Source organism: Podarcis cretensis, assembly GCF_951804945.1.
Source record: "Podarcis cretensis genome assembly, chromosome: 3".
Lineage (NCBI taxonomy): Eukaryota > Metazoa > Chordata > Lepidosauria > Squamata > Lacertidae > Podarcis > Podarcis cretensis.
The window spans coordinates 117,068,640-117,314,848 of record NC_137172.1 but is presented as its reverse complement, the minus strand read 5'-3'; the positions used below and the strand labels follow the sequence as shown (position 1 = coordinate 117,314,848).

Genomic DNA, 246,209 nt, shown 5'->3' with positions numbered 1-246,209 from the left:
CCTTCCTTTCTATTCCCAGTTTATAGAACAGCTTATTATTCATACTACTCACTTTCAGATTTCCTGCTTGCCTGCCTCCCCTGCTTACTCCTTTTCCAGCCACCTTTACTCAGCATGCAAGGAGTTGCTGGTTGTTATGTACTGAGTTGAATAGGATCCAAACTGCAGCAGTCTGATTGGTCCTAGAACAATAGGATCCAAATTGCAGCAGTCTGATTGGTCCTAGAACAATAGGATTCAGAATGCAGCAGTCTGATTGGTCCTAGAACAATAGGATTCAGAATGCAGCAGTCTGATTGGTCCTAGAACAATAGGATTCAGAATGCAACAGTCTGATTGGTCCTAGAACAATAGGATCCAAACTGCAGCAGTCTGATTGGTCCTAGAAAAATAGGATCCAAATTGCAGCAGTCTGATTGGTCCTAGAACAATAGGATTCAGAATGCAGCAGTCTGATTGGTCCTAGAACAATAGGATTCAGAATGCAGCAGTCTGATTGGTCCTAGAATAGGATTCAGAATGCAACAGTCTGATTGGTCCTAGAACAATAGGATCCAAACTGCAGCAGTCTGATTGGTCCTAGAACAATGCAGCAGTCTGATTGGTTGGCAGGAACCACCCAATCATGCTCCAGATATAAGTGAATCCACAACCTGATTGGCTTACATTAGAATTCCAGAATTAGCCAATCATGTGCAGCCCACTGTGTAAATAATGTATATAAAGCAGATACTTTGAGGGGACATTCATTCATTCCTCTTCACCACTATGAGCTGAATAAAAAGCATGAAATCACTTTGCAACTCTGAATATATTTCACTGGTCCTGGCATCTGTCCAGCCCAAAAGTCTATGGCATGTCTGTGGGGAGTGGCAGGCAAGGGAGGAGGCACGGGGCAGGCTGGGGCACTGAGGATAACCTGAAAGTGGTCCAAGGACCACTGATGGAGTCTGACTCACTGTCTGAGAAACAGTCATCCAGGATGAACCAATAGGGAATGATCCTTCTGGGGTAGTTGTGCTTCAGGCTTGTAGTCTTCATTTAAGTTGGTTGCTGAAAGGTTCCTGCCTCTTAAGGTTGCCATATTTCAAAAATTGTTGAGCTTCTTTTATGGAAACCACCAAAATTTGTGAAGGTTTTTAAAAAAGTTGTTGTTGTTTGTGTTTCTGTTTTTTACAAAAACATGATTTTTTGATTGACTTGTCTAAGATCCAGGACAAAGTGGGGGCCACTAGGTGGCGCATTGGAAGATGGCTGTCAATAACATCTCTCCGACCCACACGAGGTAATTTGGAGGCTATGATGGGGGTAATTAGCCTCCTTAACCCCCCCAGGATTATGGGGGGGACGGCCCTTGCCTGCTGTGCCCTATACCACCCCCGAATTTGTGGGGGTGGGGGCACTAGGCACAAAGCCCTCCTGTGGGATTTTCGGCACTCCTCGACGCCGTCCCCGATTCGCGCCGCTGGTTGCAATGATCTTTAAAAGAAATAATTTGGACATGATTAATTGCACATACATCAAGGAAAAAGGGGAGTAAATACTGCTGACAGAAGAGATCTCTGATAACAAGACAACAATAAAATACGAGAAGAACGTCAAGATACGGTAATGACTGAGGGGGGAGGGGGGGAAAAACCTGCCTCTACCTTTTTATGTGATTTAACAAGAATCCCCCTCCTCTAATGAGTCAGAAATTAAGGACTTAAGCTGTGGATTTAAGGCTGTGTGGAGATAAACTTTCGATCCAAAGCAATGTTTCAAGATGAAGCTGGAAAGCTAAGAGTTTTGGAGTGACGCAGTCAGGAAAAAATGCCGTTCGCCATTTTGTGAGGCATTGTGGGAGCTCTTGGGTCTGGGAGGAGAAAGAGAGAAATAGAGTTGTTTACATATCGTGAATCAACTCCTCGGTGGGACTTAAGAGCGACAAATGCCAAAATTTACGATGGATAAAGTGATGTTATCTACGAAGGAGATATATGGAAACCATCTGGACTTAGTGGAGGAACGGGAAATCCACACAGGATTATTACACTTGCTATCGGCTTAAGGAGACTAACAGAAGAGATCGTAAAGGAAAAAGAGAAATTATACGAACAAGATATGATGTGGCAACACCAAGATAAGACTGGATAGAATTATGAACTTTGTTTGGACTGATTGGGACTGATTTGGACATTAACGCAGTAATAAGAAGATGATCTGAATTCCCCTTTGGATCTTGAAGTATGGGTTCCCCCAACAAAATTTAAAAATTTGGCTTTGTAATTCGGAATTTATATGATGTGATTTAATTTGATGTGATTGGCCAGTTAATAAAAAATATTTTTTTAAAAAAATAAGATCCAGGACAAAGCACCACCACCTGACTGCAATGCGCTCTACGTGGGGCTACCTTTGAAGGTGACCCAGAAACTGCAATTAATCCAGAGTGCGGCAGCTAGACTGGTGACTGGGAGTGGCTGCCGGGACCACATAACACTGAGAGATCTGCATTGGCTCCCAGTACATTTCCGAGCACAATTCAAAGTGTTGGTGCTGACCTTTAAAGCCCTAAACGGCCTCGGTCCAGTATACCTGAAGGAGCATCTCCACCCCCATTGTTCAGCCCCCCACTGAGGTCCAGTGCCGAGGGCCTTCTGGCGGTTCCCTCACTGCAAGAAGTGAGGTTACAGGGAACCAGACAGAGGGCCTTCTAGGTAGTGGCGCCCACCCTGTAGAACGCCAGGGGGAAACTCAGCCAGATGGGCGGGGTATTATTTATTTATTTATTTATTTATTATTATTATTATTATTATTTTGGAAATTCCCCCCCAGACGCCAAATCCGCCTTTGAAATCCTGGTAATGTTGGGGAAAATCCGGATGTATGGCAGCCTTACTGCCTCTGCTATGAACACCAAGGGGAATCCTGGCCTAAGCAAACTGCAACCAGTGCTTCTGTAATCGGTTAAACTATTATCTGCTGTTATCTATGTGGATCAGGTGCAGGATGTCTTGAAACACCTTGTTTACCTTGGAACATTTGCTTCTTGCCATTAAGGGTCACGTCACTTGTGTGGCAATGCTTATATCTACCAATGAAACTACTTTCGTATTTTTTATTTGTACATTAGAGGGCCTCCTCTTTCAGAGGAAGTTTTAGGGTAGTGCGACCGGTTCAGGTGCTCTGAGCACTGGCCCTACAGGGGGCACCACAACAATGATGCAGATCAGAGTGCAAGAGGCGGCAGTGTGTGTATGTGTGCGTCACGGAGTGCGCCACTGAAATTTGAGAATGAAAAGTCCACCCACTACAGAGATGCCTTCTGAGTTCATTCACTGAAAGAGACATAGGGCTAGACTATTTTCAGAGCTGTCCACTTTATCAGGAAATCCACAAGTGCATATATTATTCTGCTACAATGTGGTACTCCCAGATCCTTGGGTCATGAATCTGCTGCTTGTTGCGAGCTACAGTGTAAAAAAACCATTTAGCTCCTAGATTGGTTTTAATAAACAGTGGGTTATAAATCATGCTAAAGAAACAGACATTGCTTCTTTCAAAGAGGGGCTCAGCTCCGTGGTACAGTGGTACCTTGGGTTCAGAACTTAATTTGTTCCGGAGGTCCGTTCTTAACCTGAAACTGTTCTGAACCTGAAGCACCACTTTAGCCAGTGCCGCTGTGCCGCTGCTGCGCGATTTCTGTTCTCATCCTGAAGCAAAGTTCTTAGCCCGAGGTACTATTTCTGGGTTAGCGGAGTCTGTAACCTGAAGCGTCTGTAACCCGAGGTACCACTGTAGTTTCAACCATCTAACCTTTGCTGCCAATGCCAGAAAGTGCTGAAAACCACAGAAAGAAGTTTGCTGTATTATGTAAATAAATAAGTGCTTCTAACTTGGTCACATTGCTCCTGATGCTCATAGAATCATAGCGCTGAAGGGGACCAAGAGAATCATCTAGTCCAGGCATAGGCAAACTAGGCCCTCCAGATGTTTTGGGACTACAATTCCCATCATCCCTGACCGCTGGTCCTGTTAGCTAGGGATCATGGGGGTTGTAGTCCCAAAACATCTGGAGGGCCGAGTTTGCCTATGCCTGATCTAGTCCAACCCCCCTGAAACGCAAGAATCTTATGCCCAATGTGGGGCTCAAAGCTACAACCCTGAGATTAAGAGTCACATCGTTCTACTGACTGAGCTATCTGGTAGTTTAGTAGGAAATTAACATACGAAGTACATTATACTGGGGTGAAATGCTTGCAAAAATGTGAGTATTAGGCAATTCATAACAAAATGTGGGTAAAGGTAAAGGTAAAGGGACACCTGACCGTTAGGTCCAGTCGCAGATGACTCTGGGGTTGGGGCGCTCATCTCGCTTTATTGGCCGAGGGAGCCGGTGTACAGCTTCCGGGTCATGTGGCCAGCATGACAAAGCCGCTTCTGGCGAACCAGAGCAGCGCACAGAAATGACGTTTACCTTCCCGCCAGAGGGGTATCTATTTATCTGCTTCCACTTTGACGTTCTTTTGAACTGCTAGGTTGGCAGGAGCTGGGACCGAGCAAGCGGAGCTCACCCCGTTGCGGGGATTCGAACCGCCGACCTTCTGATCGGCAAGCCCTAGGCTCAGAGGTTTAGACCACAGTGCCACCCGCGTCCCATTAAATGTGGGTAACACACACTAAAATTCTCATAAACTTCCATGTGGATTTTTTAAAAATGCAAACTGATGCAGAAGTGGGGCAGACTGAATTGGGAGATACCAAAACTGACAAAATCAGTTTCGTTTTGTGCTTCTATGTGGTGCAGAGGCAAAGCAGGAAAACCTCTGCATTTCAGATGGGCAACAAGCACACTACGATTGAAATGTGAAGGAACAAGTCTGTTAACCTAAAGTAGCCAGTCCAGACAAACTAGGAAATGTGGCTAAACTCTGAGAACAACTTAATCCGGTACAGTCAGCAATATTTACAAACAACCCAGGAATTTAGAATGTGCCAGAAACATTTCCATCAACTATGACTTCAACACAAGGGTCACAGGATCAAAAAAAAGTTCAGGCTGGCAAGGTCACAGTCACCCACTCTGTTACCTTGAGGGCAAGGCCCTTAATAAAGTCAGTTTCTAAAAAGAAATGCTTCTGGCCTCAAGGGGAGGTTTTATAAAAATTGATAGGACCGACTTTCAATGGATGTCCTTTCGCAAAGTGGTTCTGCAATGGTGAAGCAAGGCCCATGTTTCAGGTTTGAGCCATGGAACTGAAAAAAGGTTCCAAAGTTTGCAGCCTGGTCTGATTTCCCCCTCAATTTTTTATTGGAAGAAAAGAGAAGGAAGGAAGGAAGGAAGGAAGGAAGGAAGGAAGGAGCAACAACAAAAATTGCCAGCTGACATTAGCCATAGTATTCCATCTACTCTGATTTAAACATATATAGGTCCGATCCCTTCCTGTATCCAGACCATAGTGTGCCACTGGCAAAGATATAACTAATGCATTTTATTTTAAAAATTGAAGTACAAGGGGGGTTATGTCCTGTGCGCCCACATGCATAACTGAAACTGTGAAAAGTGGGGAACACCCTCTAAAAAGCCTTCAAACACCCGTGTTTTTTTTCCTGCTCTCTAGCTCTCTCTCCCACACTCTTCCCAATCCAGACCAAAATATCTGGAGTTGGAACTCTGGGGCCTAATGGAGGCCGAAGGACATGGAGGGAAGCGGCTGCAGCTCTCTCTCGCCATTTCTGGGGCTGAATTAAATTATTTATTTTTCCAGCACCATGCAGATAAGCAGTTGCGCACGAGTCTATCGCGTGTAAGTGGGGGGAGACATCTGTATTTCTGTATTGCAATTCCACTAGGCTCTACAATACAATTAAAAATCAAACAGAACACTTAAATATGTCAAAGCCAGACACAGCATCAGGAAAACCGATGGCGTGTTGCTTCCGAATGTGCTTTGAAATAGCAGGACCTTAATCTGCAGCCTTTATGGTCCAGCTCTCATTCCATAAAGAAGGACCATAAAGAAGGCTGATCGCCGAAGAATTGATGCTTTTGAATTATGGTGCTGGAGGAGACTTTTGAGAGTCCCCTGGGCTGCAAGAAGATCAAACCTACCCATTCTTAAGGAAATCAGCCCTGAGTGCTCACTGGAAGGACAGATCCTGAAGCTGAGGCTCCAATACTTTGGCCACCTCATGAGAAGAGGAGACTCCCTGGAAAAGACCCTGATGTTGGGAAAGATGGAGGGCACAAGGAGAAGGGGACGACAGAGGATGAGATGGTGGGACAGTGTTCTTGAAGCTACAAACATGAGTCTGACCAAACTGCGGGAGGCAGTGTAAGACAGGAGTGCCTGGCACGCTCTGGTCCAGGGGGTCACAAAGAGTCGGACACGACTAAACGACTAAACAACAACAATCTGCAGCCTGAACTCCTTTGCTGAGAGGAGCTAAGAACATTTCCCTACGAAGGGAATACTGCAACTTAGGTGCCAACCTAGAAAAGGCCCTGACCTGTGGTGCCCTCAGATGGCAGAGGGCCCCAGAAGATGACCTAGTTCTTATATAGGAAAAGGCAGGCCTTGTCCTGGCCCCTGACCAGCACATAGATTCCAGATTACTCAGACTACAGATTTGTTGACATTCTGCAGAGGAAGATGATGAAACCACGAACTGTCAACTAGCTTTACGAAATGTAAATACTCTTTGCATATGATCAGTGAGATCCCGCACTGCTCAGTCTATGGCTATTTGCGTAGGAAGGAACAGCCTGTCTTCCACAAATAATGTAAAACTCTGATCTGCACAGCTGAATACAATATTATGTCCTTACATTATACTGTAAACACGGCTGCTGTATAGGACGTGGCTGAACAGGAATCAAAGGCAAAAACGCGCTTTTCGTTGCAATTCAATTAACACCTCCACGCCTGTTCTGATTTCTGCAAATCTTGTTAATTTAGTGTTTCATTTTAAGAATTTGGAGGCGCTGCCCTGCCCTGCTGTACCATTCCTGAGAAGGAGCAGGGCGCTCCAAGGAAAGCCAGATATTTATCTTGTTGCAAAACTTTAAATGGCCCAATAGCAGCAGTGCTGCCCTCTCCAACGTCACATGGTAACAGGCAATTTTCACTGGATCGTCGCTTTTGCACAATGGCTAAAAAAAATAAATGCACTTGTGACCTTTTTTCCAGAGTCTTAAGCAGGGAGGCTGCAACACATTGCCAAAACATATTGTTTGCTTTTCTCGCTAGCCGTTGGTAGCCTCGCTTTGCATTGCATTTCTGCAACATATTCCCACTGCTTGCGCCTAAGCTGCTACCTCCTTCTTTTGGGTGCCTTTACAGCGTGCCTTCGGGACACGGCGGCCTTCAAGAAACGGAGATCAGCTTCAAAAACAAATTGAAACAGAATGGGGGCGCGGGGAGGGAGCATTCCAAACCCGCGTTGCTCAACATTGCAGGATCAAAGTTTAGGTCTCCTGCCCCTTGAATTCTTGTTTAAATACAACATACGTTTGTCCCCTGAGGATTTGTTTATACTAGAGTTGTGGGTGTGACTTGCTTCTTGCTCCACTGCGAAGTTATTTGTTGAGTTGCAATCATATCAGAAATACATTAACAGGCTGTGTGGTTACTGCATGGTAACCCCACGCCTGTATCTCTCCCCTGCTTGCAGGATGGAACAGGCTAGACTCTGCTTTTTCTACACATTGCATTTAAAGCATGACATCTGCTGCTGAATGCAATGTGTTTGCCAGGACTGCTTAAAGCTGTTTGATTGCCTAACCGAGGATCACATGTAAATCTTATACATGTATTTATTTTATGGCTTACGTTTGTATCCTGCCCTCCTTAATTCTCTGTGACGAACGGATTTTAACATTGCTAATTTCATTGCGTTTTCGGCGGTGGCTCTGTGATCCGCTTTATGGGCCTGGCATAGTTTGAAAGGCAGAACATACCGTATTTTTCGCTCTATAAGACACACTTTTCCCCTCCTAAAAAGTAAGGGGAAATGTGTGTGCGTCTTATGGGGCAAATGCAGGCTGTGCAGCTATCGCTGAAGCCAGAACAGCAAGAGGAATCGCTGTGCAGCGATCCCTCTTACTGTTCTGGCTTCTGGGATTCAGAATATTTTTTTTCTTGTTTTCCTCCTCCAAAAACTAGGTGCGTCTTGTGGTCTGATGCGTCTTATAGAGCGAAAAATACAGTAACTGACATGAACTTTCAGAAGTCCAAACACTTTGTAGAGAAGGCTGCCCAATTATTTGAAAGCCTTGTGTAAAGCTGGTTGTGGGAGCCCCAAATTGATCCACACTGCAACTTATTTTCAATCCTACTCGGAAGTATGTCACATGCATGTGCTGAGCCCCTCAAAAGTTGGGTGGAACCCAGCGCATGTCATCAGGTGCCATATTGCTTGGCTTCTTATTGCAATTCTGAAGAGGGTCTCTGGCCTTCGTGCTCATGTGGTTCACACAGATGCCTCCCTCCTCCCTCCACGCCACATCACTGTCAGGGTGCGATGGCTACTTCATGCAAATAGACACCAAGATGTTTTCATTAATTCAAGGAGCATTAGCCCAAGAAAGGTGAAAAACATGTCCGCCCCTCAGCCATCCATGACAGCACTCTGTAGACAGCAGTGCATGGAAATGAGATTTGTTCCTTTGTCAGGACAGCATTGGCCCAATTCAGTGTTTCCCAAACTTGGGTCTCTGCCTGTTTTTGGACTACAACTCCCATCACCCCTAGCTAGCAAGATCGGTGGTCAGGGATGATGGGAATTGTAGTCTGAAAAAAAGTTGGAAACACAGGTTTCAGAAACACTGCTCTAATTCCTTCAGCCACATACAAACAGCAGGGCAAAGCAGGGAATCACTGGAAGGATGGCTGCTTTGGAGAAATAAGGAAGGAAACTTGTGGCAACAGGCACAGACATTCCAGACATCCTGATTCTATCTGACCCTGGAGATATAATGCCAAAAAAAGAGAGAAAAGCTGAATCCACAAAGGGCATGTTGCCAGATTAAGGCTGTTACTTAGAAAATATCACTGCAGCAAGGAAAGAAGTCCAACTTTCAACAGGTAGAAGTTGGTGGGCAGAAAATGAAAGAATATCATCCAAATTATTGAGGTAGAAAGGAGGGTGGATTCTCTTATGTGTAAACTTCACCCCCCGGTAACAAATTGAGAAAACACCCCACTCATTAGTGGTCCCACCCCACTTTACTATACTACAGTCAGTAGAGTATTCTCAAGTTCCCATGTTACAGTTAGAACTCGTGATGAAAGCCAGAGAAGGTGCAGACAGAACGCGTTGGCTGAGACAGAACTCAGGCGATTCTTTTCCAGATCTGGAGAACCAACCACATTGCAAAGAATAGGGAGATTAATGCCTTCTGCAGCTATCTCCTGGGGGACAGGCCTTTTCCACACAGTTAGAGTTGATGCACAGCTGAAATCTGACATACTTGGTTCCAATACGGATTTTTGGCACCATCTAGTGACAGGCTGAAAGTAAGACTAACTGTTCCTCAAACCACTTCAACTCTGTGACACATATAGACGAGTACAGCTACTTACTCTGAATGATTTTTGTTCTGAAAACGATCACCCTACTCACCTGGTTGACAAACACGGCCAAACATCCGGTACAGTGCTGATCTGAGACACCACCGTGCAACTTTCCGAAGGCAACACAATCTTCATGGAGTAAGATACACAAGAACTTTTCACAGGGGTGGTGACAAATGTCCAGCTCCATGTAGAGATGAGGAAAGAGTGTTTGAAGATTGTGATTGGAGAGCTACTTCTGGTTGTAGCTGGGTAAACAGATAGCTCTCTTGTACGGCCGATCTCTCTCCAGCCAAAGTAGCCTTTGCTACACTCAGCAGGGTGGAGTCAAGTTTTGGTAGATGCAAATGCTGCGGGAAACTGAATTTACTGATGATCCATTTGTAAACAGCACTGGAAATATCTCAGCACAGGTTATCTTTAACATATTGCTATGCTTTTGTTAAGTTTGACGTTTTTTCTTTTCCCTCTCGGTTGTTCTTTGGGTGAGATGATGATGTAATTTAGCTACATTTCTCTGATGTGTCATGGCCGGAGTGGGGAACATGTGGATCTTTGGATGTTGTTGAACTACAACTCTCATTAACCCTGAAAGTTGGCCATGCTTGCTAGGAATGATGACTCCTGGTTGTTGGCATCCATCTGTCTCAAGAGATAATGGAGCAAAGTCAGGAGCAAAGTCCATCTGTCTCAAGAGACAATGGAACAAAGTCCAACCGCTGGAGAATCACAATGCCTGCTGTGGCCGTAGAGACCGGTAACTCGTAACTGCTGCTTCCTGCATTGTTTGTGCTGTGTTAGCAGTGCCGAAGTGATCTTTCTGGGGCATAAGCCTGGGCGGTGTGCATGGAGGTCCTGTGTAGCGATAGTTTAGCAAAATCTGGAGGGCATAAGGTTCCCCACTGAAGTGATTTCTTGACAAAGCTCAAATTACAGTGGTGCCCCGCAAGACAAATGCCTCGCAAGACGGAAAACCCGCTAGACGAAAGGGTTTTCCGTTTTGGAGGCGCTTCGCAAAACGAATTTCCCTATGGGCTTGCTTCGCAAGACGAAAATGTCTTGCGAGTTCCTGCGGGTTTTCCCCCCTTTATCTAAGCCACTAAGCCGCTTATCTGCTTATCCAATAAGCCGATAAGCCGCTAAAAGCCGCTAATAGCGCTAATCCGCTAAGCGGTCAATGGGCTTGCTTCGCAAGACGAAAAAACCGCTAGACGAAGAGACTCGCGGAACGGATTCTTTTCGTCTTGCGAGGCACCACTGTACATGATTGTAGAAATCATGGCAATTATATACAGTATATGCAGCCAGATCATGAACTGTATTTTCTCTGCAATGAAATGGTGATGTTGGTGCCTTTACGTATGGCATAGCAACAAAACATTAGTACGCATCAATAATGGTAAGAGACAAAGACAGAAATTCAGGAGTGGAGCAGAATGTCTCCCACGCAACCCCTACACAAAACTCTGGAAACAAATGACTTGGAAGGCAGCGAGTGCGTGTCAAATCGACTTCTACCACACTTCAGGGTGAAGACAGGCAGACATTCTTAATCCAATATGATTGAAATTAAATAGATGGTTGTTCTCTGGGCTGCTGTAAACAGCAGCTGTGCAAAGCTGGGGAATTCCATGATTCTCACCCAAGGAAATCATTCAGACTCTAACAAAGTGATGATGAATGCTACTTGGAGAGATGTCTCATTCTGCTTTGCTGATTGCACACAATTTCCATGCCCCAAATCAAGGGCACACCCCACCCTCGCTGCAAATCCACATATCACCACCTGCAAAGTCAGTAGCAGGGGAAAGCAGCCAAGACATTGAGGAGGAGACGGAAGCAAACACCCAGCAATTTAAAGTTCCTTCTCTTCTTGGCTGCTCGAGAACGAGAGGGAAAGTTATCAGGAGGGTGAGCCAACAGCGGTGTGCTTTCCTTGCCAGGATCACGAGGGCAAGAGAGGTCTGAAAGCAAACTTTTCCAACCATGGGCATCCAAACCAGCGGTCAGAACTGAGAGTTGCTATAGGAATATGGGGAAAATAATTCGCCATAGCACTAGGTAATCATTCCATTAGCCAAACATTTCAGCATGACAGATGACACATGGAATACCCCCTTTTCCTCCCAGCTGTTCTGAAGATTCTCCTGACTCTCCCAAATCCAATGGGGGGGGAGAGCTTGAGAAGGGGGGGGGGAGCCCTGTTGTGCTAGCAGGAGTCCTTGCACAGGCTTCCACTAGCAGGCCTTGTTAGCTGATTCCTACCTGTTATTTAATGCATCTCATTTAGGCATTAACCAGACCTAACACTGACCTAGTTAGGTTAAAAACTGGTAATAAGATGGACTATTGTGTCAGTCAACTGGTGGTTGTTGTTTTTTTTTTTTTAAAGCAAAGCAGTTACCACCAAGGGAGGGGGCAGAAATGCACCTTGCATTTCTGGTTTGCATTTTAATGTGAATAGTTTGCATTTTAATGTTAACCTGCCTGATTTGCAACTCCTAATGCAATGCGTAATCTGAAACGCAGCTCTCCTTTGAAATTCGGACTTCTCTGAATTTTGTGATGCAGTTCCACAACAAAAGGGGGGGGCAAAAATGTGGATATTAGGGGGGAAAGTGTGTAGAATGTCTACTATAATGAAAGTCACATAGAAATAGATTAGGGGAAATTGCAGGCAAATAAAAGCGTCAATTTGGAGAAATTCAGACTAAGATGCGGATGAATTTCTGCGGAGACTTTCTAAAACTAAAACTGTAAACCAATGTGGGCAGGTGGTGAAATTGTGAATGGAACAAGAAAGGTGAGAGAAACCAAAACAGATTCATCCATCCCCATCAGCATGTATTTTAATTAGGCATTCCCTCCCCTCCTCTCAGCAGCCAGAAGCCTCACAGCCAGACCTTTCAGGGATGAACATGGACCAGTGGTACCAAATTGTTTGGGAAACCACCTTAGTAGAAAAGCTAACCGTTATGTGCGCCGGCGTGGTTGCTTGAGAGCGAACAGGCTAGACCCCCACTGGTCTTTTCAAAGGTTTTATTATCGGTGCAAAAACATTCACAATGCAGGGCGTCTCAATTCCATGTCTTGCTCAGTCACTAGCAGAATCTGGGAGTGGGCGGTCCTTAAACTTTCCCCAGCAGAGTAGTCTCTTGACCCCCATCCTACGCCTCCCCTCTCTGTGCGTAAACCTACTGTGCAGAGAGGGCGTGGGCAAAGGGGGACCTGCCTCCCCCCTGCTTTGTTCATGTTCGGTGCTGTGGCTCCCCCTTGCATCCTCCGAGCACTGCACCCCTTCCCCACTGGAGGCGTGGCTTCGCTCCTCCGCGGAGGAAGTGCTGCTTCTTTGGAGGCTCCCTGTAACCCAGCTGCCTTTCCACCTCTCGCCTCTGAGCTGATGGCAGTTCCCTGACCCTAACCAATAAACTGAAATTGACATGGGGACAAATAGAAGAGGATGCCTTCACCCCAATATGGCTCCCATTTATCACATACATAGCCCAACAAGACAACAAGAACCCACCGACAGCATACGAATCCATCTGGTTTACCTGACCCAACAAGCCTCAACAAGACCCAATAAACCTCATTGTAGCCAAACACAATCAACCAACCACACCCTGGGCCCCCAGCCTCTCTCACTACCAAGGAAACGGAACAAGCAAACAGAAAAAGAACCTATCTAGTTGACGCTGACACAACCCCCCCCCCACGCTGCAAAAAATATAAATTTCACTACCACCCTTCCTTTGCCCCCCTCTTCGTCCTGACCTTACACTATATAAAAGGTAAAGGGACCGAGCAACGGGAGCTCACCCCGTCGCGGGGATTCCAACCGCCGACCTTCTGATCAGCAAGTCCTAGGCTCTGTGGTTTAACCCACAGCGCCACCCGCGTCTGTATACTCAACACTAATGTCTCATAACAAATGTAACTGATCTGTAGAAAACACTGTACAACTTGAAAAGAGCGACAAGGCATGTAGTTTTGTAAACCAAGAAAATCTTTATTTTATTTTTTTTAATTGGGCATTCCCTCACAAATAAATGTCATGTGAGCAACATGCTCTTTCTCTTACTTGCTGGTCATAGTTGAAAGCTGGGTAAGTGTGACCCGACAGCAGGTGCTTGCAGACACAGAGTCATGATGACTGACAGACGACGTGTGTGTGTGGCATGGTTGGGATGGCGGTGATTGATAGCATCCAGTCACCTCTGGTCACTCAAGCCAATAGTCTCGGCCGGCTCCAAGATTCTCCTGCCAACCTAGCAGTTCAAAAGCACATCAAAGTGCAAGTAGATAAATAGGTACGGCTCCAGCGGGAAGGTAAACGGCGTTTCAGTGCGCTGCTCTGGTTTGCCAGAAGCGACTTAGTCATGCTGGCCACATGACCCGGATGCTGTACGCTGGCTCACTTGGCCAATAAAGCGAGATGAGCGCCGCAACCCCAGAGTCGGCCACGACTGGACCGAATGGTCAGGGGTCCCTTTACCTTTTAGCTCCAAGATTAATTACCGAATTCGCAATGCCTGGGTTGGGTGATGCCCTGAAACATCTTTCTCTGACTTCAATCTCCTGAGTAGGCTACCATTTTTTGGTCAGACGTGGCACCTGGCAACTTAAAGCCATGCATCTGGTCATTTTAAGATTTGTTATCTGGTCATCATAGGCTGCTTAGAAGCTTCAACCATTGCACAGTGAGGTTCTTTGTCTCCTAAAATGGGAGGGATGCTGAGAGCATATTACACATGTGCTCCTGTTGAATTTCTTATCCAATTCAAGGCTCTGTTGTTGATCTTCTAAAGCCCTAAAACAGTCTAGACACTTTCGGGACCATTACCTAGGCTACTTCACAATCCCAGGGTGATCGAAGCTGCCCCTGTAACGATTCCATGTTCAAACAGCTAGAATGCACCGAGAAGTATCTTCGGTTTATGGAACACCCACTTCCAGGAAAACTGGCTGCTTTCCAAGCGAGAGCATATTTCAGAAGCTTATCTCTTTGTGCTGGCTTGTGTGGGTCAGGGATAAGCTGATGACCGGTTAGTGAATTGTCATGTAATTTTAGTGCCCGAAAACTGATTTTGTTTATATTGTTCGCAGGTTTAAATGCTTTTTCCATTCGCCAGCCCCAGCTTTCTGGGATGGCATTAAAATAAACAAATTAAATGGATGAAAAAGGCCGGGGTCTTTATTTGAACTCCTGTTATGCATGCAAGTTGACGTAACCATTGACTTCCTGAACTATATGGGAACGGTATCTAGCAGTGTACTTCTACCGGAAAAGAACCCTAGCCTGCTCTCAGGAAAGCTAATAGGCTTTGGCTCTTCATTTTGTTGCTGGATGTTTATAGCCGTATGCTGACTGCATTTTCCTTCCCCTAATGGACAGAATGAGCCCCTGTTGAAACTCAAAGAGCAGGATTGGAACAGAAGAGTCAAAAGCAACCATACAGCTCTTAATTTCCGACTTACCTTTAAAAGCATTTGTTCTTTAGCTATTAATTAAGGCATCCAAAGATTTATTTTGTCCAGGGCTTATATTCTCAGGTCTTCCATTTATACCATTTATTTAGTCTAATTGAAGTTTAATTGACATTTCCTCTTAGTACAAGATGGGAGAGGGGAGAGCGGCATACGATTCTTCATGCTGAGGTCAAAAATAATGAGTGTGTCGTTTGTTTTCAAGGGTAGTCGTGTTGTGAAGTCAAAGTCTAAAGCAAAGTACATTGATTTACAGGAAATTGCTCACTTCCATATATGCTAGTCATTTACAAATGTATTTAGAGGGCCCCTCGAACGCTGATAAGCTTTGCACTAGTAGTGCCAAATCTGCTTCCAATAACGTCAGTGCATCTTTAGAAATTTTTTATGCCCACTGCTGGTATTCAAAGTTCAGAAAAACATTTTATTTACAACATCCTACAGCGGACAAAGGCAAAACTTCCACTGTTCCAACAGCTGGGAGGCTCTGTACGGAAACACATCTAAGCCAAAGAAAGTGGGGGAAACATTCTTTATTTCCCCTGAAGCCTATTATTAATTTTATCGTCATCGTTATTATCATCCTCCTGACCTCCCCAGATTAAAAGCTTTTCATTGGCTTACGAAAGTGAAGCTGATCAGGTCTACGGCACTGATGCTAAATTAAACTAGTACTCTGTGCACTGCAAAATGAGCGGAAAGATCCAACGAATTAGCAGTTGTGGCGACAGTACCCAAACGGTGCATTGATGCCAGTTGGGTGGCACTATTAACATAAAACAGTGTCCACATAACCCCATAGTTGTGTTTTGATGGTGGAAATGCACCCTATTCCTTGTGAGCTAATCCTGGGAGCAGTAAGAACTAAGGGAGTTCACCCCGATCGAAAATAATTTTTTAAAAATTGGAATGGATTCCATGAAGCAGCACATGTTCATATCCCTTTTGGAACAAATCATTGGAACCAACCAGCTCTAGGTGTACCAGCAACAAGTGGGAGAAATTACCGTATTTTTTGCACCATAACACTCACTTTTTTCCTCCTAGAAAGTAAGGGGAAATGTCTGTGCGTGTTATGGAGCGAATGCCTGCGGGTGGCGGGGGGGATCTGCTGCAGTCGTGAGCAGAGGATCCATGGTTCCCCTCCCTTCCCTCCTCCATGGTTACAAAGCATGGATCCACATGGATCCTCAGGATTTTTGCATTGGGCTACTCCAAACTCACTGTCAGATCACATGTCTGTGGCCACAGCATGAACCACAAAAATCATATATCCACTATTTCGTTTAGAATATTTTTTTTCTTGTTTTCCTCCTCTAAAAACTACGTGCGTGTTATGGTCTGGTGCGTGTTATATAGCGAAAAATACGGTATATTTTTTACTTTTAAGTAGCATTACTTATTAAAGTGAATTTCCTGACATTCTAAATTTTGTAGCTACCCATGTGTGTTTTCCCACAGGTACCTAAACTAGCACTTACCAGGTTACCTTCCTAAGATTTTTTATAGTTTTTCCAGACATATTAGACACACATGTGTTTTATTTACTTTAATCATTGATCTGGTGCATGAAACATTTGTTAGTTCATTTGATCAGGTTTAAAGACAATTGGAAGTACCCAACCCATAAATTAAATTAAAATACCGAATGCAGATTTCTCTGTGTTCAACAACCCTAGAAACGTAATTGATATTAACAGTACAAATCTATGCATGAAGCAAGACCCAATGAGTTCAACAGGAATATACCCCAGGTAATTGTGTACAGGACTACAACTAAGGCTATCTTTCATCTTTAGCAGATGAGGCACCTGGGTACAAATATCCACCCAGCGCCCCAAATTACCACAGATGGGGGGGGGCGAAGCTGCGCACTGCCAGCCATGGGGGGGGGGGCACAACTCTTCCCCATGCCGCTTGGGAGAGCGATCCCCACAGAGGCATGGGAGGGAAATTGCGTGCCTGCCAGTCATATAGTTGGCAGGGCGCAGCTTCCACCCTAAGCCTCTGCGGGGATCGCTCTGCTCCTGCTGAGGCTTGGGAGGCAAGTTGCATGCTTGCCAGCCATATGGTTGACGGGGCGCAGCTGGCATGCATGCAGGGAGAGGGGAAGCCGCTGGCAAAGCTGCGCAGCTCCCCCACTGGCTTGAGTGCCCCTGAGAGGCCAGCGCCCTGGCGCAATACACCACTAAGCCCTATGAAAAAGACGGCTCTGACTACAACCAAGAGGATCAAGGGTCATTATTGCAGGGGGTTGGAGTAGATCAGTGTTTCCCAACCTTTGGTCTCTAGCTGTTTTTGGACTACACTTCCCATCATCCCTAACCACTGGTCTTGCTCGCTAAGTATGATGGGAGTTGTAGTCCAAAAACAGCTGGAGACCCAAGGTTGGGAAACACTGGACTAGATTACTCTCGGGGTCCCTTCCGACTCTACAAATCTATGATTCTATAAAATGATCAATGGAAGACCCTCAGGGGAATGGTGTTGTTTTTATTCACTTTTCCCAATCAGTACAAACACCAAACTAAAAAGACACGTACCCTCAGAGGAATGGTATTTGCCAGGCAGGTTAAGTTTCAGGTTTCTTCAAGTCAGGTTTGTATACACACTTTCCTGATTCTCCACGGTGCAATAGTCACCGATGTGGATATCATGAGGTGTCACAGACCAATGTGGATCTGATGGAGCACGGCTTGCTTACATTATTAACAGTGCATTGAGTTCCACTGCGTTCAACAGGACTTACTCCCAGGCAACCATCAACTGGGTAACGGATACATGGCAAAAACCTAATAGTATTTAGCCAGTGATATAAATTAGATATTCAAAGATTAGACTTGGGTTTTTATTTTTGCTAAGATTATCCATGACAGAAAGCAACGCATCAAAGCATGCACACATTCGTCCCTTATCCAATCCAAACCGTCTCCTTTTGTTCGCAACGCTGATATCTCTTCCTCCAAACTGTTAGCGGAAGAATGGTGGAACAAAACCCAATATTGACTAAATCACTAGACCTTGGAAGCTTTTTGGGTGTACACGATTAATCATAAAAAGAATTAACAGGGATTTTCTTTCTTTCCCAAAGAAGCCCTTTTCATGTTTATAACAACATGAAAATAATTTAGTATCTGAAAATTCCTCTTGCCTCTGTCTACCAATATGTCTACAGTACTGCACATAATAAGGCGGCAGAAATCCCGTTCAAGTCAATGGGATCTCATCAGACTAACTTTGTACACAGCTGTAGCCCAAGCATACATCCACCCAAACTTCCACCAAGATTTCAAAAACAGAAAGAAATAGCCATTGCCTATCTTGTACTTGCATGAAAATATTCTGACCTTAAACAGTGAGAAACTCCATTTTGGCAAAAGGTTAGGAGAGAAGTGCTTGAACCTGATGAGGAAATCTGGGCAATATCGTTTCTGGATCTTTATAGTCATTGTCTGGATTCATTACAGCTGAATATACTTCGCTATAGGCTCTGCAGACTAGTTCCGTGGACAGTTTTATTATCTGCTGTCTAAAACAAAACAAAAACACAGTGTTGAGAACAAAATATTTCTTTGCGTACTTCTGAACCTTTGCAGAAATTAGTGCAGTCAAACCTCGAATCCTGAACGCCTCCATTTTGGAACGTTTTGGATCCCCAATCCCGCAAACCTGGAAGTAAGTGTTCCGGTTTTTGAACGTTTTTCGGAAGCTGAACGTCTGATGTGCAGGAAGCTCCTGCAACCAATTGGAAGCCGTGCCTTGGTTGTCGAACATTTTGGAAGCTGAACGGGCTTCTGGAACAGATTATGTTCAACAACCAAGGTTTGGGTAAGAAAGTGCCAGTGCCTTTTCCTCCCCAAAAGCTACTGTGGGAGAACTCTGAGCAAGTGGGCTTCTCTTGCAGACCTGGGAATCAGAGGGCAGACTGCCGTGAGGGAGGAAAGTGCAGAAAGGAGGGAGAACTGGGAGACCCACAAACTGCAGTCTGCCCTCTCTTGAGCCCAATTGCTTTATTTCAGCTGCAAAGCACTGCTGATTGCCATTGGAAAGAAAGCAAAATCATCTCCCACCCCAATGGATTTTCATAGCTCTCCATTTTTTAAAATCACAGTGATGGAATTTGGGCTTCAAGTTTTTACCCGGGAAGAATGGCAGATGAAGGTGATGGATTATATGGAACTGGCGGAAATGACTGGCAGAATCCGAGACCAAGGTGAAGAGTTGGTGGAAGAAGATTGGAAGAAATTTAAAGTTTATCTACAGAAATATTGTAAAATTAAGGAATGTTAGAAGGATGTTGGAATGAAGTAATGTGGTTTTAGCAGAAATGATATAAAGGATTAAGTAAAAATGGATTGTTAATTGGTGAAAGATGAGAATGTAAAATTACAGTATATTAAGATAAATTATTAGGATAAACACAAAGCTGGAAAGGATATGCTGAAATATCTAACTGAACTAGAATACAAAAAAGGGAGGTGTGAGGAGGTCAAGGAAATAAGTAAAGGAAAGAAAGTTATGTAAAGGTTTGATTTGTGCTTTTTTTGTCTTTTGTTTTCTGTGAGGATGCTTGTTCTTATGTATTGGGGTTTTTTTTTTGTTTAAATGGAAATTTTTCTATTTTTCTATTTTTCTATTTCTCTCTTTGTAACCTTTAAAATCTTAATAAAAATCTATTGAAAGAAAAAGAAGAGAGAAAAAATGGAATTTGGGCTTCCAAGTTTTCAGCCGTTAATTGATATGATTGCTTTGTACTAGCCCATTTTAAGTATGTTAAGAAACTGGGTGCTGTGCTATATTTCATTGATCTGAAAGCTGCATTCGATTCAATCTCTCGAGTAAGACGGTGGGATAAGTTGAACTCTTCCAGTATAGATAAAAGATCATTGTTCTTGATTAAATGTCTATATAAAAAAAATGTGCTGAAAGTGCGTTTCTCTACAAAAGGGCAGCTCACAGGATCCGTACCAGCCACAAAGCAAGGTTGTATCCTGGCTCCCGCACTGTTTAATTTATATATAAATGATATTGTCCAGAGTTTAACATCCCAAGAGTATCATGCCCCTAAATTGGCCACAAAAGCCATCCCTATATTATTATCCATAGATGATGCGGTACTTCTATCTCAAACAAAAGTGGGCCTAAAAAGATTGATGAGAGCATTCTCAGGATACTGCCAAAGAGAGCAGCTGGCTGTGAATTACAAGAAAACTACAGTGGTGCCTCGCAAGACGAAAAGAATCCGTTCTGTGATTCTCTTCGTCTAGCGGTTTTTTCGTCTTGCGAAGCAAGCCCATTGATGGTTTAGCGGATAAGCAGATAAGCGGCTTAGCGACTTAGAAAAAGGGGGGGGAGGGAAAAAAAGTCGGAAAAACTTGCAAGACATTTCGTCTTGCGAAGCAAGCCCATAGGGAAATTCGTTTTGCGAAGCGCCTCCAAAACGGAAAACCCTTTCATCTAGCGGGTTTTTCGTCTTGCGAGGCATTCGTCTTGCAGGGCACCACTGTAAAGTCATGGTGTTTTCAAGAAACTATATGGACAATCAGTTGATAGAACAATTTAAAAGACTTTCAATACCTCGGCCTTATTTTTCAGTCAACAGGGTCATGGGGAGCACGTCAGAAATATGCAAAGGAAAAAGAAATATGCAAAGCACCAAAATTCTGGCACGCTTTTTCCACACCAAAGGTGGCAATTGCATCAGCACTTGAAATGTTTAAAGCTAAACCCCTTGGTGTGATGGTGAAATCAACCCCTCTACGTCTCCACATAGTCACAGTATAGAATTAACAGCAAAGGGGGTATGGGGATGCTGCGGGCATTGTCTCTTTGCAACCCAAACAGTTGATTAGCTGCAGGAGGAGGATGGGGAGGTGAGCAAACAAAATGATGGGTACAACCAGCTCAATAATGGATAATGAACACTAACCGCAAGGGAAGGACTTTGGGACAAGCAGTCCTGAGACAAAGGTCCTTCCAAGGACCTCCTGCTGCCATCCTCTGATGCAATTGTCACCCACAGTGGTGGAGAGAACAGGGGCAAGAGGACTTTGGTCAAAACTCTAAAGACACTGCCGGTCTGGGTCTGTGCATGCCCACTGCCAAACTGTGGCTTATAAAGATGTTTAAGGTGCTGGTTTTGACCTTTAAAGCCCTATGCGGCCTAGGACCCACATACCTACGGGACCGCCTCTCCTGGTATGCCCCGCAGAGGACCTTAAGGTCCACAAATGACAACACTTTGGAGGTCCCAAGTCGCAAGGTGCTTAGATTGGTCTCAACTAGGGCCAGGGCCTTTTCAGTAGTGGCCCCAACTTGGTGGCCCTGACTAGGGCCCTGCGGGACTTGACATCTTTCCGCAGGGCCTGCTAGATAGAGCTGTTCCTCCTGGCCTTTGGTTTGGACTCAGTCTGACCCTTACGTTTCTCTCCCCTTCTGGTTTTGATCTATGGGATACTATTAAAATGAGGCTGCATTTTAAATTGTATTTTTAACCTGTATTTTAAATTGTCCCCCCCCCCATTATGTTTTTATTGTAATTTTACTGGTGTTAGTTGCCCTGAGCCCGGCTCTGGCAGGGGAGAGCAGGGTATAAATAAAAATTTATTATTATTATTATTATTATTATTATTATTATTATTATTACATGGAATGATGAATTCTGATTTGGATCAGAATCTACAACCGAAGAATCAAACACAAAGCCAAAACGCTTACTTCACAGTAGCACTTAGAAGAAAGTTTATCTGTGGCATTAGCAGTCCATCAGGAGCCGACAAATAACGATCAAACTGGACCTAACGCAAACAGAAGAAGAACAGGCATTAGGCACTAAGCATCTCACCCAATTTCTCTGGAATCAAGAGAGAAGCTTCATGGTGGAACGAATAGCTGTGGCATGTGGCTAGGGTGGTTGACCTACCTGCTGTGATCCTTATGAAAATCAGACCCCACCACATACCTTTATTTCCGGGTTTTGGGGGAAGCCCTGATGTGTTTCAGAGTGATGCGTTTAGCTCTGTGTCTAAATTTGGCACCGAAAGAGCAGGGAAGCAAGAGGATGGGACTATGGGCAGCTGGAGACGGCTATCTGCTCCACTTGATTTCCATCTGGCTGGACTGACCGAACAGTAACTGGCTGACTGACCGAACCCAAAGGGTGCTCATCAATGGTTCCTCTTCATCCTGGAGAAGAGTGACTAGTGGGGTGCCACAGGGTTCTGTCTTGGGCCCGGTCTTATTCAACATCTTTATCAACGACTTGGATGATGGACTCAAGGGCATCCTGATCAAATTTGCAGATGACACCAAACTGGGAGGGGTGGCTAACACCCCAGAGGACAGGATCACACTTCAAAACGACCTTGACAGATTAGAGAACTGGGCCAAAACAAACAAGATGAATTTTAACAGGGAGAAATGTAAAGTATTGCACTTGGGCAAAAAAAATGAGAGGCACAAATACAAGATGGGTGACACCTGGCTTGAGAGCAGTACATGTGAAAAGGATCTAGGAGTCTTGGTTGACCACAAACTTGACATGAGCCAACAGTGTGACGCGGCAGCTAAAAAAGCCAATGCAATTCTGGGCTGCATCAATAGAGTATAGCATCTAGATCAAGGGAAGTAATAGTGCCACTGTATTCTGCTCTGGTCAGACTTCACCTGGAGTACTGTGTCCAGTTCTGGGCACCACAGTTCAAGAAGGACACTGACAAACTGGAACGTGTCCAGAGGAGGGCAACCAAAATGGTCAAAGGTCTGGAAACGATGCCTTATGAGGAACGGCTAAGAGAGCTGGGCATGTTTAGCCTGGAGAAGAGGAGGTTAAGGGGTGATATGATAGCCATGTTCAAATATGTAAAAGGATGTCACATAGAGGAGGGAGAAAGGTTGTTTTCTGCTGCTCCAGAGAAGCAATGGTTCCAAACTACAAGAAAGAAGATTCCACCTAAACATTAGGAAGAACTTCCTGACAGTAAGAGCTGTTCGACAGTGGAATTTGCTGCCAAGGAGTGTGGTGGAGTCTCCTTCTTTGGAGGTCTTTAAGCAGAGGCTTGACAACCATATGTCAGGAGTGCTCTGATGGTGTTTCCTGCTTGGCAGGGGGTTGGACTCGATGGCCCTTGTGGTCTCTTCCAACTCTATGATTCTATGATTCTATGATCTATGGTGGAGGTCTGAGTTTGAGGGCTGTTGATGCACAAGATGATGGGAAGCAGGGTTGTGTATCCTAGCCTGTCCTCCCTGTCAGGAGCCCCTCTTCCTTGTGTCTGCTTCTCCTCTGCTCCTTAACCCTAACTCTTAATGCCTGTGTGTGCAAGTCTATCATCTATTTCAGGCTTCCTCAACCACGGCCCTCCAGATGTTTTGAGACTACAATTCCCATCATCCCTGACCACTGGTTCTGCTATCTAGGGATCATTTTTGGCCTACAACATCTGGAGGGCTGAGGTTGAGGAAGCCTGATCTATTTCAGCTGCTCAAATTAAACCAATGCCAGCGTTATCAATTTCTAGAAACAACTTTTGGACATATTTCAAAACGATACAACAGAACTTTGCACCAGAATCGAATTTGCTGAGTATCTTTCTTACATGGCCTTACATAAGATACATAAGATACCACTGAATATGCTCGCTTTAGTCAAAGCAATTTTCTGTGCTAAGGGTTTGTGTCAAAAAGACTACACAAATAAACAGCCAACATTCTTTTCAGTTTCAGTTTTCAGGGGATAGTTTAATTTTCATGCAATGTAGCTGTGTATCAGGCCTCTTAGCACAATGAAAATATTGTTCTGAAAAACATCAAAATAAAACCAAAGCAAATGCACAATTTGGCTCAACTTTTGCAAAAAAATAATAATGAGGGCATACTTCAAGGTTCATTCACAGTCCCATTTATTGCTTTGGAGTGGAACAGCTAGAAGAGAGGCAAGTCATTCAGTTCTAAACTTCCTTGAGACTATGAAGCCACCCCTATCATCCTCATACCCTTACTGAGCCAAAGCACACGTCATTGGAAAAAAGGGTACATTGCTTCCTTGTTTACCCCCTGCCTGTTGCCCTGGTTTCTATTTAATAATTACTCCCCCCCCCACCTAAAAAAAATAAATACAGCTACAAATTAAATTCCAGTATCTTACCATTGCAGCTTTTAATGACATGGAATCCATACTGGGTACATTTGCCAAGGGACCCTAAAAACACAGCAATGATAAGCAAATAAATAAATATTTAACCATCACTGTTAAGGAGTGCCGTTGGTTTGTGTATCTCAAAAAGAAGGCACCTCTGTGTCACACAGCAAGCCCCTTTTGAAATTGAGGGGGCTTTCAATAGTAGCTTTTCTGGTGTTCAAAGGGCTAGGGGAGGAAAATGATGCCCAAAGGCCCAAAGTAGCACTTCGGTTCTCATCCAGATAGAGTAAATGTGTATTTGCAATTCAACATATTTGATCAGTTGATCAGAGTTCCAATGTGATGTATCTTGTACTGATTTTGTGTGCATGAGTGTTCAGGATTACATACATTTGACACACTCTCTCTCCCTAAAAATTAAGCATGAGAATATTCTTGAGAATATTTTCTGCTAGAAAATTCTCCGGAGAATTCTTCTCCACAAGGAGAAGAGTCGGTGGAAGAAGATTGGAAAAAATTTAAAGTTTATCTTCAAAAATATTGCAAAATTAAGGATTGTTAGAAAGATGTTGGGAAAGAAAATTACGTGGTTTTAGTAGAAAAGACATAAAGAATTAAGTAAAAATGAGTTGGTGAAGGAGAGAATGTAAAATTATAGTATATTAAGACAAATTATTAAGATAAAAACAAGGTTGGAAGGATTTGCTGAAATAACAATTTGAATTAGAATACAAAAACGGGAGGTGTGAGGAGGTCAAGGAAATAAGTAAAGGAAAGAAAGCTAAAGGTTCGATTTGTTCTTTTTTTTAACTGATTGTATTTTTTCTGTCTTTTTTATTTTTAATTTTTCTTTTTTTTCTTTTTGTAACCTTTAAAATTTTGAATAAATATTATTAAAAATAAAAAATAATTCTCTCCACAAACTGTAAATTCTAATGTAAGAATCAGTTTTACAACCCACATTAAAAAAATCTAGTAAATAATAAGTCAAGCTGTGATATTGCCAGTGTAAGTAATGAATAATGATTTTTTTGATCCAGTTACATTACTGGGCATTGTGTCATTCACCATTGGCAGTTCTGAAATGTGAGCTTCAGAAAACTTTTTTTAAAAAAAGTTTTTAAAATGCTATTCATTTAATTTGATGAACATTTGAATACGTATGTATTTGAACTACAGTGGTACCTCGGGTTAAGTACTTAATTTGTTCCGGAGGTCCATACTTAACCTGAAACTGTTCTTAACCTGAAGCACCACTTTAGCTAATGGGGCCTCCTGCTGCTGCCGCGCTGCCAGAGCACGATTTCTGTTCTCATCCTGAAGCAAAGTTCTTAACCCGAGGTACTATTTCTGGGTTAGCGGAGTCTGTAACCTGAAGCGTAGGTAACCTGAAGCGTATGTAACCTGAGGTACCACTGTATATGTAATAGCCTTTTTTTTCTATTTTGGTGTGACCTTATTCTCATTGTAGATATGCTTATTGAAGAACGTACTCATGTAGTGGACCTGAGGGTTTTTTTTACATTCCTTTAAAAGCTACATTTCATACATACATAATGTAGTTAGAATTCAAAGTTGATGGTAAATATACAGTTAGTGGCAGGGTTAGTGATTAACGTGAGTCATTCACATTGAATTTTCAATTTCAAGTTTGGTGCAAAAAATCAAAGATGTGAATTCACTGCATTGCCCCATTGAATAAAAGTATCTGTACCGTTTTTAGTTGCCATCTGAACATTTTACATGAAATTTCTCTAATATTCTCATTAATCGAGAATATTCTCCAAAAGATTATTCTTGAGAATTTAACATCACTACCCTTGACACATAAGTCAGATAACATCTTAACTGCACCACAACAGTTTTATTTACTCACAGTTTGGAACAGAAGTGGACTACAGTGGTGCCCTGCAAGACGAATGCCTCGCAAGACGAAAAACCCGCTAGACGAAAGGGTTTTCCGTTTTTCGAGGCGCTTCGCAAGACGAATTTCCCTATGGGCTTGCTTTGCAAGACGAAAACGTCTTGCGAGTCTTGCGAGTTTTTTCCCTTCCCCCCCCCTTTTTCTAAGCCGCTAAGCCGCTAATAGCGCTAATCCGCTAAGCCGCTAATGGGCTTGCTTCGCAAGACGAAAAAACCGCTAGACGAAGAGACTCGCGGAACGGATTATTTTCGTCTTGTGAGGCACCACTGTATACTCATTTCTCCCCAAAATTATTGCTTACCTGCTCTGGTTTGTGCTGCTGTACAATGTTATAGATGTAACTCAGGCCCACTCTATTCAATACATAGGAAGCCTGCTCAGTTATAAGGGTATCCAAGTGGGCTTCAATCTAAAAGACGGAAGGAAGACATTTCTTACTTATCGGAATGATAACTGAAGAAACGGCTTGTCAGCGAAAGCAATACGGAAGAAAAGTCACTGAATGCAACGAAAGCATTTTGACAATGTTACGAAATTAAGTGCATTCAAAGCGCATTACTTATGGGCCAATAATAATAATAATACAGTACAGTGGTGCCTCGCAAGACGAAATTAATCCGTTCCGTGAGGCTCTTTGTATAGCGGTTTTTTCATCTTGCGAAGCAAGCCCATTGACAGCTTAGCGGATTAGCGCTATTAGCGGTTTAGCGGCTTTTAGCGATCAGCTGTTAAGCGGCTTATCAGCGGATCAGCTGATAAGCGGCTTAGGAAAAGGCGGAAAAAAGGGGGGAAAACCCGCAGGAACTTGCAAGACATTTTCGTCTTGCGAAGCAAGCCCATAGGGAAATTCGTTTTGCGAAGCGCCTCCAAAACGGAAAACCCTTTCGTCTAGCGGGTTTTCCGTCTTGCGAGGCGTTCGTCTTGCGGGGCACCACTGTAGTCCGTTGGTTATGTTACCTTCAGATAACCTAACTTTTGGGATGTGAATGCGTCAAACCCGGAAGTGTGTATACTTCTGGGTTTCGCCATGCATGCATGCACAGAAGCACTCTGCGTGCTGCACACAGAAGCGCTCTGTCACGCCGCGCACATGCGCAGAAGCGGCACCTCATGTTGCGGACTTTTCGGGGTACGCAAGGACTCCCGGAACGAATTAAGTTTGTATCCGGAGGGTCCACTGTAACTTGATCCACCATACTAAAGATTTAGAAGAAACAGAGGTTTCCCTCCATCTGCCCCTAAACAGATGAACCAGTTTTCATTGGCTGGTGTGAGTGGCTGCTGCCCACTGGGGAGTCAGAGCAGTGAATGCTCCAATGCATATTCACAACCAAGAGGTGGATGGAAGCTACTGCTGGAGGAAAAATGGGGTGGGAAAAGAAAGGTCCTGGATCTGAAACCAGCATAGTAAAGATGCGTTGCCACACACCCCTGCCCTCCCAACCTGGTTAGTGCAAGTGGCAGGGCTGTGATGCTCCATTAAATTCTGCCATTGCTGGCCAGGGGTCTGGATTGCCCCCAAGGCAAAAAGCCAAACAACCCCCCCCCCGACTCATGGTTCAGCTCTCCCAGACAAACCACAGGTTGTCAACCATATGGTAAAGCTTGGCTACAGCTCACGGTTTGTCTGGAAAGAGTCAAGCCATGAGCCCTGATCTGGATGAAAATCCAATGGTTTAGGCTCAGTGTAGCATGGTTTCAAAATGACCAGGGAGGAGTTAAAGAAGCTGCAATCTCCTCAGTTGGAGCCCATGCTTGTTGTGCTAAGCCATGGGTAGGCAAACTAAGGCCCGGGGGCTGGATCCGGCCCAATTGCCTTCTAAATCCGGCCTGTGGACAGTCCGGGAATCAGCGTGTTTTTACATGAGTAGAATGTGTGCTTTTATTTAAAATGCATCTCTTGGTTATATGTGGAGAAAAGGAATTCAGTCATTTTTCTTTTTCAAAAGGTCTGAGGGACAGTGGACCGGCCCCCTGCTGAAAAAGTTTGCTGACCCTTGCTGCTAAGCCATGTTTTGGGTTACTGTTACATGCAAAGTAGGCCAAATAGGATTTATTTTGTGATGAATTGTGAGGAGATGGAGGACTGGCACATACATCACCTTTTCCCCCCTGTATGGGCATAATCCACCTCCAGAACCATACATACCCATTTGATAATTTCATTCTGTTTTCGCATTTTAGTACAAGAGTAAATATTTCTTGATTTTCTTGTTTTATTTTTTGTAAACTGCTTTTGAGATTTGTTTGTTTTTTACAATCAAGTGCTGTACTACGAATTTAATGAAATAAATAAAAATAACCTCACTCAGATTTTGAACAGGAGTATCATCTCCCAAAAAGGATGGAATTTGGGAACAGTACTGAGACCCATCCATCCAATCCACTTTCACAATAAGGGTGCATTTGGTTAACGGCGTCTCACTCCGTTTGTTCATCCATAACATGCACTGCCCATTGAAACAAAGCGTATCAAGGCTCTAGCAAGGGCAGCTGCTATAAATAGGATTTGGCGAAGATAGTCTGGTGAACTCTGCAACTCAAGCATCACTTCTCAGCCCTGAACGATGATGCCTACCGTATTTTTCACTCCATAAGACGCACCTGGCCATAAGATGCACCTAGCTTTTAGAGGGGGAATGCAAGAAAAAAATTTTTTAAAGGGAGCGCTGAGCACAGTCTGTATGTGTCCCAGGCTCTGCTCAGTGCTCCCTTTCACAAGCCACGTGGAGCATGTGTATGGCTCTTGGGGGCTTTTCCCTGAGGAGGGAGAAGGGCAGCTCTTCACTGACAAGCTGCCCTTCTGCCTCCTCGGGGGGAAAGCCCCCAAGAGCCACATACACGCTCCACGCGGCTCGGGAAAGGGAGTGCGGCTCTTGGGGGCTTTTCCGGGAGCTGGGGGAAGGGACTGAGGGGCTGCCCTCTGTCCCTTCCCCCACGTCCCACAAAAGCAAGCAAGAGCTGTGTGCTCTTTAAGGGGTGCGCGGCTCTTGGGGGCTTTTCCCCGAGGAGGGAGAAGGGACTGACTGGCCGTGTCAGTCCCTTCTCCCTCCTCGGAGAAAAGCCCACGCTAGGCGCGGCTCTTTAAAGAGCACACGGCTCTTGCAGGCTTTTCTATGTGGTGGTGGGAATTCCTCCACCTCCGGCTCTTTAAAGGGAGCACGGCTCTTGGGGGCTTTTCTACGTGGGCGAAGCCCGCAAAAGCTCTGCAGAGCGTGTGTGCGGCTCTTGGGGGCTTTTCCCGCCTGTCTCCCTCCTGCATTCGCCCCATAAGACGCACACACATTTCCCCTTACTTTTTAGGAGAGAAAAGGTGCGTCTTATGGAGCGAAAAATACGATAATTGTACCTGTCTATCATTTTGCTAAGCTCCACTGGATCCCTGCCTCATCAGGACTTTAGTAGAAGAACCTAGGAAATGCAAAAAATCAGCTAACCCTAACATTAAGAGGGAGGACATTTAAAAACAAAAATTCTAACACAGAGGGAAAATATACGTAGTTTGTATGTGTTGTCTTTCCTTTGTATAAAGAAAAAAAATTAGTTCGTGATGCAGGGCATGGGTGAAGCAATTACCTGCTTCACTACTGCTGTTTTGTCTTAAAAGGTAAAGGGACCCCTGACCATTAGGTCCAGTTGTGACCGACTCTGGGGTTGCGGCGCTCATCTTGCTTTATTGGCCGAGGGAGCCGGCATACAGCTTCCGGGTCATGTGGCCAGCATGACTAAGCCGCTTCTGGCGAACCAGAGCAGCGCACGGAAATGCTGTTTATCTTCAAACCAGAGTGGTACCTATTTATCTACTTGCACTTTGACGTGCTTTCGAACTGCTAGGTGGGCAGGAGCAGGGACCGAGCAACGGGAGCTCACCCCGTTGCGGGGATTCGAACCGCCGACCTTCCGATCGGCAAGCCCAAGGCTCAGTGGTTTAGACCATAGCGCCACCCGTGTCCCTCTGCTTTGTCTTAGCTTCCCATAAATTACATTTCTGTGGTTGTACACATCTGTATGTTGACTTTACATACAATGCTATAAAGATACACACATTTTGAGGAGCTTGTTTCACATTTACCGTATTTTTCCATCTGTAAGACGCTCCCATGTATAAGCCCCCCCCCCATTTTTAGCGACTCAGTTTTAAGAAAATGAGGGGAGATGGACCAAAGTTGTTGAGCTTTTCCCCACCCCGCCCCCGCAGGCAGGAAACACTACCTAGGTGAGGGGAAGTTGCACTCCCCCCAGCCAGCCAGTTGGTGAGAGCGCAACTTCCTCCATGTCGCTGCATGTGGGAAATGATCTAGGGAGTGTTTCCCGCTCGCTGCGGCATCGGGGGAAGTTGCGCTCCTGCCACTATCCGTGTACAGTGGTACCTCAGGTTAAGTACTTAATTCGTTCCGGAGGTCCGTACTTAACCTGAAACTGTTCTTAACCTGAAGAACCACTTTAGCTAATGGGGCCTCCCGCTGCATCAATAGCACCGCCGCACGATTTCTGTTCTCATCCTGAAGCAAAGTTCTTAACCTGAAGCACTATTCCTGGGTTAGCGGAGTCTGTAACCTGAAGCGTATGTAACCTGAGGTACCACTGTATTGGACAACCCCAGTTTTTTGACATGATCTTTGAGTCAAAAAACCTTGTCTAATACACAGAAACATACGGCATTCCCTGTTAATGTTTGATAGCAAAGAAAACATCGGGAGGTTGACTGGACGTTTACCTGGTACTGTAACATTTCTAGCCGTTTATCTGTGAATTCAAACAGAGCCAGCGTCGTCTTCATCATATGAAGTGAATTCACCATGAAGGTTGCCATGTCAGCAGAACCCAAGTTACTGGCAGACACGGTACACACCTGCAACAGGGGATCCAGCACACAAGAGAGAACCTAACGGGAAAAAGAGCGTGCAAAAAATGCTGTAACTGGTGAGAATTCTTGTCCGGAGGAGTGAGATCAACAAGAACAACAAAAATAATAAGAATTGGACAAAGTTGGAAGTGGGAACATTTGGGACATCCAGATTTGACAGGTTTAAAGGAATAAAATTGGAGCTTTCACCCCTAGATATAAAAATCTGGATGGAAGAAATGGGCCTTTTTTGAGACAGACTCCTTCCAAGATTGGACATTCGAAACTAAAGATGACTGGGAAAGGACTATGGTTTAGAGAGATGTGGGAACTCCAGGAAGATATCAGACGTCGAGGAACATTGGGAACGCAACCGGGAAAGGGGGGAGGGAAATTTGGAATCCAAAGGGCGTAAAATTATTTTTTTTATTTTTCTTCTATTGTAATCTGTATTGCATATTAAAGGGGGGAACTCGCGGAAGGGAATAGGTCGATTTTAGGGGATGGGGAAATATTTTTAAAATTGAGTCAATGATAATAAGTTTAAATTTGGGATAAGAACTTGTTGAAATTCTTTTTTGTTTATTTGTAAGAATTGGAATACAGGAGGGGGAGGGGAGGGGAAGTCCTGAAAAGATGTTATTGGGAAAAAGATTTTATGGAAAATCTTAATAAATATCATTTAAAAAAAAAAAAGAGAGAGAATTCTTGTCCGTTCCCCTTTCTCTACATCTCCCAAAGCGGAGGATTGATGCTGAAATGGGGGTGGGAGTGGCATTTGCCTCCGAAAGGAGCTTCAGGTGCTACGAAGAAGCATTGCCAGCCACTTGCGCTGTCTACCGCACAGTCAGCTGGCTTGTTAAAAGTCTGAAAAGGATGTTGCGCAGGGAAGTTGCGCAAGTCACTGCAAGCCCAATGTAGACGCAACAGCTTAGGCAATTGGTGATGCTTGCTTATGATGTCCAAACCTTGCTCTGAGAAAAAGGCAGGTTCAAATTACAAGGAGGCTGGACATTTAAATAAAAACGTTCCAACAGCTTCCTATCAGGAGCAGCACAGCAAAAGAGCAGGCTGCAGCTCCCTCTCTTGGAGCTTTTCAATGCAACATGCAACAAGCAACTGTCTGGGGTGCCTTGCGTAGTGGACATCCAAGCTCAGGATCACGTCACAGGGCCGCAGAATAAAGCTGAGACTGCTCATCGCTGTTGTTTAAACAGAAGAGAAACAGCGAAGATGGCGCTTAAAATGAGGTAAACAGGAAAAGGTAAGGCCTGAGGTCAAGGGATAGCTAGCAAGGAGCAGAAACCTGCCCTGGCCTGTGCAAAAACAGAGAATAATTGAGAGAGGAGGAGTCTTCAGCACTCAACGAGGTGAGGTGGGGGCTAGGTCACATGATCTACCCATGTGACACTGTTAGACATCTCTGCTGCAAAACATAAAACAATGTTTTCTCTCACAGAAGAGCCCCAGACACAACTGCAGGAGCTGCTCACCACTGTCTATTCTTGATCCTGATCTACGCAAAATAATTCCACTTCTGCTATAATTAGAAATTGCCACCGATCCAGCAGCATTTCTCCTCTTTTTCCGCTGGGAAACCTAGCATGGAATTTAATGGTCTGAATCACGGTTTCTGTCATCCCATCCCCCCAAAGCCCTTCCCTCCTATACAATTTCAACCAATTTTACCTGCCCAAAGTCAGCTTGGCGGGTATCCAAAGGAATGACGCAAGAGTCGTGCGATGCTAGAACCTCCCGCAGCAGAGCAAGGGTCTGAGTCAGTGCAGAGCTTGGGCCAAGATCTGCAGGCGGCAGTTCAACCTACAAAACAAATTACAACTTATTACTAAACTGAAAACTACAGAGAGACCTGGTCTGAATAGAGATATTGGATTCTTGTCTCATTACATATGCTAAAGCTATTTTTGGTCATCTGCATATTATCCCCTGCTTTTTCCTGTAGGACTAATTGCAGTCGTTAACAGTTGTCAACAGGTTTACAATACCCATTAAGTGAATTACCCATCTACTACAGTGGTACCTCAGGTTACATACGCTTCAGGTTACATACACTTCAGGTTACAGACTCCGCTAACCCAGAAATAGTGCTTCAGGTTAAGAACTTTGCTTCAGGATGAGAACAGAAATCGTGCTCCGGCAGCGCAGCGGCAGTAGGAGGCCCCATTAGCTAAAGTGGTGCTTCAGGTTAAGAACAGTTTCAGGTTCAGAACGGACCTCCGGAACGAATTACCGTATTTTTCGCTCTATAAGACGCACCAGACCACAAGACGCACCTAGTTTTTGGAGGAGGAAAACAAGAAAAAAAATATTCTGAATCTCAGAAGCCTGAACAAGAGGGATCGCTGCACAGCGAAAGCAGCAATCCCCCTTGCTGTTCTGACTTCTGGGATAGCTGTGCAGCCTGCATTCGCTCCATAAGACGCACACACATTTCCCCTTGCTTTTTAGGAGGGAAAAAGTGAGTCTTATAGAACAAAAAATACGGTCAGTACTTAACCTGAGGTACCACTGTACTATCCTTCTGAGAAAAACCCAACCCCACCGTCCCACTATACATAAGGGTCTGGTGACTTCTGTTTCAGTGTATCTGAAGAAGTGTGCATGCACACAAAAGTCCTAACTGGATGGATGGACGGATGATTGATTGATTGATTGATTGAAAATCAATGAATCCTGCTATGTAACGAGCATCATGAATCCTGTTATGTAACGAGCTTGGAAACTCCCCATATCAAAGACATGTTGTGGGCCTGGCAACATATAGGAAGCACATCAGTGAATTATACTATGCATCAGACGTCTGTCCATCCCATGGTGGCATCCCTTTAAGGGGGCGAGAGCCACATCCAGCCCCTCTGCCTTCCATAGCTCTGTTACAACCTAATCCCTTTGCATTGTTTACCACCAGCAAAGATCCTCTTCTTCTTGTTTTCAGCCAAGAAAAGGGTCTTGTTCTGACCTGTGGGCCAGGTGTTTCAGATGCTGGGAGAGTGAAAACCACAGCCCTCTGTCCACAGTACATATGAGAACTGCTCTGTTATCCTGAACAGTCCATCAACAAAATCTGTGTGAATTTCTTAGCTGAGGAGATGCATGTGAACTGGTGAAGAGCCACACTTGGCCAATGTTTTAATGTGGGGAATTGTCCTGGTGGAATTCTGCGAGCCTAAAACCGTTCCTTAAAATTGGCTGATCTGCCGTGAGACTCCCTATGAAAACACTGTACTCTGAGAGGCTCGTGGGTGGTCACCAGGATCCTCAGCAACAAGGAGCAACTAACAACTGAACCGGGACGCAGGTGGCGCTGTGGGTTAAAGCCTCAGCGCCTAGGACTTGCCGATCGAAAGGTCGGCGGTTCGAATCCCTGCGGCGGGGTGCGCTCCCGCTGCTCGGTCCCAGCGCCTGCCAACCTAGCAGTTCGAAAGCACCTCCGGGTGCAAGTAGATAAATAGGGACCGCTTACCAGCGGGAAGGTAAACGGCGTTTCCGTGTGCAGCTCTGGCTCGCCAGAGCAGCGATGTCACGCTGGCCACGTGACCCGGAAGTGTCTCCGGACAGCGCTGGCCCCTGGCCTCTTAAGTGAGATGGGCGCACAACCCCAGAGTCTGTCAAGACTGGCCCGTACGGGCAGGGGTACCTTTACCTTTAACAACTGAACCATCTGAAATGTACCGTATTTTTCGCTCCATAAGACACACTTTTTTCCTCCTAAAAAGGGGAAATGTCTGTGTGTCTTATGGAGTGAATGTGTGGTCAATCGCAGGCTCCCTTTCTGGCCCCGGTCCCTTGCCTAGGCCTCCACTGCTGAATGTTTTACAGATGGAGGCTGTTTGTTTCCCCAGCAACATGTGACTGGCTGATTATCTGTCTGGAAACATAGCTCCCTTTCCTTTCCTAAAGAAGCTGCAGAACTGTGAGTTGAACCCCATAAGAACAGGATTTTCCCCCTTTGCAAAAGAAGCTGCACAACTGTGAGCTGATCCTCAAAAAACCGAGGCTTTTCCCCTTTTCAAAAGAAGCTGCACAACTGTGAGCTGATCCCCCCAAAAACGGGGCTTTCCCCCTTTCCTCCTCTAAAAACTAGGTGTGTCTTATGGTCAGGTGTGTCTTATGGATTGAAAAATACGGTAGTTATGCCTCAGAAAGGGAGCAGGTTCCGGGGAGTGCATGCAGGGACGAGGGCAAGAAGCAAGAACTCCAGTACACCAACTCAGATTTCTTTAGCGTATCAGGGCCAAAAACAGAGGACTACGAAAGGGTAAAGGATTCTCCCTACCTCCTGCCCTGATTTCTGGTGCTCGCACCAGGACAGAACCACCAGGACAGAACTGAGAAACACCTTGCACACTAGACCACTGCTGTAAAAACCTTGCTGGATTTTCATAGTGACCACTGTGGATCAGCAATGGTGGTAACAGCAACTATGATCCCAAGTGTCAACATGGCATAGCAGTGACAGACTACACCAGAACGTATGAGCTCCGAGTAGTGGCAGTTAGAGAATAACTGGCAACTTTTACTCTTTAGCGTCCCAACGCAAATATACGCGGTGTGAGTTTACTGATTTGTTGACCTGCGTTCATTTCAGGTAGGTGTTCCTTAGCAAAGTATACCAAGTTTGTCACTCAGTGGCCTCGTTTCACTTCTTTTAGTGCAAAAGGCTTTAAGCGCCAGTTTTGAGGTGGCACTGAAGTAAACGGCATTGGTCGGTGGGAGGGGGAAGGTGCAGAACGAGGAAAGGGCAGAGAAGTCTGCTGAGCAGCATAGGCGAGACTTGGTGCTGAAGGGTGCTGATGGACCAGGGAGTTTCACATGGTGCTAAGAAGGCAACGGTGCACAGATGAAATGCAAAAGCCAACAGCGAAGTTGGCGATCACTTCGATAGTACAGAATTTGGACTTCCAAGCTTGATACCTGCACAGAGGGTCCACTGACAATGCTACAGAATCTACAACTGCAGAAGTAGGGAAGGGGAAGAGAGTTGACTAACCCCTGAAACAGACCTTATCCATCAGTTTGCTTGCATGAAGGCTCAAACTGTTGAAGAATATTTTTTTACTCAAGACATGCATCTCTTCCATTGTAGTTAACAGCATGGCTGCGGTGTTCCCCACAATATTACTGGAAATTGGGAGAGAGAAAGAGAGGCAGTGAGAAATTTCACAAGAACCAAAGCAGACAAATATCAAAGTCCAGCTATTTAGCCCAATAAAATGCTACAAAATGCCTTCTGAAAAACTAGCACCTAGTAACTAAAAGAAACCTATATATTGCCTGGTGCTTTTAGGTGTTCTCTAAAGGCAAGAGGAGACGCGGGTGGCGCTGTGGTCTAAACCAGAGCCTAGGGCTTGCCAATCAGAAGGTTGGTGGTTCGAATCCCCGCAATGGGGTGAGCTCCTGTTGCTCGGTCCCTGCACCTGCCAACCTAGCAGTTCGAAAGCACGTCAAAGTGCAAGTAGATAAACAGGTACCGCTCCGTCGGGAAGGTGAACGGCGTTTCCGTGTGCTGCTCTGGTTCGCCAGAAGTGGCTTAGTCATGCTGGCCACATGACCCGGAAGCTGTACGTCGGCTCCCTCGGCCAATAAAGCGAGATGAGCACTGCAACCCCAGGGTCATCCACAACTGGATCTAACGGTCAGGGGCCAGTTTACCTTTAAAGGCAAGAGGCCACCAAACTCTGAGGAGTGGGAAGCGTGCAGCCTTCCAAATGTTGTTGGATTATTACTATCATCCCTAACTACTGGCTATGTCGCTTGGAGCTGAATGAAGTTGCAATCTTACAACATATGGAGGGCCCGAGGCTTCCTATGGCTCTGCTAGATGCTGATATTATTGAGTTCCCTAAATTATTTCCCTTATGTAGAACAGCTGGTTTAATGTCCTTTACGATGTGGAATGTGTACTTGCTCTCATCAATGAATACATGGCTTTGAAGTAAAGTGAACTGATGCGATTCTATTCTCCTTTTGGAAATTCTGCAGGAAAACTGGAAAAGCAGGACAACGTCAAAGCTGAGTGTTTTGCAAAAGGATGCTTTTTCTAATGGCCAATTATGGTCCGACTAGTTGCCTTCAGAGCTGAGCATAATGGTACTATCATTGCTTGAAGAGGGCAGGAGTCCAGGGATGTAATTTTAAAGAAGGAGCAAAGTGAATTGAAAGCACATCGAAAGGGTATTGTTGTGATAATATCAGAATATTTTTTTCCAAATACAAGTTATAAATAGTACAGAGATTATCTTAATAAAATAAAGATTTCTTACTTACTAAAAGCAGTACTAGGACTCTGTTATTTTCCTGCTCAATGCAAAACCAACCCTACCAGCTCTGAAATTCTAAACACTGTAATGCAAAGCATGGAATTTGCTTTTCTCTTTTGTTTCCCTTTACCTGATGGTGTGGTGGTAAAATTTGAGAAGATTAGAAATTTTATACAGCAGGACTGCTCCTGGTTCAGCTACGATCACCTGTTCAATCCTAACCTGAGAAAACAGATTGACACAAACATCAGTTATGCAGAATTCTTTCACTTCCCATTATGAAGACAACGCCTATGTTGTCTTCAAGCAGGTAAGACATTAGGGTTGGGCTGGGGGGTTGGGAGGTATGGGTGCGGCAGCAGAACTGCTGGATTGGTTCTGCTGATGCCCTCATCCTGTCCCATCCCAGTATTCAGAAGCAGGAAGCCAGGGCTGCAGTCTTGGCCCTCCCATTAATCATGCCTGTTTTTCTGGGACCAGTAACTTGAGGCACGAAATGATAACAGTTTTGCTTCAAATGAGGTTGGAAAATTCATCATGACGAAATTATTTAGGGAAATAAGAAGCCAGTATTGTTTCGATGAAATATTTAACGAGAACAACGGACAAGTTTCCAACGAGTTTTGTCCTGCTTTTTCCACTCTTTGTTTATAGGACTATATGGGAAAATGCAGCCTTATTCCAATGGGGACGCGGGTGGCGCTGTGGGTTAAACCACAGAGCCTAGGACTTGCCATTCAGAAGGTCGGCGGTTTGAATCCCCGCGATGGGGTGAGCTCCCGTTGTTCGATCCCTGCTCCTGCCAATCTAGCAGTTCGAAAGCACATCAAAGTTCAAGTAGATAAATAGGTAATGCTCCGGCGGGAAGGTAAATGGTGTTTCCATGCGCTGCTCTGGTTCTCCAGAAGCGGCTTAGTCATGCTGGCCACGTGACCCAGAAGCAGTACGCCGGCTCCCTCAGCCAATAAAGTGAGGTGAGCACCGCAAACCCAGAGTCGGCCACGACTGGACCTAATGGTCAGGGGTCCCTTTACCTTTACCTATTCCAAAGGCACACATAAACCAACACACTCCACCCACCTTCAGAGGCCGGCAAACGCCTTCTGTGATATGTCCAATCACTTCTTGCATGTTTTTTTCCACTCCTGAAAGGAAACATAGTGAGAGTTATTCAGAGGAATTTCAGCAACCATGCTTCCCATCACCACACACTCCCTTGAAAAAAGGAACACCTCGGCAACTCTAACACATCACAGATTCTGTGAGAATTGTGTATATTTTTCCCTCATGCGATAAGCTGCCTTGAGCATGGTTATAATTATGGAAAGTCGGTACACAAATAAAATGATTATGTCTGTAAAACCGCCCAAATCCAACTTGCTTACTTTCCACATTTCTCTGTGCACACCTTGGACTTGCCAACACTTTTTTTACAATCCTCTATGCCCCCATACCCCAGTTACACGGAACAAATATCTGCTAAAGTACATTGCATGTGTTTATCGCCACATACATCTTTCCCTGGAGATTCCAAATACACATTTCCTATGTGGTGGGAGTGTAAGATTGTAAAAAATTACTGGGAAATGATCTGTAACGAATTGAAAAAAAGGTTTAAAATAACATTTGTAAAGAAACCAGAAGCTTTTCTGTTGGGTATTTTAGGGCAAGATGTGAAGAAAGAATTGAAGACACTACCGTATTTTTCGCTCCATAGACGCACCTAATTTTTAGAGGGGGAATGCCAGGGGTGGAAAATTCTTTAAAGGGAGCACTGAGCAGAGCCTGTATGCATCCCAGGCTCTGCTCAGCGCTCCCTTTAAAGAGCCGCGTGGAGCATGTGTGTGGCGCTTGCAGGCTTTTCCCCGAGGAGGGAGAAGGGCAGCCCGTCAGTCCCTTCTCCCTCCTGGGGAAAAGCCCCCAAGAACCGCACACATACTCCGTGCGGCTCTTTAAAGGAAGCGCTGAGCAGAGTTTCCCACCTGAATTTGCTCCATAAGACGCACACACATTTCCCCTTACTTTTAAGGAGGGGGAAAGTGCGTCTTATGGAGCGAAAAATATGGTATTTATGTATGCAACAACAGCAGCAAGAATTTTAATAGCACAAAACTGGAAGATGGGAGAAATACCATTCAAAGAACAATGGCATGAAAAGTTGATGGAATATGCAGAATTAGCAAAATTGACAGATAAACTGCGTGAAAAAGATAACAGTGACTTTGGAAAAAAATGGGAACCTTTTGTAACATGTTTGCAGAAACAATGTAAAAGTATGGACTCTTTGGCAGGGTTTAAATAAACATACATAATGTAATTAGAGAGAACAAGAAAGACAACAATGTGATAATATACTACTATATATAAGCAACAGAATGCAGCAAGCGGTTTAACAAACCAAAATAGGAAACGGAGGGAAGCCAAGGGGGAGAGGGGAATTTATAAAACGATTGCTTGGTTAAGTTGAATAATGTATGATATATGTATGAAAACCAATAAAAACTGATAAAAAAACCAAACAAATACACATTTCCTGAAATTGAGCAATACCTTCAGTAGTGATATGTTTTAACAGGGCTTCCAGATGCTCTTTTTCTGAAGCAGTAGCCTGATGCAGCCAAGCCAACATGTCTCCTACATATCTAAAACCAAAAACCAAAACATCCTGCTGCATTAAATGATTATTCTAGCAGCAAAACCACTATGCAGCATACGCTTCTGTGACTGCCGTACCTCAGAGGATCGTGGGAATGCATTTCGATAGGCCGGGGGGTTCCTCCTGGACCTCCTCTTGTAAGAGCATCGATAAAACCACGGACCACAGCACTTCTTCTGGCTGTTGCAAACTCATCAAGAGTGTATCTACAGTGGAAATGAAGAGGCGCTTTATTAAAATGCATGTGCTTTATATTGCCACTACAGTCATTAAGGTGCCTTGCTTTATGGGAATGTAAGTATGCTATGCACAGAAATAAACTGTCTGAATAATTCACCACTTGAGCTCCAAAAATACTTTTCACGGCGTGAAATTGGTCGGTACCATGCCTCAGCCTCCCAACACAGGATCTGGTGGTTTGTTTCAAAAGACAATAGGTTCCCTGAATAAATTCTATGTGGATGAGCTAATCATTTGTGGTTCCAGATGGGAAATGACCACTTAAGCTAGAAAATACGGGAATATAAGCAACTACAGTGGTACTTTGATTTAAGAACAGCTTAGTTTATGAACAACCTGGATTAAGAACGCTGCAAACCCGGAAGTAGGTGTTTTGGTTTGTGAACTTTGTCTTGGAAGCAGAACATGTTCCGCTTCCTGCTGAGTGTGTTCCATTTGTAAATTGAGTCCCCTGCTGTTATAGAAAAACATGCCTTAGTTTAAGAATGCTTTGGTTTAAGAATGGAATTTCGGAACGGATTCATAAACCAAGGTACCACTGTATTATATTGCTGGCAGAGGGTTTTTTACGGGGGTGGGCCTGCAACACATGGGCAGAATTAAGCCTGCCTGACACCAGTTTAGCATTAGGTTTCTATCAGGTATCCTTGTTTGAACCATGGGTTTGAAGCTGATTTATTATGAAAATAAGTTTGCTAACAGGGATATAGCGCAGTTGGTCAGGGTGTGGTGCTGATAACGCCAAAGTTGCAGGTTTGATCCCCATAACAGAAAGCTGCATATTTCTGCATTGCAAGGGTTTGGACCAGATGATCGTCAGGGCCCCTTCCAGCGCTATGATTCTACAGTGGTACCTCGGGTTACATACGCTTCAGGTTACAGACGCTTCAGGTTACAGACTCCGCTAACCCAGAAATAGTACCTCGGGTTAAGAACTTTGCTTCAGGATGAGAACAGAAATTGTGCTCCAGTGGCACGGCAGCAGCGGGAGGCCCCATTAGCCAAAGTGGTGCTTCAGGTTAAGAACCGTTTCAGGTTAAGAACGGACCTCCGGAACGAATTAAGTACGTAACCAGAGGTACCACTGTATTATTCTTTAAACCAGGATCCCTTGAATGTAATGCTAAGTTCAGATTCTTGAAAGTGAAACCTAACTTTCCAGAGATTCTCCTCCCAGCTATTTTATTTGGGGGGCAGGGGTGAGGGGGGGGGGTAGAGAAGGCAAGGGGAGTACATGAATCTGATGTTCTGCTTCAACTTGCTGAAGTTCATCCAACTAGCACTAAATTCAGAGTCTGATGTTACATGTGAACTGTGCCTTTGTGTTATAAAGACATAAAAATGTAGAAATAATATTAGGATGTATTTCAGCAAGGCATTTCATTAAACGAAAAGAAAGTTGATGCTATAGAACAGGCATAGGCAAACTCGGCCCTCCAGCTGTTTTGGGACTACAACTCCCATCATCCCTGACCACTGGTCCTGCTAGCTAGGGATGATGGGAGTTGTAGTCCCAAAACAGCTGGAGGGCCGAGTTTGCCTTTGCCCGCTATAGAATTTGGTAGGTGTTCCAAGGCTGCCACCTTTTGGTTAATATCAAGCACTGCTAACATTCCTTAAAAATTAGTCAACTGCTGCTGAAAAAAGGAAAGACATAACATAACATAACATAACATAACATAACATAAACATAACAATAAGGAAGTTCCCTGTTATGATTTGATAGGTAGTTATCCCAAATCTTTAGCACAAAAGATGTAGAGTGGTGGAAAGTCCCACGCCTTGAAATATTCAATTCCACAATGAATGAACTTTTTAAGCTAGCTTGTGGTCAGAAGGATGAAGCCCCCAGAATATTAATCTTGGTGACATTATGTTCTGCCACTAAGATAGGCAACATACTTATAGAGAACAGCCCTGTCTTGCAAAGCTTCCATTGCTTGAGCTAGAACTGGAGAAATGTCACAGGATTCTTGGGTTAAAGTTCTGCATTCGCCTGCAAAGAGGAAAAGATCAAGCCAAGAGTAAGCAATGTTTCTGATCTTTACAGCATTCTAAAAATAATGAATGAAAGTTGTTGCAATCCTATTTGTAACTAAAACGCTTACCGTATTTTTCGCTCTGTAAGACGCACTTTTCCCCTCCTAAAAAGTAAGGGGAAATGTGTGTGTGTGTCTTATGGAGCGAGTGCAGGCTGCGCAGCTTTCGCTGAAGTCAGGAGAGCAAGAGGAATCGGTGTGCAGCGATCCCTCTTGTTCTACTGGCTTCAGCAATAGCCACGCAAAGAGCCTGAAGAGGCTTGGCACGGCTATCCCAGAAGCCAGAACAGCAAGACGGATCACTGCTTTCGCTGCGCAGCGATCCCTCTTGCTGTTCTGGCTTCACTCCGCTGGAGAGGCACTGTGCAGCTTTCCCTCTCTGCGCAGCACCTCTTCAGTGCTGAAAAGGCTCTGTGTGGAGAAGGAAAGCTGCGCAGCGCCCCTTCAGCAAAGAGGGAGGAGAAATGGAAGGGGCTCCGTTTCTCCTGCCGCTTCGCTGAAGGGGCGCTGTGCAGAGAAGGAAAGCTGCGCAGCACCCCTTCAGCAAAGAGCCCCTTCCGTTTCTCCTGCTACTTCGCTGAAGAGGGAGAGAATGTTTTTTTCTTGTTCTCCTCCTCTAAAACTAGGTGCGTCTTATGGTTGGGTGCGTCTTATAGAGCGAAAAATACAGCGTTTTTAAAAACTCCTCATCTCAAGGCCTAGGAGACTAAACTCCTAAGTCCTGCCCAGGGCTGTCATTTTGAGACATACGTGGTTATTTCCAAATCAGCAGGTCTTGGATCAGGATGCCTAGGGGCTAATAAGGGAGCTTAAAATATTAGAACATTAAAACATTCCAACATTCCAGCTGCCATAAAACTCAGGGAACAAGCTGAGGGAACAAGACTAAGATTTCAGATGCAAACTCTAGATAATATTTTAGAAACTAAGACTTAAACCACATTTCTAATGGCTGTCATATTCGTATTGTTTATTGTCATATTCGATTGTTAATTCAAACTTAATTCTATTGTGTTTTATGTTTGCTTAGTACGGTATGTGACTCTGGTCTGGGACCGTAATAAATTTTATTATTATTAAAACATTCCTGTTATAAAATTAACCTACTCCTGTGGTGGGGTGGGTGGCTGAAAGATAGGAGAGAGGAGATAATGCCGGTGCAGTTGGCATTGCTTGGCTGACTGCAAACATTTAATAATAATAATAATAATAATAATAATAATAATAATAATAATAATAATTTATATCCCGCCCTCCCCAGCCGAAGCCGGGCTCAGAGCGGCTAACAACAGTAAAATATACAACATTCTAAAATCATTTCATTATAAAATCAGCTCAAATCAGATTAATGGCAACCATTGGGCTAGAGTTCTGTGAGGATTGCCGAAGGCCTGGTGGAACAGCTCTGTCTTGCAGGCCCTGCGGAAAGATGTCAAGTCCCGCAGGGCCCTAGTCTCTTGTGACAGAGCGTTCCACCAGATTGGAGCCACAGCTGAAAAAGCCCAGGCTCTGGTTGAGGCCAGCCTAACCTGTCTGTGGCCCGGGACCTCCAATATGTTTTTGTTTGAAGACCGTAAGTTCCTCTGTGGGACATACCAGGAGAGGCGGTCCTGTAGGTACGAGGGTCCTAGGCGATATTGGGCTTTAAAGGTTAAAACCAGCACCTTAAACCTGATCCTGTACTCCACCGGGAGCCAGTGCAGCTGGTATAGCACTGGGTGAATGTGATCCCGCAGCGAGGATCTCCCATTTGTCTGTTTTGTTTTATTGTATAGTTGTTGGTGCTTATTGTTTTAATAATTTTATGTAATTATATGCATGCAAGGTCCTCCTGAAAAACAATATATATATACAGTAAAATAAATGTTTCTATAAACCATAATGATTTTGGTGCACCAAATAGTACTGGCTAATCTTAAACATTAACAAAAAAAAAATATATCCCAGGATTAAACATGAGTGTAATGAATAAGTTGAGGCTATAGAATTTGGTAGGTGTTCCAAGACTGCCACCTTGTGGTTAATATCAAGCACTGCTAGCATTCTTTAAATAAGCATCTTTTCAAGAAACAGCATTATCCAAAAAAACTAAGGTACCTTGAGCCCATCGGTAAAGCTGCTCATAAGCAGTCTCTTGAAGCAAAGCCATCTGTTCCATAATTTCTAGGCTGCAAATTGAAAACAAGTAAATGCTTTAAAAAAGTGTTTTATGAAAATAAAAAAATCTTTAAACACATAATAATCTTTAGAGCTATTTCCCCGTTCCAAATATATTCACAGCCTACTTTATACAGCTTAAACTGAATGATGACTGGTACTTCAGCCATTGGTTTGTAGTTGTTCGGTGAGAACTCACCCTGATCTCTGCTGGTTTGTGCGCAGAAGAATCTTGACATCGTTGTGAATTTGTTTTACTCTCCCCAATACCTTAAAAAAGTCCTAGGAAACACAAGATTGAAAAGTTACAGATAGGTAGCCGTGTTGGTCTGCCATAGCCAAAACAAAAAACTCCTTCCAGTAGCACCTTAAAGACCAACTAAGTTAGTTCTAGGTATGAGCTTTTGTGTGCATGCACACTTCTTCAGATACACAACATTGAAAGTCACTGGTATTTCATTAAAGCAAACTGTCCACACAGAAATATTCCCAGATCATTACAGTGGTGCCTCGCAAGACGAAATTAATCCGTTCCGTGAGGCTCTTCGTCTAGTGGTTTCTTCGTCTTGCGAAGCAAGCCCATTGACAGCTTAGCGGATTAGCGCTATTAGCGGTCTAGCGGCTTTTAGCGATCAGCTGTTAAGCGGCTTATCAGCGGATCAGCTGATAAGCGGCTTAGTGGCTTAGGAAAAGGGGGGGAAAGGGGGGGAACCCACAGGAACTCGCAAGACATTTCGTCTTGCGAAGCAAGCCCATAGGGAAATTCGTTTTGCGAAGCGCCTCCAAAACGGAAAACCCTTTCGTCTAGCGGGTTTTCCGTCTTGCGAGGCGTTCATCTTGCGGGGCACCACTGTATACTATGGGCCACAAACTTTGCAGTTAAAGGAATTTCTAGTGGAAGGATAGGCAAGATCTCAATACTAAACAATGCAAAACTATTATTAATACCAAAACAAGAGTTTTACTTCACAACCACTATCCCAAACATAATTTCTCCAAATACACATCGAGGTATGTTTTTGCCTACATTTAAAGACAACCACTAGGCATGGTCTATGAGTTAAGTCATATTGTATCCTTTCAAGGAAGCAGGTTTGCCATACAGCCGCAATTTCGCGAACACAGCCAGTACTCAGCCCTTGCAAACAGTGTCCAGGTGGAAATCACTGAAATGTCCAGGAAAAAACGGACATATGGCAGCCCATGCCAATAGAGCAGATTTTTGACAAATTTCATTTAAAAATAGCTCAGAAACACACACACACACACACACACACACCCTCTCTCTCTCTCTCTTTAGATTTTACCCCCAAAAAAGTGCAACAACTTTGGGCAGAACTAAATAAAGCTCCACAACTTTGTCAAAAACCTCAACAACCATTGTGTGCCAGGAGTTTCACTTTTTGAAGATTTATTTCTTCCTTTTTATTTGTAGGACTAGAAGAGTGTGTGTGTGTGTACATTCTTGTGTGAAAGAGCGTGTAAATGGATGATAGTATTTTGATTTTTTTATAGGTAGAACAGGGAATCATGCAGACACAAAGTTATGGGACCAACACAAAAAATATACCAACAAGCAATTAAAAACTCATAACCTATAACTCATAACGGAGAAGTAAGGCTTAGCATATAGAGAACGCTTGACAGGCCTTTTAAATATATAACTGATGAACACAAGTCTTCAGTAACAAATATGCTTAACTTTGATTTCAGCATTAATATGCTTAGCCCATGAGTTGTAATATGAAAGTGCTGGTGAATGTCTTGGTTTAAAATGTCTTGGTTTAAATAGGAAACGCACAATATGAAAGGAACAAGGTAAATGGAATAGAATGATTCCATCTCAAGTGCTAAAGCTAGAATATTATTGCTGTGCATGCTCGTGGTGCTTACCTCTGTAACAGGCCCATCTCTTGTGCTTCGAAGGACATTCATTTCTTCTGGAGAAAGCTGGAATTCTGCTATGAAAGCATCTGCTATCTGTGCTTTCAGTTCTAACCTTTGGCTGCAATTAAAAGGTTGAAATTTGAAAATGGGGTACTTATAGCACAGTCATATATGTGTGTCGACTCGGAAGTAAGTCCCAATGAGTTCTATGGGGCATACTCCCAGAAGCGTTTGTCTTGAATGAGCCTTATACATCACTACTTCAAAATAGAATATATAGATAGGTAAAGGTAAAGGGACCTCTGACCATTAGGTCCGGTCGTGGCCGACTCTGGGGTTGCGGCGCTCATCTCGCTTTATTGGCCAAGGGAGCTGGCATACAGCTTCCGGGTCATGTGGCCAGCATGACTAAGCCGTTTCTGGCAAACCAGAGCAGCGCACGGAAACGCCGTTTATCTTCAAACCAGAGTGGTACCTATTTATCTACTTGCACTCTGACGTGCTTTCAAACTGCTAGGTTGGCAGGAGCAGGGACCGAGCAACGGGAGCTCGCCCCGTCGCAGGGATTCGAACCGCCGACCTTGTGATCGGCAAGTCCTAGGCTCTGTTGTTTAACCCACAGCGCCACCCGCGTCCCAGAATATATAGATAGAAAGAAAAAATAGAGGTTGAAGTGTAAATGAAACTATATTTGAAGTGAAATATCAGAAGAAATTTATTAATGGGTTGGAACCAGAGCATCCAGTCTGTGAAAGGAACAGCTACGTCTGTCCACAGAGGACATCATAATCCAATGGAGATTCTTCAATGCAGGAAGGTGGTGGGAAGGCAATATTCACCAGTTTCTCATTCCTGCAGCAGCCCCCAGGGTGCCCCAACCATATGCACAGATTTTCAGGCGGGCACTGGGGGAAGGAGGAATAAGTGAACAGCGTATCTCTGGCCCCTTCTTCCAGCATAAACAGATCTCCACTGAGCATAGGTCTGGATCCGACCCAGAAAGCAGAATCAGTTTCAGATATTCTGATAAATGCGGTAAGATCAGATAAATGGTACAATTGGCTTTTTATACAAATTACACTGGGGTGAGGTGGAAGGGACGCAGGTGGCGCTGTGGTCTAAACCACTGAGCCTAGGGCTTGCCGACTGGAAGGTTGGCGGTTCAAATCCCCGCGACGGGGTGAGCTCCCGTTGCTCGGTCCCTGCTCCTGCCAACCTAGCAGTTTGAAAGCACGTCAAAGTGCAAGTAGATAAATAGGTATGCTCCGACGGGAAGGTAAACGGCGTTTCCGTGCGCTGCTCTGGTTTTGCCAGAAGTGGCTTAGTCATGCTGGCCGGAAAAACTGTTTGAGGACAAACGTCGGCTCCCTCAGCCAGTAAAGCGAGATGAGCGCCGCAACCCCAGAGTCGTTTGCGGCCGGACTTAACTGTCAGGTCCCCTTTACCTTTTTACACTGGGGGGGGGGGAAGAGAGCACCCTGGAAATAGGATTTTAATCCACTGAAGAGAGACATCCAGCGATCTATGCCACTTCAGTGTATTAAATACGTAGCCCCAGTGATTCACATTGAATCATCCAACAATATAATGATGCAACAAGCAGGAAAATAATACCCACTTAATAAATTAAGCATCTGTAAGAAACTGCTACTTGAGTGTCATTTAACCGGCTTTATACTTACATATCAGTACTCAGTGAGTAAAAGCTAGGTGTTGGGCCACTAACAAAAAAAAAACGACTTGCTACCCTTCTTTGCATTTTTGGCCATTTCAATTATTGAGCTAATTTGTTTTAAATTACATCGCGCAACTGAGTTTACTGAACATAGCCTGATACTTATCTTGTCTACTTTAAATAGTAATGAACAGATATTCATTCTTATTGAGAAACTGAAAAGTCCAAGAACCATAATTCTTTAAAGTTCAGAAACTATACTAGGAGGATCTTTCAATGCTCACACAATATTATGCAAAGTGAGTTAATGCGAAATTCTCTCATTCTGAAACTTCTGTGGTTAGAAAAAGGGGAAGATGCATATCCCGTGGCAAACATCTGAAGAACAGTTTAATTAAAATGACCACTGGAAGTAGCCCTAAGGTAACTTCATTTTGTACAAATGTGGGAGAATCCATAAAAGCATTCTAATTTGACATAAATATAACAAAAGGGGCAAATACATACTTCTCTGCTTGAAGCTTAGTTGTCTTTTCTATTAAATCCTGGGTTTGCTCCTTGGTTGCCTGGAGTACAGACCAGAATAATTACAGTTAAACCCCATTAAGGCCTTAAGGTATATTTCTACTTTTTCATTTTCTGTTTCAAGCAAATTATAAGTCATTTAAGCACAGCAGAACAGTGAACAGAAAGGCAGTTAAGTTTCAGAAACAAAGAAAGCTACATTTTTCTTAACCTGGCAGAAAGGCAGAACCCAATATATGCACTTTCTGTATTTATATACCATGGGTAGGCAAACTAAGGCCTGGGGGCCGGATCCGGCCCAATCACCTTCTAAATCCGGCCGCTGGAAGGTCCAGGAATCAGCGTGTTTTTACATGAGTAGAATGTGTCCTTTTATTTAAAATGCATCTCTGGTTTATTTGTGCGGCACAAGAATTCGTTCATTTCCCCCCCCAAAAAATATAGTCCAGCCCCCCACAAGGTCTGAGGGACAGTGGACTGGCCCCCTGCTGAAAAAGTTTGCTGACCCCTGTTATATACAGTAGACCCGCAACATACACAGTGGTTTCATTCCAGAAATAGTGCATAAAGGCAAAATGGTGACTAGCCAAAACACACTGGGTGCAATGGCAGGTGGGATTGTCAAAGTTTCTTTTTCCGGATGCCTGCTTAACCCCCTTTTTTCCAAGCAGGTAAATGTGCACAAAGTAAATGTGCTTAAGTTGCATGTCTACTGTAAGGTAAAGGTAAAGGGACCCCTGACCATTAGGTCCAGTCATGGCCGACTCTGGGGTTGCGGTGCTCATCTTGCTTTATTGGCTGAGGGAGCCGGCGTACAGCTTCCGGGTCATGTGGCGAACCAGAGCAGCGCATGGAAACGCCATTTACCTCCCCGCTGGAGCGGTACCTATTTATCTACTTGCACTTTGACATGCTTTCGAACTGCTAGGTTGGCAGGAGCAGGGACCGAGCAATGGGAGCTTACCCCGTCGCGGGGATTCGAACTGCCGACCTTCTGATCGGCAAGTCCTAGTACTGTCTTCCTAATACTAGAACTAGGGCCCAGTGCAATACAGAAGTGTAGCAAGTGTGCTAGAGTGCTGGTTTGGATTTGTGGAGATGCAGGTTCAACTCTTCACTTAAGACATAAACTTGGATCAGTCACCCTTTTGGAGCCTAATCTACCGCACAGGATTCTTGTGTGGATAAAAAGGGAACCCATTAAAGGAAGGGTGGGATAAAAATCATAGAGTTGTTCAGCTGGAAGGGACGCCAATGGTCATCTAGCCCAACCCCCTGAAATGTAGGAATCTCTTTTATGACAGGTGGCAAATGTAACAACAACATATCCGCCCCGTTAACCTGACAACAATATTGATGATCCCATCAAACTGATCATAATGATTCATAGGAAAAGTGTTTTAGAAACGTTACCTGGGTGATTTACATACACACAAGCTCAGAATAACATGCACACAGAGCTCTTATGCATGCAAAATGTCCTATTAATTTTACTAGATGGAGTAGATTCCTGAACAGTGAAGGGATCCAAACACAGACCTTCTTTTGCCATAGAAATTAATGGGGACCTCTTTTCATGCAGGGGATCCTTTTGTGCCTTAGAATTCCTATGGCTGTAAAAAAAGAAATCTTCACACTGGGATCAAAAGTGATCTCTATGTGTTGTACAGGGGGAAAGTACTGTGCTGTTGAAACTACCAAGTCCCAGTGTGCCAGAAATGACCACATCTGCACACACCCCCATTCTTTACCTTCAAGTGATTGGTCATGTCCTGGCAGCAGTTGCTCATAAACTTCACATCTTCATTTATGCTTTCAAGTTCCTGAAAGAGCACAGAAACAGACAAGTAGCCTAAAACACTAGAACTCATATTGAGATTTGCGTTTTCCACATTTCTCCCCCCCCCCCCATTTTCTGAAACACCAGAACTATCAGTTTCCCTAACAAACATAATCTTCACTGTTATATGATACAATCACTGATAAGAATATCCAATGATTCTTCCTCCCTGAAGCTCCAGATCTTGTTTTTCAGCGTTGGGAGAAACTGGATGCGCAGCAGTATAAGAAAGCATTACAGTGGTACCTCGGGTTAAGAACTTAATTCGTTCTGGAGGTCTGTTCTTAACCTAAAACTGTTCTTAACCTGAAGCACCACTTTAGCTGATGGGGCCTCCTGCTGCTGCCGCACAATTTCTGTTCTCATCCTGAAGCAAAGTTCTTAACCCAAGGTACTATTTCTGGGTTAGCAGAGTCTGTAACCTAAAGCGTATGTAACCTGAAGCATATGTAACCCGAGGTACCACTGTACACACTTTTAGCATTCGTGCTTAACAACAAGTGCTGGATAGCTCCAGAGATACAACTAACGGTGTTGCTCTATACACGTCTACTCAGGAGTAAGACTCATTGACTTCAATGAAGCTGTCTCCCATGTAAGTCTGTAGTACAGGATAGCAGGCAGCAATAGTAATATCTAAAGAAAATTTGTGGTGGCAAATGGAGATCTGGTAGTATTTTATATAGATTTTGTGAACATGCTCATAGCGGGTGTTGAACTGTGGCCAATGAGAGTGCCCAGTGAGAGAGGCACCCCTTGATAGAGAAAAGTGGAGGAAAAGGATAGCTGTCAGTATTTTTTCTAGAACCCAACGTGTATGCATGAAACAAGACACTCTACTTCTCATCTTACTCTTAACAAGATTGTCTTAACAAGTTCCCTGTTTGGCCAATGTGGTTGTTTTTTGCTTTCTGAACATGAACATATTTAGCCACAACCAAGTCTAATCCGGTTTCCCCATGATATCTTGTGTGCTTCTTTTATCTCTCCACAAATTAGCCAGGTAATAATAATAATAATTTATTATTTATACCCCACCTATCCGGTTGGGTCCCCCCCAGCCACTCTGGGCAGCTTCCAACAAAACACTAAAATACAATAACCTATTAAACATTAAAAGCTTCCCTAAACAGGGCTGCCTTTAGATGTCTTCTAAAAGTTTGGTAGTTATTTTTCTCTTTGACATCTGGTGAGAGGGCGTTCCAAAGGCGGGCACCACTACCGAGAAGGCCCTCTGCCTGGTTCCCTGTAACTTGGCTTCTCGCAGCGAGGGAACCGCCAGAAGACCCTCGGCGCTGGACCTCAGTGTCCGGGCAGAACGATGGAGGTGGAGACGCTCCTTCAGGTATACTGGACCGAGGCCGTTTAGGGCTTTCAAGGTCAGCACCAACACTTTGAATTGTGCTCAGAAACGTACTGGGAGCCAGTGTAGGTCTTTCAAGACTGGTGTTATATGGCCTCGGTGGCCGCTCCAAGTCACCAGTCTAGCTGCCGCATTCTGGATTAATTGTAGTTTCCAGGTCACCTTCAAAGGTAGCCCCACATAGAGCGCACTGCAGTAGTCCAAGCGAGAGATAACCAGAGCATGTACCACTCTGACGAGACAGTCCGCGGGCAGGTAGGGTCTCAGCCTGCGTACCAGATGGAGCTGATAAACAGCTGCCCTGGACACAGAATTAACCTGTGCCTCCATGGACAGCTGTGAATCCAGAATGACTCCCAGGCTGCGCACCTGGTCCTTCAGGGGCACAGTTACCCCACTCAGGACCAGGGAGTCTTCAACACCTGCCCGCTCCCTGTCCCCCAAAAACAGTACTTCTGTCTTGTCATGATTCAACCTCAATCTGTTAGCCGCCATCCATCCTCCAACCGCCTCCAGACACTACCATAGGACCTTCACCACCTTCACTGGTTCGGATTTGAAGGTACAGTAGAGGGGAACAGAACCAAGCAATGGAATTACCAGCCAGTCATTTGCCACAGGGACATATAGGGGGGTTTACAGAGGCCCTTGACTGTCAGCTTCCTGCTGGACATTTAGAGCATTCATGGATAAAAATGGCATACCTCTTTCACTTGCTTGAAGATGTGGACAAATTCTTCATTTATAGCTAAGCTGCGATGTTCCATATCTCCGCGTAAATTTCTTCTGGTACGCAGGCTATTTTCTACAAAAAAGACTGAAAGAGCCTTGAGCGCTTCTAACATCTCCTATAAAAATATATACAGATCATGTTGACAGTTCATATACAACATAGACTTCTTTTTTAAAAAAAGACACACATCAGAAGACACAGAAAACATCTTCAGTTTTCCAGATAAATCACATTTTAACAATGCTAAACTATCTTTACAATATAGTTTACAATAGCAAATATATAGATTAAATACTCAACATATTTTTTTAATATAAACATCAACTTGATATAATTATTCCATAGTCAACTCAATCAACTAATTACTTGCAAGTAAAGCTAAACTCTGTCCTCTATTGTGAAGGCCAATTCTAGGGCACCAGCCCAGCTTGAGCTGCATTCAACTAGGGGTTGGTTGAATCCTGCCCCTGGCCCCGTGGCAGTTTATTTCCTGGGGTAAAATCATAAAAAATGAAAAAGCTCAACAACTTCAATCCTTTAAAAAAGGTTAACAACTTTGGTCGCATGTTCACTTCATCAAATCTGGCCCTCTTTGAAAAAAGTTTGGACACCCCTGATGTATTCAGTCAGTTCAGTAACGCCTGTCAATTCAGCTCATTCAAGCATTTTAAACTGCCACTCTTCCTTGGTGGGTACCGTATTCATTCATTTTGCTTTTGTTTTTTAGGGATTTCTATTGTTTCCGTTCCCAAAAGGGTTGTCTTGGGCTGGGTTATTATTTTTTTTTAAAAAAATATCTTTTTAATTCATTGTAAATTACTTCCCAGAATTCCCTGATTCCTTTACAGGACCACCACATGTGGGGGAAAAGGATCCCTCTCTACTTCATTACATTTCCCTGCCTTTTCAATGGTGATGTCTAGTCTTAAAAAAAAAAAAAAAGTCTCACTTATAATTTAATCAACTTGAACCCCTCATTGCCTGCGAGTAAGCCCCGCTGAGCTCAACGGGGCTTACTTCTGAGTAGACCTGGTTAGGGCTGCGCTGTCCAGTGTTTCCCAACCTTGGGTCTCCAGCTGTTTTTGGACTACAGTTCCCATCATCCCTGACCACTGGTCTTGCTAGCTAGGGATGATGGGAGTTGTAGTCCAAAAACAGCTGGAGACCTAAGGTTGGGAAACAGTGCACTAACCAGCTAGAAAAAGGGGAATCCGTCAACTAAGCCAGACATTTTAAAAGAACCACCCTAGAGAAAAGAAACCACACGAACGACGCCTTCCCTATGGCTCTGATTCGCAAAACCGGTGCCTGTTTCTCAGATACGGCAGGACTGGCAACAGGTCGCCCACCTTGTCCGTCTCCAAGCGCGTCTCCAGCACTTTGCGGAGCTTGCGAGAGAGAGGGTTGGACCCGGGCCCTCCAGACGAGGAGGAAGCGCCCCCCGACGAAGCAGCAGCCCCGGCCGCCAACGGCTGCAGCGGCCGCTGCTGGTCTTCAGCCGCCGCCGCCATCTTGGCTCTCTCCCTCCTGCCCGGAGGCCGCCGTGGCGGAGGCGGCGCCGTCACCCGGACCGGGAGCGTCGCTGCACCACTTCCCTCCACCTCCCCGCGGCCGGAGACAAAGAGTTCCGCCCTGCACTGTTTCTCAAGCTCGGGTCTCCCGCTGCTGTTGGACCAAAGGTCCTGCTAGCTAGGGATGCTGGGAGTTGTAGTCCGACAAGGAAAGCTGGTTACAGTGGTACCTCGGGTTAAGTACTTAATTCGTTCCAGAAACTGTTCTTAACCTGAAGCACCACTTTAGCTAATGGGGCCTCCTGCTGCCGCTGTGCCACTGGAGCACGATTTCTGTTCTTATTCTTAACCCGAGGTACTATTTCTGTGTTAGCGGAGTCTGTAACCTGAAGCGTATGTAACCCGAGGTACCACTGTACAGTCATACCTCGGGTTGAGTACACTTCGAGTTGAGCGCGTTCAAGTTGCGCTCCGTGGCAACCCGGAAGTAACGAAGCGTGTTACATCCGGGTTTCGCCGCTTGCGCATGCGCAGACGCTCAAAATGATGTCACGCGCATGCACAGAAGCAGCAAAAAGCGACGCGTGCGTGCGCAGACGTGCCGTCGGTAGTTGCGTTTGCTTCTAGATGCGAATGGGGCTCCGGAACGGATCCCGTTCGTATCTAGAGGTACCACTGTATGAGGGAGGCGGGTGGCGCTGTGGTCTAAAGCACTGAGCCTCTTGGGTATGGGTAGGCAAACTAAGGCCCGGGGGCCGGATCGGCTCAGTCGCCTTCTAAATCTGACCCGCAGACAGTCCAGGAATCAGCGTGTTTTTACATGAGTTGAATGTGTCCTTTTACAGTCATACCTCGGGTTACAAACGCTTCAAGTTGCGTTTTTTCAGGTTACGGACCCACTGAAACCCGGAAGTACTGGAACAGGTTACTTCCGGGTTTCAGGGGTTGTGCATGCGCAAAAGCGCCGAATCACAACCCGCGCGTTCACAGACATGCCGCTGCGGGTTGCAAACACTGCGGGTTGCGAACATGCATCCCACACAGATCACATTCGCAACCCGAGCATCCACTGTATTTAAAATGCATCTCTGGGTTATTTGTGGGGCATAGGAATTATTTCTCCCTCCCCCCAAAAATATAGTTCACCGTCCACCCCAAGATCTGAGGGGCAGGGGACAGGCCCCCTGCTGAAAAAGTTTGCTAATTGGGTTTGCTAATTGGAATGTCGGTAGTTCAAATCCCCGCAATAGGGTGAGCTCCCGTTGCTCTGACCCAGCTTCTGCCAACCTAGCAGCTTGAAAGCATACTAGCGCAAGTAGATAAATAGGTACCCCTGCAGCAGGAAGGTAAACGGAATTTCTGTTCTCTCTGGCACTTGTCACTGTGTTCCGTTGTGCCAGAAGCGGTTTCGTCATCCTGGCCACACGAGCCAGAAATCTGTCTGTGGATAAACGCCGGCTCCCTCAGCCTGAAAATGAGATGAGCACCACACCCCATAATCGCCTTTGACTGGACTTGCTGGGAATGTGGGCTTGGGTGAACACATATTTGTTCGAGGCTGTCCTGCCATGTAACGCTCCAGATCTTTCTTACACAGCGCATATGGAAGAAATATTGTTGTTGTTTAGTCGTTTAGTCGTGTCCGACTCTTCGTGACCCCATGGACCAGAGAACGCCAGGCACTCCTGTCCTCCACTGCCTCCCGCAGCTTGGTCAGACTCATGCTGGTAACCTCGAAAACACTATCCAACCATCTCGTCCTCTGTCGCCCCCTTCTCCTTGTGCCCTCCATCTTTCCCAACATCAGGGTCTTCTCCAGGGAGTCTTCTCTTCTCATGAGGTGGCCAAAGTACTGGAGCCTCAGCTTCACAATCTGTCCTTCCAGTGAGCACTCAGGGCTGATTTCCTTCAGAATGGAGAGGTTTGATCTTCTTGCAGTCCATGGGACTCTCAAGAGTCTCCTCCAGCACCATAATTCAAAAGCATCAATTCTTCGGCGATCAGCCTTCTTTATGGTCCAGCTCTCACTTCCATACATCACTACTGGGAAAACCATAGCTTGAACTATACGGACCTTTGTTGGCAAGGTGATGTCTCTACTTCTCAAGATGCTGTCTAGGCCTGTCATTGCCCTTCTCCCAAGAAGCAGGCGTCTTTTAATTTCGTGGCTGCTGTCACCATCTGCAGTGATCATGGAGCCCAAGAAAGTAAAATCTCTCACTGCCTCCATTTCTTCCCCTTCTATTTGCCAGGAGGTGATGGGACCAGTAGCCATGATCTTCGTTTTTTTGATGTTGAGCTTCAGACCATATTTTGCACTCTCCTCTTTCACCCTCAATAAAAGGTTCTTTAATTCCTCCTCACTTTCTGCCATCAAGGTTGTGTCATCTGCATATCTGAGGTTGTTGATATTTCTTCTGGCAATCTTAATTCCGGCTAGGGATTCATCCAGCCCAGCCTTTCGCATGATGAATTCTGCATATAAGTTAAATAAGCAGGGAGACAAAATGCAGCCTTGTCATACTCCTTTCCCAATTTTGAACCAGTCAGTTGTTCCATATCCAGTTCTAACTGTAGCTTCTTGTCCCACATAGAGATTTCTCAGGAGACAGATGAGGTGATCAGGCACTCCCATTTCTTTAAGAACTTGCCATAGTTTGCCATGGTCGACACAGTCAAAGGCTTTTGCATAGTCAATGAAGCAGAAGTAAATGTCTTTCTGGAACTCTCTAGCTTTCTCCATAATCCAGCGCATGTTTGCAATTTGGTCTCTGGTTCCTCTGCCTCTTCTAAATCCAGCTTGCACTTCTGGGAGTTCTCGGTCCACATACTGCTTGAGCCTTCCTTGTAGAATTTTAAGCATAACCTTGCTAGCGTGAGAAATTAGTGCAATTGTGCGATAGTTGGAGCATTCTTTGGCACTGCCCTTCTTTGGGATTGGGATGTAGACTGATCTTCTCCAATCTTCTGGCCACTGCTGAGTTTTCCAAACTTGCTGGCATATTGAGTGTAGCACCTTAACAGCATCATCTTTTAAAATTTTAAATAGTTCAGCTGGAATACCATCACTTCCACTGGCCTTGTTATTTGCAGTGCTTTCTAAGGCCCATTTGACTTCACTCTCCAGGATGTCTGGCTCAAGGTCAGCAACCACACTACCTGGGGTATATGAGACATCCGTTTCTTTCTGGTATAATTCCTCTGTGTATTCTTGCCACCTCTTCTTGATGTCTTCTGCTTCTGTTAGGTCCTTTCCACTTTTGTCCTTTATTATGGAAATCTTTGTACGAAATGTTCCTTTCATATCTCCAATTTTCTTGAACAGATCTCTGGTTCTTCCCATTCTATTGCTTTCCTCTATTTCTTTGCATTGCTTGTTTAAGAAGGCCTTCTTGTCTCTCCTTGCTATTCTTTGGAAATCTGCATTCAATTTCCTGTATGTTTCACGATCTCCCTTGCATTTTGCTTGCCTTCTCTCCCCCGCTATTTGTAAGGCCTCATTGGACAGCCACTTTGCTTTCTTGCATTTCCTTTTCATTGGGATGGTTTTCGTTGCTGCCTCCTGTATAATGTTACGAGCCTCCATCCATAGTTCTTCAGGCACTCTGTCCACCAAATCTAAATCCTTAAACCTGTTCCTCACTTCCACTGTGTATTCATAAGGGATTTGACTTAGATTGTATCTTACCGGCCCAGTGGTTTTTCCTACTTCCTTCAGTTTAAGCTTGAATTTTGCTATAAGAAGCTGATGATCTGAGCCACAGTCAGCTCCAGGTCTTGTTTTTGCTGACTGTATAGAGCTTCTCCATCTTTGGCTGCAGAGAATATAATCAATCTGATTTCGATGCTGCCCATCTGGTGATGTCTATGTGTAGAGTTGTCTCTTGTGTTGTTGGAAAAGCGTGTTTGTGATGACCAGCTTGTTCTCTTGACAGAACTCTATTAGCCTTTGCCCTGCTTCGTTTTGATCTCCAAGGCCAAACTTGCCAGTTGTTCCTTTTATCTCTTGACTCCCTACTTTAGCATTCCAATCCCCTATAATGAGAAGAACATCCTTCTTTGGTGTCACTTCTATAAGGTCTTCATAGAATTGGTCAATTTCAGTTTCTTCAGCACCAGTAGTTGGTGCATAAACTTGGATTACTGTGATGTTAAAAGGTCTGCCTTGGATTCGTATCGAGATCATTCTATCATTTTTGAGATTGCATCCCAGTACAGCTTTTGCCACTCTTTTGTTGACTATGAGGGCCACTCCATTTCTTTTACGGGTTTCTTGCCCACAGTAGTAGATATGATGGTCATCCGAACTGAATTCACCCATTCCCGTCCATTTTAGTTCACTGATGCCCAGGATGTCAATATTTATTCTTGCCATCTCATTTTTGACCACCTCCAACTTACCCATGTTCATGGTTCTTACATTCCAGGTTCCTATGCAATATTTTTCTTTACAGCATTGGACTTTCCTTTCGCTTCCAGGCATATCCGCAACTGAGCGTCCTTTCGGCTTTGGCCCAGCCGCTTCATCAGCTCTGGATCTACTTGTACTTGCCCTCCGCTCTTCCCCAGTAGCATGTTGGACGCCTTCCGACCTGAGGGGCTCATCTTCCAGCGTCATAACTTTTATATGCCTGTTGTCTTTGTCCATGGAGTTTTCTTGGCAGGGATACTGGAGTGGCTTGCCGGTTCCTCCTCCAGGTGGATCACGTTTGGTCAAAACTCTCCACTATGACCTGTTCATCTTGGGTGCCCTGCTCGGCATAGTTCATAGCTTCTCTGAGTTCTTCAAGCCCCTTCGCCACGGCAAGGCAGTGATCCATGAAGGGGGGAAGAAATATTACCCATGTAGAAAACAAAACAGAACAATAAAAGATACTGTGTACATTACAAAAAGGGGAGTTGTTATTGTAATTAACCAGACCTTAATCTAATATGGTATTTACAAAAATGTATTCCAAAAATTGTTAAATTTGTCCATTGCAAGTCTATGTTGGTGCACAACTTGTTCATGTGTAGTGAGTTTGTACATACCATATCTTTAATCCAATCATTAAGGGAGTTGCGTTTTTATTTTCCCAGATCATCAATACCCGTCTTCTTGCCATAGTAAGGACACGAAAAGTCCATGCATATTGTCCCTTTGTTAGATTCCATGTCTTGAGTATATAATTCCAAAGGATATATTCCTCTGCAAATTTAAGATTGTTCTGTACAGTTATGTTTATCATAGACCTTCATCTTTGTATTGATGGTTAGCATCACATTTTCCTTGCCAATAGACTTGTCACCAATGCTGATGCATGGAGTTCTGATGACGTCCTGACCCAGGATGTTGGTCTTTGCCAGGCTAATGGCGAGGCCAAACTTGCGCAAGACAGTTGATGAGTCTCAGTAGAGCTTCCTCAGAGTGCATTGTCAAGGCCACATCATCTGCAAGCAACATCTCTCGGTTAAGAGAGATGTTGCATTTTCCTGGAATTTGAGAGATTAGATTAGAAAAATCTGGTAAATTGCTGTCTCCATAGTTAACATACTTTGCATTCAATAATTTGCAGTCCTCAGGCAAATAAATGTAAAGAAAAACAGACTCTTCATCATTTTATGGAACAGTAATTACCGTACTAAAATAAACCTGACCAGAACACACACACACACACACACACACACACACACACGTATGTATATTCATTGTTAGGAATTGTCTGTATTAATAGTATAATATTTTCTGTGGGTTATATATTATTTGTAGTGACATATTAATGTGTTGTGCATTATGTGATATCTGTTTTTTATTAAGTTTTAATTAAGAGACTTGTTTCAACCTAGACAAAGTGGGCTCAAAGTGGGTCATGAAAGGTTCTGCCACCATAAATTTGCCAGTTATTACGGTGCTCAAAGTAAGATTTGCTTCTGCTGCAGCGTACTGACATAGCTACCTCTCTAGAAGAATTAGCATTTATATAGTGCTCTGGAGTATACAAAGCACTCCACATGTATTATATTGTAATTCTTACCTTAACCCTGTGAAATAGATCTGTATTATTATCCTTGCACTGGGAGTGGGGTTTTGAGGGCCTTGCCTAAAGCTACCTAATAAGTTCATACCAAAAGCACAATTCAGACCAGAGATATCCTAATCAATCTCTTGGTTACTACACCAGCTTGTGACACTAAAAGTTATGGACCCTCCAACATTTCTCTGATGAAAATAGGGATTTCAAATTGTTAGTGGGTGCTGAGCATGAGAGTTTCACAGATAGCTGTAGAGCTGTCCTTCGAGGCCATATCTCACACCTCCTTTCAGCAGCATCCATGCTGCCTCTACAGTGGCATCTCAGGAAATAAGAGGTGCTGCCGGGGTCTCCTGGGCTTTGCCCTCACCCAGTGTGATTCAGGGTGGGCCCCTTTCAATCCCACAACAATCTTTGATTCCCACTTCAACCATTGATTAAGATTGATTTGATCCCCACTCCTGTTCCCGATGGAGATATTTATCCACTCCTTCATCCTGACGTACATCTTCACTCACCCCTTCTTCCCTGGCGGCGAGAGAGAGCTGTTTTGTTGTTCACCTCAAGGAAAAAAATGTATTGAGCTGGCCCCGGTTTAAGCCCTAACAATTTGAAATCTATTAGCAACTTGGCAATTGCTTTCTGTCAGTTAATGTCTACTGTAGAGGTATGATCATCATATGTAAAGGTAAAGGTAAAGGGACCCCTGACCGTTAGGTCCAGTCGCGAACGACTCTGGGGTTGCGGTGCTCATCTTGCTTTACTGGCCGAGGGAGCCAGCGTACAGCTTCCGGGTCATGTGGCTAGCATGACTAAGCCGCTTCTGGCGAACCAGAGCAGCGCACAGAAATGCTGTTAACCTTCCTGCTGGAGCAGTATCTATTTATCTACTTGCACTTTGACGTGCTTTTGAACTGCTAGGTTGGCAGGCGCAGGGAGCTCACCCCGTTGTGGGGATTCGAACCGCCGACCTTCTGATCGGCAAGCCCTAGGCTCTGTGGTTTAGACCACAGCGCCACCCATGTCCCTGCCTGACCATCATATGTACAAAGAGCCAAAAACATTGGGGGTAAGGTTGTTATTTCCCCAATAATAGAAGAGAAGAAGAAGAAGAGTTTGGATTTGATATCCCGCCTTTCACTCCCTTTAAGGAGTCTCAAAGCGGCTAACATTCTCCTTTCCCTTCCTCCCCCACAACAAACACTCTGTGAGGTGAGTGGGGCTGAGAGACTTCAAAGAAGTGTGACTGGCTCAAGGTCACCCAGCAGCTGCAAGTGGAGGAGTGGAGACGCGAACCCGGTTCCCCAGGATTACGAGACTACCGCTCTTAACCACTACACCACACTGGCCAATGCCACAACAATCATAAAACATGATAATATGAACAATTAACAATAACTTAGGCTTTGGTTTGCTGGCTCAAGTCATTATCATATGTCATGCTTCTGTGACTATTCACCTGCAGGGCAGATCCAATTGTCATCATCATCGTCATAGGTGTTCTCAGAGCTGGGCACTTGTACATTTTCCTAATTCTTGACCACACTTTGGTGCCTTCCATTCACCACTAATGTAATGCACATATCCTGAGCTATCAATCAGCCATGTTGCTTTGTACTGTTAGGAGCATTCAAGAGTTGTTGCCCAAAAGATGCATATCAAAAACAGTATAATCCATACAGTTAGCAGTTCAATACTGTCAGTCAGGCACAACAATGTTAGTGGGTGCTGAGCATGAGAGTTTCACAGAATCTTTGAAACTGCCTACCTACAATATGGCAATGCAAAACGATAGCTGCTTCCTGAACAATTTCTCTACCAAAAGGGCAAATTTAAAATACTGCTTCTGCATCCAGTTGAAGAGACACCTCATCAGAATACACCAGGCCACCTACAGAGTTTTGACTAGCAAAACCTGATTCTTCAAGCAAGCTGCTTTATCATCATGTCTTTCAGCGTGGATTATAGAACTCCAGAAAATGGTGTATGCATAAACAACCAACATAATTTGTGCTGACATCTGTTCAGCCTCAAATAATTGTTCCTTTCACATCCGTGCTCAAAGGCTTTCTCGTTGAGGCATCTAATCATAAGCCTGCATTTTTATTAAAGCTTATATGTTTAATCAGGGCCTGTATCTTAAAAGACCAGTCTTAGAAGACCAGTTGCCTAAAAACCTTGGCAAGATATTTTTACTCCTAGACAAGGGGCCCCCCTGATTTATAGCAGAAAACAATTCTCAAAGTCGTAAAAAGGGAATTACAGGCTGACAGCCAAGGTTACACTGACCCTACAAATTAAGAGTGGATAAATAGTAAAATGAGCCATATCTTCTTCCTAAGGTTAAAAAAGGTCAAGAGCAGTGAAAAAGCATCTAGCTGGCAGAAAAAGAACATTTTGGGAAATCTTTTCTAAAGCTGTTTGTTTCTTAAACTAAGATCCTTTTAAGATTTCTTTTCCTTTTAAAAGGTTATTTATGTATTAAATATATTAGCTTAAATATAATTATGCAAAGGATTTAAGAAATGCTAGATTCTTATTTCATATAGTTGTGAGAGTTGTAACTATCCTGAAATTAAGTCAGGCACCAGCCAAGCCCCTTGCCAGACAGAAGACGCCAATCGAGCGCTCCTGATATATGGTTGTCAGGCCTTTTGTTTAGAAACCTTCAAATGAAGGAGATCTCAATGTTGATGTGAACTCAATCTTTGACATATGCATAAGATAAAAATTCAAGATTAATTATCTGTTTTGGAAGGCAATAGGGCAAGGAGGGCAAGAGGTGAGCTGGTAATTAAGATTCCTTGTTGAGACACATGTAAGATATATTACTACTTATTTGTCATTTATAGATAGAAGAATATATAGCTTTTTGATTTCCATAAAAGGGCAAGAAGGAAATGGGTGTATCTTTTGTGATTGGCTCTAGCAAACAGCCAATAGGAATTTCAACCAGGCTGATTGGACAGAGGCAGCCACAGGAGGAGCAAGGGGGCTGGATTAAGGAAATATAAGTGCTGGCCAGAATGGCAGGAGGCCTGGCCAGAGCTTGGTAACCATATACCACTGTGCCTCATATTTATTTGTCTGACAAATAAATTACTATTTTAATTTCTCTATTGCTGCGTTGAATATTTCATTCCAGCTAAGCGTTAACCACAAGCAGGGTGCTACATCGTGAGCTCTGATGTGTAAAGAAGTGTCACCTATCTCATCACTTTTAATGATCTCGTCACCCTTGCGAGTGTAGTCACACCAACAACCCTTATGGCAAATGTCTCACCTTGGCGTCACAAAGAACTGAAGAACAGCACATATTTTCTAACTGTAGAAAAGCAGAGCCTCAAGAGCTCCAGAAAGCTCAAGAGTGGAAACAACCAAAGTTCTCTCTCTTCCAGAAGTGTTTTTTTGTGTGCGTGTGTGTACAATGATGATGGCATGCAGAAAAATTATGGGACGAACTACTTTCCGCAGTTCGCATTGTGAACGTTGCCATGCGGAAAATGAGTCCCCTGACACTTCTTTGTGAGAGTGCATTTAGAGTGGAGTGTTTCTCAAATGTTTGCTTTCCTAAACTCACTCGCTTTTTTGAATGATCACACACACAAGACCACCTGTCTGTTGGGCTGATGAATGATTGAGATCTCCGCAAACAAAGCTGTGTGTATCCGGTGGCTGAGCATGAGAACCTGTCAGTTGGGGTGAAGTGATACTGACATTTTCAGCAGGCATCTTTCTCCTTTCTCCTAGTCCTGTTTTGTTTTTGTTTTTTAGCAAAAGGATGTGAGGCCGCTTCCAGACGGATGGCTATTTTCAGGTGGGATTCAATCACATATTCCTGCAATTTCAAGTTGCACAATTATTATTTTTTAATAATATTTTTTATTAATTTTAACATATAAATTATAAAATGTACCACAAAACTTATCACTTATACAATCTTTTTAGCTTCCATCAGCACCTCTGATGATCCACTGTTTTAACCACTTCTTATGCATTTAACTTTATATTGCCTTTACATCTCTTAACAAGTCATTCTCCCCCTTGTCCATTTTTACAATACTTCTAATAATACTCCTCACAAAACTTCTTGCAACCCTACAAATGTCGTCTGTTCTTCACAATTGCTTTTCAAATAGTCCGTAAATTTACTCCAGTCTTCCGTGAATTTCTGGTCTCGCCGGTTTCGAATCCTTCCAGTTAGTTTGCATAGTCCATTAACTTCATCCTCCATTCTTCAGTCGTTGGTAACTCTTCTTGCTTCCATTTTTTGGGCACAATTATAAGTCGCACAATTATAATTGATTGGGAACTCTTGTGCAACAAACAAAAGACCAGGCTTTTTGCAATCAGGGAAATGCAGTGCGAAGCATGGACTAACACTTTTACACAATTTTGCTTAGTCTCCCAAGCAAACAAATCAGGTGGATCGCTCATTAAATAGCCCACAGTCACCTAAGCTTCCGGCAAACAAATCAGGGTGAATGCTCAGCAAATACATAATGTGGTAACGCCCTGAGGAGCTCCTTTTTCTAGCTGATACTTGTACATTTGCGCTCAAAGAGAAATAGACAAGTCAGAGAGAGCCCGCCTTAGCTATCTTCCAGGCCAGCAGGCAGGAGCACTTGATCAGAACCCCTTCCACAGTTGTCTCATATTCCCAGTGCTATTTTTTCCCAGAAAAGAAGTGCTGGAACTCACCCTTGTTCTCTTATAATGGCAATGGCACCCATCTGAGAGATGCCGGAACTGAGTTCCGGAGAGTTCTGACTGAAAAAAAGTGCCCAGCATATACCCCTCCCCAGATTTGATCCCAAGTCAAAGATGATCTTACCCCAAAACAAGCTAAAAATACCAGCTCAGGTGGCAGGTTTTGACTCCCATTTAATGTAGCTGTCAGCTGAGAATTTACCTCAGGCACAATGAAATGTCAGCGCGGTTGGCCAGCAGAACTGCCTCATGGACCATGTGCTTCAATGTGCTAGGAAAAAACACTATTCAAGAATTTACCACCTGTTTTACATTTCTCTCTCCTGTTTTTGAAAATGGATTTGGGATTCAAGCTGGTTGTTGTTTAGTTGTGTCCGGCGCTTCGTGACCCCCTGGACCAGAGCACGCCAGGCACTCCTGTCTTCCACTGCCTCCTGCGGTTTGGTCAAACTCATGTTTGTAGCTTCGAGAACACTGTCCAACCATCTCATCCTCTGTTGTCCCCTTCTCCTTGTGCCCTCCATCTTTCCCAACATCAGGGACTTTTCCAGGGAGTCGTCTCTTCTCATGAGGTGCCCAAAGTATTGGAGTCTCAGCATCAGGATCTGTCCTTCCAAGGAGCACTCAGGGCTGATTTCCTTCAGAATGGAGAGGTTTGATCTTCTTGCAGTCCATGGGACTCTCAAGAGTCTCCTCCAGCACCATAATTCAAAAGCATCAATTCTCCGGCAATCAGCCTTCTTTATGGTCCAGCTCTCACTTCCATACATACCTAAAACATAGGTTGATGTTTTAAACGTAAACATGCCTGCTGGACTTCTCTCAAGGTGTGATCCCCAAAACCCACTTCCAAAAGGAGCCAGGCAAGATGTCAAAATATGAAACAATGTGATTTGAAGGCTGAGAGTGATATCAGACTTAAAAGTTGGTATGCGTATTCAAGGCAGCATACTGTACTGTGTTTCAAGTGCAAGTGTGCCCTCCTACACGTGTTTTAAAACTTGGCATGTAGAAACATGCACAGAATCCATGCTGGTAACTTCATGCTCAACAGGGTTTTTGTGTTAACTAACAAACCTACATACGGGATGCCAAAGAGGCAGGTCAAACCTGTCATTTTGCTTGGCCTGGGAGGCACTGTGTGTGTTTCCTGAAACATTTTGAATTAAAAAAAGGAAACCGATATATTTTTTTCTGGAATTTTTATCTCCACTCTAAATTGATGAGAGATCTGATGTAGCATGCTTGACTTAATTTTCATAAACTAACAAAACTAAAAACTAAACAAGTGCCATCTTAATTTTATATGCAGTATTTCTGACCCCTCCCCCCCCCCATTAGCCAATGTAGATGAACTAAAATATTTAATTAGGGCCAACTTATAGGAAGCATACTTAATGTGGTTTATATGTTATTTTCAAACAAACAGTGGCGTAGCGTGGGGGGTGCAGGGGGGGCCGGCCGCACCGGGCGCAACATCCGGGGGTTAGGGTTAGGGGGCGCAAATCCACGGGTTAGGGGGCGCAAATTACTTGCCTTGCCCCGGGTGCTGACAACCCACGCTACGCCACTGCAAACAAATTTTAATAATTACCAGTGCTTTTTATTGGGCATACTTTATTTTACATTTTAAGATGTGACAACTAATACCATGAACTTCCCTTAAAAAGGTATAGTGACCCCTGACCATTAGGTCCAATCGTGACCGACTCAGGGGTTATGGCGCTCATCTCGTTTTATTGGCCGAGGGAGCTGGCATACAGCATGACTAAGCCGCTTCTGGCGAACCAGAGCAGCGCACGGAAACACCATTTACCTTCCCGCCAGAGCGGTTCCTATTTATCTACTTGCACTTTGACGTGCTTTCGAACTGCTAGGTTGGCAGGCAAAGGGAACAAGCAACGGGCTCTCTCCCCATAGTGGGGATTCAAACTGCCGACCTTCTGATCGGCAAGTCCTAGGCTCTGTGGTTTAACCCACAACGCCACCCGTGTGTCTCTGAACTTTCCTTACATTGCTTTAAAATAAAAATAAAAATGGGAAGGCGCTGAAAACTTGTACCAATTTGAGCATGCTAGAGGTACATAAATATATGTTCTATCTAGGGACAGTCCTCTGAAAAATGTGAATGACATTTTAGATTTGACTATTATTTATTTATTACATTTATATACCATGTTTTTTCTTCCAAGGAGCTCAAGCTGGTGAACAAGGTTCTTTTCCTCCTCTCCATTTCCTCCTCACAACAACCCTTTGAGGTAGGTTAGGCTAAGAGATGGTGGACAGCCCAAGATCGCCCAGTGAGTTTTATGGCTGAGTGAGTGGTGGGTTTCAATGCCTGGTCTCCAAGGTAAGTCCATGACAACTGGAATGAACATGTTAAATGAATAATCCATGTTAAATGAACAATCAAAGCTGTAATTCCATTTTTTTCCAGGTGGTTATCTATAGTAAACACATATTTATCTGCACAGCTCTTCGGGCATGCTAAATGAGTATGTTGAAAAAATTCAGTGCCTTCATTGTTTACTAAATTAATATAAAATGCATTATTAATTGTTACTAACCTATCTCTCAAACCATCAAATTCTAAAAGTGTGTGTGGGAATCCATGGGCACAGCCAGGGGGTGCAGCTGCCCCCCATAAAGTAAATAAATAAAAATTCTTAACTGACCAATTGCATGACCAATAACTTGGTCCTGCACCCCCCCCATATATCCTGGCTACACCCATGTCCAGAAATGAATCGGACAGTGTTGGGTTTTAGGGTGATACCTATCAATTACTCAATGTGTAGGTCGCTGCAAAACATGAGGTTTTCGGAAGACACAAGATTTACGCACCCGGGAAGAATGGCAGATGAAGGTGATGGACTACATGGAACTGGCGGAAATGACTGGCAGAATCCGAGACCAGGGAGAAGAGTCGGTGGAAGAAGATTGGAAGAAATTTAAAGCTTATTTACAGAAACATTGTAAAATTAAGGAATGTTAGAAGGAGGCTGGAATGAAGTTATGTGGCTTTAGCAGAAATATTATAAAGGACTAAGTAAAAATAGACTGTTAATAGATGAAAGGAGGAAAGGTAAAGCAACATTATATTAAGATAAATTATGGGATAAAAATTGGGAAAGATGGAAAGGATTTGCTGAAATAGCAAACCGAACTAGAATACAAAAAAGGGAGGTGCGAGGAGGTCAAGGAAACAAGCAAATGAAAGATAAGTTATGGGAAGGCTCGTTGTGTTTTTTTTAATTGTTTCTACTTTTCTGTTTTTTATAATTATTTTTTTTCTTTTTTCTATTTTTTTCTATATTGTGATGTGTTGTTTAGTTTTTGTTTAACTTGGTGTTCTCTCTTTTTTTCGTAACCTTTAAAACCTTAATAAATATTATTTTTTTTTAAAAAAAGCAAAACATGAGGTTTTCTCTGCCAAACTTTGGCACCGGTTTGAAGCGACTTGGACAAGGTTCGATTTGTGGGTGTCCACTACGAACCCCGCGTCTGATTCCTCCATGACCCAGAGCGCTGCAAAACGACTGCGGAACTCTGGCAAAGCTTTGGGGAGGGTCCCCAATGTTGGGGTCGCCTTGTTAATGAAGTTGGTGTGGGAGGGGGGGAAAGGTGGGCAGAATTTCTTCCCACCTCCCACCATCCTTGGGTACCCCTTTGCCAGCAGCAGCAGCAGCCAGGATCAACGTTTCCCAACCCCAACGCCCCCCGGCCATTCATTCCACGATGGAGCGCGCAATTGTTGTTGTTTAGTCGTTTAGTCGTGTCCGACTCTTCGTGACCCCATGGACCAGAGAACGCCAGGCACTCCTGTCCTCCACTGCCCCCCGCAGCTTGGTCAGACTCATGCTGGTAACCTCGAAAACACTATCCAACCATCTCGTCCTCTGTCGCCCCCTTCTCCTTGTGCCCTCCATCTTTCCCAACATCAGGGTCTTCTCCAGGGAGTCTTCTCTTCTCATGAGGTGGCCAAAGTACTGGAGCCTCAGCTTCAGGATCTGTCCTTCCAGTGAGCACTCAGGGCTGATTTCCTTCAGAATGGAGAGGTTTGATCTTCTTGCAGTCCATGGGACTCTCAAGAGTCTCCTCCAGCACCATAATTCAAAAGCATCAATTCTTCGGCGATCAGCCTTCTTTATGGTCCAGCTCTCACTTCCATACATCACTACTGGGAAAACCATAGCTTTAACTATACGGACCTTTGTTGGCAAGGTGATGTCTCTACTTCTCAAGATGCTGTCTAGGCCTGTCATTGCCCTTCTCCCAAGAAGCAGGTGTCTTTTAATTTTGTGGCTGCTGTCACCATCTGCAGTGATCATGGAGCCCAAGAAAGTAAAATCTCTCACTGCCTCCATTTCTTCCCCTTCTATGTGCCAGGAGGTGATGGGACCAGTAGCCATGATCTTCGTTTTTTTGATGTTGAGCTTCAGACCATATTTTGCACTCTCCTCTTTCACCCTCAATAAAAGGTTCTTTAATTCCTCCTCACTTTCTGCCATCAAGGTTGTGTCATCTGCATATCTGAGGTTGTTGATATTTCTTCCGGCAATCTTAATTCCGGCTAGGGATTCATCCAGCCCAGCCTTTCGCATGATGAATTCTGCATATAAGTTAAATAAGCAGGGAGACAAAATGCAGCCTTGTCGTACTCCTTTCCCAATTCTGAACCAGTCAGTTGTTCCATATCCAGTTCTAACTGTAGCTTCTTGTCCCACATAGAGATTTCTCAGGAGACAGATGGGGTGATCAGGCACTCCCATTTCTTTAAGAACTTGCCATAGTTTGCCATGGTCGACACAGTCAAAGGCTTTTTCTGCAAAATGGGAAACCATCGACCCATCGCAAGGTCATCATTCACCCCCCCCCGTCCGTCCGCCGCTTTTATCGGCGGGATAACTATTTGTTGGTGGTGATTGACCCCCCCCCCCAATATTCTTCAACGCGATCTCCCCCCCGCCCCCCCCCCCATAAGCTGGCGCGCTGCTGGAGATGCGCCCCTGCCTCCCCGCCTCCTCGAGGGCGCGCCTGGCTTCCCGGTCCTTCTTCGCCTTACAAGGCTGCGCGCCAGGCATCCCCCTCCCCTTTCTCCCTCTCCCCCTCCCTCCCTCTCGGGATGGCAGGGGGCGGAGCTCCTCGCCCCGGGATTTAGGGACCCTGCCCCGGCCCGCCCACGCCTCTTAGAGACCTGCCCAGCGAAAGCAGCATCGCCGGAGGAACGGCGACGGCGGCACCGCTTCCTCCACCTCCTCCTCCTCGGGTGCCCAGAAAGGCCGCACTTGGCAGCGTCCATGCGGGCCCGTGTTGGGGACGGCAGGTTAGTGGCGAGTCGCGTTGTCCCGGTGGGGGGGGCGGGCAGGAGACGGAAAGCCCCCCAAAGCCCCCCCCCCCACGACCCTCGCCAACGCCTCGGGCTGGCAGCGCGCACAGCGGCCCGGGAGAAGGGCTGCTGCGTAAAGCTGGGTGGGGGCGCGCTGCTGGTTCTTCCAAAGGGGGGCGGGCGGGCGGGCTCCCATCCCGATCCCCACCCCACGGGCTCGCACACCCCCCACACACCCCGATCCCCACCCCTCAATCCCAGGCCCTAACGTGCTCGGGACAGGCGGGATCAAACTTCCCAGCAAGTCCAGTTGGCCACTGGGCGCTGCTGCTGCTGCTTGCACCCACGTTGGCGTTGCGATAAAAGCCACTGCTTTGGGGTCGCTTTGGGGGTGTCCCCACCGCCCCCTTCGCCTTTGAAGGCTTTGCCCTGGTTGTCTATCCTCCCGCATTCTTCCGAGAAAGGGGCGCTTCCAGTTTTTGGGGTGCGATTGGAAAGCGTGCCGGCGAAGTCGGGTTGCGCAATGGGAAGTTTCCAAGAAGATGGGATTTCTTGCCGTAAGGAAAGGGGGGGGCGGCGGGGAGGATCGCAGCGGAATTTAGGAGGCGACGTCGTCTAAAGTCCCCGCCAACGAATGCTCGTTAAATATCCTGCGTCGTCTAAGCACCCCTTTGGATGAATGCTGGATAAACAGGTTGTCTGGAAGCCCTGGGGATTTCTGACCATTACAGCCTCTTTGAAATTAGGCAGCCATCAAGTAAGGTAAAGGGACCCCTGACCATTAGGTCCAGTTGTGGCCGACTCTGGGGTTGTGGCGCTCATCTCGCTTTATTGGCCAAGGGAGCCGGTGTACAGCTCCTGGGTCATGTGGCCAGCATGACGAAGCCGCTTCTGGCGAACCAGAGCAGCGCACGGAAATGCCGTTTACCTTCCCGCCGGAGTGGTACCTATTTATTTACTTGCACTTCGTGCTTTCAAACTGCTAGGTTGGCAGGAGCAGGGACCGAGCAACGGGAGCTCACCCCATCGCAGGGATTCGAACCGCCGACCTTCTGATCGGCAAGTCCTAGGCTCTGTGGTTTAACCCACAGCGCCACCCGCATCCCTAGCCACCAAAGTAGATGCTTAGAAAACAAAAGGAGGGGTGGGGTGGATCTGGGCATGCTTAAAGAAGGCTCCACTGTATGCCTTGGGTCTTAATTTGCTTCGGTTTAGTGGGAAGGGGCATCAGCCAAGTTTTCTCTACAAGGTTGCCAAATTCCATCAAGCCCACCCTTTCATTCTCCTGCCTGTTTTTCACCACTTTGAACTACAGTCAATATAATTAAGCCCCTCTTGTTTATTCTGCCCTGGTAACAGAATCCCCCTCTCTACATTTGTGAAGAAAAGCAAGAGCAGATTTTTGTTTAGGACCCAAAAAGGCTCCACCTGGCCCTCTACTCATCCAGGAGCAGCAGGGAAAAGGCAGTCATATAGACCACCCTCTTTTTATTTCTTTTCTAAGTACCCCAGTTATTCTCTGAGAAATGACATCACCTTGCTGTTCATACATTGATTCCCATGCAATTAAACACTGAGTCTCACCCCTGTCTTACAGGAGGCGGGTTGCAAACTTTTCACATGGCCTCTCCAACTCTGCCTTCCACAGCCACCAGATGTGCAGATATTAGCAGGTGATGAAGTCTGCCTGCTGTGAAAGGCCTCACCTACTGATTTCTGCACATCACAATGCTGTCAAAAGCACAGGTCTCCGTGTGTGTGTGTGTGTGTGTGTGTGTGTGTGTCAGTTTGCTGCCCTGGATGGACGGCTGACTGAGCTGTTGCAGAGCAGGCAGAGAGTCATGTCCACTGATGGATTCTGTAAATAAAAATAAATAAAATGAATAAAATTTTATTATTGTTCTGACCCCCTCCTTTGGCAGTCCTCACAGAACTCTAGCCCAATGGTTGCCATTAATTTGATTTGAAATGATTTTATAATGAAATAATTTTAGAATGTTGTATTATTTTCCTGTTGTTAGCCGCTCTGAGCCCAGCTTCGGCTGGGATATAAATAAAATTTTATTTTATTATTATTATTCTTCACACAACCCCCTACCCCTCTGCTTTGAAAACAGCAGCACCCAGAAATGGAATTGGTAGCCCCACCCTAACCCAACCCCCCCTTGTTCTCTTTCCTCTCGCCTTCTGTCTGCCGAAAAATTCCACTCCCATCCCAGTATCCTTTCCCCCTTTCTTTGTTGCAGGAGCAAGTTGATGTTATTTGCTGATAATATTTTTTTCCTTTGTCCTTTCCTTTTCCCGCCCTCCCCTCCCTGACTGCTTCTTATTACAACTACCACAGCTAACATAGGGCAGAACGCATTGAGAGGAGTGAGAAAACTTTCCACTGCACCAGGAAGGTGACTTTGGATGATAAAAGAACCAAATACGATGGCTGTTCTGGAAGATTCTGTTGGACCGCAACGTTACCGAGACTAGAGGCCTTTGGGTTACCCGCGCAAATGTCCTCCTAACCCTCACGGCGCACGGCGAAATCGTGTCCCCAGCCTCCTTTTTTTTGACACGGCTGTGCGGGGCGGGGAGCAATGACTGGGAAAATGGCGTCTAGCCTTACTTGTACTGGGGTAGTATGGGCTTTTTTCTCCTTCCTCTGTGCTGGCGTTTCCTGTGTGGGCTTCTTCATGCCTTACTGGCTGCTGGGCTCTCAGCTGGAGAAATCGGTGTCCTTTGGCACTTTCCGGAGATGCTCCTATCCAGTACGAGACGAGAACCTCCAGATCACGGTGATGGTGGAGCAGTGTGGACGCTATGCATCCTTCCAGGCCATCCCAAGCGTGGAGTGGAGGATCTGCACGGTGGTGACGGGTCTGGGCTGCGGTCTCCTCCTCCTGGTGGCCCTTACGGCACTTATGGGATGCTGCGTGTCAGAGCTTATCTCCAGGACTGTGGGCAGGGTGGCTGGAGGACTCCAGTTCTTAGGTGGTGAGTAACCAGTGAACTTTTGACCACGGAATCCGCCTTTCTGCCAGTACAGAAAACAGTGCCTATGTTGTTCTCCTTGCGGAATTGTCTTTGTGGCTTGAATATATTTGTATGTTAAATTTTCTGCCGGATCCGACATTTGCACTCGGTTAGGAATGGGAAAGTCTGCTCTCAGCACATCTCGATTTCTAAACTTTCAAACGAGCGAGTGCGCTGCTTTTACAGTACTGTATTTATTTATTTTTTACAATATGGAAGAACAGAGCTGTTTCAGAGCTAGTCCTAAGCTACGGCTCATGAAGTGGCAGATTCCTTTTTTCCGCCATTACAGTACATACAGGAAAAGGGTATTTGACTGGTCGCCCAGTCCTAATGTTTGTTTGGAAGAAAGCCCTATTGATTTTAATGAGGCAAGCAAGCAGCACGATTGTATCCACATTTTACTGGGAAATAAGGTCCTCTGTGGTTTATTAGGACTTTTTGCTCTCAGTCAGGTTCATGTGTAGAGTTGCAGACTTCCTTACTGGTAAACACATATTGGATTGCAGCTCATATCAAGTTTTGTAGGTAGACCCTGCATATTTTCCCTCTCCTTTTTATAAAAAAAAGAAGTGTTTTGGATACTCAGTTTTACTCTTTCTGACCATATGGTTTTAATTTTAGCTTTTCCTCTCTTTTTTTGTGGCAACAGCCCTCCCTACTTCTTTGTGTTCCTTCCACTCCACAACTGCTTCTAATTCCAACCTCTGCAGCTGCTGTTGTGGAAGGAAAAACTTGATCAAAAACTCCAATTTCCCCTGTTCTTACGATGTAGCCTTTGTCTTTGTGGTAAACTTGTGATCCTGCAGTGGAGAAGAGTGATTTTGGCTTCCTAACAGCTGCATTGCCTCCACCTTAGCTAGCATTCTTGAAGATACCTATCTTTGCGGAAAACTCTGGGTTGCAATTTGAGCACGGGATGAACAAGGCCAGAGAATGCTAACAAATGACAATTGCATTCTCAAAAGTACAGACACATGTTTCTGGCTGCTACTGCTGGTTCATTTTCTTCACCAATCCAAACCTGATTAAAGTGTACGTAAAGTAGTGATAGGGTGTGTGGAGGCAGAACATTTTCTGCATAAACCCCCTTACTACTATTTTTCCGTAATATCCCCCCATTTTTTATTTTTTATTATTTAGAAATGCACTGATAGATAGCTGTAGCATTTCCTTAGTGACATTAAGAAAATGAACACGGTATAAGTCAAGATGGACAACTGGAATGGTTGCAGTACTAATCAAATCTAAAATCAAAGTTGTACTGCAGTTTTTTTGGTAACTGTCTAGAGGATGCACCTATATTTATGTCTACAGCTTCTCCAGCAGTTACTAGCAGTGGTTTTCAGTGCCGTCACTTTCCCTCTTAAAATCTAAATAATGTCAGGGAAGTGTGTGCTATTAGTTGTTGTGTCTTGAAATATTTACAAGTAATTCTAAAAATAGTTTCCAAGCCAATCTTCAAATTTCATAATATTCTAACCACACTGAGTGTATTTTATTGCACCCCACCACACAGTATTTCCGTTCAGCTACTTTTGACTTTGGGGTAAAGCTTCAGATAGTAACGCAGTATATAAAATTCAAGACGGCATGCATTTTTAACTTTGTTTACAAAATTTAAGTTGGAAAAAGGCTGTTAAATTAGATCTCTCTTCGATTTAGGGCAGTGGAAAAATCCACCAGGAGCCCCCTTTCACTGGTGAAGAGGCAATGAATGCCACATCCATGGTTCAATATTCTGTTTTGTGTATGGCTTTACTTGCACTGAGCATTGCTCTCAGTTGGAACATAAATTCCATGTCCTGAGTTTTGACTGCAAGCTGCGAAAGAGTCCAATTTCCAGACTGCCTTGCCTTGGGCTATGTGTGGCCAGTTAACCTTTCCTGTTAATTGAACAGTATCTTAACAATGCTTTGCATTCTTGTGATTGTCATTCAGCCTGTCCCACACAATGGTTACACAGTCAGAATGTTGTTGTAGGCATGCTGTTTTTGGGAGAGTGACGCAGCGCTGTACCCTCATGTGCAAGCTTAGCAGTTTGAAGTTTATCTGGGCAAACAGGAAGAACAGGAAGATTCTTCTCCGCTCCTCTTTTTTCTCTCTCTCAATCTCTCTTTCTGTGTTTTAAGGCACTAAAATTCAAAGGAAGTTACAGGACCCCGGTGCTTTAAATCTGTCACCAAATAATTTTGTTATATAATTAGTTTTGCATCTCTAGCAATGAGAGGTCTGCAGGCCTGTTTAGCTGAAAGGTCCGACATGAATTCAGGATATGTACCTCACACCGTCCGGTTTGTTTTAGGGCTTCTGCATGTTATAATGGGTAAAGGTAAAGGTAAAGGTACCCCTGCCCGTACGGGCCAGTCGTGTCCGACTCTGGGGTTGCGTGCTCATCTCGCTTAAGAGGCCGGGAGCCAGCGCTGTCTGAAGACACTTCCGGGTCACGTGGCCAGCGTGACGAAGCTGCTCTGGCGAGCCAGCACCAGCGCCGCACACGGAAACGCCGTTTACCTTCCCGCTGTAAAGCGGTACCTATTTATCTACTTGCACTTAAGGGTGCTTTTGAACTGCTAGGTGGGCAGGAGCTGGGACCGAACGGCAGGAGCTCACCCCGCCGCGGGGATTCGAACCGCTGACCATGTGATCGGCAAGCCCTAGGCGCTGAGGTTTGACCCACAGCGCCACCTGCCACCCACTGTTATAATGGGTATCTCTTCACATTTCACCATTTAGGTTACTTCTTGTAGCTAAAAGATGATTACCAGATTTTTTTCAATGAATCCAGGGACACTTTTTTTTTTTGAAGCTGAGTAGCAACAGGGAGTCAGTAGTGGGGATGGTGAGGCAAAAGACCCTGGGCCCAAGTACACATGCATATTGTATAAAGGTGCAAAGCCCTTCTTTCGCACCCTGTGAAACGTAAGTGCTCTGAGTTTTTTAAAAAATGGGGAACGGCACCCGCCCGTGATTGCCGAGCCTCCCCCGATCTCCTTCTCCCTTTCTCCTTTGTTTAAACTGATCTTGGGAGTCGCAGGGTTTCCCAGTTTTTAAAAAACTCTGCACATTTATGTTTCACAGGGTGTGAAAGAAGGGCTTTGCACCTTGCCTGGCAGAGAAACTGCGTGCCTTGCGCCCCTCCTGGGCAACGGCTGCCCGCCTGCGACTCCCGAGCCTCCCCTGATCTGTCAAAACAAAGGGAGAAGGGGGCAGGAGATCTGTACCGACGGATGTCCCTGGTTCCCCCTCGGCAGTGGCGGTGGCAGCAAGCAGATCCTGAAGCCACCCAGAGCCAACTGTGCTACAAGGCTGGCTCTGGGCTGCTGAGGCTGATGCTGCCACGTTTCCTGGGGACAGATTTGTAAATCTGGGGACATTCCGGGGACGGAATTTGTCCGTGGACAGATTTGCAAATCCGGGAACATCTGGTAAGCCTAAGCTAAACTGATAAGCAACCCTACTCTACAGCACACTAAGGTGGAAGTTGCACCTATGCCAGTGGCGTAGCGTGGGGGGTGCAGGGGGGGCCGGCCGCACCGGGCGCTACATCTGGGGGTTAGGGTTAGGGGGCGCAAATCCACGGGTTTGGGGGCGCAAATCCACGGGTTAGGGGGTGCAAATTACTTGCCTTGCCCGGGTGCTGACAACCCACGCTACGCCACTGACCTATGCAGATTAGCAAGTATCCTAGGCTTCCTTGTCCGAAGAATAGCAATGCTACAAGCATGACAATTGCAGCAACTATGGCGGCCACCCAGAGACCACCCCCTCCAGTCACAACATCATCCACAGACGACACCCCTGGCAACCACTGAATGAAAAGCACCAATCAATAGACAGTCTTGTGAGGAAGGCAACCCTGGTTAATGATGCTTAACCCCTTGCTCCTCCATCCATTAGGCGATGCCCAGGGAATTGGGAGCAAAAGATCTTCCCTACCTGACAGTGGCGTAGCGTGGGTTGTCAGCACCCGGGGCAAGGCAAGTAATTTGCGCCCCCTAACCCGTGGATGTGCGCCCCCTAACCCTAACCCCCAGATGTTGCGCCCGGTGTGGCCGGCCCCCCCTGCACCCCCCACCCTACGCCACTGCTACCTAATGTTCTCAACCTGTAGCTCAGTGGGGTGTGTGTGTGGAATGGGGGAACATATGGCAGAATTTGGGAACCATGAGTTCAAAAGCTACGCCATGCTTGCGTATTTTCAAAAACGAGGAGAAGCGCTCAGAAATGTGTATCCAAATACATACCTCATACAAGTCCAATTATACATACATGACATCTAAAAAGAGGAATTTAAGAGGGGCAAGTTAGGAGGGTCTCTTTAACATCTCATGAAATAGAAATTGTGCTTCTCATGAAAAGGCCGACACCTACACAGGAGAAAAAACAATGGCATTAAGTTAGGAGAATGAAGTTCTTCTCTTCCAGTTCCTCTGATGTTGAAATACAATGCATGCTTTAAATAGTTATGCAACAATCATTCCTTTAAGCTCCTTCTAAAATATTTAACCTAAGGGTTTGTTTTTTTATTTCGTCTGGATTTAGCCTAATCCTTATTAATAACTTCCGAACTACCAGCCCGCTTCTAGAAGAATAGCATTATTACTTAATATTAACAACAATAAATAACATTTAAAAAATCAAGAGCCTGTAACACAGACTTACTTATTACGGCATGTGGTTTCGCAAGTGAAAACCATACTTGGTTGGCTACACTCTGGGATCAAGTGAGAGATTTGGAGAATAGAAATCTGCGAGCAGATAGACCCTTGGGTATTGTGCAAAGGAAATATTTGGCTGGGTGCTGTCTTCTGCATGGGCTCACGCATTCCAGAGGTTGCTGGTTTCGCTTGAAAACAAGATGGTGCAAACCCAGGCGCTCGCTCCATTTTGTGGAGCAGATTTGCTTGGCTGTGCTGCCATTCTTCAACGCTCACACGTGCGGCGGTGGCAGTGCTGCGGCCTGCATGAAAAATAACAGGGGTGGCTTGCTCCCATGGCAACCCACGTCCGTGCCCCTTGTGGGCCATTGCTCTCCCTGCCCTCCCTAGCGTGGGACAGGCAGTTCACTGTAGGGCTTGATATTGAGACCAGAGAGAGTCACTCAGGGACACCTCTGATGTAAAGTTGGCTGAGGCCGGGAGGAGGATGGGTTCAGAGAGGGAGAGAAAGGGGGTATAAATGCTATTTCCTGTGCATGCTGCTGCTGCACTGCTAAATTTGGAGAGCCAAAGCAACAGGAGAGCTCTCTTGCCGCTTTTGATACTGCTCACGTAGTAAGTTGTAAGAGGAGAGACTTTAAAAGTCGTTTCCTTTATGAAGCCTCCCCAGCACGCTTTTCCATTCCCTTTCCCTCATTCTCTAGATTGGCTTTTTCATATCTCTCTTGCATATCAACTAATCCATGGGTAGGCAAACTAAGGCCCGGGGGCCGGATCCGGCCCAATCGCCTTCTCAATCCGGCCCGGGGACGGTCCGGGAATCAGCGTGTTTTTGCATGAGTAGAATGTGTGCTTTTATTTAAAATGCATCTCTGGGTTATTTGTGGGGCATAGGAATTTGTTCATTTAATAATAGTCTATTAAATAATAGACTATTAAAAATAATAGTCCGGCCCCCTACAAGGTCTGAGGGACAGTGGACCGGCCCCCTGCTGAAAAAGTTTGCTAGCCCCTGAACTAATCCCTCCCTCTCTTTGGTGAGCAAATGTGCCTTCCAGTTTCCCTCTTCCTAAAATTTCTTCCTATTTCCAAACACTTTTCTCCCCTAGTGCCATCCACCATTCCTTTCCCCCCAAAATGTCTCCCACCTCAAGGAAAGGAGGAGTTGGTATAGTCTTGGACTCTCTGATGTGCATTTTCAGAGCTGTAGCTCGTGGGGAACACATGGCTACCCCAATACAGTGGTACCTCCGGTTACATACGTTTCAGGTTACAGACTCTGCTAACCCAGAAATAGTGCTTCAGGTTAAGAACTTTGCTTCAGGATGAGAACAGAGATCGTGCTCCGGTGGCGCGGCAGCAGCGGGAGGCCCCATTAGCTAAAGTGGTGCTTCAGGTTAAGAACAGTTTCAGGTTAAGAACAGACCTCCGGAACGAATTAAGTACTTAACCCGAGGTACCTCTGTAAAAAGTTCAGGATTTGCTTGAGGAAAGGAGGCAAACCTAAGTGCCTTTGAAGAAAGCAGGCTTTGCATGTGTGGAGGGAGACTTCAAGGCAAAAAGAGGTCACAAAAACCCCAGGCTCCAAACATCTTGCTCCAGTTTGCTTGCTCCCCACTGGAGACGGCCCAAATGTTGGGTGCTTCGTGTAAAATAAATAAAAGACTTGACGTTTTCATCCCCCCAAAAGTTTTTGATTTGAGTTCCTACTGAAATGAGGCTGCATTTTAATGTTGTGTTTTAATCTTGTTTTTAAGTTGTATTTCAATCAATTGTTTTTATATTTGGTGTTAGCCACCCTGAGCCCGGTCTTGGCTGGGGAGGGCGGGGTATAAATAAAATTTATTATGATTATTAAAAGTTTGCACACATTTCTTTAATTGTCGGAGCGCTTTCGGCTACCTGTGTGCCAAATTTCAGGGCTGCGTCTCATCAGGTGAAGCTTTAATCCAGGGGTCAGCAACCATTTTCAGCAGGGGGCCGGTCCACCGTCCCTCAGACCATGTTGGGGGCCGGACTATATTTTGAAAAGAAATAATGAACGAATTCCTGTGCCCCACAAATAACCCAGAGATGCATTTTAAATAAAAGCACACATTCTACTCATGTAAAAACATGCTGATTCCCGGACTGTCCACAGGCTGGATTTAGAAGGCGATTGGGCCGGGTCAGGCCCATGGGCCTTAGGTTGCGTACCCTTGTTCCATGGCATTTGGAGTATATGAGCAAGCCAGCCAGTCCTGAGCAGCTTTCCATAGCAAAGCTACTAATAGCAGCTTTTTATTCTGCAGGCATTGTAGATGCACATATTGGAAAATCCCCTGAAGGCTCATTACGGTGCCTGAAGGGCAGAGGAACGCTCACAACCCAATGTGTCGTCCATATGTGGTTTTGTTTGTTCTGTGTTGGAGTGTTTGCCTCTGTTATGAGACATCTCTCCCTTCCTTCCTTCCTTTCTCTCTCTTTCTCTCCCTCTCTCCCTTATTATATTTTTATTCTGCTTTTCAGACAAAAAAAGGACATCTCTCAAAGCATCTCGCCGCAATTAAAATTCAGCACACAGTGCCCAGACAGGCAGGGTACATAAATGAAAAGAAGAAGGAGGCTCCGCCCTCAGGCTTACAAACTCAAAAAGACAAGACAACAGAAGGGGAAGGGAAGGGAGCTGGAGCGAAAAGAAAGAAAAGGGAGATCAACATGTCAGTGCCAGAACAAAGAGGTGTGGTGGGGAGGGACTGCCGCTCGGCGCAAATGGAGCCCGTGCTTTTCCAGGTTCAATTCCTGGCATATTCAAATAAAAGGGAGGAGAAGGAACTGATGGGGCAAATAGCCTGAGACTGCCGGTCAGAGTAGACAGCATTGGGCTAGGATGGACCAATAATAATATAATAATAAACATTTATTATTTGTAACCCGCCCATCTGGCTGGGCTTCCCCAGCCACTCTGGGCGGCTTCCAGCAAAGATTAAAAATACAGTGGTACCTTAGGTTAAGTACTTAATTCGTTCTGAAGGTCCGTTCTTAACCTGAAACTGTTCTTAACCTGAAGCACCACTTTAGCTAATGGGGCCTCCCATTGCTGCCATTGCTGCCGGAGCACAATTTCTGTTCTCATCCTGAAACAAAGTTCTTAACCCGAGGTACTATTTCTGGGTTAGCAGAGTCTGTAACCTGAAGCGTATGTAACCCAAGGTACCACTGTACATTAAAATGTCACACATTAAAAACTTCCCTGATCTGATTTGGTATAAGGCAGTTTCATATACAGTGGTGCCTCGCAAGACGAAATTAATCCGTTCCGCGAGTCTCTTCGTCTAGCGGTTTTTCCGTCTTGCGAAGCAAGCCCATTGACGGCTTAGCGGATTAGTGCTTTTAGCGGCTTAGCGGATAAGCAGATAAGCGGCTTAGCGGCTTAGAAAAGGGGGGGGGGAACCCGCAGGAACTTGCAAGACATTTTCGTCTTGCGAAGCAAGCCCATAGGAAATTCGTTTTGCGAAGCACCTCCAAAACGGAAAACCCTTTCGTCTAGCGGGTTTTCCGTCTTGCGAGGCATTCGTCTTGCGGGGCACCACTGTATTCGTAAGCAGGGATATGCAACTAATTTTTCTAATTTTCCTGCATGGGACCTTCCTTTCACCTCTGTGCTTGCAGGACAACCGGCCATTGGAAGAGTGTTATTTTGAGGAAGGAGCAGGCAGAGTAGGAATATTCCTGCCAGCTTCTCATTCTTTGCTAGAAAAATTCAAGCTGTGCCGTTAATAAAGATGGTGCAACTCGTACAGCAGGTTGGCAACAAATAGGGCAAAACAGGGATAGTACGCTGACACCCCGTCTTCTTTATTACTTCATATAATAACAACATTGAACTTACCCTTTTCTTGAATCTTCTTGAACTTATTTAAAAAACAAGAAAAAACGAAAAACTGAGTCAAGAATTTGTGAGAACCTAGTAAAATCTGATATTGCAAGTTCACTTGATTTTAGGTAGTTTGTAAGTTTTCATAGCGCTTTGTAAATACTTGTCTCTTTCTCACATATTTGATAAATGGCGTAAAATTATTTTTGAACCGCTGTGTGAAGATTTGTCGCCAACGTGTTGTATGAGTTACACTAGCTTCTCACTCTTTGGCTGATAATATATGGGGCCGGATAAAAAGGTCCGTATAGTAAAAGCTATGGTTTTGCCAGTAGTGATGTATGGAAGTGAGAGCTGGACCATAAAGAAGGCTGATCGCTGAAGAACTGACGCTTTTGAATTCTGGTGCTGGAGGAGACTCTTGAGAGTCCCATGGACTGCAAGAAGATCAAACCTCTCCATTCTAAAGGAAATCAGCCCTGAGTGCTCCCTGGAAGGACAGATCGTGAAGCTGAGGCTCCAATACTTTGGCCACCTCATGAGAAGAGAAGACTCCCTGGAAAAGACCCTGATGTTGGGAAAGATGGAGGGCGCAAGGAGAAGGGGATGACAGAGGACGAGATGGTTGGACAGTGTCTTTGAAGCTACAAACATGAGTCTGACCAAACTGCGGGAGGCAGTGGAAGACAGAAGTGCCTGGCGTGCTCTGGTTCATGGGGTCACGAAGAGTCGGACACGACTAAACGACTAAACAACAACAACAATATGGGGCCGGATAAAATTTGTGGGATGAATGTTGAATCCTAGATGTAAAAATCCCCCAACTTCCCTAGTAATCTGGTGTACTTCAGAAGATGCATGTGTACAGATTTTCAGGGTTCTGGCTAGCATTGGAGTAACTCAACCACTTTAGGGTGCGGTTCATGCCTTCTTGCTGCAATTATAATTATTATTATTATTATTATTATTATTATTATTATTATTATTATCCATGAATGAGTTACAGCCTCTTTATTTACATATCTAACCCCCACCTATGAAGTAGGGTCTCTAGCCTACAAAAGCTCATGCCATACTAAATGTTTTAGCCTCTTTCATTTTTTATTTTGTTTAGGAATTTATCTCCCATCCCTCAGTTCTTGCCATTCTCAGGGTAGCACCTATCCAGCACCACAGGACTCGTCATTATTTTTGCTGCAGCAGAATAACACCACTTATCTTCTGGGATTGGAAGTGGTGTGAGAATGGCCAGATTGTCTCTGCATGGGATCCTGGCATCTATTATGGGATGTATGGCACATACGTAGAATGTGGAAAGCTGTATCCCAGTGTACAGGAGAAATCGGCTTTTAAGAATGCAAGAAAAGCCCTGCCTCTAAATTTGATTGGATTTATTGTATATCTATGCTTCTTTTTGATCAGCTGAATCTCAAAGCAGCTTACAAACAATAAATACCGTAACCATAATCTACTGAAAAACAGCAGAACACCACAAATGCAGCACAAGCCATTTAAAAGATTTTTTTAAATCATCAGTAAAACAAATACGATAAATAAAACATTATTTTCAAAATAGCAACTAAAAAAAGAAGTTGAACAGGTAAATTGGTGGCAGCACAGTCATTGATAATCACAACTTCCATGAGCTCCCCCCCCCCAAACAAAAATTGAATTTTCAAAAACCTGGACATATGGCAGTCATCACCCCCCACAAATTGCTGCAAACTCCTGGTCATTTGGGTTGCCCTTTTCTGAACCTTTTAGACCTCTGCAATATCCTTCCTGGTTCTGCTTCAGCACGGCTTGTTCTGCTATATTTAATAGTGTTTCCCACCAGTTTTCCCAGAAAAGACATTAAGCTGGTAACTTCCCTGTAATCTCCCAGATCCCCTCTCTGAATCCTTTTTTTTAAAAAAAAATGGGTGTTTTACATTGGCTACCCCCACCCCCCGTTTTCAGAGACAGAGGCCGATTTTAGGGACAAATTGCATGTTTTTGCTAGTAGATCAGCAGTTTCACATTTGAGTTATTTAAGAATTCCTGGGTGGATGTTATCCAGACCCACTATTTTGTCAAAAAGGCCTAGAACTTTGCTTGCTGTCACTACTATTTGCCTAAGTTTCTCAGACTCACTTTTTGTGAGATTTAGTTCAGGCCCTACATTGTAGCACCCTGCTTGTGGTTAACGCTTAGCTGGAATGAAATATTCAACGCAGCAATAGAGAAATTAAAATAATAATTTATTTGTCAGACAAATAAATGAGAGGCACAGTGGTATATGGTTACCAAGCTCTGGCCTGCCCTCCTGCCATTCTGGCCAGCACTTATATTTCCTTAATCCAGCCCCCTTGCTCCTCCTGTGGCTGCCTCTGTCCAATCAGCCTGCTTGAAATTCCTATTGGTTGTTTGCTAGAACCAATCACAAAAGATACACCCATTTCCTTTTGCCCTTTTATGGGAAACAAAAAGCTATATATTCTTCTATCTATAAATGACAAATAAGTAGTAATATATCTTACATGTGTCTCAACAAGGAACCTTAATTACCAGCTCACCTCTTGCCCTCCTTGCCCTATTGCCCTCCAAAACAAATGGTTAATCTTAAATTTTTATCTTAAACAGATGTCAAGGATCTTGAGTTCACATCATCATTGAAAGATCTCCTTCTCTTGGAGGTCTTTAAACAAAGGCCTGACAACCATATGTGTGCTCTAATGATGTTTCCTGCTTGGCAGGGGGGCTGGGCTGATGGCTGATGGCCCCTGTGATCTCTTCCAACTATATGAAATAAGAATCTAGCATAAGGATTTAACATTTCTTTCTTTCTAAATCCTTTGCATAATTACATTTAAGCCAATATATTTAATACATAACATAGATAGCTTTTTAGAAGAATAAACCTTCTCAAAGTAAAAAAGGAAGGAACAGTTTCCAGCCTCAAAATAAGATAGGAAGAAACCTATCTTCTCCAGCCAAGCCAGTTGCCTTTTTCACTGCTCTTGACCTTTCAACCTTAGGAAAATATGGCTCAAGTTTAATGGGAGGCACATGGTTTTATTTTACTATTTATCAACTCTTAATTATGTTTATCTCTTTTTTTATCTTCTGTAATATGTAGGGTCAGTGTAACATTGGCTGTCAGCCTGTAATTACCTTTTTACGACTTTGAGAATTGTTTTCTGCTATAAATCAGGGGGGCCCCTTGTCCAGGAGAATAAACATCTTGCCAAGGTTCTTAGGCAGCTGGTCTTCTGCCTGGCATAAACATTTGAAAATCTTTAAGCTCATTTTAAAATACAGGCCTTAATCAAAAATATAAGCTTTGATAAAAATGCAGGCTTATGATTAGATGCCTCAACATCTTCTGCTGTGAAGACAGGCAAATATTTTATTTAGCGCATGGGTAGGCAAACTAAGGCCCCGGGGGCCGGATCTGGCCCAATCGCCTTCTAAATCCGGCCCGCGGATGGTCTGGGAATCAGCTTGTTTTTACATGAGTAGAATGTGCCCTTTTATTTAAAATGCATCTCCGGGTTATTTGTGGGGCCTGCCTGGTGTTTTTACATGAGTAGAATGTGTGCTTTTATTTGAAGTGCATCTCTGGGTTATTTGCGGGGCATAGGAAATCGTTCATTTCCCCCCCTTCAAAATATAGTCCAGTCCCCCAAAAGGTCTGAGGGACAGTGGACCGGCCCCCTGCTGTAAAAGTTTGCTGACCCCTGATTTAGCATCTTGGAAAAACCATTTTCTTCTGCTAGCATACCTTTGAGTCCCTTGTCCAAAAAAGTCCAACTGCTTCCCTAGCTGACCTCGGGCTGCTAATGTATTTGAATAGGGGGGTTTTTTTGGGGGGGGGGGTCTTAATGTTTTAGCAATGCGTTCTTTTTCCCATTCCTTATTGCTCCGTGCCTTTCTTTTGCCAAAGTTTATGTTCCTTTTTATTATCATTTGGACAACGCTTTCATTTTTAAAAGCAAGACAGCTTCCTTGACTCTGCTCATTAACCACGCTGGCGGCATCTTGGCCCTGATCTGTGGTATAATTCTAGCTCAGCGTCTGTTTCTCCAGCAATGGTTTTAATGGCTGCCTGGCAGATATTCAACTTGTAGTGTTTCCTACATGGAAAGGCAGTGAAACTACACCAGTTGAATTTTTGAAGCTATTAGATGCGAGTTTATGAAATATGCATTATTTAATACGCTATGTGTGCAGCTCGGAAAATGTTGCCTAAATTTGTATTTATTTTTTATTGTCAGTCCTTTTTAGAAAAAGTGTACAGTGGTACCTCAGGTTAAGTACTTAATTCGTTCCGGAGGTCCGTTCTTAACCTGAAACTGTTCTTAACCTGAAGCACCACTTTAGCTAATGGGGCCTCCTGCTGCTGCCATGCCGCCGGAGCCCAATTTCTGTTCTCATCCTGAAGCAAAGTTCATAACCCAAGGTACTATTTCTGGGTTAGCGGAGTCTGTAACCTGAAGCGTATGTAACCTGAGGTACCACTGTACTTAATGCTCCTCTTGTTTTCCCTCCAGTAAGCAAATTGCAGCGGATTAGCTAATTATGATGGAAGTCTGTGTAGACAATATCAGATGTTCCCCCTATAGCATAAGTCGATGTAGACATAGGCTGTCACAATTTCAGAAATGTTTTTGGCTCATCTGAGTGCCGTTCCCCCAGATTTGTTTGTAAATCATAAAACGATCAAGCCTGGGTTCTCTACACTTTGATTGTAAGACAGAATACCAAATAACTTTCCAGCTTGTTGTCTCGGTCCAGGCTATGGGATGATGAACATGTATATATTCCAGGAAGCTGTTGGTGAACCTTTATGTAAGCTGTTCTCCCTTCTTACCCTCTTGACAGTTTATACTTGGATTCTTGCTGCAAAGCATCAACTCAGCCTCAGGTGTGGCTCCCATGGCTGCCAGTTGCCCTAGGAGGCATCCCGCATTCACAAGTGTATAAAAGGATTTACGAAAGCCTGTAACCCTCTTGGCACTAATCAACCGTACGCAACTGCCACTTTGCAAACTACCCAGATGGGAGGCTGAATCGAGGGAGGGTGCCTCGTTCGCAAGGTGAAGAGCTCAGGAGACTTGGAGGTTCTGTGCCATGATGCACAGAGGATATTGTGTTGTCAGAGATGCAATGCAGATCTCTTTGGGGTTGGATACAGATTGTGGTGGCGCTGTGGGTTAAACCACAGAGCCTAGGACTTGCCGATCGGAAGGTCGGCAGTTCGAATCCCAGCAACGAGGTGAGCTCCCGTTGCTCGGTCCCTGCTCCTGCCAACCTAGCAGTTCGAAAGCACGTCAAAGTGCAAGTAGATAAATAGGTACCGACTATATGGGACTGGCAGAAATGACTATCTGCAGAGGCAACATAAAATTAATGGACATTAGTGTGATGTTGGATAAAAACTAAGTGGTTACCAGCCGTAATGTAGAGGTTGAGTAATAAGTTACAACAAGTTATAATAAGGATTTGCTGAATTAAGAACTTGAACTGGAATACAAAAGGGGGAGGTGAGAGGAAATAAGTTAATGGAAATGAGTAATGGAAACTACATTTGTTTTAACTGTTCTTTTTTGCTTTTGTATTTTTGTATTTTTATTATTTCTTTTTTTGTGTATGTTTATTTTTTTTTGTACTAATTGGAAACTTTAATAAATATTATTTTTTTAAAAAAAAAGATAAATAGGTACCACTCCAGCTGGAAGGTAAACGGCGTTTCCATGCACTGCTCTGGTTCGCCAGAAGCGGCTTAGTCATGCTGGCCACATGACCCGGAAGCTGTACGCCGGCTCCCTTAGCCAATAAAGCGAGGTGAGCGTTGCAACCCCAGTCGGTCACGACTGGACCTAATGGTTAGGGGTCCCTTTACCTTTACACATTGTGGTCTGAGCCAAAAAAAGATCAGCAGAAAGTGTGTTAAAGGAAAATTGCATATTTCCCCCACATTTCTGAAGCTCTGCACCTGGCTGATTTCGTGTGTTATGTGAAAGCACATAACCTGGAATAACAAGTGAGCTGTGCTTCCTTTTTGAAGTGTAACAGCTTGACTTCGCTCTATCATTTACGCTTTCAGATATATCATTAAGCAGCCATTGTGGCAATTACCTAGGAAGGGTATGCTATAACTGCCTTAAGTTCTTAAATTTCGTTTCCTCCGGTGGTTTCTGTTTGAGCTACAGGCCTGATTTTATGATATCGGGTAAATACTGTCCTTATTTTACCTTGGGGAGAGATTACAGGGGTGCCATGAAAATGTTGCTATGAATTGCTAGGGTTTGCCATTCTTCAAGTTTCTGCCCTCTTCCCCAGACTCTCTAGAACAGCATCCCCACCTTTGAGTCCCTAGATTTCATTAGACTACAGCTCCCATCATCCCTAGTCAGCAAGTTCAGGGATGTTGGAAGTTATAGTCCATTGACATCTCTACTACAGAACAACAAACCCCTGTGTTGCAAACTTAACACAACAAACAATACAAGCAACACGCAGACCAGTATACTAGATAGCACTGTAATTCTTATTGCATAATATACATGATTTAGTAACAAAAACAAAATGTGTGCACTTGTAAATTCTCTAATATATTTGAAATCAATTGAGCACACGTCTGTCAATACTTCTGCGGACTCTCAAAGATTGACAGACGTGTGCTCAATTGATTTCAAATATATTAGAGAATTTACAAGTGCACACATTTTGTTTTTGTTATTAAATCATGTATATTATGCAATAAGAATTACAGTGCTATCTAGTATACTGGTCTGTATTGTTTGTTATTTTAGACACCTCGGCTGCTGAAGCTCATTTTCCACATAGGGCAATTATGTTTTCCTTTATCCCAAAGAACTAACACCCTTTTTGCAGAGTGTTAAGAGTTTTTGCAGAGTTACCGTATTTACCCGAACGTAATGCGCCATCGAATCTAATGCACACCCTGGTTTTTGTGACGTAAGTTGGCAAAAAAGGTGTGCATTACATTCAAATAAACACGGTAGTTAAAAACCAGCCTATAGCAAGTCAGGTGGGGAGAAGCCATCAGCGGTGGACAGAGGGAAGTTCTTGGGCAGTGGTGCTTAGCATGTGACTAGGAATATTGCAAGTATGCAGTGAGTTCCCTGAGAAGCAATGACATATTTCACAATTGTGTGTGTGTGTGTGTGTGTTCTAACGGATGGGTCATGAATGATACATCACTCTGCACGCATGGATTCATCCACTGTGCCTAACTGCTGACAGAGGAGATTCCTATCCTAGCAGAACTCGTATCAGGGGATCAGAATAATCTGCTTCTCCACTGAAGCCAGCCTCAGGCAAGCGTTGCGCATGCATTCTGCCCATATGCTCCCAGCATCAGAGAGCGCTGCTCGGGCGTGCAAGCCATGAGCCAGCCAGAGCTAGATGTTTCTTTGACGGAAGGAAAGCGGTCTGTTGTTCCTCGAAATTCCCTTGTGTGGGGGGATTGCATGGTGGCAATTTTTTTAAAAAATGTACTAGTCGTATACTTTCAGAAATCACGCACATCTGCCCAGGAGTCAGGAAACAGAAATGGCATTCTCCCTGTTTGCGTGATGGGGTTTTATCTGTCTGCTGCACATGATGAATGTATGCAATCAGCTCTACATGACTCTGCCCTTGAGGAGTTCTAGCGCAGAACGCAGTGGCCCGTGTCCTGATGAGAGAGGGCTGGCAGGAGCAAATAAAAGCTGTTACACAACAACGACACGGGCTACCCAGTTTCCAGACATGGCCCAAGGGGCTGCTGTTGATCTATGACAGCCAAAGTGCCTTGGAATCTGGTGCTCTCAAGGAATGTCTTGACTGATTAAAATGTTCCACGAGGCCCTGCTTCAAAGGCTGTCTGCATGTACCAGGGCAGGGTGAAAAGGCAGCCTGTGGACCTCTGGATCTCATTGGGATTCCAACTCCCATCAGCCTCAGTCCGCATTGCCAGTGGTCAGGGATAATGGGAATTGTAGTCCAGCAACATCTGCAAGGCCTAACATTCCTGTCAGGAGCAAGCCAGCAGTAAATAATAATAATAATAATTTATTATTTATACCCCGCTCATCTGGCTGGGTTTCCCCAGCCACTCTGGGCAGCTTTCAACAGAATATTAAAATACAATAATCTATTAAACATTAACAGCTTCCCTAAAGAAGGCTGCCTTCAGATGTCTTCTAAAAGTTTGGTAGCTGTTTTTCTCTTTGACATCTGTTGGGAGGGTGTTCCACAGGGCGGGTGCCACTACCGAGAAGGCCCTCTGCCTGGTTCCCTGTAACTTGGCTTCTCGCAGCGAGGGAACCACCAGAAGGCCCTCGGCGCTGGACCTCAGTGTCCAGGCAGAATGATGGGGGTGGAGATGCTCCTTCAGGTATACTGGACCGAGGCCGTTTAGGGCTTTCAAGGTCAGCACCAACACTTTGAATTGTGCTCGGAAACGTACTGGGAGCCCTTTTCATCCCTCTTCTGGTTCTGGGAAACCAGGGAGGATGGGTGCTTGTTGCAGCAGGAGGGGGAGACACCCGTGTCTCTTCACCAGCCCGACTCGTCTCTGCCTCTTGGCCTCGTTCCTCCCACCGTCCTGCATCAGCTTCTGCCTCTAGACTTCTCTAAGCCCACTCATCCCTGTTACCCCCCTCAGCTTCCGATACCTCTTCCCAGTCTTCTCCCTCTGACTACTCATTGTTGTCCCACCACCATTCCCCGGCCTCTGAGGCTGACACAGCTGGTTCCTCCCACCATTTCTCTGTGTCCAACTTCTCCATGACAGTTCCCCCCCCCCTTGTACTAGGGCATTGTTTCCCGAACTTGGGTCTCCAGCTGTTTTTCAGACTACAATTCCCATCATCCCTGACAACTGATCTTGCTTGCTAGGGATGATGGGAGTTGTAGTCATGCTGATGACACCCAACTCTATCTGTTGATGGATGGCCATCCTGACTTGGCCCCAGACACACTGATCAGATGTTTGGAAGCTGTGGCTGGATGGTTACATGGGAGGCGGTTGAAGTTAAATCCTTCAAAGACAGAGGTCCTTTGGCTGGGTCGGGACGATATGGGATTGGGGGGGCAACTCCCATCTCTCACGGGGGCGCAGTTAGTGCCAGCACTGTCCGTTAAGAGTTTGGGTGTAATCTTCGACACCTCCCTTTCCATGGAGGTGCAGATTGCAGCTATAATGAAGGCGGCATTTTTTCATCTCCCCCAAGCTAAGCAGTTGGCTCCTTACCTCTCTCGCCCTAACCTAGTCACTATGATCCAAGCGACGGTCACCTCCAGACTGGATTATTGTAACTCGCTTTACGTGGGGCTGTGCTTGAGACTGACCCAGAAACTCCAGCGGGTGCAGAATGCCACAGCAAGACTACTTACGGGATCCTCACTGTGGGATCACATTCACCCGGTGCTATACCACCTGCACTGGCTCCTGGTGGAGTACAGGATCAGGTTTAAGGTGCTGGTTTTAACCTTCAAAGCTATACCTATACGGCCTAGGACCCTCGTACCTATGGGACCGCCTCTCCTGGTATGTCCCACGGAGGACCTTACGGTCTTCAAATAAAAACATCTTGGAGATCCTGGGCCACAGGGAGGTTAGGCTGGCCTCAACCAGAGCCAGGGCTTTTTCGGCTGTGGCCCCGATCTGGTGGAAAGCTCTGTCACAAGAGACTTGGGTCCTGAGGGACTTGACATCTTTCCGCAGGGCCTGCAAGACAGAGCTGTTCCACCAGGCCTTTGGCCAGGGCACAGCCTGACTCCCTCCTTTGGCAATCTTCACAGAACTCTACCCCAATGGTTCCCATTAATTTGATTTGAACTGATTTTATAATGAAATGATTTTGGAATGCTGTATTATTTTAGTTGTTAGCCGCTCTGAGCCCAGCTTCAGCTGGGGAGGGCGGGATATAAATAAAATTTTATTTTATTATTATTATTTATGATTAGTCCCAAAACAGCTGGAGATACAAGTTCCAGAAATACTTACTGCCCAAGGATGTTAAGTGGGATCTTCTTTTTAGCAGCCGTAATTTTGTGGAATTGTTTCCTTATGGAGTCCAGTGTTTCAGGATTTCCTTCCCCCCCCCCCCTTTTCTTTTAAAATACTTTTAACGATTTGATTCTGCTGTGAATGTTCTGTTATATTATCAGAGGAGTGTTGGCTTTTTGTCCATTTTCACTGCAGTTGAGATGTATTAATTAACAACTCTTGAATGTAATTTGAGAAGAGCCGGGTATTAAATGTAACCTTTATTACGAATTTAGAGCACTGAACACTCCGCGGTGAATACTCATTATAAGACATCTTTATGAACTATGGTCACTTGGGAAGCAATTATTAGTGTTTGTAGAATCTTTAATCACCACTTTGATATCCACCAAGCAAAGGGTTTTATAGAGTCCTGACATTCATTTTGCAGAAAGAAAAACTCAATTTAATGGTAGCTTTGGTGCCAGTGGGGCTTAAAAAAAATCAATCCAGCAGTTACTGGCACGGCCTTTTATCCTCATATGGAGCTGTTTGCGTTCTTCGCAATCCATGAATGTATATTACTAAATTAATTCCTGCTTCCCTGCTGTTCAGAAATAATTGATTCAATAATAAAGAGTTGTGATCTGATACCTATGGCTGCTTCTAGGCAGAGGATCAGATAGTAGATAGGTCGCTTCTTTCCGCAGACAAGGGATTTTTTCGAAATATATTGTGTGCAGTTCCACGAAAATTTGACGCTTTCCCATCTAGACGTGGCTAGTTTTTTCATGAGACTTAGGGCAATTTGCCTAATAGAACAGTTCTCTTTTGCAGGCTTGCAAAACAGTGGCGTCCAGTGTTATCAATTAAGGAAAGACGTCATAGTTGAACAGGTCACCTCAGATGCACAAACAGGTCTCTTGGGACTAAGGAGAAGGTCCTGATGCTGGGAAATGCATATGGCCTACCTGTTACGATATGGATGCAATGCAGCTGCAAAGTGCTAGCTTGAAAAGTAAACATGTTGGGACTGACCGTGGGAATCAGAGGGCAGTCAATTCACAGTGCGAAGCACCGGAATTAGCTCAGAGTGTAATATGAGCTCTTCTGTTTATTCCTATCCAGGAAGTGTTTGTCTCTTCACTGCTGGAGCTTGAAGAGAGCAGTCATGTTTTTTGTAACGCTGCAAAGACAGAAATAAAGGTAAAGGTAAAGGTAAAGGTACCCCTGCCCATACGGGCCAGTCTTGACAGACTCTGGGGTTGTGCGCCCATCTCACTTAAGAGGCCAGGGGCCAGCGCTGTCCGGAGACACTTCCGGGTCACGTGGCCAGCGTGACATCGCTGCTCTGGCGAGCCAGAGCCGCACACGGAAACGCCGTTTACCTTCCCGCTGGTAAGCGGTCCCTATTTATCTACTTGCACCCGGAGGTGCTTTCGAACTGCTAGGTTGGCAGGCGCTGGGACCGAGCAGCGGGAGCGCACCCCGCCGCAGGGATTCGAACCGCCGACCTTTCGATCGGCAAGCCCTAGGCGCTGAGGCTTTAACCCACAGCGCCACCTGCGTCCCTAAAAGACAGAAATAAAGGCATGTAAATACGTTTCTGTCTATCTCTTTCCCCTGCCCGGGGGGCAGGAAAGAGGGGTGTGTTCTTCTCACGTTTGAGAAGAATCGCCGATCGAGACCTTGCCTGCACCTGCTGGGGAATGCAGCCAGGGAGGTCAACAGGGAATCAAGCCGGGTGCCTAGGATTGTTGCCAGTTCCTCTGATAAAGGGCTTGATATCCCAACACTACCATGGGCATAGCCATGATTTTTGTTAGGGGGGGGGGCAGAACCTCAGTTGCTATGGATTTTTATGGATTTTTTTGGGGGGGGCAGCTGCCCCTCCCTGCCCTGCCTTGGCTCCAACCATGTGGCCTATGATGCTGACCAATCAGACTTGGGCTGTAAGGAAGCCAAGATGGCAGGGCTAGTTAAAGAGATTTCACCATTGGATTGCAGAGTTTCATATTTATTTATTCAGCGGACTAGTTAGTGCGCTTATATATCCCGTTTTATAGCCCCAAGAAGCTCACAAAGTGGCTTTTAGGATTCTCAGAATGAAATCACATCCCAATCTTCAGTACAGGAAAACCAGTTACATGGGGCGCATCCAGGCTGATTTGATTTAAAACAAATCACGATTTAAATCACTAGTCAGTAAGACTTGATTTAGATAATTATTTGTTTTACAGAAAGACCCATTCTTGCTGGTATAATCTTAATATTTACAACCAGATGGAGGTTTCATTTTTGGAATATTAAATTTTCAGAGTAGTTTTTACAGTTATATAAAAAATGGCTGATTTGGTTATACTATTAGAAATGCATTGGCAGATAATTGTGAAATTGTTGTGAGGTTTAATAAGTTAACTATATTTTGATAACTTTTCTGCTGTACTTTATTGGAAGGAGAAAAATAATCATTTCATTAATAACAATTTATTTAACTAAAACAATAACATTACAGCATATGTATCCATGTTTGTTAACTGATATAGTTATACGATTTATTTATTTTTTAAAAAAACACCTTAGAGTGAGTTTTAGGTAAAGGTAAAGGGACCCCTGACCATTAGGTCCAGTCGTGACCGACTCTGGGGTTGCGGCGCTCATCTCGCTTTATTGGCCGAGGAAGCCGGCGTACAGCTTCCGGGTCATGTGGCCAGCATGACAAAGCCGCTTCTGGCGAACCAGAGCAGCGCATGGAAACGTCGTTTACCTTCCCGCCGGAGCGGTACCTATTTATCTACTTTCACTTTGACGTGCTTTTGAACTGCTAGGTTGGCAGGAGCAGGGACCGAGCAACGGGAGCTCACCCCGTCGCGGGGATTCGAACTGCCAACCTTCTGATCAGCAAGTCCTAGGCTCTGTGGTTTAACCCACAGCGCCACCCGCGTCCCTTTGACTGAGTTTTAGCACACATGAAAAACTTAAAAAAAATCCTTATTTCCTGATGAATAGCCTTTGGACTATTGTTGTAACTTAAATAGAAAACTATCTTTTAGAAATATTTTTCCTCCGAAAGCATTTTATTTTTAAAACCCAATTTAAATCAAATAAATCCAATTATATATATATATATATTTGTCATTGGTTTTTATCCACCATGGGCACATCCAAGTTAGTCGTCCCACTCACTCAAGGACCTCTTTGTGTGCAATGAAACATCACCCCTCTCTCTCTCCTCCCCACCCAAATATGTTCTGGGAGTTTCCCCCAACCCAGTAAAGCAGATTTTTTATTTATTTATAATTACCGGTATTTATTAGATTTTACTATAAAAAACACACAAAATCCTGTAATTGACACAAATCAACCCTCCCAAAAATATAACATAGAATCAGAGTTGGAAGGCACCCCAAAGATCATCTTGCTCCTCATGATTGATTGATTGATTGATTGGTTAATTATACTTTTATTTCTACCCTGCCCATCTGGCTAGGCTGCCCCAGCCACTCTGGGCGGCTTCCAACACACACACAAAATACAGTGGCACCTCGGGTTACATACGCTTCAGGTTACATACGCTTCAGGTTACAGACTCCGCTAACCCAGAAATAGTGCTTCAGGATAAGAACAGAAATCGGGCTCTGGCGGCACGGCAGCAACAGGAGGCCCCATTAGCTAAAGTGGTGCTTCAGGTTAAGAACAGTTTCAGGTTAAGAACGGAAAGAATTAAGTACTTAACCCGAGGTACCACTGTAATAATAAAACATCAAGTATTAATAGTAACAATCAGATCCTGTATAAAAAGTCACAATAACTTTAAAATAACTTATACCAAGTAAAGCAATATGCAATAATCTATTAAAGGTAAAGGTAAAGGTACCCCTGCCCCTAGGGGCCAGTCTTGACAGACTCTGGGGTTGTGCGCCCATCTCACTTAAGAGGCCAGGGGCCAGCGCTGTCCGGAGACACTTCCGGGTCACGTGGCCAGCGTGACATCGCTGCTCTGGCGAGCCAGAGCCGCACACGGAAACGCCGTTTACCTTCCCGCTGGTAAGCGGTCCCTATTTATCTACTTGCACCCGGAGGTGCTTTCGAACTGCTAGGTTGGCAGGCGCTGGGACTGAGCAGCGGGAGCGCACCCCGCCGCAGGGATTCGAACCGCCGACCTTTCGATTGGCAAGTCCTAGGCGCTGAGGCTTTAACCCACAGCGCCACCTGCGTCCCATAATAATCTATTAGAATCCAATAATAAACACTAAAATTAAACATCAGCAAGTCATAATTAAATAAATAATTTTTAAAGCAGAGGTTGGGTGGTCATCTGCGAGGGATTCCTTAGCTGTGATCCCTGCATTGCAGGGACGCAAGGATGTTTGTTGTTTAGTCATTTAGTCGTGTCCAACTCTTCTTGACCCCATGGACCAGAGCACGCCAGGCACTCCTGTCTTCTACTGCCTCCTGCACTTTGGTCAAACTCATGCTGGTAGCTTCGAGAACACTGTCCAACCATCTCGTCCTCTGTCGTCCCCTTCTCCTTGTGCCCTCCATCTTTCCCAACATCAGGGTCTTTTCCAGGGAGTCTTCTCTTCTCATGAGGTGGCCAAAGTATTGGAGCCTCAGCTTCACGATCTGTCCTTCTAGTGAGCACTCAGGGCTGATTTCCTTCAGAATGGATAGGTTTGATCTTCTTGCAGTCCATGGGACTCTCAAGAGTCTCCTCCAGCACCAGAATTCAAAAGCATCAATTCTTCGGCGATCAGGCTTCTTGATGGTCCAGCTCTCACTTCCATCCATACTGGGAAAACCATAATAATAATAATAATAAATAATAATAAATTTTATTTATATCCCGCCCTCCCCAGCCGAAGCCGGGCTCAGGGCGGCTAACAACATTAAAACAGTGTGACATTATAAAACATTATAAAAATGAATTAAAATCAAAATTGATGGCAACCATAAACTAAAGCTTTGTAAAGATTGCCAGAGGAGGGGGTCAGGCTGCGCCCTGACCAAATGCCAGGTGGAACAGCTCTGTCTTGCAGGCCCTGCGGAAAGATGTCAAGTCCTGCAGGGCCCTTGTCTCTTGTGACAGAGCGTTCCACCAGGTTGGAGCCGCAGCCGAAAAAGCCCTGGCTCTAGTTGAGGCCAGCCTAACCTCTCTGAGGCCTGGGACCCTCAAGGTGTTTTTATTTGAAGATCGTAAGTTCCTCTGTGGGGCATACCAGGAGAGGCGGTCCTGTAGGTACGAGGGCCCTAGGCCGTATAGGGCTTTGAAGGTTAAAACCAGCACCTTAAACCTGATCCTGCACTCCACCGGGAGCCAGTGCAGCTGGTATAGCACCGGATGAATGTGATCTCTAAGCGAGGACCCCGTAAGGAGTCTCGCTGCGGCATTCTGCACCCGCTGGAGTTTCTGGGTCAGTCTCAAGGGCAGCCCCACGTAGAGCGAGTTACAATAATCCAGTCTGGAGGTGACCGTCGCGTGGATCACAGTGGCTAGGTCAGGGCGAGAGAGGTAAGGAGCCAACTGCTTAGCTTGGCGGAGATGAAAAAATGCCGCCTTTGTTGTAGCTGCAATCTGCGCCTCCATGGAGAGGGAGGTATCGAAGATTACACCCAAACTCTTAACGGACGGTGCTGGCACTAATTGCACCCCCGCAAGAGATGGGAGTTGCCCCCTCAGTCCCATGTCGTCCCGTCCCAGCCAGAGGACCTCTGTCTTCGAAGGATTTAACTTCAGCCGGCTCCCACGTAACCATCCAGCCACAGCCTCCAAGCATCTGATCAGTGTGTCTGGGGCCGAGTCCGGGTGGCCGTCCATCAACAAATAGAGTTGGGTGTCATCAGCATACTGATGGCAGCCCAGCCCAAAACTCCGGACAAGCTGGGCGAGGGGGCGCATAAAGATGTTAAAAAGCATCGGGGAGAGTATTGCACCCTGAGGCACACCACACACCAAGGAGTGGCGGGATGACAATTCCCCCCCAAGCGCCACCCTCTGTCCCCGACCAGAGAGAAACGAGCGCAGCCATTGAAGGACTGTGCCCTGGATCCCCACGTCGGCAAGGCGGTGGTCCAGGAGTTCGTGATCGACCATGTCGAAGGCTGCTGACAGGTCTAGAAGAATCAGCAGCCCCGACCCGCCTCGATCCAGCTGCCTGCGGAGATCATCTGTTAGGGCGACCAGAGCCGTCTCGGTCCCATGACCAGCGCGGAAGCCGGACTGGAATGGATCCAGAGCTGATGTTTCATCCAGAAACCTACCAAGCTGTTCAGCAACCGCTCTCTCAATCACCTTACCCAGGAATGGAAGATTCGAAACCGGGCGGTAATTGGATAGATCTAAGGGATCTAATGATGTTTTCTTTAAGAGCGGGCGCACCACTGCCTCCTTCAGTTCCCCTGGGAATGTCCCGGTGCCAAGGGACAGATTGATGATATCCCCCAGGGGGGTCCGCACCTCTTCTGGACACGCTCTAATCAGCCAGGACGGGTACGGGTCGAGAGGACAGGTGGTGGGCTTTCCAGCTCGGAGGAATCTGTCTACATCAGCTGGGGATATCCAGTCAAAGTGGTCCAATACTGAACCCGAGGACAGTCAAGGGGCCTCCAGTTCCTTTATTGTATCCAAATTGGCAGGGAGGTCATGGCGGAGCAACAAGACCTTCTCCGCAAAAAAGCTCGCAAATGCCTCACAGCTGTGTGTCAAATTGTTATTTAAATTTGGCTGTCCTTCGAGGGACGTTAAAGACCGAATTATACTAAATAATTGTGCCGGGCGAGAGCTAGCGGATGCAATGGAGGCCGAGAAGTAGGACTTTTTAGCGGCCTTCACTGCCATCTCATAGGTTTTCATAAAAACCCTATAAGATGTTCTTGAGGCTCCGTCACGGGCACCCCGCCATACTCGCTCTAGCCGTCTGAGGTCCCGCTTCATTTTCCGGAGCTCCTCGGTAAACCAGGGAGCCCGGTTTCTGCGGGGTCGCAGAGGGCGCTTAGGTGCGATCTCATTGATGGCTGCCAGGAGCTGGGTATTCCAGGCCTCAACAAGCTCAGTCAATGAGTCGCCAGGGGGAGAAAGGTCCCGCAAGGCTTGACGGAATCTATCAGGGTCCATCAGCCTCTGCGGGCGAGCCCAAATTGGCTCGCCACCCAAGCAGGGTGGGGGTGGAACGTCAATCCTGGCTTTCAGAGCATAGTGATCAGACCATGGCACCTTCATCGAAGGAAACATGATCACATCTATACCGACGCCAAAGATCAAATCCAGCGTGTGGCCTGCTTGATGTGTGGGGCCCGAAACAAACTGGTAGAGCCCTAGTGTCGCCATGGAAGACACCAGGTCCAGAGCCTGTGAGGAGGGAGTGGCATCAGCATGGATGTTGAAGTCCCCCAATACCAATAGGTTAGGGAACTCCAAGGCCCAGCCGGCCACCGCCTCCAGCAGGCCTGACAGGGTGGCTGCTGGTGCGCTAGGTGGCCGGTACACCAGCCAGACAGCCAAGCTCACCTCGGAGCCCCATACTAGGCCAACACATTCAATGCCGGGGATCGATGGCGATGGTAGAGCCCTGAAAGAACAATCTTCCCAGATTAATAACGCCACCCCTCTCCCCCCGGCCCACAGTCCGCGACTGGTGAAGGACGGAGAAACCCGGGGGCGCCATCTCTCGTAGGGTAACAGTATCCCCTTCGCGCACCCAGGTCTCAGTCACACATGCCAGGTCAACCCCCTGCGAGGTGAAGAAATCTCGCAGGGTGGCGGTTTTGTTGCCTATAGACCTGGCATTGCACAACACCAGTGACGGAGGTGAGTAATCCTTGCTCACCCTACCCTCGTCTCTCGGGATGGGGCGCAGATTGGAAGGGGTACGAGCATATCCGTATCTCGATCCCCTTCGCCTATGACATCTGCCCCCACCGCCATACCTCCCTCGCCCCTCCACAGTAGGGCTTTAACCATGGCTTTAACTATACGGACCTTTGTCGGCAAGGTCATGTCTCTGCTTTTTAAGATGCTATCTAGGTTTGTCATTGCTTTTCACCCAAGAAGCAGACGTCTTTTAATTTCGTGACTGCTGTCACCATCTGCAGTGATCATGGAGCCCAAGAAAGTAAAATCTCTCTCTGCCTCTCATGCAAGGATAGGAGAGGGACGGGAAGTCCCGTTGCGCAAACGGAAGTCCTTGTGCGAAGAGGATGACTTGGTTGGGTGCGACCCGTGGTCTCCACAGGGACCTAGGATTATTCAGGCAGCATTTCTGCCCTTTCTGCTGTCCTTAGTTGGAAGACAATATTCTGAATCTCAGAAGCCAGAACAGCAAGAGGGATCGCTGCGCAGTGAAAGCAGCAATCCCTCTTGCTGTTCTGGCTTCTGGGATAGCTGCGCAGCCTGCATTCGCTCCATAAGACGCACACACATTTCCCCTTACTTTTTAGGAGGGAAAAAGTGAGTCTTATAGAGCAAAAAATACGGTATCTTGCAAATTTGCTTGGAAGCCTAAGAGCTTGGGGGGGGGGGGATATTCCTAGAACTGCCAGATTTTTAAAGGTCATTCCTTATGCGCAACCATCTCCAGTGAGGAATTGTGCATGGAATTCTCATCAAAGTGGGATGCATATGTTTTTTTTCCTCATTTTAAGCTTACACCTTGAAAACCCATCCAAGCAGTCTACCTTCCTTGGCCCCTCAATAAGGGACCATTGTTGTAACGCAGCTTGCTTTTTAAGCAAATGCCCGGCACAGTGTTAAGCATTCGTATGTGAGGCACACACTTGAGAATAGATCCCTGCTGAAAACAGTGAAGCTCAGTTCCGAGTAAACATGCATCGCTTTGAGTGACACATGCCAAGTTTTTGCTTATTTTAATTCTAAATGTGTGCCTTTACCTTCCAGATCTTGCTTGGTTAAGCTAAAAATGAAATTCCAATAACACTTCCCTCCTCCGAAGCGGACTTTAGGAACGCCCTCAGGGATTTTTGTGTTTCTTGCCTTTGTTTTATTCCCAGCAAAATGTGTGCTTGGTGTTTTCCAGTCTGTTCCTGTGTGATTTATGAGCCTTTCATGAGCAGACATCCACCAGCTTGTAAATAATTGCACTGACAAGGAAGGCCAGTCTGGTAAACAGATTATTCCTAATTGTGCAGGGAGAGAGTCAGGAATCCTACTCTCACATCCAGAAGCATACCTCATTCCTCATGTTTTTCCAAAGCCCTGGCTGAAGACTTAAAGGGCAAGCCACGTCATAGTTGTGCGAGCGGAGTATAAATAATATATGTATGCATTGAGTCAGAAAAGAATCTACATCTGCAAGTGAACTGGCCAAAAAATGAATTGGTACTCTTCCAGGCTGGTTGAACATTATTGCCACAGACTGAAAAAAGCTATTGTTTTGGCACAACATACCCTAGTATACTTAATACATGATACTCTGGGCAACATTTACTGCCCTGGGAACCTCTAGAGTTGTAAATACAATAGATAATAATTAGAATAATTTGTAACAGAAGCTCCACCTGGCTTCTTCAAAGTTGAGCAGCTAACAAGGTATCCACTCAGCTTGCTGTTTATGAAAAATCAGCCTTTTAAAGGCTTAACTTCCCTGATTCGCAATTCTCTGAAGACCTGTTACTTCCTTCTCCCTGATCTCCATTTTTTTTTTTTTGTCTGCAGGCTTGTTAATTGGCTCTGGCTGTGCTCTTTATCCTCTGGGCTGGGACAGTGAAGAAGTCCGGCAGACCTGTGGTTACCTTTCCAACCAGTTTGAGCTGGGTAAGTAAGTGGCTGCCAATGGAGCAGGTTTAAATAAAGTTAACGGTTTTGACTGAGTCTGCTGAAGTATTTTGCATGATCAGCTTAAGCCTTTCTGCCGCCCTGACCTCTGAAATTCCGCCGCCACCAAAGCTAGGACAGTTGCCACCATAGCTGTCAACCGTCCCTTATTTGGCGGGAAAGTCCCTTATCCCAGCGCCGTGTCCCGCTGCTGTCCCGGATTGATGATGTCCCTTAAATTTCCCGGGTTTCAAAGGAAGCAACTCCTCTCCCTCCCTCCCTGCCGGCCAGGGAAGAGGGAGGCTCCAACTCTGTTGCTTGGCTGCCCGGCCCGGCCCCCTCCAGCCTCCTGTCACCAGCCTCGGCCCCCGGGAGCCCCTCCCCACCGGGACTGAGGAGGCTTGAGAGGAGAGCGAGGGCAACCATAGAGAAAGCAGTTCAGAGAGAGGAGGAGGAGGCAGGTGTTCCAAGGGCTAACCATAGAGGGGGAAAGCGGAGGAAGGACCGCAAGTGCTTCTCCCATGGAGCTGGCAGAAATGACTGGCAGAATCCGAGACCTGGGAGAAGAAGCAGTGGAGGAGGATTGGAAGAAATTTAAGGACTATTTACAAAGACACTGTAAACTATATGAATGTTAAGAAGGATGTGAGATTTGAAAACAACAGGGCACCATAAAGTTAGTCAAAAAGAGTATGAGAATGAGTGGATTCTATGAGAATAATAAATTTTGAACAAATAATATGTTAAAATTAGGTATTTAAGACTTAGATTGTATTCAAAGTTAGGGACAAATTATTGAAAATGTGTATAATAAGAATGGAAATAAGGTGACAAATTGCTGATTAAAGTTTTATTAAATATGGAATGCAGGAGCGGAAGATGTGAGGAAGTCCAAAGATGAAGAAAAGTTGGTTATTATATGATGCTAATTATTATGTTTGTTCTTGTTATTTGTATATGTCGTTTTTTTTTTGTTTTTTTTGTATTTTAAAGAAAAAACCCTTAATAAAAAAAATCCATAGATTTGTAGTGGTAGACTAGCATAGATGGTCTGATCTGCGGGTTTACTTCGGGTACTATTCCCCTCCCTCCTCCCGCCCCGCCTTATGGAACTGAGAGCTGCAGATGGAGCACGAGAGAAAAGATACAGAACTGCAGCAGCATTTTCGTAGCTTGGACTTCGTTTTGTGTGAAATGTGGTTGCTGCTTGTAGTTATTTAATTGCAGTGTTTCATCAGCTGGTGTCTTGAGCAGCAACCTCTGGAAACGAAGGGCTAAAAACTGGCGCTGCTCTCCCAGATTATCTGGTGTCTCTTCGTATTTCAGCTGGTTGACTAAAAACCATTATTTTGGCTGCTGGTCCCTTATTTTCAAATCTGTAAGTTGACAGCTATGGTTGCCACCAGCCCTCCTGTTACAGAGTAAAAGGTCTGCCTGCTATCTACTCTTGAGAACCTGCCAGGATTTTATTGTATTTGATTTGTGGTATGGTACCTGTCTCCTCCCACTAGTAGCTTGGGAGGTCTACAGGAACACCATAAGGCTGCAGATGGGTGATTTGGGATTGTAGTACAGTGGTACCTCGGGTTAAGAACTTAATTCATTCCGGAGATCCGTTCTTAACCTGAAACTGTTCTAAACCTGAGGTTCGCTTTTGCTAATGGGGCCTCCTGCGCCACCGGCACACAATTTCTGTTCTCATCTTGAGGTAAAGTTCTGAACCCGAGGTACTACTTCTGGGTTAGCGCAGTTCTTAACCTGAAACTGTTCTAAACCTGAGGTTCGCTTTTGCTAATGGGGCCTCCTGCGCCACCGGCACACAATTTCTGTTCTCATCTTGAGGTAAAGTTCTGAACCCGAGGTACTACTTCTGGGTTAGCGCAGTTCTTAACCTGAAACTGTTCTAAACCTGAGGTTCGCTTTTGCTAATGGGGCCTCCTGTGCCACCGGCACACAATTTCTGTTCTCATCCTGAGGTAAAGTTCTGAACCCGAGGTACTACTTCTGGGTTAGCGCAGTTTGTAACCTGAAGTGTTTGTAACCCGAGGTGTTTGTAACCTGAGGTACTGCTGTATACAGTGGACACTCGGGTTGCGGACATGATCCGTGCAGGATGCACGTTCGCAACCCACAGCGTTCGAAACCTGCATCTGGGCATCTGCGCACGCATGGGTTGCGATTCGGCGCTTCTGTTCAAGCGCAAAGCACGATCGCCGAAACCCGGAAGTAACCCGTTCTGGTACTTCTGGGTTTCAGCAGTCCGCAACCCCAAAAAAACGCAACCTGAAGCAGCTGTAACCCGAGGTATAGCATGTCTCCCAGTTGTCATCATGAGGCATGCGCAAAGTGCTTGGGAAAGAGGTGGAGAGGGATCTGCCTGCTGCTTTGTATCCAGGGACCTGATGCTTCCATCTGCTTCAGAGTGGGCCGTTTGTGTCACTTAAACTCTCGAGCTCATGAATTGGAGTCATGGTGGCTCTCCCCTTGTTGCTCTCCCAAGTGCTGCAGAGCAACAGAGGGTGGCTGAAGCCTGCCCAGTTGAATGAATAAGCAATCCAGTAGCAGAGAGTTGCCTGGACGCAATGTGCCCAAAGGGGTTTGGGGGGACAGGTGAGCTAATGAGCAACTGGGATCTCTTATCTGGAGATCCTAAGCAAACACTACTGGGCCAGAAGTACCGTATTTTTCTGTGTATAATATGCCCCCATGTAGAAGACGACCCCTATTTTTTGGGACTGCAAAAAAAAAAAAATTAGGGGGAAATTGCCCAAAGTTGTTGAGCTTTTTTCTTTTTTGGGGGGTGTGAGATTGCCCAGAGTTGTTGAGAGTCAGTGTGGTGTAGTGGTTAAGAGCAGCGGACTTGTATTCTAGTGAACCGGGTTTGCTTCCCTGTTCCTCCACATGCAGCTGCTGGGTGACCTTGGGCTAGTCACACTTCTTTGAATTCTCTCAGCCTCACTCACCTCACAGAGTGTTTGTTGTGGGGGAGGAAGGGAAGGAGATTGTTAGCTGCTTTGAGACTCCTTAAAGGTAAAGGGACCCCTGACCGTTAGGTCCAGTCACCAACGACTCTGGGGTTGCGGTGCTCATCTCGCTTTACTGGCCAAGGGAGCTGGCGTACAGCTTCCGGGTCATGTGGCCAGCATGACTAAGCCGCTTATGGCGAACCAGAGCAGTGCACGGAAACACCATTTACCTTCCCGCCAGAGCGGTACCTATTTATCTACTTGCACTTTGACGTGATTTCGAACTGCTAGGTTGGCAGGAGCAGGGACCGAGCAACGGGAGCTCACCCCATCGTGGGGATTCGAACCGCCGACCTTCTGATCGGCAAGCCCTAGTCTCTGTGGTTTAACCCACAGTGCCACCCGTGTCCCATTTCAGACTTCTTAGGGTAGTGATAAAGTGGGATATCAAATCCAAACTCTTCTTCTTCTTCTTTTGGGGGGTGGTCACCTACCCCAATTGCTTGACCTTCCCACTCGACACAACCACAGCCAGTTGCATGCACACCTCCCCACTGCCGTAAATCAACCACCCAACTGCCGCTGCCAATTGTCAGCAGGCCTTGCCGCAGCAACCAATCGCCGCTGATAAATCTCCTGCTGGCTGCTGCCACCAATCACCCTCTGCTTTCCGTGTATAAGACGACATGCAATTTTTGCCTATTATTTCTACGGAATAAAGTACAGGTAAAGGGACCCCTGACCATTAGGTCCAGTCGTGACCGACTCTGGGGTTGCGGCACTCATCTCGCTTTATTGGCCGAGGGAACCGGCGTACAGCTTCCGGGTCATGTGGCCAGCATGACTAAGCCGCTTCTGGCGAACCAGAGCAGCGCACGGAAACACCGTTTACCTTCCCGCCGGAGTGGTACCTATTAATCTACTTGCACTTTGACGTGCTTTCGAACTGCTAGGTTGGCAGGAGCAGGGACCGAACAACGGGAGCCCACCCCGTCGCGGGGATTCGAATCGTCGACCTTCTGATCAGCAAGTCCTAAGCTCTGTGGTTTAACCCACAGTGCCACCCGCATCCCTATTTCTAAGGAATACATAGCGTCTTTTTCCTAAAACTAGCATTCACCATCTGGCGATTCAAGCCTTTGGGTCATCCCTAGTGACAAGACACCAGCTTGTACACAATGCAGACATTGCAGCCCAAGCGAGACACCCAAGTCCCCCACACTGAAATGGGAAGTTACGCATAATTCTCCATCTTGACGTTATTGGGATAGAAAAGTCCTGTTTTAATATTCGCGCACCCAAAATAATGACATGCCTCGTAACAGAAATGCACCTCTTTATTTGTTCTTTGCAGGGTTTCCTTGAATTAATTGCAGTTTGCATTTTTAATTTAAAAGGAGCAGGGGAGAAAAATAATAATGGTGGAACCCATCTAATATTGTCCTTTGTCTTTTGTTTACCTGTAGGCACCTGTGAAATTGGCTGGGCTTACTATTGTACTGGAGGAGGAGCCGCTGCTGCGATGTTGATCTGCACTTGGCTGGCTTGCTTCTCAGGCAAGAAGCAGAAACAGTACCCTTACTGAGACCAGAAAGACGCAGCACAAAGAGAACCAGTTGAGGGATTTGGAGTGGGGGGGTGGGGGAGAGAGAGGGGAAAATAAATGTGCATGTAAGCAATATGTTCTTCACTGTAGCCAGATCAGTATGAACAAGAGTCAATGACGTTTGACACTGAATGAACAGTGGGGTTCTCTGTAACTTAGGGGTATAAACCAGGAATTTCATAGAGCTTATGCTCTTAACCACTTTATTCCTAGCCTATTGTGGTGTAGTAGAAAATGCAGGAAGCATTCACTTTCTTGTGTGTAGGGAGGAGGAAATTAAGGGTTTTTAAGCAGTGCTTCAGTTGAAAGGGTTGAAAAAAACTACATGCTGGAAGACAAGGATGTAGCCTTATAAAATATTATTTAACATGACAGGGGATTGGACATAAAGGGGGCATTCCTTCACGGTTTTGTTACTCTCACGGTGTGAGTAACCAGATTTCTCTGACGTGATCAGCCACGTCGGCTCACAGCTAGAGCACCTGCCTTGTGTGTGTGTGGATGGCATCTATTTTGAGGCCTTAAAAGTATTAGCCAATCTGATGCAGAGTTTTAATTTTGTGAACTTAACTATGAAACTTGTTACGTGACTCCTGTAAAGCACATCTGCCTACTTTTGCACAGACACTTTTTCCTTCACACGGCACCTAACTGCAGATTATGTGGAGATTTTTTTTCACAATGTACCAGACTCCAGCCAATTGGACTCATTTGCCTGTCTGCGTACCACTAAGCAGTTTGTAGTAGTAGCTCACTGCGGAAGGCTCTGATACTCAGGCAAAGCAGCCAAGGGGTTTTCTTCGTTATTAAAAAAAAAAAAAAAAAAAGCATCAAGTCATTTCTCTCCTTTCACAAATGCACATGCTAACTCGCTCCTTTACTTTCACATAACCTGCAGAAATATGGCCAAAGTACACATTGCATATGTTTTTACAGGTATTTGTGTGTACAGTCAAACCTCTTCTTACATCCGCCTCTGCTCACGTCCATTTTGTGCAACGTCCGCGGCAAACCCGGAACTAACCGGCAGGTTTGCTGCCGTTTGCGCATGCGCAGAAGCGGGCAGTCGCCACCCGTGCACAACGGCGCCTCTCCCAGCGACCCGTTTCGACTTCCAGACGGGCCTCAGGAACATAGCTGTCAACCGTCCCTTATTTGACGGGAAACTCCCTTATCCCAGCGCCATGTCCTGCTGCTGTTCCTTATTGATGATGTCCCTTAAATTTCCCGGGTTTCCCAGCCAGGGAGGAGGGAGGCTCCAACTGTGTTGCTTGGCTGCGTTGCTCACCCAATAAGGAGTCTAAGAATGACTGGGGGGGGTGGAGCTTGCATGCCTTGTGCCAATCAAATCGTCCACGTTGCCTGGGCTTCAGCGCTTCCCAGCGGAGAGGTGTTGGTGGTTTTCCTTGCTGCATCCCCTTTGTCGGGTTGCTGCGCTGTGGGAACCACCGCTTGAGGCTTCGCTTGGCTGCTGGCTGGGCTTTCTGCCTTTGGCTCGGAGGGGCTCAGAAGTCGAACATACCTGTGCCCTGAAAATCCCTTATTTTGGCTGCTGATCCCTTATTTTCGAGACTGCTGGTCCCTTATTTTCAAATCTGTAAGTTGACAGCTATGCTCAGGAACGGATTATGGTCGTGAGTAGAGTCTTTTTTGGCACGGCGGTGGGGAGAATTGAGCATAGTTCCATCCCACCATCACAATTCCACGATGCAAAAAAGGGGCGTTACTCTATTGCAGACATTTTGTAAAGTGTACATTTGGCGTGCACGTTCTTCTCACACAGTATCACACCTATGCAACATAGGTTTCTCTTCATTCACAGATGGAAATGCTCACAGATTGCCTGTTCAGCTCCCTCTTCCTCCATGTTAATTCATGCACACATACCTCAAAGCACAGCACATATACACCCACAGACCCCATTTATATACACTTCCTCTTCAGGCATGCTTTTTTACGCTCTCGTCTTCTTGATTCATTGCATCCACTCCACAGAGAAGCAACGAAGACCAGCATGTCCTCTCCTGCTTCTTGTTTCCTTCTTTCGCTGCACAGCTTCAGATGTTCATCAAAAGTAGCAACAAAGGAAATGCAAGCGACTTGCTTCCGCTCTGGTAGTTTTCATGTGAAAGGGAGATGCGGGCATCGCCTGCTGCAAGGTCTTCATTCTCCTTGGCACAGAGAGTGCGGCTCGATGTCGCACAAGACCAAGAAATAGCAACAGAGGACAAATCCTTCTTTGTTTACTTGGATAGTTTTGTTTCGAGACCACTACTTTCATTACTGCTTTGGGCGATGAGCCGCTTGCAGAAAATCACTGTGGAGCAGAGCAATTGCGATTAATAATCCTTGCACTTCTCTTTTGTTTTGCTCTGCTCTAGATCATACAAATTTCAGTATTATACCACGTTTTAAACTAAAACAAAAACCCTAATGGACTAAAGGGCCATTTTTTCCAGTATTTTATATAATCTGTGTACACGTGTTCTCATGTTTTATTAATGGCCTTTTCAGACCTATATACATTTTATTAACCTCAATGTTTTTCCAAGTTTCTTACCAAAATGCAATATTTTACTCAGCGTATGTAGCCTTTTAGATAGGGACGTTCTATGAAGGGCAGGAAAGAGACAGTTCTGTCCAGTGAGAATTGTGGGTGTGGCACAGTAGAATATTATGACAAACATCTTCCAACTTTTGTTACTAATAGCTAGGTACTTATTGACGTATTGTGCTGTATTGTTTATTTTAATATTCATCTTTGTAATATAATATGAAATGTACGATATTGTTTGTATTTTAGAATCTGTAAATAAATGTCTTCTCTATGATACTTCAGCCGTCTGGTTGAGTTTCCCTCCCTCCTTTATTTTTTTATTATTACTTACTAAATTTATACACTCCTCTTCATCTATCTTTCATAGCTGTGGCTTTACAGGATGAGTGTAAATGTCAGCCTGTACCTTGAAAGTAGGATATCCATTTGCAAAGGCTGCCAAACCAAATGGGGTAGGACTGACATTGAATAACATTCATTTTCTGGAAAAGTGATGTGTTCGAAGAACTCCCACAAGGCCCCATACATGATAGGTTTGCCATCTTCATGCTGATCTGCAGCTGCCTGAAAGCCTGACAGCAAAGGAGAGGATGCATCCTGCTCAAGGACCTCTCCTTCAAGACTTGTGCAGTGGTACCTCGGGTTACAAACGCTTCAGGTTACAGACTCCACTAACCCAGAAATAGTACCTCGGGTGCGAACAGGATGAGAACAGAAATTGTGTGACGGTGGCAGCAGGAGGCCCCATTAGCTAAAGTGGTTAAGAACAGTTTCAGGTTAAGAATGGACCTCCAAAACGAATTAAGTTCTTAACCTGAGGTACCACTGTATTCCTGTCAATGGTGACGTCAACCTTGAGCCGGGGGGTCTCTCCATTAATAATAATAATAATAATAATAATAATAATAATAATAATAGTAGTAGTAATAATTTATTATTTGTACCCCGCCCATCTGGCTGGGTCCCCCTAGCCACTCTGGGCAGCTTCCAACAAAACACTAAAATACCATAACCTATTAAACATTAAAAGCTTCCCTAAACAGGGCTGCCTTTAGATGTCTTCTCAAAGTTTGGTAGTTATTTTTCTCTTTGACATCTGGTGGGAGGGCGTTCCACAGGGCGGGCGCCACTACTGAGAAGGCCCTCTGCCTGGTTCCCTGTAACGGCTTCTCGCAGCGAGGGAACCGCCAGAAGGTGAAGGTGGAGGTGGAGACGTTCCTTCAGGTCTACTGGACCGAAGCCGTTTAGGGCTTTAAAGGTCAGCACCAACACTCTGAATTGTGCTCGGAAACGTACTTGGAGCCAGTGTAGGTCTTTCAAGACCGGTGTTATATGGTCTCAATGAGGAATGCTGCATCTTTAACACAGATAAAATGACCTGACCCCAGCTTTCTCTCCTCCTTCCACCGTTCCCAGGACATAGTTGTTCCCGAGTTTCTGCCCTCGTCCCAGACACTTCAGGGAAAAGAAGTGGCAAGTAAGCAGGACCTTACCTGCTTACAGATGCATGTGACCAGCAAGTGGCCAGAGCCACTATCTATGGGAATGTGCAGTCAACAGCTTATAGAGGCAAAGCTAGAGTTCCCCCAAGGAGCATCGCTGCCCACTCCATCAAGGGGCAGCCACTATACTGCAGTCCACAGAAGTGCATCCCTTATAGAGGCAAAGCTAGAGTTCCCCCAAGGAGCATCGCTGCCCACTCCATCAAGGGGCAGCCACTATACTGCAGTCCACAGAAGTGCATCCCTTATAGAGGCAAAGCTAGAGTTCCCCCAAGGAGCATCGCTGCCCACTCCATCAAGGGGCAGCCACTATACTGCGGTCCACAGAAGTGCATCCCTAGAGAAGGATTCCCTTCCACATTGACACTAAAGATGAACAAATATGCCTCTGCCAATGCAGCCTTTGGATGGAGTAGCATAAGTCCGTACCCGCTCAGGATGAACGGGGTAGTGTAGCAAGCAGCTCCACCCAGATCAGACCTTAAAGCTCCTTGGCTCTCGTTCCTCTGATCAGGCTAGAACAGGAACTCCCAGAGACCTCCCTCATTCTCTCTGTTACGTTAAGTTCCTCAATGTCTGGGGCCAGTTCAGTCCTACTGTAACAGAACCGTTCTCAGTATTGTTAATACTGGGTGTTGGATCGGTTGCAAGGAAGTTAGTTCCCCTTCCTGATGCTCAGCACAACCAAATCATGTCAATTGGTGCTAACTCTACCTCCAGGCGGAATTAACTTTTTCCTGCATGCACCACTCTCTGCTGACCGGAAGAACACTTCACGGTAAGTCCAACTTGCTCTGTTAAATGTAGGGGCAACATTAGCCGATAGGGTTGAGGGCAGTCCACAGGCTCAGGCAACCAATGCAGAGGTTAAACTGAAGTTCCATATACACACTTGCTATCAATCCCACTTTTTCTGCCATATAATTGAAGTGGGCCTAAGGCAGAAAAGGGGGGGGGACAAGGTGGTGCAGTCAAATCTCTGTTCTCCAGTTAATATATGCATTCACATAACCTTTTGAGGAATAGCCTTTAGGTGGGACACCAAAGACTTTGAATAGAGGATGAAGCAGCCCTTAAAACGCAGAGGAGCCTCTTCAAATGTTTACTGCACCAGTCTGAACTGGGTGCTTTACAAATAATAAAAAACAATTCCAGGAAAATGGAAGAAAGGTATTTTTAGATTCTGCAAATTTCGTAAGTAATAATAATAATTTTTTATTTATATCCCACCCTCCCTGGCCAAAACCGGGCTCACACAACAAAGAATACACGCAAAAGTGGGAATGTAAAGAATACCCCAAACAGTAAGAGTAGTCACAACATGACAGTTTGCTTTAGGAGTAAACAAACTTGAATTTCTTGGTCATTCACAAAGCTTCAGAAGTCCCAAGAGAGTCTTAAAAGATACCACTCTGGTGGAAAGCTAATTGAGGCTCCCTAGAGAAGAGCATTGCTAAAAGACCTTGCATTTTCATACTTGGAGGAGACATTTCCTGAGATAAGCATAGCCAAGACTGTTTTGCAGCACAGTCATTTTATAGGATCTTCCCATACAGACTAGACCAGCCTCTTTTTCTACATTCACAGGAAAGAAGCAATCAGGCTCCTTAGCTGAGATAATCTGCCACAAATAAACGGAAAATTCTGACTCCATGAAGAAGTAATTTTTCCTAATCATGAGATGATTCATGGAAGCTGCATTAAACTAGTATTTCTAGCAGTTTGTGTGGCGTTAAATTTACTCTTGAATGATTTAAAATTAGCAGTGCTGGTGACACTGACTTAAAAAACAAACAAGTCTATAAAAACCAGCTAACACAAAAATTGCCACCACTTAAAATCCCTGAGATAGGCACAGAAAGTGAAACAAATGTGTACTTCAAATGAACAAAGTTAATCCAAAAGTTCTTGTGTTACACAGCCGACAGCAATCCAACAGAGGAAATATTCTGGAAGTCCCTTGTGCCATGTAAAAGATGCTGTCAGTATAAAGGCACATACTTCTGTACTTGCTGGGCTCCAATCTCTGCTACATAAATTGCTCCAGTTTTCTTGCTGACATCCACAAGATGGGGCTTAACTTCGCTTGCAAGCTGAATTGTGTCCATCACAACACAGTCCTCAATTGATCCTACTGGTGGGGCAGCCAAGATTGACACCCTGTCAATATTTATATGCGTGACGATCATATACCTTTGATCTGGAGTTAATCTACAGGAGGAAGGCAGGGAGAGAGAGAGAAGGGGAGAGAGAGACTATTTAAAGAGAATCCTCTAAATCCTATTTAAAATCCTGCAGTATGAACATAATACACTTTTGCTCACATTTGGGGGGGGTTACCTTCTGTTTGCACATCCCTCATGCCACCTGAAAAGTTGATCTGGGAGTCTCCTGATAATCCCAAATTCATCCTATTGGTGTCATCTGGAGGATTTTGTGACCCTTCTAAGCCAGTTTTTGGCCAGGGATGCAGGGTTCAGACAGAATGGGAAACTGTAGTTTGTGAAGTGCATCAGCATATTTTTTCTTGAAAACCTATTAAGACTTATTTTTTTTATAGAAAGGGGGGGGGACTGTCATAATCCCACCCTCCATGAATGGCAGCCCCTTCCACTCATCAGGTTCTTTGGCACTAAACTCAAATCTCAACATTCTTAGTTAACAACAGAAAATGTTTTTGCACAACCTGCAAGACAAGACTTTTACACAAGAGACTAGATGGGCACAATCCACCATTAATCAGAATTCATTAGACCCGCAGTCATTTCTATGAACACATATCCCAATGAATGAAAGGAAAAGACCACACATGTGAGAGCCTCATTCCTCTATTTCCAAAGTAGCGTGGAATTACCCCCTGGGGAAGCAGCTTCCACACAGCTGCGAGTGCAAGTGAACAGAACCAATATTATGCTTGTGTGGGGTAAAATTGGAACGGCTGCAAACTGTTCAAATATGGTGGAAATGCCCAATGAGAAGGATCTAAAGGTGCCCTTCTTTTCACGGAAGGAGTCCTTCAGTTCGCAGAAAGGCCTTTGAGCAATTGGGGAGGACATTCCTTTTCTCATAAGCCTTAATCAATCTATGGCCTTTTAAACTGTGGGGGCCACTGTTTTCGTTCGTTCTATGGTATGTATTTTTGTGGTTTTTGTATTGTATTTTGTGGTTTTTATATGGTATGGATTTTTGTGGTTTGAAACTGCCCAGTGATCCTTGGATGAAGGGTGGTACAGAAATTTAATAAATGATAAGAATGATTTTTCACGTATTCCTCATCTTGCACGTAGCTACCCCCCTGCACAAATGCCAGCAACCACTCCTTTGCAGAGTAGATTTCCAAGGGGTACTGTGAAAATCACTTTTCCTCTTCTATTTGCAGATGCCAAGAGCTGCTTCTTCTTGAGCAGAATTCCACTTACAGAATTGCTGGATCTGATCCAAATAGAAGTCAGGCACCCATTAGAAAGCCTAATTGAAGGCTTTGGCAGCCGAATCAAGCTTTTGCATGCCATAACCCTTCCGATAATAAAAGGGCCGCAAAAAAGGCAACATCTACCATCTGTCTAGCATCTGATATTCGTACAAAGTTATGGAAATACAACATGCAAAATTATTTGGATGGATGCACTAATGAGCCACCTCTCCTCTTTCGAGCCAGATGGATACATTAAGGAAAGCCAGTGTAAAAGTTATATGGCACCACCAAACATACTGGCATTTTCATCTCACTGTTTGGCAGAGATATATCTTCAGTGAACACAGTAGCTCAAACACTGGTACACCCACTATGCCACGTAAAATGGCTCTAACACTGGCACTGGAGCTCTTCATCACCTTACAAACAAAGGAGTTCTCCATAATCAACATGAGCCCTGCTCAGTTGAAAAGTCTCCCCTTCCACCCACCGCCCAGATTTGCATGCAAGCTACAGATACTAGTGAGTGATGTATGGAAGTGAGAGCTGGACCATAAAGAAGGCTGATCGCCGAAGAATTGATGTTTTTGAATTATGGTGTGGAGGAGACTCTTGAGAGTCCCATGGACTGCAAGAAGATCAAACCTCTCCATTCTGAAGGAAATCAACCCTGAGTGCTCACTGGAATGACAGATCATGAAGCTGAGGCTCCAATACTTTGGCCACCTCATGAGAAGAGAAGACTCCCTGGAAAAGACCCTGATGTTGGGAAAGATGGAGGGCACAAGGAGAAGGGGACGACAGAGGACGAGATGGTTGGACAGTGTTCTCGAAGCTACAAGCATGAATTTGACCAAACTGTGGGAGGCAGTGGAAGACAGGACGGCCTGGCGTGCTCTGGACCAAGGGGTCACGAAGAGTCAGACACGACTAAATGACTAAACAACAACAACAACAGATACTATACCTGACAGAGGAAGGGCCATCTTGTGTAAAGCAGCTATTCCAACAGCCCAACCATTCTCCGGTGGTTTTCTGAAAAGCCTGGATTCTCCAGTTGGCTCTGTCAGCAACCCATACCTACTGAAAATACAAAATATGTTCATAGCCATTTTTAAATACTACCTCAACGATCCTGCATATGCTCTATGATGCTTAATATCACATGAAATGGGGATCTACATGTTGGCATTCTGAGCAGGCTGGTATAGGATCTCGCCAACATTACTGAACTCTCTTTAGGGAAGAATACATACCTGCAGCAAAGCATGTGCTCTTTAATCCTAGCTTCCTGCTAAACATACTTATATGTTGTGGCTTTTGATTGCGGTTGGAAGAAGAACAGCAAACCACTAATGTGGGTCTGCAGGTAATATTAAGCCAAGCCTCGTGGTTTGTTTCTCCCAGAGGCAGGCAGAGCTTGTTCATAGTAAGCCAACGTTTGTTTCAGATTATTTGTTTCTAAGTTTAGAAAACAAAGGAAAATCACAGACGTGTTTTCCTTCTACATGAAAAATGCAAGTTTTTCAGTTAAAACGTTGGTCCAGTACATCTCTACAATACTAACATGGAATCGGGGGAAATGCAGAAAATACTTCACAAAACAGCGCCCTAAAATCCATACCTGGGCTTGTTTCGATTAATGTCTGCAGGAGACATTGTGGATATTTAAGGTATAATTAGAAAAATCTTAATAATTATTCATAAAGGAAACAGCTTATAAGAAGTAAATAAGGATGCCAGAAACAGGATAAAGGAAGTCTTTTATTTGGTTGTTTGTATTGTTGTATATTATGCTTGTTGTTTGTTATGTTTGTGTCTGATGGGGGTGGATTTCTGTGTTGGTGGGTGGGTTGTGTTATGTTGTAAATAAAATTTCCAATAAAAATTTATTAAAAAAAAATACTAACATGGAATCACTCGTTTCTTGGTTTAATTAAAACTCACTGATGAAAAATAGCATGGAATGTTTCATTCACAGGCAAGGAAGGGGCGGGGGAGAGAAACACGCCATAAAAGATTGGAGAAAGCCCAAAAACTTTAAAGCACCAGCCCTCAACACTTCCTTGAAAGCTGCAAGTAAATTACTGGATGTTTAAATTCAAGTGAGAAAATTTCAAGCCCTGGTTATGATGGCAATTTATAAAACTATATTACAGCGATCACGGCTACTTTACCCGTCCGACAGCATCCACCGTTACACTGTGTGGGATATTGAACTGTGCAGTGCCAGAACCATTTTCTCCATGCAGCCATAGAGTCTTAAAGTCTGCAGGTAGAAAGGAAGCGCCATATATTGCTGTGCATTTTATAATAAAACATCTGCATTACATCAAAATATAAATAAATATTTTTTTATTTATACCGCGCCCTTCCCGGTTTAAAAACCGGGCTCAGGGCGGCTAACAGCAAATATAAAACACTGATTATAATGCAACTTAAAAACAGCACACAATACAGCATAAAATGCAGCATCAATATCAATAAAATTCAAAAATTCAGGGGTCATTTTTTTGGGGGGGGGAAACCCCAGTCAGTAGACATCAAATGATCACCAGGGCTAACTGGCCAAGTTGGTCCTACTAGGGCCAGCAAGGAGGTGTGTGAATAAGAATTTAAATGTGGGGTCCCAGAAAGGGTTTCTTCATAGAAGAGGAAAGGGAAAAGGGAATAGAGGATCAGGCTAATTCAAATTGAAGGCCCTGCGGAAGGAGATCAAGTCCTGCAGGGCCCTAGTCTCATGGGGCACAGAGCATTCCACCAGGTTGGAACCGTCACTGAAAAAGCCCTGGCCCTGGTGGAGGATAGTTTGACTTCCTTAGGGCCCAGGACCTTTAAGCTATTATTATTCATGGACCTTAGGGTCCTCTGCGGGACATACCAGGAGAGACAGGCCCATAAGTACGAGGGTCCGAGGCCGCATAGGGCTTTAAAGGTCAGCTGACAGCTTTCTAATTATTTAGTGATTTCAAAAACAGGGTAACTTTCTGTCCTCTTCCTAAAAACAGAGTGGGGGAACATATTCTAAATATTGTAAAACTTAAAACTATCCAGTAAGGATTTGGGCATTTCCCTACATTTAATAAACAAACAAAAAAACAACCCCAAAAAACACATTTCCTTCTATCACAGTCTGACTGTTGAAGTTCTACCGAAATTTCAAATGCTGCAATTAACAGAGCCCTTAAAGCGTTAAACCCATATGGGAGAGACAAAAGACCTCAAGAAATACAGAAATGATAGCCACATAAATTAGGAGAACACAGCAGAAACAAAAACAAACCACTAGTGCAGGCACTGGGAAATTCCCCACCCCCTGGAGGCTATTTTGACATGTGGGTGGAGACACCTACTTGTCTAGTATGTCATTACGATACCAGCTCACAATTTCAAAAAGGCTGCCCAGCTGACTGGCACTGACGGCAGGCCTTGCTTGGCCCATTTGTGGGTACTGTACCAGCAAACAGACATTTCCCCTCTGCACACTAGTTTTGCAGGCCCACGGAGGAAAATATATCAATTTGCAGGTATGGTTTGGATCCAAACCACACCTGCAAATGGACTTCAAAGGGACTTGCTGTTCAGAAGCCCCACTTGCCAAGGAACAACTGGGAGAGCATTTTAAACTCCCAATTGTTCCTTGGCACCTGTGTCTTTTATGTGCTGCACACCTGACATCACATGTGATGGCAGGTGGGGAGAGCTTGTCGTAAATGGGCTTGGGGGCCAAACAAGATGGGGCTGATTAGGCCTGGTGGCTGGAGGTTCCCTATTGCTGTACATCAAAGCCATTCTGAATGTTGCACATATAGGCCATTCATGTTCATTCACTTACCTGGCGTCAATTTGACCAAGCGGTTGTTCAGTCCTCCATCACCATCTACAATGTAGATGTCCCCGCTTTCCTCCACAAAAATCTCTGCTGGCTGGTCAAACTGCAAGGGATTTGTACCAGAACCTGCTCTACCTGCAGTACCTATGACTTGAAGAAGTTCACCTGAAGGACTATACTGTTTAATGGTGTGTCCATATTCGCCTATATGAAGAAGGAAATAAGACATTTTTCAGTAAGATCACATTTTCTCTGTGAACACCATAATTTTAAAAGGAGTGAGGTTGTGAAGAATTGGGCAAAAACTGGATGGGACATTAACTGGATTTACTGTTCTCCAAGTGTGGAACCTCTGTGATGTGTGCACTGCCCTTGGTCTTCCACCATGAACCTGTTTTTGTTCCTCAGCCTACTGAACGCCCAGGAAGAAACATCTTCCTCCCTTTTTTAATCACCTGAACTCATACAAACTGCAAGATTTGCACAGATGAAGAGCTGTATCTTTTAGGATGATGGCCTGGTGGTCCTGGCGCTTTGTGTGGGCTGTACTGTAGTTAAATTGAACACTCAGTTGGATATCAGGCCCAAGAACATACAAGAGCAAGCTGCTGAAGGAAGGAACTGCAAGGAGAGGAACATGAATGGTCTGGTTATTTCAATCTGTCTTGCTTCACCTTTGTGTCTTAGAATGGACTGTTGTGTTATTTTTTCATGTTTTATATCTTGAGGCAGCATGCAGACAAGTTCTTTTGTGGAAAGGCAGCCTCTAAAATTTACATCTAACTTAAAACATCATAAGCACACTGTCAGGGACTCAGCGGGAGCGCAGGGAGGAGAAGAGATGGAGAGCGAGGGGGAGCAATCCGAGGGCAGCGTAGGAGAATATGACAGCAGCCCGAGAGATTCCATGAGCCTCTCCAGCGAATCGGAAGATTCACAGAAGGGGGCGCCGATGGGCAGGGCAAGGGGCGAGCCAAGGGGGACACCCCAGAAGCAAGGGGCCAGCGGGGACTCCCAGAGCAGCAGTTGGAAATCAGGAACAGCTTCCCCACCAGAGCGCAGTGGGGGGGAGGAGTTCCAGGTGTCAGAGCCCACATATGCACCACCAGCGAGAGAAGATGAGTCAGGGTTGACCACGCCTCCATCGGAGAGCGAGTTAACGGTCAAGAGGAAAGTTGCAAGCTGGGCGCGCGCGCCAAGCTCAAAGGTACAGGCGAGCGGCACAGAAGGTTGCCCGGATAGGGAACCAGGTCCTAAAGCCCGCCGGAAGGAGGGGCAAGAATCGTCAGGGTCAGCGTCAGAGGAGTCCAGGAAAGATGAGACCCTAGCGGGCAGGAGGGCCCAGAGGAGAAAGGAACTTAGGAAGAGGTGGAGCAAGGCGAGGGTCTTAAACTGGTGTGGAAGGGGAGGAGACTCAGACGGGACTTCGCCGGTCTAAGGTCGAGACGTAGAGCTGCACGCTGCGGCTTTAAAATGGAAACTGAATCTCAATAAAGACTTTTGTACATAACTACAGCCTAGCGTTGGTCCTCTGTGAGCTGGGACCTGGAGGCAGCTCTGACACACACTGTTTTGTTTCTAGTGTTATTTAGTAATAATCATTCCACATACCAGTTCCAACATCTGTGATCCACACTGAAGTTGCATTGGGTGTGTTCAGCACAAAGATACCATGAGGCATTTCAATGGAAGCATTCCATGCTTGTAAGAAATAGCCATCCTCAGTATAAACTACAACCTTAGGCACATTTTCATCACCTCTCTGTAAAAGTGTATAAAGATAACAGAGAACCAATCAGATCTTGCAGAATGAAATTCCAGAATTTTTTCAGAACGTTTCCTTATTGCATATACATACATATGCATATACATATACATATATTCTCACAAATCTTATTAGCTCCGCCAAGTATTGTTATGACTGGTTCACATGCAAGGAAAAAGCTGATCAGTGGCTTCCTTTCACTGAATCTTAATGCAGAGGTACAAAAGGATAGTGGATTTTTGTCCTCAGCATAAACAGTGGTACCTCGGGTCAAGTACTTAATTCGTTCCGGAGGTCCGTTCTTAACCTGAAACTGTTCTTAACGTGAAGCACCACTTTAGCTAATGGGGCCTCCTGCTGCTGCCACACCACCGGAGCATGATTTCTGTTCTCATCCTGAAGGAAAGTTCTTAACCCAAGGTACTATTTCTGAGTTAGTGGAGTCTGTAACCTGAAGCGTATGTAACCCAAGGTACCAATGTACTGCAACCAAACAGCTGCCTTTAGCCCCCTCTCAACTGTCACCTAGTAAAAGGCGTTAGTCCATCAGGCTATGTGAATTGCCTCCATCCCAAAGATCATTCTAAGAACTGTAGGAAATGACGCACGAACGTGATTTCTCTCCTCTCCCTCCCCATCTCTTTTTCCTTGTGTGCCATGTATTGTAGATTATAAGCCTAAAGATCATTGTAAAGCCACTGATAGCCTTTTTGACTAAAGAATGGAGTAAAAGTGTTTAACCTAGATGGTCATGGCATAACACAAAAGTGAACAGAGTACAATCACAGTGAAGCTATCCCCATAATCGTACTTCCATACGAGAAAAGGCATAACCTGTTGAAATTCTGCCAGGAAAATAAGACACAAGAAAAGTGCATTAAAGACAAGGGAAAAGAGAAGTTCTTTAGGACCCTATTGCCTGCCCATCGAACAACTCACTCATCAGTTGCAGTTCTGATTTCACTTATTGGCTAAAACCACTGACAGGCAGGAGGAGCCAGGCTTGGTTATTTCACAGAAATCACTTAGACAGTTATCTTCCCATTTTGCTTCAGAGTTTTCTTTTTAAGAGGGCAAGAAACTTACTTTTTTAAAATGAAAGCTCAGAGTCTGGGGCCCCTCCCTGGGGGCACCAATGAAGGCTTTTGCAGGCTAATCTGGTTGGCAATCCCTGATCTAAGATACTGGTGAGGAAAAGATGCTGCGAGTTTTTTTGCTTTTTTAAAAAGCAAGCAAAGAGACAGGATATGCAGGCTAGAAGAGAAGGTTTCTAGGAAGATCAGGGATACGAGAGATCAAGCAGAGTCTGGGTGTGAGAAACTGAGCAAAGAACTGGCAGAAAGGCAGAGGGAAGGGTCTGACAGAAAGCAGCCACCTTATGGGATGGAACTAATGTGCAGCATATAGGCAGGGCAAGTATAGAGGAACTGTGGCACATTTAAAAGCCTTTCTTGATTTTGCAGCCAGATCTACAGAAAAAGGAAAGCTGAACTCTCAGCCTCTGAATCCATTTAGACCAACCAAGCTTTGGGAAACATAATGCCATGAGAATAAAAGCACAGTTCCTAGTACGAAGACACAGCCCAGCATTTCCTACACTGGAAAGAAAATGGTCATTAATGGAGATAGCCTAGTGACTTGCTGATGTCATCTACTTAAAATAATTGTGGCTTTCTTCACTGGTTCTGTTATAATGAACAACCTTAGTCAACCTTAAAGACTGAAAAGTGGAGTGTAAAGGGGAAATGTAGGAAAGGAATGACAACTGGCACCCTATTCTAGCATTAGGCTTCTAAGCTCCAGAGTAAACATGATATGAATGTTAAAATAGCATGCCAAGTTATGGAACTTTTTGAAGAAAAGACGGTATTTTATAGCGAAAGAAGCAACAGCATTCATTTACTCCTTTAGGTAGCTCTTGACACTACCCTTTTTTTTTTTGGACATTTTTTTTCAGTATGGAAAAAGTTCACCCACACTGGAAAAAAGTCATGCGAATGTCTGCTCCTCACAAAGCTCTCCGGAAAGTATGTCTGCTTCCTTACAGATCCACATGCATTCAGCAAGGAAAAATATAAAGAGAAATGTGAACTTTCCTGACATTGAAGGATGAGCCTCCACCCAGTATTCTGTGCAAGAGTTCCTAGTCTGGTTGCTATAAAAACAGGAACTGCTAACAATCGAAGCTACACACTGGACAACTCTGCTGGTCAGAAGAATGTCTTTTCTTACCTGTCCCACGTATACTAATCCACTGACGTCATCCACAGCAACACAAAATGTCTGACCAGTAAAAGGAATCAAAGGCCAGTTTACATCAAGCTTGTAGAGTGGCTTCTCTCTTCTCCAGAGAGGGAAGAAAGTCAACTCACTTAACACCTTAAAAATAAACGGCAAAAGAATTACTGTTAAATGAGCCATCTCCAGAGAGCAGTATTTAACATTTATCCATCACATTTTTTATCTCATCCTTGTTTTAAGCACTGCATGCCTGAGGTTTTCCCATTTTTGGTCTCATTGCAACCCTGTGAGGTAGGCTAGGCTGACAAACAGCGATCAGAGGCACCATGTCCCTGAGCATCATCCCCTGGGGAGTGAGACTGCGCGCATGTGTTGCTTGTAGACTTTTCACAGGCCTATGGTTGGCCACATGTTGGGAAAGATGGAGGGCACAAGGAGAAGGGGGCGACAGAGGACGAGATGGTTGGATAGTGTTTTTGAGGTTACCAGCATGAGTCTGACCAAGCTGCGGGGGGCAGTGGAGGACAGGAGTGCCTGGCGTGCTCTGGTCCATGGGGTCACGAAGAGTCGGACACGACTAAACGACTAAACAACAACAACAAATGCTTGGCCACTGTGGGAAATAGGATGGACTAAACAGGGCACTTGCGTTCTTTGGAGCATGGATAATCATGTCCAGGCTATTGTGGTTAGGAGTGAATTGCAGCTGGCAAACCAGTCAAGCTGGTGAAATGTGCTTTAAGCTACAGAAACCATTTAGGCCTCCAAAGGTGAGGTCAGAAGTAAAACTCCAAACTGCAAACCTCATTGCCATGCATCAACAGAACCTCCATCTTGCCTGGATTGATCTTCAGTTTACTGGCCCTTACCCACTCCATTATTGATTCCAGACATTGGCTCCATAATTTCATCTAAATTTAATGAAGAAGAGAAGCAGAACTGGTCATCACCAATGTACTGATGATGATACCACATCCCAAATCCCTAGATAATTTCATTTACAGGTTTTGCATAGATGGCACCAGTCTAGCTGCCGCATTCTGGATTAGTTGTAGTTTCTGGGTCACCTTCAAAGGTAGCCCCACATAGAGCGCATTGCAGTAGTCCAAGCGGGAGATAACTAGAGCATGCACCACTCTGGCGAGACAGTCTGCGGGCAGATAGGGTCTCATCCTGCGTACCAGGTGGAGCTGGTAGACAGCCGCCCTGGACACAGAATTAACCTGCGCCTCCATGGACAGCTGTGATACGATCCCACACCCCAAATACTTTTCATCCAAGCTGCCTCCCCATTAAAGAAATCATAATCGATTAGGTCACAGGGTTTCCCAAACTTGGGTCTCCAGCTGTTTTTGGACTACAATTCCCATCATCGCTGAGCACTGGTCTTGCTAGCTAGCTTCCTTGCTAGCTTCCTTCCTTCCTTCCTCCTGGGCCGTGTTCAGAAAGTGGTGGTGGGGGACGAGTGTTCAGACCCCTGGGCCCTCACTTGTGGGGTGCCTCAGGGTTCCGTCCTCTCCCCCATGCTTTTTAACATCTATATGAAGCCGCTGGGAGAGATCATCAGGGGGTTTGGACTGGGTGTCCATCAATATGCAGATGATACCCAGCTCTACCTCTCTTTCAAATCAGAACCAGTGAAGGCGGTGAAGGTCCTGTGTGAGTGCCTGGAGGCGGTTGGAGGATGGATGGCGGCTAATGGATTCAGGTTGAATCCTGACAAGACAGAAGTACTGTTTTTGGGGGACAGGAGGCGGGCGGGTGTGGAGGACTCCCTGGTCCTGAATGGGGTGACTGTGCCCCTGAAGGACCAGGTGCGCAGCCTGGGAGTCATTTTGGACTCACAGCTGTCCATGGAGGCGCAGGTCAATTCTGTGTCCAGGGCAGCTGTTTATCAGCTCCATCTGGTACGCAGGCTGAGACCCCATATGCCCACGGACTGCCTTGCCAGAATGGTGCATGCTCTGGTAATCTTCCGCTTGGACTACTGCAATGCGCTCTATGTGGGGCTACCTTTGAAGGTGACCCAGAAACTACAACTAATCCAGAATGCAGCAGCTAGACTGGTGACTGGGGGCGGCTGCCGAGACCACATAACACCGGTCTTGAAAGACCTACGTTTCCGAGCACAATTCAAAGTGTTGGTGGTGACCTTTAAAGCCCTAAACGGCCTCAGCCCAAAATACCTCAAGGAGCGTCTCCACCCCCATCGTTCTGCCTGGACGCTGAGGTCCAGCGCCGAGGGCCTTCTGGCGGTTCCCTCACTGCGAGAGGCCAGGTTACAGGGAACCAGGCAGAGGGCCTTCTCGGTAGTGGCGCCCGCCCTGTGGAATGCCCTCCCATCAGATGTCAAAGCGATAAACAACTACCTGACATTCAGAAGACATCTGAAGGCAGCCCTGTTCAGGGAAGTTTTTAACGTGTGACATTTTAGTGTATTTTAGGTCTCTGTGGAAGCCGCCCAGAGTGGCTGGGGAAACCCAGCCAGATGGGCGGGGTACAAATAATAAATTATATTATTATTATTATTATTATTATTATTATTGCTAAAGATGATGGGAGTTGTAGTCGAAAACAAACCGCCCAGAGTGGCTGGGGAAGCCCAGCCAGATGGGTGGGGTACAAATAATAAATTCTATTATTATTATTATTATTATTATTATTATTATAGCTAGGGATGATGGGAGTTGTAGTCCAAAACAAACCCCCCAGAGTGGCTGGGGAAGCCCAGCCAGATGGGCGGGGTACAAATAATAAATTATATTATTATTATTATTATTATTATTATTATTATTATAGCTAGGGATGATGGGAGTTGTAGTCCAAAACAAACCGCCCAGAGTGGCTGGGGAAGCCCAGCCAGATGGGCGGGGTACAAATAATAAATTCTATTATTATTATTATTATTATTATTATTATTATTATTATTATAGCTAGGGATGATGGGAGTTGTAGTCCAAAACAAACCGCCCAGAGTGGCTGGGGAAGCCCAGCCAGATGAGTGGGGTACAAATAATAAATTCTATTATTATTATTATAGCTAGGGATGATGGGAGTTGTAGTCCAAAACAAACCACCCAGAGTGGCTGGGGAAGCCCAGCCAGATGGGTGGGGTACAAATAATAAATTCTATTATTATTATTATTATTATTATTATTATTATAGCTAGGGATGATGGGAGTTGTAGTCCAAAACAAACCGCCCAGAGTGGCTGGGGAAGCCCAGCCAGATGGGTGGGGTACAAATAATAAATTCTATTATTATTATTATAGCTAGGGATGATGGGAGTTGTAGTCCAAAACAAACCGCCCAGAGTGGCTGGGGAAGCCCAGCCAGATGGGTGGGGTACAAATAATAAATTCTATTATTATTATTATTATTATTACTATAGCTAGGGATGATGGGAGTTGTAGTCCAAAACAAACCCTCCAGAGTGGCTGAGGAAGCCCAGCCAGATGGGTGGGGTACAAATAATAAATTCTATTATTATTATTATTATTATTATTATTATTATTATTATTATAGCTAGGGATGATGGGAGTTGTAGTCCAAAACAAACCGCCCAGAGTGGCTGGGGAAGCCCAGCCAGATGGGTGGGGTACAAATAATAAATTATATTATTATTATTATTATTATTATTATTATAGCTAGGGATGATGGGAGTTGTAGTCCAAAACAAACCGCCCAGAGTGGCTGGGGAAGCCCAGCCAGATGGGTGGGGTACAAATAATAAATTCTATTATTATTATTATTATTATTATTATAGCTAGGGATGATGGGAGTTGTCCAAAACAAACCGCCCAGAGTGGCTGGGGAAGCCCAGCCAGATGGGTGGGGTACAAATAATAAATTCTATTATTATTATTATTATTATTATAGCTAGGGATGATGGGAGTTGTAGTCCAAAACAAACCGCCCAGAGTGGCTGGGGAAGCCCAGCCATTTGAGTGGGGTACAAATAATAAATTCTATTATTATTATTATAGCTAGGGATGATGGGACTTGTAGTCCAAAACAAACCGCCCAGAGTGGCTGGGGAAGCCCAGCCAGATGGGTGGGGTACAAATAATAAATTCTATTATTATTATTATTATTATTATAGCTAGGGATGATGGGAGTTGTAGTCCAAAACAAACCGCCCAGAGTGGCTGGGGAAGCCCAGCCAGATGGGTGGGGTACAAATAATAAATTATATTATTATTATTATTATTATTATTATTATAGCTAGGGATGATGGGAGTTGTAGTCCAAAACAAACCCCCCCAGAGTGGCTGGGGAAGCCCAGCCAGATGGGTGGGGTACAAATAATAAATTATATTATTATTATTATTATTATTATTATTATTATTATAGCTAGGGATGATGGGAGTTGTAGTCCAAAACAAACCGCCCAGAGTGGCTGGGGAAGCCCAGCCAGATGGGTGGGGTACAAATAATAAATTATATTATTATTATTATTATTATAGCTAGGGATGATGGGAGTTGTAGTCCAAAACAAACCGCCCAGAGTGGCTGGGGAAGCCCAGCCAGATGGGTGGGGTACAAATAATAAATTCTATTATTATTATTATTATTATTATTATAGCTAGGGATGGTGGGAGTTGTAGTCCAAAACAAACCGCCCAGAGTGGCTGGGGAAGCCCAGCCAGATGGGTGGGGTACAAATAATAAATTATATTATTATTATTATTATTATTATTATTATTATTATTATTGCTAGGGATGATGGGAGTTGTAGTCCAAAACAACAACAGCTAGACCCAGGTTTGCGAAACCTTGGGTTAGTTCCTCACAGATGTGTGTATATTCACACAGCACACAGCTGTGAAGGGAAAGGTTCGCCCCCCCCCCTCGTCTGGCTCGGACCCCCAAACTCCCTCAGCCTGGCCCACCTCACAGGGCTGTTGTGACCCAAGGGACCCCGCTAAACGCGGCGCGGGAGCGGAGGGCGGGCCGTTCTGTACCTGCCAACCCACCTGCACCTCAGACCCCGCCGTGTACAGGCTGACCAGCAGCACGAGCGAGGCGGCCCCTCCGAGGCCGGCCAAAAGGCGGCAGAGCCGGGGGTAGCGGCGGGCGGCCATCGAGGAGGAGCCTCAGCGGGCGCGAGCCGAGCCGCCGCCGCCCCCCGCCACGAGAGCGAGCGAGCGAGGGAGGGCGCGCGCACGTTCGGGACGGAGCAAAGCTTCTTGGGAGTTGGAGTCCCCCCGTCGTTCGGAGCAAGGCGAAGTGCATGGCGGAGGGACTACAATTCCCATGAAGCCCCGCGGCGCCAGAGAAAGAGAGCGCGCGCCCGTGTGTGGAAAAGCAAACGGGACCCTTGTCGAGAGAGGCAAGGCCGAGTTTTTGAGGGGAGTTTTGTTGTCGCTTGACCCGCCTTAGCTCGAGCAAAGCTTCTTGGGAGTTGGAGTCCCCCCGTCGTTCGGAGCAAGGCGAAGTGCATGGCGGAGGGACTACAATTCCCATGAAGCCCCGCGGCGCCAGAGAAAGAGAGCGCGCGCCCGTGTGTGGAAAAGCAAACGGGACCCTTGTCGAGAGAGGCAAGGCCGAGTTTTTGAGGGGAGTTTGGTGTCGCTTGACCCGCCTTAGCTCGAGCAAAGCTTCTTGGGAGTTGGAGTCCCCCCGCCGTTCGGAGCAAGGCGAAGTGCATGGCGGAGGGACTACAATTCCCATGAAGCCCCGCGGCGCCAGAGAAAGAGCGCGCGCGCGCGTGTGGAAAAGCAAACGGGACCCTTGTCGAGAGAGGCAAGGCCAAGTTTTTGAGGGGAGTTTGGTGTCGCTTGACCCGCCTTAGCTCGAGCAAAGTTTCTTGGGAGTTGGAGTCCCCCCGCCGTTCGGAGCAAGGCGAAGTGCATGGCGGAGGGACTACAATTCCCATGAAGCCCCGCGGCGCCAGAGAAAGAGAGCGCGCGCCCGTGTGTGGAAAAGCAAACGGGACCCTTGTCGAGAGAGGCAAGGCCGAGTTTTTGAGGGGAGTTTGGTTGTCGCTTGACCCGCCTTAGCTCGAGCAAAGCTTCTTGGGAGTTGGAGTCCCCCCGCCGTTCGGAGCAAGGCGAAGTGCATGGCGGAGGGACTACAATTCCCATGAAACCCCGCGGCGCCAGAGAAAGAGAGCGCGCGCCCGTGTGTGGAAAAGCAAACGGGACCCTTGTCGAGAGAGGCAAGGCCGAGTTTTTGAGGGGAGTTTGGTTGTCGCTTGACCCGCCCGCGGAGCTCAGGAAGGCAGCTGGGGAGGACGGTAAGTGCCTCCAGGGAAAGGATAGGCCCCTCTTTTCCACACACCGCCATTGCTTTTCCCTGGTGCTGGTTTCACTTCGACAGGCAGAAGCAGCCTGTGGCTGAGGCGGTTTGCAAAGCTTGCTTTTTGTGTGTCTGTGTTGTGTGTCGGTCAGTTTTGGGGAATTAATTCCCCCCCCCACACACACAATAATATTTATTATTTTTCATACATAAACATAACAAAAAAAGAGAGTTAAGAAAAAGAATAAAACGAAAAGAAAAAAGAATATAAAACATAATACACATCAAATCACCACATAAACTAAAACTTAATTAATTAATTAAAACCCATCTTCATAAACATCTTACTTGACTTCCTCTAGTCTCTTCCATCTGAATTTCTTAGTGATTATATATAGCAGTTTCCAATATCATCATTTCATAAAGCCATATCACAGTCATAATCATATTTCCTAACTTTTCTTATCGTACATTTTCTTATGTATTTATTTAATCTACCCCCCCACAATAATATTTATTATTTTTCATACATAAACGTAACAAAAAAGAGTTAACTATAGTAAAAGAAAAAAAGAAAACGAAAAGAAAAAGGAAAAAAAGATAAAAGAATATAAATAAGAAGAAGAATATAAAGAAAAAAGAATATAAAGAAAAAAAGAATATAAACAGTTTTGGGGAATTAATAAAGGAACCTGTTATGTACTGAAGTTCTCACCCTGGGCCAGCAGAGGAATTCTGTAGATAGTTTTCTCTCAGGTCCACATATGCAAATAAGGAATTGAAAGTGACGTTCAGTGATTGGATAGTTACAGAAAGTTGTTACTGTTGCATTGTAGTTGAGCTCTATATAATAAGCAGTTTGGCTGAACCCTTCAGTTCAGTTCTGTTCTAGCCTGTGAATAAACACGTGCTGTCTGAAGAATCGCTGTGTCGTCTGATATGTTCACCCACAACTTAACAGAACCAGTTTGTCCACTGCTGGCCAGGCAAAGTTTAGGTTTATTCTATTTAAAAGGTAAAGGTAAAGGTACCCCTGCCCGTACGGGCCAGTCTTGACAGACTCTGGGGTTGTGCGCCCATCTCACTTAAGAGGCCAGGGGCCAGCGCTGTCCGGAGACACTTCCGGGTCACGTGGCCAGCGTGACATCGCTGCTCTGGCGAGCCAGAGCCGCACACGGAAACGCCGTTTACCTTCCCGCTGGTAAGCGGTCCCTATTTATCTACTTGCACCCGGAGGTGCTTTCGAACTGCTAGGTTGGCAGGCGCTGGGACCGAGCAGCGGGAGCACACCCCGCCGCAGGGATTCGAACCGCCAACCTTTCGATCGGCAAGTCCTAGGCGCTGAGGCTTTAACCCACAGCGCCACCTGCGTCCCTTTTATTCTATTTACACTCCCCTTTATACTTAGAGAATTGTAGTGTTAGAAGGGATCCCTAAGGGCCATCTAGTCCAGCCCCTTGGAAATGCAGGAATCTTTTGCCCACAGCTGTCCCCAGGGGGGTCTCGAACCACCAGACCTTTGGGTTTATGGGAGTGGGGCGTTATTGGTTCGTTTTGGGTTTTTGTTCTTGTTTTTTATTACGTATTTTGTGCTTCTACAGTCATACCTCGGGTTACAGACGCTTCGGGTTGTGTGATTTCGGGTTATGCACCGTGCCAAACCCGGAAGTACCGGAATGGGTTACTTCCAGGTCTCGACGCATGTGCAGAAGCATTAAATCGCGCTCTGCACATGTGCCATAGCTGTCAACGTTTCCCTTTTCTAAAGGGAAATTCCCTTATTCCGAATAGGATTCCTCGCAAGATAAGTTAAAGGTGACAGCTATGGCATGCGCAGAAGCGCCGAATCACAACCCTCGAGTGTGCACACGCGGCGCTGCGGGTTGTGAACGCTGCGGATTGTGAATGTGCTTCCCGCACGGATCACGTTTGCAACCCGAGCATCCACTGTATTCTGTTTTGTTATGCCATGAACAGCGGTATACAAATGTGATAAATAAAAAATAGCAGCCAGACACAGTGACCCGTAGCACCACACGCACACACCCCGGGTCTTCCGACTAAACAATAACTTTCTGACAGTAAGAGCTGTTCAACCGCGGCGTGGTGGGTTCTCGTTCCCTGGAGGTTTTAAAGCAGAGGATGAATATCCATCTGTCACAGATGCTTTAGTTGAGATTCCTGAATGACTGGATGACCCTTGGAGTCCCTTCTAACTCTGCGGTTCTTTGATTCCCACTGGCTAAGAAGCCCTGAAAGGATAGGTGGAGAAAGATTGGAAGAAATTTAAAGACTATCTACAGAAACATTGTAAAATTAATGAATGTTAGAAGGATGTTGGAATGAAGTTATGTGGTTTTAGCAGAAATGTTATAAGGGTTTAGGAAAAAATAGACTGTTAATTGGTGAAAGGAGGGAAAGTAAAGTTACATTATATTAAGATAAATTACAGAACAAAAAGTGGAAAAGATGGAAAGGATTTGCTGAAATAGTCAACTGAACTAGAATACAAAAAAGGGAGTTATGGGAAGATTAGCTGTCCCCCCCCCCTCTTTTTCTTCTTCTTTTTCCTTATTGTGATGCGTTGTTTTGTTTTTGTTTGATATGGTGTTTTTATTTTTTATTTTTGTAACCTTTAAAATTTTAATAAATATTATTTATTTAAAAAAAAGAAGCCCTGAAAGGATTTATAACCAAAGTCAAAACAAAACAAAACCCACGGACAATAAAAAAATCACAAACATTTTAAAATACAGGTTAAACAGTACAGTACAGGTTAAACAGTACCCAGTGCCCACTGCCAGGCTATTTTATGCCCTTGGCAAGGCTATTGATTTGCACACACACCAAAAATTGCTCACTGCAATTTTCAAAAATGAACATCTTGTAGAAATGATAAACAACTTCAAAATAAAAAACTAAAAATAAAATATTGTCGGAAATTTATAAGCTAATCTGTATAAAACTGTGCCCCTCAAAGGAGGTTTGCCCCTTAGGTGGCTGTCTGGTTGGCCTAATGATAGCCCTGACCTTATGTGGCAATAAAAGGGCGTGAAAGAGCACAAGCAGTAAAATGCTCCCCTGCCCTCAAACAGCACGATTTCAACTCCCTGGCAGCAACTTCTCAAACACATTTGCTACAACTCCTATCCTTGCAAAATCTTTTCCAACCTGGCCAAAGGTTAGTTGAACGATTTGATTTTGGCAGGCTCTGTTCTGGATCCCCTCCCCTGCTAGGAATGTGGTAGAATAGTAAAAGTTGAGTCCTGGAATACATTGTCTTCAGTGGCACAGCCACCTCCAGCTGCACCTTGGATTAAGGAAGAAAGATCTCATTGGATCAAACTGACCACTGTCCTTGGACTGGGCATCACAGCAGTTTGGGAACCAAGACAGGAAACCCTGTTTTCTAGGCTCTGCCAACAGGCTTGTAAAATCAGGAAAACAGGCAAACTTCTCAAATGCAGCACACAGTTATGTCTCAGTTTTCTGCCTACTGAAATCTGAATCTTTATATTGAAGAATGTCTCTCTGTGTGTTATGAATAACTAGGGGTGATGGCATTGTGAAGAAAAACTGTAGGTTGGTAGGAAAAATCCTTTATCTGTTGTAGAAGCTTTATGGTGCATTTACATGCATGCTTACTCCTACGTAAGCCCTCCTAAGTTTAATGCAACTCACCGTATTTTTTGCTCTATAAGACTCACTTTTTCCCTCCTAAAAAGTAAGGGGAAATGTGTGTGCGTCTTATGGAGCGAATGCAGGCTGCGCAGCTATCCCAGAAGCCAGAACAGCAAGAGGGATTGCTGCTTTCAGTGCGTAGCGATCCCTCTTGCTGTTCTGGCTTCTGAGATTCAGATTTCTTTTTCTTAGAATAAAATCATAGAATCATAGAATCATAGAGTTGGAAGAGACCACAAGGGCCATCGAGTCCAACCCCCTGCCAAGCAGGAAACACCATCAGAGCACTCCTGACATATGGTTGTCAAGCCTCTGCTTAAAGACCTCCAAAGAAGGAGACTCCACCACACTCCTTGGCAGCAAATTCCACTGTCGAACAGCTCTTACTGTCAGGAAGTTCTTCCTAATGTTTAGGTGGAATCTTCTTTCTTGTAGTTTGGATCCATTGCTTCGTGTCCGCTTCTCTGGAGCAGCAGAAAACAACCTTTCTCCCTCCTCTATGTGACATCCTTTTATATATTTGAACATGGCCTCTTCTCCAGGCTAAACATGCCCAGCTCCCTTAGCTGTTCCTCATAAGCCATCGTTTCCAGGCCTTTGACCATTTTGGTTACCCTCCTCTGGACACGTTCCAGTTTGTCAGTGTCCTTCTTGAACTGTGGTGCCCAGAACTGGACACAGTACTCCAGGTGAGGTCTGACCAGAGCAGAATACAGTGGCACTATTACTTCCCTTGATCTAGATGCTATACTCCTATTGATGCAGCCCAGAATTGCATTGGCTTTTTTAGCTGCCGCGTCACACTGTTGGCTCATGTCAAGTTTGTGGTCAACCAAGACTCCTAGATCCTATTCACATGTACTGCTCTCAAGCCAGGTGTCTTGTTTTCCTCCTCCAAAAACTAGGTGTGTCTTGTGGTCTGGTGCGTCTTATAGAGCGAAAAATACGGTACTCCCAGGTAAGTGTATATATTTTCAGCCTGAATTATCTTCTTGTTATGAGGCTGCTGTAAATTCAGCTATGGAATTCAATACCATAAGATGTAGTGAAGCGTGTTTTACAAATTTAATAAATAAGTACAACTCTAAAACAGTTCCCCCCCTTTGTTTCCAGCAGAGATCATGGCCTTGAAAGAAATTTCTAGCAATAAATGCTTTGGTGGTTTTCAGAAAGTGTTTGAGCATGACAGGTAAATATTTTATTCATGTAATTTTTTTTAAAGGATATTTTACAACCCTGGGGTTAGGGTTGTATTCAGCTAAGTCCTACTTGGTTGAGTAGACCCACTGAAATGAATGAACCTAAGTTAGCCATGTCCATTAACTTGAATTGATCTATTTTTGAGTAGGAATAACATTGAATGGCACCTTTATGCTGCAGGCCTATACCCACAGGGCAGTATTCAGCTAAATAAAAACGCTAGTGCAAGGATTAGCACTAGTGTAAGGGGGTTTTCCCCCCTCTCCTCCTGCACCTGCCCTGTGCCACAGCAGAAGCCTTTGGTGAAACCTACCCACTATCTATAACCCATAGCCACCAAAGTTTAGAAAATTTGTCCCTATGTGCTTGGGGCTAGACAACAGCTAATTACTAAACAAATGCATATTCATTTTTGCCCCTTCCTGATGTTTTTTTTGGCAGACAGCAATTTTGCATATAGCCGTTCTGTTGATATTTAGGCTTTGGTGTCATACCAAAGTACTGAGAAAACATCTTTTTGTTCTTCAATGTTAATTACGTTTTTAGTAGCTTAACCATCACTATATCTTCCTTGCCTTTTCAGTGAAAGTCCAGTTGTCCATTGCAGGGGTGGGAAACCTGTCTCCCTCCAGATGCTGTTGAACTCAGCTCCCATCAGCCCCAACCAGCATGGTCAATAGGCAGGGATGATGGGAGCTGTAGTTCAGTATCTGGAGGGCCACAGATTAGCCACACCCACCCCACTGTACTCCACTCTGTCCCTTCAGTCTCTATGCTCAGTCCCTCATGTGTCTCCTTTTGCATTCTTGGATGCTGAGGTAGACCCTCTTTGATAATCTGCATCTTGTCCCTTCTTGTGGCAGCTCCAATTGTCTGCTGTCTCTACTTGCCTTGACTGAATTAGTTGCACTGATTTCCATGGGGGAACAAAAACACTCTTAAATAAAGCATGCGGCTTGAGTGTTAGCCTCTGGCAACTCTGATTGGAGGTTGCGGTTTCTTATAAGCGACATTATTTTTGTCAAGTTTCATTAGTCCATGTTAATTGCATTTTGTTGTCAACAGCGTTGATCTGAAATGCAAAATGAAGTTTGGGGTTTATCTGCCACCCAAAGCAGAAACTGAGAAATGCCCTGTATTGTACTGGCTCTCAGGTGAGTAATCTGAAATGGCCCTTGAAAAAGATATTGCCAAAGGGGGTTAAAATTAATTCAAACATGTTGTAGGTGTGATTTCAGTAGGCTTCTTATAGTTATTTCAGAGATTCATATACTACTTTTCATCAAAAAATTATAACAAAGTGGTTTCCAGGAAGAGATCAAACAACAAATAAAATAATAAAAATATTTAAAAGAAATGAAAACATAAATTCTACGAAACAGCACAGGGTCAAAACTCTATAGATCACAGCAAGCTAAATGGGCCCACCATAAGTTTGAAGCCTGGGGAAACAAAAGTGTATTGAGGTAGTGACAGAAGCTTACCTAAAATGTTGTCTGTACCACTAGGAAAAGGGAGTTTTCATACCAAGGGAGCCTTATATTGCAGCCCTACACAGGGAGCAGCACCTGCCAGGGAGACAGCAAGAAGGCCCCCCTCCACCAATCTGATAGCCCAGACAAGATTGCAAAGTGTTTTTGTAGATTATCATCTAGATCAGGTTGGTCCAACTCGCAGCCCTCAATGTCTTTTATGGCAGCCCTCTGCACCATTTTATGCCCCCCTCCAGCCCTTGTGCCTGGGTAAGCAAGGCTCTGGGCTTTGGGAAAGAAGTTTGAGGGCTCTGGGAGGGTCCTAGAGTCCTCCTGTCTCCTTCCCAAAACCTTGTTAGCACTTTCCTAGCTTTGGGAAGGAGGTGGGAGGGCTCTGGGACCCTGCCAGAGCCTCATAAAGGTAAAGGGACTCCTGACCATTAGGTCCAGTCGTGGCCGACTCTGGGGTTGCGGCGCTCATCTTGTTTTATTGGCTGAGGGAGCTGGTGTACAGCTTCCGGGTCATGTGGCCAGCGTGACTAAGCCGCTTCTGGCAAACCAGAGCAGCGCACGGAAACGCCGTTTACCTTCCCACTGGAGCGGTACATATTTATCTACTTGCACTTTGATGTGCTTTCGAACTGCTAGGTTGGCAGGAGCAGGGACCGAGCAATGGGAGCTCACCCCGTCACGGGGATTCGAACTGCCAACCTTCTGATCGGCAAGTCCTAGGCTTTAACCCACATCGCCACCCACGTCCCTTGCCATAGCCTCATACCTCCTTCCCAAAGCCCAACACCTTGCTTATTCGTTTGGTTTTTTTGGGGGGGGGGCAGGCAGCACAAGGACTGGCAGCGGAGTGTCAATTTTGACTTGCTCCCCTTGCTCCATGTGGCAAAATAGTTTGCCGTCCACAGGTTCCATGTCTGAGTTCTATTGTGGTCCACTTGGTATGAAAAGCTGGACTGCCCTGATCTAGATACATGTGTGATTCACTGATAAAGCCGGACTGTCTTGCTTTTGCTGTCAGCTGAGCTTCGATAAAGGCTTATAGATAAGATAATTTGTGACACATCTCTTTCTGCAAGATGCTGTTAGGCGCTGGACAAAATCTGACACCCTAAGAGACTCAAGCTTTTGTGTTAAATTAGAAAGTTTCCTTACAACTGCTTCAGCCAAAATTTAGAGAATCAGTGTTGAAGTTCACACCCAGGTGGCATCTTGCTCCAGTGAGAAAGGTGTTGTATGACTAATGAGGTGTCACATAGCCCTTTAAGGTGTTTATGCACCACATAATTAACAAAGAATAGACGGTCACTCACCCATATGTGGTGGAATTGTGCATTAGTGCCAGATGTTTATTCTGTCTAATATTTGTAATAGTCCAATGGATCACACACCCTGTTCCAACTTTGGCACTGCTCTCCCTAATTAGCGGCCCTCAGAGCATTATTTGTCATGTCCTACTTTTTGGTAGGAACTGCCCTTATGAAGATGGCTAAAAATTGCTAGGCTCTTTTCAAATCTGCCACTCAGGGAAGACACTCCAAAAACTGGCAAACAGCACAGTCAGAAAAACTGGCAGTAAATTGGTCAGTGTGATTGCAAAGAAAGAACTTTGCATAAAAATCTGTTTTCCCTTCTTATATGTGCCTGTGGATATTCTTAGCTTCCTGCTACTGGTATTATTAGGATTACAGTGGTGCCCCGCAAGACGAACGCCTCGCAAGACGGAAAACCCGCTAGATGAAAGGGTTTTCCGTTTTGGAGGCGCTTCGCAAAACGAATTTCCCTATGGGCTTGCTTCGCAAGACGAAAATGTCTTGCAAGTTCCTGCGGGTTTTTTCCCCTTCCCCCCTTTTCCTAAGGCACTAAGCCGCTTATCAGCTGATCTGCTGATAAGCCGCTTAACAGCTGATCGCTAGAAGCCGCTAAACCGCTAATAGCGCTAATCCGCTAAACTTTGTCTACTGGTACATTAATAAAAATGTAATGAAGAAAATGTTTACTAAACAACCCTGCAATTAAACAGTAATTGAATAACTTTTGCATGGTGGCAGAATTACAAATAAATTGTTAAAAATCAGATATTTTATTCCATCATATTCCACCGAAAGAACAGAAGAGAAATAATCAAATGCTTTGAATATACCACTTCGCCACGTGCAATTTATGTATCTGAGAGTCCAGATTATAAACAAACAAACAAACAAACAAACAGGCTGACAGTGGCAAGTTATGGCCCTTTATGGGGGGAAATTCTGAAAATTAAAGGGGAGAAGCTGTCCTTAATTGGTTGTATAACACCAATTAAAACTATTGTTGTTCTTAGGTTTACTTATCTTTTCCAGTTCTTCCTAGGGGAGGCATTTAGCTAGGGGAACAGCTAAATGAGTGGCAAAAATGTTTGGAATCTTTCTGAAAGAAAAAACCTGGAACAACAAAACAAAAAGCCCTGTTATATAAACATCTATCACTGGGAGGATGGGGGAATTAGTTTTTTGAAGTTATACTTTGAGGCTAATCAATTTAGACACTTAGGCCCAACAATATCAAAAGATATAAACAATGGTTCAAAGTGGAAAGTGCATCTCTTACTTCTGGGCTAAAACACGCTCACTTGGATAGCTTCTGAGCCAGAACCCTATTGGCAGTGCTCTTACCATTACAATGCTCTTCTGTCTTTTCAGGATTAACGTGCACAGAACAGAATTTCGTAACGAAAGCAGGTTTCCATCAAGCTGCAGCTGAACAAGGCCTTGTTGTGGTTGCCCCAGATACCAGCCCACGTAAGTGCTAGGCCAATGAACATCAAATTAATTGCTTTTAATTATTGCTGTTACGCAGCTGTGTGTATTACTAGTACGTTAACCAAACTTTGTATACAAACCTAGAATCTTGTCCATTTGTCCTTTATTGTCACCTGTGTGCAGTGAAATTAAACGAGCCCCTCCCCATACACTCAATCTTGTTTGCGCTCTGTTCTTGTCGGAAATCAATTACAGTGGTACCTTGGGTTACATACACTTCAGGTTATAGACGCTTCAGGTTACAGACTCTGCTAACCCAGAATAGTACCTCGGGTTAAGAACTTTGCTTCAGGATGAGAACAGAGATCGTGCTCTGGTGGCGCAGCGGCAGCAGGAGGCCCCGTTAGCTAAAGTGATGCTTCAGGTTAAGAACAGTTTCAGGTTAAGAATGGACCTCCGGAACGAATTAAGTTCTTAACCTGAGGTACCACTGTACACCACTATTTTCCCCCATTCAGCAGCCCAACAGCCCATGGATAAAAACTGTTCTTTAACCTGTTGGTGCGGCTGACTATATTTCTGTATCTCCTGCCTGAAGGTAGGAGATTAAAGAAGTGCTGGCCAGGGTGTGAGTCATCCCTAAGAATTTTCCTTGCTCTCCTGAGGCAGCGGTCTCCCGCAATGTCATCTAGCGAACTCCGAGGACAGCCCATTATGTCATGTGCTGTATTCGCCACCCTCTGTATGGACTTCCTGTCCTTGACTGTCAAACCAGAGGACCACACTGTTATACAGTATGAAAGGACACTTTTTATGGTGGCCCGGTAAAAGGAGATCATCAATTTTTGTTTAACATGGTTCTTTCGCAAGACCCTGAGAAAATGGAGTCTCTGTTGGGCCTTCCTAACCAACAGATGTTTTCCTGTGCAGTTCCAGTAGTTGCCAGATCAGCACAGATACAGTATTGATAAGCAGATTTTCCTGTAAAAGCATCTTCCTCCTGGGTGGTAGGGAACAGCACACACTTAAGATCTGCCTTTTATTTCCCCACAATTGGCTAGACAGTTGCATGCGCTTTTAGCTCTTCATCTAACAAAGTCCATCCACGTGTGCAAAGTTTTCCTCATTACCAGGTACAGTGGTGCCCCGCAAGACGAATGCCTCGCAAGATGGAAAACCCGCTAGACGAAAGGGTTTTCCGTTTTGGAGGTGCTTCGCAAAACGAATTTCCTATGGGCTTGGTTCACAAGACGAAAATGTCTTGCGAGTTCCTGCGGTTTTTTTTCCCTTCCTCCCCTTTTTCTAAGCCGCTAAGCCACTTATCAGCTGATCCGCTAAGCCGCTTATCAGCTGATCCGCTAAGGCGCTTAACAGCTGATCCGCTAAGCCGCTTATCAGCTGATCTGCTAAGCTACTTAACAGCTAAGCCGCTTATCAGCTGATCCGCTAAGCCGCTAATGGGCTTGCTTCGCAAGATGAAAAAAACGCAAGACGAAGAGACTCGCGGAACAGATTCTTTTCGTCTTGCGAGGCACCACTGTAGACTATTCTGCCTGGCAACCCTTTGCCAAGCAAAGAGAGGCATTCACATATAGCCCCTTGAACATAAAGGAAAAGTGCCACTCCTCTGCTGTGAATGGTGATTATCAGCGTAGACTTTCTTTCCATGGTAGGTGGATGCAATATTAAAGGAGAAGATGAGAGCTGGGATTTTGGCACTGGAGCTGGTTTTTACGTGGATGCCACTGAAGATCCGTGGAAAACGAATTATCGCATGTATTCTTACATAAAGGATGAGGTGACTTGGCTTGGTTAATTGTGCCTGTGTACAATTCTCTTGATGTAAATATAGAATGGGATATAATACAAGGTGTGGGTTCCCCAACTTTTTCTCCCCCATCCTTCTAGAGTTTGGGTGTAATCCTTGACGCCTCCCTTTCCATGGAGGCGCAGGTTACAGCAACAGCTAAGGCGACATTTTTCCACCTTCGCTGCATCAAGCAGTTGGTCCCTTACCTTTCCCGCCCCGACTTGGCCACAGTGATCCATGCGACGGTCATCTCCAGGCTTGACTACTGTAATTCGCTCTACGCGGGGCTGCCCTTGAAGCTGTCCCAGAAACTCCAGCGGGTACAGAATGCTGCAGCGAGGCTCCTCACGGGGTCTCTGCCATGGGAGCATATTCACCCAGTGCTTTTCAAGCTGCACTGGCTCCCGGTGGAGTACAGGGTCAGATTTAAGGTGCTGCTTTTGACCTTTAAAGCCCTTCACGGCCTAGGACCCTCGTACCTACGGGACCGCCTCTCCTGGTATGCCCCACGGAGAGCCTCAAGGTCCATAAATAGCAACACCCTAGTGGTCCCGGGCCCTAAGGAAGTTAGATTGGCTTCAACCAGAGCCAGGGCCTTTTCAACTCTGGCTCCGGCCTAGTGGAACGCTCTACTTCATGAGACCAGGGCCCTGCAGGATCTGATTTCTTTCCGCAGGGCCTGTAAGACAGAGTTGTTCCGCCTGGCCTTTGGCTTGGAGCCAATTTGATTCCCTCCCTCCCTCTCTTTTCTTTTTTTTCTTTTCCTTCTCCTCCTGCGATGAGGCTACATTTTAATATTTTAATGTTCCACTATTTTAATGTTGTATTTTATTTTTGTTTTTAAGTTGTAATCATTCATCTTGTTTTTATTATTGCTTGTAAGCCGCTCTGAGCCCGGCCTTGGCTGGGGAGGGCGGGGTATAAATAAAAAATTATTATTATTATTATTATTATTATTATTATTATTATTATTATCACTGTAAGTCTGATAGTCGGATACATATGAGTATCCTTCTGGACACAGAGAGAAAAATCTGACACCCAACTGTGTCCACATTGGCAAGATCTGGCATTGGTACTTGTGCTTTATCTCTGAGAAAATAAGGCACCTGTAAATTTGTCCTGCGTTTTCTCACCTGCACTCAAGCTCTGAGGTTCTAATGTTCCGCTCTGAGAAATTCCGTAATATGGTACCCAGTAATTCCTTATGAACTTTTACCATCCTCCCTAACTTTGCCCAACATCACCAAAGGCAAGCAAAAGGCCTGGTGTCTCTTTAAGTATGCAGGCAATAGCACTGCATCTTTAAACTTGCTCTGCCTTCATATACTTGCAAGGACCCCTGAAACTGTTATAGTAAAATCTCCCCAAGTTGAGTAGTTTACTGATAGTTTCCCTGTTTCTTTGTAGCCAGTATATCCCACAGAAAGCTTACTGGGCAGCATGTGTGATGCTGTTTGATAAAGTGTTGGACAAAGGCAAGAGTCATTGCTCTCTAGAGATGGACCCTAGTTGTATTTTATTTTTATCCTGTGTAGGTCAAAATGTTAATATACTCACATCTATTTCCTTCTCATTGACGTCTTCCAGTTACCTAATCTGATAAATGCCAATTTCCCAGTTGACTCTGGGAGGATTTCTATTTCCGGCCATTCAATGGGGGGTCATGGTGCTCTCATCCTCGCTCTGAAGAATCCCGGAAAATACAAAGTAAGATTCTGAATTTTTAAATGTATATCGAATAAAGTAAAGGAATTAGATAATGATGCAAAGAGAGATAATGTTAAGAAAATTTACCCTGAAAAAGTAAGAGATGCAGTCACCTTTATCAGTGCGGTTTTTAAATCTGGTCAAATTCAGTGCTGTTTTGAAAGGGTCAGTGCACCATCTTGCTGTCTGATTGTATCCAAACATAGACAAAAACCTGCTCCTTGATATCAGGAACTATCATGTAAAATTTAGTTATGCTATTTTAAGAGATGTCCAAATACATATCAAACAACTTTCCAAAATACCTTAGTTTTCGAACATAATCTGTTTGGAAGACCGTTCAACTTCCGAAACGTTCAAAAACTGAGGCGCAAAGGGCAGTCTGCAATTTAAATGGGGGAAATTGGGGGAAAACTCAGCGAAAGCTGTTCAACTTCCGAAAAGTGTTCGAAAACGGAAGCAATTACTTCCGGGTTTTTGGCGTTAGAAAAACGAAACGTTCGGCTTCCGAGATGCTCAAAAAACCAAGGTACCACTGTATATAGTAGATTGGCATTCTGGATGTTTACAATTAATAGGCGGTGCAAATTGAAGTATGGCACAATCCTATGAAGATATATTGATAAATGGGGACAGAAACAAATAAAGTAAATAAAAATTGTGTTATGTCTGTACATGTCCGTACACCAGGACAAGATGGGTTTGCACTGTCCTTTCCTACACATGACAAAAGGTGAAAATAAGCAGCTGTTTTCTAGAACCATGCTGTTTTCTACAACTTTACAAATGCAGTTTTTAAAAATTCAGAGTTGCTGGGGAAAATCTAGATTCAGATATTAACACAGTTGCTTTGTTTTCCTTGAATCTTCCATTTCTGACTAGTCTGTTTCAGCCTTTGCACCAATCTGCAACCCAATACAGTGCCCGTGGGGGAAGAAAGCTTTTAGTGGATACCTGGGGTCGGATGTAACCAAATGGGAGGTATGTACTGGAAATATCTGCATGGTGTAGAATAACCACAGAAGCGCCATCAAACTGCTTCATCAATATAGATTTTTTTTAAAAAGGCAAGGCAGGTTGGGTGCAGTCGAAAAGCGGTATAAAATTATATAGTCATGGGAAAAAGGAAGTGCACTCTCTTTGGATTCTGTGGTTTTACATATCAGGACATATTAATGATAGTCTGTTCCTTAGCAGGTCTTAAAATTAGGTACACGCCATGATTTATTTAACGTGGTGTGGCTTGCGTGCATGACGCAAGCATGTTGTATGGCGTGCACAAGTGAGGTGAGCACATTGCGCGGCATGTGTGCATGGTCGCCATGGAATTTTGAGGGGGCCCGGCCCCTTCCTTACATATGGTGGGGCTTAGCCCCCCAACTCCCCCTAGGTGGTGCCCTTGCTGGCATTGCTTACTCCTGTACATTTCATTCTTGTGGTTGTAACACTGTAAAGCCTTCTGGAGTGCAGGAGGAATGGTGGTTCTTGGCAGAAATGTTTCCAGCATTCTCCCGTGTTGGAGTTGAAAAATAAGAAAATGCGGTAGCTCATAAAGAACAAGCAAGCCAGAATTGTGTCACTTTCCTTGGCTACTCCCAATCTCTGGTGCAGAACATTTTCCAAGACAGGCTAGGAAATAGTGGCAGAGTTAAGTTTTCACGGGGAAGGGCAAGGGGGCTCCTGAACACATTCATTCTACATCAAATCTGCCTCTTTGGCTGCTGCTGTTACACTTAAAAGTCCACTTTCTTGCTCACAGTGATGTCATTGTTACCAAGGAATCTCCGAAACTCCATCCATCAGCATAAATCATTTTATCTGCTGTTGACTTTCTATTTGTTATGTCCACTGCAAAATAAATCTGTGTGTAATATGAATACTGAATACAGGCAGGTAGCCGTGTTGGTACCTTGGAGACCAACTAAGTTAGTTATTGGTATGAGCTCATACCAATAACTAACTTAGTTGGTCTCTAAGGTGCTACTGGAAGGATTTTATTATTTTATTAGATTTATTTAATTTTGTTATGAATACTGAATGTGAGCCTGGTCAGCGTTGCATTTTAATTTGGAATTGACTGTAAATTGGATAGGAATTGTGATTCTTTCTGTTGGTCATTGTTTTTCCCGTATTGTGAGATCTTGGGCTTATCCAGATTTACCGTATTTTTCGCCCTATAGGACACACTTTTCCCCTCCAAAAATTAAGGGGAAATGTGTGTGCGTCCTATGGGGCGAATGCAGGCTTTCGCTGAAGCCTGGAGAGCCCCCTCACGCTCTCCAGGCTTCAGGAAGCTATCTGCAAGCCATGGGAGAGCTGCGCGACTTCGCGCAGCTCTCCCACGACTGGCAGAGAGCTGCTTGCACCCAGAAGCCTGGGGCGCACTGAGCTCAGCGCCCCCCAGGCTTCAGGCTTCGCGCAGCTCTCTGCTAGCCATGGGAGAGCTGCGCGAAGTCACGCAGCTCTCCCACGGCTTGCGGAGAGCAACCTGTTCTGGGGTCGGGGGAAGCTCGGGCTTCCCCCGCCCCAGCCCCACACGTGGGGGGGAAATAATTTTTTTTTCTTTATTTCCCCCCAAAAAACTAGGTGCGCCCTATGGGCCGGTGCGCCCTATGGGGCGAAAAATACGGTACCTTTTGCCCTGCTGTTTTCAGGCACAGGCTCATGCTTTAAGCTCATGCGAAAACCCACTCCTTAAAAGCTGGAGTGCAATGAACGGCAATTCGAATTTTCTGTAGATTGCCCTTTGCTCTGCTTTCGCTTTGAAGAGCGGTTTTTGCAGGGAAAGCTCTGAAGCCTACAGAGAGCAATCAGACACAGAGCTTTAAAATGCAGATTATGCCTGGCCTGGAAAGTCTGGAGGAAAGGTCAATATCGATAACCTCTTGTCTGGATGCTGCAGTTTTTAGAAGTGAATGTATCTATATCCGTTGCAGGCTTACGATGCTACACATATTGTGAAATCCTACAAAGGCCCCTCTTTGGACATTCTGATTGATCAAGGCAAAGACGACCAGTTCCTTACAGCAGGGCAATTGCTGCCTGATAATTTCATTGCTGCCTGCACAGAGCGCAAAATTCCAGTGGTCTTCAGAATGCAGCAGGTAATGTCCTAAACGTTTTGTGTCTTGTGTTAAATTTTCAGTAGTAAAGGTCGATGATGCTTCTCTTTGCCTCCTGAGGCAGCATTATTATCATTTACAGGTTTGTTTAGATATTGCCTGATCCCCTCTCTCATTCACTCACACACATCCCAAAAAGCCCCTCTACACCAATTTAAAGAACAGTACATTCATTCTTTTAAAGAATTAAAAATAAATCAGCAAAACAACCCAAAACACTTTCAAACAAATAAAGAGCAAACAATAAACAAACAAACAAATACTACTTGTTAATTCCTGACAGCTTGACAAAATAAAAACAGCTTTTCCTCATGGAAGAGGGTCCATGAACAGTAGTTCAAAAGACCCCCATTAGAACCTGAAGGGAACCTGCATAGGCCTTGTGTAATAGAAACGTTTTCAGCAGGCATTTATAGTTGGCTAAGAAGGTGCCTGCTGAATCTCTCGAGTGGGTTTTCCTAGGTAAAAAAAGGTAAAGGACCCCTGGACAGTTAAGTCCTGTCAAAGGCAACTATGGGGTTGTGGTGCTCATCTCGCTTTCAGGCTGAGGAAGCTGGCATTTGTCCACAGACAGTTTTCTGGGTCATGTGGCCAGCATGACTAAACTGCTTCTGGCACAAGGGGACACCGTGACAGAAACCAGAGTACACGAAACGCCGTTTACCTTCCTGCCACAGCAGTACCTATTTATCTACTTGCACTGGTGTGCTTTCGAGCTGCTAGGTTGGCAGGAGCTGGGACAGAGCAATGGGAGCTCAACCTTTCAAACGGATTCGAACCGCTGGCCTTCCAATCGGCAAGCCCAAGAGGCTCAGCTGTTTAGGCCACAGCGCCACCCACTCCCTTCCGGGTGTTCATAGGACTTGGTTGATGGCATTAAAGGCTCAGTTTCTCATTGTCCTCCAACGAGCCTCACCAGCTTGGGAAATGAATAACAATGCTTCTGACTGAGCTGAGGTACAAGGTTTCAGCCAATCCCTGAGGTACCCTGGACCTAAGTTGCTCAGGGCTTTGTAAATTAATACAAGAACCTTGAACCTGGCATGATCCTATTTCTGAAACCCCTGAGAGCTGCTGCCAGCCATTGTAAATGGGTCAGTGATGTAACTCAGGATAAGGCAGCTTCCTGAGTTCCTGTGTTCTGCTCTGCATGCAGAACGTCCCAATTTCAATCCCCGGCTTCTCCAGGTAAGGTTGGGAACCTTCCCTTATCTGAAGCCCTGGAGAGCCACAGCCAGCCATTACTGAACAGGATGAACCCTTTTTCTTGAATTGCGGGTGCTGTGGGTTAAACCACAGAGCCTAGGACTTGCCAATCAGAAGGTCGGCGGTTCGAATCCCCACGATGGGGTGAGCTCCCATTGCTTGGTCCCTGCTCCTGCCAACCTAGCAGTTTGAAAGCACATCAAAGTGCAAGTAGATAAATAGGTACCACTCTGGCAGGAAGGTAAACGGCGTTTCCGTGCGCTGCTCTGGCTCGCCAGAAGCGGCTTAGTCATGCTGGCCACATGACCCGGAAGCTGTACGCCGGCTCCCTCGGCCAATAAAGCGAGATGAGCGCCGCAACCCCAGAGTTGGCCACGACTGGACCTAATGGTTGGGGGTCCCTTTACCTTTACCTAACGTACCAAAGTATTGCAATACTGTGCAATATGTACACTTATATCCCTCTGTCGGTCTACAAGGGCACATTCTTAAGTTGTTCTGGCAAGTTTCCTTTAAAGGTAGATTATACCTTCCTCTGTCAACAGAGAGATAGGTGGTGGTTAGATAATTTATTACACTGAATGCGTACGTTGAACCCAAGGCGAATTTTCCAGCTACTTCGTTCTTGAGTACCGCTGCCTCTGAATAGCGCTGTAAAAAACAATGCTTTTGAAGACATGTTGGCTACATATTTGACCATTTGATTTCTTTTTCCCCTTCCCAGGGCTATGATCACAGTTACTACTTTATAGCAACATTCATTAATGACCATATCAGGCACCACGCAAAATACCTCAATGCTTGAGTATCTCCTGACAGTACAAAACAATTGGAAGATAATCAGTGGAAATTAACAACGAAAAAGTACGTGAATAATCAGTGTATTGAAATGAAGTCCTAATTTTATGCCTCAGAATAAACACTTGGAATATGCCTTGTCTGATGTGAATTAATTTAATCATGTTTGGGAATATAGCTGTAAAGTTACCTTTCTGAGCTGAAAGCATTTCTAGTTACAGTGGTACCTTGGGTTGCATACACTTCAGGTTACAAACGCTTCAGGTTACAGACTCCGCTAACCCAGAAATAGTACCTCGGGTTAAGTACTTTGCTTCAGGTTGAGAACATAAATCGTGCTCTGGTGGTGCAGCGGCAGCGGAAGGCCCCATTAGCTAAAGTGGTGCTTCAGGTTAAGAACAGTTTCAGGTTAAGAACAGACCTCCGGAACGAATTAAGTTCTTAACCCGAGGTACCACTGTATATTATAGCTACACTGCTTTATCCAAACTATAGAACTGGCAAACATCTTCCCCTGTTTGTGTGGGGCTTGCTCATGGTTGTGTGTGTCAACGCAAGCCTGCTTGTAACAGGGGGAAAAGATATTTTGAAAGTGGTATTTTGGATCCTGCATTCAAAACTGGAATTTAGGCTTCCTGGTAGAACACACAGAATCAACCCCCCGCCCCGTTTTTTAGCTTGAAAAGTATGTGAGAGGCTGAGTGAATAAAGTAGTGAGGAACAGGAGTGCTTTAACCTTCCCCCCCCCCCCTAATTATACCTTCCCTTTCTCCCCACTGCCGTTTCAAACACAGCGGTACCTCGGGTTACATACGCTTCAGGTTACAGACTCCACTAACCCAGAAATAAGTTTAAAACTTTGCTTCAGGATGAGAACAGAAATTGTGCTCCGGTGGCACGGCAGCAGCAGGAGGCCCCATTAGCTAAAGTGGTGCTTCAGGTTAAGAACAATTTCAGGTTAAGAACGGACCTCCGGAACGAATTAAGTACTTAACCCGAGGTACCACTGTATGTGGTTGTCCCCCCAGCAGTAAGTCTTCATCTTGGGCTGCGTATACGTGATGTCCTATCATAGTCATCCTACAATAAGTAACCTTCAGTATACCCACTGACAGCACACAAACAACTATGCCCTGGCACAGTAAGAGTGCTGGGGAAGCCCTGTGAGGGTGGCTGTGGTTTAACATACATTTACTACAGCTGGAAAAACTGCTAGCACATTTGCAAAGCTAAGCAGGGTGCGGCATGGTTTCCAACTGGATGGGGGACCGCGTGTTGAGATTTGTGCATTGCAGGGCGTTGGAGCAACTGACCCTCAGGATCCCTTCCAACTTGATTCTATGTATATACATGTGAGAGTGCTGCTGGCTGCCCATAGTAACTTTAGTCTGCCTAAAAGTAGCTGCAAGATAACGCCATTGAACAAGAATCTGAATACACGTCACTCAGTTTTACTGTGCACCATTCAACTTTATTCACTTTTATTTAACAACTGCCGTTTTACACATGTCCTTCCACTAAACTGGGCTGACGTCAGACACAGAATGTAAGCTTCTTAGCTCTTTTTCACTACCCCATTGTACTTTGAATCAGGATGTTAAAAACGTAGATATGGTGTCCCTCATTAATGATGGAAGTATGGATTCTCCTAAGGTTAAAATCATACACTGTTGCTCTGTGCGGTTCAGTTGCATTTGCAGTTTTTATGTGGTTAATGTGAACTGCAAAGCACTCTGTATCCAGTGTAAATATTCATCAGGATTATGAAGCAAAATATGGTGTAGTAGTTTTTACTGGAAACATTAGTGCAGAAAGATAAAGTACAGGCTATTCTGTAACTAATTTTTGCATTCAAAGCAGCTACATTGCAATCATGAGGCCAGTTCAGAAATGGAAGGATCCTCGATACACATGTGGTGGCATCGCAAATGGGCAAAAAAATTACTGGGAGATTATTTATGAAGAACTTAAGAAAATGTTTAAATTTACATTTCCCAAAAAACCCGAAGCATTTTTATTGGCTATTATAGGTGAGGAGTTACCAAAGGAAGCTCACAATCTGTTTTTATATGCAACAGCAACTGCAGGAATAGATTATGCAAAAAAAATGGAAAGAAGAGGTCATCCCAACAAAAGATCAATGGCTGTACAAGTTGATAGAATTTTCAGAGCTTGCCACTATGACAGCTAAAATAAGAAATTTGGATGAGAGGAAAATAAAGGGTGAGTGGGAATATCTTAGCGAATATTTTAAAAGATGTGACATTAAAACTGCTTTGCAAGTAGGGATGAATTTTTGAACAACAGTTAACAAGAAAGAAGAAGAAGAAAAATGATAGAAGTATTGTAGGGAGGAACTAAATGAGTTGCAGCCAAATCTTGAATGCCGATATGGGATAAGTTGGGAAATCTACATGGGAAAATGTGAGACAAAAAAAGTATAAAGTGTAAATGGAAATGGAAAAATGTGTAAACAATTAAATCAAAAAAGGAATCATCAGGCCAGGACACAGACCTGTGTACAGTTCAGTGCTTGGCACTTTATTCGACAGAATGCCAGTTCAGCTTCAGTCAGTTAAAATATTGACATCTATTACGCTGAAGCTGCAGCATCTGTAACTGCAGCAGCTTCAGCAGCTGCCACAGCTTCAGCAACATAATTCGAATAGCAGGTTGGCGAGCAGGCACTAAAAAGATAAGGAAGCCTAAGCCCATAGACATTCCTAAAAATGCGAGGGAACTGAAGGCCTTTTCCATACAAGGGTCCCGTGCAGCAATCGCAGGCTTTAAAGCTAAAATGTGGAGAGAGAGAGAAAAATGTTAGGCGTTCCTTACACTTAACCTACTGAGAAAAGAATGTACAGTAGGACTGGCCAATGTGGGGCTACAACCCTAGCTCCTCTAGCCAGCATGGCAAGGTACCAAGGATGATGGGAATTGTAGTCCAAAACATCTGGCAGGCACCATGTTGTCTACCTATAGAGCAGAGCTTGCGCTTGAAACCCATTAGAAATATTCTACTTTTATTAATAAGTAGCATTTAGATGGTGCCTGTGGTCTTGAACATTCAGAAACACTGAGTCGCGCCTGGCATTGAGGGGGAAGACGCCAGACGTGCGATGTGCATGCACGTGTTGTCACGCATGTTGCATGTGGCATGCATGATGACTGTGGCTTTGGGAGAGGCTGATCAGGGTTGCCCACTAAGCTCCACTGGTCCATGTAGAGTCTTCTGACTGCACTGCCCAGGGTGACATTCTGCCAGGTCTCCTCTGCCCCCTCAAGATTTGGGGGACTGAGTCCCGTCCCGGCAGACATTGTGGGGGGCTGTAGAGGCCTCATCCCCATGGAGTTGGCGCACCTGTTCAAGACATTGCATGTACCTTACCCCCACTTTATAAAGGGGATGCCAACCTTTTTGGACCAGTGGGTGCTATTCCAGCACAGGGCTGTGGGAATCCATAAGGAAACCTTTTTGGTCACATAGTTATTGCAGGGGTTGGGGACTGACTGCTATTGCATCTAAAGTTTCCCTTAAAGCCTGTGGTTGTGATGGAGGTCCCCGCCTTCCTTACTTGAGCAATATCTCGTGAATGTCCCTTGGGATCTTGCGATACACTCTCCAAAGGTTGTGTTTGGCAAAACAAAAGGCGGCCATGTCAGTGAGTCGTTGTGGCTCAAGGCGGCAGATTTCATCCCAGAAGTAGACGTGCAAGAAGTTGTTTTCCACCTTAAGGCAGCTCAGCTTGAGTTTCAGCAGCCCGCAAGGCAAGACGTACAGTAGATTCCCTTCTACGTTCAGATATGTTAGGTTTCTAAAGGATCACAGACCAAAAGACATCCCACAGGTCACTTACATATGTCTCATCGACTTTACCAAGCAGTTGGCATCCTCAGCTGATTCCTCTGAGTCCAACCAGTCCCTGACAATGTGAGTGAGGGTAAAACTAGCCTACTGTACGAAGGTAAAAGTCACATTTGTTGCTCTACCCACTTTTGATTCTGGCTCTGCTCACCACAGGAATGTGGCCCCTAGAGCTTTGCCCAGAATGGAATGTGTCCCACTGCAATAAGAGCTGGTACAAGAGTTTGTGCTTTGAAAATCTGATCAGGAAACCCCAGACAGTTGACACTAAAACAGTAGAAATCAGTTGGAGACTGAAATATATACCTGAGTTTTCCAATTTCATTAGGGATGCATTCAAGTTCATTGTAGGAAACATCGAGGCCCTGCAGATTGGGCAATGAAAATAGCCTATAGAAAGAAAGCAAATACACACCATATCAAAGGCATATGAAATTCAGCACATCACTCACCTATTCAGCTGCTAATACATGCTGAGTAATTCAGGAGGCCTAAAATTGCCACAGAAAGCCTCACGAAACCAAGAGACTACTTTCTTTGTCCTCCAATTTGTCACTATTGTAAAGACGGTTTGTTTTGCACATAAAAAATGTGATAAAGATTATAGTTCCTAGAAATGGGCGGTTGTTGTTTTTTTTAAGTGGGGGAGCGGTAAATAAAAGCAAAGAGACTGGTGGCATCTCAAATAATTTTGTTATGGTGAAAGCTTTTGTGGACGATAGTCTACTTTAGGTGCAAATAGACTGATGCACGTGGTTACATGTGAAGAAGTGGACTTTAGTGTGGGAGATTTGCAGTCAAATGCGAGTCAGTATGTGAAGGGGTTAAGGAGCATAGAGTTTTAGAAATTTCTGGAGTAATCTCTGTGATGTCACAGAGTGCCCTAAGTGTGCTGGTGTTTATGAATCACACCGCTGTATTTTTCAGGTGATTTTTGTGCTTTTTGTGATATTAAAAGCACTACTACTGTACCCAGCTGGAAGAGTAGTCAGCAAATTGAAGGACATAACCAATAATTTAAGATTCTTCATTCGGCAGATATCTTCTGGGATGAATTTGATGGGGTTGTTTCGGAGCTTTAGCACTTCTAAGTGTTTAAGATAAAATACCTGTGGGATCAAAAAGAAAATTGAATGGGCAAATGCAATAAAATGAAGAAAACTGGAGACAAAGCCAAGGCTGGGTGGTTGATCTTCTAAGTGGAGGGCAAGGGTACTGAGAGACTTTGAGAGTGATAGGGGAACGGACAGGTTAGGAGGAAAGATAAGTAACCTTGGGTTGCATGTCACAAATAAACTATGGTTCTTTGTGAACGCTCAGTATGCTGGGGCATGTTGATAAAATTGCAGGTGCATAGCTTCTCTCCTGTTGTTGCTGCTGCTGCCGCCAGAAAATGAGCCAAGGTGGGATTAGAACCCTCTCAGATAGCTGCCATCTCCCGTCAAACCACCACGTAATGCATGGAGCCATGTCTATTTGCATAAAAACAAGGCAGGATTTTGTTTGTTTGTTTGTTTGTTATGTCCCACAGTCACACTTACCCAGTGGCGTAGCGTGGGGGGTGCAGGGGGGGGCCCGGCCGCACCGGGCACAACATCTGGGGGTTAGGGTTAGGGGGCGCAAATCCACGGGTTAGGGGGCGCAAATTACTTGCCTTGCCCCAGGTGCTGACAACCCACGCTACGCCACTGCACTTACCTCAGTAGGAAAGAAGTACAAGTAGTTAAATGAGAGGTTAAGGTACAGCAAAAAGCCGGCCAAAGGTGAGAGGTCTGGAAGTTGAAACAGAAAAAATGCCTATGGAGAAAACATAGAAAGGGGGGGGGCCACATGAGATTTATATTTTCTATAAATAATCTGCAGTAAGAAATAACTGCTTTCTTACAGAAGTTTACAGCAGCAACAGGGAACAGGCTAATACATGTCTATTTCCATCCCTGGAAACCGCAGCATACATTGGATGGAACAGTTTTGGAGGTATCTGCAGCATATTCAATTCGAAATAATATACACCTATGCTTTAAAATCTATGGTTTTCCCAGTACTGATGTATGGAAGTGAGAGCTGGACCATAAAGAAGGCTGATTGCCGAAGAATTGATGCTTTTGAATTATGGTGCTGGAGGAGACTCTTGAGAGTCCCATGGACTGCAAGAAGATCAAACCTCTCCATTCTTAAGGAAATCAGTCCTGAGTGCTCACTGGAAGGACAGATTGTGAAGCTGAGACTCCAATACTTTGGCCACCTCATGAGAAGAGAAGACTCCCTGGAAAAGACCCTGATGTTGGGAAAGATTGAGGGCACAAGGAGAAGGGGATGACAGAGGACGAGATGGTTGGATAGTGTTCTCGAAGCTACCAGCATGAGTTTAACCAAACTGCGGGAGGCAGTGGAAGACAGGAGTGCCTGGCGTGCTCTGGTCCAGGGGGTCACGAAGAGTCGGACACGACTAAACGACTAAACAACAGCAACAATGCTTTAAAAGATATGCTGGAATGCAGCCTATGGATGTACTATCTACCAGGGATTAGACCTTCCTGATCTGTGGAAACCATGTTCAAACTGACGATGTGATCATGCACATTTGACTACACATATAGGGCCAACCCTGTTACTGAACGTAAAACGTTAGTCTGAAGTGGTTTCAGAGATAAGACAGGCACCCGTAGTCTTGCACACACTACTTCACACAGTCTCTATGATAGGGATGAGGACCGCTTAGCCCTCCAGATGTTGTTGGACTACAGCTCCCTTCTGCCCTGAGCACTGATCTTTTTGGCAGGACTGATGGGACCTGGAGTTCGGCAACATCTGGATGGCGCCAGGTCCCCACCCCTGCTCTACAGACTTGGGAGTTCTGTGTGAACAGCACTTTTACTCTCAGTCTTTCTATAAAGAACCGGGTAAAGAAGTCTAGCAAATCACTCTGTAGCTCTGTGTAGCCTATAAGAGAACTATGGTGGTTTGTGGTTGACTGGGAAGACTTAGACTCAAATCCTCAGTGTACCATAGAGCTCCCAAGGTGACCTTTGGCTTAACTTCTCTTGGACTGTTATGGTGATAAAATGGAAATCCCATTGGAGGCCCCAGTAAGTGCCTCAGAGAATAGACTGTCAAATGCAACACAGCCACACTTTTAGGGAAATTACCTTAAGACTAAGCCCAGTTCTTCTATGCATTAGGCAAGAGAGTACTGCCATGTAAGCTGCTGACATCGATTCAGTCTCTTCCTCTTCTAGATTTAATTTCGGCTCGCTTCCCATACCGGAGATAAGTGAGTCATCATAATCCAGCTCGGGTTCATAATCTAGCTCAGGTTCTATGTCTGGAATAAATCTCGCTCCTGCATATGTGGTGGGAATGCAAAATGGTTAACAAATTTTGGTCCTGGGTGTTTAATATCAAATATCATTGGACAAAACATGTTTCTGGCTCCTCTTTGGCTCTTCTCTCTTTAGATAACGATGTCAACCCCTCAGTCATGTGCAAAAACATAGCCTTAATGTTACTAGTGGCTGCCAGATTAGTTATTGCCCGTTACTGAAAGTCTCCTTACACTTTAATGGGTAAAACATGGTTCAGCAATGAATGAATTTATTATTTCGGTCACAGACCAGTTCCACCTCACATACAATATCAAGGAAGTCATAAAACACGATAGGGATGCATTTGGTGGTTCAGCAATGTCTGAAACACCGCTTTGTCAAAACACTTGACCAGAGTGTGGTCTAAGGAAAGGCTAAATCTCAGAATTCTGATGCAGATTCGTTTACCTTCTTTGAACATATTGACAGGGAAGGATCTTCCCATAACCCTCTAGCTCAGGGGTCAGCAAGGTTTATCTTGCCTGGGCTGGATTGGACCTACGGAGATCCCTTTGTGGGCCGGATTGCACACCACCTGTGATTTTCGGCATCTGCACTGACGCGATTTTCAGCGTCTGTGCGTGTGTAGACGCAGTTTCTGGCGCCGTGGAAGTGAGTTGCCACGTTGCACTGCGCCAGTTTAGTGCAGTGTGTGAGCAGGCAGCTCGGTTCGGGGACAACTTGTGGGCCGGTCAAATGACCTCAATGGGCCGCTTCCGGCCCATGGGCCTTAGATTGGTGACCCCTGCTCTAGCTTCTCAATCTTCATTATAGTTGGAGTATTTAAATATCTGATATTCAGCGAATCAAGATTGGAATTTGGTATACAAATTCAATTGAAAAAAAGAGAATGCAATAAACATTGTGCAGGTTGTTAAGTGCGAAGGACAGTAAAAAGGTAAAGGGTCCCCTGACCATTAGGTCCAGTCATGAACAACTCTGGGGTTGCGGCGCTCATCTCGCTTTATTGGCCGAGGGAGCCGGCATACAGCTTCCGGGTCATGTGGCCAGCATGACTAAGCCGCTTCTGGCGAACCAGAGCAGCGCACGGAAACGCTGTTTACCTTCCCGCCGGCGCGGTACCTATTTATCTACTTGCACTTTGACGTGCTTTCGAACTGCTAGGTTGGCAGGAGCAGGGACCGAGCAACGGGAGCTCACCCCGTCACGGGGATTCGAACTGCCGACCTTATGATCGGCAAGTCCTAGGCTCTGTTGTTTAACCCACAGCGCCACCCGCGTCCCACAAGAAGGACAGTAGCACCTCTTTAAAGCAGCTGTTCTGGTAGGAGTACACATCCCATCAGCATCAGGCAACACGGCCAATTGTCCAGGGTGACTGGAATTACACCCTAACAACATATTGCTGCTGCTGCTTTAAGGTACCAACAAGGACAACAATTAAAATATAAATTGTGAACAATGTAACAGGCATTAGACAGCATAAGAAATAACAAATGCTGTCATTTGCTCCTCCAGCTTTCAGTCATAGCATGTTACAGCCCTATATATAGCACAGATTAAATCATTTTGGGTGATATTCAACACTAGCCCTGCTGAGAGCAGATTCACTGAAGTTAATGGACATGTCTAACCTCCGTCCATTCATTTCAACAGGTCTACTCTGAATAGGACTTAGCTGAACCCAACTCTTCTCCTCTCATAATGGTTTTTGCCACTTCTTCAAGCTGTTTTTTCCTTAACCCACCCCTGATAACAGACTGATCTCTTAGTAATCCAGCACATAGTTTAGCAATACCTGGGTCGGCCAAAGTTGTGCCTTGCGACTAGCTGACTGGGCTGACCATCTTCTGTTTATGCTATCAAAAGTGTGGCATTTGGTACTAATCAGCTGCAAAGCAATGTATGTGCTAACACCCCATTCATGAGATGTAGATGTACAGCATTGACTAGGGATGTGGGTGGCGCTGTGGTCTAAACCACTGAGCCTCTTGGGCTTGCCGATCAGAAGGTCAGCGGTTCGAATCCCCACGATGGGGTGAGCTCCCATTGTTCGCCCCCTGTTGCTGCCAACCTAGCAGTTTGAAAGCACGCCAAAAAGTGCAAGTAGATAAATAGGTACTGCTCTGGCGGGAAGGTAAACAGTGTTTCTGTGCGCTGCTCTGGTTTCAGTGCTCTGTTGCGCCAGAAGCAGCTTAGTCATGCTGGCCCCATGACCCGAAAAAACTGCCTGCGGGCAAACACCAGTTCCCTTGGCCTGTAAAGCGAGATGAGCACCACAACTCCAGAGTAGTCTTCGACTGGACTTAACTGTTTAAAGGTAAAGGGACCATTAGGTCCAGTCGTGACCGACTCTGGGGTTGCGGCGCTCACCTCGCTTTATTGGCGAAGGGAGGCGGCGTACAGCTTCCAGGTCATGTGGTCAGCATGACTAAGCTGCTTCTGGTGAACCAGAGCAGTGCACGGAAACGCAGTTTACCTTCCCACTAGAGTGGTACCTATTTATCTACTGCTAGGTTGGCAGGAACTGGGACCGAGCAACGGGAGCTCACCCCGTCACAGGGATCCGAACCGCTGACCTTCTGATCGGCAAGTCCTAGGCTCTGTGGTTTAACCCATAGCGCCACCCGCGTCCCTTAACTGTCAGGGGTCCTTTACCTTTACCTTTTTACAGCATTGACTAAACAGGCATGTTTTGGGGTTCGGTCTCATTCCAATTAGACTTGTGCACATACTCCATCATGTCCTCAATGCTTGGTTCTGCCGCTGTCAGTCTATTGTGGTGAAGGATCTGAAGCAGGGAGCCTGCTCTGCATATGATGCTCCCTGCAGGATTTCTAGCAGATCTTCCACTCCAACAAGTGGGGCACAGCAGCACCAGGCAAGGGGAAAGTGGCCAATGATTTCCTAATCATGTGAGACACTGAATTAGAGATGCACAAATTCTGGGCATTTTGAAGCCATTGTTCTCATCCTGGGTTTTCCCTCAGGGCAAAAACATGTGGAAATTTGGAAAGAACCTGGAATATATGGGAAACTTACTTTCTTACCAAACCTCATTATTTTACTGCTTTAGCAACATAAAGCTCATGATTTATTTCATTAATACAATTGTGTATGCTATGTTTAATGAAATAAATATGCAGAACGTAAGCCGACGAGTATGGTTGTGGATGCCTGGACTTAGTAGAAAAAAGCACTGTGTCTTTACAGAGGTCTTGTGATGGAAAGTTTACTTCCCTACTAATTGGATTGCCTAGAACATTCACCCCCAAATTAAAGATTTGCATCTCACATTACATAAGAATGCAAGGACACACAGCATATATTTGAAAGTAGCTTATTTGCTAGATGGCATATAATTCTGTCTTGTTTGCAGCAGCAGCTGCAACCTTTAGTAAAATGCTTGTAGATTCTGAACTAATGAATTGTCATGATGTTTAAAATTTGATTAAGACAGCTCACTGATCCATAGCTGTCAACCTTCCCTTTTTTGCTGGAAATTCCCTTATTCTAGCGCCGTTTCCCGCTGCTTCCCGCTGCTATCCCAGATTGTTAGATATCCCGTAGACTGTCCCCAGGACAGGTGAGGCTGCTTATCCCTTATTTTCGAGGCTGCTGATCCCTTATTTTCAAATCTGAAAGTTGACAGCTATGCACTGATCACTTCTATCATCAACTGTTTCCAGTAAAGCTTGTTTATTACCTTATTTTATATTTGTGTGTGTGCTGCATCAAGGCTTTTGAGATGAATAACAGTAACGGTTCTTTTTAAAGGACACACACACATACACACGAGTATATAAAAATGGTTTCTACCTGCATAAGTCACTCTTTTCTTTTTTTTCTGTTTTACCTCCTCAATGAGCAATTCTTTTTCCTCTGCAGGGAGAGACAGTCTTTCTTCCAGTCTTTCCTCCAGTCTTTCTCCCAGTCTCTCCTCCAGTCTCTCCTCCAGTAACCTTTCTGAAAAACATCGTGAGTAAAGTTAGAGTGGATTCCGTTTATATGGAGATAAATATCTTCAGATCTTCCCTTGCAAAACAACAATGTCTCTTGGGATGTGTGTGTTGGTTGTTGCTTAGGCTTTTAAAACACTTGGGGGGGGGTGGACTTCAGTTTTTCACTATTACAAATGTTCTGTGTTCTGAGCCAGTGTGGTGTAGTGGTTAAGAGCAGTAGTCTCGTAATCTGGGGAACCGGGTTCGCGTCTCCGCTCCTCCACATGCAGCTGCTGGGTGACCTTGGGCCAGTCGCACTTCTCTGAAGTCTCTCAGCCCCACTCACCTCACAGAGTGTTTGTTGTGGGGGAGGAAGGGAAAGGAGAATGTTAGCCGCTTTGAGACTCCTTAAAGGGAGTGAAAGGCGGGATATCAAATCCAAACTCTTCTTCTTCTATCTTTAGGAATCTTGGGTGGGGGGCAAACTCTATTATGGCACAAGTGGAAGCCCTTGTCCAAGGTTTCTGCTAATGGGAGTTCCTAAGCTGAATCCCATATCCTCCAACATTCCTCCAATGAAAATAGGGACATCCTAGGTAAAGGTTGGACACAGGTGGCGCTGTGGGTTAAAGCCTCAGTGCCTAGGACTTGCCGATTGAAAGGTCGGCGGTTCGAATCCCTGCGGCGGGGTGCGCTCCCGCTGCTCGGTCCCAGTGCCTGCCAACCTAGCAGTTCGAAAGCACCTCCGGGTGCAAATAGATAAATAGGGACCGCTTACCAGCGGAAAGGTAAACGGCGTTTCCGTGTGCGGCTCTGGCTCGCCAGAGCAGCGATGTCACGCTGGCCACGTGACCCGGAAGTGTCTCCGGACAGCGCTGGCCCCTGGCCTCTTAAGTGAGATGGGCGCACAACCCCAGAGTCTGTCAAGACTGGCCCGTACGGGCAGGGGTACCTTTACCTTTACCTTTAGGTAAAGGTTAGGTCCAGTTGTGGCCGGCTCTGGGGTTGCGGTGCTCATCTTACTTTACAGGCCGAGGGAGCTGGTGGCCAGCATGACTAAGCCGCTTATCTACCTATTTATCTACTTGCACTTTGACGTGCTTTCAAACTGCTAGGTTGGCAGGAGCAGGGACCGAGCAACGAGAGCTCACTCTGTTGCGGGGATTCGAACCGCTGACTCTCTGATCGGCAAGTCCTAGGCTCTGTGGTTTAACCCACAGCACCACCCGCGTCCCGTACATTTATGTACATTTATTTTATACATATAAGACCTTAGAATTCCTATAACAGACATCTTATGGAAAAGCAGGACATTTGGGGATCAAATCAGAAACTGGGACATCTTCTGTAAATCCAGGACTGTCCCTGGAAAATAGGGAAACTTGGAAGGTCTGAAATCCTGCTCTTTGTGTACCAAACTGAATGTATGTATCCTTCTATATTCTGCTACAGGGCAGGTTAATTTAAATCATCAGGAAAGAAGATTGAGGACTCAGCTATAACATTTTAAGTGCATTATACAAATGTGACACTAGATGGCACTGGTGAGCGTGCAGTTTTTTAAAAAAGCATTTTCAAAGCATTTTTTATATCTGTGTAGATCCAGCCTAATATTATATTGACTGTTCGCAGAGAATCCTCAGAGCACTAATAATTTTACTTCAGTGGAACAGTTGCTACAAGAGCTCAGACACCCTTCTCATCAGAGCTTATCTATTATTATTGGTATTATTATTAATTAGATTTATATACTGCCTATAATCATAAGAGCGCAGGGTGGTTCACAGAATAAAATACAGGATAAAGGTAAAGGTAAAGGTACCCCTGCCCATCAGGGCCAGTCGTGACCGACTCTAGGGTTGCGCGCTCATCTTGCTCAAGAGGCCGGGAGCCGGCGCTGTCCGAAGACACTTCCGGGTCACGTGGCCAGCGTGACGAAGCTGCATCTGGCGAGCCAGCACCAGCGCCGCACACGGAAACGCCGTTTACCTTCCCGCTATAAAGCGGTCCCTATTTATCTACTTGCACTTAGGGGTGCTTTCGAACTGCTAGGTTGGCAGGAGCTGGGACCGAACGACGGGAGCTCACCCCGTCGCGGGGATTCGAACCGCCGACCTTACGATCAGCAAGTCCTAGGCACTGAGGTTTTACCCACAGCGCCACCCGCGTCCCTAAAATACAGGATAAAAAGAAGTAAATAAGTAAATCAAACCAGCAAAACAATAACCCCCCCCCCTTCATCCTGATTCCCACCCCTACTTTCCTTACACCCTTCTGTTCCACCAAACTCTTGATACAGACTTGCTACGATGTCTCCCCGCCCTTGCAGACTCTGATTCCAATGTCTCTAATTTTTTTGTTCCTTTCCTATTTGCTATAAGTGTGAGGGCCCCCCACTCTTTGTTTTGATGCTGCCTTAAAAGGGCAGCACCCTCTTATCTCTACCCCCTTCAACAGCTCATTTTCCAAGCAGGACGGAAATAGTTCTGACAATTCATCTTCTCCTTTTTGCTCTCTAGCTGCTCTCAGTTTTCCTCTTTCCGATTCCCCATCAAGCAGATTTATGGATCCCATGGGGATAGGAGAAGGTGGGGAAATTCCACTGTGCCGCTAAAAGTCCTGGCATGCCTTCGGCTCAGCATTTCTGCTTTAAAGGTAAAGGTAAAGGTACCCCTGCCCGTACGGGCCAGTCTTGACAGACTCTGGGGTTGTGCGCCCATCTCACTTAAGAGGCCAGGGGCCAGCGCTGTCCGGAGACACTTCCGGGTCACGTGGCCAGCGTGACATCGCTGCTCTGGCCAGAGCCAGAGCCGCACACGGAAACGCCGTTTACCTTCCCGCTGGTAAGCGGTCCCTATTTATCTACTTGCACCCGGAGGTGCTTTCGAACTGCTAGGTTGGCAGGCGCTGGGACCGAGCAGCGGGAGCGCACCCCGCCGCAGGGATTCGAACCGCCGACCTTTCGATCGGCAAGCCCTAGGCGCTGAGGCTTTAACCCACAGCGCCACCTGCGTCCCTCTCTGCTTTCAGCGCCATTTCTGCTTTATCTCTGCACATTTTGAGGAGAGGCATGACCTCCGACTTGGCCTGGTTTATTGCTGGTGGAGTTTCTTCCACGGATTTACAGAGGTGTGAAACTATCTCTGCTTCCTTTTCACAACTGATTTACATCACTGATCCTAAAATCAAGTTTTCCCCCTGGCACGTTACACTATTCTTTTACGAAAGTGCATGCTATAGTCGCTAAAAATGTTGATTTACAATTAAACAGACAACCTATGATTACGTACTTAAAAATGTTCGCTTTTACCATTTCAGAAAGTCCCATTTTGAACCTAATGGGATTTACAGTACTTTCCAGACTCCTTAGGCTGCACTGTAAGAAATCTCCAAGTAGGAGATCTCTTACACACCTAATTGATTAGAGTTTTCATTACTACAACAAGCTTGTATCGTTCGTTACCATGCTGAAAAACAGCAGAGTTTTGTGCTAAAATGCAGTCTGAATTGTGTGTGGGAAAGATTTAAACAGGAATATATATATATATATATATATATATAAAGACTAAGTGGGAGATTTGAAGACCCTGAAAGTCCTGATCAAATCCAATGTAAGCGTGAAAATGTGCAGAGTTTTCCTTTTCACTTTTTTAAAAAAATATCAATTCTGACATTCTCTTAGAGTAAAATTCAGTGTTGCCACTCAAATTTTCAGCTATGCATTGGAGAACAGAAACAGACCTCTGGGGATGGCATTAATTGAAAACAGCAGAGAAAGAATATGCAGAAATGTGAGTGTGTAAAACAAGCCAGAATTCATAAAACTGTAGCATACAGTACTGTACCTAATTCCATTTGTCTCTCAGATTTTCTTGGTGGTTCAGGAAAAGGCAGATCTGCATTTGTGAGAAGTATAGTATGGAGTTCCCTTGGGCCTCTTCTTTCCCTAGCAAACAGCTCATTCGTGAGTACTTCATAGTTAAGGCGGGAAATAATTGGCCTTGTAGTTTCAACGTCCAAGCATTTTACATGAAGAGTGGCAACTATAGCCAGACCTTTCAATATAAAATCTCTTCGTAAAAGCAGCCGGTAATCTCCTAAAAATGGCATTTGCATCCTTAAGGGTACACGTCGTTTTTGCAATGGGAAGCTAGGAGGACCACTAGGGTGTGAAGGAATAATAAAAGTTCTCTCAATATTTGCTGGAACTTGGATTTCAGAACCAAAGTCCGGAAAACTCAAACAAATTGCTTGGTTCTTCTCAGGCAAATGAAGCTGGCCATAATCAGTGCCATGTTTTCCTTTGAATTTTGTATCTTCCTCATGAGCACCTGCAATGAAATAGGACAGTTGTACACGAAAAGAAAAGTCAAGCTATTTAAAGTGCAAACTAATGTTTCCTAAATAGAATTAACTCAGCCTTGGGTGTGGAGAGGGAATTTTGCTTCCATATTAAAAAAAGACAGTAATTTGCAACGCCTTTTGAAGAAGTGAAAAGTAGGGCTGGCCCAAGACATTTTGCTGCCTGAGGCAAACCAGAAAATGGCACTCTCTGGGAAATTGCAGTTTGTTAAGAGTGCTGGGTTAAAGCATAGATAGGGAATATCAGGCTCAGGGCCCAAATGCAACCGTCTAGGCCTCTGTTGGGGCTCAAGCCACGCTCTTCAGTCCTGCTTTTATATCCTCCAACATCTGGCTGATCCAAATTTTTTCGGTCCCAAGCTGTCACAGGAGCTGGCAGGCTTGGACCAGAGCATGAGACCAGAAAACAAACATTTTTATTTTTGTCCAGTGCTGTGGTGCAAGACCAGAAAATGAGCACTTTTGGGTTCAGTGCTCTGGCTAACTTGCACCAGAGTGCTGAACCCAAAAATGGGACATTCCAGTCATTCCAGGGATGGCTTCTGTAATTCCGGGATATCCCACTTAAATCGGGACAGTTGAGCGGTATGTGCTTTGTGCGTTCCTTGAGTGTTTTTGGAGAGAAGGTACAATAGTGGTGGGAGAACTCTCTTCTCAGACACCCCTCCATACTAAGGAATGAGCCCCACTGATCACAGTGGACTCATTCTTGGCATAGATGTCTAGAAGAGCGCTGCCCAAGTTTCAAGTTGTAAACCATTGAATAAAAGGTAAAGGGACCCCTGACCATTAGGTTCAGTCGTGGCCGACTCTGGGGTTGCGGCGCTCATCTCGCTTTATTGGCCGAGGGAGCCAGCGTACAGCTTCCGGGTCATGTGGCCAGCATGACTAAGCCACTACTGGCGAACCAGAGCAGCGCACGGAAACGCCGTTTACCTTCCCACCGGAGTGGTACCTATTTATCTACTTGCACTTTGACGTGCTTTTGAACTGCTAGGTTGGCAGGAGCAGGGACTGAGCAACAGGAGCTCACCCCGTCACAGGGATTTGAACTGCTGACCTTCTGATTGGCAAGTCCTAGGCTCTGTGGTTTAACCCACAGCGCCACCCGCGTCCATCAAACCATTGAATAGACCATGGTTAATCAATGGTATGCCCAATCCCAGGTTACCCATTGGGCCATATTACCTTTCTGGCCTTTTCTGCTTGGTCCAGCCCGTTCAGTCTTCCCCTTTGGGGACAAAGGTCTCCGAAGCAGCTTAGGTTCAGACATGGACCTGGATTTATAATCCTGTTGTAAAACTGCGTGAGAAACGTGAGTGTACTTTGTTCTTAAAAATGAGAATGCAGAGACACAAAAGCTTAGTTTTCTTCAAACATTCTGTACTCAGTAGCCCTCCAAATTTTCTTCCTTATAGGACACATGTCCACAACTTTCAACCTAGCACCAAATTATTATTATTATTATTATTATTATTAAAAAACCCTAACTGATGTGTGGACATTCTTTGAAGCAGCTGCATCCACATCCCTGCAGCACTTGCACAGAAAAATTGGGGTGAAACTTTAGATTGGTTTAAAATAATTGATTTTCCATCCCTCTCTGTGTGTGAGAGAGAATGTAAAATCATCAAACATGAGAGTTGGAAGGGATCCTGCCCACAGCCGCCCCTGGGTGGACTCGAACCACCAACACCAATCTTCTAGTTAACAGCCAGATGTGCTGATCCCTTGTGCCACTGGAGTTTTCATTCCTCCACCCTGAACTGGCAGGATATGTCCCCCAATTTCATTCTTCCAGTGTGAACAACCATTCTATCCTTTAGAAGTAACCCCAGTGCATGCAGCATGGAAGTTACATTGACAAATATATTGTTCAATGCTTTGAACTGCAACTGCAAACTTGTTACCTTCTTTTTTTAAAAAAAATCCCTGCAGCAGTTGCACATCTTATTGTAGGTATGCAAGTTCCATTTTACTGTAGTGTCAGCTGATGACATTGCTCCCCAAATCAACACAGATGGTGGAAACTTCACACTGGACTTCAAGCATCTGGCATTGTGTGCCTCCCCATTCTTCCTCCAGACTCTGGGTCCTTGGTTTCCAAATGAGATGCAAAAGCTGCTCTCATCAGAAAAGATTGGGGGAGCCATGTCATCAGCTGATGTTGGTCCACTGTGCTTCATTAAGTCCAGGGTCAACGCAGCCGTCTACCAGGAGATTTTGAAGCACTTCATTGCTTCCTTCCGCAGACGATCTTTATGGGGATGTTGACTTCATTTTCCAGCAGGACTTCGGCACCTGCCCCAAAAGTACCAAAACCTGGTTCAATGCCCATGGGATTACTGTGCTTGATTGGCCAGCAAACTCGCCTGACCTGAACCCCATAGAGAATCTATGGGGCATTGCCAAGACAAAGATGAGAGACATGAGACCGAGCAATGCAGAAGAGCTGAAGGCTGCTATTGAAGCATCCTGGTCTTCCATAACACCTCAGCAGTGCCACAGACCAAACCAAGGGCTCAAACCAAGCACTGAGTACATATGCATGCTTCTACTTCTCAGAGGTCCAATATTGCTCTATTTGCAGTCCTTGTTTTGCTGATTTCATTTAATATTCTAATTTTCTGAGATTGTTAATTTGGGGTTTTCATCAGCTGTACGCCATGATCATCACAACAAATAAAGGCTTGACATATCTCGCTTTGCATGTCATGAGTCTATCTCATATATTAGTTTCACCTTTTAAGTTGAATTACTGAAATAAATGAACTTTTCCACGATATTCTAATTTTCCGTGTTTCACCTGTATATCCTTAGCTCCCAGAGTTTAGGATTAATTAATGGACCAAAGGATGTAATTTGAAAATGAAATGGGCTGATTGTCACAGTTGGTCCTTCCAGCAGCTTGTGTTTGCAATGCACGTTTTGCAGTGAGAAGATTGTAATGTTTGCATATGCTTGGAGATGACTCTAGATTCCCTGTTGCTCGAATTAGCAGCTCATCACAGATGCTAAGGGCAGGTTAGCTTTTATATATCCATCTATTTCAGAGCACATAAAAAACCCTGATGCTGGGAAAGCTTGAGGGCACAAGGAGAAGGGGACGACAGAGGATGAGATGGTTGGACAGTGTTCTCGAAGCTACCAGCATGAGTTTGACCAAACTGCGGGAGGCAGTGGAAGACCGGAGTGCCTGGCGTGCTCTGGTTCATGGGGTCACGAAGAGTCGGACACAACTAAACGACTAAACAACAGCAATTTCAGAGCACATAGCCATCCGAAGAAAATCCATTCAAGTTTTGAGGCAGTTCTGCTGAGAAACGCTTCTGTACATCTGTACATTGGGATGTGCCTAGTAGGTTCATTATGTTTAGTGTGTGTCTGTAAAACAGCAATATGTTACCTGTGGTTCTTCAGCTGCCACTGGACTCCAATTCCCAACAGCCTCAGCAAGCATGACCAGTGGCCAGAGATTATGTAGTCCAATGGCATCTGAAAGTCCATAAGTTCTCCATTCAGGCTCTGTAAAGGCTGCTTGGCAGGCTGATATTCAGAATAATTAATGTGGTTACAAATTCTCATTTTTTTTATTGTGCATGGTGGTCAACCAATGTGTCAGTCAACTCATAATAATTTGCCCTAAGTTGATATTGTACATCAACCTACAGCTGCCTTAGGAAGCCTATACAACTAGTCTCTGCTTTTTGTGGTGATGGAAAAAAGCAGAGACATCATCTTGCCGATCAAGGTCCGTATAGTTAAAGCTGTGGTTTTCCCAGTAGTGATGTATGGAAGTGAGAGCTGGACCTTAAAGAAGGCTGATCGCCGAAGAATTGGTGCTTTTGAATTATGGTGCTGGAGGAGACTCTTGAGAGTCCCATGGACTGCAAGAAGATCAAACCTCTCCATTCTGAAGGAAATCAGCCCTGAATGCTCACTGGAAGGACAGATTGTGAAGCTGAGGCTCCAATACTTTGGCCACCTCAGGAGAAGAAAAGACTCCCTGGAAAAGACCCTGATGTTGGGAAAGATGGAGGGCACAAGGAGAAGGGGACGACGGAGGACGAGATGGTTGGACAGTGTTCTCGAAGCTACCAGCATGAGTTTGACCAAACTGCGGGAGGCAGTGGAAGACCTGGGAGAAGAGTCGGTGGAAGAGGACTGGAAGAAGTTCAAAGAATATCTCCAAAAACATTGTAAAATGTTTGAATGTTAAAATGATGTTGGATATAAAGATAATATGGCATCAGTGACATAGTAAAAAGAAATATGCAAAAAAGCTTTAAGAAAAAAGGGTATGACCAGAGTAAAATTATGTCGAAGCTAAATAAATGATATAAGGGATTAAGTTATAAAGAACAGGTGATAAATGGATTTAAAAGGAAAGGAAAACCGAAGACATAATAGGTTGAAATGTATAATACTAAATAAGATTGGAAAGAGGGTAAGGAATTGCTGAATTTGATTGTGTAAAGGGGAACGCAGAAAAGGGAGATGTGAGGAAGTCAGGAAAGAGGGTTATGAAGATGGTTAGTAAAAAACTAGATTTTTATGTTTTTTCTGTTTGTTTTTTCTGTTATGCCTTTTATTGTGTTTAAATGTTTATGTTGAATACTTGTTTTATTATGCAAAATTTTAATAAATATTTCTTTAAAAAAAAAAAAGGAAGACAGGAGTGCCTGGCGTGCTCTGGTCCAGGGGGTCACGAAGAGTCGGACATGACTAAACAACAACAACAACAACTAGTCTGTTTCAAGCTTTTCCAACTGTAAGAATAGTAACTTACACAGCTGCTCATATAATTAATAACTTGTTAATGACCTCTCGGCTGCCATTTTTGTTTTTCCTACCATGGCCAAGACATAGATGTTTTGCTGGACTCACTGGACCTGTCAGAGACACCACCTGAGGAAGCTCACTTGGCATCCTTGGAGACGAGTCCTAACAAACAAGGTGGGAGATGCCTTCTGGTTGGCTAGAGAATGACCATTCCATTCTACAAAGGGCTACAAGGGGAGGGATCAATACGATTGACAGAGGAACCATCCTATGCTGAGTAATCGTTTGCCACTACATGTAAGAGATGGCACAGCTGGGGTTCATTAGCAGTCAAGAGATTTGATGGGGCCACCGGCTCAAACTCGGACAACCTGTGGCACAGAGAAGGCAAGGTACAGAGAATGTGCTTGTGTACCAACACACCCCAGGGACTGGGTAAGTGAAGCCAACAGCCAGTACAATATGTAGGAGCGACAAACTGTGGCAGAGGGAAGCATGTTTCTCACAACAAGTGACAGCCTGCCATAGTAAACACAACTACCCCTGGCCTTTAACAAAATAAATAAATTGCCAACTGGTGTAGATAACTGAACTTACAGTCGGAAAAACTGAACGTTTTGGCAGGTTTGTCCAACTCTACTGGTGAAGGTGCGGCAGAGCTCGATTCTTCCTTTGTGTCTGCTACAGAAATGCAGTGGTTTACTGCAGGAGGGACAGAATTCTGTATCTCTCCTCTTCCAAACCCCCCGCCCCCAGGGTAGTAGCTTTTGTGGGTTCATCTACAAGGCTGGATGATGACATAGTTTTAAATATCACTTCTGAAAAACTTTAGTCTGGTTCCCTTCTCATGAGTTTATTCTTTAAGTATTTAAAGAAACTTGCATTTATTCCAACAAATTTGCCAGACTGAAAGCTCATTGAACACTTCTTTCCAGAGGGACGGCAGCCAACACAATAGTAGCTACAGTGAACCTTCGGCTCCAAAGTTCCCTTACTCATATGCCTTAACCCTACATAACATTTGAACAAGGCTAATTGAATTTATTTATACCCAGCCTCTCCCACACCCTGAGATCTATCTTCCTTCTTCATTTCAGTCTGGGAATGAATTATGCATGACAGGGGAGGGAGAGAGAGAGAGAGAGAGAGAGAGAGAGAGAGAGAGAGAGTAAATAAATGCACAGCCAAGTTTAGTAGTACAAATATTATGTTTCATATGCAGTAAGGGGACTCAGGACAGTAGAGGGTGTGTATGAGCCAGATACTCAAACTACATGTTACTTTAAATGCATTTTAAAACCCCTTTTTCCAAAACTGTCACAGTGGTCCTAATCCAAACACACAACTTTCCCTGCTGAAAATTAACACACACACATGGGCGTAGCCGGGGGGCAGCCCCAATAAATAAAAATAAATAAAATGCATAGCTAACTGAGATTCTGCCCCCCAAAAAATGTCTGCACGCCCCCCAGCAAAAATCCTGGCTACACACACACACACAGTTTGCTGTTACAGTGGTACCTCGGGTTACATACGTTTCAGGCAACATACGCTTCAGGTTACAGAATCCGCTAACCCAGAAATAGTGCTTCAGGTTAAGAATTTTGCTTCAGGATGAGAACAGAAATTGTGCTCTGGCGGCGCAGCAGCAGCAGCAGCAGCTGCAGGAGGCCCCATTAGCTAAAGTGATGCTTCAGGTTAAGAACAGTTTCAGGTTAAGTATGGACCTCCGGAACCCGAGGTACCACTGTATTAGCATCTTTCGGAGCAAATAACTGGCTAGCATGATTTTCAGCTGGAGACCAGCCTGGTGCAAAAAGGTTAAACCTCTCCTCTGCCCTGCTTGATTTCACTGCATTTTGGGCAGGGTGTGGTGCGAGGCTGCTTTTAGTGGTACAAAATCCCGAGCACAGAACTGAAAGACGTATTTATAGTAAATGGGTGGCCTCCCTCCTGCTGCTTATTCCATGAATCTGATCTATCAAGGCCAGGAGCATCTGAGCTTAGGATGGACATCAGCATAGGAAAGCAGGTTGTAAACCCAACCCATCAACAAGCACAACCCTTGTGCCAGATATGTGCAGTTTTGTTAATTCTGGCACAAGCGCAAAGTTTGCTGCTGCTGTCATTTTTAGGTTTATTAGTGCTTAGGTCTTAAAGAGGTGCTGTTCTCAGCTCCACTGTGTATAACGAACAAACAAGGCTTGGGTTCTACCCGCGGCTTTTCCTTTCCCTCGTTCAAATCTGTGAAAGAACAACCAGCTCACATTAATTGACAGCACACCCTTCAACACCCACAGCAGAAAATAGGGACATTTCTCACTCCCCTGCAACTGACCCTTCTCAACCCTCCATTTTTGTCTTTCAGGTTACTGTGGCTACAACGCCTATATATTTACTTACTCGGGAGAAAGTTCAATTGAACTCTATTAGACTTCTGAGTGGGACGCAGGTGGCGCTGTGGGTTAAAGCCTCAGCGCCTAGGGCTTGCCGATCGAAAGGTCGGCGGTTCGAATCCCTGCAGCGGGGTGCGCTCCCGCTGCTCGGTCCCAGCGCCTGCCAACCTAGCAGTTCAAAAGCACCTCCGGGTGCAAGTAGATAAATAGGGACCGCTTACCAGCGGGAAGGTAAACGGCGTTTCCGTGTGCGGCTCTGGCTCGCCAGAGCAGCGATGTCACGCTGGCCACGTGACCCGGAAGTGTCTCCGGACAGCGCTGGCCCCTGGCCTCTTAAGTGAGATGGGCGCACAACCCCAGAGTCTGTCAAGACTGGCCCGTACGGGCAGGGGTACCTTTACCTTTACCTTAGACTTCTGAGTAGACACGTATAGGATTGTACTGGTGGTGTATTTGGGTAGAAATTAATTACCATACTTTTCCGCGTATAAGACTAGGTTTTTTTCTTTTAAAATTAGCTTTAAAATTTGCCCTTGTCTTATACATGGGTAGTGCAGAGGGGGATTGGGTGACTGGTTGCAGCCGCAAGATTTTCAGCAGCAATAATGCAGGTGATTGGTGGCTGTGTGAAAGGCTGTTTGCTATTGGCTGGCTCTGTGGCATAGCGCGGTCGATTGACAGCTGCAGGTGAGTGATTTTCGACAATCCCCTCCCCCACCCAAAAAAAGCTCAAAAATTGTGGGTAATCCACTCCAAAAAAAAAAGCTCAACATTCAACAACTCTTGGCCATCTCCCCCCTTTTTCTTAAATCGGAGTCCCCCAAAATAGGAGGCGTCTTATACATGGGGGCATCTTATAGACAGAAAACTACAATTATTTATTTTGACCTAATAATTGAAAGTGGTGGATGCTTGGCACAACCCTAAGTTCACATAGGCTCCAAGCATGATTTGTTTTGTCCATAGAAACAGCTGAGTTGGTAGCCTAAAACAATATAAAGTCTTTATTGTTAGACTACAGTCTCCATTCAAGCTTAAAAATAGACTTTTCTGTTTTTATATAAATTACCTGCTTTACTTTGGGTCTTATGACCTTTATCAAGGACGAAGAAAAGATGTAGAAACATAAGAAATCTTACAAACATTACATGTCACTACAATATTTTTTTTTGCATGTCACAGATATGACAAACACTGAGCTTGTTAATTATTTCCCAGCATTGTAAAACAACCTGCTACTGTTCAACCATGCAGTAAAACACTTAAGAGGAAGAACTAATTCCATTAGATGCTATCCCCAAAAACTATGCGGGCCCATCATTTAAATACAGTACTACAAAATTATATGCTTTATTCACTTTCTTGTTCTTCACAGTCAGTATCCCAGCTCCACTTCCCCAAAGTACATGACCCCATTCAGAACCTACCAAAAATATGTATAACAATTTTTTTAAAAAATGGTTTCTGCACCGCAAACAAAATATGAATAAATAGGTTCAATTAACACTTGAGAAAGTAAAAATAAGACTCTTGTGGCACATGAAAGACTAACGGCACAATCCTAACCATATCTACTTAGAAAAGTAGCTCCCATTGAATTAGGTGGGGGCTTACTCGCAAGTAAGTAGGGTTAGGACTGCAGCTTAATAGATTTCTTATAGCAATGTATTAGCTTTTGTGGACTAGAGTCCATTAGATGCATGAAGTATGTTCTTAGTTGTCAGACTTATACATGCATATGTATTTGTGTACACACAGAGAGCGATACAGAACAAATGTAAACAGTGATGCTAAAAGGCATTGAAAAGAAAGAGATGCAGCCTGTAACATTTGAGAAACTTAGCATGTTCCATTCATTGTTTAGCTAAACTAGTGGTTGGGGGCTGAAGACAGCCCATAGTAAAGTAAAAATTACATTCAAAACATATCTCAACTGTACTGAGAATACACAGCTAATAACAGACCCTCCAAGTGTCCCTATTTTCCAGGGACAGTGCCGGATTTACAGAAAGTGTCTTGGTTTCTGATTTGATCCCAGAATGTCCTGCTTTGCCTTAGGATGTCCCTATTTTCATCGGATAAATGTTGGTGGGTATGGAGTTACCTGACCCCCAAACCATCTGAAGACAGCCCTGTATAGGGAAGTTTTTAAATGATTCTTTTTAAATGTTTTTATATATGTTGGAATCCGCCCAGAGTGGCTGGGGCAACCTATTGAAATGGGAGGGTATATATAGTAAAATGATGATGAATGATGGAATAGGACGTTGCTATTTTTATTGGAGAAATGTTGGCGGGAATGTAAGAATTATTATAGAAAGGTTAAACTAGAAGATCAGGGCCAGTTTTCCTTACTCCCTCTTATACTCAATAGCAATCTACATATATTAGCATCTTGGCAAAGCTCAGCTTCCAGGACACAGCAAGAGAGACAGTGAAGTTAGGTGTTGGGACCTGGAAAATGTGTTGCACTGCTCTCTTTGCTCGGACCATAACAGCAGCCAGACCTATTTGTCGGATTATCCCTGGAATTACTCTCGTGACGCCTCCCACTCCCAATTTATGGGCTCCCTCTGCCTAATTTATTCTTAGCTCTTGGTTTCTTCCTGCATATATTTTCTATTACTGTCTTAGTCCATGAAAGAATTGAGAAAAATTCATCCAGCTATCTTGGATAAAGGATTGTTATCGGCATTTTTACTGGTTATTCTACCTAGTTTTATGATTATGCTTTATACGGCTCTGCTTACTTTTAGCAGAAGAACAAGATTAGTGTGCCTCAATCTAGGGACTCAGGTGGCGTTGTGGGTTAAACCACAGAGCCTAGGACTTGCCGATCAGAAGGTCGGCGGTTCGAATCCCCGCGACGGGGTAAGCTCCCGTGGCTCGGTCCCTGCTCCTGCCAACCTAGCAGTTTGAAAGCACGTCAAAGTGCAAGTAGATAAATAGGTACCACTCCGGCGGGAGGTTAAACGGCGTTTCTGTGCGCTGCTCTGGTTCGCCAGAAGCAGCTTAGTCCTGCTAGCCACATGACCCAGAAGCTGTAGGCTGGCTCCCTCAGCCTGTAAAGTGAGATGAGCGCCACAACCCCAGAGTCAGCCACAACTGGACCTAATGGTCAGGGGTCCCTTTACCTTTACCTAACCATAAGCTGCTCTGGAATTCCTGGGGACTGAAGAGCAGGTTGCAAGTATTTATCATCATTAAGCAACCATCCAACACATAGCCTGCAGTGGGAAGCCAGCCACTCACCCTCATGCTGTTTTAGGGTTCATGCTGACAGCACAATGCAAAGGACTTTGTGAATGCCTCCAGAGCCCTAAAGGACCCCATTGACTTAACAGGTTCCATGCCGAAGCTTAAAGGGGTGTGCATAACTACGCAGAACACGAAGTTCCCAGAGATTCTGCTGCTTGTTCTAAAGCGAGCTGAACGGACTGTGCCTCCTACCTCGGGGCTGCCAACTGGTCTGGAAAAATAAAAACAAGGAAACAAAACCTAGCCTGGCTTGCTCTTCTGCCAACTGATATGCAGGCCTTGGCAGGTTCCCCCCAGCCTCCTGGAGAATAACATTAGCCCCTCTCAGTCCTTCCAGTATCCATAGATACATCTCTGACCTACTCTCTGCAGAAGGTTGCTCCCTGCAGCATGCAAGCATACAAACAAAGGGGTTTTGCACACACAACTGCCAATACAGGAAGGCAAGTTTCCTCATCGTGTTGTGCACTGAGCATTCCATGCATAAAGTTGTATGCACTTGGGGTCCTTTACAGACTTTCCAAGGAATTTGTGTAGATGGCTGGGGCAGCACCAGATTCTCCTGCACACGGTGATGAGCCAAGGGGGTGAAGAATAATAATAATAATAATAATAATAATAATAATAATAATACCTATATTTATATGGTACCTACCGAGAATATCCATGAAAAGCAACTGTACCAAAAGGAATTATTGTGAAAATAATAAATATTTAGGGGGTGCACCAAATGTTGCATGTGCTCTGGGCGCCATATTACCAAAGTACGCCTCTGGCAGAGGGGCAGGAGGGGGGAGTGTTATGTACTGAAGTTCTCACCTTGGGCCAGCAGGGGGATACTGTAGATATTTTTCACTCAGGTCCACATATGCAAATAAGGGATTGAAAGTGACGTTCAGTGATTGGATAGTTACAGAAAATGGTTACAGTTGCATTGTAGGGGAGCTCTATATAAGCAGGCTGGCTGAACCCTTCAATTCAGTTCTATTCTGGCCTGTGAATAAACAAGAGCAGTTTGAAGAATTGCTGTGTCGTCTGATATGTTCACCCACAATTTAACAGGGAGCTTGCTGCCCATTCCCCATGCAGGTTTAGTATCCATGGATCCTGAATCAACAGCCACAAGCAGATTGTGTATGGGCAGCGAGATACAGAAGATAGCTCCCAGTGGCACCTCTGAGCCACCCTCACTACTTGAGTTGCATGAGAAACAGACCATCCATTAATAATAATAATAATAATAATAATAATAATAATAATAATTTATACCCTGCCCTCCCCAGCCAAGGCTGGGCTCAGAGCGGTTTAAAAGCAATAATAAAAACAAATTGAATGATTACAACTTAGGGTAACATTAGGGTACATGAGAGCTTTTATTCCAGTGCCAATAAGCAAATGGATCAGGACTATAATAGGGGACAAAGGGTTAATGCTGCCTCCTTCCCATGGGGGGGTGTCCTTCTCTGACACCTACTATTTACTGTTGAAGAGCCATTCACACCAGTTGCTAATGGTGTGAATGGTACCTACTTTGGCTCCAAGGCATCTAACTTTGCTTAAGATCAAGCCTGGTCATTTTTTGGGGTTTTGGGTTTCCCTCCCTTCTCTGGCTCATTTTGGGGTTGCAAAAACACTTAATATTTCCATTTGCTTAGTCTGCAAGGCCTTGCAAGCCTGATATATGCAGTAGTTGCACTCTTACATTTCAGAGGGCTGTTTTTAATTATTATCTATTTTTTACTTGTTATTAAGGACAAGTAATTGTTATTAGGGCGCTGTGGGTTAAACCACAGAGCCTAGGGCTTGCCAATCAGAAGGTCGGCGGTTCGAATCCCCACGATGGGGTGAGCTCCCGTTGCTCGGTCCCTGCTCCTCCCAACCTAGCAGTTCAAAAGCACGTCAAAGTGCAAGTAGATAAATAGGTACTGCTCTGGCGGGAAGGTAAACGGCGTTTCCGTGCGCTGCTCTGGTTTGCCAGAAGCAGCTTAGTCTTGCTGGCCACATGACCCGGAAGCTGTCTGCGGACAAACACCGGCTCCCTCGGCCTATAGAGCGACATGAGCGCTCAACCCCAGAGTCGGTCACAACTGGACCTAATGGTCAGGGGTACCTTTACCTTTACTAATTGTTATTAAGTGACATTCAGCTTCTAATGCTACCTCTGGTGTTAATCTAGTGCTGTTGAATTTTGAGATGCTTGCTGGGGAAGAGAATGAATAGAGGCGGAGGGGCTAAGGAAAGAGGATTTTTAAAAAACCCACCTTGACTCATTAATTTGGGTCCCATTTAATTTCTGCATAATAGTGCTAGCACCTCACCACCTGCCACACACTAAAATATTAGTGTGCTATTTCCCCCCCAGTACAAGTGAACTCATATTTCATTTATTTTGTTGGTGAAACTTTTAAACCTGTTTAATAATTGCATCCTCTCTTTGATTTCTGGCCTCCTGCCTTCTCTTTGCTTTGTTGCAAAATTCTCAGTCCTTTTTTCCGTTGTTACAGTACTTGCTCTCATCTCATTTTCTTTTGCTATCCGTTCTATCACCAGCTTATTGCCCTTTTCCTCATGCCTTCTTCCACATTCTCTTTACCTTCTCAAACATTTCTATCCTTTCTTTTTCTCACCTTCTGCTTCCTTTGTACCTGCTGGTATTGCCTTTCTGTCCCCTCCTCCTTTTACTCTCCTCGCTTTAATTCACCTTCTCTGCAGCTCTAATTCACCTCTCTGTGACTCTTGCCGCCTCCTAATGTCAACTTGCCTAAAATCAAAATCAACAGGATTTCTGAGGAGGTTTCGCCATTCTCGGGACGCAGGTGGCGCTGTGGGTTAAAGCCTCAGCGCCTAGGACTTGTCGATCGAAAGGTCGGCGGTTCGAATCCCTGCGGCGGGGTGCGCTCCCGCTGCTCGGTCCCAGCGCCTGCCAACCTAGCAGTTCGAAAGCACCTCCGGGTGCAAGTAGATAAATAGGGACCGCTTACCAGCGGGAAGGTAAACGGCGTTTCCGTGTGCGGCTCTGGCTCTGGCCAGAGCAGCGATGTCACGCTGGCCACGTGACCCGGAAGTGTCTCCGGACAGCGCTGGCCCCTGGCCTCTTGAGTGAGATGGGCGCACAACCCCAGAGTCTGTCAAGACTGGCCCATACGGGCAGGGGTACCTTTACCTTTACCTTCGCCATTCTCAGAACATAATATGGGTGGTAGCTGTTCTTTTTGCCCCTTTGATGGATGATGAAGTTTGAAGAAACTCCATAGATTCTCACACACGGAAGCAACATATACCTGTAGTTCCGAAACAAAATGTTTCCCCCCTCTTTTAGTTTGCGAAGTATTTTCATTTTACAATTCTTTAAAAAAAACCCAGCTAAACAGCTAACTTCCAAATCCACACTGAACTATTAAAGATGCCATCCTGTGCGTAGTTAGGTAAGGTAAAGGGACCCCTGAGCATTAGGTCCAGTCGTGACCAACTCTGGGGTTGCGGCGCTTATCTCGCTTTATTGGCCGAGGGATCTGGCATACAGCTTCCGGGTCATGTGGCCAGCATGACTAAGCCGCTTCTGGTGAACCAGAGCAGTGCACGGAAACGCCGTTTACCTTCCCACCAGAGCAGTACCTATTTATCTACTTGCACTTGACGTGCTTTCGAACTGCTAGGTGCGCAGGAGCAGGGACTGAGCAACGGGATCTCACCCCGTCGCGGGGATTCGAACCGCCGACCTTCTGATCGGCAAGTCCTAGGCTTTGTGGTTTAACCCACAGTGCCACCCATTTCCCTTACCTGTGAGTAGGTCCCATTAAAATAAGTGTGCTTTTCTGAACAGCCATTCATAGGATTTGCTTTGTAACAAAGGCTTCCCCTCCCTGCAGAGCTGAATTTCCTCTACCTTTCCTGCAATTTACCTGGAAGTAAAGCCCCCAAACTGAACATTGGCCAGTCTGCTCAGAGAATTAGGCTTCACCTGGCAATAGTATGACCTGGATTCATGTATTTTAAATTGTCATGCATGTACCTAAGAAGTCTTACTCCCTGAATAAACCTCCTCAGACAAAACTTCACATGCAGGCTGTGCAGCAGTGGGAACCCGGTCCATGCTCTAGAGAAGCCAGTAAAGAAATATAGACTTAACACACCCCATCCAATTTTTAAGGCATGCTTGTTCATTAAGTCCAACTAGGATTACTTAAACACAAAACACACTGCCCCCTGCCCAGCCCTTCTGTTCCAAGTAAGAAGTGCACTGGAATTTTGAACTGAATTTGAATTTTGGGTCGAATTCCCCCAGCATGCCATCTGAAACTGGCTTTAAATCTGATCGGTTATGATGGTTTTGCTGATTTGTTTTCCAAACCACTGATCAGGTTTTTCTGTTCTGCTACATTTTATATATTTAAGCACACACCCCACACCCACAAACACCTTGATACTGTTTTTATAACTGAGCAAAGCACACTAGGACTTTTGTTAAAACTGAAGGGTGGTGTTAAAAATGTCTTAAATACTGTATTGGCCAGAATATAAGCCTCACATCCCCCCCCCCCCCAAATTCTGACCATGAATAGTTAAAGTGCAGCTTAAATTCTCGACCTTACAAAAATTGGCTTTTACGATATTGCTGCTGAAACAGACATATGGTAAAACGGAACTGGTGTGAGTGCCTGTGGAATTTTAAGGGAGTGGTTTATATTCGGGTATTGTCTTTTTTTCTTTTTCCGCCTTGAATTTCAAAGGTGAGGCTTATATTCGGGTGCGGCTTATATTGGGGCCAATACAGTAAATACGGGGCCAAAGGCAGCTCTCTCACCCGGCCTCAGTCTCCCCACAACACCTATAATGGTGTGAGAAATAAGAGCCCGCCTCGCAGGGGTGTTGTGGAAAAAAGCAAAATAGTTTATAGAAGGGGAAGTTCTGTCAGCTTTCCCCGCCGTTGCATTTGGGAAACCACACGATCGGCAGCATTTTCCTTGCCATGACACCAGAAGCAGATGGACTCCAATTCTCATCAACCTCAGTCAATATGGCCAAGGGAAAGGAATGATGTAGTCCAACAATATATGGAGGGCTGGGCCACAGGTTATCCTTTTCTGTACTGGAGGCCAGAGATGCTGAAGGCGCAAACAGGACTGAGTAGGCAATAGGAGGAAAAATAAGGACCCAATGGTGCCAACTTGAATAAAATATGGGGTTTCCCCCCCCCCCGTAAGCCCCGCTTTGCATAATCGATCACATTACACAGTGCACATACGTCATTTGAATGGCAATGCCCATTGTGATAGGAATTTTGAGGTCTTAGATATATGGTAATGTTCATAAGCGTACCAACCAAGCACGTACATAGATCAGCACAGGAAGACCGACCTGAAACCATTTTAATTCCCAAACTGACCAATTGTTTTCCCTGCAAGGAGGGAGGCGGGAGTCAGGGAGCCTTCCCATTGTCTCAGGAATTGAGTAATCAGCATTTTAACGGGTAAGAGACTATCAGGAAAGGCAATCAGATAATGGGTGACAGACTATCAGAAAAGGCAATCAGATAACTGGCAAACAGGAAAAACAACACTCAAATTTCTGTTTTAGACCACCTTTTCTGTGATGTAGGTATGATGTATCTGGGGGGTGGTCTTATGTTACAGGATGGGAATTTCAAAAGTCTTTATAAGCCCTTGCACATCATTTTTCTAGATCCCTCCTCCTCTCCTGCAGGCGAGGGGAACACCCTGTTGCAACAGATCAATAAAGATCAGGCTTACTAGCTGCTTTGCTTCTCAATATTCTCTGGTTGGCCTCTGTTATTTTCTCCTACCAATAGGGAACCTACGTAAGGACTCTATATGGGCTCTTGGATACCCCATAAGGGAAAAGGGCAATTTTTGTTTACAACACCATCACCTTTGGGGACCCTGCTCAGATGTTTTATTGGTGGGGGGGAGAAGGTACCTCAGCCCCTAGGAGTTGGTTCCTATGCAAGGACTTAAAGGAGCAATGAGCGATAATGGAGTCACACAGAGGAACAAAGGACAGGCAATGCAAAAAAGCAACCAAGTTCAACAAGGGTAAGAGATTCTCGTTTTTTTCTTTTGGCAGGTCTCTCGTGTCTTCATGACTGGCAGAAACATAACAGCTGCCGTTTCCCCCTCACCGCGGTCACCGTTGATGCTGGGAAGAGCTTCAGCTGTTACATTCCTGCCCACCCTGCAGTTTTGAGAGTCATAAAGCCGTGCGAGAAAGAAGCTGAGCCATCGGCAGAGCATCTTCGCGTGAGGGAGGAAGCATGTGGATGGACAAGGAGGGTTGCCACTTTCTGCCTGGCTCTGCTCATGCAACTTAACTTGGGGCAGCTGCATCTGTAAGTTTTGGTTTCTCTCAGTTTCTCATTTCCCCATTCTTAAGCTCAGTTCCCCAAATTCCCACATTGGTTCTGTGTTTTTGTTATCTAAGAAGTCATCGTGGTGATGCTCCCGGTCCCTTCCAGTCCTACAATTCTTTGGATCTATGAAAATTCATCAGCATATTAGTGCCAATATTTATATTTTCCTGAATGCAATGCAATTGTTTATTTTGGCAAATATGTGCATATTTACGCACGTGTTACCTCAGTATATGCACTGCTGTACACATTACTTGGGGGACGCAGGTGGCGCTGTGGGTTAAACCACAGAGCCTAGGACTTGCCGATCAGAAGGTCGGCGGTTCGAATCCCCGCAACGGGGTGAGCTCCCGTTGCTCTGTCCCTGCTCCTGCCAACCTAGCAGTTTGAAAGCACACCAGTGCAAGTAGATAAATAGGTACCGCTCTGGCGGGAAGGTAACCGGCGTTTCCGTGCGCTGCTCTTGTTTGCCAGAAGCGGCTTAGTCATGCTGGCTCCCTCGGCCAATAAAGCGAGATGAGCGCCGCAACCCCAGAGTCAGCCACGACTGGACCTAATGGTCAGGGGTCCCTTTACCTTTACCTTTACACATTACTTAGCTGGAGAACTGAACTGCACTGCTGCGAATTTCGAAGGACGGCTGTATTTCCGTTTGCATATTGTTTTGGAAAGCGTGATCTGGGTCGATTTGCCTTGAAATGTGAACTGCATCAAATGTCTGCCCCACCCCTACCCCGAAGACACAAAGAAATGAATTTCATAATGTAGGTAAAAGCAAAAGGAGCAGGAGTGGAACACAAGGTGACAACTGCATAGGTGAGGGAGCTCTACATAAAAGAGGCGCAGAGCAGGAAAAACGCTGCTCATTGTAGAGTTTCTGCCATTGCTGCTGTGTTAGAATTAGAGAAGCCAGACCTCGTGAAAGTCTCTTAAAAGCACAAGGATGCGGTCAGCGTTGGGACTTGGAAACCCCTAAGCAGCAAAGAGGGGAGAGAGGTTACAGTAGTTTTCGCTCCATAAGATGCACCTGACCATAAGACACCTAGTTTTTAGAGGAGGAAAACAAGAAAAAAAATATTCTGAACACTGGATGTTTGATTTTTTGTGGTTCATGCTGTGGCCACAGACTTGCTACGTGATCTGATGGTGAATTTGGGTTGACCCAATGCAAAAATCCTGAGCAGCCATGTGGATCCGTGCTTTGTAACCACGTTTTTGCGCCATTGCGGCCCCACGAAACAGTGGATGCGTGGTTTTTTTGGTGCCGGCTGTAGCCATGGACATGCTATGTGATCTGATGGTGAATTTGGGGTGACCCAATGCAAAAATCCTGAGGATCCATGTGCTTTTACCTCCTCCCTCCCAGGCAGCCTCCTTTATTGCTAGCCTCCCTTATCTCCCTCCAATCGCTTGCTGATCAGCTGCTCAGCGGCTTTGTTTCAACACCCCCTTCCTTCTTTCTAAAAAAAAGAGAAAAAAGCACAATCTGCTTTTTGCCCCTGGGTAATTCGGCTCCTAGGTTGGCAGGCGCTGCCAACCTAGCAGTTCGAAAGCACCTCCGGGTGCAAGTAGATAAATAGGGACCGCTTACCAGCGGGAAGGTAAACGGCGTTTCCGTGTGCGGCTCTGGCTCGCCAGAGCAGCGATGTCACGCTGGCCACGTGACCCGGAAGTGTCTCCGGACAGCGCTGGCCCCTGGCCTCTTAAGTGAGATGGGCGCACAACCCCAGAGTCTGTCAAGACTGGCCCGTACGGGCAGGGGTACCTTTACCTTTACCTTTAATTCGGCTCCAGGGACCACACATTTGCTCCATAAGATGCACAGACATTTCCCCTTACTTTTTAGGAGGGAAAAAGTGTGTCTTATGGAGTGAAAAATACCGTAATTTTACAAACAGGCCCGCTGGATCTACCACATAGTGAGGAAAGCAAGCGAAATCCTGATCCTAATTGGACCCAACCCTAATTTTTGCAGCTTGGTTCCCTGTTTTGGGCAGGAGATAACAGCAAGAACAGACAGCAGCACCTGCAGAGAGAACGAAAACAGTAGCCTGTAGGCTTGCGACTTCACAATCATGCAGCTCACTCCAGGGACCCTTTACAAAAACGTAAGACAAGACCGGCCAATGGTCCATCCCATCCAACTACCCATTCTCCCAGTGGCCAACCAGATGGTAGCCCCTAGTAGCCACTGCTAGCCTTTGTCTAACTCCATTTCAAAGCCATCACTTTCCCGGATGTAACTTGACAATGAAAGCATTAATAATCCCAAACTCTTTTCTGAAGTCTCTGGAACAATTGTTGTTAACTTGTGAAATACTTTTCAGTTGTGCAAATTAGCAGACTAATACCAAGCAGACATCAACAGCTTGCTCCTCAGCGGAGTCTTCTTGACGAGGGTCCAGTTCGGATTTAATGCTAAGCCAAACTATGGCTTTAGTGTGAATAAGGAAGTGTGTGGGTATCCAGAGTGAAAATCACGACTGCGTCTCACCTCCCTCAGTCCCCTTGCTGCTTTGCTCCCTGGAGCTAAGCCACGGTTAGGCTTAGGGTTACGCACAAACCAGAGCTCACGGTTTGCCTCGTTCCTAGAAAACCACAAACTGTAACCAAGGTTTTCTCCTTGGCTTACCATTCATGGTTTTTCTGGAAGAGACAAATAACAAGCTCAGGTTTGCCCATAATGCTAAGCTAAACCATAGCTTACCTCTAGGTAGTGCCATAGCAACAGGACCAGGGAAGGAGCAAAGCAGCAGTGATTTTTGCTCTGGCTTGCACACTTATTCACTGACATACTCACACTCACTAAACCACTATTTGATAAATTAGGTTTAGGAATTAAATGTGCTGAACTTTTTTACTTTTAAAGAATAGATTACACTTTTATTTCACCTTTCTCCCATGGAGTAACTCAAGATGCACATATAAATTCTCTATACATCTCCCATCCAGGCACTCACCAGACCCTTTGAGAGGGTGTACGCAGGTTCGTCCACAAAATATATATTTTAGTCTGTCAACCATGGTTGACAGTGAAACACTCTGTGTGCTCCTGCTCCCTTCTTCTGTTCCATTAAACACTCTCATATATTGCATGGAAGGGCCTAGCTTGCCTTCTAAGTACTGAGGGTGACAAGGGTGGTCATATACAAACGTTGCATCTCCGCATGCATTTAAAGCACTTTGCTTCCAGCAAAGAACTACGGAAACTGTTGTTTAAGGGTGCTTGGAGTTGCTAGGAGATCCCTCACAAAGAGACATTTGCCTGCACCCATAACAAACCCAGGATTCTTTGGGAGAAGCTAAAGAGGTACAATGGTTCTTTAAATGGATGTGACCCCAAAGAGGCCATTTTTAATAGCTGTGCAGAAGAGGGAATTTCAGAAGGGGTAGCTTGCATGACAATTGGCACCTGCTGAAATGCCCTCTTCGAGACAAATATTAAAAAATGCTGTCTTCCTTTTCCATCTGGCCCACTTGATGGCTAGCAAATATGTTTTGTTTTGTTTTGTTTTGACACTTACCAAGCCAAGGATGCAGCCAGCCTCTTCAGCGCACAGCTCTAGCAAAATGCGAAGCTCTGAGGAGAAGCCATGTCTGCTGTTCCCAGCTGCCTACACATATCTCTACCCACCCATCTTCAAAACATTTACACTGATAGAAACATGCTAGTGTCGACTGGGCTCTGATGGCAAAAGTGAAGTGAGGTACCATGAAAATTTAAGGAAGCCTGAATTCATGATTCGTGCATAAATATACAAAAGTATCAAATCTCAAAAAGTTTGGATGAACATTTAATTTCTACAGAAGAGTCAAGAGCTTTGGCTAACGGGACTCCTCAGGAAATAGACTTAGCATTACAATCATATACCTTATAGCACGCCTTAAGGAACAAACTTGATAGTTGCAGAGGAGGACAACCTCACAGGCTGAATCCTGGTCCCGTTGAAGTCAACACCTAACTCCCATTGGCTTCAATTAGCACCAGAATATGGCCCTTTACTGCCAGGGATGTTTACATTAAAATCAAATTTACTACGCCAGTGAGGTGTACTGTAAACTTTTGGAGCCCCATTATCTCTTTTGGGTCCTTCAGAGCCCAAACAGCAGAATAAATTGAACTAAAGGAAACCAAGCTTTCCCTCTCCCTTTCATTCCTTTTTCACAGATTCCAGGAAAGGAGGTTGGATTTGACCTTTTTTTAAAAAAAGAAAAAAGAAAAGAACAGAATTATCTGAAATACAAAAACAGTTTTCCCAGTTGCCCTTGTCGCGCTGCACATCACATCCTAAGGAAGGGCCCCTTTTCAGTTCCAGAAGGACCAGAACTTGAAGGTGGGGAAAATAAAGTTTGATTGGGATTAGGACTTGAATTCATTCCAGTGGGAATATAGTACAAACTCTCCATGTAGTTGCCATCGGCGGTTTGGGTAGCTGGAGGAACGTCGCTCTTCGAAAAATGGCTGTAATTTTCGTTGAGGTTTGCATTTTCTTGAGCGGGTTGTTGGTCTTGAAGATCCAGGTTGGTGGGGGCCATCGCTGGAGGGGGAGGGGGGAACCCAGGAAACCCAGAGTACGACATGTAAGGTGGTCCATAACCTCCTGGATTCATGACCACTGGTGAGAAAGGAGACTGGTAAAGCCCGCTGTGCGACGATAGTGGGCCTGGGGGTATCAGGACCTCAATGTACTGCCCTGTTTCTGGGTCATAAAGCATCTTTAACTGAGGCTGCCTCGGCGGTTCCACATAGTAGCATTTCCCACTCTCTGGATCAACCAACATTTTTCTGTGTCCCTGTAGAGAAGGAGGAGGAGGAGGAGGCGCTGCAGCCGCAGGAGGAGCAGGATGAAAGTGCCTTGTTGGACTTGGGGCACTCTTACCAGATGGAGAAATTCCTTCATTTCTTCTTGTGAAGCTAGGAGACTCTTCAAGTCTTAGGGGGAGTTGCCCATGGCTTGGGTGAGTGTATAGCACGTTATCGGAGGGTGCCTTCCTCTCCATTTGTTTTGGTGGGAAAAGTTCGTGGCTTATTTTATTTCCAGATGCTTCTCCACTCGGCTGAAAGGAGACATTGGAGGTAAAAGAGTTGTTGTCAGTGTTCAAAGGCGCTGGGTGTTTAACAGTTGATTCAGATTGATGGGTTTTCACAGGAATCGTTAAGTAATTTGTGTTGTCAGCCTGGGTAGCTGAAAAATATTGTTCATTTGTTGCCTGATGTTTGTTGAAGTTGTCGCACCCTGGGTCATGGAGCTTTCCGTAAGAGGTTGATGGAGTAAAAGAGGAGTTTGATATCACCTTGATTCCTTCAGTGTACTCTGTTGGTGCTAGTGGACTGTTTGAAATCACACAATCAGACTGTATTCTGTTGTGCTTATGCAAGGGTCTGGTGTCTTCCTGTACTGTGGAGTCATATCTACCATCTGCAAAATTACTATTTTCTTGAGTCTGTGTGTGAATATTTTGGGTGCTTGTCATTGGAGGCCTGATGGCTTGTGGGTACCTACAGCTTCCATGAGATGATCCAGATTCTGGAAACATATTTTCGTCTTTCAGAAGGTTATTGGAAGCCACTGAGAAGAACTCACTGGATAAATGTTTCTGATAGGGCAACTCGGCTTCTTGGGTTTTGCAAGGGTCATTCATATAGCTTGTGGTTCCACAGCCGTTATCTCTCCTTGTGATTTCCCGTACATAGGTAGAAGATGGGATCCTAAGAGATGCTGATGAAGCAGCGTCTTGGGTTTCTCTCAACAAACTATGTTTAGACTGTGGCACTGAATCTTTCATGGTCCTTTCATCCAGTCTGGAGCAACTAGAAGCTGGAAAATAGTCAGTTTCAGTTTTGTGTGACTGTTTGGAGAGAGAACTGTTGACTTTAATATTAAGCTGAGATTCTTTCTTAGCAGTTGTAGACGAAGGCCTGACATTTAATTCACTCCGCTCATAAGGCACTTGTTTGTTTTCAACTTGCGTCGGAAATTCTTTATTTTCAACAAGTTTCTTGGACTGAATTGTAGTAATGTGCACTGCTGGTTCACCCACTGAAGAATATTTGCTTTCTGGGTGACATACAGGTACATTTTCGTGTGTCTGTACTGTGGGATTAGAATTATCAGTGGACTCCTTGCTCCTTGTGCTCTGATCATGTAGAGAAAGCGTTGACACATCAATGTCCCCCATTTGGTCTTGCTTATTCTCCTGTGCATTGTTTGCTGTTTGCATATCATCTTTCCGACATATTGATGTGCAGCGTATGAACAGAGGTGAAACAGCTGGGGGCTCCTTTGGTAGCACAATTAAGCTGTTCTCACGTTTGCTTTCAGAATAAGATGCCTGATCTACACTGGAGCTGTCTGAAGATTTAAAGCCAAGATTATATGTGTCCTTCACTAATTTTCTTACACCTCTGGGCTGATGTATTCTGGCCTTCTCTTTGCTTTCCGTTTGAATTGTCTCACCTGTCTGTGGTGTTTTGGGGAGATTTGATTTTTCACCACTGTGTGATTTGACAGAAGCTGGAAAAGCCACAGATGAAAGTTTCATGCTCTGAAATGTAGGCAGCCTCCGCTCATTGGAAACTCTGTCCAAAGATTTGTGCCTAGAGGCATTTGGAACATTATGCTCATTCTTGATCTGAGGGATGAGTTTCATTTCTTTGGTTTTGGATGTGAAGATGTTACTGGGAGTATCTTTGGGTACCACAAGACTTTTCGGTGTCAGGGGGAATTTTTCTTCCTTTGACTGTATGTGCTTGCTCTGACGAATGGCTCGCTGCTTCAGATTTGGCCATGGCTTTTGTGGCTTTGCAAATTTCGGAACTGCAGCCAAGCTTTCCGTATCAGCCTCCATGGACTCAAACACAGCTCGGGCTCTCCTGTATTCTTTCCTTACCCCAGCGGCCTGCTTCCTGGTGTTGCTTGATTCTATTACATTCACACCCCCATCTGCCAAAATGGGGAGTCTTTTCAGCTGAGTGACTTCTTGATACTTCAGTCTCTCATTCAGCTCGTTAAATGTATCTTTCAGTTTGCAGACATTCTCCCTTAGTCGCTCGTTGAGCACAACTCCTTTCGTTGGCCTCAAGGCATCCACGCCGTCTTTATTCACTGTGATGGGCTCTGACCTCTCACTGGTGGAATGGCTCTGCACCTCTTCCGTTGAAAAACTGCAGTCCGACTTAGACAGAGAACTTGACTTGCCTTCTAAACTGTCCACTGGGAGGTCAGTGCTGATGGACGAAGGGACAGAAGAGGTTGAGCTCCCCCGGACAGACGCTTGTTCCATTTTAATCCTGTGTTCATACTGCATTTTTTTAGCCAAAACGTTTTTCACCAGGCTGGAAGCCATCCTCGTTTTGCTGTAAGCGTTGTTCAAAGAGGCGGCCTTCAGAAATTGCTTATAATTCAGCCTAAACTCATCGCTGATGTTTCTCGCTTTCACACACGACTCTTTCCGTGGTTGTGTGAATGGCTGGAGGGCAGCACAGTCCCCAGCAGTGCAAAAACCTGTCTCCTTCTTCTCCTTCCGCCTTAACTGGATCTGACGCTTGGGCACCATTCTCTTTTTAGAGATGCTCTTTTTGCTATCAGTATTCTCTAGGGCGACATCGATGCACTCAGCGTGCTCCTTCCCCAAGACGCCACTGAGCACTCCTGCATCTGGGGCTTTGCTGGCTGTTGGGAATAGCCGGCTTCCTTTCGCGTGGCCGACCACCACTGTTTTCCTCTGATCACTGCATAATGGCCACCTGTTCATTCCATTACTATCTTCTGGCAAGGAATTGGACAGGCTGGAGGATGTCCTGTTACTGGAACTATACATATCTAGGTAGCTGCCTTGTGGGCATGAGAGACTCTGGAAGGACAGAGCAGTAAGCTTCTCTACTTCGTTATCAGCCTCATCAGAGTCACTCAAAACACAGGGATTTTCAACATAATATTTGGGGCATGCTGGTTTGCTACTTACAGGATCATGCACTCGGCTGCCAAAGCTGCTTTTCTTCGGCTTGCGTGCACTGGGTAACATTTCCTTGGATTTGTCGGAACTGAATTGTGCAGGATGATCCAAATACTTCGATCCGCTGTCTCCTGGCTGCAGCCTCCGTGTGACTAGCCCCATTCTACCACTGCACACTGGGTCTGAGCTATTCTTAGCTTTGATTGACATCTGAACCTGTTGCTTTTCCTCCCCACTGGAACAGAGTTGGTCTCTGCAGGTTTGATCTTTTATAGTACCCTTGGGGTCTCCCTGCAGGCTCCGTGCTCTCGCCTCTTGGACTGGCAAGGACTCGCCAAATGTCTCGCTCCTGCGTAAAGGAAAACGAGCTCGGGATCCTCCAGATGTAGCAGCATAAGTATTCCCTTTTGTGCCGCACAGGCCATCTCGTAAGATGTCGCTGGAACTATTCAAAGTCCCATGGAGTTGGCTGGCTGTAACTGTCTGAGCAGCAGGAAGGACCGGCGTTGCTGCTTCGCTTCCTTGCTCATGTTCTGAGTCGCAGTAAGTGCACTCCTCAAGACAGTCTCTGGCTTCTTCAAAGAATTCAACACAGTCCTTGAAACTCTCCACTTCCTCTGAACCTGGTGCTGAACGGTAAGAAGAACTAGACGTGTCCGAGGTGCGGTCTCCTTTGGAATTGCTCGGAACGTGGCAGTCTTTCTCTGGAGGAGAATGGAGTCTGCAGCTGTAGTTGCTGATTTCTTCTCCGTCCGGACCATCAGGCTCAGGAGATAGCTGACTGTTTCTCGTCACGCAGGGGAACATTTTTATGCTGCAAAAACCATTCAGATCTGAGCTGGAACAATGGGAGTCTGGATCCTGTTTTATCGCTGTTGCAGCTGGGTCTGTTCCCACTCACACTTGCGAACTTGATCTTCTGGTAGAAGCTCATGTTCCACCCTCTCCCTGTTTAATCCAGTCATGATAAAAAAGCGAAACCTCTGGTTATGTCATGTGCCTGTTTGAGGGAGGGAGGCATGCCGAAGAAAATAGAAACACACACATGCAGCGTGCTATAAAAACACAAGCATCAGTAAACAGAAAACAAAATATCAGGGCTATATTTGCTTTCCTTCTCTCCAGAGCAACTCAGCCAGAAGTTGAGATACAGAGCAGCTAGTTCCAAAATGCGTTATGGCTTGCAGAACAAAGTACTCCAGGAGGCACCAGTGTCATTAGAGAAATAAAGATTAAAAATCCAAGCATGTTAGCATGGTTGCTACAGCTGTCGTCTGATAAAATAATTTTTAGTCCTTTAATCACCTAAATGGTTGAATAAATTCATCACTTGAAAACGAATACAGTTGTAGATGCGCAATACACCGATCTTGAAGGAAATTACGTAGGACATGTCTATGCTGGGGTTGGTGCCATCTTAGAAGACACATTTCTTCCTATGTGAGAGAGGAGGAGGAAAGCATATACTGGGACTTCTTGCCCTCTGCAACTTTTATAAGTACACATATTTAAAATAATTTAAGTATGGTATCTGAAGAAGTGTGCATGCACACGAAATCTCATACCAATAACAAACTTAGTTGATCTCTAAGGCACCTGGGGACGCAGGTGGCGCTGTGGGTTAAAGCCTCAGCGCCTAGGGCTTGCCGATCGAAAGGTCGGCGGTTCGAATCCCTGCGGCGGGGTGCGCTCCCGCTGCTCGGTCCCAGCGCCTGCCAACCTAGCAGTTCGAAAGCACCTCCAGGTGCAAGTAGATAAATAGGGACCGCTTACCAGCGGGAAGGTAAACGGCGTTTCCGTGTGCGGCTCTGGCTCTGGCTCTGGCCAGAGCAGCGATGTCACGCTGGCCACGTGACCCGGAAGTGTCTTCGGACAGCGCTGGCCCCTGGCCTCTTAAGTGAGATGGGCGCACAACCCCAGAGTCTGTCAAGACTGGCCCGTACGGGCAGGGGTACCTTTACCTTTAAGGCGCTACTGGAAGGATTTTTTTTATTTTGTTTCGACTACGGCAGACCAGCACGGCGACCTACCTGTAACTTAAAATAATTTAACATTAATCAAAGCAAGAGTTTCCCACGTATTCGATTAAAGGCTGCAGTTCTAACAGTTGTTAATACTGTTGACGGAGGGGTTCAAAAGCAACGCAACATTCCCACTTTAAGGCAACAGCTTTCACTCAGACCAGAGTTTCCCAAACTTGGGTCTCCAGCTGTTTTTTGGACTACAATTCCCACCATCCCTAGCTAGCAGGAACAGTGGTCAGGGATGATGGGAATTGTAGTCCAAAAACAGCTGGAGACCCAAGTTTGGGAAGCCCTGACTTAGACCAAGGACAACCAACGCATTGCCCTCCAGGTGTTGTTAGACTGCAACTCCCATCAGTGCCAGTCAACATGGCCAATGGTCAGGGATGATGGGATTTGTAGTTCATCATCTAGAAGGCACCATGTTGGCTACCCTTGCTTTAATATCTTTGCTTGCACAGCAGATCTGGACTGGCAACATCTGTTTCTGGAGTGGTTGGGATGGTTGCTGTGCCTCCAGTCTTCTAGCTAGACTGGTGACTGGGAGCGGCCACCGAGACCATATAACACCTTGAACATCTTGAAAGACCTACACTGGCTTCCAGTACGTTTCTGAGCACAATTCAAAGTGTTGGTGCTGACCTTTAAAGCCCTAAACGGCCTCAGCCCAGTATACCTGAAGGAGCGTCTCCACCCCCATCGTTCTGCCCGGACACTGAGGTCCAGCGCTAAGGGCCTTCTGGCAGTTCCCTCGCAACGAGAAGCCAAGTTACAGGGAACCAGGCAGAGGGCCTTCTTGGTAGTGGTGCCTGCCCTGTGGAATGCCCTCCCACCAGATGTCAAAGAGAAAAATAACTACCAAACTTTTAGAAGTCATCTGAAGGCAGCCCTGTTTAGGGAAGCTTTTAATGTTTAATAGGTTATTGTATTTTAGTGTTCTGTTGGAAGCTGCCCAGAGTGGCTGGGGAAACCCAGCCAGATGGGCAGGGTATAAATAATAAATAAATAAATAAATAAATAAATAAATAAATAAATAAATAAATAAATATAATTGTAGTGGTCTTTATTGATGCTTGCTTCGGACTTCCATTTCTGTCTCTACTGCTTAACTCTGTCTCCTTTCAAAGACTGAAGCTAATAGCACAACAATACTGTGTGTGTGGAGGGATTACTGTTTTCGTTTGTTATTATGGTATGTATTTCTGCATTTTTATATTATAAACTGCTCTGTGATCTTCGGATGAAGGGTGGTACAGAAATTTAATATATAATAATAACAGCAGCAGCAGCAGAAACTGGCCATTTGCTGCTGGAAAATCTCCCCACCCCTTCCCATTTACCTCTAACTGATTGAAGTGTGAAGGCCTAGGAGCAGTTTGCAATAGCTCTGTTCTTGAAGTCTGACACAATAGGAATGAAGTTTGCACCTATCATTTTGCATTTCCAATCACCACGCACATTTGCCCTGCAGATCGTGTTTAGTTTTTGTGGGGGTAAGTCAGGATACCACTGGAAAATTATTTCTGGTTGCACTTCTAATCAAGGGAAGCAATCTGCCAATTAAAATACAAACTTGTTATGTACTGAAGTTCTCACCCTGGGCCAGCAGGGGGATACTGTAGATAGTTATGCAAATAAGGGATCGAAAGTGACGTTCAGTGATTGGATAGTTTTAGAAAATTGTTACAGTTACGTTGTACTGGAGCTCTATATAAGCAGGCTGACTGAACCCTTCAGTTCAGTCCAGTTCTGGCCTGGCCTGTGAATAAACAAGAGCTGTTTGAAGAATCGCTGTGTCGTCTGATATGTTCACCCACAACTTAACAAAACTAGATAGATAAGGGGTCTGAGATGAATTGCAGACAAGATGGGCGACAGAGCTTTTCACACACAGTATCTTCTCTGGGAAGGCTTTGGCTAGTTTGCAGATATGGATCTTGCAAAAATCGTTCACATAATTACAACCTTGGTGATAGACACTTGCAATGTGGTCTACATGATCTGCCCTTCGGGACTGCTCAGAGCCCAGGCTTGGCACAAAATGCAGCTGTCTGCCTGACAACAGCATTATATAAGCACAGCTATATTTTTACTCACTTCCTGTAACCTTCTGTGCACCATTCAAGGTGCTGTCATTATCCCACAAAGCCCTCAAACACAGGGCTAAATATTTAAGATCTCTAGATGTCAGTGTAATATTCTTAGGATTTGTCCAGCCCTAGAGGGACGTTTTCTAACTTTCCTATGAGGAAAAAGCTCATTTTGAATTGCATGAACTGCCAACAAACCAAGGTCAAATTTTATTAAGGACCTAGTCACCTAATGATTTCATATTCTCATACCTCCATATTTGTCTCTTCTGAATGTATTACAACTGTCACTAGCTGCAAAAAAAGAGAAAAGGGAAAAAGAATGCACAGGAGAGGAAAAAATGGCTGTTTCTTCTTCACAGTGATTAATACTAATATATATACAACACAAATTAACGTAATTGTAACAGTGATGCCCTGATTTGGTGATAATGTTATTATTAATTTAATTGCTTTTAAAACGTCAGTTTTATTGTTTGTTTTTCTCATCTCTTTTTATTGATTTTTAAAATTCTTGATTCTGACTTTTATTTACTGTGTTTTATATACACAGCAAGAATCCTTCCTAACAAAAGTGACTTAGCAAAGCAGGGAGCAAAAATCTTGCAAGTAGCATCTCCCCAAACTTGAAGCTCACCCTTGAAACATACAAAAATTACAGACTATCAATTGTTTGAAACAGCAACCTCCTGCAGTTTTTCTCTCCTTTTCCTACTAGCGTTTAATTTGAGCCAAGATTGCCTGTAAACTGAGTTTAACGGTGGGTTTTTTCCCCAGGGTTCAACTCTGAAACAATTATGTGGTGACAGTAGTGTGCCTGTTAGGAGGGTGGCCAGAATATCTTATTTCCAATGGTGTTTTATCTTATAAAAGTTGTCTCCTACTCCAGAATACCTCAGTTCTATGAAACATAATTAGCTAATTTGGAGTGAGTTTTTACCCCTACAACTGCAGCATCTCTCACAAAACTGCAATTATCAATTTCAGAAATACAGGCCTAACTAAGGGTGGCGCTGTGGTCTAAACCACTGAGCCCCTTGGGCCTGCTGATCAGAAGGTCGGCGGTTCAAATCCCTGCGATGGGGTGAGCTTCTTTTGCTCGGTCCCAGCACCTGCCAACCTAGCAGTTTGAAAACACACCAAAAAAAGTGCAAGTAGATAAATAGCTACCGCTCCGGCGGGAAGGTAAACAGCGTTTCCGTGTGCTGCTCTGGTTTGCCAGAAGCAGCTTAGTCATGCTGGCCACATGACCCGGAAGCTGTCTGTGGACAAACACTGGCTCCTTCAGCCTGTAAAGCGAGATGAGCACCACAACTTAACTGTCAGGGGTCCTTTACCTTTGCCTTTTTTTACCATCTAGTATACTTGCAGCAGCATTCTTTGCTTATTAAAAATAATAATTAATTTTAATTATTCTCTGGAGACAAGGTGGCCAAAGTCAAGTGGACTACACTCTGCTGCTCAAAAAAAATGAGCCTTGTTCCCCCTGAAATGCTGCCTACCCACTCTTCCATGTTATTCTGAAGCGCCCTTCTCTAGTTTAGTGCCATCCAGATATTTTGTGCTACAAAACCCGCCCCGCATAATCCCAGATAATCTGCCATTCAGGCTAGGTGTGATGGCAGTGGATGCATCTGGAAGCCTGGCACAGAACCTCATAAGAGCATAAAACAAGCCTGCAGGAGCAGGCCAATAAATGGCCCTTCCATTATTATTATTACCGTATTATTATTATTATTATTATTATTATTATTATTCTTTTCAATTTGTTTGTTAATTTTCCAAATTTATAACAAAAACAACACAACACAAACAAATATAAAAAGAAAACAAACATATAAAATTTCTTCCAATCAGAATCCAAATTAATTTCCATTATTAAATGACTTCCTTGAATCCTTCCTGATTATCATTAAGTCTCATTTTAGCAATTTTCCAATATTCACTTTCTAATATAATTAACTAGTTCAAATTACTAACTTCCTTTCTTTTCATCATAATCTCAATCCATAGTATTATACAATTCAACATACTTTAATCCTAAAACAATTTAATACTTGCAGGTATTTCCACTTATATTATATTATAATATTTAGCTAGATATTCCTTAAATTTCTTCCAATCTTCTTGATATTTCTCCTCTTTCTGATTGCGGATTCTTCCAGTAAGGTCAGCCAACTCCAAAAAGTCCAATATCTTCATGTGCCCATCTAGTCCAGCGCCCTCTTCTCAGTAGCCCACCAGATGCCTGTGGGAAACGCGGCAAGCGAAACACAAACACAAGCGTGGTTTCCAGCAACTGGTATCCGAAAGAACTGTTGCCTCCAACTGTAGAGGCAGACAAGTGTTAAGTTGTGGGTGAACATATCAGACGACACAGCGATTCTTCAAACAGCTCTTGTTTATTCACAGGCCAGAACAGAGCTGAACTGAAGAGTTCAGCCAACCTGCTTATATAGAGCTCCACTACAATGCAACAGTAACGATTTTCTGTAACTATCCAATCACTGAACGTCACTTTCAGTTCCTTATTTGCATATGTGGACCTGAGTGAAAACTATCTACAGTATCCCCCTGCTGGCCAGGGTGAGAACTTCATTTTTTTTTAATAAATTTTTTTATTATTTTTCCAATTTTTAACAAACACAAAAGAAACAACATAGAAACAAACACAAAAAATCATAATTTCTTAACCGTATTTCCATAAGCCTCTTTTCTCGGACTTCCCCATACCTTCCCCTTTTTGCATCCTTTTTTTTACAATTGTTCAACAACCCTTTTAGCCAATTAAATATAAATTCATTCTCCTTTTCAATTTCACCCTAAACTAAACAAAATTTACCGCTGTAATTCTACGTCTTCCTCTCCCTTAGCATTTTAGCACTCCTCAATTTTATAGTAACTCTTAAGATATATTTTAAACTTCTTCCAGTCTTCTTCCACAGTCTCTTTCTCTTGGTCGCGGATTCTGCCGGTCATGAGAACTTCAGTACATAACAACCACCATGGCTTTGTAGCCATTGAAAGCCCTCATTACAATGAATTTGTCTAATCCTCTTTTAAAGAGGATTCTCTGCCTCCTGAACTATACACTACACAAATATGTATTTTATCTGTCCTGAACATTCAGCTTCATTGAATGTGCATGAGATCTAGTGTGATGAGGGCTCGATTTCAAGCCACAGAAAAGTACTTACCACCAGATCTCTACTCAGAAGAGTGAGCTCAGCAGGCCTCCTCACAAAGCTGATGGAGGACTTAACTCATGAGCAGTTCTGATGCTCTGTGGGTATGCACCCTTGGGATATATTTTTTTAATGCACAGGCTACAATCCTAACCTAGCTCCTGCCAACCTAGCAGTTCGAAAGCACTTCAAAGTGCAAGTAGATAAATAGGTACCGCTCCGGTGGGAAGGTAAATGGTGTTTCCGTGCGCTGCTCTGGTTCGCCAGAAGTGGCTTAGTCATGCTGGCCACATGACCCGGAAGCTGTATGCCGGCTCCCTCAGCCAATAAAGCGAGATGAGCGCCGCAACCCCAGAGTCGGTCACGACTGGACCTAATGGTCAGGGGTCCCTTTACCTTTACCTTACAATCCTAAACATACTTGCATGGCAGCAGATTACGTAGAAATAAATGGGTGCTTTGAGTAATCACTGCCTGCAAGTCATGCAGGTCCCGTTGGGAAAATATCTGGGCACCTAAAATGTGTATTTCTGAGGTCAACTGCTGTACTTGAATATCAGGTTGCTCTTTATCTCTCTGCTTTTATGACTTCCATTGATATGTTCAGCTTATTTGCCTCCCTGCCCCCACTACCTGCCACTACATCAGCTGATAGATACTGGAGCTGGAAAGCCTGTCCCTAGAGAATAATCTTTGCACATTTCATAAGGAGTGAGAGTACTGTTGTGGTATCAAAGCTGAACTTGACTTTTGCCCCACACAAAATTCTTATTTTTGTGAACTGCCTCATTTCTCCTGTTCTGTCATTGCATATCTTGCTCTGTTAAACAGACCAACGTGGACTAAAACTGCATTGCAGCCCAAATATTCAGATGTATTTTAAATTGTTTTTCTGTGTGTGAGAAATGGATCTCAATGACTTAAGGTTTCAAAAGCCCTCAGCCCCAAATGAATGCAGATTTTTATAGCTCAGTTCTGGAGACTTCCATAATCTCATTATATAAAGGAGTGGGGAACCTTTGTCCCTCCAGATGTTGTTGAATTACAACTTCCACCATAGTGGAAGTCATAGAATCATAGAATCATAGAGTTGGAAGAGACCACAAGGGCCATTGAGTCCAACCCCCTGCCAAGCAGGAAACACCATCAGAGCACTCCTGACATATGGTTGTCAAGCCTCTGCTTAAAGACCTCCAAAGAAGGAGACTCCACCACACTCCTTGGCAGCAAATTCCACTGTCAAACAGCTCTTACTGTCAGGAAGTTCTTCCTAATGTTTAGGTGGAATCTTCTTTCTTGTAGTTTGGAACCATTGCTCCGTGTCCGCTTCTCTGGAGCAGCAGAAAACAACCTTGAGCCAAAGTAAGCTTCACTAAACACACTTTAAAAAGATGCTTTCCCTGCATCATTTAATTTTTCATTTCCCATTGTCTCAAGTAGCTCATGCTAGGCACGTAAAGCACTTAGTTATTTCAGGGCCAACTGAAATAACTTCCGAGCGTTGAAGTTTACTCCAACAGTACCAGCAACAAAAACTCTTTATTGACAAGCAGCTGCTAAATTAAGGTTAAAATTACCACTGGAAGCACTCCTACTATTAGTGCAACGTGAGTTCTTGTGAATATTTCAGTGTCTAAATGTCAGAAGGCTTCATCGATCCAACTCCCCAAACATCATCACAAAACTGAAATGTTGCCAAGGTAGCTGAAGTATATCTAACACAGACTGAGCTGGCCGATTCCCAAAGAGAGTGCCAAACCTGTTTTAATTCTTAGCTATGAGCTGCGTTTAGATTCTAAAAGAGTCTAAAATAACCTTCCAGATTCCACATCCACAAAATAAAGAAAGTCAAATAAATAAAGTCCCCTGCCTTTTTTCTGTTCAAAAGAAAACCATTCTTTAACTGGAGCACAAACAAAGACATTGCAGATAGATAAAAAATGTGCAGAATAAGCTGCAATCTTGCTGAAAACTACAGTAAACCAATTTATTTATTTAAAAAGATCAGCAAAGTAACAGCAGGAGGTGTTAATCCACTGGGGGCATGCCAAGACTGTAAGCTACTGGATACGCTAGGTCAGATCGGTTCACCAATGGAGCTAAATTTAAAGTCTTGGGAATTTAAAAAATAAAAATCAGAAAAAGTGGCATGTCAATTAACCCTTTAAACTGAAAGCAAAATGTGAGCTATTTATTTGTTACAAAGGTGTCTGCAAACTTGACATGAATGCTGGCAGCATCAACCCAGTGTGGGAATCCCTTGCAGGTGATCGCAGTGCCTGGAGATAGACAATTGGGTCGTGTATCCACAGCAGTGACCACAGGAGGAATGACTGCTGGGAGGAATGCAGAGAGAAGGAACGCCATGGTGCACCTGTAGCAGCAAAACTGAACGCCTTCATCTGCCCCACTTGCAATGAAACATGTCTCTCCCGTATCGGTCTCTACAGCCACAGCAGGCGCTGCAACCTTCCAACAGCTTGACTTCAGCCCCAAAGGCGCATTCCCGAGACGGACGGATGCCAACAACCTTGTGCCTGTAGTGTTCAAGGCATTTTGCCAAAAGCTGGGCTCAAAAACAGTATACTGTGAAAAGTCCCACACAGCTATTTGTATAGGTGCAAGTGTACAAGACCCGAATGAATTGTGAGGGTTGATTCTCCGTTACTGTAGGCATTCCAGATGGAGTCAGTGCCAAATGCCAGGCATTCACTAGGTCTGGGACATCAGCCAGCGGAGGCTGAACCAAGCAGCTCTAGTTCATTCCTGTTTGGAATTTACCCATCTTCTAAGAGAATTTTTGACTCTATAGCCTCACCAGATATGGGGCCATAACCTGTGTTAAAAAGTAAACAGGCATTCATAACCAAACTGTGTTTCTCTGCAAATATACAGAACACTAGGAAATCAGCCCTGAGTCCTCACTGGAAGGACAGATCGTGAAGCTGAGGCTCCAGTATTTTGGCCGCCTCATGAGAAGAGAAGACTCCCTGGAAAAGACCCTGATGTTGGGAAAGATGGAGGGCACAAGGAGAAGGGGATGACAGAGGACGAGATGGTGGGACAGTGTTCTTGAAGCTACCAGCATGAGTTTGACCAAACTGCGGGAGGCAGTAGAAGACAGGAGTGCCTGGCGTGCTCTGGTCCATGGGGTCACAAAGAGTCAGACATGACTAAACGACTAAACAACAACAATAGGAAATCTAGGAGCTGTAGGCAAGGTAACCCAACCAGAAAATGTTTGTGATACACTTTGTATGTGTGAAATGGTGGCACAGAAACTACTTAAATAAAAGCCAGTGCTGTCCAGCCTTAAAAGAACTGATGAGCTCAGTCCACAGCTGGGGGAAAACCCCCGCTTTCTTGCAAGTACAGTGGTACCTCGGGTTAAGTACTTAATTCGTTCCGGAGGTCCGTTCTTAACCTGAAACTGTTCTTAACCTGAAGCACTACTTTAGCTAATGGGGCCTCCTGCTGCTGCTGCGCCGCTGGAGCACAATTTTTGTTCTCATCCTGAAGCAAAGTTCTTAACCTGAAGCACTATTTCTGGGTTAGCGGAGTCTGTAACCTGAAGCATATGTAACCCGAGGTACCACTGTAATGTTTAATGTTCCTAATCTTTGTGTCTGGCTAGATGTCTGTATTTTTACACATAGCCCAACATAGCTGCTACTGTATTCCCCTTATGAATAAAGTGTTACCTCAATCACATGTTATCCTTTACATAGTACTGTCAACACCTGACCAATGCCATCATATGAAATCTGACCTGCCACAGTATGAATTAGGTAATGTGGTAGTCTTGGTTTTGCATGGGCCCCCCTGCAATCTATTATCTTTTCTACAAAATCAAACAGCAAACAAAAATTAAAACCAAAGATTATAATTTTTTGGGCAAAATCAGTAGTATGGAACTCTACTCCTACTGACTGCTAAACAAAAACAAAAAGGACAAACTACTGAGGCTTCAACTACATGCCTTAGGGAATTGCCCTTCAGTAGCTCCTATTTAGCACCTAACGGTAATACCAGTAATTTAATATTTTTTAAAAAAGAAATCTTCCCTTTAAGGCAAACTAAAAAGGTAAAGGTAAAGGTACCCCTGCCCGTACGGGCCAGTCTTGACAGACTCTGGGGTTGTGCGCCCATCTCACTTAAGAGGCCAGGGGCCAGCGCTGTCCGGAGACACTTCCGGGTCACGTGGCCAGCGTGACATCGCTGCTCTGGCGAGCCAGAGCCGCACACGGAAACGCCGTTTACCTTCCCGCTGGTAAGCGGTCCCTATTTATCTACTTGCACCCGGAGGTGCTTTCGAACTGCTAGGTTGGCAGGCGCTGGGACCGAGCAGCGGGAGCGCAAAGTCAAGAATCCCACTGAACATAAGTGAGTGGCAGCTGGATATGTTCAAATTAGATTACATGAGAGGGTCTTCAAACACTGCAAATGTTTTTGAATGTATCCTGAAACATACAAGTACAAGTGGTTAGCAGGCTAATACAATTCAGTACTTCATCTATTTTCTCTCTCTTCTATTCTTTTTTAAATCTTCTGTTGTACGGTTGTAGAAAAACAAGAAATCCAGTCAGTGTATTTCAGAGAAGATAAGTGATTTAGTTTGCTTTTGGAAAGGTAAGAACTTGCTATACAAATACACACACAGCACTAAGTTTCATAGTTGAGTTTTCAAACTAAAAAGTTTACCTATCACTTAACATCACAGAGAACAATAATTGGTTCCCACAATACCCACATAAACAGGTTAAGTTTACAAGGACAACAGCAAAGGATATATACCAATCCTAGAGTTGGCAGTGCATAATCCCAGGTACAAAACATTGTACTTTAGTGTTTGGAAAATAAATGTTCTTTACAAAAGAAGCACCAGTTTAAGGGGATAAAAGAAGAACTAACAACTGTATGTTTTTAAAAGATAATGCAGAAAGGGCCAAAGAGAAGCTGTAAAGATTGGTGCAGTTTTATGCATGGAACTCAGAAGTTCCAGAGAGTTCAGTAAGGCTAGCAACGGTGTTTAGGATTGCAGCCTGCAGCACAATCATGGAATATGTGATACAAATGCCCTGAAACATGTACACAAGAGTCTTTCCCTCGCCACTGAGTGTCTAGCACAGACGTGGGTTACCTCTGGCCCCATCAGGTGCAATAGGGGTCCTAATTTATTCCTGGTTCCATTGGCTAGAGCTCCTATCCAACCCTTGCTGCAAATTCAGCACTGAATTCAAGACCCATTTTGGGGAGAAATCTTTGCAGCTAAGGCGTAAGATTCCAGCTGCATCTGCAAAGACTCCACCCTCTGCAGCCTCATCCCAGGGCTGGGAAAGAAGAGTGTGGCTTTGAGAAGATATACCACGTGGCAGCCTTTTAATTGTTTGAAGCTATTTGTTTTTCTCTTCCATTCGTTGCCACTTCCCTTTGAAAATGTTTCTAAACAGCTAAAGTGGGAAAATGATAGACAGCCTTGAATGGCATGTGCTAGCTTAGAAATGAGCTCCTGCAATTCTTTACTCACTTACCTTCACATCTTTTGAACTCAGTGTGACCTACTTCTGAGTAGACATGTACATGGCTGCAATGGTAACCTCATAGTCCCACCCACACCAGGAACAACATATTAAAGTACCATAAATACATAGTTATTGAATTACTACACTATGTAGTAGTGATTTTATTAAAACCCACAGATGCTTTAAAGATCATTGGGGTCTTGACTGCCTTTCATATCCAGATTGAAAAGATGGTACCTTATGCTTAAATATACAGAATCCAATGCAGTAGTCTTTGTCCACCTAACGATGTACAGTAATTCATACATCCAATATTGGTCCCATTGGACAGAATTGAAGTAGGGAAAGTTGGCATTTAGAGGTGAAACCTCACTTAAATTACAGGCAGAGTAATTTCTTGATGGAAAAACTTAGAAGTTCATTTTTAATTTCAAAACATCAAAGAGTAAGATTAGAACCAAGTGACTTAAGGGAATTCATCTACGGATATTTCAAATCCTTTTTGTTCTTTCTCCCAAGCACTTTTGCTATGTAACTTTCCTGTTGTTTTTGTATCTTGAATTCAGATGCTTGCTTCCTGCAAAACAAAACAACAACAAAAACCAGAAAGCACATTGTAAGAACATTTGCCATGCAAATTTCTTTGTGAAAATAGACATCTAAGTACTTACTGATCTGTGGCACGTGTGAAATATCAGGAAAATAAATGCAACACTATTATGTGTGTGCCGACTCCTGAACAATCATTTCAATATACAACCAATTGATAAAGAAAAACAGAATGTTGGACTTCCTATGATAATTTCACCGGGTGGTATTCAATGAAATTTATTTATAGTAGACCCACTGAAATTAATGGACTGATGGATTAATGTTCATTAATTTCAATGAATCTACTCTGAGTAAAACTTAGCTCGATACCACCCATTCTTTGCCAAGGGGTCTTTAAATGAGTTACTGCTTCCACATACTCCGTTAGAAACACATGCCTTATCAAACAGATCACTGGTTTCTATTACAGTGGTGCCCCGCAAGACGAATGCCTCGCAAGACGGAAAACCCGCTAGACGAAAGAGTTTTCCATTTTGGAGGCGCTTCGCAAAACGAATTTCCTATGGGTTTGCTTCGCAAGACGAAAATGTCTTGCAAGTTCCTGCGGGTTTTTTCCCCTTCCCCCCCTTTTTCTAAGCCGCTAAGTCGCTTATCCGCTAAGCCGCTAAAAGCCGCTAAACCGCTAATAGCGCTAATCTGCTAAGCCGTCAATGGGCTTGCTTCGCAAGACGAAAAACCGCTAGACGAAGAGACTCGCGGAACGGATTAATTTCGTCTTGCGAGGCACCACTGTATCAGCATTAACCACAGCTACGGTACTAAGCAACTACTAGCAGCACGGCAACCCAGAAAGAATAGTACAGTTAAGAAAGCAGGAAAATACCCCAGGGGAGGAAACCAACAAAGCTGGTTTATGAAGTTGGTTTATTTCTACAAACTGCCATTAATTGTTTTTTTAAAAAATGGATGTGAAAGCTTACGCACAAACAAAAAAGGAGGGGATGCCACAAGTACGAAACAAGTTTGAGGATAACTGTAAAAATATCTATTTAGACAGTGGTTCCAAAGGAAGGGTGTAAATGTCTCAGTGAGCAGTATTCTCTATTTCACACCACACCCTGAGATCTGAGGAAGTGTCAGGTGGAGGAAAATTGTGATTACAAATGAAAAGAAATACTTAGATCCTACAGCCTTTAAATGTATCTGTTGGAAGGAGGGTATTGTTTTGTTTTCTTTTAATTATTTACTTGTGTTTTATCTTGTATTGTATTCTGTGAACCGCCCTGGGATCTCTTGAAGGGCGATATATAAATTTAATAATAGTAATAGTAATAAAAGGGAAATAGTTAACTCAGTTACCTACGTATTTTCAAAGAATCTACTAAAATTGTCTTAGATAAAAATATATACTTACTTTAATGTTTGCTTCTGGTTGTTGATGAAGTTCTGCAGCTCCCTGATCTCATTTTCTTTGTAGTTCAGAACGTCTTCCTGTTTTTGAATATGGGTCTCAATTTCTGTAGGAGGAATTTGGAAATCACTGATTTGTGCTTTTGCTTTCCAAATATCAAAGTCAAAGGGCACAAAACAAAGTTAATGTACACAGAATTCCCAGCAAAGTCTCAAACTGTATTACCCTGGTTTGGTTATAATCAACCCAAATAGGTAGTGCTGTAGGTACTACATGCTCTAGAAACTGAATTCTGTGCCCAGGATAAAAAAAATAATAGACATATTTATTTATTTTCTTACATTTATATCCTGCCTTTCTTCCAGCATGAAACCCAAGGCAGTTTAATTGCCTGAGGGTAGTCACCCATCTAGGCACTAATCAGATCCAGACCTACTGAGGGGCCCATGACATTGACAGAATACGCAAGGTGCAAAGAAAGTGGAGGCAAATGCATCTATGCCCCTGAGCGCAGGACGATAGGGAGCTGCTGCCAAACATATCTGTACAGTGGTGCCCCGCAAGACGAATGCCTCGCAAGATGGAAAACTCGCTAGACGAAAGAGTTTTCCGTTTTGGAGGTGCTTCGCAAAACGAATTTCCTATGGGCTTGCTTCGCAAGACGAAAATGTCTTGCGAGTTCCTGCGAGGTTTCCCCCCCTTTTTCTAAGCCGCTAAGCCGCTTATCCGCTAAAAGCTGCTAAAGCGCTAATAGCGCTAATCCGCTAAGCCGTCAGTGGGCTTGCTTCGCAAGACGAAAAAACCGCTAGACGAAGAGACTCGCGGAACGGATTCTTTTCGTCTTGCGAGGCACCACTGTATCTGTATCTGTATCTATACAGTGGTACCTCGGCTTACATACACTTCAGGTTACATACACTTCAGGTTACACACTCCGCTAACCTAGAAATAGTGCTTCAGGTTAAGAACTTTGCTTCAGGATGAGAACAGAAATCGTGCTCCGGCAGTGCCACAGCAGCAGGAGGCCCCATTAGCTAAAGTGGTCTCCAGGTTAAGAACAGTTTCAGGTTAAGAACGGACCTCCGGAACGAATTAAGTACGTAACCAGAGGTACTACTGTATCTATCTATCTATCTATAGTGTACCTGTTTTCAAGCTTGCCTGCTTGCCAACATTTTTAAGTATACATTTTTACTTGAGGAATTAGGCTTTTAGGCATTCCTTTTAAGAAGAAGAAGAGGAGGAGTTTGGATTTGATATCCCGCTTTGTCACTACCCGAAGGAGTCTCAAAGCGGCTAACATTCTCCTTTCCCTTCCTCCCCCACAACAAACACTCTGTGAGGTGAGTGGGGCTGAGAGACTTCAAAGAAGTGTGACTGGCCCAAGGTCACCCAGCAGCTGCATGTGGAGGAGCAGGGAAGAAAACCCCGTTCACCAGATTACAAGTCTACCACTCTCAACCACTACACCATACTGGCTAAGTGCCTAAAAGGGTTAATTTCTCAAGTAATCCTCAGTCTGAGACGATAAAATAATCTAGTGAATTTACCAGCGCATTTGCTCAACAGCTTGTCTTTTTGGATCGATTCCTTCCGCACTTTGCTTTTTACCCGAGAAAGTCTACAACAGAAGGAATATTATTTTAGTCACACATGTCAATACCTTTAAATACAGCTGGAATAAGTAGTTCAAATGTTGTTATCGGTCAGATAAGATGATCAGGAGCAAGTCATACCTGCTACTTATGCACCTTTGGAAACTTGACCTTTGTAATTAAGGAGCTGACTGATCAGTAGAACAGTGCTAGTTAGGCTACAGATTTAAGTGTGTACGTTGCACTGATCCCCTTTAAGCTTCTGTTATGTTGTTGCAGTGACTTGAAAAGATCCACATACACCACTTCACAGGATCCAAACTTTCTCTTTTATACTGAACTCACTCTCAGAGTGTGGATCCGTTCCTTGTATAACCAAAACATCACAGAAATAACCATCCACACACATGAGGCTTGAGGGAGTACTAACATTTACAGAAGTAAAAATAGATAGCCAGCCCTAAGGGGGGAAACCCCAAACAGTACAATGTGGACTGAATATTCTCATGTTGGTCTGCCATAGTCGAAACAAAATGTAAAAAAATTTCCTTCCAGTAGCATGCACATGAAAGCTCATACCAATAACAAACGTAGTTGGTCTCTAAGGTGCTACTGGAAGGAATTTTTATTTTATTTTATTTTGAATACTCTCAGTGAGCACAGAATGCTGATGGGTTGGGTGGTGGGAATAAAAAAACCGGAACTGAACGAAACATCATGGTAGAGGACACTGCTCTAGGGCTAGCACGCAGTATGACTGCAATTCTAAGCATGTTTACAAGGGCGTAATTACGAGAAAACATGTTTAGCATTGCAGCAAACAAGCCTCTTAGCTTGGAAAATTCTGGCACGCCCAACAATACTAACCCTACTTCCAGCTCAGTCAGGCTACTGGCTCACGTAGCCTGCTGCTGTATACTCTGGTCTTATCCAGCAGTTGCTAAATCTTAGCACCTGCTTATAATGGAGAATGAAGACTCAGGGAGCAGCTGGTCAGTTGTTAAAACAAGTGCTAGGATACAGATTTCTCGTTCCTTCCAGCCTCTGAACTGCCCAAAGTGGTCAAGAGCAGAAAGAGATAGAGCTGCCTTTCTTGCACGTGCATGGCTGTTCAGAGGTTGGGGGAGAGGCAGCTGCTGGTCCCTTGGGAACTGGCTAGTCAGTGGTCTTCTGGGAGACTGTAACTATCACGTCGCCAACTCCCCTTTTTAGACAACAAAACTTGAGCCTGTTCTCTTCACAGAGACTCCCACACCAATCTACAAGCATACGCAGTGTCAAAAGCTTGTTTCTCCCTCTCAAGTTGCTTTGACAGAACATCAATCTCCCCAAGGGCGAATTCCAGCTGTTCGGATTCCATAGCTAGATTACTCTTCGTCTTTGCATGTTCTTCCTCTTCCTTCTGTAAATTAGAATACAGTTGAAAAATCTAAGTTATTAGATTGCCTAACAGGTAAACCAACATTATAAAAAAGAAAGTATTCAACTGCATCAGTAGGAAAAGAAGAAGAAGAAGAAGAAGAAGAAGAAGAAGAAGAAGAAGAAGAAGAAGAAGAAGAAGAAGAGGAGGAGTTTGGATTTGATATCCCGCCTTTCACTCCCCTTCAGGAGTCTCAAAGCGGCTAACATTCTCCTTTCCCTTTCTCCCCCACAACAAACACTCTGTGAGGTGAGTGGGGCTGAGAGACTTCAAAGAAGTGTGACTGGCCCAAGGTTACCCAGCAGCTGCATGTGGAGGAGCGGAGACTCGAACCCGGTTCCCCAGATTACAAGACTACCGCTCTTAACCACTACACCACACTGGCTCTCAGAAAATATGCCACAACTCTGGTGTAAAGTAAAAGGACCCCGGCTGGTTAAGTCCAGTCAAACTTTGACTATGGGCTGCGGTGCTCATCTCGCTTCAGGCTGAGGGAGCCAGTGTTTGTCCACAGACAGCTTTCTGGGTTATGTGGTCAGCATGACTAAACCGCTTCTGGCACAACGGGACACCGTGATGAGTGCCAGAGCACATGGAAACGCCGCAGCACTATCTATTTATCTACTAGCATTGGTATGTTTTCGAACTGCTAGTTTGGCAGAAGCTGGGACAGAGGAATGGAAGCTCACCCAGTTGCGCCGATTTGAACCGCTGACCTTCCGATCAGCAAGCCCAAGAGGCTCAGTGGTTTAGACCACAGCGCCACTCGAGTCCCCTCACTCTCATATATTCAGATACTAACTTCTGATATTAAAAATCGACATTGTCACAAGACATGAGTCTACAGGGGAACTTGCACAAATCTTTGAGAATGTGCAATCTCTACTGCTGCCTTGATTATGTTTAACAAAAGAAAGAGTAAAAATATCAGAAATAAATTATTAAATGAAGGCCACATACCTGCAGTTTCCTTATAATAGCCTCATATTCCACCTTGCTTACAGAGTTCTCTTTCTGCATTGCTATCTGTTAAAAGAATGTTACATTTTATAGATTAGTTGTTTGTGTAAGAGAATTACTATGGGGGGGGGGGGAATGCTGAATGTATATTAGTTATTTTTGCAGTCTGATCCTATGCTGAGTTAGGTCAATCTATGTCTACTGATTGCAGTGGGCTTAGGCATATCTAGAGATGTGAAAGCATGCAGAAAAAAGAAAAAATTGTGGAAAACCCACCCCACCCTATTTTTCTGTCCCCATTTTGGAAGCAACCAAACCAACAACAACAACAACAAACAGAAAAACGGTTGGGGGGGGCACGGTTTCATTTTTTTGTTTTTCCAAACCTTCACCTCTCTAGGTACGGTATATCTTTATCTAGATAGGCTCACACTGTTTTATGGCTATTGCATTACAGCTTCTGCTCATTTTACGACTAACTACAATTTTATTTACAAAAGTACTTGTATGTCAGCCACTGATGCAGTTTCATAATTTTTAATCAACTGCATAGGCTTGTCGGTACAGAAAAGTCTTTAAAAGTGAGGTTGCCTGCCAAATCTCTGCTTGAAGAGTGTTCCACAGAATGGGACCAGCAACAGTAATTGCCCAACTTCTGATTGAGTTGAGCTCCTGTAGGGGTGTTCTTGGTAACTGGGCAAGGCTAGGATATAAGGGCTCAGGCAATCCTGGATCCAAGTTGTTCAGGGCTCTGTGTATCAATCCAAAATCCTTAATCTGCTCCAGTAGCATATGGGCAGCCAGTGTAGATGTTTTAACAGCAGTATCACATGCTGCTGGCCACCCAACTGCAGCAGCAGCCTAGTCGCAGCAGTCTGCCCTAGCTGGAGCTTCTACACTAGGCCTAAGGGCAGTCTTACATAGAACGCATTGCAGTATTTACGTTGAGGTTCCTACAACAAGCACTACACACATATGACAGGTGTGCTTTATTTTAGATACGCGGGTGGCGCTGTGGGTTAAACCACAGAGCCTAGGACTTGCCGATCAGAAGGTCGGCGGTTCAAATCCCCCACAACGGGGTGAGCTCCCGTTCCTCGGTCCCTGCTCCTGCCCACCTAGCAGTTCGAAAGTGTGTCAAAGTGCACATAGATAAATAGGTACTGCTCCGGCAGGAAGGTAAACGGCGTTTCTGTGCGCTGCTCTGGTTCGCCATGCTTAGTCATGCTGGCCACATGTCATACGCCGGCTCCCTCAGCCAATAAAGTGAGATGAGCACCGCAACCCCAGAGTCGGTCACGACTAGACCTAATGGTCAGGGGTCCCTTTACCTTTACCTTACATGTTGAGGGTCCTGGCTGAAATCTTAATTTGGCAACCACCTTAAATAAAACCAGATATATAATCTCATTGTGTTCTTGGAGGCAATTGCTTCCGGTAATTAAAAACCCTGCAGGATTAGACCAAATGTCCATTTAGCCTTCCGTCCGGTTTCCAACAGCAGCCAGCCATATGGCGCTAGAAAACCCACATGGTCATCCCTGCCCTCCAGCAACTGGTCTTTAAAGGTACACTGCCTTAGAGGCTGGAGGTTCTATCTGGAGATACAAACACACACACTATGTTTAATTCCCTATGTTCTGCTGGATCAGACTAAAACCCCTATCTAATCCAGAATCCTGTTTTCAGCAGAAAGGGCACAAAATAAACAATCCTCCATTGTTCACACTTCCAGAAACTGGTATTCAGCAGCCTACCTACCTATGGGACCGCCTCTCCTGGTATGCCACACGGAGGACCTTAAGGTCCACAACTGACAACATTTTGGAGGTCCCAAGCCGCAAGGTGGTTAGATTGGTCTCAACTAGGGCCAGGGCCTTTTCAGTACTGGCCCCGACTTGGTGGAACGCTCTGTCACAAGAGACTAGGGCCCTGAAGGACTTGACATCTTTCCGCAGGACCTGCAAGACAGAGCTGTTCCGCCTGGCCTTTGGTTTGGACTCAGTCTGACCCTTATGTTTCCCTCCCCTTATGGTTTTGATCTATGGGCTACTTTTAAAATGAGGCAGCATTTTAAACTGCATCTTAACCTGTATTTTAAATTGGTTGGGTTTTTTCCTATTATGTTTTTACTGTGATTTTACTGGTGTTAGCCGCCCTGAGCCCGGCTCTGGCCGGGGTATAAATAAAATTTATTATTATTATTATTAATTACTGCCTTTGAACACATAGGGTTTTATGAAACTACCATGCTTTACAGTCAATGGCGAGAAGTAGGATGTGCAGCAATGGCAGTGTTCTTGCTCAGTGTCTAAACTAATAATAATTATTATTATAATTATTATATATTATTATTAATTACTGCCTTTGAACACATAGGGTTTTATGAAACTACCATGCTTTACAGTCAATGGCAAGAAGTAGGACGTGCAGCAGTGGCAGTGTTCTTGCTCAGTGTCTAAACTAATAATAATTATAATTATTATATATTATTATTAATAACTGCCTTTGAACACAGGGTTTTATGAAACTACCATGCTTTAGAGTCAATGGTGAGAAGTAGGACAGTGGCAGTGTTCTTGCTCAGTGTCTAAACTACTACTACTAATATATTATTATATGATATAATTATAATTATTAATTACTGCCTTTGAACACATAGGGCTTTATGAAACTACCATGCTTTACAGTCAATGGTGAGAAGTAGGGCAGTGGCAGTGTTCTTGCTCAGTGTCTAAACTACTACTACTAATATATTATTATATGATATAATTATAATTATTATTCATTACTGCCTTTGAACACATAGGGTTTTATGAAACTACCATGCTTTACAGTCAATGGCGAGAAGTAGGACGTGCAGCAGTGGCAGTGTTCTTGCTCAGTGTCTAAACTAATAATAATAATAATAATAATAATAATAATAGGGATTTGTGTGCGCAGTGTTGGCTAGGCCCAGAGGCGGGCGGGCCTGCAGAGGCCTACATCCGCGAGGCTTTTTGCCCACGTTTCCCACAGGCTGCTGCCCAGCTCGGTGGCCGGCGACCGCCGAAGGGAACCAGCCCGCCCCTTCCAACAACCCTTTATCGGAGGGAGAAGAGACGGCGCCCCACCTGTCGCCTCAGCCTCTCCAGCAAAGCCTCCTGCGTCTCGATCAGGTCTCGCAGCTGCTGGAAGGCCACGGACGACGCCATTTTGTTTTTTTCCCCCCTCCTTCACCGGCCGTTGGAAGTGCGCGCGCTTCCTCCCTCCGGCCAATCACGCAGCGGCGCCGAACGTGAATCACGGAAGCTTCGCCCTCGCGAGACTTCTTCGGCCGCCCCTTCCGCCCAGTCGCGGCTCAACAAGGGAGGGGCGGGGCCAGAGCTGCCTGTTCGGTCTAGAATCCTATATAGGAAGCTGCGGGCGCGCCCGCAAAGCGAGTACCGTAATTCCCCTAATGCAGGCGCTGGGAGAGAGAAAACCGTAATTCCCCTAATGCAGGCTTAGAGATGGATGGACAAACACACACACACACACACACAAAAAGACACACAGAGAGTGTGTGGTGTAACGGTTTGAGCGTTGGAGTAGGACCTGTGAGACCAGGGTTCAAATCCCCACTCATCCACGAAGCTGCCATCCTGCTGATCATGTATATTCAGCCTTGTTTTTACCTTGTAATCTTTGGGGAAGATCTTTGGGGACGCAGGTGGCGCTGTGGGTTAAAGCCTCAGCGCCTAGGGCTTGCCGATCGAAAGGTCGGCGGTTCGAATCCCTGCGGCGGGGTGCGCTCCCGCTGCTCGGTCCCAGCGCCTGCCAACCTAGCAGTTCGAAAGCACCTCCGGGTGCAAGTAGATAAATAGGGACCGCTTACCAGCGGGAAGGTAAACGGCGTTTCCGTGTGCGGCTCTGGCTCGCCAGATGCAGCTTTGTCACGCTGGCCACGTGACCCGGAAGTGTCTCCGGACAGCGTTGGCCCCTGGCCTCCTAAGTGAGATGGGCGCACAACCCCAGAGTCTGTCAAGACTGGCCCGTACGGGCAGGGGTACCTTTACCTTTTACTTTGGGGAAGGGGAAGGTGGGGGTTAGGAATTATTAAAAACAAGTCAGTCAGTTGCCAAGTTGTGTTGCTTCTCCTTTTGCAAATGTTGCAAAAAGCCACCTGGACGTTTCTGCACACTCATACTTGAGTCTCTTGAGAATCCCATGGACTGCAAGAAGATCAAACCTCTCCATTCTGAAGAAAATCAGCCCTGAGTGCTCACTAGAAGGACAGATCCTGAAGCTGAGGCTCCAATACTTTGGCCACCTCATGAGAAGAGAAGACTCTCTGGAAAAGCCCCTGATGTTGGGAAAGATGGAGGGCACAAGGAGAAGGGGACGACAGAGGACGAGATGGTTGGACAGTGTTCTCGAAGCTACCAGCATGATAGGTAGCCGTGTTGGTCTGCCATAGTCAAAACAAAAAAAATTCCTTCCAGTAGCACCTTAAAGACCAACTAAGTTAGTTCTTGGTATGAGCTTTCGTGTGCATGCACGAGTATCTGAAGAAGTGTGCATGCACACGAAAGCTCATACCAAGAACTAACTTAGTTGGTCTTTAAGGTGCTACTGGAAGGAATTTTTTTTGTTTTGACTACCAGCATGAGTTTGACCAAACTGCGGGAGGCAGTGGAAGACAGGAGTGCCTGGCGTGCTCTGGTCCAGGGGGTCACGAAGAGTCAGACACGACTAAACAACTAAACAACAAAAACTTAAAAATCTGCTTTGTGATGAAGGGTGGTTAAAAAAAACACACAACCCAAAAAAAAAAACAATGTTCTGTTATATACAGTGTTGGTTACTGCAACAATTTTCACTTTTGCTTTCCTCACTGACTTGTGACTATCCAGAACTCCAGTTCCAAATTATTCATCTGTTGCAAAGCTCCTACCATGTGACATTCTTCTTCAGATCCTCCTCCACCCTCACCCCATCACTGGTTTTTTTTTAAACTTTTAAATGGTACTCATGAGGTAAAGCACTATGTTGGCATAGAGATAAACAATCTGTCGTTTCATTTTTTCCGGCACTTTTGTTTGTGACTTTATGTGGTTACAAATTTTTCCGGTAACAACGTGCTTTTGAACTGCTAGGTTGGCAGGAGCACGGACCGAGCAACAGGAGCTCACCCGGTTGCAGGGATTCGAACTGCTGACCTTCTGATCGGCAAGTCCTAGGCTCTGTGGTTTAACCCACAGCATCACCCGCGTCCCTTAATATACATAGCTATTAACTATTAAAGCCATAAGGTAAAGGTAAAGGTACCCCTGCCCGTAGGGGCCAGTCTTGACAGACTCTGGGGTTGTGCGCCCATCTCACTTAAGAGGCCAGGGGCCAGCGCTGTCCGGAGACACTTCCGGGTCACGTGGCCAGCGTGACATCGCTGCTCTGGCCAGAGCCAGAGCCGCACTCGGAAACGCCGTTTACCTTCCCGCTGGTAAGCGGTCCCTATTTATCTACTTGCACCCGGAGGTGCTTTCGAACTGCTAGGTTGGCAGGCGCTGGGACCGAGCAGCGGGAGCGCACCCCGCCACAGGGATTCGAACCGCCGACCTTTCGATCGGCAAGCCCTAGGCGCTGAGGCTTTAACCCACAGCGCCACCTGCGTCCCTTTATTAAAGCCATACCTATGCATAAACTTCCTCCAATCTAAAGTTACAACACAATACTAAAGCTACCAACATGAGTTTGACCAAACTGCGGGAGGCAGTGGAAGACAGGAGTGCCTGGTGTGCTCTGGTCCATGGGGTCACGAAGAGTTGGACACGACTAAACAACAACATGGTCTTTCCTTCATTACCTATTCATCACCTAAGCAGCCCCGACTGCATGTGATCTCTTTGCATTCCTTTCTACCTGAGGGGGAAAGAAACAGAAGAAGGTACATCTCAGAACTGCAAGGCATGTCTTCTTTCATATGTAGACGCTTAGGAATGTGCTTACAACCTTGGGCAGCGGTCAGCAAACTTTTTCAGCAGGGGGCCGGTCCACTGTCCCTCAGACCTTGTGGGGGGCCGGACTATATTTTGGGGGGAAAAAATGAACAAATTCCTATGCCCCACAAATAACCCAGAGATGCATTTAAAATAAAAGGACACATTCTACTCATGTAAAAACACGCCGATTCCCGGACCGTCCTCAGGCTGGATTTAGAAGGCGATTGGGCCAGATCCGCCGCCCGGGCCTTAGTTTGCCTACCCATGACCTTGGGAGTAAAGCTGCTCCTAACATAAGATAAGGCACTGGAAAGAAACAGTAGGCATAAGGCCTCTAGCCTGGCTAGTTAGCTGAGCTTATAGGGCTCTATGTGCATCAATTTGAAGATCAATTTGAAATAAAGATCATCTGCATGTAAGTGAGCTTTGATACTCATAATCTTTTATTTCATTTCTTATTTCCATACAACACAGCGGAAGTTGTCGTTTTCATGGCTGAACAATGCAATACATTTGTAAATTACTTGTTTTTGGCTTTTTTTTATTAAAAAAAACAACATACTGAAATTTTTGTTTCCGAAACTAACGGCGAAATCTTCAAACACTGCAATAGTCCTAGTGAAATTGCTCAAGAGCTGAGGCCAAAATAACAGAAAACTGCTGACTTCAAATCCACTAATCACTCCAATAAATTTCCTGATTTCTCACTCAGGACTTAAAGGAAAGCATACCTTATTTACTAGTCATCTGGTGTACAATACACACCTACATGGTTTATGAAAAATGAACTGTACAATCGAGATTCAATGAAGTCATATACAGTTACCATATTGCCATATTTACATTCGGAAAAATTAATCTCACCAAAACCACAACAAATAAATACATAAATAAATAAATAAATAGAAGATTGTGCTCAATGTGAAGTTAAAAAAACAACAATAAACTTTTCAAATACCATGCACATGAAGTACATTTAATTATAAGGGTAAACCAAGTCTTTAACTGATGCTACAATTGACTACAGATTTACTTGTAGCCTAACAGGGACAAACAAATAATACACTCAGTTAAATTTGTATACAATATAAATCAGGCTGTTAGCTTTCTTTCCGTTTGCCAACCAAGTCATTTCTAAAATGTTATTACCGTATATACTCGAGTATAAGCCGACCAGAATATAAGCCGAGGCACCTAATTTTACCAGAAAAAATTGGGAAAACTTATTGACTCGAGTATAAGCTGGTTCTCCACACCACAAACCTGGTGGTGGCAGCAGCGGCGGAGGAAGAACAAGCAGCCCAAAAGGGCTGCTTTCAGCATAAAAAATGTGCTGAAAAAGTCGGCTTATACTTGAGTATATACGGTATTAATAAAGCAGAGGCCTTTTGCAACTCTGGCCAAATTTTGGGGTCATTTGCTACCTAAAAGTATCATTAGCTCCAAAATATAACTTAGAAATATTCCCAGGCACACGTTACCTGGGAATCTGTGCAAGCAAGCACAGCTAGGACAAAACTGTCCCTGGGTGTAAGGTGAATCATTGACATAAAGGGAAGGGATAAACTATATGCCAAAATGTATGCGTATCATTCAACAATCTGGTTTAACTGGAGAACAGTGGAGGCGCCACTTTGTCATAAATGACCGCTACAACCCTAAGCTGTACACATCTACTCAGAAGCCCCACTCAGTTCTGACTTTCAGTGAAGCATATTTCCAGTAGGATTGCAACCTCAACCACAATGTTGGATAAGCACATGCCAGCCATCACCTCCAGATGTTTTGGGTTACAACTCTCATCAGCCCCAGTCATCATGGGCAATGATCAGCGATGTGAGTTGTGGACCAAAACTTCTGGAATGCACTAGGCTTATTTATATCCCTTTAGCAAGTAACCAGAATATTCAAAAGCCCACACTCTTAAAAAATGTTATCCTCTTCAAGTACCGTTTAGCTCATGAGCAAACGAAATTGTTAAGCAGGAACCTCCTGCCAAATTAACGTTTTGTGTTAATAGGCTGTCTACGTCTGTTAAATTAATTCAAATTCCATTAATTAAATTTAATCTCTTTTCACAGGCATTTTAAGTACCAGGACTGAGATCAGATACTTTGACCCCAATAAGAAATAGCTTTCCAGAATAAAGAAAACATGCCTGTATTTTAAAAAAGCTTTACAAATCAAGCAGTTTTTATTTAATAATGCCTCTTAGGAATTCAAACTGTTATTTCAGTAAGGGTATGTCGCAGTGTAGCTACAATCTGCTACAAATCTGAACATGAATATAGGTATTTCTATATAGTGCTGTTGGTGAAGAATGTGTAAAGAAACTCTATAGAACTGTTAATACAGCTGGTGTGATCAATCATTAACTCTTCCACCTCCTGTTACATGAAAGATTCCAAGATCCCAGCATATGAAACTCAGCGGAGTGCAATTGTAGCTGTTCCATGTACAGAGGACATACAAAAATCATAGCGCCCCAAATCTGAATGCCCCAAGGTCACCCTGAAGACCAAAACATGAAGCCCAGGTTTTTCTATTTACTACGAGACTGTTTAAAAATAGGGTTACATCCTTGAGGCTGCCTTCTCTGCAAGCTCTGTTGAAACAGAGTAGATATATATCAAACCCAAATCTTGTCCCTTCTCTGCTGAAAGTGTGATAAACAGCAGCTTCAGAGGAACATGGAAATGACAATGTCAGACGTTCAGGGAGTGATTGATTTGATTTTGTGGGCACTATGTTTACGGCAACACCAGTGAACATGAGGGGGCTGCGTTGCCAGGAAACATCTGCAAGGCCCCCGAATGACAGCAAAGGATGCCGAACGCAATTAAAGACAGTTGCCGAATGCAATTAAATCGCCAAGGAATCATTAACACTGAAACACTACTGGGCCTTGGAACCAAATATACTGTATATGTTACAGCAAGTGTTGCCTCTTGGGGCTCAGTTCATTCAGCTCCATGTACATGAGGATGATGAGGATGAGGATAGTAAGTATTAAGTCTTTACGTTATGCTTTTCCTCTTCATTTAAAAAGGAAAACAGAACCAAGAAGAAATTCCTTGCAATAGCACACATGGCCTGTTAGTGCCGCTCCCTTCATGCCTCTGCCCACTGACGACTCCTTTGTAGTCCTATGAGATTGGAGAGCTTTTCACAGTTCTCAAGTTTCACGGATTCTGCTTTCTGTTTCAGCCGCTCATCTCTGTACAGCTTCGCCAAATTCGATAGCTCAGATTCTAAGAAGAAAGAAAAGGAACAGTCTGGGTAGCAACACGTTTGTCTTTAAAAAAGGTGTTGAAGAGCACTGGGAGAAAAAGATACAACTCAAAAGAGGCTCTGCTCAGCGCTCCCTTTAAATATTTTTTTTCTTGAATCCCCCCTCTAAAAACTAGGTGTGCGTTATGGTCAGGTGTGCCTTATGGAGCGAAAAATACGGTACAACGTAGTGGAATACAGAGAAAACAGAAACTACTGTGGGCTAGTTCAGCAGGACACAGTAGAGAATTTTCCAATGGAACTGTTTCCATTCTATCAGCCAGCTCTAAACTAGCGTGGAGTTTGAGATCTACTTCTCTCCTTGTATCATTATAGATGCTAGCCATTTTTGTGCACCTGACTTTGGCATACCACGAATGCTCTTTGACATTGTCAGAGCTCGTTGTCGAGATTTTAAATCAATACACACACGTGGGGTGCTTAAGAATGAACAAAACACAACCTACTTTGTTGTTTTTCTTTCCTGCAGCTAGTCTGGATATAATCGATATAATCTTTTTCAATGTGTTTTTCAAGCTCTTCAAGCTCTTCGGCGTTATAGTTATGCTCAAAGTTTTTATCAACGTAGTAAGGCACCTGTAGATTCTGTGTTTCTCTAACAATCGTATGCCCAAGATTCCTGAAAGAGGAAGCAAACAATGAAAACATTTTAACCACTTGAAAAAGAAAAGGAAATATGGTTTTGCCATATTAACATTTGTATTTGAAATTGCCTGTCTTCTAAAAATAGAAATGTTCTCAAAGTAAATTGCATATTCTTTCTCTGTGCTGAGAATATGCAATTTTTGCATATCGTTTCATCTGTATGATCCTGTAATTCCTGAAGTCATGTCCAGCTATTATAGAATACACATAGATGCTAATATAATTTTAAAAAAAATTGCAGCTCTTTGAACTGGTCAGTATTATGACCAACTCATTTCTGAAATGTACAGAAGGATCTGAAAAATAAAGCAAACCCGTCAGGATGTGACATTATGTGTGGTATCCGACTAAATTCTCTTAGTGCAAGGATTTCCATTTGTGAAACAGAACATCAAAATCTGCTCTGAGGGGTTGGAGAAATCCCCGGAACAGATTTTGGGAAGGGGAGAGGGTGGGGAAGTTGTGTTCCACAATTAGAAGCCCATGTGCTAACAGAACAACTTGGTTGAATACTGCCAATAAGGAAGACTGAGTGATGTACCGTATTTTTCGCTCTATAGGACGCACTTTTCCCCCTCCAAAAATTAAGGGGAAATGTGTGTGCGTCCTATGGAGCGAATGCAGGCTCCTTGGCTTCAGCGATAGCAATGCGAAGCCTCCAAAGCGCAGAGGGAGCGCTCCCTCCACACTCCGGAGGCTACGCGTTGCTTTCGCTGAAGCCTGGAGAGCGAGAGGGGTCGGTGCGCACTGACCCCTCTCACTTTCCAGGCTTCAGGGATAGCCGCCTGAAGCCTTTGGAGCGCAGTGGGACCTCACGCTGCGCTCCAAAGGCTTCAGGTTCCTTTTGCTGAAGCCGGGAGAGCAAGACTCTCCTGGCTTCAGGAGAGAGAGAGCTGCGCAGCGCCCCTTCAGCGAAGCGGGAGGAGAAATGGAAGGGGCTCCGTTTCTCCTGCTGCTTCGCTGAAGGGGCGCTGAGCAGAGAGGGGGAGAATTTTTTTTCTTGTTCTCCCCCTCTAAAACAAGGTGTGTCCTATGGTCGGGGGCGTCCTATAGAGCGAAAAATACGGTAAATTAAAATGCTTCTTTACACTATTTATTGTTATATCAGCTAAGAATTGTATTGAATGTTGCATGGGCAAAAGGCAGCCACCAAACATAAAATAAAGCTGTATCTTACAGGACTGCAGAGCTGCTGCTGGTGGGAAATCACTTGAAAATAAGGCAGAGGTGTCTTGCAATAGCTAATTGCAAGATTTCTCTGCCCACCTTCGAGCAATTTCCCCTTCCATTGCGGCCCTGTAGGACCGACTCCATCAAGTTTTGCAGACTTCTCCATTCCACTTAAAACTGGGAAGGTGGGTGGGGAGACACAGGGGAAAGATCTGTTTCACAAGCTTGCCTTCTGCTGAAGCAATACTAGACACAACCATAAATATTTATTAAATTCCACCTTTAATGCTAGTTACTTTGTCTAAAATCTAGCACACTAGCTTTTAAAACAGCCAACAGTTTTCCACATGCCTTAGTCTCTATTTTTCCAAGTAATGTCTAACTCACCAGTTGAGACTGAAGCTTTTTTCTACTGGTTTTATTGAAACTTTATTTAAACTGGGCATGAAAATGATGAAGAAACCAAGCGACTATTAACAGGTTTTAAACTATCCTGCGGTAGCAGAATGTTCCAGTTTGCTTCTATCTCAAGTAGTTCTTGACAGTGTGGCTCTCAGAAGTGCATTTAGTATTTATGCAGCTTTCATAAAGTCCTCATTTATAAAAAGGATAATTGATTCTCTGTAAAGTGCTAAAAGGAAATATATAGTTGTTGCATTACAGCTATGACCTATATCTTTATGCTTTGAAGATGGAAATTAATCACCCTGTTTGAAAGGACTGTGCTTGAATATATGGTTGTGGGGCTGCCTTTTCCACAGCAAAAAGCTTTAATCAACTTCCCAATTTAACTGGTATTAATAGATAACAAATCACATGTTAATCTCTATATTGGACAAGTCAATTCTCCCAGAAGAGCAAAGAAAAACATCAGGACTTACGACTTGAAGAAGAGGCTGTAGGGTGGGTTAGTTGCCATCAGTTGAGTTACTATTGACACAACTATTATAATAAAAACTGGCAGTAACTGGATAAATGCAGAGTATGAATTCTGGAAATGAAAACCATCGTTAGTGAAGCATATAAGCAAGGGATGTAAGAAAATCAAAATAATAAGTGTAAAAAGTAGCCTCCAGATAAGGCAGATTAGCTAGCTATTAGTCTTTTAAGCAAAACTGGTTGTGGTTTAAATTAGCCCAAGTAAAGTATTGATGGACACCTATCTATTGATCAAGGCTCTTTAATACAAATAATATGGGAAGGGCAGAGCAGCTTGCTTATTCCTTTGAGGACTATAAAGAAATAACACATGCTTGCTCCTTTTTTAAATTTGATTTTTATATACACAATGCTGCCTTAAATAGGTCATCACAACAACTACCGCCTAAGACTAACTTTTTGTCATGTAAATGTTCCATTTCTACTTAATGCTGAAGACCTTGATGGCTTTATTAAATTAGTGGTGCAAGGATTCTCCTAAATGTGTTCAATTGTTTTTCTTCAATGTAATTCTCTGTGTTTCCTACTTCCTGTAAATACATCCCTGATGGTCAAGGTGGGTTATATCCAGCAGTATCGCTCACCTAACCATTTTCAGCGATTCATTCCCCTTCCTCCTGCAGAACCCACCCCCAAATCTGCTCCAGAGCAAGGAGGAATTTGCAAAATCTCTCACCCCATAGACAAAGCTCCTGCTGCAACAAAGTGCTTTTCACGAACAGAGGTCAATATGCCCACTCCCCAGCTCAATAAATATGCCTTTTGGCTCCCTAACCTCTTCCCATTCTAGAGAATCAAAGTTTACCTTGGCCCTTCACACAACACAATCCTTGCACATTCCCCCACCTAATATTGCACTCCTCAAATGCCCATAAATAAAGTTCACTTTCAGTTTCATCTTTTCTCCGAAGTGTGCCCCATGCTATTAAGTGAAATTTGCATCCACATAGGAACTGGAGTTTCTGTCTCTCTGTTCCTGGCAAAAGCTGTTCGAATTCTTTGCCAGCAAATGTTCTCGAATAGCAACTTACAATTAAGAACTGCAACAATTAAATATCACTTCCTCTTAAATGCCGGGGAAATCGTAAGCAACGCCAGATTCTTTCCTAAGGAAAAGAAACAGGTAGAAGTGTTTTGTGGGTGCTCTTAACAGCTCCCTGCTCCCAAGTACCTGGGGTCTAGTTTCTTCCTCCTCCTCTTCCTCTGTCCAAGTCCTATCATGTCTGTTCCGTGGCTGATAACATGGGGGATCCATGGATGAATTTGAAAACATGTGGATATTTCCTGTTGTTTTTTTAAAAAAAACAATGGGCTTTGTTTACTTATTTAATAGTAATGCATGTCCTATTTAAATAGAAGAGAAGAACAGCTTCTTGCCCTTGTCATAAAAATATTAGTTTCAGAGTGAGATAATTTATTACGGTCAAAAACCAGCTCACATAACATAATAAAAACAGCGTTCATAAAGATAAAATATACAATCGGAGCAGATTGCAGCAATAGCTCATGAGTTAAAATTGAGATATATACATATACCTGTACAACTGAGATTTGGGCTACCATAAAAAAAAAAAAATGACCCTGAGGCGCCCCAAAAGGCAACTTCAGCAGTTCTCTAGTAATCTATTTTATTCTAGAGGATGATCTGTGCCTACAAATCTGGGCGCAGAATCTGGCTACCAGCCATGTCGTCTTATGATCTTGGCCTAAGAGGAGAGAATTAAGTTTAGACTTGTCTGAAAGATCGGCGAGCCTCTTCAGCAAAGGATTAATGGTGTCTCTACAAATCTCAACATAAAAAGGACATCTAAAAAATATATGTTCAGGCGCAAAGTCTCTGTGCGTACGGGACCCTTCTATAGGAGCCTTCCAGAACCGGTGAGGGCAAGGCTGAGTTTCTAGCAAGAGTAAAAGCCCTTCTTGCATTTCTGGATGTGAGGAAATAGAGATATGCTGCTGGAGCGACTACGTATCTCCCGTTTTCAATGATTTTATAATCGGGGACCCTTGTACAGTCCTGTTGTCTCTCTGTGTCCATGATTCTTTGCCTAACCACGGATCTAGCTTGGCCCAGGCCCATAGTTATGAGGGTTTGGGAAGCAAGACTCAGTTTCTGAAGTATTAGTTTCAATTTCCATAAAAGCTAACAACTGTGGTTGTGGAAAAGGCTGTTCTAGATAATCCCAGTTTTGGAAATAAACCAGGTATTATGTCATAAAAGTCTGGTTATCTCTGGTATGTACAAATTTCTCAGAGCTGAAGTAAGAATCTATTTATTAAGAACATATATAGAATCTTCAACAGTAAGACCTGTCTAGGTATTAACTGGACACTTCAAATGACTGCAGTTGCAGAACTTCTGGAATGTCATTGGCAAAGGAGAACAAAAAATGTAGTTACCTGAACTTTTTTTTTGTTACAGGACTTTTATTTACCGGCTGCCTGGAGTTTTGTGAAGCATCGGTTAATAATGGTTTTTGTAGCACTCACCTGTTGGGAAGTTGCCTCCAAAAAACATATTAAATATTTCTTCTGGTGTGATGTCTGCTTCAAACTCTCTGTAATAGTTAAAATGCTTGGGCAGGTTGGTATAACAAGTCTCCTGTTCATCTCCAAATTGATCATATTGTAATCTCTTTTCAGGGTTGCTCAAAACTGCAAAAGCAGTGCCTATTGCTGCAGGATGGAAGAAGAAGAAGAAGAAAATTTTGCATTCTTGTCACCTTTCCTATTGCAATGTCTGCAATCTAGCCTAATGCCCAACTTGCAAAGGACTGCAATGTGCTAAGTGTTTTAGAAACACTTTAACTTATAACTAACTACCTGGGCAAATATCTTTTCATTAAAGTATAAGGAGACAGCCTCAAAAGCCTCATGCGATTGGACATCCCTTTTCTCTCCTGTCTGAGCACACCTGTTTTGCAGAATTGAGGAAACGTCTGCAGCAGTTTGTGGAACCCTTGTTGGGAATCTGAGGTGAGATACCCACGTAGTCGAAATTGCCCCCAGTTCCAGTTGCCACATGAAAGCAGGTAAAAAGGGAAAGGGACCCCTGACCATTAGGTCCAGTCGTGGCCAACTCTGGGGCCACGGCGCTCATCTTGCTTTATTGGCCGAGGGAGCCGGCGTACAGCTTCCGGGTCATGTGGCCAGCATGACTAAGCCGCTTCTGGCGAACCAGAGCAGCGCACGGAAACGCCATTTACCTTCCCACCAGAGTGGTACCTATTAATCTACTTGCACTTTGACGTGCTTTCAAACTGCTAGGTCCAAAATAGTTTACTGCTGTAGAAGACAAGGCTCAGCAAAACATTCTGGATGTGGATACACTGGCGGAGGAATAGGGGGGCAGGGGCAGTGCACTGCCCCCGGCAGTGATCCCAGTGGGGTACCATCGGGGCTGCCCCCCTCCTGCTGGGCACCATGCCCTCACAGGCGGTGCGCCATGTCCCCAGGACGTGTGCCACGCCCCCTATACGCACGCCAGCCCCGCCCCCGCCTGCTCTCCGCCACTGTGTGGATATAAACACAGTTTGCGGGCTTTGGCACTGGCAGATAAAGATACAGACAAGTACAGTGGTACCTTGGGTTAAGAACTTAATTCATTCTGGAGGTCCATTCTTAACCTGAAACTGTTCTTAACCTGAAGCACCACTTTAGCTAATGGGGCCTCCTGCTGCTGCCGTGCCCCCAGAGCACGATTTCTGTTCTCATCCTGAAGCAACGTTCTTAACCCGAGCTACTATTTCTGGGTTAGCGGAGACTGTAACCTGAAGTGTATGTAACCTGAAGCGTATGTAACCCGAGGTACCACTGTATAAAGAATTTCTGTTGTTCCAGCAGTTTGAGACGTAACACAGACTCGGACTAATCAAAAGACTAACTCACTTCACAACCCAGCGTGAAATACAGCACAAGAACTTGGACCTAATGAGTTGGTGTGCCTTAATCATTCATATAAATAGCACTGGGCCATTGTCATAGCAATTGGCTTGGCTGACCCTGCATTGGTTGGCTTATCTCACCCCTTAACCCCTTCCTCCATGTCTAGTTTCTCCAACAACTCTCTGGAGCGAACTTAGGGGGAACAGGAATGGAAGACTAGAAGAGAACATCCACTCTGGCAGTGTAGAATGTCAACCAGAACATACTAGTATGAAGCAATCAGAAATAGGAGCTGGCGTGCCTTAATTGCTCTCCTGCAGAGTCCTCAGAAATTAGTAAGATGGTATGTATTTTAGAAAATGATCCTTTATCTGAGTTCTTATTTCCCCTTGTTTATTATCTCATTAATTAAAACTGCAAGATCATAACCATAGGATTTGCTACAAGGCTTCAGAAGATTATAGCCAAATACATTTCAATTAATTAGATGGGATTTATATTGAAAGAAAATGTATAGCTTATTATAGGCAGGATCTTGTCGGTGGAAGAAGATTGGAAAAAATTTAAAGTTTATTTACAGAAATATTGTAAAATTAAGGAATGTTAGAAGGAGGCTGGAATGAAGTTATGTGGCTTTAGCAGAAATATTATAAAGGACTAAGTAAAAATAGACTGTTAATGGATGAAAGGAGGAAAGGTAAAGTTACATTATATTAAGATAAATTATAGGATAAAAATTGGGAAGGATGGAAAGGATTTGTTGAAATAGCTAATCGAACTAGAATACAAAAAAGGGAGGTGTGAGGAGGTCAAGGAAACAAGCAAATGAAAGATAAGTTATGGGAAGGTTTGTTTTGTCTTTTGTTTTGTTTTTAAATTGTTTTTACTTTTCTATTTTTCTGTTTTTTACAAGTTTGTGTTTAACTTGGTGTGTTTTCTTTTTCATTTTGTAACCTTTAAAACTTTAATAAATATTATTTAAAATATATATATATTATAGGCAGGATCTTAAGTATAACTGATTATGTAAAAGAATGGAATATTTCTTTGCAATATTCTTCAATGCAGAAAAAGCATTTGATAGGCTTAAGCAGAAATCCTTGTTGAAATAATATCTGCTTTTACCTCTGACAATGAATTTATCATATGAATCACCTAAAGCAAGTAGGGTTGGGAAAAGTTTTCCTTTGGACATATCTATTATATGCAGAGGAACAAATCAAACATGTCTACGATCTTTACGGTTTGCTGTTTCAATAGAACCTTTTGTACTAAATATTAGCAAACTAAAAAAAAATGCAACACCTACTAATAGATAACTGTCATTATTAACATAATCCATATGCCAATTGTGCAGCTTTATTGTGGTGATCTACAAACCTTTAAATGCCTCTGTTGCTCCTGGTGCACAGTTCTTGTCTGGATGAAATTTCAGGGCAAGTTTTCGGTATGCTTTTTTCAATTCTTCGTCTTTGGCATCTCTCCCAACCCCTAGAATCTCATAGTAATTCTTACTGTTCTTTATTCTACAAAAGAAGCACAACCCTTTACACACAGATCTTTCCTCATAGCACTTACAGAAAGCTTCTTACTAGATTAAGGTTACCAGACGTCCCCGTTTCCTGGGGGAAGTCCCCAGATTTACAGCTTTCTCAGCATTCACATGTATGTAGCGAACAATAAGTGCCCCCGGATTCATTGAAAAAAATCTGGTAACCTTATACTAGATACCCAAACACTGTAAAGAAAAGTAGAAGCAGATGCATGTTTCAGATTTCTGCATCAATGGAGAAGCTATTTCAATAGCCTTTTCTATTGGAATAGTTATACTTTACTATGAATCTGTTTCACTGATGCTGAGTCCACCAGTCTTTATTTGGCACCAGAAATAGCCAAAGTTAAGTCTGATGTGTATGGAATGTCTTATTTAGATCAGCAGCTGCCTATATGGCACCTGTGGGTACCACATCATAGCGTCCACTGTTACAATTCCTAGCTAAATGATAGCCAGGTGGCAGTTTGGTGGAAGAATGCATACCCACCACTTCATCTAGGAAGAAAGCACATGGGCAAGCATTTGATCAACTATCACAACACACTGTGATAGTGCCTGTATGGCTAATGAGATAAGTAAGTAACAAACTAATTTGTTGTTGGTTTCAAAGGCAGTAAAGCAACCTATAAAAGGTAAAGGTAAAGGTACCCCTGCCCGTACGGGCCAGTCTTGACAGACTCTAGGGTTGTGCGCTCATCTCACTCTAGAGGCCGGGAGCCAGCGCTGTCCGCAGACACTTCCGGGTCACGTGGCCAGCGTGACAAGCTGCATCTGGCGAGCCAGCGCAGCACACGGAAACGCTGTTTACCTTCCCGCTGGTAAGCGGTCCCTATTTATCTACTTGCACCCGGGGGTGCTTTCGAACTGCTAGGTTGGCAGGTGCTGGGACCGAACGATGAGAGCGCACCCCGCCGCGGGGATTCGAACCGCCGACCATGCGATCGGCAATGCAACCTATAGCACAAATCTAACATCAAAGTAAACAAGCTTAAGTCTCAGTGTATTCGGGGTAGGAAGTGTGCCTAGGTTGCAATCCTATGCATAGTTATCTTGGAATAAGACTTACTTAATGGCGGAAAAAACCATTCAGTCTGAATTATAAGAAAACTATCCTAATTTGCACCTCCCAGGTTTATGTACAGACAGCAATGTGTCCTTCAAATTTCACATTTCTTTGAATTTTATGATGAGGTTTTTGACTCAAAGAAGTACCAAAATGCGTAAAGGAATACATTTAAAAATGCAGATGTATTGGATAAAATACATATTTACATCATTTTTGTATAAGGTTTTTTTTAAAAAAAATATGGGTTGGTGCAAGAATGGGATGGAACAGACTTGTCCAGCAAAATACTAGAATTAAAATAGTCTCCTTTTAAAAAAAACCTATTAGCAGTTTCTCATATTAAATCTGGCTTCTGTGGATCAGCTAAATTGATTTACCCATTAACTAGATGGACAGGCTGTGAGCCTAGTATTCTAGGCAGAAGGGTTTTGTATTTACCTTTGTACCCCAAGTAGCTGTTCTTTTGTGTAGGTCATGCTACCTTCCCCAGACGCTGACTGACTCCTGCCACTGTCACAGAGATGTTCCTTTTTTATCCTCTTACAGTCACTACACCCACAGTAATCAAAGTTGTCTCTCATTTCCTCCGATGTACATGCATTTCTTCTGAGCTCGTCAATCAATGCTGCAAAGAAAGACAGTTAATTCTCCTCAAATGCTACTACACAGTAAGTGAAGGTGGATGTTAAAGAGTCCCAGCCCCATGGCAAATGCAGAATGTGAAAACTTTGCAAAGATGCTTAAGTGCGGTCCCTGTTCTGCAGGAGCTGAAGACCAGAAAAGCATTAAGAATTTACCGCACAGTATAGTTAACTTGCAGCACAATGGTATACATATCTGCTCAGAAGTTTAAGTCTCCTTGTGTTTAATGGAGTTTGCTCCCAGGCAAGTGCATACAGGCTTGCAGACTAGATTTGGGTTTAGGGTTGGAATTGGGTGGCCATTTATTTTTGGGTCTTCCATTCCACCTGCATAGAACACAAAGCATATGGTGCCTCTTTTGAGGGTAAGTTGGAGGGCCGAATTCACATAAAGTGAACCGAAAATCCTGTTGGCTCCTCTGGGGAATAAAGAACAAAAGTTCTGTCTGTGGTGCTTGGCCCACAATGGCTCTTTCAACATACACAAGTCGCCGCCATGATGTATTTTATGCCACCGATGTATTTTATATGAGTTTGTGGTATACAAATAGAAATGAAATACTGTAATAATAGTAAGTGTGGGACTTCATGATTTAAAGCGGTAAACTAAGGCAACATGTTTGCAATCTGCACAATGGCATAGGATGTTGACACAGAATGGTAAACAAAATGGTATGCCACTAAAATCCAGTTTTCACTCCACTAGTTTCTTCCTTTATGCTTTCCTTAGTTGGCCTTGAAACCCCCAAACTGAAGATAACTTCAATTCTCACACCCCATCTCCGCATCTATTCTTCCTGTTGCCCCCTTCGGCCCTATAGTCTACCCTTCACTCCAGCCCTCAATGATCTCAGAACCACCAAATGGGGAGCTGTGTTAATCTACTGGGGAAAAAACAAGGGAAAGTCACCTTAATACAGAATAAAAACAAATCGTAGCGGTGTGATGCAGCAGATACGCATGTTAAGCACACAGGCACACACACACACGGGCAGGGAAAGATACTGCAAGGAGTGGGGAACATTTTTGTGTGCAAAGCTCAAGAAGCACCCAAGCCTTTGTTTTATATGCAATTAAGCTGGGCACAGAAATGCCCCAGACCTACTGGACCTCTTCCAGCATTTTCCTCTTCCTCCCTACCAACTAAGGATGGCGATTCATGCATTTGAGGGATGCATCTGGAGAGAGCTTCTGCCACGCAAAAGGAAGCAACCCCTCGCGCTGGTCAGCCCTTTTAAAAAGGCTTTCTTTGCGGAGGCGATCTGAGATCCCACGCCCCATATGCCGATCTCCCACCTTAAGGCCGATTCTCAGCCTGAATCTCAGCCTGGCACCACCAGCTTGAAGGGTTCGTTACCTTCAGCCCAGCGCTCCCCAGGGCTCAGCACTGCCATTTTCCAGCTGGTGGAGAGGGAGGACCGGAGGGACGACCCCGGAAAGATCACGTGGCGCAGGATCCGCACCGCAGGGCAACCTGGGTGTTGTAGTCCTCGCGTATGAATGGAGGCCTTACAACCCGCCACCCCCCTCCAATAAACCCGTCCTCCTCGCCAGGAGAAATTTACACCACGGGGATTTTTTGAAAAAAATATTTATATAATGTATCTTAACGTATAATGTATCTTTATATATATATATATATATATATATATATATATATATATATATAATTTTTATTTTTTATTTATTTTATTTATTTTATTTTATATAAAATACGCACACACATATATATATATCTTTAATGTATTATATATATATATATATATATATATATATATATATATACACACACACACACACACATATATATATCTATATCTATAATGTATCTTAACGTATAATGTATCTTTATATATATATATATATATATAAATATATAAATATATATATATATATATATATATATATATATATAATTTTTATTTTTTATTTATTTTATTTATTTTATTTTATATAAAATACACACACACATATATATATATCTTTAATGTATCATATATATATATATTCACACATATATATCTATATCTATAATGTATCTTAACGTATAATGTATCTATCTATCTATCTATCTATATATATATATATATAATTTTTATTTTTTATTTATTTTATTTAATTTTATATAAAATACACACACACACATATATATATCTTTAATGTATCATATATATATATATATATATATATATATAAAATTTTTATTTTTTATTTATTTTATTTATTTTATTTTATATAATATACACACACATATATATATATCTTTAATGTATCATATATATATATATATATATATATATATATAATTTTTATTTTTTATTTATTTTATTTATTTTATTTTATATAAAATACACACACACATATATATATCTTTAATGTATCATATATATATATATATATATATATATACACACACACACATATATATATCTATATCTATAATGTATCTTAATGTATAATGTATCTTAAGATACATAATGTATCTTAACGCGGATTTCTTCTAGGAAATCGCCATTGCAAAGCCTAACTGGCGCTTCGGAGGCTTTTCGCCACAGAGGCTTCCGCGGGCCAGAGCGACGCACCTCTCGCCGTTCCCTAGAGCGCCGCGACTTCCGATCGAATACCGGAAGCTGAGGCTGTGTGAACCATAGAGAGGAACGAGTTTGGGTTGGCTACGACTCCCGTATATTCCACATAGACGAGGCCTGGAGTCATCCAGAGGGCAGAGAAGACCCTCACGGGCGTGAAGCTGAAGTGTTTTCGGTTTTTAAAGAAAACAACGGAAAGCAGTCCTTCACCGTTATGACGCTGAGGAACCTGTTCCTCTCGCTTATCCCCCGACTTCTTTTATTTGCTGCGCAAATCACCTCACGACCTAACGTGATAATAAACGAAAAGCCTATATAATGCACCTTCCGGTTAGGCTCTCCGTCTGAGGGAAACGGCGGCGGAGGGAGGGGTTTCCGTTTCCGGTATCCATTGCGGCAGAAGCGAGGCCCCGCGAGAGGAGGAGGAGGAGCGGCCGTGGCTGGTCGCGCAGGCGCAGTGGGAAACGAATCCGTTGGGGGGGGGGAGGGCGGCAGTGGGCTTCCTGCGCTGTGGTGATTTTTTCTCCCCCTCAGGCGAAGAAGGCCGTGAAGGGGAAGAGGGCGTCGTCGCCGCCGCCGTCGTGGTGCTGCTGCTGCTGCTGAAGCGGCGGCTGCCGGAGCAAGGCCTGCTCCCCGCTTTCCTCCCCGTGTGGCGCGGCTCTTAGGCCCGGGAGGACGGACTCCCCCCTCGCCCTCTCCCCCCCTCTCCGCCCTGGGCGGCGGCGGCGGCGGCGGGGAGGAGGAGCAGGTCGGGGGCGGAGGAAGCAGGTGAGTCGTTTGGGCCGTGGGGGGGGGAGGGGAGGGCCAGTTATTTCACCCACATTTTTATATTTTGTAGGCCTGAGGTAGGGACGCAGGTGGCGCTGTGGGTTAAAGCCTCAGCGCCAAGGACTTGCCGATCGAAAGGTCGGCGGTTCGAATCCCTGCGGCGGGGTGCGCTCCCGCTGCTCGGTCCCAGCGCCTGCCCACATAGCAGTTCAAAAGCACCTCCGGGTGCAAGTAGATAAATAGGGACCGCTTACCAGCGGGAAGGTAAACGGCGTTTCCGTGTGCGGCTCTGGCTCTGGCCAGAGCAGCGATGTCACGCTGGCCACGTGACCCAGAAGTGTCTCCGGACAGCGCTGGCCCCTGGCCTCTTAAGTGAGATGGGCGCACAACCCCAGAGTCTGTCAAGACTGGCCCGTACGGGCAGGGGTACCTTTACCTTTACCTTTTTTAGGCCTGAGGTAACTCAGTTGGTAGAGCAGGAGACTCTTAATCTCGAGGGTTCGAGACCCATATGGGGCAAAAGGTTCCTGGCTGGTCCCTTCCAGTAATCCTCCCCACCCAGCAGTTATCCCGTCCACTTCTATTTACAGTGGTACCTCGGGTTACTGATGCTTCAGGTTACGCGATTCTGGGTTGTGCGCCACACCAAACCCAGAAGTACCAGAATAGTTGAAAATTGATCTGAAAAGAGAAGAAAAATTGGAGACATAATAGGCTGAAAACATAGAATTATAAATGAGATCTGAAAGAGGGTAAGGATTGTGTAAAAGGGAACACAAAAAAGGGAGATGTGAGGAAGTCAAGAAAGAGGGTTATAGAATTATGAAGTTAAAAAATGGGTTTTTTTTCCTGCTTTTTTCTTATCTTTTTTATGCTTCTATGGTCAGTTTTCTTTTTTTCCCTCTTTTGATGTATTTTCTTTTGTTGTATGTCTGCTTTACTTTTTATTATCTATGTATCTTTTTTGTAAAATCTTAATAAATATTTTTTAAAAAAACAAAAAACAGAAGTACCGGAACGGGTTGCTTCCAGGTTTTGGCGCTCGCGCATGCGTAGTATCGCACTTTGCGCATGCGCAGAAGTGCCAAATCGTGACCCGTGCGCACGCAGATGCAGCACTGCAGGTTGCCAACAGTGTGGGTTGTGAGTGTGCTTCCCGCACGGATCATGTTCGCAGCCCGAGGTTCCACTGTACGGTGGTACCTCGGGATGTGAACGGGATCCGTTCTGGAGCCCCGTTCGCATCCTGAACAGAATGTAAGATGCGCGTGCATGGCGTCCTTTTGACCCTCTGCACATGCGCAAGTGGCAAAACCCGAAAGTAATGCACTCCATTACTTCCGGGTCGCCGCGGAGCGCAACCCTAAAATACTTATCCTGAAGCATATGTATCCCAAGGTATGACTGTATTCACTTATTTTAGCCAATTTTACACACCCCGCCTTGGGGAGGCAGCAAGCAGGATTTGAAATTCCCCAGGCACATTTTGCACCTTGCGACCAAGTGAAGATGCCTGTGGGTGCCAGGATCGCACCTGGTGTCTTCCCCTGTCTGGAGGTGTCGGGTGCCTGGGGATCCTTGGATCTTGACTGTTTTCACACACTTAGCAACACATCCTGTAGAATACTGTTTGACCTGCACAATCAATGAATTTCAGGAACCAAAAAGTCATATGGAAAAATACGACTTTCGGGCCATCTGGCCTCCCAAGTAACAACTAGGCTTCCCATTTTGGCGACTGTAACCCTGGCTTAAGGAGTCATTTGGCATCCAGTCTAAATATCTGAGTTTCTAACACTGGTGGCAAAGGACCAGTATAGGATCTTGCTGTGAGTTGACAAGGAAATAGCAGCCAAGTGAGGTGACAAGTAATGCTGACTCCTCCTCAGCATGAGGACAGGGGCTATTTTGACCTTGAATAAGCCCACAGGACAAGTGGTGAAGATGGAAGCAAAAGACAAGAGTGGGAAAGAAGTCTTGGGTGTTAATTGAGAAGCAGGTGACTGCTGTGACTGACACTGCTGTGAAAATTGCAGCATATATGGGTGTTTGCAGGAAACTAATGATCAGCTGAAGTTCTAGCAATGGAAAAAGGAGGGACAAGCTTGAAAATCACTTTCAATACTATTGTACGTTAAAGTACATTAAGAAATCTTTTGTTGCCATAAGTGTAGTATGAGATAGTATTGGGAGTGGTCTGTGCAGGCTACAGTGGTTATGAAAGCACTTATGTTCTGAACATTTCATCCAGAATGCCACAAGTTGTTGAGAGATGGGATATAAACCCCTAAATTAAATAACTTCTCTAAAGCCCTCACACCATGAATGTGCAGAGTTTATTCAGTTGTGCTCTAGAATTTGCTACCCTGCATCACATGGTGCTTAGTGATGGGTATATGTTTGTTTTTGCAAATATATTGGGTGGGAATTAAGATAAACTTGTACTCTGAATCTGGTGATGGGCAGGCAGGTAAAAAACTGTGGAAAACTGAAGTAGATCTTTGAACCAGAGGCATGGGTTCCTTTGCCTCCCTGAACCCAAGAAACCTGCTGGATTCAAGGGGTTCTTCTGTGCAGCATTGCATCTCTGACAGTGGCCAGCTAGGCCACAGAATATGAAGGAAACAGTTTTCCTCATTTAAATTTGCACTCTGTGATCTGTTTTCATAGATTTATGGCACAGCATTATTTAGAAGAGGGTTAGAATAGCAGGGGTGTGGAACCTCTGGCCTGTGCGCCAGTCTTGGCCCACCATTCTCCTTCCACCACACTCCAAGGGTCTACTTTGACAGGCAGGTGAGACTGCCCACCTATCAGGCACATTCTGTCAGGTGGTGGTCATGCCCTCTTGTGAAAGTTGCCCCACAGGGCTGTGGGGAGGTAAAAATCTGGCACTCTGAGCCAAAAGATTCCGTGCTCCAAAATATATACCATCAGTTTCAGCATTGAATCCATAGATGTTCGTTGGAACATGTTAGCAGGACATTAATTGATCTAAACCAAATGAACTTGAAAGGAAGCCCCACTGTTTTCAGTGGGACTTTTTTCAGAGTATGCATGTTTGGGAAAACACATGATGCTGTTTTCATGAAAAGGTTTATCTACCACTATTCTTCCACCATAGCTATAGTGGCATTCATCTCCTCTGAGTAAAGATATATTGCTAGGACTACTAAATCAGTTCTGACATATTTTCAAGTCGGCGTACACAGAACTGCAACATTAGTTTTGTGGTAAAATAGTATTTATTTTTAGCTTTGTAGACTAAGCAGTGGTAAAAAGTTAAATGTAATGTTTGCTCGTTACCCTCTGATTTCCTTGTATTTGAATGCCCATATTCAAAGGAGGATAGCAGGGATTCCATGCCTTTTAGTATTTATATAGAAAATGAAATTTTGTCAGATATAATGTTTTTTATTTTGGTGTGGGAAGCTGAAATTCCCTGCTTTCTTTCAATCTGATTACTTTATCAGAAAGATTTAGAACTGTGCAGCACAAGCCAGTGCATGTTTACTCGAAATCAAATCTCACTGTGCTAAGTGACGTTTACTCCAGGTAAGTGTATGGAACTGCAATTTTGTGTATGCTTACTTAGAAGTCCCACTTAGTTCAGTGAGACTTACTTCTCGGTAAGTATGTAAAATTGCAGTCTTAAGTCATTTGACTCTATTCAGAGAGTGCTTTATTCAGTTGGTGCATGTTCTACACCAACTCCCTTTCTTAACTTGCTGCTATTCTACCATCCAATTTTACTAAAAACCCATACTCAGTCCTACTGAAATTTGGATATAAAGTTAACAATGTTTCTTTTTATAAGATGTTGCTGTGGATCATAGTTCTGACTTTGGTAACAAGCAAATACAAATGGTTTGCCCCAATATAATAATAATAAGGAAAACTCCTTATTACAATGCATCTTGCTGGCAGTCTTTTATTTCAAAAGAGCTAAGTTCAATAGTTACCCTTAAAACATCCATAGAAAACCACAAACAGGATACAGAGGAGTGGCAAAAGGTTACGTTTTTTTAAAGGTAACCTTCACATTCATATTATCTGAACTGTCCTGAGATCTTATGAAGAAGGGTGGCATATAGATCTAATAAATATTATGAACGTAATAAAAATTGCAGGAAAATGTAACTGCAGTGTTAGGGAATTGGCTGTTTTGGATTTATTAGCCCACAGTTGAAGCATGTGAGGTTGATCCTGTGTTTGTCCTATCAATGAGTATAAACTCTTGAGTAGAAGCTGGTATGAATAATAGTAACTGTGTTCCTAGGAACTCTGGAGGTTTCTTGGTGAGAAGTTCAGTATTAGTGCATAAATTGCCTGAAACACAGTTCACTCACCACCAGTGCCAATTTTCCTTGATAACATATATGTTGGCATTTCCAGAGGTGCCTTGTGTGAACTGGGAATTCACCCCAAAATGTGTTCCCTAGAACTGTTTGCACATGAAGGGAATTCTCACAAGAAAATTGGTGCATGAAGTGTTCCATTAGGGTAGGAAGTATGAAAATACCGTTCTCTAGGACAGTGAATGTGAGACTTTCATTTTTCATAGAAAAGGAAGTAAGTGTTACCACATGGCGATTCCACGTGGTCAGTGGCGTAGCGTGGGGGGTGCAGGGGGGGCCGGCCGCACCGGGCGCTTCATCTGGGGGTTAGGGTTAGGGGTAGGGTTAGGGGGCGCAAATCCAGGGTTAGGGGGCGCAAATTACTTGCCTTGCCCCGGGTGCTGACAACCCACGCTACGCCACTGCACGTGGTGGTGGAAATAGAAAAGAGGAGTCTATTTGGTTGCTGAAATTCTTAGAAATTTGATTCTGATACACCAGATGGCATTGGGAAAGCAAAGGGGGGGAAATTATGGGTGGAAAAATTGGTTTCTTTCCCAAAGACTTTAATTTCCCCCCGAAAAGAATAACTGGAATTTTTGGGGAAAAGTGATAACTTCGCATTTGCATTTTTTTTCTTTTGGAATATGTAGTATAAAGATTTTCATAAAAGATCTTTGAAATTGGTGGAGGGCGGATATTGTTATTGTTTGCTATTACGATATGTATTTTTGTGTTTTTATATTTTAAACTGCCCTTCAATCTGTGGATGAAGGGTGGTATAGAAATTTAATAAATAACAAACACCACCACCATACAATCTGCATAAAGCATCAGAGAATTATAATTCCTGTGTATACTGAAAACATACACAAAATTCACATCTGAGATACATTCTGTACCTATAAGATTCTGCCGTCTTTATGAGAGGACTATATAGGGCCTTCATTACTTGTGAATTGCTTCTTGCCTTCTTCTGGTGACTTTTGATCTAGGTTGGATCTAGACACATCAAAAAAGTGATTAAGTTAAACACATTATAAATTTCATAATGGAAATCCTGTTGACAAAAGACATCAGCGCCATCTGGTTTCACAGTATTATAACGCATATAAAGCGTTTTCTCTTTACCAGTGTAGCTGAGTCCTTAGTTTAGAGATACTAAATGCATGTATGCAGTCCATTTGACTTAACCCCTTCCTTGTTGTAGTTTCTTGCTCCCCTGAAACAACTTACCCTTACCCACTATGCAAGCGTACCCAATAGTAAGGTACAGTATATAGAGTGGGTCTCACTTCTGAGTAAGTGTGCATACGATTGCTATGTGTATTTCATAAATGCACTAAAGGATGCAGTTAAGTTATACACAATGCATTTTGTGTTAAAACACAATACGTTTTAACGTAAAATAAGTTTACATTTGATAAGAAATTATTGCATAGATTTAGTCCCAAAATTTCCACCCCCTACTAAAAAGGGGACCCATTTTCCCCCTCCCATGGATTTCATATTTTTGTAAATTTTACATATTGACCTAGGATTTGAAATTGTCTTCAAGCTCCTGGCCCCGTGCATTACATGCAATTCTCATGTAAGAGGTGCTTTCTGAACATATATATGCTAAACAGTTTATGTTTTATGTTTGCCTATTATGGTTCCCCCTCCCCCCAGTAACTCTGTGAATTGTACTTTCATTAGAGTGTTGAGAAAATTTAGATCTATAACTGCCTTCAAAGGCTAGCACCATGATCCAGTTAGGAAGCATGCAAAAAACACTACATGACCTATTTTTTTATACACATGTACTCTTCATGTCTGCACAGGCAGTTTTGTAATTAGTTATGGTGATTAAATACCTAGTTTTGTGAAACAGTCTTTCGATATGATGAAAAGGAGATAAGGAAAAAAATGCAGTTGAAAATAATCTGATATTGTCTCTAGCAATAGTTTAAATAAGTATGTCAGCAATATTTTTAAAAATAGACAGGCACATTTTAAGTATTCAGTGTGTGAGATATACTTGCCAGTTCTGTGTTTTATATGTGTGGAACCCTAATGGGTGATATGCAGCAGTGTCTGTCTTGTCAGTGGAAAGGACACAATTGGTAGAATGGATTTGCCAGCCCCCATCTGCCCCCCAGATTTGTTCCAGAGTGTTAGGAGATTCCACTGAGCATATTAAGATGGGAGGGGGTGCTGAAAAGGGAGGAATGGAAGGAGAATTTCTGTTGTGCAGGTGGAAGTCCACTTGTAGAACATTGAACAGTGTCCAGTCAGAATCAATTTTATCCAGCCATAGTTTGAACTTGTATTCAGAATTGAACTAACTAGTATACAGCGCTGTGGTAGCTATTGTTAAAACAACAGTTAAACAAGAAAAAAGGTAGCTATTGTTAAAACAATAGTAAAACAAGAAACATAATATTTTCTGGCAGCCAACAAATTTCAGGTCTCTAGATCAAAGGAATTTTAAAAACTGGTATACAGTGGTATCTCGGGTTACATACGCTTCAGGTTACAGACTCTGCTAACCCAGAAATAGTGCTTCAGGTTAAGAACTTTTATTTAGGATAAGAACAGAAATTGTGCTCCAGTGGCATGGCAGCAGCAGGAGGCCCCATTAGCTAAAGTGGTGCTTCGGATTAAGAACAGTTTCAGGTTAAGAACAGACCTCCGGAATGAATTAAGTACTTAACCCGAGGTACCACTGTACTTGCTTGAGAATCCCATATGTTTGGTTTTTTTAAGATAACCATATACTGATAGTAATTAAAGCTTACTTGTACTTTTGCAGCCAGAACCATATTGACAGCACTTCTCTTGCTTGCTTGTCACCTTAGGGGTAACCACAAACATCTGCACAAGTACAAAAATATCTGCAGGAAAAATTATAAGGGTGTATAGTCCTCTCCCCCCACCCTTCCAGCCTCATAACATTGAATGTTGGCTGAGTGAGGGGGAAATAGAATTAATTGTTGATACAGTAAGACAGATTATATTATTTACATATCTATATCTACAAACAAACACACACACACACACACACACACATTTTGATTGGGTAGAAAGAACCATATTATTGTATATGTAAGTCACTTTCTGGTCCACACTGAAAAGCTATTCTTAAATGTCCCCAGAGATGAAAGAGGGGGGTGGGTGTCCTCATAAATCATTGAAAAATCCAAATAATTTAATGTAGGTGGTCACCTGTGTGTCCACCTAAAATCCAGAGGTGAAAAATGGAGGGGGAAACTCTGCCAACATCTACTGCACCATTTGGTTGCAGGGTCCCAGGGTAGAATAATATTTCTCCAGATAGTTGGAAAATGAAGTAGTGTTGATTCATGAAGTGATCTTCCTATTTTCATCTTGTTGAAAATGGCATATTTAAACTGTAATTTCTCTTCCCAAGTGTATGGCATGGGCTGATAAAGAGTTGTAGTCTTTCAGCATCAGAAGAGCCCCAGGTTCCCCATCCATATTATAAGCTGCCTTGATAATTTGTTGAAGGTTGGGATATAAATAAAATAAGCATCCTATTGAAGTTGTGATGGACCAATTTTATTTTTTTTAAAAGATAAGTGCCACTATTTTAGGATTATTGAAATTCCTGCATTGCAGGGGGTTGAGCTAGGTGACCCTAAGGTTCCCTTCCAAATCTACAATTCTGTGATGGCAAACAAATTGTTTTGGAAGGAGCTCCAAACCTTGTAGGAATTTGTGAGACTTGACTGGATGATGCCCAGAGTCCTGTGTTGGCTTGACAGCTGGTATTTTCATACCGCAGAGACCACTGAAATTGAGTACATATTGTTTAAGGCCCACTGATCCCCAGTAAGTTCTGCAAATGGGACTGTTCTACACTAAACCATTAAAATTTGGGGCAAGCGAAGGTGGTTGGAATATTGAAGAGTGGGGCCTTTGTTACTGCTTTGCACATTTGAATCAAAGCTGCGTTTGGAGGATGCATCATGATATAGGAAAGCAAAACTGTACCTTTACATGTATCCTCCCCCCCCATTTAAGAAATGAATTATTTCATAAATTGCATAGCAACTTAATGAGCATAAAGTCAGGTTAGATAACAGGAGAGGTTACAGTACAAATTTAAAATCAATATTGTGTATTATTTTTTTAAGATGACTAGAATGCCTTCATTTCCTCCCCTGAAAAATCTTAAGGCAAATGTATATTCTGGAAAATACCTGGAACCTACCCTGTTGTTCTAAAATGAGATCCTCTACTATACATTACAAGTGAGGGATAGACAGTGTGATGCCCTCCAGATGTTGGATTACAACCAGTGCTATTTTTCTAGAAAAAGAGGTGCCGAAACACCATAGACACCTTTTATAATGGCAATGGCACCCACCTGAGAGGTGCCAGAACTAAGTTCTGGTGAGTTCCAGCTGAAAAAAAGCCCTGACCACAACTCCCTTCAGCCTCAGCTAGAGTAGGTTATAGATAGTGGGCGTTATAGTCAAACAACATTGGGAGGGGGCCACGTTTGCTATCTTGCTATAGATTCCAGTGTTAGAAAATGGGATAGGAATGCTAGGAGCCATGACATACTGAGTTGAACCTTGGCTTAGCAGGATTTCATGAATGGTCTATGCTTGCAGTTGCTTTACTCCTCCCCAGTCCTTTTTTGCTACTGTAGCCAGGTAAGCCGAGATTTGAATGTACAGTGGTACCTCTAGTTGCAGACTTAATCTGTTTTGGGGTGCCGTTCTCACCCTGAAAAGTCCGCATCTAGAGGTCCTCTTCCGTGCATGTGTGTGGCGCGATCGAGCGCTTCTGCACCTGTGTGAAGCGCGCAGATCATTTCTGCGCATGTGCGTGTGGCGAACCTGGATGTAAACACGTCCGAGTTTGCTGTGTTCGTAAGCTGAAAGTCTGTAACGAGCAAAACGCAACTGGAGGTACCACTGTAGTATGTTGTCCGAACCAAGACTGGTGATTAATGTGTCTTCTCACTACTCACTTTCTGTAATCAAGGTTGCTTCTGTTTCACTAGTTGGAGAAGGCATTTGAAGGAAGGTGGTAGAGCGGGGTAGCAAGAGACTGTTGCGGGAGGCAAACACAGCCATTGACTTGTGAGAGACGAATACATATTTGTTGTGCTGATACTGGTATAGCATGATATCCAACAACAGGTTCACCGATAGCAATGCCTTTCGTATAATACTACATTCACCTGCAATTACCGTATTTTTCGCTCTATAAGACGCACTAGACCACAAGACGCACCTAGTTTTTGGAGGAGGAAAAGAAGAAAACAAATATTTTGAATCTCAGAAGCCAGAAGAGCAAGAGGGATCGCTACGCAGTGAAAGCAGCAATCCCTCTTGCTGTTCTGGCTTCTGGGATAGCTGTGCAGCCTGCATTCACTCCATAAGACGCACACACATTTCCACTTACTTTTTAGGAGGGAAAAAGTGAGCTTTATAGAGCAAAAAAATACGGTACTTCCCACACAAATATTGTGTGCACGGAGGACAAGCTTTATTCACAGTAGATGCCCCTTAACTCAGTGAGAAAATTGCCATCTTGGGCCTGAAATGTTGGTGTTCATTTCATCTTCCCTCCTGACAAAGGGATTGTTCCAATTTATTGTTAAGTATTCCTTATGCTATTCACTTAATGAGTTCTCATTTTGAAAACAGTTGCTCCTTTGCCATCCTGCTCCCTGAGCTGCAATTTTCCCATCCGCGGAACAGATGTGTTGGTTACATGCTGGATTTGCAATTTCAGTTATTAAGATTACCGTAATTTTCGCTCCAAAACACGCACTTTTTTGCTCCTAGAAAGTAAGGGGAAATGCCTGTGCGTGTTACGGAGCGAATGCACTTGACCGGAGCCATGGTTGCCGCCAGCTTGCAGGGCTTTGCACGGCTCTAGCTTTGCTTGCTTTACAGCCAGGAGGAGGGGGAGGAGCCCAGGAGGAGGGAGGGAAGGAGAGCCATGGCAGCAAAGCGGGCAGCAGCCGCTTACACGGGAGGAGGGACAGACGGGAGCCATAGCGAGCCGGAAAAAGCGCCGCATAGCCAGCAACAGCTGCTGCAGCCTCAGCTAGCAAAGGTCCGTGCGCTCTCTAAACAGAGCAATGAGGCTGCAGAGGGATGGCAGGGCACAGGAGGGCTCTGAGCCACGAGCGCAAAGGAGCTGCTTACACTGCTGTAAGTGGCTTCTGTCCGGTTGGCTCCTTTAAAGCAACAGTGCTCTTTCCCTCCCCCTTCCCCGCTCAGCTCGCCGAAAAGCTCCTTTTCCACACACCCCACGCGAGCTCCTTCTCCCCTTAAACCCCTCTCCTGCATCATTAGCAGCATCCTTCTCCACACACCCCATGCGTGTTCCTTCTCCCCTTAAACCCCTCTCCTGCATCATTAGCAGCATACTTCTCCACACACCCCACGCATGTTCCTTCTCCCGTTAAACCCCTCTCCTGCATTATTAGCAGCATCCTTCTCCACACACCCCATGCGTGTTCCTTCTCCCCGTAAACTCCTCGCCTGCATTATTAGCCGCATCCTTCTCCACACACCCCATGCGTGTTCCTTCTCCCCTTAAACCCCTCTTCTGCATCATTAGCAGCATCCTTCTCCACACACCCCACACGTGTTCCTTCTCCCCTTAAACCCCTCTCCTGCATCATTAGCAGCATACTTCTCCACACACCCCACGCGTGTTCCTTCTCCCCTTAAACCCCTCTCCTGCATCATTAGCAGCATACTTCTCCACACACCCCACGCGTGTTCCTTCTCCCCTTAAACCCCTCTCCTGCATCATTAGCAGCATACTTCTCCACACACCCCACGCGTGTTCCTTCTCCCCTTAAACTCCTCGCCTGCATTATTAGCCGCATCCTTCTCCACACACCCCATGCGTGTTCCTTCTCCCCTTAAACCCCTCTTCTGCATCATTAGCAGCATACTTCTCCACACACCCCACGCGTGTTCCTTCTTCCCTTGAATGCTTTTCCTTCCCTCCCCCACTTAAAACGTGGTTACAAAGCACGGATCCACATGGATCCTCAGGATTTTTGCACTGGGTCACCCCAAGTTCACCATCAGATCACATAGCATATCCATGGCTACAGCCTGCATCAAAAAACACACACGCACCCACTGTTTCATGGGGCTGCAATGGCGCAAAAACGTGGTTACAAAGCATGGATCCACATGGATCCTCAGGATTTTTGCATTGGGCTACCCCAAACTCACCGTCAGATCAGCATGAACCACAAAAATCATACATCCACTGTTTTGTTTAGAATATTTTTTTCTTGTTTTCCTCCTCTAAAAACTAGGTGCGTGTTATGGTCAGGTGCGTGTTATAGAGCGAAAAATACGGTATAAAATGAAAGCCTTTTCCCTGGAAAAACCAGTCCTATAAATTAGCATGCACCAGAACTTAACTTAAATAGTGAGAAAATATGCAAACTTTTGATGTTATTATCATACTCGGAAAAAGATGAGTGCCACTTGGCTTGAATTACACAGATCAAGAACGCAGTTCATCTTACAGATGGGTCTAAATTGCATTAGTATCACAGTTGGCTGCTAAATAGGGCTTATTGGATACATTTGAGCACAAGTAGGTTCCACGTTTGTATTTTTGGCTAGGATCTGACGTCTGTCCCAATGCTTACCCCCTGAACTCTTGCTGGTAATGGATTGTGTAGCTCAAAGGAGAAGCAGCCCATCTTATCTCTGAAAGAAGCCACCCAGAACAGTGAATTACATTACAAACATTGGTATTGATTTGTTTGCTATTGTTTACAGATTCAGAAAAACTACTGTGACACAAAGACTGATCTATTTGGCATTATTTTTTCTAGGCACGTTGGTATCTGATGCCAGCAATACTTTTGGTTGCTGCTACAGATATAATTATTGTTTAGGAAAGGGAAAAAGTCTAGCTTTATAAGTCTGTTTTAGGTGTCACTTAAGTTGATATTATTTGAGATGATAGTGAAGGAAGGATAAAGAAGCCAAAACCTAGCATAAACATGGGCCCTGGTCATAACTAGTATGAAATAAAAATCATTATAATTCATCTTGAATACAATCCAGTATTTGTTGCTTTGATTTCTGCAGAAACTCCTGAAGATGATTTTTTCTATGAGTTCAGTTGCAATAGATCAGCTTGAGAATTTTACAGTGTTGCTTTTTTTTTGGTTGAAGTAGTACAAAATGTCAAAAATTAGAAGGAAGGTCACAGTGGAAAATACCAAGACCATATCTGATAGCACATCCAGAAGACCCAGTGTATTTGAAAGACTTGGACCCAGCACTGGAAGTACTGCAGAGGTGAGTTGAAAAGTATTATTTGTATTTAATGTAGCCCCTCCTCTCGTAGAGCAGACATGTTTGAGAATAGTGTTTCACTTCCCTCAGTTGTGGGAGTTTGTTTATGAAGGCTTTCTTATTGCAGTCGGATGCCTTGTGGATTATTATGCTGGGGGCATTGGAGCATAGCACAACCAGAGATGAGGCTGGGTGGAATGGACAGAGCCATGTTCCGAAGTAACATTGTTGGCTTTCTAAATACGGTTCAGGGAGATGAGAAGGAGTGTTGGGCCCACATGCTCATTTCTCCGTGTGCCAACTTTGGTGCTGCTGCCCTGATTAAACTAACTTACAGATCCTCATTGCATCCAAAATGGGCAGTGTGGGTTTAATGTTAGGATCAGGGTCTTAAACCAGAATCTATCCCATTTGCAACACCATGTGATGAGAGCGGATGGCCATGTGGAGCTGATGCTTTCCTCGGCTTAATAAATGATGATTTACTAAGCAAGGAATGCTAAATCCAAATTGGCTTGCACTCTCTTACGATATTTCCTGGGGAGAATCTGTGGTTAACTTTTGATTTCATGATATGGTATCCATGTGTGGAATAGAGAATACATTTCCCCCAAGCGAGATTGGCTACAGACTTGTTAAGGTAGTGGCGGTGTTGTCTTGCCCTGTTTAGTGCAGCTTGGCTTCATGGCTGCAACCATTTAGACATTCCTCTTCTGCAGGTTCCCTTATGTAATGCACCTTGTTTATTCCTGTGGCCTATAGTCTGAATTATGCAGGGAGTTAATGATTGAAGTACCCTTCTGTGGGGTGTGGCAAGACGGCAATTTGTTCTCAGTGCCATTTCTCAGATCTGTTGAGTGCTATAATTATTGAGGACCATTTATTTATTTCTGCTTTTGTGTTCAAAATGTACCCATACCCTGTAGGATGTGATGTGTGCATGGATGAATTGTACTTGCTTCTTTTAAAGTAGATGATTGGTCATCAGAAAAAAGAGACACACACACACACACAAGAAAATGTTTACATGCACACTTCACATCTGAGGTAGTACACATTAAACTTATGAGTCGCCTATTTAAAAAGCCTTTTATGAGGCCACCTACTATTTAGATGAGATAAGCACCATACAGCTAAGCGGAAGACAAAATCATGACTAAACTTCATACGTCAACAACTTAAGAACAAATCTCTGCAAGTGTGCGTATGCACACAGACACATATATAAAAGCAGAAATCCCTATCAGATTAAACAATACCAATAAACAATATTAAAACACTGGCTGATAAAATGAACTAAGGTTATTAAAAATGCTGAAAACTATTTAAGGGCCTGGAGAAAAGAAATGTCTTCACCTGCATTACGTATGAAGGTAAAGTGCGATTTTGACCCTTAGTTGGTGAAGAGATGTGGCGAGGCAGTGTAGTTAATGAAAATGCATTTTGAAATGTCTTGGGATAATCCAAAGTCTCATAAAGGATCACTATCAGATCTAAGACTATTGATTTTCATCAAGTTACTGTTGGGTGGGAATAATATGTGGAATTATTTGTTTTGTGAATTTTCACACAAGCAGTACTTCCAAAATTAGTTTGAAATTCACCCAGTAATGTCTGTCTCTTAGACACAGTGCCGTAACTGGCTGAAGACTGGCAACTGCCTCTATGGGAACACATGTAGATTCGTACATGGCCCTTCACCACGAGGTAAAGGCTTTAGCAGCAGTTACAGAAGGTAAATGAAGAACTCAGCTTTATATTCACATGCTTGCAAAAGCTGTTTTCTTGTAGTTCTTTAAAACTTACAATGCAGCAATATGGCTTTATTAAAAATACAATTAATTTGGAAGTGTGATTATGCCTTGCCTTTTGAGTGTAACTTCAGATTGATAAAATGTTCTTGTTGCATATTAATTTTTGCTTGAACAATTTTACCTGATGTTAAATGGGAATGGAAACCCTAATAAATGTATGGTTGCATAATGTTACTGCAGCTTCTGATTTGCTCAAATTTTGTATTGTAGCTGCTTAATACAACACTAAAAATCTCAACCTATGACGTCACTACAATCATTATTATTAGCTAGACAGTAAAACGGTTTATTGTACATTCACAATGTAGCATACCTTTGTGCCAAAACTGTGCTTTCATAACTGTGTCTCTACCACCAGAAGGCAGGATTAAAAATACTGCTTTAAGTGAAAATATTGTTTTGATTTGTAACTCCTGAAGAGCTACAGTTGTTTTTGTTTTCACTTTATGTAGCATTTTTTAAAGCTAAAATGCTTAAGATTAAATATCTACTATATGGAATTAATTCACAATTAAGTTTGAATACTGTGCAGTTAAAGATCTTCTGTAGGAGATTTAGGCTATAATCCTATACACAGCTACCTAGGAGTAAGCCCTTTTTAATGCAGTGGAACCTACAGTTGCGTAGACATGTATAGGATTGCAACGTCAACGATTGCTGAGAAATTGTATGTCTCGTGATGCTTTTAGGAATCATTTATTTTTTATTATAAAAGAGACAGAGAATGAAGGATAGCTGTGATGTGAAGCACAAGGTTATGATTGACATTTATTAATCTCACACAAGCATGGAATTGCAGTGAGGACTTGCTTCCCATTTGTAAATGCTTTTGTTGATTGCAGACTAAAAGATGTTAAGATGTACTCAGCCAGCAAACAACTACTCTGTAGGTATTATAGATTCAGGGCACCAGTGATGAAAGGAGAACGAAACCAAACAGAAGCTTAAAATATTATTTCCTCACCCCACAGTAGATTTCTTCGTGTAAATTCATTTGCTAGTCTTGATTATACATAGTGACGCTATATCACTGATATACTCCGTCGTAGCATGCCTTCAGTTTTTTAGCCAATGTGGGACCACCAGGCGAATCCCGAGGCGCCATTAAATATTTTTACAAAACCATAGGGGGCAAATCTCCCCCCGCAAATAAAAAAAAAAACCCCAGGAAGATTGTGCATGCCTGCAGTTACACGAGGGAGAGGTGTGGAGCAATGAACAGCAATTGCATGTGCAACCCAGAGAGGCATTTAACTCTGCCTGGTGCTGTTAAGCTGAAATGACAGGAGCTCAGAAGAGAAGACAGCCGAGAGGACAGTGGCAATGGAAGAACAAGAAATGAAGGGGGAGGGAAAGAGCCTAGGGAGCAGAGGAGAGCTGGAAAGGAGAGGCAGCTTACAGGATGGAAGCAGGAGGGATGATGGGAGCAGAGGTTCCTATGTGGCAGCAAGACCAGTAACAGCAGCGAGATGACAGAGAACAGGGAATGAGTGAGAGCTGTGAAATAGGAGGCAGGGAGTGAAAAAGTCGAGTCCTGAAATGGGAGTGACAGGCAGAGAGAGGAAAGAGAATAGGGCTGAGTAGGGTGCTAAATTGTTTAATTAATCCAGGCCACATTTTGTTTTGGATCTGATTTAGTAACATAAAACTGATTTTTCTTTTAAATACAACCTAAATGTGTATTTATTAGTGTGTGTTTTTTTAAGTGTGTGTGCGCGCGTGCGCGTGCAAAGTAGCTTTGCCAAATAAAGGGTAAAGGGACCCCTGACCAATTAGGTCCAGTCGTGGCTGACTCTGGGGTTGCGGCGCTCATCTCGCTTTATTGGCCTAAGGAGTCGGCGTACAGCTTCCGGGTCATGTGGCCAGCATGACTAAGCCGCTTCTGGCGAACCAGAGCAGCGCACGGAAACGCCTACCTTCCCGCTGGAGCGGTACCTATTTATCTACTTCACTTTGATGTGCTTTTGAACTGCTAGGTTGGCAGGAGCAGGGACCGAGCAACGGGAGCTCACCCCATCGCAGGGATTCGAACCGCCAACCTTCTGATCAGCAAGTCCTAGTCTCTGTGGTTTAACCCATAGCGCCACCCGCATCCCTAGTTTTGCCAAATAGTTACTCATAAATTTCATGTACAAATATGCTTACTAGACTAGGGGAGAGGGAGAGTCTTTGAAATCAGTAGATTTCTGTGCTCTCTTTACATTTGCAAGGGGACCTATCCCAAGTGCAGATGTAACACAGATGATCTCTTGACAACAGTTGAGAGATCAGGAGCAGGGTTGCAGGCTCCCTTCTCCAGAACAAATTCTCCTTCCTCTTGTTCGCCTTCTAGACTGGAAGCATAATATTGTAAAATACTGTGTTTTGTCAAGTTAGAGCAAGGATGTCTGTTCACAGTTGAAATTTCTATAGTCGTGTTCTTTGCAGACATAAGGAAAGGGGAATTGCACGTAGAGGAGCACAGCCATCAATATATTAAAGGAAAGTTGCTGTCCTTCAAACACTGAACAGTTGAACAACTCTGCTTACTAAAAACCACATGTTTTATTAAATCCATTTACCTCTCCATTTACATGAAAGTTCCACTCCTTTCGAGAAAAACTGTTTCCAAGTCAAATAAAATGTATTTCTTAGAATCATAGCCAAAGCCAGTATGAACTGGAATAAACCATAAACCTTTAAAGAAATAATTAAAACTGGATACTTGTTACTTTGAGAGCTTATTTGTGATTTTAGTGTATGTGTGGATATGTGTGTAGCATTACGCTGCATGTAGGAAAGTACTAAGGGATGCATATCACTTTCTTGAGGATTGCGCCATGACTAGATTTCCTTTTGGATAAAAGAAATTGTTGGAACTATTGCTGATGGGCACAATGCCTTTTGAAATACCCCCAGTAACTGCAAAGTAGGAGTTTACTGCTTAACTTACGTGTAAAAATCTGACGCAAGTGTGTTCTAGGTATAAAATACTGTTTCCCTGGGGCTGAAACAATATACTTTTCAGTAGTGCTATTTTTCTAGAAAAAGAGGAGTCAGGACTCACCATGAATACTTCCCATGTTCTCTTATAATGGCAATGGCGCCCACCTTGAGAGATGCTGGAATTGAGTTCCTTAAGTTCCAGTTGAAAAAAAAGCCCTGCTTCTCAGAACATATAAAATATACAGAAAGCTCTCTGAAAGCACTGAACATTGTCTATGTAGGAGATGGTTGGACTATTTTATAGTGTTTTCAGGTACTGTATATTACTTAGTTTTCAATATGGGTACAGTCCTCATTTTCATTCCTCCCCCCAAATTACAAGTTTCATACTAGCTCTAAGGCAGTTGTATAAGGGTTCTATTTGAATGAACAATTACTTCTTAAAGAGAAACAAAAAAATTAAAAAATAAAGAGAAACAAAATAAAAAAGCTCAAACCAATAACAAACTTAGTTGGTCTCTAAGGTGCTACTAGAAGGAATTTTTTTATTTTGTTTTGACTATGGCAGACCAACATGGCTACCTACCTGTTCTTAAAGAGAGTAAAGTTTTTATATAAAGAGTAACATACTATTCTCTGGATTGCAGAATATGCCCTTCTTGAATACTTGCAATTCACACAAAGTACTAAAGTAATCCAACACCTTCTAAAATTACAGATATCTGGAAAAACGTTCATTGCATAGTCAAATTTGACTGGACTTAACCGTCCGGGGTCCTTTACCTTTACCTACATTACTTGAATATATTTTTTTTGTAAAGAGGAAGTAGAAATGAATTTCTTTTCATGAATTTTGATTCTCCAGATATGCTTCCTTTATAGCTCAATTCCTGAGGCTCTTTACTTCTAATTTTGATTTGTTAAAAATTGAATATGGAGAATAGCAAGGTTTTTTAGGTATGTGGTTTTTCTGGTTTCATATTTTATATTAGAACTTAAACCATAAAAAGAATCCTTTTGACATAGCATCAGAAGGCACCTGTTACTTATGGATGAAATAAGTATTCGGAGATTGAAATGGAGCTTGTTTCCATAAATATTGTTGGAACATCTAAGGTTCTAGAATTTTCTGCTGAATTAAATCCTTAGCCTCTTCAGATTTAAGACTCTCTTTGCCTCTGTAGGATTTTAAGCTGAGCTAAATCCAAACAACATTTTGTAGCATATTTTAAGTACAGTATTGAAAGTAGCTGGCTCTTTCTTATACATGAACACAATGATTCTTACTAAGATGGGAGACGGGACTGAGAGAATAAGGGCTTGCCTAAAATCACATGGTAAATTTGTTATCAATATTAGATTTAATTAGTGACCTCCTTTGTTTACAGTATTACTTGCGGAGTTAGCTAAAAAAATTAAAATGAGAAATACATTCTCATTCACCTTAAAGAATGGGAAGCAATATTTTCTATGTCACAACCACCACCCCAGGTTTGCTTCAAGAGTATCTGCTCAACAGGAAGCCATAGCCAACCCTTGGTCTCCCCTGAGTATACGCGTATTACATGTGTGGTTTTGAACACCTGTTTTTCACATTCACAGTTTACATTTTTAGGTGCGCACTTGAGGTGTCCACCTGAAAGAGTTTACTTGCAGAAGAGAGAGGAAGCTCTTTGAAACCTGTTTCTAGTTTCCTTACAGTCAAAACTTCCTAAATAAACTAAATATTTAAGCTCAGGAGAATGGGATGTATTTTCCTCCCTTTCCCCCCAAAATCAACCCATTTCGTCTTTTGAGTGATAATATTTTATTATAAACTTTAGTTAAGATACGATGAAAATAAATGCAAGATGCCAAGGTTTTTCCCCTTGAGATTCATCTTCACAAGTTAACAACTGATTCAATCATGTTTGTTTTATTTTCTTTTATTTTCATAGCTAGATATATTGTCTCAAATTGAGCATGTACTTAGAATGAGCTGGGCTGAGTAGTTAGCACAGGGTGAAGAAATATTGACCCTTGTATTGCTTCAGATTCAAATCAGAACTTTTTTCAACTTTGGGAAATGTAGAACAATCAGCAAAAGCTGATCGTGGTGCCCTGCAGACATTGTTGGACTCCCAACTCTATTTTCCAATGACACTTAGAGAGTATCATACTCTTCTGTCATGTGGAAGAATAAATGCAGACCAGGATTGTAAGAGCTACTTCAAGCATCCTCAAAGCTTT

At 44.4% G+C, this 246,209-nt stretch overlaps 9 protein-coding genes and 4 long non-coding RNA genes across 30 annotated transcripts in view; 5 read left to right on the top strand and 8 right to left on the bottom strand.

Moving 5' to 3' along the window:
• Positions 1-7,843: 7,843 nt before the first annotated feature.
• Positions 7,844-111,698, top strand: LOC307212788. Its single transcript, XR_013837217.1, has 2 exons — positions 7,844-8,190; positions 110,489-111,698. It is a non-coding gene; the product is annotated as an uncharacterized lncRNA (long non-coding RNA).
• Positions 17,871-54,015, bottom strand: COG6 (component of oligomeric golgi complex 6). Its single transcript, XM_079969856.1, has 19 exons — positions 53,699-54,015; positions 52,321-52,464; positions 50,165-50,236; positions 48,396-48,454; positions 46,220-46,331; positions 44,526-44,608; positions 44,267-44,337; positions 42,033-42,126; positions 39,968-40,096; positions 39,785-39,876; positions 38,315-38,379; positions 37,365-37,456; positions 35,978-36,095; positions 32,643-32,774; positions 30,825-30,992; positions 26,409-26,516; positions 24,190-24,243; positions 21,762-21,841; positions 17,871-18,573 (listed from the first exon to the last, which is right to left on the bottom strand). The coding sequence occupies exons 1-19, from the start codon at positions 53,858-53,860 to the stop codon at positions 18,426-18,428; spliced, it is 1,983 nt and encodes a 660-aa protein (XP_079825982.1). The 5' UTR covers positions 53,861-54,015; the 3' UTR covers positions 17,871-18,425.
• Positions 65,241-68,226, bottom strand: LOC307212745. Its single transcript, XR_013837166.1, has 3 exons — positions 68,102-68,226; positions 66,756-66,946; positions 65,241-65,353 (listed from the first exon to the last, which is right to left on the bottom strand). It is a non-coding gene; the product is annotated as an uncharacterized lncRNA (long non-coding RNA).
• Positions 69,761-108,607, top strand: LHFPL6 (LHFPL tetraspan subfamily member 6). 2 transcript variants are annotated; one of them, XR_013837037.1, is made up of 5 exons: positions 69,761-69,907; positions 72,255-72,895; positions 101,104-101,202; positions 105,635-106,181; positions 106,213-106,228. XR_013837037.1 is itself a non-coding variant. In XM_079970157.1 (4 exons), the coding sequence occupies exons 2-4, from the start codon at positions 72,499-72,501 to the stop codon at positions 105,751-105,753; spliced, it is 615 nt and encodes a 204-aa protein (XP_079826283.1). In that variant the 5' UTR covers positions 69,761-69,907; positions 72,255-72,498; the 3' UTR covers positions 105,754-108,607. The 2 variants fall into 2 exon arrangements, 1 of the variants encoding a protein (XP_079826283.1); XM_079970157.1 differs by having other exon boundaries at positions 105,635-108,607.
• LOC307212737 lies at positions 75,909-79,144 on the bottom strand. Its single transcript, XR_013837159.1, has 3 exons — positions 77,029-79,144; positions 76,601-76,873; positions 75,909-76,424 (listed from the first exon to the last, which is right to left on the bottom strand). It is a non-coding gene; the product is annotated as an uncharacterized lncRNA (long non-coding RNA).
• NHLRC3 (NHL repeat containing 3) lies at positions 111,024-126,213 on the bottom strand. Of its 4 annotated transcripts, none has more exons than XM_079970014.1 (8): positions 126,051-126,207; positions 121,890-121,997; positions 121,078-121,224; positions 118,692-118,842; positions 117,084-117,284; positions 115,426-115,517; positions 114,216-114,328; positions 111,024-112,044 (listed from the first exon to the last, which is right to left on the bottom strand). In XM_079970014.1, the coding sequence occupies exons 1-8, from the start codon at positions 126,168-126,170 to the stop codon at positions 111,816-111,818; spliced, it is 1,161 nt and encodes a 386-aa protein (XP_079826140.1). In that variant the 5' UTR covers positions 126,171-126,207; the 3' UTR covers positions 111,024-111,815. The 4 variants fall into 4 exon arrangements, with proteins under 4 accessions (XP_079826140.1, XP_079826143.1, XP_079826142.1 ...); XM_079970015.1 differs by lacking the exon at positions 111,024-112,044 and adding an exon at positions 112,065-113,265 and having other exon boundaries at positions 126,051-126,209; XM_079970017.1 differs by lacking the exon at positions 121,890-121,997 and having other exon boundaries at positions 126,063-126,213.
• A 559-nt stretch (positions 126,214-126,772) lies between these two features.
• On the top strand, positions 126,773-145,210 carry ESD (esterase D). Of its 4 annotated transcripts, none has more exons than XM_079970063.1 (10): positions 126,773-126,854; positions 127,271-127,324; positions 132,124-132,196; positions 133,273-133,361; positions 136,370-136,468; positions 138,103-138,227; positions 139,830-139,949; positions 140,832-140,930; positions 142,886-143,053; positions 145,002-145,210. In XM_079970063.1, the coding sequence occupies exons 3-10, from the start codon at positions 132,129-132,131 to the stop codon at positions 145,080-145,082; spliced, it is 849 nt and encodes a 282-aa protein (XP_079826189.1). In that variant the 5' UTR covers positions 126,773-126,854; positions 127,271-127,324; positions 132,124-132,128; the 3' UTR covers positions 145,083-145,210. The 4 variants fall into 4 exon arrangements, with proteins under 4 accessions (XP_079826189.1, XP_079826187.1, XP_079826188.1 ...); XM_079970061.1 differs by having other exon boundaries at positions 126,786-126,854; positions 132,121-132,196; XM_079970062.1 differs by lacking the exon at positions 126,773-126,854 and having other exon boundaries at positions 127,166-127,324.
• A 2,385-nt stretch (positions 145,211-147,595) lies between these two features.
• On the bottom strand, positions 147,596-165,520 carry LRRC63 (leucine rich repeat containing 63). 5 transcript variants are annotated; one of them, XM_079969883.1, is made up of 10 exons: positions 165,423-165,520; positions 161,758-161,871; positions 160,053-160,538; positions 156,086-156,232; positions 152,090-152,283; positions 150,639-150,737; positions 149,913-150,049; positions 149,247-149,330; positions 148,651-148,890; positions 147,596-147,867 (listed from the first exon to the last, which is right to left on the bottom strand). In XM_079969883.1, exons 1-10 carry the CDS (start codon positions 165,496-165,498, stop codon positions 147,669-147,671), a joined length of 1,776 nt encoding a protein of 591 aa, XP_079826009.1. In that variant the 5' UTR covers positions 165,499-165,520; the 3' UTR covers positions 147,596-147,668. The 5 variants fall into 5 exon arrangements, with proteins under 5 accessions (XP_079826009.1, XP_079826011.1, XP_079826010.1 ...); XM_079969885.1 differs by having other exon boundaries at positions 161,758-162,010; positions 165,359-165,501; XM_079969884.1 differs by having other exon boundaries at positions 165,359-165,501.
• A 59-nt stretch (positions 165,521-165,579) lies between these two features.
• Positions 165,580-179,645, top strand: LOC307212669. The gene is made up of 3 exons (XR_013837069.1): positions 165,580-165,786; positions 177,090-177,351; positions 179,348-179,645. It is a non-coding gene; the product is annotated as an uncharacterized lncRNA (long non-coding RNA).
• Positions 179,646-181,153: 1,508 nt separating this feature from the next.
• On the bottom strand, positions 181,154-186,135 carry PROB1 (proline rich basic protein 1; the record flags this gene model as incomplete). The annotated part of the gene is made up of 1 exon (XM_079971414.1): positions 181,154-186,135. One exon carries the CDS (start codon positions 186,133-186,135, stop codon positions 181,654-181,656), a length of 4,482 nt encoding a protein of 1,493 aa, XP_079827540.1. The 3' UTR covers positions 181,154-181,653.
• An 11,082-nt stretch (positions 186,136-197,217) lies between these two features.
• SPATA24 (spermatogenesis associated 24) lies at positions 197,218-207,355 on the bottom strand. 2 transcript variants are annotated; one of them, XR_013837038.1, is made up of 7 exons: positions 207,201-207,355; positions 204,088-204,153; positions 202,979-203,109; positions 201,663-201,733; positions 200,116-200,218; positions 197,931-198,726; positions 197,218-197,895 (listed from the first exon to the last, which is right to left on the bottom strand). XR_013837038.1 is itself a non-coding variant. In XM_079970186.1 (6 exons), the coding sequence occupies exons 1-6, from the start codon at positions 207,279-207,281 to the stop codon at positions 198,630-198,632; spliced, it is 549 nt and encodes a 182-aa protein (XP_079826312.1). In that variant the 5' UTR covers positions 207,282-207,355; the 3' UTR covers positions 197,218-198,629. The 2 variants fall into 2 exon arrangements, 1 of the variants encoding a protein (XP_079826312.1); XM_079970186.1 differs by having other exon boundaries at positions 197,218-198,726.
• A 3,106-nt stretch (positions 207,356-210,461) lies between these two features.
• Positions 210,462-226,130, bottom strand: DNAJC18 (DnaJ heat shock protein family (Hsp40) member C18). 4 transcript variants are annotated; one of them, XM_079970040.1, is made up of 8 exons: positions 226,107-226,130; positions 223,037-223,223; positions 221,358-221,503; positions 218,583-218,768; positions 217,264-217,376; positions 216,035-216,144; positions 213,785-213,957; positions 210,462-213,298 (listed from the first exon to the last, which is right to left on the bottom strand). In XM_079970040.1, exons 2-8 carry the CDS (start codon positions 223,177-223,179, stop codon positions 213,159-213,161), a joined length of 1,011 nt encoding a protein of 336 aa, XP_079826166.1. In that variant the 5' UTR covers positions 223,180-223,223; positions 226,107-226,130; the 3' UTR covers positions 210,462-213,158. The 4 variants fall into 4 exon arrangements, with proteins under 4 accessions (XP_079826166.1, XP_079826167.1, XP_079826164.1 ...); XM_079970041.1 differs by lacking the exon at positions 226,107-226,130 and adding an exon at positions 225,729-226,042; XM_079970038.1 differs by lacking the exon at positions 226,107-226,130 and adding an exon at positions 224,597-224,770.
• Positions 226,131-226,297: 167 nt separating this feature from the next.
• The window catches only part of ZC3H13 (zinc finger CCCH-type containing 13), a 50,367-nt gene continuing 30,455 nt past the window's right edge, over positions 226,298-246,209 (top strand). The window contains exons 1-3 of one of the 3 annotated variants that reach the window (XM_079969618.1): positions 226,298-226,595; positions 239,122-239,244; positions 240,867-240,976. In XM_079969618.1, coding sequence (XP_079825744.1) covers positions 239,128-239,244; positions 240,867-240,976 — 227 coding nt within the window. In that variant the 5' untranslated portion in view covers positions 226,298-226,595; positions 239,122-239,127. Of the gene's footprint in view, positions 226,596-239,118; positions 239,245-240,866; positions 240,977-246,209 lie in introns of all 3 variants that reach the window. The other 2 variants (XM_079969617.1, XM_079969619.1) reach the window with 2 other exon arrangements.

What these genes read in the sequence shown, in the direction of transcription:
- COG6 (XM_079969856.1), bottom strand. Translation starts at nt 53,860, where the DNA reads ATGGCGGCGGCGGCTGAAGACCAGCAGCGGCCGCTGCAGCCGTTGGCG. An exon ending in TCTTCAAGCAAGTGAAAGAG is followed by an intron (nt 50,237 to 52,320) that starts GTATGCCATTTT and finishes GTGCTCTTTCAG; the next exon opens with GAACTTGAAAGCATAAATGA. An exon ending in GCTTTACCGATGGGCTCAAG is followed by an intron (nt 42,127 to 44,266) that starts GTACCTTAGTTT and finishes TCCTCTTTGCAG; the next exon opens with GCGAATGCAGAACTTTAACC.
- LHFPL6 (XM_079970157.1), top strand. Translation starts at nt 72,499, where the DNA reads ATGACTGGGAAAATGGCGTCTAGCCTTACTTGTACTGGGGTAGTATGG. An exon ending in AGGACTCCAGTTCTTAGGTG is followed by an intron (nt 72,896 to 101,103) that starts GTGAGTAACCAG and finishes TTTTGTCTGCAG; the next exon opens with GCTTGTTAATTGGCTCTGGC. An exon ending in TTCCAACCAGTTTGAGCTGG is followed by an intron (nt 101,203 to 105,634) that starts GTAAGTAAGTGG and finishes GTTTACCTGTAG; the next exon opens with GCACCTGTGAAATTGGCTGG.
- NHLRC3 (XM_079970014.1), bottom strand. Translation starts at nt 126,170, where the DNA reads ATGGCCGCCCGCCGCTACCCCCGGCTCTGCCGCCTTTTGGCCGGCCTC. An exon ending in AGGTGCAGGTGGGTTGGCAG is followed by an intron (nt 121,998 to 126,050) that starts GTACAGAACGGC and finishes CATTAAATTTAG; the next exon opens with ATGAAATTATGGAGCCAATG. An exon ending in GATGGCCCTTCCTCTGTCAG is followed by an intron (nt 112,045 to 114,215) that starts GTATAGTATCTG and finishes TTCCTCCTGTAG; the next exon opens with ATTAACTCCAGATCAAAGGT.
- ESD (XM_079970060.1), top strand. Translation starts at nt 127,171, where the DNA reads ATGAAACCCCGCGGCGCCAGAGAAAGAGAGCGCGCGCCCGTGTGTGGA. An exon ending in GAAGGCAGCTGGGGAGGACG is followed by an intron (nt 127,325 to 132,120) that starts GTAAGTGCCTCC and finishes CTTTGTTTCCAG; the next exon opens with CAGAGATCATGGCCTTGAAA. An exon ending in AGAATCCCGGAAAATACAAA is followed by an intron (nt 139,950 to 140,831) that starts GTAAGATTCTGA and finishes ATTTCTGACTAG; the next exon opens with TCTGTTTCAGCCTTTGCACC.
- LRRC63 (XM_079969883.1), bottom strand. Translation starts at nt 165,498, where the DNA reads ATGCCAAGTGAGCTTCCTCAGGTGGTGTCTCTGACAGGTCCAGTGAGT. An exon ending in TGAGAGACAAATGGAATTAG is followed by an intron (nt 156,233 to 160,052) that starts GTACAGTACTGT and finishes GATGTTTTTCAG; the next exon opens with AAAGGTTACTGGAGGAGAGA. An exon ending in TGTACTTCTTTCCTACTGAG is followed by an intron (nt 150,050 to 150,638) that starts GTAAGTGCAGTG and finishes TTGATCCCACAG; the next exon opens with GTATTTTATCTTAAACACTT.
- SPATA24 (XM_079970186.1), bottom strand. Translation starts at nt 207,281, where the DNA reads ATGGCGTCGTCCGTGGCCTTCCAGCAGCTGCGAGACCTGATCGAGACG. An exon ending in TGGAGAGGCTGAGGCGACAG is followed by an intron (nt 204,154 to 207,200) that starts GTGGGGCGCCGT and finishes TTCTTTTAACAG; the next exon opens with ATAGCAATGCAGAAAGAGAA. An exon ending in GCTGTTGAGCAAATGCGCTG is followed by an intron (nt 200,219 to 201,662) that starts GTAAATTCACTA and finishes TTCCTCCTACAG; the next exon opens with AAATTGAGACCCATATTCAA.
- DNAJC18 (XM_079970038.1), bottom strand. Translation starts at nt 224,633, where the DNA reads ATGGCAGTGCTGAGCCCTGGGGAGCGCTGGGCTGAAG. An exon ending in TGGAGGCAACTTCCCAACAG is followed by an intron (nt 217,377 to 218,582) that starts GTGAGTGCTACA and finishes AAAAAACAACAG; the next exon opens with GAAATATCCACATGTTTTCA. An exon ending in TACAGCCTCTTCTTCAAGTC is followed by an intron (nt 213,958 to 216,034) that starts GTAAGTCCTGAT and finishes TTCCTCTTTCAG; the next exon opens with GAATCTTGGGCATACGATTG.